Source organism: Chelmon rostratus, chromosome 8, assembly GCF_017976325.1.
Source record: "Chelmon rostratus isolate fCheRos1 chromosome 8, fCheRos1.pri, whole genome shotgun sequence".
In the NCBI taxonomy this organism is placed as follows: Eukaryota; Metazoa; Chordata; class Actinopteri; order Chaetodontiformes; family Chaetodontidae; genus Chelmon; species Chelmon rostratus.
This window is the reverse complement of record NC_055665.1, coordinates 15519802-15724502: the sequence shown is the minus strand read 5'-3', so window position 1 is coordinate 15724502 and position 204701 is coordinate 15519802. Positions and strand designations below refer to the sequence as shown.

Below are 204701 nucleotides of genomic sequence, written 5' to 3'. Positions count from 1 at the left end.
GCACAATGGAAAAAATGTGCAAGCAGAAAACAAGAAACTGTATCTCTCTGAGAAAACTAAACAATGATAATGACGCTGTGGCTGAGGACTAAAATATGGAGTCACTTAAGTGAAACCAAATGATGGGGAACAAAGTTTCTTTTAGTCTTGTATTATAATTTGTTTTTATGTATATTTTCTAAGCAACACACTTGTTGTAATGGCTGGAAATTGTCTGAAAATGTGAAAAAAATGATGATTTTGGGAACCTGTATAGAAATGAAAAAATAAAATATTTTTCTAATGTGTACAATTCTGTCTCCTTTGGATCAAAATCACATTACTTACAGAGAACAACAGAAAGTTTCACTTGGTACATCACTGCTATCACAAAGGGAGAGACAGTCACTGATTGCATGCAAAATAAAACACCACCTCTAATTAGGCTCCATGCTGCACACCAGCGCCCTTAACATAAACCTTCCTTCTTCTATGTTAGCGTTAGCATAGCTGCTAATGTGCTAGCGTGGCATTGAATGTCCAGATTGTACAGAGTCACCGGCACAACCGTGACAAGGTTGTGCTGATGAGGTGAAGTGACAAGTTGCACAGTTTTTCCTGCAGGGTTTGCTGGTAAGATACAGTCTCACAGAACAAGTGTCTTAGCTGTCTATTGGGTTTACTTGTCAGGAAATATGAACATTAAATAGTATAAACTGAACATTTCAGGTCACTAACACAGACAATAATGCCTTGTCATCTAGAGTTTATTCAGTTTATTTAAATCACACCAGCAGTAATTAGTCAATCTTACTCATAGTTTTGAAAAGAAATAAGTGATGAATCGTGTGAGAAAGACAGTTTAAGCTAAAGAAATTGTGGGACTGGCTGAAAAATGCACTTGCACAAACTGAAAATGGTCAGTTTTTGATGATAAAACCACCTTTCCCTTCACTCTCGTTTTAGCTGACAGCATCACAGCCTTTTTTCTTTCCTGTTTTTGTTCTTGTTTCCTAAAAATTTCGCTATCAGGTATATTCTATCTATAGAAGTTTCTGTGCTGTGATTTGTGTCGTGTTGTGAGTAAATTCACATGTTTGAGATGTTCAGTATTTCATGTGGGAACATTTTGTAATCCTTCCCTGAATAGTTCAAATGTTACAATGAGATTTTTTAAGGGATGCAAAGAAAAAGAACAAAACAAAAACTTCATGTGGGCTGAATGGGACGGCAGCTTTTTAATCACCTTCAGTTGAATGATGTGATATTTTGTGGAGCTGCGGTCTTTGCTTTACATGGATACGTTTTTACATAACATGCAGGGCAGAGCTCTTGCTTATAGCTTTGTAGGGAGCAGTAAAGGTGCAGAGGGAGTGACAGCCTGTTCTGTAATATTAACAAACGATTGTGGAGCTGTCTGTCAGTTGTGAGAGGAGGGAGCAGCACTACAGCAATCCCACTGACAGTCAATAGTGTGCAGGACCTAAATAAACAGGGATATCTTTATGTTCATCACAAAAGAAACAATAAATAACCTGATCATAAATAAGGTGTTCCCGGGTCTACAAACGTCAAAGTGGCTCTTGGCTATACAGAACAACACCTAAGAGCATTTTTTCAAATGTCAAGTGCACCGTTGTTGGACATCCTTTCATTTCTGGCCTGAGGATAATGGATCTACACATTCTGATGTTAGGCGTAACACGTACAGATGTACAGGTCTGCACGCAAAGTAAGGATTACATAAACACTGAGCAGAGAGGTGCTCAAACATAATATTATACAGCAATGACTCAATGAAAGGACATTTGACTTGTGTTCTTCACTATTCTTAATGCAAGACGCTGTGTTTTATTTGACAAGAAACGCAACTCAAAGTGCTTTACAAGAAAAGGGCAGACTTAATAACTTATCAAGTCATTAAAAAAGGAAAGGAGTAAAGTAAACAATGAAAAAAGAAAATATAGTAAAAACAGATAAAGATTCAAAGAACAACGAGTAAAGACTGAAAGCTGAGTAACAACAACATAAATAGAAATAAATAAAGATTCGGTCAGCGTTGAGCTATTAGAAATCATCCGCCAACCAATTTGAGAAAGGATAATTTGAATGAAATATAAAGATAAGAGACGTCTTTAAAAATGATTATAAGAGGGAAAGCAAATACAGGACAAACAGAACAGGATGCAGGACAGAACATTTGGGGCCAAAGACTCTAGAATTAAACCAACGGATCTGAAAATTTGCTTCATGGCAAAACATTGTACAGCAGCTTTTACAGTAATAATACAAGTGGAGATCTTATAACTCTGGAAAGGTTTCACGGTGTTTTGTCCCATTGACTGCTCAGTAAACAGCCCACATACAGCGTTCATGTTGCAAAGTAATCTATCAGGAATGTGCACTTGCATTTATTTGACTGGTCAGTCGCAAACTTGAGGAAATATTAAGTAAGGTTTAAATTTTTTGCTGGACAACACTGCGTTTCTCGCCCGAGCGTTCTGTGTCAGTGCCTCCAGTGTCTCACTGAGGACAGACACACTATCAAACTGTAAACTAGTGGTTCTTCAACCTTTTTCACTTAACGCTTAAAAAAAGCTGTGACTGCATTTCAGTTCCGCCAAAGAGACATTTCCGCTCAAAACTTCTCAGATGGTTTCTTTGAAATCATGTTGTTTGTGGACAACGATCAAATGATCCAGTATTTCAAATATTTCACGTTTTTCTTTTCTCCCCCACCGACCATGTCCGGACCCCTAAAATTCATCTTGTGACCCTATGGAGATAACCAAAGCCTTAGGTTGGGAACCACTGGACAAAATGATCATTAAAACTAGACAGACAGACAGACAGACAGACAGACAGATAGATAGATAGATTCTCCTGCATCTAAGTGTATCAAGTTGTTAACTGAGGCTAATTTAACTGGGCTGTTTCTATTTAGTGTAGCTGAGCCAAAACTAAAACTCATCAGGAGTACGATGCGCGGCCAACGAATCCTAATCTGTGCTGGTTATAGTGCAATAATGACAATCTCCCATCTCCACTGCCACTGAGCTGCTGCTGTGCAATAGCAGCGAAGGAAAGAACATTGACTAGTAGACGTTGACTAGATGACCACAAGACCATTGGCATCATCAGGAAACACTTCCCATACTACGCAACAGACGCTATCTGCCTGACTCTTCGCCAGATAGGCAGTGAGTCAAAGCCCCCGATTGCGGCTAAATTAACTGTAGTTTGGCAGACATGATTATTTTCTCACATGAGTAAAAGTGTCTGGATTTCCTCAAGAGCAACATCAACATGACTCATTAGATTTTTTTTATGGCAACACATCTGCCATAATTCTGTCCAAGCTCTAATCTGTGAATCTCAAAGCTCTTGTGTGATTTACTACGAAAAAATCAGTTTCCATACAGTTAGAGAGCCTTAATGAGTCAGAGAGAGGAGAGAAATGGAATTAAAAAAAAAAAACTCTGGGGGCTAACCGAGAGTCTGACGAAGCCAAACATCACTTCCCCTCTGTCTGTTTTCAATTAGCCTGTCCTCCCCCACCCTGTCTGGACCTCCCTCCCTGACATGGGGAAGGAGGAACAGTTTCAGCTGGCACACATGTTGGAGTTCACGTTTCATCTGCTACAAATGGGAAGGAGAAGCACATGGACCACAAAGTGCTGCGTCACCGTCAGCACCGAACTCTTTCTGGTCTCATTCCACGTCGTCCTGAAGATTTCATTTGCAGAGGATGAGATGAACTTTTTCCAAACTGCAGAAGCTCATCCAGAGCATGTGAAAACCACCATAGTGGTTATGATTATGACTTAATACGTTCTAATTAATACAATGAGATATGTAGAGATATGTAGAAGACTTTCAACACTGTGGTAGATAAGAGGTCATTATAGTGTTTCCAATATATCATTATGAATAATTACATGTTTTGCTCTGCACAACAACACAATAAAAGTACGTCCAACAAGTTTGTTTTCATTTTTTTTTTTGTTGTTGTTCTGGCCTGTGGTTGCCATTACAAATCCAGTATTTTCCACTTTAGATTTATGGTCTACATTTTATTGTTTTCCTTGTACTCCTTTCTGTAATGTAAGAAAGATGAGAAAAATAAATCTAAATGGGGTAGAGATGAGAGAATGGACCAATAGAATAAGACTGGAGGACTCTGTTAGATCGTTTCGTTATTTTTGGCACACAGTATTTGGACAAATTAAGCCGAGGGTGTTCCCTCAATGTGCAGCGACGGCTTTCATGTGACGACCTCAGGGTCAGCTGCAGCATGCACACTCATACTGGTGGAGCTGCCATCATTTACTGGAACTTACGCAAAAACACATAGTTGGAAGCTGCATACCAGCGGACACCAATCAGAGCCACAACATCCCCAAACGTTTTGAAGTTACTGTCTGGAGCAATCAGTGACAAAAATGTCACTTTTTCTTTTGGGCTGAAACTGTAGTTTCCCCTTTGGGCTCGCCTGAGTCATTTTTTATGCAGGATTGTCACGACACTGAGCATCTTTTCCCAAAATTTGTCAAAATAGTTTCCGGTTGTGAAATATTTAACGAAATATAAATGAAATTTGACATTATGAAGTTCGCTCCCTTTGGTGTCTTTTTTTAATTTTTGTGAATTACTGCGTGGATAAGACATATTATTATCTGAACCTCTGGCACTGTCTAACAAATAAATACATGTCATGATGTCCTCCTTAAACCACTTACGATCAGATCATGTCTCCCTGAGTTACACCCAAGGTAGAAGCAGAACGGGGGACTGTTTATGCTGTCACTCATATTTGCCAAAGGTCAACTCGGGTGAAGATAAACTGGCCGTGGCTGCCAGGTTGGAGAAGCGGCTTGTGGTCAGAGAGTTGCCGGTTCAATTCCCCCACCAGACTGGCAGAGAAAATTTGGGTGTGGTGGAGTATCCCCTCCCCCTTAGCTGGCTGATGTTCCCTTGAGCAAGGCACTTAACCCCCCCAATATGCTCCCTGGGTGCTTGATTCCTGTGTGTGGTTCACTGCATGTTGCGTGTGCGTGTTTCTTCAAGAAGTGAAATGAATATAGCATACACTATGTGAAAATGTGATATATAAAATGAATGATGCTTCTAATCTTTAATTTCGTATTACCTCCGTAAGAGCTAAAAAGTGTAAAAAGACTCCAGCATAAACCGCAAAAGTAATTCAGATTTCACATCCACAAAGTTTACTTTGTTTCCTGCTGTAAGGCTTGTCATAATGCATCGCTGGTTGCCCTGGCAACTAAGCAACCCAGTGGAAAATATACAAGCAATCTGCCCACTAAATGACAAGTTAAGTGTTGAGTCATGTCTGACTATATTTAGATACTCCACAAGCGCTTTATAAGACTCGCACATCCCAGTTGGTCCGCACATTGTGTTTTCTCCACCGAGATCATTCAAGGAGACTGATGGTCAGCTGAACTTTAAAGGTCATGCTCTTCAACTACCACCCTGATTTGCTGTGTAACACATAGAAAACAAAATGGCATAACTTGCAAATCCTTTTTGACTGAACTGAAAACAGCACAAAGACAGTAAATCTTAATGTTTGACCTCATCAACTTCATTGATTTTTGTGAATATCTGCTTATTCTGAATTTGATGCAGCAACACGTTTCAAACAAGTTGTGACAGGAGCAACTAAAGACTGGGAAAGTTGTGGAGCGCTCCAAAAACACCTGTTTGGATCATTCCACAGGTAAACAGGTTGATTGGTAACAGGTGATAGCATCATGATTGGGTATGAAAGGAGCATCCTGGAAAGGCTCAGTCATTCACAAGCGAGGATGGAGCAAGGTTCACCACTTTGAGAACACATGATTGGATAAAGGTTATTACTTCATGTGCTCAGGAACAAAGTTTTGCATTCTGTTTTTATTTACCTTTAAAACAGCGTCCCAACTTTTTTCCGATTCAGGGTTAGTTAAAGTTGTTAAAAATGATAATTCCAAATTAAATTGTTTTGAATATTTTGTTAAAATCTTCTATAAAAGCTTCAGTTGTTGGGTCATTTATTGAAACATTCAGCGAAATTAGAATTATTTCAAAAAGCACATTATTAACATGGTGAAAAACCTGCATTGATGAAGTATTAATGTGATCATCATTTCAGTGGGACTGTGCAGACTGTAGCATTTTTCAACTTTAACCTTCATTAGCAAGTATATCGGACACAAGTCAAGACAATAATTTGAAGGTTAATATGCATAATGAGTTGAAGAACAGAAATGTTATTCTACTGTAAATGCAATCTGTGTGGTATAATGCGTATTATTAGGTATATAAAGTATGTGCAGTGTTGTTACTTTGATTCTCTATTTGTTTATGCAACTACGAACATGCCATTGCTAAAGTAAAGTACAACCTTTGAGTAAAGAATGCACACTATTTATTTCTCTTCCTAACCTGCTCAAGCTATAACATTTTCCTCTGTTTGTATCATATCTTATCTTGTGTCTTTCCATTGACTTTGCATGCAATCATGCTGCATCTATAATTAAAAGCTAAAAGCTTATTGTTTTAGTGTGTTAAAGTATTTCATTAAAAAAAAGAACAACTAATGGACAACTTGAAATTTGTTTCTGATGATGGTGCTAGATTTACATCAATCAATCAAAGAAATAGTGAATATTTTATTGGCTGATATATTTGAAATGTGACTACTTGCGTGGTAGTTGGGTGGGTGACATTTTGGGGGTACCTGGACTCATGACTTCAGATTTTCTACTCTGAGACTTTTGGGGGATTTTTCATGACATGTTCTTGCAGAGGAAGTCTTTGATGTTGTGTGTTATCTCTTATCAGTCCTTTTTTTTTCTTTTCTCATACCTCCTTCTTGTACCTGGAACCACCAACCACAGTTACAGCCTGTTGCCCCACAGTTATTCGAACAAAACAGGAAGTTCTTAGCAACTATGTAACTATTAAGAAAGAAAGTAAAACACTTTGTAGCAGAGCATTTGACAACAACATGATTGTTTGCTGCAGTTGGTCTAATTAACTCCATATTAAAGGGTACAAGCTTTAAACACACTGTTCTCTACGCAGTGTGTGTGATCTCACAAAATTGTACCCTGCAGCTCCAAAGATAAGGTGTCATTAAGCAACAGCACTCACACAGAAATCACTGCTAGAAATACATTTGCCACAATGGGTCAAGTATGTTCCTGGATGTAGCACATGTAATATGCTAGCACATGTAATTTAAAAGTACCAGTGACACAGAGTAGCATCAGGTCGAGCAACATGGCTTATCTCTGGATTTAGTTCTATGCAGCACCTGGAGTGTAATATAAGATCCATATATTGCATAAACCTGGAGTGAATCTTAATAATTTTGCAGCTGATTAAAAGTGAGATTTGTATGACTTGGTTTTATCAGCATATCTTATCTCTGCATGTTATTTATGTGAGGTGCATGTTGTTTATGTGCGTGGTGACGGGGGTGGCGTCAGGTAAAAGGTTCAATGGCAACTAGATAAATTATCTGAGAGTAAAATAAAAATGATCGTTTATTTAGTCTTTTAAATCCATGTTTTTTAATTTTCTTTTGATTCACAAGGTAACCTTTCAGAGACATTTGTCACTTTTAGGACTCCACGTGATAAAGACGGATCTGTGTGATCATGAATACACGCGACCTTGAGCACTTTTGTGTTTAAGAGTCACGCTGACCTGAAGCAAGCAGATGAAGCCTGCCGCTCCCTTTTTGAAGGAGAGGAAAAGTATACAGTCAGTAAAAGAAGTAACGTTGCTTTTTTTTGGGTCACTTTAGAAAAAAAAATCATCAAAGGTTCAGTGATTTCTGCCATTTTTCAAACCTTGAGAGGTGTGTTCAGGTCATGCTGATCAGAATACAAAGAATGGAGTCTGTTACATAACGCTTAATGACTTCTGCCATTCACTCAGACCACAAAGGTAGACCTTGACATCAGAGGGTTTTGGGTAAGGCTTTCAGCTTTGACAGTTCACTCCAACAATTAATATGGTGGCAAACATGCAGAATGACTGCAGTGTCACACGTTTAGGAAAAATCCGTTTTGCAATAGAGGCACTTCCTCGGCTTCACATGTGATTCAGATTTGTTTTTGGGGATATGTCTTTCGTTTTAGCAACCAGCAGTTCTCTGGACCACGGCCCTGATGTGACACACTGTGAATGGAGCAACAAAGTTCAATGTAAATTCATGCTAAACATCCTCTAACAGGTCTGGGATGTCTCTGTCTTCTTGTGTAGTGTGTATGTTGCTGCCTCCTTGTGGTCACCTGAGGACTTGACTGCATCCTTACACACATGTCAGTGGATCAATATTCTGCATTCAAACAATAAATCAGGTGTATGATATTTTATTGAAATTAACATGTTTTTACAGTTTGACTTTGTATACGCAGCCTTATCAGTTTTATCTCTGCTTCCTGCCCTGACTAGAGGCTTGAGGTGTAAAAACTGATTCCCCTTCACTCCCAGTCCCTCTGCTACTAGTTATGGAGTCCCTCCATGGTGATATTTCCACACCCACAATATTTTCATTACCCTTTACCTATACTAGAGCCCTGTAATATCTAAACTAACCCCACATCATCAATATTAATGCCCCACCAGATCAGTTCGCTTTAGCTTTATAGCTTTAGCTCATCTATCCTCCAGAGCTGCCAGTAGTCAACAAACCTGTGTGCCCCCCATTTACAGTAAAGATCCACTACCAGGACAGCCAAAGACAGGAGCTGCCACACATTTGTACCAGCTATGCCAAACAAAAGTAAATTAAGAACATGCACCCTGTCAGCTTGTGGTATGCCGATAAAACAAAAACTACACCTGTTTTGAGGGGAGTTTTAAAATGAATGGTCATGACATTTTTCCATTTATTGTGGCAAAACTAAACACAAAACTGATTCTTTTTTATTATTATTCTGAAACAACTGGCAGAAGAAGTATTTAGATCATTCACTTATAAGTAAAAGTAGCGACATTATAATTCATTATGAGCAAAAGTCCAGAGTAAAATGAGTAAAATGTTAATAAAATGTCAAAAGTTGAAGTATTCATTATGCAGAATGGTCCCTTTAGTTTGATTTATTATTCTATCATATTAACATCATTGCTTGTGTCTTAACTGCATTGTATTACAGCATATTATAGCATAGGTGCAGCTAATTGCATACTATTTGCAGCTAAACATCATAATTTAGAAGCACATCATATGTTTTGTATTTCAGATCCATACATACAAAGAACTATAGCAGTCAGAAGAATGTAGTTTAGTAAAAAGAACAATATTTCGCTTTGGAGTAAAATTGACTGAAATACTCAAGAAAACAAACTCAAAATTCTACTTAAAGTGAATAAACCTAGTTAGTATACTTTCAACACTGTCTGGCACAATTGAGCCTAAATGTGTTTGTTACACACAGCACACTGTAGACAACACCGATAGAGATGCACACCTGCCCTCCAGTGGTGGAAGGAGTCACACACAAGCTTTCTGTAAACTATGACGTAACACTGTGGAGAACAGGACTAATGAGATGCTTTATTGCGCTGCATGTATCTTCCCAACTCTCAGAACCCTAAATCTTCATCTTCATCTGTTTCTTCAGCGTGGCTTGTTAGCTCTGGTGCTGATGACCAAAACAGAGCCCTGCAACAGCCAAAGAAAAAGTGGGAGATATGATAGCAGCTAATATGCCTGGGCTACGGGTACTGTGAATTTACTAGAAATGAGTGCGTTTATAAGGGTTTTTTTTTTTTTTTTTTTTTCTGTTTACATCTCATGTTGTGTAAATAATAGCTTTGTTTTACCCCAGGGAGAGGAAGAGCAGCAGAAGCAAAGCAGTTAAACAGGCGGTGAGAAGCAGTGATGAGGGGTGGAGGAGGAGGGAGCGGGGAGGACCACCAGGCGCTGGGAGTAACTGCCCTCCTGGGAGCAGAGACAGGTCGAATATCTCCTGCAGCTCTGTGTGGCCTGCCACGACCTGGGGGGTTACTTAGAGAGAGAGATGCAGAGGAAGAATGAGAGCGAGGATCTGAGCTTACATTAATGACGTAAAGTAAAAGATGATGGTGAAGGAATGGGGAGAATGCAAACATAAAAACACTGTTTACTGAGGAAAAAATCTGATTTGTGATTTGTTTCCTATGATATTTTGTTGTTTCTCTATCGAGCTTCCTAAGCTGTCAATATTTCCTCAGCTTTGATAACAGATTTTAATTCTCTGCTTTTAATTTGATCTTTCCGCTTGTTTGGGTTTCCCCCTGCAATTTCGTGCAATTACTTTTAAAGAAATTATTGTCAATATTCTAAGTCAACATCCATCATCTCAGGAGGCATTACATCAGGTTAATTCAAATTAAATCTGTACCCACAGAAACACGTTGTATTTCACCAAGTAAATATGGTTTTGACATTTTACATGATCAAAATCTATGGATGAAATCGCTTTTTCCACATTCCTTCAAACATTTCAATGATCAAAACAAACCTTAATTAGCATATTTATTTCAGAAGCTAAAATACTGCATCTCCATCTTCAAAGTTTAGTATCTCCTTCAGTGTGAAAGACTTGTTTTGTGTCCCAGTTCAAATGAATCCCACTCATCAGTATCGATTTACGATTCTTCCTCCTAGAAGTGGTCATCCTGTTACCTGTGAGATAGTAGTACAGTCTGACAATGGAGCGTTGGCCTGAGTAGATCTCACACTGGTAGGTGCCCTGATGCTGCAAGCTGGTTGAAGGGATTGAATATAGCCTGTCCACTCCCGCCGTCACTTCTTTAAACTGATCCACCTGCTGGGTTTTCACCTGTCCAACAAAAATGATTACACACACTGCAGGTGGGTGCCATTTATGACAGATCAGACAATAAAAGGTAGTGGTAAAGGACTAGCTTGCTTATTACCTTTCTGCTGAAAGTTGAGATGAGAAGATCAACACCACTCTCACATGTGTATGCTAAATAAGAAGCTACAGCTAGCAGCCGGTTAGCTTATATTAGCAAACCACAAAGAATTAAAACATGGGGAAACAGTTAGCCTAGCTTTGTCCTAAGGCAACAAAATGCACCTACCAGCACCTCTAAAAGTCACTAGTTAACATTTTATCTTGTTTGTTTAAACCGCACAAAAACAAAAATTCCAACAGTTATCACTGTGTGTTGCAGTATTTGTTTCTTTTGTATTTGAGTCTTTGCTGGTTGCCTGGCAACTTCATGATGAAGACAGCAGGAAGTCACTGCACCAAATAGTTCCTCACATCAACATAAAAACACAGCTTTTTGTTAGCTAAGCTAGCAATTTTTAGATTTCAGTTTTTGTACAAACTAAACAAATGAGACCCTGTGTTGTGTTGTATGATGTTGTGTTGTGTTGCGATGGATGGAATGATGGATGAGAGGCCCTGTCCTGTTCCTGTGTTTCTGTGCTACATTGCCCAGGTAGGAACAGAATTTACTACGCAGGCTACTAGTCAGTCATACAGCTGGCTCGCTACAATTAGCTCGGCCACAGCAGTTTTATAAAAGATCAACAAGTTATTTTGGTACAGTGGCGAGCTAGCTTGTTTACTGAATGCACAATTGTATGATATGTGACCATCTGTAAAATGCTTTGCAATCTTTTCTTATGCTTTGTAGTTGCACCACCACAACATTTTAATATAAACATTTGTGCAGAGTGCTGAACTCATCAGTCTGACAAGTGACACAGCTACTGTAAATGTGATGATATTTACACAGAGAGAGGGCACCTGTGAACCAATACACGTAAACTAATGACTATATGGCAGGTGGAATCACATACTATACAAACCCTGTTCAGGGTGGGCAGATTGTTCTTTTTTTTTATTCAAGGACAGATCCAGGGTAGCTGTTTCCTCCTGCTCCAAGATATTATGCTAAGATAAGCCAAGCTAACTGTCACCTGGCTCCAGCTTCATATTTAATAGATATGAGAGTGGTATCAAAGTTCTCATCTATCAATCATCTCATTCATCATTTGCCAGGCATACCTCCTCTGCAAACCTCCAGATCACCTCGATGTCACTTGGTAAGCGAAATGGCACGTCACACCACACTCGGCTCCTGCTGTTCTCGGTTACTTTAATTTCTTTGACTGAAACAAAAACATATATAGCCACCCACACACACACACACACACACACACACACACAGATAACATTCATGGGGGGCTGCTCTTGCAGTCTGAGCCCTCCTTAATGATAATACTTAAGCCCAGTCTCTGAGGAGTGGAGTAAAAGTGATGATATGCTAAACAGTGGCTGTGCTGTACAGGGTTGATACGAATACCATCGTGTGTGGGAGTCAACTGTCACCTTGCATAAAGAAGCCAAGGACTTAAAGAGTACCTTGGGGGCTCTGTGCAAAAGATATAATGTGTGGAAATAAAACCTTGCCTCAGTCTCTTTTTCAAATCCAGACTTTCTGCTAAGAGCATTTCAAGGATCAAAAGCGGAGCATTTCAAGGATCAAGAGTGGATGCTTATTAAGGTGAAAATATAGTTATGTAAGGATGTGTCAAGTCTGGATTAGTACACCTTTTTTTCCTATTTGAAAATTGTGATGTAACTCTATCAGTAAGCAATATGCTGGACAGATTATGATTATATTGCTTACCTGGACAGTCGAGAGGGAATTCACAGGAGTCATACTGACAGGTGATACAGTTGTATACTGCACCTGCACTCTGGAAACCTGATGGATGCATGAAACTAATACTGATGCACTGATTACGATGTATATTTCTAAAAACAGAAATTCTGACAAAAAAGAAAAGATTCTTACCACAGGGAGGGAAACAACCAGAGACTGCAAAAACAAAGAAAGTTAACTCAAGTAACCAGTTTTTTTTATTTCCATCAAATGACTTGATTTACTGCCAACAAGTATGTGTCAGTTCAACCTGACTGCTTCTTTTATTCTCCCCAATATTTGAAAGGCTGTAACAGCGTAACTAGCTTATTGCAGAGAGAGAAGAGAGATCAGAGGGAGCTGTAATGACCTAATGTGGGCCTCACTATAGATGAAAAGATGAAGGAAAGGGGGAAGAGACCATGTCTCACCTCTAGGCAGTTTGGAGGCAGCTGCGATGAAATTGTCTGCTGCTGTCTGCAACCTTTCCTCATACACTGTGTCTGATGGATGGAAAGGAGGAGGAGGAGGAGGAGGAAGACAGAAATATTTGGCTCAACACATCCTGGTGAATTGTGTGCTTTAGGGCATCATTTTGAAATTTCTCGTTTCTAACTCTCCATTTTTGACCTTGTACTTAAAAATTCTGATGCTCTAAAGACTCATTTACTTGTTCAGCTATGTGTGTGTCAGAGCAGGTATTTAGCTACCCGTATTCAGCTTTTTGTCGAACTCCTCTGCCATGGGAAGAATCTCTGCATTCATAATTTCTTTCAGCTGTTTCTCATAGCCTTCACCTTGGAAAAGGACACAAATCACACAAGTATGAACCAACATCCTCTCTGCATACGCCTACTCATGCTATCACTAATTGTTGTTTGGAGATGATTTACTATTTGAATGCATTTCATTGCAGAAAAAAAATATGATGAAACATTATTAAAAAAAATAGCAAAAAGCTAATTTCCGCACCCACTCTGCCAGCCTCAAGTACTCCCTCGTGGTGGTTGAATATGCGGTCCAGCTTCCTGAAGCAGGCGTCAACGCTCCTAACATTGTGTTCAGTCAAAATATGACCCCAACACAGGCGAAGACTGTCTTGCACGTCAACAAAGCACTGAAAGCAGCTTTGAGAGGTGGCGAACAGCAAGCCAACACACCCTAGCCACAAAGCCGATGTGCACATTTCTCAGCATCAAACTCAAACAAAGGCTTGTGCATGAAGTGTTTTTATTCAAATCCTGGTCCCGTAGTGACTACAGATTCTAATGTTTCAAATTGCAGGAGAAGCTTGAATATGGATTTCATGTGCATGTGCCACATGACAATAAAAGTATGATTTTGAAAGCATCCTGCTCATGTTTCCTCAACATGCTTGGGTTTGAGAGGAGAGCATCACAGACTCCCCTCTACACTTCCCTCCTTTCTATTGTCTCTAGTCCCCATTTCCTGCTGCCTCAATGCACCAGTTTTACTGCAGAGCACAGAGATGGAGCGAGCCAAGGAGGGAGGTGGCAGCGGTAGGGGGAGAGGGGCAGATGAAGAGGGAGTTAAATGCTTATGTATGTAGAGGGATAAAGTGGAAAGCATGTCGGCAAGAAAACCCAACAGAAATATAGAGAGAATAAAAGTCTGACTGGCGGTGTGGAGATGGAGAGGTGGAGAATGCCCCCCCCCCCCCCCCAAATAAAAGGAACAAAAGGGTCAACAACAACAACAGAATGGGAGTGACGAGGAAGAGTTTCAAAAATTCAAAAAAGCAGCGGTGAAAGAATGTTAGAGAAGAAAGAGAGATAAGAAAAGGCGAAGGGAAATTTAGGTGCAAAAGGTAAGAGAGGACACAAGTGACAGAGAGGAGGAGGCAGAGAAGGAGGAAGAGGGAGCGGGACTACAAATCAAGTCGACTGCCTCATCACATCCTGTATCCCCCACTTGTCTCCCATCCTCCTCGTCCCCCCACCCGCTCTCCTCCCTGGTCCCTCACTCCCGGTGCATCTCCATGGCAACCAGACAGGGTGCCTAATACATGAACTTAATATATTTTCAGTGGCAGGGTGAGCTGGGTACTAATGCATTCATCTGTCTCCACACAGACAAGCCAATCAATATTAGGCAAGAGTCCGCTCCAGGACTGCCAAAGTCAGATAGCTAGGCAGGCGGTTGGACATGGAAAATCCCAAATATGTATGCGTTTGTGTGAGTGTGTGTCTGAGTGCATTTAATTTTGTCTGTTTGTTTAGAGCATGTGTTGCAACAAGACAGTTTGATATAATCCTTTCACACGCGTCCAGAGCATTTCTAAGAACATAAAAGCTGCTCATTCACAGCTTTATAATATTTCTAGTTGTAAAAAAAAAAAAAAAGACTCTTTATTTATGTGGAAGACAACACACTCTTTTCTCATTCCAGAGTGATAAAAGGGAAATATATTCAAAAGATGTTGTCACTTTATATTCAAGAACTGGTGCTTCATGTAAAAATCGATCCATTTGGCTCCGTCTAGAAAAGTCGGAGCGTGAGAACGGACAAAATTAAGGCAAAACTGTGAGATTAAAAGTTTTTTGGGAGGATCAAACACACAAATATTTGTTCAGAAATTCACACATTACAACAACTTTTTTTGCCATATTTTATTAACATACAGAGGTACAAAAGAGCAACTTTTCCAGACCAAAGTGCAGAAACATGCACGTGATGTATCAATAACTCCACTGATTTATGAAGGTGACATAAATGACGGGGTCACAACCCTCGGCTGTCTTCCTACTGGCCTTCGCTGAGGGCTATAACACAAAGCCAGCCAATAGGGTTGGCCCCCTGAGAGTGTCTGTGCTGCAGGAGGAGGTCTTCTTCCTCTTGTCCAACCTGACAAGTCCTGATCATGACATGATGGGTAAACATATACTGAACATGCCGAAACAGGCAGCCGGAGACACGTTCGAGCCAGGAGAAAGACTGATGTTGTATCACCTGACAGTTTTCTTGTGTTTAAAGCTGTTTGAAATGAAAGGCGAGGATACCAAAGGAGACATCGAACAATACAACATGACTTTCGGGGAGTAAGATGTTTATCATGCAATCATTTTTTGTACAAAATGCTCTTTTGTTCCAGGATGTTGAAACTGAATGCAGCCCTGTTCCCGAGGACCTCACCTGTGACCTGCTTTGACCTCACAGGTTAAGGGTCTCAGGGACAGAGGGGCATACTGTGAAATTAAAAATATATAGGGAGGGTTTGAATACAGAGCGATTTAATCTTTAAAAAATCCACAACAACTAGCGACATAAAGTACAGGAAAACAATGCAGAGAAGAAACGTATTAAAAGAAAGAACCGCAGAGTCGCTGCAAGGAGACAAAGACATGACCTCATCTGACATTTGGATTCTGCGGCACCGAACCGTCTCCTGGTTTGCTGCAGAACGGAAGCAAAACCGATCAGTTCAATTAAAACATACTCATCGCATATCTGCCCACATTTCATCCACACAAATCTTTTACCTCAAGGTGCAGCAATGAGAAGCAAAGTAACATTTCAGGCTCAAATAATGTCGGCAGTGCAGCAGTGTAGCACATTGTGGAGGAGACAGAATTAATCTAGGAGAAACAATTAATTCCAAACTGTTGTTCAATGTCAGAGGCATTTTGAACATGAATTCTTGAGCCAGCACTGGCAAATTAAAGTGTCTAATAGCTGTTCAGAGCTCAGTGAGTTGAAGGGGCTTTAAAAATCAGCTTATGTACGAAACCTTAGTAGCAGAATTATAGTCTGGAACATAACATTCGTGTCAAAGAAAGGGAGATTCATAGTACGTTCTTAACAATTTCCCAAACCCTTTGCTCTATGGAAGACACATAAATAGCAGAATACTTGCATATATCATACCCTATGTCATAGAAAGGCACATTTATCTTTACTTCTTGATAATTGTATGACTGTTTAATGTTTAAGAAGATTTACAGAAAGTTACAGTCTAGAGGATTTTACAAGGATACACAGTTCAAATGTTTATTATTACCATTTCAAAACTCAAAGTAACACATGATCTGCCTTCCAACTTACCTATTAAGATGAAACTAGGTTTCGGTCGTTATGAAGACAGGACAAGGAGGGCGTATAAGACATAAATCCACCTGCAATGAAGTCAAATAGATTCGGTCAAACAACAACAATATCTGTAAAAACTGTATTTTTTAAAGAAATCCAAAGGCAAATGTTCTGTGTATTTGGTGATGACAGACAGAATATTCATTGCGTAGAAATGCCACCCACTGGCAGACAGATAGAATGACACATGCTGACTGGGGAAGACTTTTATGTTCATACGTCGCGGAAAAAGGGAAATTTGCACATTTTATGTCAGGGGAGCATGTTTTCATCACATAAAACACCTCAGTTTCAGTGTGAAAAAAGGTGCAAAGTGCCTGCGTCACGACCTGCATCAAACTGAGCTGCATTAATGCACATTATGCTTTACCTACAGGTTGACTCCATGAGCCACAGGCCTCAAGATTTTGGAATACAGAGCAGAGGGAATAGCAGACGTTTGTCATAACTTCACCTATAGATGAATTATGGATTTGTCTGCAGCAGAGGTTGCTTTTTAATTTTGTATAAAAAAAAACTGCCATTCATGCCGGTATCAACAAAACTGTGAATTAATCATGCCAAATGATGTAGCACAGCAGATATGGAAATTTCTGTGTTGAACACATTCATAATAATTGCAGCAGGTGTAAATGCATATTGTGAAACACTGCCAGTCACAACATTAAAATTCCTTGAAAGCAGCATATTTTAGTAATTTACGGGCTTCATGTAAAAAAACAAATGAACAAGAGACAATGATAAGACGTAGTTTTACAAATGAGGCATTAAAGGAATGTGAGTTTTACAACAAGCCACAAATCTAACATGAAATGCAGTCATGACCTGTCGACAGCACACACACTAACTGAGAGGCTTTTCAGCATGTGCAAACCCAGACATAATGTCATATTTATACTGCGAATATATACAGCCAGAAGAGTGCACACATGCAGCAAAACACGACTGTCTATTCACTGCCAGAGGAAAGGACGTGAAGAATTAGTGATGAAAAAGTTTCAGATCAAAATGCATGCCAGCTCTGCATAAAAAAATAATCATACAATCCTTAATCTACAGCCACCTTGTGAGTGAAAATGTAAAAAAAATCCAAAATGAATAAATAAAGTAAAATAAAGAAGACAGTCACCTCACAGCCAGCCTCTTCTTTTCTTCTCTTTCCCAGTCAGAGTGAGTCTGTGTTTCCTCTCAGCTCTCTCTCTCTGATGGTTTATGCCGGGGCCAGACAGAGAGCCCAGCGGCAGGTAGGTTACAGACAATAGTATTGATTCCATTATTCTGCTCTCTACCTACCTACCTACCTACCTGACTAACATCCATACGGCTCCTCACCTTTTGTCTCTGCAGGGCTGCCGTCGCACACGCACAGAGCTGCAAACAAGAGAAAAATACAGAAGAGAGGAAAGAGCTTGCTTACTTGTGCGTTCACATGCCAAACCAAACCTCCCGGTGCACATGCTATCTAACACTTACAGACAATACACACACACACGCGCACACACACGAGCCCACACACGCACACACTCATTTACCCTCCGTGTTGCATTCATGGTCTGTAGTCGTCTCTCTTTGCTTTCATTGTGCCTCAAAGTCTCTTCTCTTCCTTTCTCTCTCCCTCTTTTACACTCTCTAGTCGTCATCCTTCCATCTCCCTCTTTTTGCTCTCACGTTTTTCGAGCCTCACGTCTCTACTAGCTCAGTAACCCCCCCTTCACACACACACGCACACACACCCTCACACACACTCACACACACACACTCTCCAGTCTGTGAGCTATGTGTGTGTGTGAACGTGCGAGAGATGGAAAGAGAGAGTGAATAAGAGTGCATGCATGTGTGTGTTTGTATGTGTGTGTGAATGAGAGAAAGTGTGTGTGTGTGTGTGTGTGTGTGTGTGTGTGTGTGTGAGAGAGAGAGAGAGAGAGAGAGAGATGGTGGGGGAGGGAGGTAGGGTGGCAGAGAGGCTAGCAGAAAGTGGGGATGGAGGGGGGAGGGTCAGAATGTCTAATAGGATGAGAATAGAGGGAAAATATGAAGCCCAGGAGTCTCATGAACCTGAGAGCCTGACATTACTGCCTGCTCCTATGTGTACAGCAATCATGCCATCATCAAATTGATTACAGGATTTATGGTGTTGCTCCAACACAACTGTGAACTGCAGTTGGAGTGACATCAAATGCACGAAATAAACCCATCGCGGAAAGCTTCGCTAATTACGAGAATGTGTCTTGATTAACATCAGAGGAGGACGACATGCAGTTTGCTGCTCGGTATGACCAAACAAATCCAGACGGTGCTCAAATGGAGGCTGTTAAAACACAATGCAACACTGAGGAACAAAGATAAAAAACTGCATGCACACCCACGCTTTGTGTTGCATGCATAAACAAAGAAATTGCAACAGTTTTGCATATTTAATGTGTTGTGATACTCTTCAATTCTTTGATACTTTCATATATTTAATATGTTAGCTGGGTTGCTCAATTAGTCGACATGTCTAAAGGCAGTTTGATTCTAATGTTTGTGCTACTCTTCGAGAGGATGGAGAGTTGGAGTTGTGTTTGTTGGATAACAGAATCATACGGCCCTGAGGGAAATTCAGAAATGAAAGTAAATCTAATTTAGACCCACTGATTGGCTGTCTGTTCAGTGAGACGGAGCATAAACACTACACTTGATGTACAAGCATCATTAATGGCCCTAAAGTGTTGTGACCATGTTGTACAACAGAGAATATCACCAATGTGTCACACATTAGAGCAAATGAGGCTAAGCTGACAAAGAAAATACTTTAGTTTTGGCCTAAAGGGGCGAGCAGTCTGGCTGAGGCCTGTCTGATGGCTAGCTAGTTAACAGCCAGGCTAGCAAAGGTTAAAGGTACGAAAGAGAGAAAGATACAGGTGCAGGTAAGCAAATCAATCTCTTGTAGCGTTTAGTGAGAATTTTAAAAGCCTTCTCAGTGAAAAGCAAGAACTGACAAACTGCATATGATGGGAATCAACTGAGACAAACTCATCTTCACCTTCCTCCAAAAGGCGCTCAGATGAGGCTTCCGTTTCATAAATATGCAAGACAAGCATCCAACCTTTCAGAAATGTAGGTTAGAATAAAAACACTACACTATACATTCATAATACCTCATGAATATTCAATATGTACCCACACTGCCTATAGATGAGTCTGTGTCACTTTAGCAGCAGGTATTCTAGACACATACTCTGCACAGCTGAATTTATTTCCTGCTTTGATCCTATTCTGTGTAACTGTCTTATTCACAGCTCCGGTGCACTACAGGCTCTTCACATCCTCCTCCGTATCTGCAATCATACTGTAGTGCCATGCCACCTAAATTTGCATAGAAACAACATGCTGAATGTGTTTACACTATCTGCTGTGATATGTGCACTGCGTGTTCTGCACCGTCCCTTTGCACTGAATGCGAGGTCCTGTGCAATATGTGCTTGCGCAGCACATAATATCCTATCTGATCCCGCATTAATGTCACCAAGACGAATTCCTGTACATTTACAACACATAGACTCTGATTGTGACTCGATTAGAGAGAGCAGGGGGTCTTTGCCTGCTCTCTGTCCTCTTGGCAGAAGAAGGACATTAAAGCAGGACAGTGGCTGTCTGGACACAAGAAAAAGCCGCTTTCTCTGGCATGAGTGGTGTCAGAACCTGAGCGACAAATGCAGAATGTCACAGACAGGTGTGTGTGTGTGTGTGTGTGTGCGTGCCTGCGGCTGTACTCTGCAGTGCCACTGAGAGACAAAGCACTGGGAGTGCTTCGCAGGGATGACATCATCAGTCTGGGATGGTGTCTGCCTTGTCTGTCTCGGGATGGGGATCGAGATGCTCTAGTTCTCCGTTATATCCCGAGAGATCGGAGACAGCATCGTTTTTGGCAACACACTCCTCCTCATCACACCTGTTTTTGTAAAGTAGCTTATGTGCGAAAAGGGGGAAAAAAAGGGGTAAATCGTGCTTTACAGTGAGTGATGTAGGAATTTTGTTGTGGGGTTTTACTCATGGCTCCAACCTTGAAAGACATTTTTTAGAGAAGCATACGTGTGTGTGTGTATGTAAGAGAATATGTTCGTATAACAAATCTGCTCACGCATATGCACAGCGTGCAGCACCTGCTGCCATGCTGGAAATCGAGCCAAGTGTAAGCGGTCAGTAGTATAAACAATCTTTACACTATTGGTGTGTGATCGAGAGAGAGAGAGAGGGAGAATGAGGCAGGGCAGATAGCTCACTGTACATTACCCTTGCCCCACACACCTTGCAACTGTCAGACGTTCAGCTGTCTCTTCTGGCAGGAGAGCAAGCGGCGTGTGGTGGATGATAAAGAACGCTGCGACTGACAGTGCCGATTCAGCACAATTCTGATGTATGCCCCCTTTTTCTCCCCGCTTCCAGGAGGGGAGGAGAGCCGGCTATAACGCACTGCAGATGGCTGCTGTCTCAACCACCAGTCCGACATACTGAGGGGAGGAGAGGCGGGGGAGGAGGTTGTGGGGTAATGAAACTAGAAAAATGATTGTGATAGCGTATGTTGCTGTGGATGCAGAGGACTGCACAAAGTGGCAACACTAGGGTAGTAATAGCGTGTGTGTGAAGGTGTCATGCCAGGCCGATGAGGCTCCTAGACCTGTTGTAACATACACAGATCTCACGAATTACTGCCAAGCACTGGCAGGGAGTGCATGGTTTGCAAAGCGTTTCTGTGTACAATGTATGAGATGTGTAATTTGCATGTATGATATGTCGTATAGTGTTTCATTAGGGGCTGTATGAAAATTAGAAGGCTGTTGGAGGTGGGTTAGAAAAGGGTGAGAGTTATTAAAATTTTAGGCATGTATGGGAGGATCTTTCAACTTTTCCTCATCCAACTTTATTTATTACTTCATTTTGCCTTTGTGAGATTAAAAAAAAAAGACTCATAAAGTCGCCTCTTTAAGTAATGCTGTCTCAGTATCAAGGCTTTATTTTCAGTAATTCTGTGGCAGTTTATTTAGCAGCCTTTTTCTCAACAATAGGGAGTATCAGGATGTTTTTATACTATTAATACTATACTATAATGTTTTTATGTTTACCATAAATATATTGCAAAGATATTGTGGGAAAGTATTTTGATTTTTCCTAGTCAAAGGGACGGTACAACTAAAATATTGATAAAATAAGAATTAAATTAAATTCACCCCACTCCCAACACTTTCATAGAGTCCCTTATCTGAGCCAGATCTTGGATAAAACTGGAGGTTCAGAGGTTTTTCTGCTGCAGTAGAAACTACTGATTGCCAGCGTACAACCAACAACCTGTCAAGCGGCAGGTGGCCCTCCTGTCAAACATGTCCAGGTGCGACAAATATTGCACACAAAATGACACACGAGCTGATGCGGGGGAAGTTAGGACTTTGCCTGAAGGGCAGAGCATCTGAAAGGCGTCGCAGTTGAAAGGGACGAGTCATGTCATTAACCAGTAGGAGATCCTTCGGCGAAGTAACAACGTACTTACCTCACTGCAGGGGGTACATTAGACGTGGCAAGAAGTGACTCCGCAGGGAAAGCTAGAAGGTTGTACAGTTATCTCCGTGCTGTTTATTATGCGAAACCATACAACCAACTACCTCACGCTGCAGAGCACAGACTGTCGAGCTTCTCTCCAGACAAGATCTTCACCAGCAGGACGAAGGCGTCTGTGTGCATACTCTATGAATGCACCTGCCCGGCTCCTGTCTACCAGTCAGCCAATTACCTCCTGTCTCACTTCGTTTCTGTGTGAGCAATATACTCAAATGTCCACCTCGGCAAATCATTTAGCGAGTTTTGAGACAGAGACATACAGGCTCAGGGGGATTCACCCCTTTGATTTTGGCAAAGAAATTTCGATTTTCTGATTTTAAAAAATCACCTTTTTCCACTGAGTTCAGTTGGAGGTGTGTGTCGATTTGTGCATGTGGTTACAGTCAACGTTTTGATCGGTTTGGGATGACGAGATGCATGGTAGCAAATCTGCACTAGCTATACTGAGTGCTGCAGTGGCCACGATATCACAGCAATGGCTGCAGTGGAGGAGGTCAGGTTTAAAGCTGCACACAAAGGCCTGCAGGTAAATTATGTAGAGCAGGTATATGCACGAGCACCACAAGTCTCAATGATGCAGAGAGATGAGGCAGCTAATACAATCAACTCTACTGTAGGAAGGTGTAAGACAAAATCTGAGACAAAAGTTGTGTCTTTGACAAAACTGTTGGTCTGAAATTTGACAACATTGGAATAGAGTGATGAAAATCCATTTCCACACATCTAAGCCTCTGGTGCAGGTGTGAGTACTACAAAGGCTTCATTTCTTGTGTTCATTCATAGTATTTCCATCCATTTCTTAGGGGTTGTTGCCCTCTACTGGTGACTGTGCAAACTCCCTCTCACTTCTCTGTTAAACCTCTGATCTGTGCCCTGTTCTCTGAACGCCACAAGACTGAAGATTTCAAAATGCTTTCTATGGACGGTCAGGGTTTGGCTTTTCTAGCTTCGTTATAAACAGGATGCTGCAAGTACACAAACTCTTATCCCATCACGTCCCAGAAAATGAACAAAATTAATTTCTTTCCCCATCATAAACGCTTAAATATCACCAGCTGTTGTGTCCAACTCATTACTAAACCCTATTGTTTGGCTTTGAGCTTTCATATGTTCACACACTGCAGCATTTCATCCAAATCAGCTGTCTGATTCAACTTAATAGCTGACAGGTTTTCATGGGAGCTTAATGCCATCTGCCATAACACTGTCATCGCCATTATGTCTGCTGTCAGCTGTGATATCTAAATCTGGGTGACTTCTGCTCCACAGTCAAAATGGAATTTCCTTCACGTCACTTCGCGTGAAGAAAAAGGCTCTCACACTGATTTTTTTCCAGTCTGTGGATCCTCTCTGCAGGAGTTGTAAAGGTTGTATGCTACAGTACCACGTTTGCTTGCACAATGCTACATTCCAGCAGCTACGAGGCAGGAGTGCTACGTTACTGAGCACAGATTCAGACGTAATTGGGGCAAGAAGATATGCTGTAGAAATCCTGTTTAAAGAGTTTCAGCAGAGCCTTAAGAATATATTAACAAGTGCTATCGACACAAAGATGATTTTAGAATTGCAAATATTTAGAAAATCAGAAGTTAAAACATCTTCTGAGTCTGCAACATTGACAAAAGGGAGCAGTGTGTGGGAGCTCCGCATTCACTGCATGAAAACGCTGCTTGACATGTGGGATTTAAGGAATCCATCTTCCAGCAAAGGAGCATTACAATACAGATGAGGAGTTAAGATCATGGGCCACACCTATCTTTTCGCCAGACCTCGTGTTGAACTGTGCAACTGCGCACGGATTAAGAATGTCCATGAGAAAAGACAGACGCAGAGAAGAAGAAACTAGATGGTCACAGGCCCTCTTAGCCAATCAGGCAACATGCCGGTGTGACTGTGAAAATGTTGCCAGGTGAAATTTGTTTCCTCTTTTCTCCTCCTCTTTTCTTTTTTGGTATGTGTTAAGAGTCCTAATCCTCCTCTTTCTGCCTCTCCCAGCTCCTTTTCAGTCTCCTGTCCCAAAGTGCACCCCCCTACTCCCCTCCTCTCCTCCCTCGCTTCACTCACTCAACCTTTTCTCTGCTTCAGCCCTCATGGGTCCCCATTTCCCGCCTCTTACCCTTTTAACCACCCTCTGTCTTCATACTCTCCTCCTGCCTCCTCTATGCCGGCCGGCCTTTTTTCATACCCACAACCTCGTCTACTTTATGCCCCGCGTCTGCAATATTTTCACAGTCAAATCACGCAGAAATGCAGTGTAATTGTGCCAGTGTCAGCTATCCCTCTCTCCCTCTCTTCCTTGCTCACTCCACCCTGAAGCGGGCCTGTCTGAGTGTCTCAGCGCTGAAAGACTACTCCACTATGAAAAACGTCTGCCGTGATTCATAAATCTCACTTCAAGCTTAAAATTCCTCTCATACTTGATCATCATCCACATACAGTGACACAATTCAGGATATCATTTAAGGGTTACAGTCCTTAAAGGCATGCAAAAAAAAAAAAATATCACAGATTCACAGTTCAGCACAACAAGACAATTTCACTTTCAGTGCTTTTGTACTGTTCGTGATGAAACGAACATGATGCAACTTTGGGCAAACGGAACGATGGAAAATAACTTGTCAAGGCTGAAGGATGATTCTCAGCATGTGCCAAAGCTGTCCAGTTTCTATTCACATATGTTTTTCTCACCTCTGCCACCGCCTTTCGTTAGAGTAATGCTTACGGCATCTCTGAATGTGGGTAACGTGCTGCAGTGCTTGTAGTTTTAGCGCGTGATCTGCTGAAATATGCATGTGTGTTGTTTTTTTCCCCAGGTGAGAGCAGCACTCTATCCTTCACTAATCTGCTTTGGTTGATGCCGGCCTCATATACCAAGATGGCAAAGTGAATGTTGCCATGGGAACCTTTTGCCTGGCAACCCCAACAGCCTGGCAACTAGCCAAACTGTTGCTATGGCACAGCTGTCAATCTACGTATGCTGGGATTGGTGTGTGTCTGGCCTATCGGAGCTCCTCCCTTGCAAAGTTTCCAATCAAATGCATGAAGGAACAATTTATCTTAGATTTTAAAGTGGTGGAGGTGTGACGGTGGTGGGAATGTCTAGCAAGGAAAAGCAGGCTGATTATGTTGCCAAATAAAGCAGCACAGAAGCAGCCCACTCTGAAATGTGGTCGCATCTTCAAAAATACCATCAGTCTATTTCATATTTGAGTATAAAATCCGATTTTAGACAAGTTAAATAAATTAGTTTGGGATCTTTGCTTTTCTACAGCATCTGGTCAGCTGGAGGATCATAGTGGTTAGATAGTTATTTATTATTTTTAACAGACTGTGTGCAAGCTCTATTCAAATAGGATAAATATGATTTGATAACTTTTAATTACCTCATGAGATCATTTCTTGCCAAATAATTTAAGGATAAATAATCCACTTTAGATAAAAGGCCTAAAGCTCCTTATAGTTATCCCAATCTATTACGCTCGAGGGCTTAAATTAGTCAACAAATGTGTGTGTGTGTGTGTGTGTGTGTGTGTGTGTGTGTGTGTGTGGGCTACTCCTTTGGCTTACAGCCTTTCAAAAAGTCATTTGAGACACAGAGATAATGAATGAATTTTGTGAGTAAAGACACTGTCTGTGCATTTTAACTGAGCTTCCTCACTGACCTACAAAATGCAAAAATGAAGGCAGCTTTAACCGTTACTGTAACAGACTTCAGCTTTCATATATTTTGCCTTCCCTTCTAACATTAAACCTAAGTGTATAACTAGAAATAGAAAGTTTAATAATAACCACTGACAGAATATTTATACATGCAACACATGTTTCCTTCCATTTCAGTATTTTTGTTCTCACAGGCTGTTTTCATACCTGTTAGAAGACTAAAAGAACTGTTAATTTGTGTCAAAATGAATCTTTCTCAAGCTCACTGAGGAGCAGAACTGGGACAAAGAGCCATGATGCAAATGAAAAATATAAATGAGAGTGCATGAATTGACTTTTGGATATTAACTGCATCTTTTAGAATGCACTTGATCATGAATCCTACTTCCTCCTTCATGCTGACACTCTGTCAGTGCAGATGTAACGTTTAAAGACGAATCTGAAGCTAGTTTGCCTTTCAAAATTTGGTTAAAACAATTAAACACAAATCAGATAAAATTGAGCATGTGTGTGTTTATATGTGTGTGTATGTGTATGACTGTGCATGCATCGACATGCGTGTGTGTTTGTGTGTGTGTGTGTAAATTTACATTGGCAGATAGATGGATACGTGAAATGTATCCAAAAAATATATTATTACCTTGATCTCACTGCCATGTCAAAGTGTGCCAGGTGTTCCTCAGACATGAAGGCCACGCCGACTGAAACACACCCAGAAAACACACAGAGGTTAGAGGGAGTCGACCTCATGAATAGAGAGACTGTTTAACCAAAAGGTCACAGGTTCAACCTCTGCAACAGCTGAAGTGTCACCGGGCAAGACCTTTAAAAAGCTACCGACTTACTCCTGAGCCGCTCTCGAGAACAGCATCTCCAAAATGTTCCACTGTCTGTATTTTGGTGTATTTTAATGTTTAAATTGTATTGCCACTGAGGCAGCATCTAATCTGCAGAGGCAAATCATTTACGCACACTCAGGACAAATGTCAGTACTTAGTTATAAGATAAAATTAAGTAAAGGAAAGGAAAGTATCCACTATTGGAAGTACAGAAAACTGAAAGAATCAAACAGCTGCACTCATCATTGTTTTATGAAATAACAGAAGAGATGAATCAATGTCTAACTTGTAATAATTCTGACATACAGAACTGAGGGACAGATTATAATTACGTTTTGATTAGGCTCATTTAAAAAGCTGCACTCAGCTACCATTAATAAATGTTTGGATATTTACTAAATTATCCCAACATGATCAGCGTCGGGCTTACTGTGAACACTCACCGTTTGCTCAGAGGATTAGAGCCCTATTAGACGCTAATATTTCAGCGTTTTGCTGCTTGAAGGTATCAGGGAAGGTCATGGCGGAACGCTGTAACATAAAATCTGTTTCAGGCTTATTTTTTTCTGTGCGAGATTGTTTAGAATTACCATTTGAGAATGTTTAAATATTGATATCCATCTCAGTGCACACATGCATTCTGCAGTGTGGACAAAGCAATGCACCAGCTTGGAGTGCTAAGCCTCCTGCTCCGGTTTGATAAATATAACTTCAAAAGAAGCAGCCAAACAGCTTTAGCTGGCCGACTGCACAATGAGCATAATAACTCCCCACCCCCTGGGAGCTCCAGCCTAGTTCATTTACCCTTGCAAAGCGCTGCCATGTCTGTGTGTGCACATGTGTCTTTGTTTCACTGTGAGCCTCTCGGAGGCTCCCCACCTTCTGCTCTGTACAAAGCGGATGCATGGAGGAACCTTTTGGACCTCATTTTTTACAGAGGAAATGCACCCCCCACCCCCCCACCCCCTCCCTTCTGTTTGCCCCTCACATGTAATGCCTGATTGACCACAGCACCCCTTAAAGAGGTCAAAGGGCAGACAAAACAGTCTGGTGTCATGGCAACCTGTGTGCCACCAACCAGAATGGCAAGGGGGGAAGCAGGGGGGTCAAATGAGCTGTCAGTTAAAGCTTTAAGAATGCTGCCTTGTGTTTAGGCTAATGTGCGTACAACATGCAAACACAAATACACACGTAATGCACCTGCGCTATGAAAGGGCCCCTCGTAATTTGCACTCCAGAATAATCAAGTCAAATCCCTCCGTGCAGTTAAGTGTGGTACCTATCAGAGTATCAGATGGCGCGGAGGCTGACGTGTGTTTGCTGTTGCTGCAGTGGCCGCGCTTGCGAGTGTGTGTTGTTCGTGCGCACGGGAGACGCTCCTGCGTAAAAGGTTCTTTGTGACCGCTCGATGCAGTGGCAGTGTTTACGCGATGGGGGGAGGGGGGCTAACGGATAAATGGGAAGCAAATGCATTCAGATCAATACTAAGCTGAGAGAGGGTGAGTGGGGTTGAGAAGAGAGAGTGGAAGGTGGTGAGTAGAGAGGGAGGGGCCACAGAGGGACTGATTAATCATTCCTGTATTGTTATTGACTTTCTGTTAAAGGGGGTGAGTCAGACTCTGAATTATGTGTTTGTGCATAGACGTGTATGTGTGTGTGTGTGTGTGTGTGTGTGTGTTGGACGGTGCTCATTGAGAGCACAAAGTCATCAATTACAGCTCTGGACTTCCCAGAGGTTTGGCACTGGAGCTGGTTTAGTCGTGCTCTGACTACCTTTTTCATTCCCAGCGTGTAGCTACAACTTTTAGGCACTTAGCTTGCATATTCAGCACAATAACCGTGAAGGATTTAATTATTCATGTTTTGTAAAAAGAGCTAATATGCCGTTCCATTTTGAGCAGGAACAGGGAAGCGAAGGAGGCGAACAGGAAATCCCCTGTGAGGAGTTAATGAGGAGCTGACGACTGAACAGACACAACAGAGAGGGAGGGAGGGAGGGAGGCTGCTGGAGGTGGAGGAGGGGAAGCACTGCCCTGACATCTGACCCTCCGGCTGTGACCTTGTTCATTGTCTGAGAGGTTAGAGAGTGGACACACCTGAGCACTGGCCACGTGTGAGCGCACACACACACACACACACACACACACACACGCACAAACACAAACACAGACTATTTTAAAAAGACACTCCGCAGCTAATTCTTTTAAACCAAGCAGCCAACAATGCTCTGCCCAATCCACACCAAAGCCCACAATTAAATAAATAAAACTGACATAATTAGTTAACAATTATAACAGCATGACACCAATGTCAGACGTTGCCAAAGGCAGTGTTTTCCTCTAATTGCGAGCCTTTTAAAAACAGCAACTTGTCAGAGGACGGAGGGCTGGGCTGACTGAATGAAAACCCCATTCAGTGTTACCTTGAACTTGAACAATGAGTCTGGTGTTTGTGCTGGGGCCACTTCCTGACCTTTCCATCCCTCTGTGGAAGCAGCCAACCGCAGCCTCTCCTTTCATCTTACAGATGTGACCCTGACGACCCACGCTGACCAAAGAACAGCCGGCGACGGCAGGTTTTACCTCATTTCAGAATCTTTGACATGTAAAAGTTTGTTTTTACATACTGATGTGTAACGTTTTCAGACCGTCGCTTCAGTTCAACAGCTGATACTCACCATCAGACGGATTAATTTTTATTGGTTAGGAGCCGTTGATGTGCCTTGAACCACGAGGTTCATTTTCTAATGATTCACTGAGCAGACAGACAATAAACACAAATGATTCCTCCTCCTCCCCTTCACCTTCCTTTTTTTCCTTCCTCCCTCAGCTGCTTTTTCACCCACTTGTCTCTACTTCACAGACGCCTGTTTCTTTATGCCTTCATCTTTCTTTTCCCCTCTGTCTTCACACCGTTCCCACCTCTCCTCCTCTCTGTCTGGCACCGGAGAGCTGGCACACTGGAGGGTGTCGTTGTGTGACGCGGCAGCTGACACCTCCGACGCCACTGCAGAGCATGTGTATCACCGCAAAGCATAATGGAGAGCTTTGTGAGTGCCATCAATATGCTGCCGAAGGAGACGTAGTGACACTTCAAACCACTTGATCTATAAACTTACATACTTTTTGGGGATACAACCAATGATTATTTCTTAGTTTTTTCTCTAGTTAATCCATTATTTAAAATGGCAAAAAATGGCCATTAATAATTCACAGAGCATTGTCAAAAATTGTCTGACAAACAGTACAAAAGTCAGAGATATTCAATATACAATAATACAAAAGAGAAAAACTCTCAAATACGGCAAACCTGCTTGATTAATCTGCTAAAGATGGCACACTCAAGGTATTAAATGAGAAGATCAACACCACCCAATTTGCAAAAAAAAAAAATGAAGCTACACCTGTTAACTTGGCTTAGCACAAAGAGCTCATCGGTAACAAAATGCACCTACTCGCACATCTTAAACTTGCTAATTAAACATCTTTGATCTGTGAAAAAGAAAAAAGAAAAAGAGGGTTGGTTGGCTGATTTAGTAAATTTTGTCAGGATAGCTGTTTTCCCATTTCTAGGGCTTTGTGCTAAGCTAAGCTAATCAACTACTGACTCTAGTGTTATACCAACAGATATGATATGATAGGTATCAATCTTCATGTCTAACTCTCACAAAGGAAGCAAATTATTGCATTTCCCAAACTGTTGAATTATCACTTTAAGACGAGCTGTTTTAGCTGAAATTCAACTGTTCCTTTTTCTTAGTCTTCACATTGAGAAAAATTTATATACAATTTCAAGAGGTGGGATTTCTGTCTCTGTGATTCATTCCATGATGTTACCTGAGCAGCACGGGTAAGTGACAACTTGAATATCTGATATGATACTGAAGACTGTGTGGGCCGTTGCAGACTATTTCCTGGTCCGCAGTTGAACTAACTCATGAGAGGATATGAATAGACAATGCCTGATGACATCAACAAAGCCCATTCCTCAGGAACCTGCTCCATAAATCAAACATGACTGATGTACTGAAGAGGACACGAGGCCAGCAGTGGGGAGCACTGTGCTAGAATTATCACTCTCACACACAGTTTCACTATCTCTTGCTTTTTACCCAACCCCCAACTCCTGAGGCTCTTTAGATGTCTGCGAGACATCTAAAGAGCCTGAGAGGAGAGGGGAGATGGCGAGGATCAAAACTTGAGACGCAGCACAGGCGAAAAAGAACGAGACAGAGGCAGAAAATGTGGCGACAAAGACGGAGATCAAATGCGAAACGGATGTGGTAGAGGGAAGAGACAGACATGCTGGAAGAAGGGAAAAGAGGGGATCGAGTTTGGTGAGGTAAGAGGCAACACTGAGACCAACTAATGCAGAACTGAGGAATTCTCACTGCTGACTCCAAACACATTCCTACAGCCTGCAAATATTAACCCCCACCTCACCACCTCTGCCACCATCTGAATGCACAAGGCAGCCACCTGGCCCCAGCATGAGGAAACTATTCATTGATATTAAGTCGAGATTCTAACACTGCAGTGGAAGGAAGGAAAAACAACGTGATTATATTTAATGTGGTACAGCTACACTCCACACATGGCCATCAACATTTGTTGTCCAATGCAAAGGAATCACGTAACACGATGAAGGCAAACTCCAGCCAGTACTGTCACATTTGACAACGAAGCAGCCTGACCATTTCTTTATGCTGAAGGATACCAGAGGGTGAAGAACAGCAAAATATACAAGCAAAAGTAAAGGCACCTTTTTCTGAACAAGCGCTCTCTCTCGCTGCTCGTTAGAAAAAAGTGAGATATTTCCTCCAAAATCTTGTTTTTCAGTTGACTGTGGAGGCACATAGGGAGAATTTATGGATGTGTACTGATCAGATGAAGATGTTTACATAAAAACTTACTTAAAGACTTACTGTAGCTGTAGGCTGAGTGACACAAGTATGTGATCTGAGAGCAATCGAATGACAAACCAGGATATTTTGGCTCATAGTCATTTTCCATGTTTTATAGAACTGTGACCAAGATGTGAGCTGAGTGGGACAAACTATGGATAAACTATAAATGGTGACACAGTTTCAAAAAAGGCATTTCTACATTGCTACTGTACTTACTCACATATAAACTCATACAAATGTATCCTGTCATGTGCTAATATTGGTCAATATGTCCGCCAGGTTGATTTATAGGTGTAGCTCGACTTCAAATAATCTCTTCTTTGTACTGTGTATTGCATAAACTGAGTATAATATCAAGCTCAGGTGTGTAAAAGACATTAGTTATCAGTGGTGGAAGAAGTATTTAGACCTTCTACTGAAGTAAAAGTTGTGTTTTAAAAATTAAAAGATGATTTTTAAAATGTTTACCAGTATGTAAGAAATAATAACAGAACATAATGCAAGTATTAAAGTACTTACAATGCAGAACAACCTTTTTTTCTGACCATGATATTAGTATAAATGTTATGATATTGGGTTAATATAATTATTATTTATGGATTAACATAAGGGACATTTTAATGTAGTTGGTTGAGGTGGAGCTAATTGGGTACTTTAATCCATAACAGTGCATCATATTTTACATTTCATATCAGCAACTGACAATAACATCTAGACGTGCACCTCCTGCAACTGGAACAAAATACAAGAACTTCACGTCAGTCAGAGATTTCAACTGGCAAAACCTGATCAGCGCTGTGCTTATGAAGTAGGAAAGCCCTATGGGTATCCAGATGGAGCTCTCTCAGCTCCAGCCCCATGTCCTAGAGAAGGCAGGCAAACGCCGATGCAACTGGAACACTGAGTCCAGGGGGAATAGCTCTCACTCAGTCAGACCGTGAGAGAGCGTTAGTACATCCACAGAAGTCACATGGTGCAGCGCTTTCTCTCCACGCCGGGCCCCGCCGCCTGTTGTGTGTGGCCCTTTTCCCATCCCTTTCACACCAGAACTACATAATTGATAGCAAAGGCTGAGCTATGTTTTATAAAGAGAGACACATTAATGGTTTTCTCTGCACTCTGAAGTTTAGATGTGCTGGGATCATTAAGTGGTGGCCTCAAGTTGAAGAGGTTTTAAATAACTGATACATTCATTGTCAGTGCAATAAGCCAGGGTAATCCATTATTTCTGCCAAAGTATTCAGTATTGTTAGAAAGAAGTGGTACTTTGGAGATGTGCTGAATGCCTCAACTGCTCATCGGCTTTAAGTGTTATGATATGATATACTGTTTTAGCGCCACTGCAGCGTTCAATGGGCTGCATTCATTAAAGGTTTCTCAGTCTCTGTGTACAATTTGTCTGTGAAAATGGAACCAAAGCAAAGGAGAAGCTCAACATTTGATTCATGAAATGTGCCCAAACCACAGATTTAAATAACTCCCAGGATTCTGTCAGTAGCATAATAGAATATCCAAATAATCAGTGGTCAGAGCTACGTGCAAACTACCAGAAGGCTATTTGCTGGGCAAGCATCTGAACATGCAACAGAGCATGGACCTATGGGTTTAATGCTTTAACAGCACAAAACTGAATGTGTTGAAGCTTTAAAAAATAAACTGATAGCAAAAGAAAGTCTGTCAAATGTCAGGTATATTTGGACCACAGGAGACAGAGTGAGTGGAGCACAATGGAGATATAACTGCAGTTACAACACTTTTAGTTGTGCAGGCTGAAGTGCCACATCCAGCTCCCACTGCTGGATGTGGCACCATCGAGCAACTCATTAATTCAAGCATCAGGGTCAGTATACCGTACAGTACAGCAAAAGTGCCAACAATGTACTCGTCCCGACTTCTCAAATGTGATTTTATGCTGGTTTACTTACTTACTTTCTATGATGGTAAATTGAATATATTTGGGTTTTGGACTGCTGGTTGAACAAAAGAAACAATCTGAGGCTGTCAGTTCAGGCTTTGGAAAATTGCTACTGTGTTATTTTTCACTACGTTATGACATTTTAATCGATTGATAGAGAAAATAACTGGCAGATTAGTTGATAATGAAAATAATCCATGCACCATCAGCATATTAGCTGCAGTAGTTACTGTTGAAAATATAAATGTTTTATTGCATTTTAACCTTTCAGTCACAACCTCATTGTGACTGAGAATAATGAATAAAGAATACTTAAATTCCATGGTCAAGTGGACCCAAGATCAACTTTCAGCTTCAAGCACAAGATAAAATTTGTACAGACGAATGAGGCCCACTGAGCGACCGAGCATCTTTGTATTTGACCATGGCCACTATCATTACATCTGGAAAACCACTATGTTTTTTAGTTAATTACTCAGCCCAATCATCTCACCTAGTTCCTCTGAAAATCCATGTGTTTAATTGTCCTTCTCTGCTAGCCGGCCTTTGCTAAACCTCAACTGTAGGCACAAACCAGCCACCAATCACCAAGGTCGGCTGCCTGGGACTTCAGTTCCTGTATTAAACCTGCACACACAACTATCAAGACTACCATCACCCCTGCGGCCACCCTCTAATCCAGCGATCAGGGAAACCCTTTTTCTGCCATCAGCCAAGTGGCACACCCTGGCAGAGAAACAACTGGGGTATCTTTGTGAGTTGGTTTCAGTCAGGGGTACAGGGTCTGAGAGCATAACAGGTTTCCATGGAGATGGACAGGCTTGTTAAGAGCAAGGATAGACTGAGGATATATCACTGGTCCTCGAGCGCACACGCATGAGACAACAGTAACTTGTCGATATCAAACAATGGAGGCAAGGCTGAGAGCAGACAGGACAGCGAGGATGAGTTGAGAGCTGCAGGGGCACAGAGCATGAAGGTATTCAGAGCAGTAAGTTAGGTGTTAGTGGACGCTGCGAGACATACAGATGAGGCTTGGTCATGTTTAACAGGGTCACCTACTGAGAGCACAAACAAACAGTAAGGGGAAGTAGAGGGTGGGACGTGTCAATTCCAGAGGAGGTAGGATGATGGCCAAATAATTCAAATATCTGTGTCATCTTTTTAACAACTTCACGGCGTAAAACCAGGTCGAAAGCGTTCGCTCTCTAACACACTGCTCAGTGCACATGAGGACATACAAAGACAGTCATCGACACACAGTAATGGCAATGGCAGTAAAGTCAGTGCCCCGGCCCCGTGCTTCCTTCTCCTTTCTCCTCACAACTGGGCCCAAAAACCAGCCTGAGACTCTGACCAACTCCGAGCTTGAATTCAGGTAAGAGTTCTTTCCGCAAACATTCATAATATATCAAACAAACAGGAGATAAAAGGCATGGCTGGATTACGGTAGAAGCGTGGAGACAGGCAAAACTGTTCCAGAGGGAGTGGGAGGAAGGAAAATGACTTTACGTACACAAACCGACAGAAAGCACAGCAGAGCGGAACACAGAAATGAAGAAGAAAGAGACAGCAAAAACAATTAAAGACAGACATAATGAGTGTTCATGATTACTTTTCTTACTAAATAACATAATATGAGGAAATTAAATCTTATGCTGCAAAGGTCAGCCCCATTTTTTACCTTTTCCCGCGTTTCTTTCCCATTTCCAACTTGATTCCTCCTCTCTGTCCCCTCTTCCTCACTCTCGAGTTACTGCCTTCCCTCTTGACTTGCAGCCTTGCATCTCTATTTCACTCCGGTATCGTCACATTTTATCCGCTGTTGCCTCATCTCCTCTTCCTCAGACACCATTGCTCTTTTCTTCACCCCTCCACGCACAGGACCTTAAAGGGAAACATGCCTTGTGGACAAAGGATATCAACACCGCGAGGAAAAGTACAGGATTAGTACTTTTTCCTTGTGCCGCTGTGCCAGAGCTGTGCACAACCGGTTCCCCTGTACGCTGTACAGTGAGAACAAACACACAAAAGTCTCAGTGCTGCAGGGAGAGCTGAGAAAACGGAGAATGCAAGAGAAGGAGGGAGAAGGCATCAGTCATCGAGTGTGCATCTGTGTGTGTGTGTGTGTGTGCGCGTGTGTGCATGCATGCAGAGTAGGAATGAAGGAGAGAAGAGAGGGAGGGACACAGATTGAAAGAAAGGAAGGTGGGAGGGAAGAGGAGGAGTATACGTGGAGAGAGGAAAAGGGGAGGAGACATTTTTTCTCCGTTTTCCTGTTCACATTTTTTTTAAATTTCCCCGCTTTTTTGTGAAATAATCCCCCTACTGTCTCCGCGTACACAGCCGCCTTGTCAGTAGGTCATTATTCTGCCTTTCCACGACTGTTTTCCCATTCCCATTGTCATATTCCCCTTTGTTGAAGCCAGCTGTGTCTTTAAGCCCGTGCACTTGAACTCAGAAAGTGCTTTTCCTTCTCTGTGTACTTCCCCTCCGCTGGCCCCCCGGCACACAGGAAAGAGACACAGCTTGCAGGAGAGAGAGAGAGAGGGAGATGAGAGAGAGAGGGAGAGAGAGAGGGGGGCAAAAAGGGGCAGAGAGAAATGTAGATGGGGGAGGGGAAAGGTTTGTAAATGGTGGCTCAAGGCTTTGGAGGACTTGGAAATCAGTTCAAGAAAAACATAAGCTGCTCAAAGAATAAACATAAAAAGAAATCTGAAACGGAGCAGAAGTTTTCTTGCTGTTGTCGAGGGCTGAATCAATATCGGCGGCATGTTCGATACGTTTGTAGGAAAGGTGAGAGAATAGACTGCTGCTGAAATATTGATTTGCAGTATAAATTATGCCCACGTGTTTGTAACATCATGAAAGCGTGCAGCTGAGAAAGTGCAAGGTTAAGTTCAGACCATTAAGCGGAGCCTCACATACGTATCTGCACAAAATCTCCATGGCAACTGCTGACATACAGGTGAAATGTTTCATAATAAGACAACTCGTTTGCGTTGTGGGTCATACAGTGGACTATTATACCAGCTTATGCTTTTATCTATTTGTCTATACTTTTTTTCATAAAAAAAAGGAAGAGAGTGGGCCGTCTGCTCACCTTGACTGATTTAATTGTTGAGACAGCAGAGGGGGAGAGAGAGGGGCGTCAGGAGCTCTGGCAGGATTCGATCGCAGGCCAGCGGGGGCACACAGTAAACTGAACCACCCAACGCCTCCCACAGCACAGGCTTGCATATGTTAAATTGTTCTGCATTATACAAATAGTCCCTGAGCATTTTCCTGTATGTATGCAGTGCCAGAGTTTGCACAATGGACCAATGGTTCATAAACACATCTCTCAATAAATTTGCATGTAACTGGAGGGAATTTCTAACTTTTAGGCAAAACATTAAACAAAGCAAAGGAGAGGGGCAGAGGTTTTTTCGAAAAGACAAAAAGAAAGAAAATAATCAACTCAAGAGGTTGTCAGGCATTTATAGCTGTGCCTTAAGAAAGTTATGAAAGCTAATGGAAAACAGGTCCATAATTTTTGAATATTTTCCAACACATTTCGTGGAGCAACCTAAGCAATTTCTTATTAATTATGACAAATATAGAGGCAGTGTTTAATGAATGCTCTCCCATTGGTTACTAGCTTAACCTTGACAGTCTGTAATGTCTCTACAAGCAAGCTTATATAATTCAGCATACACAAACAATGTTTCAAATAATAAACAAATAATGGATGAGTATTCAATTAAGTTTAGCAAATTCCGATTTTACCTAAAGGTCACACCAAATTCTATTACAAAAGAACATTATTCGTAAATTACGGGCCTGGAAAAAACAATGTGTTATGTTAAGTTACACAAAGAGATAATATAAACAAGCTTGTGCCGGGAAACCCCAGACTTTCCCAACAGTTTTCCTCGCTCATGTTTTGGAACTGAACAGCGGCCGGGGACTTACACATTCACATCACACAGTTTCAAAACATCAGCGGTGAGGACATCAGGGGGATTCAAGGGAGTGTATCTTTAAAAGTATTTTTAAGAACGAGGAAATGCAATCTGCTCATTGAATAGAAGGCAGAAGTTTGGTACAAGAAGGAAGTCACTTGAAAGGTAGTGTGCTTGAAGTTTGTTGAATTAATATTTATTCAACAACTATTGATTTATTCATTAGTTATACTATTCTTTATCCTCTTCTGTATTGTACTGTTTATTCCTAATGCACTTAGAGGATGGTTAGAGCTGTAATGTATGCTGTGTTTAGACTGCACCCATGTGAACCAAGGAGAGGGACTGAAATATAGGCAATTAAAAAGTCACCAACCAAATTAAATCTAGTGAGAAACGACTTTCTTGCTGATTTAATCCTGTCTAAGCCTTAGATCAGCAAGATATAAGGGTGGGTGTGAGGCTGTCTTATCTACAGAGAAAACATGAGTGGAGGGAAAATGTCATCATGACATGCACGTACAGCACTTGAACCCTAACAGTGAAGGGCCGTCTGCAAAACTGAAGAAAGGCTGGGGGACTTCTTTGTCCAAAATATGGAACTACTGGACTGAGGTTCCCTTCTCACAATCTTTCATTTGTTTGTAGTTAGTATGTTGGAGTCCTGAAAAGGTGGAAATCTCTATTTTCATAGAACCGTCTCACCATGAGGAGTTCTGCCTCATTTTCATTTACATTCGTCTTGAACACTGTAATCAATATCAGTTGCTATATATATATACATATGTATATGTGCATATATATATATATATATATATATATATATATATATATATACACACATACACATATGCATATATATATGTGTGTGTGTATATATATATACACACATATATATACACATATATACATATGCTTTTATACTACTGCTGGATCAAAAGACCACTTGTAGAACCAGATTCCAAAAAATTTCTGACAAATTTTAAAACACACTTCATTTGTAAACAGTCTCCCAACTTTTCGATCGAGGTTGTATTTGAAAGGTGTTGTAAGATAAAGCTGTAAAACCTGACTGCACACCACCTGCTCAGCACCCAAGAGCCAGATTTTCCCTCAGGAGCTGCAAGAGAGTCAATTCTGGACATAAATTCATCAGGTGGACAGAAAAATTACTCCAAATGAGTGATAATGCTGTTTTGTATTCTGCAGGATGTGTAAATAAAGCTGTTTGCTAACAACAGCATATCAGCATATGAACCTAAACATTATGTCACTTTTCGGTGTCCGGCCGAGAAGCCGAGGTTTGGTTTGTCGGCCACTGTTGTGGTAAGAACAAACATTCCATCTCAAACGTAATTTTGACGAGTAGAAATGTTTTTTTTTTCTCCTTCGTTCTCTCTCTTTTTATGCGCTAAACGCTAAATAGACACATGAATATGATTACAATGATCTTGAAATGCCTTTTAAAGATGAAAAGGTGGAAAACGCTCATAAAAGGCTTTTGTTTATGTGTGATTTGCCCGCAAGGCACCAAACTGAGAAAAGCCAAGTTTTTCAATCGAAAAGAGGGCCCTGGTCTAATGCATTGCAAATACAAATAGGTATCGACCCACTGAGAGGTGGAGAGGAGGTGGAGGGGTGTGCGTGTGTGTGTGTGTGTTGGGGGGGGGCAAATGATAAAGGTCAAAGGAGGTGTGTGCCGCATTTGCTCATACCTTTTGTCAAAGAGGCGAATGCGTGCTCCATACTCAAGCACATTACTGAAGACCGGAGAAGACAGAGAGGGACTGGATGCCACGAGAAACACTTCTGTCTCTTAATGCAGACAGACGATTCCCCCAGCTCAAGGACAGTCATTACCTGAGGGGAAAGAGGCAGCATGTGTGTTAGGGGAAGAGATGCTTATACTGGCGCTGATCTTGAAAGGGCCTGGCCGATCGATGGCATTAAGCTCCCTGCGAAAGAGAGAAATCAATATGTTTTTAAAGGCGAAGCAGGCTGCATGTGGTGTATGCGTGTGGGCTTCATTGATACCGCCAGACGTGTTCAGACAGAAGCATTTTGAGGTCAAGTGTATTAATTTCCGATACTTATGACAAAAATTACGCCACTTGTGAGAAATATGTACATTAAAAGTGCTCGTGTTTGGGTTCACGTTATCACCGCAGAGTACCGGCCAGTGTTTAAGGAGCACAAATGACAAACTGATAGGGAAAATCAATGGCTTTCAGTTGGAAAAAGTTGTGCTGAAGGCAGGATTAGAAACAAAGAAAGAAAGAGTGAAAGAAGCAGAATGATCTGTGACTCTTTGAGAAAAAGAAATGCTTGTTTAAAGACATTATAATGAAATCAGTCGTTAACAGCAGGAATTGCCTACAGAGGTTCACCACAAGGAGACGGAGTGGGAAGGAGGTCAGGAGCAGTAAAAGAGTGAGAAAGAGAGACAGTCAGAAAACAAAGACAGAGAAGGCCATTTAATTTCCATCAGTCATCAAAACAGAGCCAATCAATACGACACCTACTCTTCAGTGTTTTCTACCTCTGTCATCTCTCTCTCTCTCTGTCTCTCCCTCTCTCCCTATATATGTATATATTTAGTCTGTATCACCAACCATGTGACTAACAAACAAAGCAAAACACCACAATGACTAGTTAATGATCATCAATGAGAACCATCAGCACCTTCTTCAGCTTGACTCCTTCACAGAGGTCCCTCATCACCTGAGCCCAGAATCAAGCCTGACGGAGGAAGCAGAGGGCGCCGTGTAGAAAATAGCACATGCCTTTGAATATGAATTTATTTGGACAGTAGCAATCCTCTGTGCTCTGACCTCTCCGTGCACACAGAATAAGGAGGGTTCACTCGTCTGGAGAGTTCTATCCATCTCAACTCGGTTCCTGACAAGTCCTTTAATCATCATCGAGTGTAACATGCATTCGTAAACACTTCTAGATGTGAACATGCAGTTATGGAGAGGTGAGTGAGATGTGATCAGGAGAAACGATCAGTTGAGGCTGGACGTCAGAGGTCAGGAGACCAGCTACTCATCCAGCCGGCGTTCTGTAGCTCATTCAGGTCTCTCCTCCTCCATCTCTCTTGTATTTGAAGGGGTCTCGGGTACCTGGTAAAGTTGGACTGTCTGTAGGAGCACTCCTGGGTGTCAGCTTGTGACGTCACCATCCTGGCCTGCCTAGAGGGACATCAGGAGCCATTCCAAGAAAAGGAAAACGTGTTTTTCAAGACATTATTGGATTACAGTTTTTTGCGTATTCCGTTTTGATTTGCCATCATTTTTGCTGGAATTGGTAAAAATGTCCCCATAAAAACTGCAATTTATGATGCCACTGCTCATGAATTCTATTATATCAGGCTTTCATTCTCGAGCCCCGGCTTCAAAATTGTAATATTTACTATTTTCCACCAGGTGGCACAATTTCACCATGTTTGGTGTATAGAGAAAAAAAAACACTAATACAAAGGATTTCATATCAGGTGGCAGGCTGCAGGCGCAGGCCGCTGCAGGACAGATGGAGACACGCAGGGACGGATGGAAGCTTCACCCCTCCCCTAGTGAAGTGTCACTCTTTCATTTACTTTTGAGGTGTTGAACGGGGAGAGGCGCTCCAGGGTCTACACAGTACCCTGAACACATCAGAGACATTGATGGGACTATACTGAATAGGAAAGAGTCTTCCTCTGTGTTTGTTGCTGTCCTCACTTTTCTTGCCTTATATATTTGATTTATTTGCATGAGTATTACTTTGATTTTCGAGTATTTAGTTCACAGAATAGTTTGGCTCACTCCTAACCCCAAATACTCGGACAAGAAGTTTGTGAGACTTTGCACACTTTAACTGTGGATCTTGGGAACTCTGTTTGTTTGTTTACTGAACATTGATTAAAGCATTACTTTACACACTTCTGTCTTCTCTTTCAGAGTCTGGCATGATAATGTTTATACCTTGTAGAATAAAACACTATTCGTGAGTATAGTTGGACTATTTCTGTGTGTTCTGTTCTGTTTTTTATTTCTGTGTTTTAAATCTGTCCATAATTTGTTTTATCTCGTAATCAATGAACTGTTTCTGTCTGCAGCTGTTTTGGGTCAGCACAGCTCCCCAGCAGAAATTTTTGGATTTCCTAAAATGACACCCTACAGCTGTGACACCATATAAAACGTGTAAGAAATCTGTGTGAAAATGTGGTTCATTAAAAGCAGTACAGCCTCAGTGTAAAACCTGAATGAACCCGTCATCAAACTGCTGTAGGCGTCAGCTCGTGAGCTGAAGCCACAGACTCAGACTCCTCTAACGCTGCGTGAGTGGGTCCTGGAGGAAATCAGTTAATCAAATCATATTTTTAGTTCTGCGCGTCTCATGATTTCACTGTTCTTTTGTAAATAAAAAGCCTGTGTGAAACCTGGACATGGTTTCAGAATCTGCCTCCCGTAACCTCCCTCGCCGCTCTGGTCTGGCCTCCCCACAGACACACTGACATGCAGGACTTTCAATCACAGTACACACATAGAACTGTAGTAGTTGTGCCTGAGCACTGAGGTAATGTCTTTCATATTGTTTCTAGGGAAATTGGAGGTTTTAGCAACTTAGACATGTTGGGTATTTGAGATGTTGCACAGTGTCTTCAGATTTGACTCCTTTTAGCATTTACTTTTTTATGTTGCTAAAACTGTAAAATAATTGAGCAGTAACAGATAAACAGAAAAAATCCCAATAAAAAAATGATGGTTTTTGGGTGATGTACATGAGTGATTATCAACCAGCCTGCACTCGTCATGTGGTACCAGGGGTTACATGAAAAGGCTGCAGAGTGGCTCACCTAATTTAAAAGAAAATATCAACACACATTGGTGTTTAGGACGAAGATGAGTAGTGGGTTTGGCTTTTGCTTCAGTTTCAGCTTCTGTCAGTCTGAGCTGGAGTGCCAGCCAAAACTTCCAACAATTCAAGGATCACTATGTTTTGTTTGGATGTGCAGCCACAGACCCACCACAAGCAATGTCTTGTCTGTAGTGAAATACTTTTTGTATGTTGGACAAAAAAAACTTTGGAACAACTGCAAACCGGCTGTAGTGATATGCTTTGTGCGACTGTATCCCTTCCCTGAAAGTGTCAATGCCAAAAATGTGTGTGGAAAAAAATGGACAGAATTACATCCTGAAAAGTGTTCCTGCTGTGTTGCTGCTGATCTTTAAACACTCGGGAATAGTCTCACCTTTGCTGAATGTTTTTGCTTAATGAGACAGTTTTGAATGAGGTGATGAGGAAATAATGCTGAGGCAGGTGAACCAGATTAATTCTGTGCTCCACGTCCCTCCCACTGAAGCTACTGTCTCTCATGATTGCACCACACAAGCTTTATGTACATATTTACCTCACGCTTATTTCATTCACGCTGTCTGATTTTCTGTGTGTGTACGACCTGCTGTGGAATAGAAATCTTCGCCAGAGCCAGATGAGTTCAGATAATTAGCCCCAGGATTCGTAAATACAATAAGTAGTAACCGTCGTCAGAGTTCCATGTAAAATGAAATTTATTAGTGTCTGTCTTCGCCAACAAGTGATATCGTCACTGCAGCAGATATGAAACACACTCCCACACTCCTCGGTACAAGACACCGTTGTATTCAAGGGCACACTCACAGCATCAAACAGGTCTGAGCCTGTTACCATCATAGACTTCACGTTACAAAAAAACCCCAGAGAATATTAAAAAAATATGTAATTATGGTGATAGTAAATGTAATCGCTCAATATTGATTATGAATGAATAGACACTGTTTGGACATGTGTTCAGTATTTCCCACACTTCCCTCTATGATAGATTATTGTCATACGATTCTCACTTTGCTCTGTATTTCAGGGGAAACATACCCACTGACGCTTTGATGAACACAAGTAAGGTTTAATTTGCAACAAAAAAATACTGCTTCAAGGAGAAATCCATTTCACAACATGGAAACACTGTTGTCACATAACTCTTGGTGATGTATCATGCACCTCTGGGTCCATAGTATTTGTCTGGAAGAGCTCCACATTTTGAAAATTAGGCTTATTGGTGCTCTTGTTGAGAGTTCAAGAGAAGCTCCATACCACTATCATGTCTGTGCAGTTGCTATGACGCTAGAGCCAGGTGGTTAGCTTGGCTTAGCATAAAGACTGCATTAGATAGCTTGTGTGGCTCTGTCCAAACTTACACACCGCATGTGTCGCATGTTGTAAGTATTTCCTTGCTGGGTGCAGTGACTTCCTGCAGTCTCGAGAGAAGTCAGCTGTTTGCCAAGAGAAAGCTACAAGTCTTAACTCCCCTCTACATTTCTTTTTCTGTACAAATTAAACTAAACAATACATGTTGTTCTCGTGTTGGACAAATCTTTTGTCTGCTAGTGGTGGGATGCATTTACAATAAATGTCTGATTTTCACCAGAAATATGAAGACACTGTTTAGGATCTTGTTTCATATGTTTCTGATGATGGAAAAAAATCATTTTGAAGTCTTCCTGAAGGACTTCCTCCTCTTGGGTTCACAAAGCAGCATACTGCAGCTGTCAGGAGTCATGTGATGAGCAGGAGTTGTCATGCATCAACTTGTACTGCAGCAGTCAGTGACTCATGATGTGTGACAGTTAAAAAGGCTTTCAACAGGATGCCATAGCCAGCAAACAAACATACCAATTACATGAATGCTTTTTCCAACCACCGTGAACTGAAAGGGAATGATCAGAATAATGATCAACGTCACCTGAGCTCTTTGGCTGTGCATTGGCACTGCTGTAATGTAAAATCATAAAACGCCTCAACAGCTGTGTTTTTCCACTTTGCTTATGTTTGAAAGCAGGAAGATAAAACTAGTCAGTATGCGGATACAGTAAAAGCTTTATTTTACAAACCATGTCCCTGCACCTGCTCCAGCTCATTTGTTTTGTTTTTTGGTCTATTAAATTAGAGCTAGACTGACAAACTGATATCGAGTATGTGTTAGCTGTCAGGTCAGTGAGACACTGCAGTACAGAAATGTACAGAGACACATTCAAGATCACTTAGAAACAGTGTTGCTGTTACATAGTTTGTCCACTAGAGAGGATTGACACATTTCTTTTTAGATACTAAAATGCCCTACTCAGTACACACGGTCAAAAATGTTTAGGTTATGTGTGCATCTATCATTATTGTACATTTAGAACTCTCAAATATCAACACTGTCTCATAACTCCAGTATCTGGTTGTTTTATTTGATTTTATGTCTGGCCTTCATAAGGACCAAGCTTGTACTGTACTGTAACATACGGTGAATGCAACTTACACTTCCTGTTTGAAAATGTCTTATATGTTGCTTTAATTCACAATAAGTGAAACTGATGCAAGCTATTTATTTATTTACTTTTATGAGTAACAAGGAAAAAAAAAGAAAGGAATAAACCAGCTGAGCAAGAGCCTCAGTCTGTGTATTAAAAGCAGAAACAGCAGCCGAGAGTTGTTCTGAGCCAGCCAGACAAGCCTCAGTTTCCACTCTCACTCTTCATTTTGGCTTCTTCCTGGCTGACGGTCAGGTCGTCCTGCTCCGTGCTGATTAGAGGAGAGGTGAAGGAGGTGACGAAACAACAGAGTCTGGTTCTCTGGTGGGCTCTTCACAATCCTCCTGACAATTCAGGACTGAAGCCGGAGGGTTCAGAGGAGGTGGAGGAAATGACACCATAGCAGAGTCTGGCTGTGGGCTGGGTGTAGGCTGGTGTACTGGCTCAACCTGGCTGCAGCGATGACAGAAGGTTCAGCGTAAGGGTGGTGATAGCAGCATGATCAGGATATCTCCACGATCAAAGTGGAGGACAAATATCTGAGGACGTCATTTAAAAGCCCCAGCAGATTAAAAAACATTGTAAGTACATCTATTACATTACACCAATAGCAAAATTATCTCTGAATGTACACCAACAAACAAACCAAGGCCCAGTGCCTCCACCTGTTCATCAGATGAAACAACATATGCACAGTGATGGCTTTGATTTGCTACCTCTTTCTTTATGAAGAGTAAATAAGGGTGCTTGGAGCGAGTTGTGTCAGGACATTTATTCTGAAAAACAGCTTCAATAAGGACAAAATAGTTTATTTTCTCTAAGACAACAAATCATTGTACAGGGATGGAAATAATAAGAGAAATCATAAAACGGGGGAAAATCAGCCAGCTGACAGTAATATGCTGCTGAATAAAAAAGAAGGGCAAATACTATTCAAGGTAAACCTTTGGCCAAACTAACTGTATCTGACTTCAGATCAGTTAGAAGATTATTTCCTGCATATTCATGAGTGATGCTCTCAAAGAAATCTTTCCTGTTTGCAGCATTACTGTTTTGCAGCTATACATAGTAGCCTAACCAAGATTTTATATATTTGTGTTCAAAACAGCGCCCAAAAAAGCACTTGCTCACCTGTGAGTTGTGTTTTATACAAATGTTGGCCTACAGTTGTGATCAGTATTGTTTCTCAGTAATCATGATGCTTCTCTTTATATCCATTCATGTTTTCCTTCTCTAACAGACGCAGCTGCCATCCAAACCTTATTCCATCTCGCTCATCCACTCCATTGGCTCGACCAACAGGGAGAGGGTGAAAGTGTCATGGCTGCTGTGGGACGAGGACTCCCCGAGGCTGGAGGAGGTCCGTCAGTAAGAGCTATGAGCACAATTCTTCAGACTAAAAAGGTCATTTACGTCCTGATATAATACAGATACTCCTGTAAAACATCTAAAAGAGCTGAAAACACATTCTCTCATAACTACAAAATGCACAAAATACAAAAATACAATGCAAATATAAAAAGGCCTTCAATCATAGTAGCTGCTGCTTGGGAACAATCCATCCTTCTCACCTGGCTCATGTACCCAGTGCCTGTGTGTAGACTGTTGTACACTATCACTGTGACTTCTAGTGGCTGGAAAGTAGGATGATTAGCGGGAGAAAGACATACACTGTGGAGTAAAATCATTATTTTATCATTAATGTAAAAGCCCTGAAAAGAGGGTACACAAGGTTCCTGAGATCACGTGTATGATGACTGAAGGGAGGAGGCAGGTGTCCCGTAAAGTAGCTCAACAAATCTCCGCTCCCCCTGCTGGAGCCTTCTGGTAACTACTACGGATCTGACCACTGCTGGTTTTAGAATAACATTTTCAACACAAAACATAAGAAAACACAAAAGCTGTGTACTCCCACTGCTGCAGCTGACAGTGACCATTTTAATTCTGAACTATAACATGAAAAGTCTCATGTATCACAATGTGAAGGTTTCTGTATGAGGCCATTAAATGTTACTATGTTGCTTGCTGTGACTTGCTGATAATGCATATTATTCCACCCTCCTTGCTTGAGCACTTTTACTCTTGTAAAGTTGTGAATGCAGGATTTTAACTTGTAACAGAGTAAAATTACCTTGTGGTATTACTACTTTCACTGACGTAAAAGATAAGGTAGTTAGCGCTGATGCTGCTAAATGCAAAATTATGATAATGTGTAGTGTAAGTAATGACTCAATTCTATGCATGACTCCTTGTACTCGTTTCCATTTTCTGTCTCTGCAGTTCCAGTTCTAATGTTGCATTTTTTTCATCTTTTGTTTTGTTTTTCTTCTTCTTTGTTTTGTGAACATTTGGTTGAGAATGTAATGCGAAGGTTGTTTATGACAGATTAAACCAAACCAGTGAAAGTTGTTTTTCTACCAGTGATTAAATGTAAATAAGTACATGCACTGAAGTGTTGCAGTTAGTGTTACAGTTTTGAGTGTCCGAGTATTTTCCATTCTGCTACTTTACACTTCTACTTCAGCCCAATTTTGAGGAGAATATTGTATGTTTTACTCCACTACTTTTATTTGACAGCTGTATTATTATTCTGATTGATTTTATTATGATAAATAAAAACAGATTAAAATGCTGCTTATGTGTTAATGCATCAGTAACAGTAATTACACAGTACACAGCATAATATGACAGATAAGGGCCATTCTGCCGTGTGAACACTTTTTATTTTGACACTTACAGCACTTCTTGCTGATAATACCAACAGACTTTTGCTTATGTAAGTTGGTTGAAACAGAGTAGCTTCACATTGTGGTTTTACCACTTTGAGTGAAGGATATTTTTCCCAACCTGGCAACCAAAAAGGTGTCATTATTAGCTAAAAGTCTACAAGGTTATAAGTCATTAATAAATTATTTACCAACCATTAATTAAGGAATTAGTTACAACATGCAACTCCTCGGTAAAGAAGGAATGGTCAGAAAGTGTATCTAGAACAATGAGTTATCTGGACAAAAATAACCTATTAGACAGTTACAGTTGTGAATAAACGTCAAATGTCATCACAGCATAGTAAAATTATTATTGTGACCTGCAGGGACGAACGTACTGTAACAGCGTGAAATCCCTCAGTCAGCTGTTTACCTCGGCTGCCCATATTTGGTCCGTGCGGGGTGTCGCTCGCGCGGGCCGCAGCCAGTCAGCGCCTGCTCACGGCGCTGAGTAAAGGAAGTGAGTCACCCTGACGGTAATGTTACGTCTCTGCTACCGCGGCACAGCGAGGGGCGCAGAGAACAAGGAAGCAACATGTGCCGACCATAATAACTGCAACACATCAGCACGGACAGGCACGAGACGAGACGCGAGGAGCTCGAGGACACCCGTCGAACGCGAGACGCTTTTTATTGTGAGTACCGGACTATGTGAGTTTAATGTGGCGGCTTACAGCGGATAACGCATTTTGTTGTAGGTGTAACTTATTGTTTAATTTGTGTTTTTCAGCATACATTGTTACAATTTGTTGTCCGTTATTATTCTTGCTTCTTTGCTTCGCTCTGTTTATTTTTAATGATTTTTTTGTTTGTTTGTTTGTTTGGTTGGTTCATTAAGTGGGTGTTTGATCCAAAACTTATTTTAACTACGCCGCTTCTATGAGTTTTTTTTAACTTATAGGCCATAATGACGCAAAAGTACCTTTATAAGTTAGGCTGAGTAGGTCGTCATCACATATCTGTACCGAAAGTACACCGTAGGTCTGTTTCTACTCAATACCACTCAGGGGGTTTCCGCGCTGTCAGAAAACCCTAATACGTTATTTCCAGCATGTAGCGCGAAGTTTCCTTTAACACAGCAGAAAGGCTAGAGACCAAAGGGTCGAGAGTAAATTCAGTTGTCGTGTCATCCTTTGTGCTTTCTCTTTTTGCTTGTAATAAACATCAACCAGCAGCCACGGAAACAAACACGTGTCCCCACCTTGAGCCACACACACACACACACACACACAGAGAGAGAGAGAGAGAGAGAGAGAGGGAGAGAGTTGTGTATTTACTCCTTTGTTTGCGAGCAGACGCGGAAACAAGTTTCGTTATGACCCAAAGTAAATACCGACGAAACCAGACAAAGGACCCCAGGTGGGTCTCCACCTGCACGTGTCTGCCGATCACATCAAACAACCCCTGCTCAGACCTGTTAACACTGACTGCGATGTGGCAGGCTGCCTGGCCTACTTTGGGTGGCACGGATAAAGTTATGGTACACTTAACGCACGTTGGGCACATCTAGCAGCTGTTCAGTGGCACACAAAAGGCAGGATCCAGCCAGTCCTCCAGCATCTGAACACAGTGTCACAGTTTGTATGCGCTGTGGGGGGCGATTCTGTGGCTGCAAGTTGTTGTCTTCCCATGTGAAGACAAAACAGTATCAGCGGGGTCTGTGATAATGGCAGGAGGACACTGTTAAGTAAATAGACAGTAAACATGATGTGAGACGCCAGCTCTGCTCACCGTGGCTGGGAACCTTTTCAGAGCAACACTGAACCTCTGATTAGATCAGAGAAATGACACGCAGAGGTGAAGAAATCAGAGAAAACAAACAGCGTCAGTGATGTGATTCTCTGTAAATTTCGCTGGTATCTATAAACGTGTATCATTAGGTCGGCGTGACGCAAGACCGATGAAAACATGACTCATCTTGGCTGGCTTTAACAGACCACGCTGTACTCAATCAGTAGTGGTTCGTGGAGTGTTGTCACAGGGCCAAAAGTCATGATAATCAGAATAAATTGTTTTAACACTGTTACATGTTGTACTGTGAAAATCACTCACCTCCAAAACAGCAGCTTTCTTAAGGGCAAAGAGAAACAGTGCTGTTTTGGATTTGTGTGGTTTGTTTTAGACAATCCCGCTGGTTTTTAAATGGTTTATTCGTTCAAAGTAGGAAAATCCATCCTTCAGTTTAGAGTTGAAGCTATTAGTCACTTAATTGATTACCCAATAGACAGACATCGAATCAGCTACACAATCTTGATCATCAATTAATCCAATTTTTTTTAACTGTAAACACCAAAAGAAAAAATGTGTTCCAGCTTCTTATCATGAATGTTTACTGTATTTCTTTATCCTCCATATTAAACAATATCTTTGTTTTGTTTTTTTTGCTGCACTAAGCTGTTTAACTTGGGTATAAATTACCATTGTGTAGGACTTGGGAGGCATCTTTTAGCAGAAATGGAATATAATATTCAGAAGTATGTTTTTATGAGTGTATAATTACCTGTAACTAGGAATCATTTTGTTTTCGTTACCATACAATAAGCTTTTTATGTCTACACTGGGAGCGGGTCCTCTTCCACAGAGTACGCCATGTTGCCCCGCCATGTTTCTACGGTAGCCCAGATCAGACAAACCAAACGCTGCTTTTAGAGCACACCTGTTGCGTTTTTTTTCTCAAGTTTCGTGGCCACTGTAGGTTCTCCTACATGCTTGGACAGGGAGGACGAGGCCAGGGTTAATCAGTTGGTTGAAATCTGCTACCTCACCACTTGATGCCACTGAATCCTACACACTGGTCCTTTAAGACATGATAAAGGCCATTTTCACTGTTGACAAACATTTTATGTCAAATGGTTAATCAGTTAATAGAAGAATAGAAGATAATGGTCAATGATGAAAATCATCAGTAGTTGCAGCCCCACTTCAGCTAGTCTGAGAAACTCAAGCATTAAACTACTCAAATATTAATATTAATTGATGATATCACAATGGACAGAGGACAACATTTGAAGCCAAATTTGCATTTCATCCCTGATTTAAATCACTGGAGTCTGAATTGTGTTAACTTATTTTCATGACTCCGTCACAAAACGATTCTGCTTTAAGACGTAAACACTGAATATTACAGATTGAGAGGGAAAAAGGCATTAAGACATCTACAAGAAGCTGTGAGTTAAAACACCTCATCTGTTTTGGATTCCTGAGGCCTCTTTAACGCGGTATTTGGAGGGATTCGAGTACGTTCCTCACAGTCATAGCAGAAATCTGAAACTGCAAAAAGACCAGAAAAACCTGCATTTGTGTGTGTGTGTGAAAAAGATTTCTAACCTTTCGCTGGTGCAGACTGTTGGAATTAGCATTTAGTTGCCTGAGCGATGGTTGTATAACTGAGGAAGCAACAACAACAACCTGGAGAGTATGTGTAATTTGGTTCTGTTTACCTCGCAGACTAATAACTGACAGGAATATCAAAGCTGCTGCTTGAACATCTAAACATAAGACTGATAAACACACGAACGTTCTAATAGTTCGAGGAGTGGAAAAACATATTTGTGAGGGATTTAAAGTTCGTACTACTCTTGCTTGTTGTGTCACAGGCTCACGGCTCTTAAAGTGGAGGCTGTGGCTATGTCCTACTGGGGCAAATAATAATTTTCTCTCACAACACATCACACAGGCAGAAGCAACAGTGGCGTGTTCCAAGCCACAATAACAAATGACGGTCTGCACCTCAAGTTCAAGGCACGACTTTCTCGTCAGGGTCGTCAGCAGGATGTTAACGTGCTGAGCGTGAGCCAGTTTGGCTGCAACATTTTCAATTGCCTTGGCCTTTGTCGAGCGCACTCCCTGCTCTGGTCAGGCTGACATTGGCACCCAACCCAAACAAACAGACATGCTATCAGTGGATAAACAGCACAGTGAGCTCATTGGATTTGCATTTCAGAATGCTTGCATGTCAACACGGCAGCGCTAGTTTGCATCTTGTTTGCCTGAATACAAACTCTAGCCTTTTATCAACACGGAGCCGTGGCCGTAGCTGTAAAATGCTGGCCACTCTTCACACAGGTGATAGAAAGAGAAGGCTCAGGGGCGACTGCACGGGGAAGTGCTGTTATCGCTGCAACTGAAGTTCCTACTGCCCCACACGTCACTGGAGGGAAGTCACAGTCTGTCACCAAAAACCAAATCATGCCACTTTGGTCTGAAAAATGAAAATGAAAAAATGTGAACGTGACAGATGCGTACAGAGCCTCATACTCATACTCACATACGCAGAAACACCGAGGTGAATTTGTGGACGGCCTCAACTGATTTTTGTCTTTTGTCGTCTGTTTCTGCAGAAACCATGAAGAGAGAGGTGAAGGCTGGGGTCAACTTCCTCAAACGCCTGGCTTTGGCACGTGGCAAGCTTGATGAAACCAAAGCAGAACTGTTTTCTGAGAAGCTACAGAAACTTTTATGTGATAAATATGATGAGCACTGGTACCCTGACTGCCCCAGCAAAGGCCAGGCATACAGGTAATTACTAATATGGAAAATGTACACAATTATTTCTGAATGGCTCTTCAAGGATCATATAATTTTTTTCCCTATTGTCCGCCAAGATCCACATAACTTTAACGCTTATTCCACAGATGTATCCGGATAAATAACGGAGATCTCTGTGATGAAATGGTCCTGAAGGCATGTGAGGAGAGTGAGTTCACACCCAGCGAGCTAGGCCTTCCGCCTGAGATCACTCTGTGGATCGACCCACTGGAGGTGTGTGCAAGGTGAGTCACCGGCTGGTCTGCTGAGGCAGAGACAAAGAATGACACAGACAGACAAGCTCTAACAACAAAGAGCCATTTCTCAGGCTAGTCAGGAATTATGAGGGAGTTTTAAGCCATGATGCATTGAAATGATGTGAAATGATGAATAACAACACGTGGGAAGTGAAAAATAGGAATATGGGTGACCGTTAAATTAGAAAAGTGTGGTTTAAAATAATCCACTCCCTCTTCACAGGGCTGGGGAGAACAGCAGGCCCTTTACAATAGCCTGTTTCAAAGAGGAAGACGAGGAGAGCGCGAAGGGAGAACAGGATGGCTCCTCGGTGGACTCGAACCTGGACACGTCAGATTACCACTCTGCTACCTCTTCGGAGTGTGGATCCACTGCGTCAAGCGACACAGAGGAGGAGGCAAAAGAGAGCGAGAAGGACGTCGGCAAGAAGGAAGAGGCAGAAGGCGACACCTACACCATAGTAATGGTGCCCAGGATTCGGAAGCGGCACGGAGAAGGACCAAATAAGGTCAAATACGTTAGAAATATGGTAATTATTTTTCCCCTTTCTTTTAGAACCACCCGTTGGTGTCTCACAATTAAATGATAAGGCTGGTGTTATTCTAGACCGTCAAGAAATCCCATGGAAAAACCAAAGCGAAAAAGAAAAGCTACACAGACACTACTTATTGTTCTGTGCCATAGAGCTTCATTGTTGTACAAAAACTATTAAAAACATATTAATGAGCTATGCTGATGCACAGGATGACATGGTCCTTCAGTCCCACATACACGAGCCTCCTGCTGTAAATTCTCACTAACATCAAATGTGTATTAATCCACAGCTGGAAATAGTTCCCAACAAATACACCAATTACTAAATTGCTAAAAACTACAGTTCCTGGTTGTTTTGGGAAATCACCTAGCCTTTTAAAAAAAATGACATTTAATATTTGTGACTAGCTTTTAAAGATGTTTTTAATAGGGAAAAATGGGTTTGTGACACATACAGTGTAGGGTAGCCTGAAAAGCAATGAGAGACGGACTCAGGGATTGTTGGTTTTGGTCTTTTCATGAGATTTGTTGATAACGTGATGACATTTCAGTATTGCATGTTCTAGAAAGGAAAGTACCATTGATTCCTTCCATTTGGACAAAGGTTGTTGACAGACATGCTGGAAACTCTCCACCACCCCCTTCTAATCTCTTGTACACCTTACAATCTGTCTTTCTGTTCAGATCCCTGCTAGCCTTCAGTACTTCTACCACCCTACACCAGTTTGGCCTCAGTACAAGAAGGGAGCTCCAGTGTTTCTAAACACAGTGTGCGTGCCTCCGGCACCACCCCCTCGGCCCCAGCAGGTATTTGGCTACTACATCTTGCCGCAGCCGTCTCCGCAGTTCATTCTGCCTCAGGCCACACTGCAGCCATGGGGAGCAGTGAAGGGTTAGACCGTCCAGGAAGTGTGGGGTGAAGGGGGATAAAGCCTTCCATGCTTCCTTCAGCTGAGCCATGTTGTGTCAGGTGTCTCAGATCAGCTAAACTTGGGCCAAACAAGAACATCTTTTACTGTATTGCTGAAAGTTATTTTTTTACAACCTCTAGTAATTCCTCTTTCCTTTTCATTTCTGGTTTCTTGTACTCAGCACAGAGATACCACTGAATGAACTGAGTGAAAACTGTTTTTTAAATCTGTCACTTCTGCACTGCTAATTGTTTCACGTACTGTACACATGAAGAATGACTTCAGTCACTGGGTGCTAGGACTAACTCAGGAACTTGCAGCAATATCCTTAATGCCAAATAATTGTCTTTTCAGCTGTCAGTGATTTGTTATTATCCCTTTGTCACTTCTCTCACAAATATGGTCCACAGTTAATCAATGTGATTCAGAGTCTTTTTAATCTGTTGTAGCTAGAGTAACAATATCTGTATATTAAGAAGAATATTTTTACTAAACCGCTTGTAAATAATACACATCTTAGATACCAAGACTGACACACACTTTCTAACCTCACTGTCTTATTGTTGTAATTTATTTGGCCACCACTGGGTGGCACTCAACTCACACATAATGCAATTGTATATATATTTTTTTATTAACAGTGTCTGCTGTATTTTGCAAATCTAACACAAAACATGGTTTTAAATAGTTAGTAAAATGTATGTTCCATATTTAGGTGTATCTGTTTTGTGACCTGCTTAAAGCTGTGGGCTTTTTTTTAAAGACTTTTAATGTGAATAACTTGCTATGAAAATCTGCTACAGCTACATAAATCCTGGATACACGTTCACTCACTGATCCTTGTATGTACTGTGATTATTTAACTGTATTGATGCATATTTATTTAATGTCCATGCAGCTCTGAAACTCACTTGTGTGCTTTGAGCAGTTTTGCTTTCACTTTCTGCATGAACTGTTTACCTTCTTACTGCAGCCGATTAAATCAATTCATATCTATATTATAAGTTATGTCCTATTTTTTTTCTTTCTGTAATCAACACATTTGAGTGGTGCTGTGTATAAGCGTTGTCTGTGTACTCTCTCATAAAACAATTTTCACTTGACCTAGAAAGACACCTGTCAGTCTGAACACTGCGTTTAGTCACCCTGTCACTCAGAGGACCATTACAGGTCATTACCTTCAGCAGGAGCAGCAGGATGCTGCAGCGGAAGGACTCCTGCGTGTTGGGTGCGTCATTTAGCCCAAGGTCATGACGCTGTTCCTCCTTAAACAGGCCTAGTAAAGCGGGCGAGGGGAGAGTTTGTGTCACTTTGTGTTTGGCCTATGGAGGATTTGCAGGAAACGAGAGGACATCTTGGCAACTTAGCTGATTAAAATACATTAGAGAGCAGTTCAGCTAGATAAGATTAATCCAAGAGAAAATGGCAACACAGGCCACGAATGGAAAGAGCGCCGTACGTAATAAAAGTCGGCATATTTATTATTCTAAAAAGTCAAAAGGTTAGAGATTAATACCTGAAAAAATCCTATTTAAACATGAACATGAGAATGAAGGCCAGGACAGATGTGAGTCGTTGCCAATGTTAGCAAACCATGGCCAATAATGTTTGGAATAGACTGCGACAAGTGAAGGATGAAGGTACTCACCACAAGATGTCCCTCTGTAGAACTTTGGCGCTCATCGCTGTTAGCAGTGATTTTCTAAAAAACATTTAACACGAGATTCCTGGTATTTTACTTTTTTTAGCTAGGGTTGCCTTATATATATTCAGAGAGAAAGCAGGTTACCATGGCTTATTATCCCCTCATGATTAAAATGTAAAACAGGAAAAAAATCTAAAAAAAAAAAAAAAAAAAAAGTTTCGTGACCACACACACACACACACACACACACACACACACACACACACACACACACTGCAGGGCAGCACACAAAGACTTCAATTGAGGCAGACTGACGCACGCTCTTAAACATTAACCCATGCAAATGAGCGCGCAGCCTGCTGCCGTGTGCAAACAGGCAAACAGCATCAGTGCGCGTAAGCACGCCGCGCCGGTTGGTAGGAGTGTTAAGGTGAGGGTGTAGTAGAGGCCAAGTGTTTTTGTGACTCCAGCTACTTCGATGAGCTACAAACGAGAGAAGGGCCTGGTAGACAGTGCGCCCATCGGACTATGCCTCCCCCAACTTGGGAGGAAAGCAAAGGGGAGACCGGACAGGCGGAGGACGGAGCAGCGGAGAGCGAAGACAGGGAGAGATACGCAGGACGTCTCGTGTGCGCTCTGCAGATGGAGATGACAAACTGCAGCCTGCACGGCGACTCCAAAGTGGACTGTGTAAATAGCGGTGGCTCGATCAGCCGAAACGGCGGGGACTCTGCAGAAGTATCCGTGCCACTGTCACATCGGGCCGCTCTGATGGAGGGAGACAACCTCTTCAGACTGCGAGACCGAAAGTTTCTATTAGAGGATAAAAGGCGCCTTTGCGCGTTGGCTTTGGGCACCGCTGTGCTCGGGATACTGCTCATGATCATCCACGTCGAGATGTGCTCCTTCATTAATAAACGGGTAGGTTGAAGAAATTAACTGCACTCATGTCTAACCCAGTGGAAAGCTGATTGAAGCTGACTTCGACGTGTAGCTTGACTGCGTAACCAAAATCAAATAATTAAACTGGAAACGTTTGAAATGTGACACTTTGTTATGTTGACACTTGGCTCTAAAGCTGTAGCTTTCCAGCATGCTCCACATCCCCGTTTCCACTGCAGTTCTCTGCTAAAGCATGTCAGTCTCCAAACAACAAAAACCAAATCAAAACTTCAGCTAACGTGACATGTGGCACTTTTGCACTCGTTGCAAGCAGTGCATGCCCTGTAGAGCAGCCAAATCTGACACCTACATGACCTAAATTCACGTAGTCTTGTCAGCTGGTCGAGACATTTTAGTGATGGCCCTTGAACTCATCATCAAGTTGTAAAAATAATGGGCGAACTCATCACAGTCTTGCTTTCAGCACCATGCAGTGGAACTTAAGCTTGTTAACAACTGGCCTGCTGCTGTGCTCCTCTTTAACTCCCTGTGAAGCAGCTACAAGAGCTCAGAGTAGTTTTTCACTCACACTATAACAGAACTGATGCAAACAAATTAGGAGATTTATATTAAACCATGTTACCTTTTATTATGACACAATTCAGTAGCACAGGTAATCATATTTGGTGCAGAAAAACCATGCTTACACAACTGGCTCTATTTGTTGACATAACAGCTTCCTTGACAGCCCAAGCCCCATGCAGCACAACAGTAAAACCTGCACCTGGGCTTTGAACCTCGCTGACCCCCTGATTAGTTATTCCATTTCCAGACGCACTATTTGGTAGCACAGCCTCATGACATTAACATGCAGATCTCAGTGGATAACAATGCCAGGCCACACAATCAACAAATTATTAACTCCCCCTGACTTCCTACAGCACCCGCCAGCTCCACATGTGGAAAAAAGTTCTCATGCGTGCTGCACAACATCAGACCACCTCCATGCTGTGAAGTCAGTGATTGATTGCGGTGTCAAAGAGCCCCACATTTCTAAACTCACATCAGCTACAATCTTTTGAGAAACCTATGGAAATATGGCCTGACCTTCAAAAATATGGCTGATGCATTCAGGGAGTTGGACCTGGAGTCGTGAAATTAATGGCGCTGGCACGATTATGACATTGCTCTTCCAGTTTACAAATACGAACCAAGAACAGGTGTTGTCTGTCCACTCCTAACAACAGGCATGAGTTTCGCTACCATGGAAATGCTGATGCACTGGAAAAGTGTCCTCTGCTGCAGTTAAAGCATATTATTTTGGAGAGGCTGCATTACTGATTTGACCATAGCTTATATAACCATTTTCAGCATTCATCTTTAAGCTTCATGTGATGTCCAAGTCATGAGTGTGAGCTGGGACGGCTTCCTCCCCTGTGGACTGACGTGACTTTTCGGTCACAGTGGGGCGGATTTAACAAAGGTGGCCTGCCATGCAATACAGTATTATTGTTTTTCATTTTTTTGATGGCATTTTTAAGTTAACTGCAGGATACGTTGGAGCTGCCTAACTTGCATGCCTATCAAAGTTAACTCCAGTCCACAAAGTTATATTTTAAGATCACCTTTCCATGGTTATGCACGAAAAACAGGGCTATTTATGGAACGTTTTTCCACATTTCACCTCTTCCCCTACAGAGAGATTGCTCACAGTACTTCAGGCTATCTTTCCACATCATTTAGTGTATAATTAGAGTGTTTGCATTGCCAGTCTAAAAGTCTGTTGGAGCCAGGGGTGTGCACTTTGACCTGGATGCAACCTTATGTCCTCTTTTCTCCAGCTCTTTGATGCCTTCACAAAGACTTAACAATCCAAAACTGTATCAGCCTGAGGCTGAAAAGAAGAGCATGGTGCCCAGTATTTAAAAGAATAGAATAAAAGAAAACATACAGGCTGCCGTCATTGAAATATACCTCCTAGATATGGTATAATCTAATTAAATGTCAAGTTTGTTTGATATACAACCTTTTTTAATGGGGTAGGTAGGTTAGTTTTGGTAGGTTTACCATTCCTTTGCATATGAACTTGTCAGATTGTGCCCCTTGTCCTCTTCATCGTGCTGTATTGAAGATTCTAGCTGCTCTATATGTTGCAATGTTTTAACTGTTAACACTGGCAGCTTAACATGTATTTGTATTAACTGCTTGCATTGTACATTTCTCACTTTGCATATCACTTGACTTTCACCTTTCAGCTTTTTATTCCCTGCTTAGTTACAACCTTGATTCCAAAACAGTTGGGGTGCTGCTTAAAAGGTGAATAAATCAGAATGCAATCATTTTCAAATGAACTGCGTTTATTGACAACAGTTTTACAAAGTGTTCCTGAGTCCATGTAGTAACATTCTTTATCCAATCATGTGTTCTCAAAGTAATGAACCTCGCTCCATCCTCGCTTGTGAGCGACTGAGCCTTTCCAGGATGCTCCTTTCATACTCAATCATGATACTATCACCTGTTACCAATCAACCCGTTTACCTGTGGAATGATCCAAACAGGTGTTTTTGAAGCTATCCACTACTTTCCCAGCCTTTTGTTGCTTCTGTACCAACTTGTTTGAAATGTGTTGCTGCATCAAATTCAGAATAAGCAAATATTTTATAAAATTTATGAGGTAAAACATTAAATATATTGTCTTTGTACTATGTCAAAAAGTACGAGCAATTATAATTATTATGTTTTACACAGCATCCCAACTTCTTTGGAATCAGGGTTGAACTTCATGCCTGAGTTCTCCAGTTCAGATTTTATGTGGTGTTTGCTTTGATTTTTTAAAAATGCAATCTGGCCCTGGCCAAGGGCTGATGAAAGTGCCACTATATAATGGATGACAATTTCCTTGTGTGGTAGTTATGACTTATTAATTTTAACTGCCTGTACTTTGTTGAATGCACACCTAAAAAAGTAAAAGTGTGTATTTTTAAGTTTTGGAGTTAAACAACAAACTCCAATATTGAAATGCAAATCTAACATACAGCAATGTAGCCCTATGTTTCGTTAACATAAAGAAGTTCTAAACATTAATATTAAATTTCTCAAGGGTACAAACAACCATATTTTGCACATTTTGTGAAAGGACGCAGGATGCTGCAATGTGGTCACAGCTCACCTACACACCGAAACCTACGTATGCGGCACGTTACCACTCCAACACCAACATCCTGTGTCATTGTACAAGCAACAAGGTGAAACAAGCGCAAAAGCTTCCCAACTATGCCCATACAAAACAAGCTAAAACTTAATTTAGTGTAGTAAAAATCTATCATGTCTATCATGAACAACACTCGTCCTCCAAAAGATCACTGTTTTACTATATTACTGCATAGGGCAGTGATTCTCAGTTCATTCTCAGTCAGTGATTCTTCAGTCTACTGGAGGGCTAAACCAAAAGTAAGCCCATAAGAAAGAAAACCAGCAGTGATAAGCGTCCCAAGGACCAGGATGGAAAACCTGTTCTGCAAGGTACAGTAAAGAGGTATCCTCCTCACCTTCGGTCTTTCAGGGTGACTGGTCTGCAGGTTTTTGTTAATCTCTGACATCTAATCAGCCACACCTGTCCTGTACACTGTCTACCTGAAACCAGGTGCAGCTCCTTAAATATTTGTCCCATGATTTCAGTCATAAGCACACATTCAACCAAGAAGTCACCACTGACAGAGTCACTCGTCCTGTAATCTTACAAAATGTCAATATGTGTACTATATGTGTCTGTAGCACCCAGCAGTTACCATGTAGTACCCATAATCTTCTGTCACCAGGGAACAAATGTTCCACCTGCTGTGATGACTCCTTTTCCTATGACTGGCCCACTACATCAGTGTTTGCAGGATAATTTTTCTAAGCCTATCCTTAAGTTCATTATAGGATAGGTCTAGTTCCATGAGTGAGCTATAGCACAAGAATCTTCATGAAAGCTAATAAAGCCTCACTAACAAACCAAATTAGAAAACTAAAGTCAGATGCTTGTATTATTTCTTTGGAAGTATTTATTTATTACAATACATACAAACCAGACCACCTTCTTTTGCATTGGATTTAGTGTTTTTTGTTTTATTTTATTTTATTTTATTTTATTGGGTCTTGGGTGGCCTGTCCGGGTGACGGTGGATCGTTGACCGTCCAAGACTATGAGAAACAATCCGTGTTAAGGTTAACCCAAATTAGGTTCACCGGGCCTGAAATAACTGTTTCCAACAGGAAAACGTTACAAAAACAATTTTAGAAACTCGGCAAGAAACATGTTGTTGAACTCTCTGTTATGGAACGTGGTGAAATGTTGAGCTTTTGTGGGGTCTTCTAATTATCCCTGGACGAAATACAGACATGATGTGGATGCTTCGGGAGAAACTGTGGAAAATGGCGTACCTTGCCAACGGACGTCACACCGTACCACCTACACGCTCAAGTTTCCTCAAGTTTGAGAGTTTGTAATTATCTTTTTAACTGTAAACCACATTAAACTGCACTTCCCGTTAAAAACTTCCACTGACGTTGCATCAGTTGTTCTGAGATGCATGAGTGAAGGGTATAGCTCCTCCTTAACCTGCCGACTCCGAGGTCGTATGGCAGAGGCTTATGCTCAGTTCTCAATTCAGTTTGTGGAAACATGTAGACAATGAGGAGCAAACCATAGTGTGTGTATCTTTGTCTCCAGTTGTCAGTTCCCTGCAATGGAAAGTATTTAATTACAAGCACTCTTGTTACTGTAATTGAGTGGCTTTTAAGTACTTTATTTCGAGTACATTACAGAATCAGTAATTCCACTTTCATTAGGGCTAAGTACTGTACGTTTCTGATGACGCTCCTTTTAGAAAGGCAAGAAGCTTACAGTCATGCTGTTACAACACAATCAGCAGGATATTCCATTTAAATTAGTTGTAACTCAGGAAAGAAAATGTCTGTTCAGACCTTTACTATGAAGAAGAGATATTTAAAACAATTTTGAGAGCAGAAGGATTGATTGGTAATAATTGTAGAAAGCGTTTTCTTACTGAAAACAACATAGTATCTTAATGTGCGTGTAATCTTAGATCAATAGCACTTGATCCTCCACAAAGGTAGAAGGTAGTACAAGCTGCAACTAACTGCTAATCTGTCATTTTTCAATTAGCTGACCACTGTGGCACAAAGTGTCACAGCCATTCGAGGATGCCCCTCTCAATCAGGGTGTAGAGCTGGTGAAGGATCAGGTCCTTGCAGTCCAGAAACTCCTGTCTGTCAGTCTTTCAACACGGTTTAGGGGATTATGGCGATTTCAAATTGTGAAAAAAAAAAAAGAACAAATAGGTGCATTCTGGTCACTTGTGCAGGAAACCGCACATAAAAACAGAAATTGATTTGAAACATTAATAATAATAATAATAATAATAATAATACATTTTATTTGGAAGCGCCTTTCAGAGCACTCAAGGACACTTTACAGAGCGGGTAAAACATTGACAGTGCACAAAGACTGAGTTCACATATGAGAGATTTGAGTGAGCTACTTTCTTGAAGAGAGGCTTGAAGATGAGTGTCAAGCTCTTAACTGTGATAGAGTTGACTTATTTCCTTTTTAATTTGATATTCAGAGAATAAATATATTAGAAAATTTGCACATAAACACATGAGGCAGCATATGTGTTATATATGTACTTATATAGGATACTGCTCTAGGGACGAGTACGATCCCACCCTAACTTTTCCAGAGTGTGTGCTAATCAGTCAGGAGGCCACACTGGCCGGCAGCGACCATATGTTACCAAGTCACTGTCTGTTTTCAACTTTTATATCAGTCATTTTCTTTTAAAGCTAGTCTTACCTCTCTAATAAGCACTTTTACTTTAGCTGGATATTCTGGTACTCTTTCCACTCCTGTTATTACCACAGTGGACACAGGAGCAATTTCAAAAAAACATGTGATAATGGAGAACATCAATGGAAAGAAACTGAACCCCAGCTGTTGCAGAAAACCTTCCTTTTATGCCTTATCTCCCTTGTCTCTCTTTCCTTCCCAGAGCCCAAACGTTGCCTTAATCATCAACTGTTCCATCAGCCTGTCCACTGGGTGTCTCCTGGTCCTCATTATAGCTTTCCACTATAAGGACATCAGGGTGAGTTTGCCTTCTCCCCTTTGTTTCCAACAGTCTGGACGCCAAGTGCCAAGTGAGGGCCTGTGTGTGTGCATGCATAGGTGCATTGTTGATCTTCAGGGCTCAACTTGCCATATTGTGTGCATCACTTTTTATACCAGTTATGTTTGTTCCAAATTAAAGTGGTCAGAATAATACTTGAGAGGTACTTGAGGGCAATCGTTTTAGAAGGAGCTCTCGGTCCGCTGATGGTAGCCTCAACACTGATTATCTGTGTTATATTTGCTGTATACCTAAAAAACCCTTGGATGAAAACCTCAGCCCACACAGGCATGCACAGTGTTGCAGCAGCAATATTTTTCCAATCCACATGGCTTGCTGCCGTCGTGTGTGAATTCAATATGCATAAAGGGATTTGGTTGAAATTAAACAGAGTAAACATTCTTTCATTTGCCCTCATACACGCTCACAGCATGCGTATTCAATAAAGTGCATTACGAGCAAGTGCAGAAAGCACTGTGTGTGCGCACAGTAGTAATAAACACTGAACCGCTTTCAGTTCGAGGTATCTTTAAGTGTTTTTGGTCGGCTGCTGGGATCATACTTTCATACTTGTGTCTGATACAGACACAAGTGGGGTCCGTGTGAGTGTGAAGAGGAGATAAGGGGGGGCAGGTTTAGGGTGGAGGCTAACACAGAGGCAGTGCTCAGCAATATCTGATGTAATTCTGTGGTGTCAGAGGTGACAAACTGAATCAAGCCAAGGACATCAATATGCTTCAAGTCTCAATGAGTGGGAGCAAAGAGAGGAAAAGGTGCTTAATTTACTTTTGTCAACAAACTGAGTGACCACAAAGTTGTACATGGAGGGATGAACACATTCTTACTTTGTTACATGTGAACTACTCATACAAACTAACATGCAAGTATGTTTCAGGGATTCCTGGTGCATATTTGTGGTTTCATATCTTTCATATCTTTGTAGGAAAAACATTTTTCTTATGAGAGCCCCATGCAAACATTGTGTACTATAGTTAGCCACATCTTTGCATTTTTTAATCTTTTCACACACACACACACACACAAATGTGTATATGCGAGCATGCCACGTAATGGAATTTAAGCTCTGTTTGCTTTGTGTTATTCTGTTTTTTTACTGCACTGTTGTCCAGATAGAATTTTTGAATTTGTTCACCCCGAGGTTTGATGAAACAGTCGTAACATAGAGATCAACAGGTGCAACAAAACAGATAACACCTTGCAGCAACGTGTTATCTGTTTTGTTGCTTATCAAAGCAAGGTCCTTGCTTTGATAAGCACCTTCTTCTAATATCGTAGGAAAATAACAAATGTAATTGGAGCCGGTAAGAGAATAAAAAGACTAAAAAGTGTTTTGTATGTACGTTTCAAAGATAACCCAATCAAAGAGGATTTTTCTTCTTTAAGAATGTCCATATCCTTTTAAGGAAGATTTCCACACATTATATATTAACATATTACTATTATGATGATTGAAGATGTGATTGTGTTTTCACGTGTTTCCATCAGCACTTTATTATGTTTGTCTCTCACTCTCTGTCTCTTACTGCTTTGTCTCTCTTACTGCTCTCCTCCATCTTTCAGCTGTTCATCATTGACCACAACCAGGTGGACTGGCGTATTGCCATGACCAGCCATAGGGTTCTTGTGATCACTCTGGAGTTGTTAGTCTGTGTCATCCATCCTGTTGGCACATACTTGAAGGTCGGCCTCCATGTCAACTCCTCCTCCTCAGCGGCACCCTGTATTTCCAACCACCACAGCGAGGCCCTGATGGACATGGAGCTGCTGTTATCGATCCTGATGTTCCTCCGCTTGTACTTGGTGCACAGAACCATCCTGCTGCACAGCAAAGTGCTGCTGAGCGCCTCCTACAGGAGCATCGGCTCGCTCAACAACATCAACTTCACCTTCCGCTTTGTTCTCAAGGTACTGATGAACAAATACCCTGGACGCACGTTGCTGGTCTTCATCCTCTTCTTCTGGCTCACTGCTTCCTGGATGCTTACTCTGTGTGAGAGGTAGGGAAGAGAGCTACATGCGTGTAATCAATACAAATAGACTGATCACAAAATGGTACTAGTTGACTACTAGCAAAAAAAAATTATTACATTAGTGCACAATATCAAATAAGAGTTTAGTAAGTAGAGTAAATTTGCATCAAACTTCAAGATTGTCTGTCTATATCATGGTGATGGACCAAGGGTCCCAACAATGGGGGCCAGGGAGCCATCCCGAAATAATTGTGGCCCCTTTAAGTGAGTGACCTACCCTGTGGCATATGCGTAATAAGCTTCACAGGTGCGGCCCAATCACCAGTACCCGAACACACTGATAATCTTCTGCCACCCCACTGTGATGGGCACAAAAACATTTTTCTGTTTAAAAGTTAAGGTAAGGTAAAAATGGTTTTACAGATGGGTATGTGACAGACTATTTCCTGGCCAGTAACTTCCGGGAGGGGCTGGTGGCCAGGGCTATTTTTACCTTTGGACAGAGTAAGGCTGGCTGTTTTCCCCAATTTCCAGTCTTTGTGCTAAGCTAAGCTAACCTTCTGCTGGCTGCAGTTTCACAGCTAGCACACGACGGTGAGGGTGGTATCAATCATCTCACATAACTCTTGCAAAGAAGCCAAATACTTATATTTCCTTATGGATATTCCTTTCTTCAATGCAACTTTCCCAACATACAGCATGGATATATGTTTGCTGTAGAGCTGTTTGCAGAACAATGACATAAAGTGAATTTGTGTTTCAAACTCAATTCACCCTAAAATGTCACCAGGCTACAAAAGTAATATTATTGGTATTTTTGTGGTAAAACAATGATTTACAAAGTAAACCCTATCTGCAAGAATTAATGTTTCATGATTGCTTTCACTGTTAAATTCAGTATTTTATTCTCTTCCGCAGATGTCTGCAACACACACACACACGTTACAGCCCTGTCTGTACCCAGACTTCCACTCCCCGTCACACACATGCACATAAAAAAAACAAAATGCTTCGTAGTTTAACATTCCTCATCAAACCTTGATGGTCAATTTGACTTTCCTGTTCAGAATGCATTTGTAATAACTGATTCGATAATCATGATATTCTATTTTGTTACTCTAACAAATTGTTCTTTATAACGTGAGCCAGCTCAACGTCAGCCTTATCCTCTGCAGTCTGTTCGGCTGTTTGAACAGCATGAGGTCATTTGTTCATTTGAACCCTAATGGGAGGTTTTTCTTCAGTTTCACATGTCTCAGTCGTGTATGTTTTGGTTTGTCAAAAGTAATAAAGGAGCTCGTGACTGACAGCTGATAAGACTACCAAACCTTTTAACATCAACTGCAACCAGCCATTTTCTATTTGGGTCGATTACCACGTCCAGGAGACAGATGAACACTCGCACACTGCCTGACCTGTTTGTGTGGCTTCTGCCAAGTGTACGCTTGACTTGTGCTATATAATGTTTTACAAGTTTACACTGGCATTCACTTCCTTTCTTCCTCCCTTCTGTAAACATCAGCTCAGACAATGCTGTTTGGCTAACAGACAACACCTTGATCAAACTCAGACCAAAGGGTTGACTTTAGGGATCAGGTTAGCACTTTATGTGACAGGTTCCAAAGGAACTGATATACAGCGGTAACAAAGGACAGTGTAATTGAGTCCTGATTATCGGTAAATTGATTATTGGGAATGAAAATGAATCCATCTGTACACTTCCAATGACATGACATGACCAATTAATTGCTAGTGTAACCTAAGGAGTCTTTAAGCGGGTGCACAGAAGGGCAGTTGAACATCAAAAATGTGAACTGTATCAGCGTATTTATAGGGTGGAGGGATGTCACAATATAAACAAGGAGCTTGTATAAATTTGTCCATGGTCAGAGCTTGTGTCACCGTTTTGTCATTTTAATATTTTTCATTTTATTACGCCAGGGCAGACATTGTTGTCCTGCAATGAGCAGGGCTGTTTCGTGGTTAATGTGATTGTCCACAGGATCTTTGCATCAATGTGAAGAGGTGCCCGGATTTGCCAGATATGTTATTTGCTGTAGCATGTTGATCAATCCAATGATTTTCCAGAAAACTTCCTGGATCAAAACATTTTCAGCACTGATATTTCAATATCAAATTACATAGGCTGCGATAGACAATTTTAGCCACCACCCACTCCTATATGGAAGATAAGGTCTCCATATAAAATTCACGATTTAAAAATGAATTAATATGTCATTTGGTTTAGATAGAGCAGTTCTTTTATAGTGATAGCTCTAAATTAAAAATCACTTCAACTAACAAAACGTACATAACTGTCTCAGAACTTTGTCTCTGTTGTCTCTATAAAACCTACTGAATTATATCGTTATGTCAAGGAAATGTCCAAGGAAATCATCAGAAAATTGCAGACCCCTAAAATAAAATGTTACTTGCGTACTTTTAAAAATTGTAACTTTTAAACACTTGGTTTTGAACACAGAAGTTAAATATTCTTGCGGATGTTAAGATCTACGATGGCTGGGCTTGTGTAAAATTTTATACTGGTCTTGATTATGTTAAGAGACAGTGAGATTCACACAAATTTGCCCTGCTTTCTCTCCCCGCAGGAAGACCCAGGAATCGACAGGCCACATGGACACGGCTCTGTGGCTCATAGCCATCACCTTCCTCACAGTGGGCTATGGGGATGTGGCGCCCCACACCACCTGCGGCAAGGCGATGTGTCTCTTCAGTGGAGTCATGGTAACTTGATGGGTTGCTTGTTGAGTAAATGTCATTCTTTAGAAACTGAAGATCTCGTGCTCTTTTGAGATCCGTCATGAAATACAAAAACAGTTTTGTGCAGGTGCTAAAGAAATCCCACGCAACTGCACGCATATTGAAGGATATAAAACACACGATACTTGTTGAGGCATTCATGACATTTCATGTCAAGTGTTTGTTTTGGCTCTTTTGGCCTCTTATCAGAAATTGAACTAGCCAGCTCAGCAGTAGTGGTTTGAACACAAAAGAAATTTAATGCAGAGTTTCATAAACACAAAGAATGGAGGCGTCTTTCACTTTTGTATTTCAAACCAAACTACCTGACATTTCTCTGCAAAGACTACCAGCTTGATGAGGCGCTAAAACAACACGTCTGTTGTGGTTTGTTTCATTTTGCTGTGCTGTTTCTGTACCGCTCCATTTTCTCCATACCCACTCTGTTATTCAGTTTCTGCTCTGCCCTGTTCTGCTCTTTTTCGTTCTCATTTTAGTTTATTCATTTCTATTTTGTTCTAATTTGTTCCGTTTTATTGAGTTCTGTTCTGCATATTGTTCTACCCCTCTCTGGGTTGTTTCTTTCCCTTCTATTTCTCTTCTGTTCCATTGCAGCAACTCTTCCCCCATTTTTCCTATTTAATTTTTCCCATTTCATATCGGGTCAGTTCCGTTTGGTTCACTTCTCTCCTGCACCTTTTGCGTTCCATCCCAGCCCATTCTGCATTATTCCACTGGTTATCTTGGACACATTAGAAGTCTTTTGCCCAGCTGCACACCCTCGGTGCTGACAGACGCGAATGCCTTCATTCCCTTGTGTGTGTGTGTGATCTAGATCACAGCTGTAAATTAAGGACCTTGGCAGCACCAACCACTCACATGAAAAGAATGAGGGAGGAAAACTGTCAGCATGCAGTGGGCACTGTGCACTTCACACAAAACATCTGTATGGAGCGAGATGACTCTGCTGAGTGATGACATTGTTCTGCTGACATCTCATCTGGTCATACTTTGTCGAAATGTTGTAAAATACATCACACTACGGGTTCAGATTTGCATAAGTCTTGATCTTAATTGACATTCTAGAGAGAAAGTAGAGAAATGCTATTACAGCATTTTTATGATGATGCAAATGAGTGGCAAGGTTAAGACTGACAAAAAGGAGGGGTCAGAGATAGAGATGCAGGGTTAAATGCTGGAATGATATTTGATGTAAAACAAAGAGTTACAGTAAAGTAAAATAAACAGTAAGTCACTGATGGTAAGGAGTAGCTCTGTGTTTGAATAGGCAGTAGACCACCTCACCTCTGCTGCGTTAAATTCTGGTACAAGCAGATAAGAGTCATTGCCATGGCTCTGGATGTGGGCACGAGTCCGGTTTAGACACCTCCGTGACAGAGTGGAAAACAATCTTTTCCCTCTCTCTTTCTCCATCTGCCTTGTTTTTATAAGCTCCCCCCCTTATAAGGGAAAACTTTCCACCATATCCATTTTTAGGTGGTTTATTGCCTTTGGCACCACTACAACAGGAGGGTGTGCCAACCTGTGCCAGTGATTTGGAAAAAAATAAATTTCCTTCTCCCATCAGGGCAGTTGTGGGAGCCAGTCACTGGGGCTCTCACACCTGTAATATGGCTGTAAGCCTCTATGGTCAGCACTTCTGCTTCACTCCAGCCATAACTAAATTTGCAGCTGTGTTCAGGGGTTGACAACACTGTTTGCGTGCCGTCACTGAGTGCAGACGGATCCAAGGAAAGAGTACCTCCCAGGTTTCACAGACACTGTAATGATAGATATTTTGTGGCTGTTGGAGTGAAGTGTCACTTCAAAACAGTGGTTTGTGCTCTCTTATGCTCATGCTCGATCTCTCCTTCTTTCTCTTTTTCCAATGCAAGCTGAAAAGAGGAAAGCAGGTAAAGTCTCCCGATCTTCTTTCCGTTGTGGACATGAAATCAGTGCAGTGTTTTGTCTGTGTTTCCGATGACGTGTCGTTCTGTGTGACTTTGTGGATGCGATTCGCTCTGCGGCCCATCTGAATCTTCACCATCATTCTGTAGTTCCCTGTCCGGCAAAAGCACGAAGCTATTCTCAGAGGAAACCAGCACTATAACAGTGCCACAGAGGCCTGTGTTTAGCCATTGAACTCTCTGTGTAAATATAACTTTGATTTATTGGACGAAACCATATGAGGTATGAAGATCAACATTCAGTTTTCTGAATAAGTGCTTTCCCTTGGTGGAGCAAAACACACAAGACTCTGCTGACTCTTGGGGATTTAGACAGATTCAGACTTAAAGTCAGACTGTAAAAGTTAACATCAGCTTCTCTTGAGTTCTGCCTTGTTGATGCAAGTATTCAGGATCAATCTCCAATGCTTACGTGATTATTGAGAAACTGTTTAGAAGACAACCAGATGGTAGATATATCCGTAACCATGGCAACACTGTGTGTGTGTGTGTGTGTGTGTTGGGTTTTAGGGTGTAGCCTGCACTGCCATGCTGGTGGCAGTCGTTACCAAGACGCTGGCGTTGAACAAAGGAGAGAAACACGTGCACTTCTTCATGCTGGACATCCAGATCTCTAAAAGGGTAAGAGTAAAATAAGTTATCCAGCAGAAGTATGTTAGAATGTCATAGATTCCATTATTACAACTCACCGACTAGTGATTTACTCTTTGCAACACTCTGACACTTCATCAGAAATATGACGTGTGGATGTACATGCATGCATCTCTGCTTGAGGTTTTGCTCTTTCTTATCCTTTGCGTCACTCTGGCAGCCTTCATCGGAAACTGTCACTTCAAAGACAACATATTTTTGCACGTTTTGGCTCATTCACTGCAAATCGTCTGCATTTTATATTGCTGCTAACCCCGTTTCAGACAGTGCTGTAGTGTTTCAGATTTTCAAGTGTACCTTCCCTCTAATTTCTGTCTGAAAAATCAGCTCACAGAAACTTGAAACTTGTTTTAAGTTAGGTAATCCATCACGATGAACACCATGTCTGTGTTTATTGTTGTCAAAGTCGCTGGAACGTTGCGTGGTAATGCAGCTGTAAGTGCAGAATGATTGGAAAAGCCTGCACTGCATTGGCAGACAACAATAACATAACTCAATAACTCAATAACACTTTGGTATGCTTTGGAAAATGCTTGACCGTTATGTAAAATATGTTTGTGTTGAATAGGCCAAAAGATGTAACATTCTGGTCGTTTAATAGAAAACCACAATAAAGCAGAATTCAGCAATTTATGATGGAGGAGGTGCATACAACTATTATTACATTAACAACTGCATGAAGCTCAGATAATTCACTCTTAACTTCATCTTAGGGGTCATGTCATGTGACAAAATGATGACATCACAGGCTCTTGTGCCAACCCTAACAAAGACATACAGATCAACATTAAACGTCCAATACAACAGGTGCAGCAAACGGCTGTTGAAGGTGTGATTTTTACATTTGAAGGTGCTTTAATGAGAGATAAACAGACTCTTATCTTTGTAGCATTTTTGTGATGATATTTATCTGATGGTCAAATAAACTTTCCTATAAAAACGTTGGGTAAACAGTCAACCGGCCTCCCTTCCATCAGAGGTTACTGCTGCACAGCAAGACTAATTAGAGATGATACAGCGGATGGAGCTGTCAGGATGCAAGCGTCACTACTTTCCATGTCGCATGCATGTTCTGGTTTTTTAGCCTTATTATAATGATTTTTTTTTCCTTTAAAAAAGAGACACCAGAGGACAGGATAGTGTGGGAAAAGAGGAGGGAGATGAGGTCTGCCAACCTCTTTATAGCATTTTCAAGGCGTCAAACAGAGGAAATCATCTGATCTCTGTCAGGAAAGAAACTTGTGTCAGCTCAGGACGGTGCAGCGACGGACAGGAAACTGGTTGAGCTTTCTTGTGTGTGTGTGTGTGTGTGTGGTGATGGGGGCAGAGAACTTACTCTACACTTGGCCAGGATTCAAGTGTTTGCTTATTGATGGAAAATAGGAGGTGTCTGATAAGTCAAAGCTTACAAGGAAACGTCATAAAACCGGGAAGTTTCTTAGGAATATACAGTAAATGTGTATTGACTGACAGAGTTCCCACAATCATAGTTTCAGGTTGTGCATTGTATGCTGTGCTACACTTTCTCACCAAACTGTAAATGTCTGACTGCAGTAGGTGCACTGTGTTGGAGGATACAACCATTTCCTGCTCTCTTAGTGGCTGCATCCTGTCGCTAGGTGCATCTTTGTGCCTTGCTTGTCGTTGTTCTGGTGTGTGTGCGTTTGTGTATGTTTGTGCGTGTGCGTGCATTCCTCTGTACTATCTGGTGCAGTCCAAATTTACACTGATGGGAACAAGGGAAGACATCTGGATGCAGACACTGACAGCCTCTATTAATAACCCTCACAACAGGGCCAGAGTGAGATCACCACAGGGCACTTACAGTGATTTCTGCAGGAAGACAAACAGACATGAATAGAATCAAAGAGAAAAGTGCAAAAAGGTGATACTGGAGAGATCCTTTAATGTCTAAACATCACTTCGAGTTTGTGTGGCCTGTCCTTCAAATTCTTGCGAATGAGCATCTTTGTGAAAATAAGACCGTCATAGTTCTGCATCACAGAGCAATGGATTGAACAGGAAGGACTATCTGGATTTAATCAGCTGGCTCGGATGACTCGTGCTTTTGCTACCCGTTGTAAAATGATTGATATCAACCAGATTCTGTCTAAAAAATACATTAAGTTCTCTGTGTTTTTGTTTGATTGACTTTATCTGTGTTTTCTGAGTGCCTCAGCTCCTGGAAGCTCCATGTTTGCTCAGTCGATTCTGATGTTTTTGCCTCTTCACCAGATCCGCCACGCTGCTGCCAATGTGCTAAGGGAATGCTGGCTTCTGCACCGCACAAACCTGACAAAGGGCAACCGCGGTGAGCACCGAAGACACCAGAGATGCCTTCTGGAAGCCATCAGAGTGTGAGTTACTGTATCGCAAAGTGATACCTTCAGGCAGGATGTCTGTGTGTGTTTGTGTCTGGGCGAGGTATGTGAACGGGTGCTGGTTCCTGTGCCTTACATGTGTATTTTACGGGTCATTAACTTTGTGTCAACATGTTTAACCACAGAGTCACAGTTTTTAATGGCTAATTTAGATTACTAATTAGACTCGTTTGCCTCTTTTATGTGGGCAGGGCATGTGTGAACAAGGGTCCACCCTTTTATTATACAGAATTCAAGGCAAGGCCCTGGCAAATAGTTTTTTCTTTACTATTTACAGTATAGTTTGTCAGTAATACACAACATATTGTATATATCCTCTGCTCATCAAGGAAGAGAGCATGGAAACTATTACATTTTCCATTTGAGTTGTGTCTTCGTGTTATTGAGCCCATGCTTCTCCTCTAAGAACAAGTTGATTGCACAAGACAGGAAGTCCAGAAGTGCGATTGTATGCTTCATTATCCTGACAACAGGATTATGTGTGTGAGTGTGTGTGTTACCCTCAGTGGAAGGGTTGTACTTCCTGCTTTACACCGGGCAGAGCCACTATAAATAAATACACTGTGGAAAGTATGTGCGAGAGGGACCTCCACACACCTTGGGATTAAGAACAGTATACTGTAATGAGATCATCACTCCATCACTCTAAGGTGTTCAGAGACCAGCTGCTTGATTGCTGTATTGGTTTCTATATGTTCTTTTAGTGGTTTCAAGATACTAAATTTAAGTCTTTTCCAGCTTTATATGTCAAAAACCTTCTGGCAATGTTTTATAGCTATTTAAGGAACACAGTGTGACTCCTGCATGTTGAGTAGTGGAATACTCAGTTGTAAGCATATTGTTCCACAAATCAGGGGCTCTGTTGTGCCAGGACTGTTCCATTTGTCCAAACATAGTATCCATTCATACATAGACACTTTGAAACTTTTCTTGAAGCATTGAAACCCTGAATTTCACCCCCGTTAACATCCTGTTACCTTCTTTAAATAAAAGAGATGGGCTTGCATGAAATTAATTTGAACTTTCAGTTTCTGTGTTTCAGTGTAACATTTGGAACATTGTGAGCAAAATACATTTGTCTGAAATACTTCCACATGACTGAGATCTATCAAACCCTTTTTTTGTCTGCACAGATTTCGGCATTTACGCCTCAAACAAAGAAAACTGAGAGATTACGTCAGTGAGATGGTGGACCTCCCTAAGGTAAGGTTTGGTTCCATTGGAAAGGCTCATGCCAAATAAGATGACAAAGATCCCCCGAAAAACACTCACTACTTACATAGACGGTTACGCAGCATTTTACAGGCTGTTTATCGCTAGGTGTTCAGACACATTAAATGCTTGTTAAAAAAATCTCCATAAAATGTCTCAGGATTCATTTGTGTCAGGAATTCATTCTTAGGCCCAGATAGGTTTTCCATGAGGAATGAACCCAATATTACCCAGTCAGAGACATTAATGTGTAATTTATGCACTTAAAAATGCATTTTCTTGATTGATTTATGTGGAAAAAAGCCTAGTTTTTCCACACTGCAAGTGTAGCCTCTTGGTAAGATGACAAAAGCAAACCATGCCTTGGTCACTTTTTAGTCAGTTAGTCTGTAAGTTGAGCATGCTGCTCTCTCTTACAGACTGAGCGCAGCTCAGCCCCAGGGAGCATAGAGGACTAAAAGAATAACCAGATTTGTTGCTACTGGCTTCTCTTTTTTTTTTAATCAAGTTTCTAAAGAAGCTGCAAAACAAAGTTAAACACTTTGTAAGTTGCCAACGCTGTGGTGGTTTCAACTCTGCCTCAGTACATTGGCTTGCAACTGTCACACGTGCACAACATAACAGTCAGTCAGTGAGAGACTTGACTCTCCAAAAGCTATAAATCTGTAGCATACATTTAAAATGTGTCTGCACAGATTCCAGTGACATTAGACAGGTTTATGGCTGTAGTTGACCTCCTAGTGCTCATCCCTTGTAAATTTAAACGTTTGCATTTGCATTGTGTGGCTGATTTCAACAGATGCAGATGATCATGTGCGACCTCAGTGCCAATTGGAATAACTCCTATCGGGAGCTGGAACAGCGTATCCTCTCCATGGAGCAGAAGTTGGACGAGCTCAGTCGCTGCTTCCAACAAACCTCCGAGCTACTTTCTCATGCCCTACAGCACCGCAACCCAGAGATCAGGTAAACAATGCTAACACCTCCCAGTTGCGGCAGATCTGTTGACAACACAGTCCAGGATGTGGTACATGAGATGAATCAGAACACGCCTCCCAAGGAAAATCATTTTTTGGTTGTTTTTTCGCAGGTGACATGGCTTCATATACTTGTTATGGAGGCAGATAATTGTCGTTGGTGGTTTCATCTACAGTATCCATGACCAAGAAGTGGTAAACCCAGAGCTGCTCCAGACCCATAACATGCTGAACCACTTGGAGGACTGGCAAAACTACTCAAGATCTCATCCTCTGGCCCAGTGCTGAGTGCACTGCACAATGACCCATAGTTGAAAAATTATACGGACAAAATAAGACTTCCATTCACTGTGGGAGAATCAGTGCATTTTGAGAAATCTGTTGTTTTCAGCAGTTGTACAGTATTTGTGATGGTGCACAAAGAACTGAATTATTCTCAAACAAGGACAGTGGAGAGCCTTGTAATCCACACTGTCAAAGGCCAGTCCAGGGCTCGCTAACTATTTCTAAGGTTTCATTGATGGACTCCGTCACTGCCTTATTCCTGTGGAATAAGATATATATTTTTACAACTTAATTTTATTTTAAATTTCTTGCAATGTTTTATTGTTAGCATAACCAGTTTTCTAAAAACAAAAAAAACTCTTGCAAATCCTCTTTTTCATCAGCAGACTAGCTTGTAATGCTTTCCTCTAAACCATCAAGCAAATTGTAAAATAAATGATGCATTTTAATGCTCAACCAAGAGAAGAAACTAAACTTCAGTTCAAGTATTGTGAGAAGAAATTCTTTATTCAAAGTTTAAATCCTTGGGATTTTAAGGGATGTCAAATGAAAGTCAGATTAATGTCTACATTGAAGGTTGTAATCATCAGTTTACACCTGTTCTGATAACAATGAAACTTGAGCGTAAGCTGCCATGTAAACTCCCCTCTTAGTAACACAACAGCCCCCTCTAGTGGAAATGAATTAAGTAAACTACATAATATTGAGGACCCTTAATGTTAAAATTTTGAAGATTATATAACCACAAAAAAAGTCATGCTATTTTTGACCAAAATACCAAGACCTCAACAAGGTCTCAATGGAACATAACATTTAGATCAGCTGTAGTTAAAACAAATCTGAAAAACAGAAGACAAGAGGACTCAAAAACTCCCATACAAATCTCACTGTTAAGAATGCACTTTGTGAGAAAAATTACCATAACTGGATTAACTCTTTCTCTGGAGGATAAACTGGAGTATTGATGTGTTTTAACTTAATCCAATATTGAAAAAAGTTCATTGTGGGTTCATTTGAACTCTGGTTTGCTGTCAAAAGAACTTCTGAGGAACTTGTTCTAACCCTGTTTACTATGTATCATTTGCACATGGTGAAAACATGTTACCATCCAGGACATGCTTATAATTAAAAGCCATTAAGAACAAACATGTATGTGATTTTGCTTTGATTGTATCTTGATAATACACAAATTAAAGTGGTGACAATCCAATGACATCTGACGAAAGATCCCTTTAGATTTAACACCTTGTTTTGAAGTGCGGTGCACAAACCACAGATAAACCAGAGTTATGTAAGTGCGTTGTCATTTCAAGGGCTTCCTCAATCTTTTTGTTTTTGCCCTGTTTTGAAGTTGGTGCCATATGTATGCCGAAGGTCTAAAGAATAATTGTCCACAGTCACATGTGAATGGCATTCTGCACTTTTTCTTAACTTTACGTTTCCATTTATGTCCAGAATTGGATTTTTTCTGTGAATTGCCCTTCATGTGCTCAGCGATGAGTTTTGCTCCTGTGAAAGTCTCCCCACAGCTGACACAGATGTAGCTTACTGTCTCTGCATGCTGAACACAATGTCGCAGGAGGTGCAGCCGGTGCTTAAAAGCTCGGCCGCACTGGCACTGGTGTGAGCGGCGGCCTCGGTGGAGGTAGCGGTGGCTGATGATGAGGGAGGGCTGCCTCAAGATGGCACCACACTGCCTGCAAGGGTAAGGTGCCTTGGAGCGCCAGCCTGTGTTCATGCGTTTCATCAAAGCCACATCCTGGCTGTCATTCTCGAACATCGCCATAATAGTGGGCATTTGCGGAGAGGCAGGGTCAGAGGCCGCAGCGGCTGGAGTTGTGTCAGTGGCACTGGGGGCAGGGACAACTAAAGGTGCAGAAAGGCAGCTTAAAGCCTGGTTGGCTGGCTGACCTGGGACACCGTCTTTCCACGATTCAACAGGTGCAGCAGCCGATGCCAAGCATATTGGGGCAGGTCTGTCTGGATGGGAGGAGGATTTCGCAACAGTGGACAGTGATCCTGCATAGGTTTGGCCAATTCGGAGCTTTCCATTAATGACCTGATTGAATACATTGGGAGTCCCAATGGCTGACTGGGCTGCTGTGCCAGGGAGACCTGGCGAAACCTTTTTATCAGTTAACACTGCTGGATTGGTAATGATGCATACCTTGGTGCTGACCACCGATGTGTGAACTCTGGTGACATGGTTGAACAAAGTTTTCTCAGAGGTGAAGAAGGATTTGCATATATTGCATGCTTGCGGCATTGACTCGGAGCAAAAGAGGACCAAAGGTGGTTTGCTTCCTTTGGGACACTGGTGGTGATGGTACGAGTTCTCATGAGAGAAAACTTGGCCACAGACGTCACAGGAATACAAGGGCATGTAGTGTTCATTAAGAGACGTCTCAGTTAGAAAGAGCTCTTTGCACAGTGAACACTGATATTTCACCCTTATACCACTACAGTGCAACAGATGGAGCTTCATAGACCTAAATGGCCCTCTACCACACGAAGCACATATTGAGCTATTAACACTAGGAAGGACTGCCGGGGTGTTTTTAGAGTGCGGACTATTAGAAGAGTCACTGGAACAATCGGTTGAACTTGAGTTCGAGCCACCATCTGATTCTGGATCATTCTGACACAAGTCTGCAGATTTCAAGCATGTCTTATCATCATCGTCAGAATCCGAGCTTGTAGATTCATCTGCTTTCTCACTTTCTATATCATTATCTTTGTCATCTTCACCTACTATATACTCCACGCTGTTTTCAGGCGTCTTAGGTCTCTCAGGCTTCATCTCAATTCTTTGCTGAGGTTTCAACTCTGACACTAAGCCACACAGCGCTGAGTTTGTGCCTTGATGTGCAGTCTCATTAGAAAAGTTGTCACTGTTCTTACTCTGTTGTATGACTGCTGAAATCAAAGAGGGAGCTTCTTGAAATGGAGCTGAGCCCATGCAATGTGTCTCTGCATGCTTGTTCAACTCCCATACATTACTGAAAGACTGATGGCACTTCTTGCAGAGGGGTGGCGAGTGTGCATTATCCAGGTGCGTGGAGAGTGACGTCAGGCGCCGGAAAGTGACCTTGCAGATGTGGCAGGTGGCTTTGATATTGTGGCTTTTGTAGTGTGACATCAAGCTTGTTATGCTGCTGTATTTTTTGCCACATTCCCAACATTTCCTCTTTGTGGATACACACCAATCATCATCGCTGATCGAGTCTTCAGACATAAGGAGCTGGTCAAGGCAAACTCTGTGTGGTCTGCAATTTAAAGCAGATTGGACAGAGTCAATTTAAAGCTGTCTGGGACTAAATCAATATTACAGGCTTCATACAGGCATCACAGCAATGTATACTTTAGAGCTGAAACAATTACACTACACATTGATTAGCTGACCGATAAACAGGTAATCATTTCATATTATCTTTGCTAATTTGTCAAAGTGGTTCATCAAGCAAAAATTCCAAACATTCTCTGAAGCACCTCAACAGCTGTTGTGTCAGATTGCTAAAAGAATGTGTCCAGAAATTCATGGTCCCCAGAGGATGACATCGGCTGACTTTGTGGATCCCCCTGACTCTTCCTCCAGCGCCACCAGCTGACGTGACGTTCACCTGTGTGGCTTTGAGTAAAATAACTCAACCACTGCATGTATGGCCATTAGATTTGGTACAGACATTAACACTCCACTCAGGATGCATTATAATAACTTTGGTGATCTCCTGACTCTTCTTGTAGCACCATCCTCAGGTCAAAATTGTTCAATTCTTTGGTTTATGGCTAAATACCTGAAAAATGGCATTCCCATCAGCCTCAGCTGTGTTTCGTGCTAATTAGCAAATGTTAGTATGCTAAAAAGCTGAGAGGACGAATATGGTGTAACTTATTTGCTTAACAATAACTTAGCATGTTAGCATTGAGCCATGTAACATGACCCCTCAATATATTTATTTTCACCTGCACAACCAAAATGAACTTACCTTTGTCCACAAGTAGAAACTGGACAAGAAAACTGTTGCCTCCAGCACAGACAAATGTGAAATAATTTTATGCCTCCACAACAGAAGGTTATGGTTCGTCCAAGTCAGTTAACGAACGGTTACTCTGCGTTTACAGTTACCTAAAAAACACAAATCGCTAACGTTAACGTGGACTTGTATGTCATTATTTGGGTTTTTGGAGAAACAATAGCCTCTATTCGAGATTTCTGTCTGAAACACATCCATCTGTACAGACGACGAGGATACAGATACAATTCAGCAGCATATTACAAAAAGAAAAAAACATAAACCCTATAAATTTCATATCTGAAGACACCGTCATGTTGCTGATGGCGTCCACACATAGAGCTCCTCCATATCCGCTGTAAACCGGAAGCGAGACGCCTACGTTTCCCAGAATGCACCAGACGGGAAGTTTAATAGTTCTGCATTTTTCAGCGTTTGATATACTAACAAATGACAGAAATTATAGTTGGCAGAGTAATTCAGTTCAGTTAAAGTTTTATGAAGCCTTTATTTCAAAATAATTTCAGGCCAAACGTGTAAATCAGGCGGCCTTGAATTATCATTTGCTTTGTTTTCTTTATTTGAAGGAAACTAGAAGCCCCCTTGTTCTCTTCTCTTGAACGCTTATTCTATATACAGTAATAATAATAATAATAATAATAATAATAATAATACCGTAATATATTATATCTTTAAGAAACATAGCATAGCCGGATGTAATTATTGTTAATTTACTTTCTAATACAATGAGATAAAAAAAAAACTTTATTAATCCCACGCCAGGGAAATTAAATTCTTACATGCAGCAAAAAAAGCAGCACAACACGACTGAAAAAGAGCAGAGTGTATTATATCCTCTTATTTTCATGTATATGGCAAAATATACCGAATAGCGAAATTATGTCAAATTGATGTCGGAAGTGGCGGAACTACCCATGTCCTCACGATGTTTCATAACGGCATCATTTATCAGACGAACGAGGTGCATTTGATGTCTACAACATAGCATTTTAGGCGGGTGGAGTTAGTTTTAGAACATTGATATCCGCTAACCGCTCAAACATTGTACTGTACGGTTAAAGCCAATATATGAAGCAAGCGCACTAGCGGAAAGCTTAAGCAGACATAGTCAAACGCATTGGGTTTAACTGTAACGAAGACACCACTAAATTACTTTAAACGTCAGCGAAAGTAATGGTTACAGAATTGCTAGCTGAGAGCAGATGTCGAGCTTAAAATATATTGCAGTGAAAGTAACATTTTATTTCGGCTTGCCTCTGCTTGAACTGCTGTCCCATCGTTAGCTAGCTTTCTGTTGACATCAGTTGTGCTGCTGTAGTGTATCAGGTGAGTAGCGACATGTCAGAGTCCGGCCACAGTCAGCCGGGGATGTACGGGCAGGGACGCAGGAGGAGGCGACGCCGGGGAGACAGAGATGCTGGACCTCCAGGCCAAAATCTGTCCGGACCCAGTCGAGATCGAGAATACCAACCGAGAGAACGAAGGGTAATATATCCGCATGCTCACAATACTGATGTTTTAACTGTAACTCACTTTCATTTGTCTGTTCAGGATGGGAGTGAAGATCCACCAGGCCCACTCATACAAAAGACCCCCATCATTCTTGCAAAACCCCCTGGGGAAAGGGTACGTTAGCTTGTCTAGATATCATTTTGCAATGATCTTTAATGAACACGAACGATAATATATACCGTAAAAATGACATTATAACTTCTTGAATGTCTAGGTAGAAGTTTGCTTGCAGGATAGTCAGATTGACACAAAGTAAGACTATGTATTAGTGTGACTGCAACATGTGAAATCAAACATCATGTCATCGAATGTGAGAAGCAAGTTTGGCAGCGATTACCGTTTGCAATAGTTTATGTGGCAGACATTTTTGTCCAAAATGTATACATAATTATCTCTAGAATTTCGGACTACACTCACATTACCAGAACAAATGAGTCGCAGTTAATAAGACTTGTGCTGTTGTGTGGTCCTTTTTCAAGGCCAAGACATCACAGAATGCACATGCCAGTGGAGCCCCAGTGCTGGAGAAGCCCATCATGCTAATGAAAGCCAGGGATGATGGAGGGAAGCCAGGGGCCACTCCAGAGGCAGCAGCTCAGCCCTCTGGTCCTGGACCCTCCAAGATGGAAAAGGAAGGGCAGCGACCCACCCAGCCTGTATACCAGATCCAGAACAGAGGAATGGGTGCTTCTGCATCGAGCAGCGCTGTGGACCGTGAGTTATTGTAGATTTCATAAAATTGTAAATATCCAGTTACAGTGATGTTGAGAAATTCTCCACTTGGGTGCATTCATGAAGGCCAAATTAAAAGTAAATCTTTTGATATGTCTTCCAGCCATGGTTGGCCAGTCTAAACTCCTCCCTCCAGAGAAGATGAAGCACAGCATTAAGCTAGTGGATGATCAGATGAATTGGTGTGACAGTGCCATGGAAGTGAGTTATTATTCAGTGACTTTAGCAGATTGTGGAGTCGTTGTATTAAAGGATGTGATAATGTTTTTAATATACTGCTCTCTAACAAAGTTGTGTTTTGTTATGATATGTTGCAGTATCTGCGGGACCAGACAGATATGTTGGTGGTGGGAGTCATTGGCCTGCAGGGTGCTGGGAAGTCTACCATCATGTCACTGTTATCTGCCAACACTCCTGAGGAAGATCAACGGTAAGTTGATTGTAATGCCAGCAGTAAGCTCAGACTGTTGTAAATTGCTCCGTAATGTGTGAATTGAATTACTTTTTGAATAAAAAATAAGAATATAGTTAAGGACTTGTTTGAAGAAAAGAAAGGAAAAAATATCAGAATATTAAGAGGAAAACAGAATGGCATCCAAAACTCAAGTTGAACCATGTTGACAGAAAATGTCGACTATGTAAGAGGGATTTTAAAAATAAAATAATGTTCCTGTTCCTGTTGTTCCGGTTTAGTGTATGAGGAGGTCAATTTACACTAAACCTAGAAGGAGTCAACTGTAAGTTTTGTAAAAATGGGCCAGTGACTCACAGTACTGTTAGTACACTATTATACTGACCTGTACTACAGATTGGTCTAAAACAATAGCATTGTTACGCCAGTGACAGCATCAGTAAAATAAATCATCAAAAAAAGTAGTTAAATGCTTTGATCAGGTCTAGAATACCCATTTAAAAAGCAGAATATATGAATATGATATAAAAATATATGTATAGTATCATGAAATTCAGTTTTGTTTTGTTTTTTGTTGCTACCGACGCCCTACATGTTATTATAAGTTATTATGGACAGGAAAAAATGTTTAGGTTTTAATACAAAGCTTAAGATAAGTTAAGAGTGTGCTCTCTGCCCCGATTTGTCTTTCTGTTCATTTTTTTGTTCATTTGTAGTAGAAGCAGTGTTTAAATTTAATTTTCAGTTCAGTTTAGTTTCATGTAGTTTCCGGGGGGGGGGTTCCTTGTGTCGATTTAGTTTGTATTGTTTAAAAATATTAGATTTAGCTTAGTTTTTATTAGTTTCAGTATTGGTTTTATTTTTTATTCTTTTAAATATAATATGGTCCGTAGATTTAAGAAGTTCAGAATAGGTATTACAGTGCAGACAACACTTTGTGAAGGCGATTGACTCACAGTCATGGAGACATGCTTGTTTTGTTGAGAAATGTGACCAAATTGACAAAGACTAAAACTAACGAGATTTCCTTTAAATATGTTTTTAAATTTTAGTTAGTTCTGTCAGCACACAATATTATTTAAGTAAGTTTATTTTCACTTCTTTCACTTAACTAAAATGTTTTGTTTTTTTTCCCACACCCAGTTTTAGTTTTAGTAAGTAAGTTTATAATAACCTTGTTGAGGCTTATGCTCACTCTTTCAAAATTAAAATAACACAAACAGATAACACAATAGTGTGTGCATGTGTGCACGCATGCGTGTGCGTGTGCATTCTTACCGTCGCCAATTAGTACTTAAATCCTGCTCTTAAAAAGCGATGGTTCTCTTTCTGAACACATGGGGGTGATATAGTAAACCACCTGCTTCTGTAGAGTCTGGTGGAGTTTCAGCTAATCACACATTATTTTGCTTGCTCACACTTCACACATTTAAAATCAGTTAAGTGTGTGACACTGCACACTGTCCACCCACCACAAAACCATATGATCAAATACTATTTCTGTAGAGAAAATTACAACTACAAACTATTTTCTTCCAGCTTATATCCAAAAATAAAAGAAAATCCCAAGTTTTAGGTTTCAAAACATTTATGACTTGTGTTGTCAGTGTGAGACAGGCTCATCGGAAAAAAAAGCGATAGAACTGTTGTGTTCTTTCTCTGGAATAAGCGTACGTGTTTGTTTCCACAGGGGTTATGTATTCAGAGCTCAGACTCAGGAAATCAAGGAAAGAGGAGGTAACCAGAGCACAGGAATTGATTTCTTCATCACACAGGAGAGAGTCATCTTCTTGGATACACAGGTGGGAATGAATTATTGCGGATACAGTAACAATAGTATTTTTAATTTGCTGTCAGAACATAAGCAAGTCGTGAACTGTGTAAAGTCAAATGTCACCTTGTAATAGAGAGAAGTTACGATTAGACTGCAAATGTCTTATTTTTTCCTTCAGCCGATGCTCAGTCCATCTATTCTCGACCACCTCATCAACAACGATCGGAAGTTGCCTCCAGAGTACAACCTCCCTCACACATATGTTGAGATGCAGGTCAGTGGCTGGCCTGGAGAGGGCAGTGGGTGAAAGCATTAGCGGTTATGTGAGGGACCAATACACGCCTTTAGTCCTCTGATTTGTTTTCTAATGGAAGTTCTTTTGTCATTTACATTATTCTCTGCACACATGTGCCCACTCTCTACGTAATCTGTCAACAGTCTCTTCAAATCGCCGCGTTCCTGTTCACAGTGTGCCATGTGGTCATTGTGGTTCAAGACTGGTTCACAGACTTAAATCTCTACAGGTAGGTACTTGCTTAGCTGCGATGGATCTGTGTTCTGCTTAGTGTCTGTGTTCGCAGAATAAAAGAGGAGGGTAGCTCTCGGGGAGGCTCTGACGATAACTTGAAAGTCCACTTGTGCCACAGGAATGTTGAGCATTTCTTCTTGTCTCTTGAGAGGATATTTGTCCTCTGCTCTTTCATAAGCTCAGTAATGCTATTATTTCAGTTTGTTTGTAGTGAACAAATAAGGGCAAAGCCAGACCCGTCTAATATGTGCTGACACTCATTTATCTACACCATCGTCTGTTCAGGATGCCCACGTGAGCAGCGAAGTACCCTTAGTATTTTGAATGACTCAAGCCTCATAATAACGCTTTCCTTCCCTCCTCAAGCCTTTCCATAACACTTTGCAGCTATCGCTTCTGGAATACACATGCCACACAGATTAATGTCATGTTTGTGTGTAGGTTTCTTCAGACTGCCGAGATGCTGAAACCCTCCACTCCATCTGCAAGCCATGACAGCACTGGCTCTTCAAGCAATGACGATGGAGCAGAGTATTATCCTCATATAGGTGACTTTTTCATGCAGAAACACACAATCTCACACACCAACCAGTGTTTGTGTCATCAAAACTGAAGTGTCTCTACCTTAAATGTCTCCCTTATCCAGTTTTCCTCCAGAATAAGGCCAGGCGTGATGATTTCTGCCCAAGGAACCTGAAAAACATGCACATGGTCGTGGACAAATTAATGGCCCACTCTCATCTCAAATACAAAGGTTCAAAACTACAATATTCACTTCATACATGAATATGTTCTGTTCAGGCTGTGGCAGGATTTAAGGAAAAATTATGTTTAATGTCTAAAACTGAGTGACGGTTTGGGACAATACTATGGATATGAGTAGTATCTGGGTTAGAGATTTGAAGACCAAAAATAGTCCATGCAAGACTGCATTCTTCTCATAATATGCGATTTGTTTTTAGGTACATTGTCCATGCTAGACTGCAATATCTTCCCTGGGTTGGGGCAGGACTATCTGGCGACTGAAGTCAACATGTTTCTCCTGCCTGTGCAGGAGAATGATGGGGAGGATAATCTGACCAAAGCAGGTTATAGAGAATTTATCGTCACATAAGGCAAAACTCATTGGTCCTCCTGCATATTGTGTTAGACGGGAATTCATCTTTGTACCGTGTTTAGGTTCGGGAACATACCCGCTCTTCTCTCTGCTCCCGGGGTACAGAGGACACCCTGCCTTCTCCACCATGGTTTCCAAACTCCGCAGCCAAATACTGGCCATGCCCCGCTGTCAACTCTCACACACCATCCTCACTGAGAAGAACTGGTAAACATCACATTCTTCTCTGCCCACTTTCAGCGTCTTTCAACTGTTGGGGTGGGGAAACATTTAAGGTTTATTTTATTCTTGTTTTTGCATTCACTTGACAGTTGACAGTGTAGAGAGAGACAGAAAACAGAGAGAGTGAGAGAGAGAGGTGAGCGGTGTGATGTACTAGCTACCCAGTGGTATTGTGGTTATCGGTAGGAGCCTCTTTTACCCACCATGAAGCCACTCAACATCTTTCAGATTTTCTTACTAAAATGTCTCTGAACATCTGACCAACTGATTTGCTCCACTTCTCACGCTGCATACAGGTTGACCTTCTTCATCTGGTGGTGGTTTTTAAGGCTGTGTACAGCCTAAAACAAATACCTGCAGACACTACTCACTGCTGATAATGTACCTCCACCTCCTCTGCATGTTTTCCAGATAAAAATAATTTGAATCTGTATTTTTACTTAAACTTAATATTATCCGAAAAGTAACAGGATGAGAATATCAAAGATGAGATGGCAAAGCTCAATGCTTCTTTTATCTATCATCTTTATCAGTGATTTTAAGTTCGGTGAGTGCAACAAAATACAGCAGAGGTTAACACATACATACTTTTTCAATATTTATTTTTTGTTTTACCTCTATTAATATGCAAAACTCCAATGTCATCATAAGTACTTGCTGGCTATCGAAAGTGGCTGGAAATAAAGAATAGATGCTAATCCTGTTTGACATATTCTCAAATGATAACAGTACAAAGTCAATATATTTAATTTTTCACCTTGTCAACTTTTTGTGATTTTTGTAAATATCAAACATGTTGGGACAGGAGCAACAAAAGACTGGGAAAGTTCTAAAAACACCTGTTTGGAAAATTCCACAGGTAAACAGGTTGATTGGTAACAGGTGATAGTATCATGATTGTGTTTTTACAGGTTTCACTACGCAGCCCGTATCTGGGATGGGGTGAAAAAGTCCTCGGCCCTCTCTGAATACAGCCGCCTGCTCTGCTAACACCTCGGTGGAACTGCTGTTATATACAACAGCTGATGAAGCTCTTATGTCCGATAATCAGGTCACATAAAGAGAGATGTGGCTCTGAATGTGGACACCGTCATTTGTGCCCTACAGGAGGGATCAGTGGAAATGGAAGCCCGGCCATTGGTGAAGAGTCACATATGATGCAGGATGACACCACCTTCTGTCTATAGATTTGGTGGGAATGAAAAGCTGAGGAGTTTTGGTGCTCCGTGCCAGAATGTTGCCCATCCCTGCCCTCGGGAAACATAATGTTCAACAAACACAGCTGCACCCTGTACGGTGGTGGTGAGAGAGAGAGGGGAAACAACTGTCTGCACATGTTTAAGCAAAATGTGATTAATTTTGCAAGCCATGATTGGCTATGTGATGTTATAACTGCAGTTTTGGTGTAGTGATGGTTCACACACACGTTTTCTGAGATGAAAATATAGCCTTCTGTAAGTTTTTTTTATTTAATTTTTTTTAATCATCAATAAAAAGAGTAATTGCCAGTTACTCAGAAATAAAAGGAAACTGAGTGAATGAAAAGATTTTATTTGTGATTTAAAAGTGCTTTTCCTTGCACAGGTTAGGGAAGGACGTCAGTCTCCGCTAATGCACTGTAGTCAGGTCAAGTCCATTTTATTCCAAAATCATAATTGCTAAAGGGAACTTCTGTATAGAGCAGGTCTATACCTTAGCCTTTATTATAATATTAACATACACCAAACACTTCTCGCCATAAGAGAGAGAGAGAGAGAGAGCAAAAAGAAACTAAAGGAGCCCAATGCTAATTATATAATAATAACATTAACTATTAACTAGAAGCTTTATCAAAGAGGACAGTTTTGAGCTCACTCTCACATGAGAAGAAGGTGTCTGCTTCCTGAACTAGCCAAGTCCTATGAGCTATATGATGGTGCCTGACCATTAAGGGCTTTGTAGGTGAGGAGAGTGATTTTCAATTCTATTCTGGATTTTACAGTGCCAGTACACAGAAGTTAATGTGGGAGAATTATGATCTCTTTCTCTTGTCAGTACATGTGCCACACTGTGCTTGAGTTGGAAAGAAAATATTATTTGTCCAAACCCTCATCAGGGGTTGACAGGGATGTCTCTTTCACAGCTAAATCCCTGGATGCGTTCTGTTCTCTGCCTTCAGTGTGTCACGCAAACGAAGCCCCTCCAGCACTAACAGAGAAAAGCAAGGAGGCCAGAACGAGGACGGGGGAGTGTCAGGTATAAATCGACCACAGAACCTGATATGGAGAGGTCGGAAAAAGGAGTTCCAGTGGGCAAGAACATGTCATGGTAGACCAAAGAATTAGAAGTGCTGGTACTGTGTACTGGTGAGTACTGGGCCACAGCATCCTGGATCAGCTGTAGAGCCTGTATCAACCTGATGATAAGAAATTGCCATGGGCAAAGCTGGTCCCCACAATGGCCTCTTCATGCTGAGAAGTCTGTCTTGAAACAGGAACACGCTGTTGTTCAACACCCACAGTGACCTTATCGTCAAGGTGAAGCAGGGAGTGTCAGTACCTCTCTGTCTGGCAGATAATACCTGACATCATAGTGATCAGGATTAGTGCTTGTACATCCATTGTAAACATAGTCCCACACAGTATTATCAACTTCACTCCATTTATTCAAACATCTGTAGTGTCCCGAATATATGAAGCCAGCTTTTGAACAAATGTTTTGTTTTGTTTCAGGCCATTGGATTTTTAAATTAAGGAAATGGATTTGAGAGCCCTTTCGTTTCATGGTTATAGCTATTACTGTGACCATTAATTACTTGTGATATGTTAACTGTTAACTGATATGCTGGTGTAGATTACCCTCCTGGCCATTAATTGTCTATTTTAAGGATCACGACATTCTCGGCCTGATGAAGACCCAGTGTGACTCGAAACCGGTCGCACCCGTTACTTTGATATTCCCTAACTAATAAAGGCTTTTTAACTACACCCGTGGCTCGGTGCTAGTATGCCTGATGTGAGCCTGTGGCTCTCTTCTTTCTGTAGTTTACCAGTTGAACTTCAAGAACACCTCGCACTCACCTGGAGTTTACAACTTACAACGTTGCTTGTATGTCGAAAGTCACACAATTGATTGCACAACTGCTCCTTCAAGGATTCGATTTAGGTCTAAAACTAGCAGAATAGGATCTTTAAAGAAGAAGTGTTAAATCCTTTCACAAGACACAACATACACTGCAAAAAAGGGTAACCTAAATATAAGATATAAACACCAAATTTGAGAAGAAAATTACTTAAAACTAGTGTCTGTCCATGAAGCAAGCAAATTTTACTTGATAAGAATTCTTGAAATAACATTTTTAAATCCAGAAAGAAGTTATCATGGCTAAAAATAAGATTTTAAATCTTGGAAAGTGTCAAATAATCTGCAGTGTAGAATTACAGTATGAATCACAGTTGTTTACAGGAAATGAGGAATAGGCCTCAGGCACACCAATGTTAGATTTAGCTTTCGTTTCACCTGAAAGAATATAAAAGACATAACCTGTCAATTATTGCTCAAATCCGTTTTACCACTTTGTTCCTCAGATGAAGCAATACAATTCAAGGGTGGGTGCTGGTGAGGAAACACTTGTGCAAATACACTGTACAGATGATAATATGCATAATAAAATTTTTAGATACAGAGCTACTGTAACAGCCAAACAGACTGAAAGAGGTATACACACTGTATCTCTTACCCAGATCTTTATAAAGTCAGTGCGTGCCAGGATCGATGATGATGGTGGTGAGATCAGATGCGTTATTTACATTTAGTTTACATATTTGAAGGCCAGTGAAGTTTTGTCTGCCTTTGTTCCTGAGCTGAGGTCATCCTGGAGGAAAACCTTACAGTCCTCAGCAGTGTGCTTCTCTTAAAGGGCAAGTTTGTGTCACTGAGTTAATCTCTTTTCATAAAATGTACTGTAAAGCCTTTTTAGCAGCTTTTATCGGATTACCTGGAATGAGTCATTTTGAAAGTGTAAAGAGTGTTACACAACCACTGCAACGGCTCCAGCATGACTCAAAAATCTATTGCAGAATCCAAAATACTGTTCAAAGAAAAAAAAAATCAGCTTCACATTTAGCTGAACTTTCTCACATTTTTGAATTTGTTACACGTGATGTGTATTCTGCAAAGTGTTTGTTGGAATGTATACCACAGACCACAAAGCTGTCCTTGTTCCATTAATGAGGAAAAAAAGTTAAAAGAGCCTCTGTCATTTTGAATACTGCATCATAGAGTATTACAAAGAAACACTGTTTGTATAACGGAGGGATATCAACAAAGAAAATCTGCTAGTGTTTAGTTTACAGGTCAGTAAAACTGAACTGGAGGCTGGTGCCAATAAAAATTATTTCTACTATGGCGTTTTTTCTGCTGCACTATAAAATACTTATATATAATAATATAATCATAATAATAATAATAATACCGATACAGCCTCTCTACATCTAGATGTGGCTATCTGAATGTGCATGGCTTATCAAAGGAGTGTGTGTGTGTGTGTGTGTGTGTGTGTGTGTGTGTGTGTGTGTGTGTCTGTGTGTGTCTGAATGTGTATGCAAGTGCTGCCATATGCTCATGACTTTGTTGCTTACTTTATGTTAACAGGTCAGTAAAATCAAACAGGAGGGTGGTGATGGATGGCACGATAAAACACAAACCACCACACCTTTACAGCCTCTCAACATCTTGATCTGTCGATCAATACATTTTTTCAGCTTTTCTAAGTTTCACATTCTGTCACTATCGAAGGAGGAATGAAGGAGTGGTCGGAGGATAAGGACAACTCCCTCTCAGGAGAACTACTTAAAGCTGTGACAGATCAAGCTAAAACTCAGTTGTATCCAGCCATCACAAAATGCATCTCCTTGCTCTGGTCTTTGGGATTGTGCTTCTCCCTGCAGGCAAGTTCATGTTCTGTAATCTGATTTTTAACTGTTTAATCTCTAAAACTAGGAGAATTGTAATTTTCATTGACCACATTTGTCTAGTGCTACAACCACAGATCATTTAAGGTTTCATATGGAAAACATCAGTATGTTAATTTGCTGTTGGTCTTTGTACTTTTACATCTACGCTGATGATTTGACCTCTTTTATATTATATTATGTTATATTTGACAAAAAGACAAACAAGAAAAACCCCACATATGGTAGAATTGTCTCAGACTGTATAACCAATTTTTGTAGCAGTGCTTATAATTAATCATAATGCTGATTAATATTAATGTACTTAAGAACAAAGATGTTAAAATTATTTCACTGTGGACAAGAAAAGTTGTTTTCTTTTTCAACTTACCTTAGTTTTGTGTTGTTTCAGCCTACCCCCTGAAATGTTATGAGTGTATACCGGGAAGCTTGGGAACCTGCACAGACACACAAAGAGAATGCCCTTCATCTTACCAGTGTGCTGCACTGAAAGTCACTTCATATGCAGGTATGGTATTTTGTGGTGCTTTGTTTTTATTGTGAAACAGTTTTTCATGGGGCCCAGTTTACAAAGGTTGATCTTCTGTTGCAGGTGCTTCAGAACTTCTTAGTATGGACATGAAAAGTTGTGCATTGCCTGTCGAGTGTGTTGACGGCTCAATCAACTTTGGAATTTCCAGAACCGTACTGACCAGCAAGTGCTGCAACTCTGAGCTCTGCAACACCCAACCTGCCCCTGGTAACTTATTTATATTGTCTATTGGTATTTAGATGTTTCAATGCAGAAGCATTTAAAAATGTGAAAACTACTCTCGTCCCATGACCTCCTTAAAAGTTACTTTGTGCATGTTTCACATGTCAGGGTAATGTTAAAAAAAAAACAACAACAAACAACATTTCACTAACTCCATTTTTAACACACACACACACACACACACACACACACATATATATATGTGTGTGTGTGTGTGTGTGTGTGTGTCCAGTGTGAGAGAGAGAGAGAGACAGAGAGACAAAGAGAGAGAGAATCTTATTGCCTGTAGACCGATCATTTCAATCACATCTCATCATCTTTCTCATCTGATTTCCTGTATTTCAGAATCACCAAATCATAGTCACACAATATACAATGAAATGGCACAAATCTACATTTTGTATATCTGGTAATGTAACTTGACCAGCAGCAGGGAAACACCAACAAATGTCCCTAGTGTGTTGGACAGACCTTGAAAAAGGCACTGAAGAAGAAAAGAGCATTGCACTCACCCTTCCATCACCCTCTACTTCCCCAAGCAATATAAACAATATATGTTCTGTTGCAGCGCCCAGCAAATCCAATCCCAATGGTAAGAAGTGCTACTTCTGCAACGGACAAGAGTGCACCGCAACTCTGAACTGTCTGGGGAGTGAGGACCACTGCATCTCAACAACAGGTAACACGCCCACAGCATTAAACATCTGACTCTGTTCTGCATATTTCCTTTTCAGTGATTCTAGTAGATGTATTAACACTTGAACCTCACACGCTAACATCATTTTCATTCTCTCAGTGTCTTCAGGAGGTGCACAGACTGTCTTGAAAGGCTGTGCCTCCAAGCTGTTGTGCTCAGCCACACAAAATGCACAGATTCAAGCACTCATTGGACAAGAAATTAGCTGCTGTCAGGGTGACTTCTGCAACAGCGCCAGCAGCATAAGTGCTGGCCTCCTGCTCCTGGTGGCACCGCTGGTCTCTTTGTTCACGCTCTCTTAAGTGGTGACGATGGCAGCATCACTGCTCAGAAAAACTCAGAAGGTTTAGCAATTAATATATGAAAAAATAATGTAGTTCTGAGTGCTATTATGAACCTGAAACCTGTTTTTACTTGGAATTATCAGGACTATTGTAATGTGACTGATAAAAAGCAAAATAAACACTTTCTCCTTTTACCTTGTACTGTGTATTTGTTAGTTATGTATCACTGGCAGGAAATGTGAAGCAATGGACATTTTGTGGGAAACAACTATGAGCAGTGTACCCCTCTCTAGTGGACAAATTATACAGGCAGAATATACACTCCCCAAGACATTTTTAGAGAAATTTACGGTCTCCTGTTTGCCACTTGGTTGGACAGCAAGAATAAAACAAGAATATCATTGGAAATTATGTGAGTTTTTTCTTTGGATTCATTGAATGAAGCTGAATACAATAGCGTTGTTAGGACTGAATGTGATAACAATATACATTTTTCTCAAGATGGTCAAATTTTTATTCAAAAAGAATTCGAGTGAAGTTCTCCATTGCTCGATCCCTTTGGTAACTCTTGTGTGTGGTTATTATATGGCCTATTTGAATGCATGTATGCTTTGTTTTCAGGAGTGGAACTATGTGCTTCTTTACCTGGTCTGGTCTGACTGATGGGAAGCCAATAAAGAGGGAACCTTTGCTCATTCTCCTCCACCTTCTGGCCTTGACAGTAGCAGTTGGTCTGTGACTAACTGTGTTTTCTTTTCTTAGCCGTAGTCTTATTTTTGTGGCTCTATTTCTGTTCATTTCATTTCATGATACAAATATGAGAGATTTTCTTTACGGAAACACTCTTCTGTTATAAGACCTAAAGTCACCCCTCATGATGTGATGGTGTGTGTGAAAACATACTTTTTGAATTCTCGAAGTCTGATGTCTGTGACGTTCCTGGTTTACACATTAACTTTACGTTTTACATTCTCCATGCTTGTTCTGATGTGTGTATGATGTTGACTTATGATGTCACGTGTTCTTACCTCAGGTGTGTCCAGTCTGATTGATGGGAAGCCAATAAAGAGGGGCCAGGAACCTTTGCCCGTCCTCTTCCACCCCTTAGTCTCAACAGCACCACTTGGTCTTTGACCAAATGTGTGTGCTTTCTTTCTTTGTTGGTTGTTCTGTTTTTGTTTCATGATTGGTCCAATAGTCCTATTTTTATGTCTTTATTTAAGTTAGGTTTAGTTGTTTAATGTTGGTAGTGACCACCAAATAATATTACATTATCCCGGAGGAAACAAGAAAAAACTTTCCAAGACGCCAACTTCACACACAACAAAGTCCTTTCCTACACTATTGTCCCTCAAAATAAATGAGTTGTGGGCTGAGCCAGGCCATTTAGCCACTAAGCTATGTCAGCACGCCAAATGATTTAACCATTTATGGAATATTAATGTTAAATATATATATATATATATATATATATATATATGCAATTACAGGCAGGCCTGCATATAATGAAATGCAGTGATATGTAGTTTGACGTGTGTTTTATGCTTCCTCTGTGTTTTGAGTGGGCCGAGCTTCTTTTGTTGTTGTTGTTGTTGCTTTATTTCTGAGCAGTTGAAGACTACTCTGTTCTTGTTGTTGTGTTGCTCCTTGTGGTGCAGCATATACCAGGCCTCCATACACTGCTCATCCCTTTCTCTTCTTCTCTTGAATCTCGGCCCTTTATACCTCATTTTGGATCAAATTTTTGACTAACCTCCTCTTCGTACTTTGAGAAGTAGAGAAGTGGCAGTTGCTCAGGGGTTTAGTAGAGAACCATAACCTAAAATTGCAGGAGCGGTGTCACGTAACAGGATAAAAGTCACTGTCTTATCATCAAGAATGCTGACAGCCTCATCGTCCTATCTGGACTTTGTGACAACCTTGGTGCTGTAATAAAGACATTCGTCCGTGAAAGGGGTGAAGTAAGGCTGCTTGGCACTAGCATTTATTGTCATACCCTGGGCATGGTCTCATAATGTTAATGTCAAACCAAGACAGGTTTTTATTGCTGCTGGGCAGGTGGATAGACTCCGTGAAAAGGTGAGGAAACCTGGTTTGCATTGAACTCAGAAGAATATTATTGCTTTACATGTATTTGCATTTACAAATTGTTTGGTTTCAACTTGGAACCCATCTGGCCCTGGTAAGATGAGATAAGACTTTATTAATCCCCAGCTAAGGAAATTCGGGTGTTACAGGCAGCAGGCAATAGCAGTAGGAACAGAATAGAAAAAAAGAATATATAAAAAATATATACTGCCAAAATTTCTAGAGAATTTCACAGTTTTTACACAAATTGCACATGGATAGAAATTGCACATTGTGGGTACGGATAAAGTAAGTTAAGAATTTACACTATTTTGATAGTAATAAATATATATCTGTCATGGTAAAATACCAGTATACATGCGTAGGTGGAGTACTTAAAGAGAGTGAAAAAGTAATATTGCACAAGGTAATTTGTGTGTGATAAATCAGACAAGTGCAAAAACAGTCTGGAGACAGAGACATGGCTTGGCACTGACGCACCAGTTGTTCTCACACTAACGCACCAGTTGTTCTCACCGAGGCTTGCCCACCAAATTTTTATTTTTTATTTTCGACCAGGGGTGGTAAAAGAGGGGGTGGAACTGCCCCTATCACGAGAAACACACTGAACTCAAATGAAGTCTCCTTTAACAGTTACACATTGTTTGAGCATCATGCCTTTGTTTTTAGCAGTCCTCCTATTCTTTGCATCACAGTTTACAGACCACCCCACCATCATCCTACCTCTTTTATCAGTGAATTCTCTGAACTATTATCAATCATACACACCAACTATAACAAAATTCTAATAACTGGTGAGTTTAACCTACATGTTGATAATAGCTCTGACTCAATGTCCAATGAATTTTTAAATCTTTTAAGTTGCATGGATTTTAAACAGCACGTAACACAGCCGACTCACAACAGAGGACACACCCTGGACCTGGTCATAACCTATGGCCTGTCCACTGGTGTGTCCTCTGTCGTTGATCTGGCTGTGTCTGACCACTACTGTGTGTATTTTAACATCACCAGTTTTAACCACCTGGAGGCCCCGGTGAGAACAGTGAGGAAACGCTACATTACTTCTGAAGTGGCTGCAAATTTTATGGAGATTTTAAAGAGCGCTCCTGCAGAAATTTTACCCACACCTTGTGATTTTATTGTTGACAATTTTAACAGCAAACTGAAAACAACACTGGACTCAGTCGCTCCACTTTTAACCAAAACCATAAAAACAAAACCTACCCCACCATGGAGAAATAATGACGAAATCAAAAAACTCAAAAGAAATTGCAGGAGTGCAGAGAGGAGGTGGAGAAAAAACAAACTGACAATTCACTATGAAATATTACGTGAACAGCTGAAAATCTACAATAACACAGTCAAATTGGCACGAATCTCTCATTTTTCAAGACTCATCACAGACCATAAAAACAACACCAAATTCCTGTTCTCCACCATCGATCCTTTAACAAATAGCAATTTTAAAAAAGATGCCCTCTGTGAGGACTTTGCAGACCACTTCAGAAGTAAAATCGACAATATCAGATCCAGTCTTTTACCCCAACAGAATTTATTCTTTAACACACCTGTACCATTACTTTTACCTGAGGAAACACTGGAGAGTTTTACCCTGGTGGACGCAAGGACACGAGTTTTCTCCCAAGTAAACCCAACAACCTGCCTTTTAGACCCAATTCCCACATCACTTTTAAAAACATTTTATGGCTTCTTTGAGGAACAGATTTTAAATATTGTAAATTACTCTCTTCAGACGGGTGTCTTCCCCGCGGCCTTTAAAACATCAGTGGTGAAGCCCCTTCTGAAGAAGAGTAACCTAGACCCCAACATTTTTAATAACTACAGACCTGTGTCCAACTTACCATTTTTAAGTAAAATATTAGAAAAGCTGGTTTTTAATCAAGTAAATGATTTTTTAAATAGTATCAATATTTTAGAGAAATACCTATCTGGTTTTAGGATGAACCACAGTACAGAGACGGCCCTCTGAAAGATTTTAAATGACATTAGGTATAACGCAGATTCACATAAACTCACAGTCTTGGTACTACTGGATCTAAGTGCTGCCTTTGATACAGTAGATCACCACATTTTATTAAACAGACTGAGAAACCTAGTCGGCCTCTCTGGTACTGTTTTTAACTGGTTCAGCTCCTATCTCACAGATCGATATTTCCGGGTAAGTTTGGATACATGTTCCTCCAGAACACATAAAATAATTTGTGGGGTGCCCCAAGGGTCAATTTTAGGTCCAATTCTTTTTAATCTATATATGCATTCCCTTGGGGACGTCATCAGGAGACACGGCATCAGCTTCCACAGTTACACAGATGATACACAGCTGTACATTGCCATGTCTCCTGAAGACACAGGGCCAATTGATGCTCTTTTTAACTGTATTTTAGATATAAATTCATGGATGGCAGAGAATTTCCTACAGCTCAACCAGGACAAAACAGAGGTCTTGGTCCTGAAGGCTAGAGAGAGAAACTTTTCCCAAAACTACAAGATTTTAAACCAACACATGTGTAAAGAACCTGGGCGTCATTTTTGACTCTGAGCTGAATTTTATTTCACATATTAAAAATGTAACAAAAATGGGTTTTTATCATCTTAAGAATATAGCCAGAGTCTGCCCATTTCTCTCTCAAGCTAACACGGAGGTGCTGATGCATGCTTTTATCTCCTGTCGTTTAGACTACTGTAATGCCCTGCTCTCTGGCCTCCCTAAAAAGACCATTTCTAACCTGCAATTATTACAGAACTCAGCCGCACGCGTGCTGACGAAGACCAGAGGGCGAGCTCACATTACACCGATTTTAAAATCGCTGCATTGGCTCCCAGTGTGTTTCAGGATCGAGTTTAAGGTTCTTCTATTAGTTTTTAAATGTCTTAATGGTCTTGGGCCCTCTTATTTATCTGACCTGCTTTTATCAACCCTCGCAGGTCCTGAGGTCCTCTGGCACTGGACTTTTAATTATTCCTAGAGTTAATACAAAAACCCACGGGGAGGCTGCATTCAGCCAATACGGCCCTCAACTATGGAATAGCCTGTCGGAGCGCATCAGGACTGCAGAGACTGTTGATGTTTTTAAAAGGAGGCTCAAGACTCACCTTTTTGGCTTGGCTTTTAACTGATCTCTTTTAAACCTTTAATTCTTCTATTATGTTACTTTTACTTCTTATATTTCTTATGACTTGTTCTTAGTTATGCACTTTATCAGTATTACATCTTAAAACCTTATTACTATTATTTATTATTTACTATTTGTTAGTTATTTATTTGTCTATTTCATCTCTACATTTTTAACTTTCTTAAAGCTTTACATTTTTATGCATTATACCTGCTTTTATCTTTTATTTATTTATTTATTTTTTTTCTTTAGTCTTTTAGTTTTTAGCTTCAGTGTTTCCTCATGGGGGGCCTCCACACTGGGATGTATGCCCAGTCTGCCCACGGGGGCCGTTGCCTTGGAGGCCTCCTGGGCCCGAGGGACTGGGGTGGCTCTGCATTAAGTGCGGAGTCTGCCCCTGTCCATCTGCGTCTGGTTGGTCTCTGTGGTGGCGCTCCCAGTGGCCGCAGGCTGTGGCGCTTCTCGGTGTGGATGCCTCCCATAGGTGTTTCCCTACATGGTTCCTCAGTGCCCTGCCATGTCTCAGCACTGTGTGTGTGTGTGTGTGTGTGTATGTGTGTGTGTGTTTTGTGAGCGTGTGTGTGAGCACATGTGTGTATATCTGGAAGTGGGATATTGTCTGTCATATTATGCTTTTATTATCTCTGTTGTTGTATTCTTTTATCTTGTGAAGCACTTTGTGTTGCATTTTAAATGGATGAAAAGTGCTATATAAATAAAGTTTGATTGATTGATTGATTGAATATGGGCCGGGTGCTACATTACGCAATGCTGGAGTTGAACACTCTGACAGCTGTTGGAATGAAGGACCTGAGGTAGCGCTCCTTCTTACAGAGTGGATGCAGCAGTCTGTTGCTGAAGGAGCTGCTGAAGGAGCTGCTGGGGGTGGCCCTGAGGGGTTGTCAGTGATAGAGCTCAGCTTGGCTAACATCCTCCTTCGCCTTCATCCTCAGTGGTGTGCAGAGGGCAGTCGAGGACAGAGCCAGCTCTCCTGACCAGTTTGTTAAGTTTTTTTCTGTCCCTCTCAGCAAAACAGACCTCAACCTTCACCTGGAATATGAGCTGGCCTGAAGACAACCCCTTTACCTAACCATGACCCAAAGGCCCCCAGTAAGAGACAGCCAAGTGACAGAAAATTCAAAAACACTAAAACAAAGAAAAGCAGTTAGGTCAGCGTGCATGCGCTTGCACTCGAACAGCACAGGTGTGGAACTTTGGCCCAACCCATCATTCTTCTCTCAAAAGACTGGGCCCACTTAATAAGGCAAGTGGGTGGCATCTTATGATCCCCCCATGCCTGCAAGATGGAGACGATAATTCGACAGAACTGCTCTGCCCAGTGAGGGCCTTGAGGCATTATGTACAGGTGACTGCTGGCTTTCACCACTCTCTTATGGGAGCCATAAGGAGGGGCACGCTCTGACCAATCAAAGCCTTTCCAGATGGATTGTTAAAAGAATTACTTCGAATCACATGATGATCTGTATTTCTTCTGCAAAGAGAGACTGTGCTGCTTGCTCCAACTTGCAGAGATTATAATATCAGGAACATTTTGATGATGATGAGTGATGTGTGTGTGTGTGTGTGTGTATGTGTGTGTGTGCATGTGCTGCCTTGTGCATATTTTTTTTTGCTAATCTGCTAGTGTTTAGTTTACAGGTCGGTAGGTGCCAACAAGAAAAAATCTTAATACTTTATGGCATGATAAAACACATAGATATTTAGAACTCAGATGTTTAATAACATATACAGCTTCTCAACATGTAGATCTGTCTATCAATGTATTTTTTCAGCTTTTCTGAGTTTCACATTCTGTCACTATCGAAGGAGGAATGAAGGAGTGGTCTGAGGATGAAGACAACTCCCTCTCAGGAGAACTAAAAGCTGTGACAGATCAAGCTAAAACTCAGTTGTATCGAACCATCACAAAATGCATCTCCTTGCTCTGGTCTTTGGGATTGTGCTTCTCCCTGCAGGTAAATTCATGTTCTGCAATCTGATTTATTTTTTTTATTTTTAAGAAGTAAGGGATTGTATTTTTCCATTACCACTGTTGTCGTTAACAAACCTGCAGCCACAGGTTGTTTAAGGTGTCATGTCAAATAACTGTATGTCCATATCCTTCGCGTTAACCTGCTGTTCGTTGCTTTTACTTGTCTGTAACTGTATAATTTATTTGAGTTTTGTGTTGTATCAGCCTACCCCCTGAAATGTTATGAGTGTTTACCGGGAAGCTCAGGAACCTGCACGGACACAGAAAAAGAATGCCCTTCATCATCTTATCAGTGTGGTGCACTGAGAATCGCTTCATATGCAGGTATGGTATTTTGTGGTGCGTTTTTGTTGTGACACAGTTTTTTAATGGGTCCCAGTTTACAAAGGTTGCTCTTCTGTTGCAGGTGGTTCAGAGCTTGCTAATGTCCACATGAAAACTTGTGTTATGGCTGACCAGTGTGTTGAGGGCTCAGTCAACTTGGGAATTTCCAGAACCGTACTCACCAACAAGTGCTGCGCCTCCGAGCTCTGCAACGCCCAACATGCCCCTGGTAACTTACTTATGTTGTCTATTGGTATTTAGATGTTTCTTTGCACAGACAGCTGAGTTGTCGGCATTTAGTTGGATGAGCAGAAAGAGTCAAGAATGTAAAAACTACTCTCCCATGACCTCTTTAAATGTTGGATGCAGTCATCATGTTTCTTATACCAGAACAATGTAAAAGTGTCTAATTTTACTGACTAAATGTCACAATCCATTTTTTAACATATATAGAAGTTGTATATTCATGTCTTCCACCATGCTGACATTGTGATTGCAAGGTATTATGGATTGATGATAGCAGTCCTTATATCAGAACCTGAGACAATATGCTTGGCGCAGATATTCTTCGAGAAACAAGACTTAAATTCCAGGACGAGCCAGTATGAGGGAAATTCCTGTACCCTCCATCAGCATCTGCTACAGACGAGCTGAAGGGCAAAATACCTCCAACTGTCACAGTGGAGCTGCACATAGCAGTCTGTGCGTGTGTGTGTATGTGTTTGTGTGTGTGTGTGTGTGTGTGTGTGTGTGTGTGTGTGTGTGTGTGTGTGATTGTGTGTGCAAGGGAGGGAGAGAGAGAGAATCTTGTTTTTCGTGTCTGTCTGCAAATCATCTTTCTCATCTGATTTCCTGTATTTCAGAATCACCAAATCATAGTCACACAATATACAATGAAATGGCACAAATCTACATTTTGTATATCTGGCAATGTAACTTGACCAGCAGCAGGGAAACACCAACAAATGTCCCTAGTGTGTTGGACAGACCTTGAAAAAGGCACTGAAGAAGAAAAGAGCATTGCACTCACCCTTCCATCACCCTCTACTTCCCCAAGCAATATAAACAATATATGTTCTGTTGCAGCGCCCAGCAAATCCAATCCCAATGGTAAGAAGTGCTACTTCTGCAACGGACAAGAGTGCACCGCAACTCTGAACTGTCAGGGGAGTGAGGACCACTGCATCTCAACAACAGGTAACACGCCCACAGCATTAAACATCTGACTCTGTTCTGCATATTTCCTTTTCAGTGATTCTAGTAGATGTATTAACACTTGAACCTCACACGCTAACATCATTTTCATTCTCTCAGTGTCTTCAGGAGGTGCACAGACTGTCTTGAAAGGCTGTGCCTCCAAGCTGTTGTGCTCAGCCACACAAAATGCACAGCTTCAAGCACTCATTGGACAAGAAATTAGCTGCTGTCAGGGTGACTACTGCAACAGTGCCAGCAGCACAAGTGCTGGCCTCCTGCTCCTGGTGGCACCGCTGGTCTCTTTGTTCACGCTCTCTTAAGTGGTGACGATGGCAGCATCACTGCTCAGTTTTCTTTATACCTTCGCTTTGAAAATATATTGTAGTTATACTATGATTTCCCTTTGTCTACTGACTCAAACAGTTTCTAACCTGTTTTTTTTTTTTTTGCATGTTTCCTCTCAAGATAATAGAAACTGTTTTGCGCGGATCAATAACTGCTGTCTCATGTTGATGCACAACTTTTGTTCTGAGTGCTATTGCGAAGCTGAAACCTGTTTTTACTTGGAGTTATTAGGACTATTGTAATGTCACTGATTAAAAGCGAAATAAAAACATTTTTTGAAATTCTGCTTGAGCGCATTTCTGTGTTTTCTGTGAGTGTTTTAATTCTTTCTCAGTCTCTTTTGAATGGTGAAAGTGCAAACTGTACTTGCTGTGTGTATGTACTGTGTATTTGTTAGTTATGTATGTACAGCACACTATGAGCTGTGTACCCCTCTCTAGTAGACAAATTATACATAATAGGCAGTATATACACTCTCCAAGACATTTTTAGAGAAATTTGCAGCTTCTTTTTTGCTACTTGGTCTGACAGCAAGAATGAAGCAAGAACATAATTGGAAATTAGGAATTTTTCCTACAGATTCTTAGAATGCAGCTGAATATAATATAACTGTTCATTTAAAGACTGAATGTTTTCACAATATACATTTTTGTCAAAATTTCATCAAGATTTTGATCAAGAGAGACATGTGGATGAAGTAAAGATACATGTTTATTATGACATATGATATGTGATATTTAAGCCATATCAAAAAGTCTTTGGCTCTTAGACTCCACAGGGAGATTTTGTAATCAAGGCGCATCGCCCTGAGCAGCAACAAGATAAATCTCCCCAAAATAAGAGGTGCAAGTCCCCCAAAACCACAGCCTAGTATCTCCCCCAAAGAATCATTACTTACCAAACAAGCCTTGATTAAATAAACAAAGGTGGCCTAACCTGCTAAGAGATGAAACATAAGAAGGTGCGTGAGGTTCCTGATTTAAATCAACAATGCATTGTGATTGAATAGACAGAAAAAAATGCAGACACAATGAATATGTAATATTTGGCAGAATATGAATAGCAATGAGCAAAATAGTGACTGAGAACAATTAGGGGATGCGATGAGTATGAGGCAATTAGCAGAATGCAATGAAAATGAATGAATTTCCGATTAACTTATAGGCCCACTGACAGCAATGATTGGATGCTACAATTAGGGTACCTATTGGGCCTGTAATGACCAGCATGCAATATATCTTTAGTTAAATAAAGAAAATTACCAGTCACTTTCATGACTAGGGAGTGAATCAGTTCTTTGCCTTCTCTCCAGATGGACGGAGCAAATTGCGTCACAGTAGATGCAGAAAATCCCAGGACCTTGCCAGATGAGGATTTTTTTTTTTTCTTGCCGTGGAAAATTCTTTGACGTGACGACTGGATACTGCTGTTTCACATCTGTGAGCGGCTGAGGCGTGGAGGCCAGAGAAACACCGTAGAACACAACATGAAGGCAGGCTGCCAAGAGGCGTGGCAGGGAGCAATGCTGATGATGTGGTAGGAGCTGAAGTCTTTTCCTGGGACTGAAGGCAAGTGTGGATAGCTTGGATGGAATCAGCTTGTGACTAAATGAGAACTGAAAAGGTGAACGCTTGACATTTGTGGCACTGAAATGACGATCACATAACAGCAGCATGAAAGAACTAAGGCAGAGAGAGGGAGAGAGTCATTTAAAAAGACAGCAGCAAGAGGATAGGCTTACAGTGCAGGTGTGTCACTGTGCTATTGGATAGATGCGACCAGCTGATCTCAACTGACAACCTGAGACACTGTGAACAGAGAGATTAGGCCTGAGCACGCATGAGAGGAGTGGATGAAGGATGGCGTGACAAATAAGCTACAGGCCAAAGCATGCAAAAGAATAGTTTTCCTGACTGAACTTTCACTAGTGTTTCATTTCATGATACAAATATGAGAGATTTTCTTTAAGGAAACACTCTTCTGTTATAAGACCTGAAGTCACCCCTCATGATGTGATGGTGTGTGTGAAAACATACTTTTTGAATTCTCGAAGTCTGATGTCTGTGACGTTCCTGGTTTACACATTAACTTAACTTTAAATTAACTTTACATTCTCCATGCTTGTTCTGATGCGTGTATGATGTTGACTTATGATGTCACGTGTTCTTACCTCAGGTGTTTTCCAGTCTGGTCTGATTGCTTCCACCCTTTGGTCTCGACAGCACCACTTGGTCTTTGATCAACTGTGTGTGCTTTATTTCTTTGTTGGTTGTTCTTTCTTTGTTTCATGATTGGTCCAATAGTCCTATTTTTATGGCTTTATTTAAGTTAGATTTAGTTGTTTAATGTTGGTTTAGGGTAGGGGAGGACCTCATTCTCATGGCCCTCTGTTGGCTGGTCTAGGGTGGCTTCCCTTCTTTTGTTGCTAATGTCCGGGCCATCAGCATTTTGTCCTTTGTTGCATTGGTTGTGGTGTGCTGTTTTGGTCACATTTATTGTTTATTTGATAAACTTGATGTTTTTGATGCAACTCCTGGATTCTTTTGGTTATGTCAGATGACACTGTTAGACAATAATTGTGGACTCTTTAGCCCTGTTGACAATTACCCTGTCAAGTATTTGGAAGAAAATAAACAAATCACTTTGTATGTATGCACCAAACCAAGTCCAAACAACTCAGGAAAAAATTAATTATTGTTGTTTTTGTTTAAAAGGTTCTCAAATTCATTTAAGCGACCACTGATACTTTCTTTAAAGAAGTATATGAAGTGTCTGTGCAAGAAAAACACCTCCCTCAACTCACAAGCATACATGTATTGTAAAGTATTTGTATGAATGATAACAGCCACATGGTCCTGGGAGCATGTGATATTTTCCAAGATACGTTGAAAAACTCAAACATTATTGCCATGCATGAAATCTAGAAAAAATCAAAGAAATCTCTGTTTCTTCTCTGCAGCTATTCTAGTTTCTATTGCACAAAACAAAAGAAATGATACGGTGTACTGGAAGGCGGTGCATAAATGCACTGAGGCAGTCCTTGTCAAGCCATAAGAAAGCAGCTTCTTAAAACTACTCATACATCAGGAGCACTGACCTTAGATGGAAGTTAATGCCAGGTGCAAACAGGGTAAGAGTCCTGGAAATGCTCTAACATGGTTGGTTGTCACTGATAAGTGGTTATTAAGACTGACAGAGACCAGTGAATGTTCATATCAGGGAATACAGGAGCCTATCCCACAGTGGTTTACCTCTACTGTTTAGACACTGTACTGAGTTTGAGGGAAACTTATTGGTAGTGACATAAAAAGTTTGCACTTTAAAGCGCCCTCACTTCTCTTTCTGGTGAGGTAAGTATTTGGGGTGTTGCTAATATGGCTGAATTATGCTTCCTTGTATCCTCTCTCCTCCACCCACTGGCCAATGACCCAAAAACTGGTCCACCATAACCTGGGTATTACAATTCTTTAAAAGCATTGGAGAAGAGCTTGGAGCAAACACACTGCAAAAAGTAACGTCTCTTCATTTGGAATGAATCGTGTTTTTCGATTGACCGATGAGGCTGATTTGATAGGGCTGCTGTGAAAACGTCATTGTTGTAACATCAGTATCACTGCATTATTTAAAAGACTGGACTGGTCAAACTACCCACAGGAACGAAAAGTCGCTGTCGACTCTTGAAAATGATTTTGCCTCTTATCCAAAGGTCATTCCAACATTAGAAATGATTGGTTTCAGATGTTGTTAGACTGTCCCGAATGTTCATTCAGAAGGCAAAATGTCCTCAAGGATCCAAAGAAAGGGGAAGGTTGCATTGTTGATATTATCTCTAGCAATTAATTAGAGATGCTGTGTGTCACACAACCCCTGCAAAGACTCAAGCGTGACTCAGAATTATATTTTAGAATGCAAAATACAAAGAATTAACCTCACATTCAGTCTAAAATGGATCATATTTAATTTGTAATACGTGACATGTATTCAGTGAAATGTTTGTGTACTTATTCACCTGATTGACCCTACAACATGAAGAACATGAGGAGTTTATACTAAAGTACATAAAATTGCTCTTGTTTGATTAGTGCAGAGAAGTAAATGTCGTACAAGTACTGGAAGGATGTAAATATTGGTCATTGGGGAAAAAATATCTGTATTTCTGCTGCAGAGAGAGAGAGACAGTGCTCAGTGCCTCAAATTGCAGAAATTATTGTATCGTTCAAGAACATCTTGTTGATCTGTGTGTGTGTGTGTGTGTGTGTGTGTGTGTGTGTGTGTGTGTGTGTGTGTGTGTGTGTTATTGTAGAGAACAAATGACCAAAACACAGCCACCATTTCACAACACTAATCATGCTGGTAAAAATGTTCATTAGCTTGTTTTACTTCTGTTTTTTGTTTTTTCAGTATGGGCATACATGTCATTCCACCATGCTTTTGAAGTTGCCACTTTTACTCCTGCATGAGTGGCAAACATAGTCAGTATCTGCGTTCGTGCAGTCCATTGATAAGTAAATTGAAAATGCTCCAAAAATGGTAATAAGCTGCAATCGCCTGATAAGGCAATTCAGAAAACATCATCATTTTTTAGTCTGCCAAATGTTAAAGAGACGATCTGTCTATCAATATTTTGGAGGTTTTTCTGACTTTCACATTTTGACATTACCAAAGGAGGAATGAAGGAGTGGTCTGAGGATGAAGACAACTCCCTCTCAGGAGAACTACTTAAAGCTGTGACAGATCAAGCTAAAACTCAGTTGTATCGAACCATCACAAAATGCATCTCCTTGCTCTGGTCTTTGGGATTGTGCTTCTCCCTGCAGGCAAGTTCATGTTCTGTAATCTGATTTTTAACTGTTTAATCTTTAATCTTGCTGTTGGTTATTTGTACTTTCACATCTACGCTGATGATTTGGCCTCTTTTACATTCTGTTATATTTGACAAAAAGACAAACAAGAAAAACCCCACGTATGGTAGAATTGTCTCAGACTGTATTACCCATATTTGTAGCTGTGCTTATAATTAATCATAATGATGATTAATAATCTTGATTAATGTTCTTTAGAGTTGAGGTGGTTATGGTTAAGGTTAAAACAATTGTGTGCACCCCTTGTAGAGAAGGAAAGTTCATTTTTTAAAACTGAGTTTTGTGTTGTATCAGCCTACCCCCTGAAATGTTTTAGGTGTATACCGGCAAGCTCGGGAACCTGCGAAGACACAGAAAAAGAATGCCCTTCATCATCTTATCAGTGTGGTGCACTGAGAATCACTTCATATGCAGGTATGGTATTTTGTGGTGCATCGTTTTTGTTGTGAAACAGTTTTTTAATGGGGCCCAGTTTACAAAGGCGGCTCTTCTGTTGCAGGTGGTTCAAAACTTGCTGACGTCCACATGAAAACTTGTTTTTTGGCTGACCAGTGTGTTGAGGGCTCAGTCAACTTGGGAATTTCCAGAACCGTACTCACCAGCAAGTGCTGCGCCTCCGAGCTCTGCAACACCCAACATGCCCCTGGTAACTTACTTATGTTGTCTATTGGTATTTAGATGTTTCTTTGCACAGACAGCTGAGTTGTCGGCATTTAGTTGGATGAGCAGAAAGAGTCAAGAATGTAAAAACTACTCTCCCATGACCTTAAAAGTTGGATGCAGTCCTCATGTTTCATTCACTAAATGTCACAGTACATTTTTTAATATATATAGAAGTTGTATATTCATGTCTTCCACCATGCTGACATTGTGATTGCAGGTATTATGGATTGATGATAGTAGTCCTTATATTAGAACCTGAGACAATATGTTCGGAGCAGATATTGTTAGAGCCAGTATGAGGGAAATTCCTGTACCCTCCATCAGCATCTGCCACAGATGAGCTGAAGGGCAAAATACCTCCAACTGCCACAGTGGAGCTGCACATAGCAGACTGTGTGTATGTGTTTGTGTATGTGTGTGGGGGGGTGTGGGTTTGAGTATGGGTGTATGTAATATTGGAGATCGGGCAAACATTATCTGTATTTTTACTGCAGAGAGAGAGGGTGCTTCAAATAGCAGAAATTACTGTATCATTCAGGAACATCTTGTTGATATCTGTGTTTGTGTGTGTGTGTGTGTGTGTGTGTTCCCTGTGTGTGTGTGTACACGTGTTTATGTGTGTGAGAGAGACTCTAGGTTCCTGTTAATTTTGCTTTATTGTCTGTAGGCCAATCATGTTCTCATTCATTTTGATGTATTTCAGAATCAAATCTAATCATATTAGAATCAGACTCTCTATTAAAAAATGGCATAAATCTACATTTTGTTGTTGTTATTTTAATCGCAGTTATTCCAACATAAACATCAGCGGGGAAACAAATGCCCAAAGTCTGCCAGACAAATGGTCCTTGAAGAGGGCACTGAAGAAGAAAAGAGCACTGCAGTCACCCCTCCATCCCTGTCTACCTCCCCAAACAATATAAACAGTTTATGTTCTGTTACAGAACCCAACCAGACCAGTCCCAATGGTAAAAGATGCTACCACTGCAATGGACTAAAGTGCACCGCAACTCTAAACTGTCGGGGGAGTGAGGACCACTGCATCTCAAAAACAGGTAACACGCCCACAGCATTAAACATCTGACACTGTTCTGCATATTTCCTTTTCAGTGATTCTAGTTGATGTATTAACACTTGAACCTCACACGCTAACATCATTTTCATTCTCTCAGTGTCTTCAGGAGGTAAAAAGGCGATCATGAAGGGCTGTGCCTCCAGAGACATGTGCACAAATTCACAAAATCCGCAGATCAGAGGAGCCATTGGAGGAGAAGTCACCTGCTGTCAGGGTGACTTCTGCAACAGCGCCAGCAGCACAAGTGCTGGCCTCCTGCTCCTGGTGGCACCGCTGGCCTCTTTGATTGCGCTCTCTTAAGTGGTGACGATGGCAGCATCACTGCTCAGTTTTTCTTCTTATCTACACCCAGCTTCATAGCGGTCACACCCGTTTCCCTATCCTTTCAGCCAAAGAGTGAGGAAGTTAAGTTAAGCAAGCAACGTACAGCAATATAACTAAGTGAACTTACGCTTTCCTCTGTCAACTGCCTCATGCTGGTTCTAACCGGCTTATTTTATTATTTATTTTTTTGCATGTTGCATCTCAAGATAATTGCAACTGTTTTGCAATGAATAGCTGTCGATGACAGCTGCCTTTTTTGTCTGAAGTGGAACAAGCAGAATGTGAAGATATGTTGGTACATAATTTTAGTGCCATTATTAACCTGAAACCTATTTTTAATTGGAATTATTATTATTATTATTATTGGAAATATTTTAATGTTACTGATGATTAGCAAAATAAATACATTTCTAATAGAGTGTATTTCTGTGCTTTCTTTTAGCGTTTTCTCAGTCTCAGCTAAACATTGAAAATGCAGAAACGTACTTCTGACATTTGTGTCATACAAATATTGAGGATATTCCATTTTAAAGTTGGTACATGAGGTTTACAGTAAGTGCAGGTGTGTGCACGCAGCATTGTGAACAAGATTCATGATGGGCAAACCGCTCATTTACTTTTGACAAGCCAGCAAATTCGGTTATCATAAACTTAAATGTTCAGTTATTTGCAGGTAAACCAGGATGAATTAATGTCCACTGTTTCGCGCTGCATCCCAAAGTATAGGTCACAGAGGTCCAGGTCTGATCCGGCCCACAATCTACATTTGCTGATACCAGGATCTGATTTAAAGCTGAAGGTGTCACTGAATTCTGAAGAGTCTCACAGTTTTTAAATGTGTCACAGATTAAGCACTTGCCTGTGCCCTAACACATCAGCACATGATAAATACAGAAAGGGCATCGTGTGAATCCTTCATTATCTCAAAAAACGGCTGTTACTACTTGCAGGCTCACAACCTAAGGCCTACCGAAGAGCACTCATGGAGCCTGGAGATATGTACAAAGTAGCAGCAAGACAGGATAGAAGGATACTATTAGACTGTGCTGGCCTGAGACAGCTATACAGGTTAGGCTTTTGACCCCGTCCCCATCCAGCAGCCATGAAAGTGAGGGTGGAGGTCATCTCCCATCCTCCTGCAACTGGAAGCTGTGGGGAATCACCACACAGGAGCGGGTCAGGCCGCTGAATCTGAAAGGAACATGGGCAGCCAGAACGTGAAACGCTGTAAAGAGACAAACAACAACAGCCTGTTAAATAAAAGGTTCCACCCAACAGCCTGTTAAAACAGCTAGCCTGACTCTCTGAAGCATCAATAAAATATGTGAGACCCACGGTGTGCTAGGAGGTAAAGGGGTTCATGTCTAACCGAGGGTAAAGTCTGTCCTGGTTGTGCGACATCTCCAGCCTCTCAATCTTAAGACTACAACTCCCCTCTGCCACAGATCCAGTCAAGCTGCTCATCCTGTTAAACATAATAACAACATTCTGTCTTTCATCAAATACAGGTGGGTATCCATTGTTTCAGAACAAGTATCAAATAACCTGGAGGTCAGCAGGCTGGTAAATACTGTAGGAGTGATGATGCATGAGCCTCTCATGCCTGTGATGCTGAGGGGTGGTGGAGGACCAACAGCGAGAGAGCATATTTCCTGTAAAGAGAAGGCTGGCGTTTGTATCCATCTGATCAATCTAAGTACAATATTCACTCGCCTTGTTTAGGCAGAAATACATATTTGTTCCTCCATGTACTGTAGTGAGGGTTGGTGCCTCCTGATGCTGCTGCCTGAGCTTCAAGGACACAACAACATGTTCACACCGACGACGCCTACATGCTGATTCGCAGGTAATGAATGCTACTATGTTCGGCCATCTTGGTTTAGCGTGCCAGCATGATAACATTTGCTAATTAGTGCGAGACAAAGTACAGCTCAGTATGATGGGAGGTATTAGGTCATAAACCAAATAATTTGACAAATTGAAGTTTTGACCTGATGGTGGCGCTGTAATGAAAGTTAATCACCAAAGTCACTGCGATGCACCCTCTGAGCACGATGAATGTATGTGCATAATTTTGCGGTGGTCCATCTGGTAGATTAAGAATATTTCATATGTGGCCATAAAGTGGCCCGCCATAAAACTCAGAACAAACATCTCTGGTACTCAGAGGAAAAAAACAAATGACTTTGGTCATACAATGACTTTTCATCTAGCGCCACCAGGAGGTCAAACTTTGACTGGCACTCTTTCATTTAAAAGCTTTGTCAAGATTCAATCAACAGCTTATGTCAGCTTCTAACACTGACAGAACTGCTGCAGCCCCAGTTTTATTTGACAGGTTTAATCTGTCAGCAAAACAACAACCCCCTTGTCCTCTGTGCTGGACCATCATCCATCCTGTGACCTCTCTCTCTCTCCCCTGGATCTCGCTGCCTCCTTCCAGATGTTTGGATGTGGACCTGATGTTCTCCAGGAGATTCATCCTCTTGTCTGTCACCCTCTGTGTGTGTTACCTTTCTTCTATCTGTGTAAATGTTGTGCTTGAACTTTGCCTCATGTTTGTGTCATCCTCTTGAATCATATTCTTCATATATATTTAAAATCTATGGTTTAGCTTATTGCATGTCTGACTGTCGCTGCAGAGGGATCCCTCCTCTGCTGCTCTTTCCAGGGATTCTTTTATTTTTTATCCCCATTAGAAAACAAATGGGGGCAGTTTTTCCTCATAGTGTTATATGTTATATAGATTGTAAAGCCCCTTGAGGCAAAGTTGTGATCAACTAAATAAAGGTGATTTGACAGCTAAAATATAAGACAAAAACCCAGAAGAAATAAAAACACATAGAGCAACCCGTCATCTCTGTTTACCGTTTATTGTTACACAGTAGTTTACTGGCACCAATGTATCGTGGTTTTCCTTTTGCTACATTTACAGATGATCTATCGATCTTCACCTCACAGTAAATAAAAATAAATAAATAGAAAATAAAAACAGTTTCTGAGAGAGGTGGCTCCGGGGGTCACAAGAATCAGAAACAGAGGTCCAGTTTCAGTCTGATCATTTCAGTGTTCATTCTTTTGTTCTAATGGAAACATTTGTTGTCCCAACAGTTTTTTTGGCAACTTTGCACTTCAAGAATAACCAGAAGGTGAAGGCCTACAAACATGTGAAGAAGCACTAACATGGAGACATAAAGTTAGGCCTTTGTCAGGTAAAAGGCAATCCCACATCTGTATTTGAAGGACCAATCACTTGCTGTGTCTTTAAAACAAGGTCCACATGTTCTGATCACAGAGACTCCATTCAGCCTCAAACAACATATTTATCAAGTGAACAAACTAAGGTTAATACAGTACATGCTGGTCAGAGTGTTGCTGCTATAGCTGGCCCTGACCAGGTGGTAGCGGTATACAGTATTTCTGCGCAGTTCATGGATTCATCCTTCAGCATATTGCAGTGTGTGTGGATCACCAGAAGAGGGTGCTACAGAGTCTTGGAATATTGTCAGTCAAAGTAGCAGCATTTTCTCCAAAATGCTAAAATTGATAAAGTGCAGTAGACAATTATTTTTACTACCATCTAAAAATGCCAATTCATTAAACTAGTAGAAATAAGTTTATGAACTGGATGTCAAGCAAAATCTATCACTGGACACAAATCTAAATTTTTTACTGATTCATTACATCTGAATATGTTTACTTGTACATAATGAATCAAAGCATTGTTAGTGTTCCTTGTTTTGTTGTCTCTTCATTTATATCACTGTGGTACGATGGGAATATTTCAATTTCAGCTATCTTCACCTCACCCTTCAAGTGGACAGTGAGCAGCCAGTGAAGTAAAAACTGGACATTAACAGAGTGTGAGACTTCTTTGTGCTTTAACTGAGTCTGTTTTACTCAAAAAACCACCAGGTTGGTCAAGAGGCAAACCAGACTACTAAACATCTCCTAAATATCTTCTTATTTTCCAAACAAACTACAATTAAGACAATTTACTCTATGCATAAATCAACTTGCACACTAAATTCAATTTTTCCAAGTCAACAGGGAACACTAACACTTCTCAAATCAGTGCACTAGCATGATCATTGATGCATCAGCACCTACAGCTGACACCTCAGTTTATCAACATGCAGTCCTACAGTAGCTCGTACAAAAAAAATCAGATTTTAACAAAAGATCAAGAATAAATTAAATCATTTCTATGTGTGTCGTAAACAAATATGCTAACAACTATTTACAAAAAGTATACATTGTAATGAGCTGCCTTTGTGATTTCTTGAAACTCACTATTGCGGACAGACCAGGCTCTAACGGTTAAATGTCTGACAGAGTTCTTAGGTGTGAGAGAGATGTCGTGAGATTGTAGTGTTGAGCAAGAAGGAGATGACTTGTGGCATGCGAGAACATCATATCTGAGAGGACGCGGTGATCATTGCTCAGTAGAGTGTTATAAAGGATTTGTTAGCAAGCGTCCAGACTGGAGCTACAGTTTTCTCTGCTATTGCGTAAACATGTTAAGAAACATGCTGAAGAACATAGATTGACTCAGTGAGCTGGAACAAGCAGCTATCTGGAAGGAGAGAAGCTGCTTGTTTTTGCCTCCATTCATTTTGCAAGTACAGCAACCTCTGCGCCTCGAGACCCGACCATATTTGAAGATCAACAGTAACTTGGCGGTATAAACGTAGTGTCAGTATAAAGAGAAAAGAACAGTGGCATTTTCCTCACATAATGCTTACAGTATCTAAGTGTAGACAGTAGTAATGTGTACTAAAGCCATGAAGAGTACTATAGGAAGCAACGGGCACATGAATCTTTATGACTCAAATGCCTCTATCGTCTGCTCAACACTAACTGGAAATAAGTGATGTTAGTGTTTGATCAGTGAGTTCATGTTTTGTCTGGGGTGAGCACAATCAAGAAAGGCTATTTCGCACGTAGGTGGCATCAACAAATGTGAAAGAGTACTTCACACGAACTGAAGCTGCTCACCACCCTGAATGAGACCATGTTCACACTAACGCAGAGGTAAATGTCAAAAAGATGCATGATTTCGGTACACGCATAGCTTTTTCAGATACTGGTCTAAAATTCAGCCATATGTGCTAAAATGGCAAGAGAAGAGAAAATTACATCACAATAGTGTGAATATGGTCCAAGACACGTTTCGCCGAGGAATGTGGTGAAAAGACGGGACAGACGGTGTGCTCTGGCTGTTGTGTGTCAGGTTGTGTGTTACAGCAGTGGTGTAAGAACCAAGAGAAGAAGAGGAGGCAGCCACAGTAGGTGAGTGCTTCACTCCGAATGTGGTTTTCAAGACAGGACAGCAGCGAGTCCGCTGAGGGTGCGTTCGAGGATGCGGAAAGAAGGGCTAACAAAACTTGTGAAGAGGTAGGGAGGAGCAAGGGTGAAATGTCCAGTGTTGGAGGGATGGATGGGAAGGACAAAGGAAGACAGGGAGGGGAGAGAAAGGGTCTACGGTTGCTCCTCCTTCTTCTTCAGTGATATACGTTTCTTCCGGGCAGCAAGCATTTCGTAGAAGGGGTCAACACTGACAGCAGATCTGTATAAGGGACAAACAAAAAAAAATTAAATAAAATACACATCAGAAAAGGTCCACGTACATTCCAGACAGCACTTACAATATTAAATTAGGCCCTTAAACAAGAGTTTACCCACAATTTGGCCAAAAGGCCTGCTGGTCTACCACTACCCCTTTTTTCCTGTGACATTATCCTCCATTTTTCTCCATATACATACTTGATGCTGTGGATCCATTCATCTTTCTCCTCAGGTGTGGGAGCGGAGATACGGTACACCATGTGGTTTCCTTCCACTACGCGCCCATCAGCCTCCGTCTTACACGCCTTAATCAGCTGACCACGGTTGTTGGGGATGTATAGCTCGAAGCAGTTCTTTTTCGGGAGAAAGAGAAGAGAAAATAGGATACACAATCACAATATATGCTAGATTTTGAAATAATAACAAATATGATTTTTACATTTGCCAATACTACAAAAATGCAAACTTACAGGTTTTCTTGGGTCTTCTACCTCACGGATGCTGAGGTTTTCCAAGGGAATGATCCCTCGTGGTTCCTTATCCTGTTAGAGGAGCACACAATCACAGCAGATTAGAGCCAAAAGAGTAACTACAACATTCAAAAGAGTTTTATGTGTTTAATCAGTCTCGACAAAAGGAATCTGAGAGAGTAACAATGAACAGAAATTCAACCAATGTTTTATTGTCTCTGCTAAAATTTGTCAAATATAAGGAAAGCTGCACTTATTGTCATTTTTTTACAAAAAAACATAATCAATTCAGAATTAAAATGATCACCTTGTTCTTAGCTGCATTACTTATGACTAGCGTTTCAGTGACCAATTGTACATTTATGGTTTCAATTTTTAACTTTGCGGCTTGGAGCAGCCCTGAGCTCCATTAACATCCTGTTGGAATGTGCTAGCTTAGTGTGTTTGTGTTAGTACTGCAATGGTAGGTTATCTCTGATATGTTGTCTTTTGTGACCAGACTGACTTGTTTCTCTGTTTTTACTGTGCATGGGAAACTAAACCAGTTTTTCCTCTAAGGATTAATAAAGTTATGCATTTAATCCTTGAGTTGAGTAAGTCAACTTCCGTGCAGATACAGTACACTATTGCTGATGTTTTTCAGTTGCCTTGCAATTCGTAACATTACCGCATTTTACTCTAAGATACTATGAATTCGATTGGTAATTTCTAGAAAACCCAATGCAAAATCAGAAACATCGTCCTGTTAGGGTGGTTTAATGCGCCAAATGAATCAAGGAGCTACCATGTCAAATTCACGCAGATGTCAAACGTGGACACAAACACTTACTGTGGTGTATTCAAAGTAATAAAGGCAGTTGTCTGTAAGAATAAACCATCGCCGTTTCCAGGTTTTCACTCGTCCTCCTGAAACACAACAACACAGTCATGACGATGAGTGAGAGGAGAGGGAGAAGATTTTCTTTGGGGAGTCAAAGCTGAAGTTATACTACTCTATAATCTCTACATGCTTACAGTGAACTACATGGCAAATTTGGACTTGTAAAACTACAACAACTCTGTCAGTACATACCTCCTGAGAAAACAAGCAGCGGCAGTAGAGGGTGGAAATCGCAGGAAAGAAGCAGAGACAAAAGGGAACAGAGGATTTAGAGGAAGACAGGGGACAAATAGAGAAAGAGAGAGCCAAATGGGGAGGAGGAAGAGAAAGAGAGGGAGATTATATTAGTGACACAGAGACATTAGGCCCCGCCATGCAAAAGAAAACAATCAGATTTTTTTAGACTGCTGTGACGCAAGAAAGTGGGCCTCTTGTCATGCTGTGGCAATGTTCAAATGCCACAACACGGTGAGCTGACAATTCAAGTGGAGGCAAAGAGCCAGCAAACCTCAGCGACAGGAGGGCACGTCACAGCACAAAGCTTTAAAAGAGTACAGTAGCATACACGACACATCTCTTTCTTTTCTCACTGGAATTTTACACTTCTGACATCGGTAGTATTGTCATTCTGAATTTGTTGCATTGCACATAATCAGCGTTAAAGCAGACATGTAGAAAAGCAAAGCAAGAAGGCCTCACTGGCATCATCTCACCAAGTTTAAGAAGCCAGCCCTCTCTGTCCGGGTTGAAGAAAGTGTGTGTGAGGTCGTTGCCGTCGTCCTCTGGGATCTTGAAGGGCTCATTTTTAATACTTTCGTAGAGATTCTGGAATAAGACATAAGATAGTAAAATGAGCCCACTAAAAATCTCTTTACTGGGTTCATTTTAAATGTCACTCGTCGCCATCTCCAAAGAAAAACAATGAAGAGTTCATCGTACTCTGAGCAACTCCTCAGGCAGGTCTCCCCCTTCGTTTATGCCTCGGTTCATTGAGATGAAACGGTCCACTCCTGGTTTGTCCCTCACATTTGGGTTATGAAGGCTCGTGTTCAGCATAATGATGGCAAATGACAGCACATAACATGTGTCTGTGAACAGGAGAGACATGCAGGAGAATACAGCACCACTGAGTTTTGTTCTGCGCAAAAAAATTAAATCAATAATTTAACAAACTTACTTTATATCAGAAATGAGAAACAAAAACAATTCACTACAAAATGCTACATTCTACTACAATTACTGAGAATGGTGAACATAGCTCATCTCACACAATTTAAGGAAATAATGAATGAAAACACAAACACTAAAGCAATGTTTTTTTCTGAATTGGCAGGTTTGTGCGAGTGCAAACCTTTCGGAAATATCCCTTCCTGTGATCCATCACAGGAAAATAAAGGATGAATTAAGGGGACAGCTCTAAACCGCTCACAGAAGTCAAAACATCCTACATTTGGTACATTAGGCAGGCTACATGGCCTAAATGCAGTGTAATGCATTTGTGTGTTTGTGTGTACCAGTGCTCTGGAAGACGCCAGGATTGCAATGACAGTATCTCTGAGCAAAGGCCTCCATCATTCTGTCAATCTTCTGGGCTTCACCAGGCAGACGGAAACTCCACAGGAATTGTCTGCAAAAAACAGGTCGAGGTTTAGGTCAAGTGAGAGTGAACAAATTCTGCGATCAAGGCAGAGTTATACAGTCACCACTGCTCTCGTGCACATTTTCCCCCCTAACCTGATGTAACAATGAGAGTGGGACTTTCCATTGTTGAGAAGGTTTGTTTACCACGGAATGCCAGGACACTATCCAAGAGATTTTGTCCTTGGTTCAAAACAAAAAACATGCCAAACAGACACAGTTTACCTGAGGGCCTGGACGAGGTTGAGATCAGTGAACTCATGGAGGTCAACAAAAGCCTGAAGAACTTTGATGTTGAAGTCATCCCTGCAAAATAGCAAGAGAGCACGGTTACAAATGGCAGATACAGAAGGAGAAAAAGGGCAGAAAATATTTGATACCAAGCACCTTTCTCCAAGGTAATCTCCTATAGCAGTCTTGTTGAGGCCCTCTCCTTTGTAGAGGAACTGAGCGATGTCTTCTGGAGTGTGTCTGAGCAGCTCATTCTCCACCAAAAACACAATGCCCTGCAGAGAGAGAGAGAGTCCGTCAGCCCACAGCTAACAAAAAGTGAAGTAGGACGAAATGTACAAATATCGAAGAGTTTCACCTTTTTAGGGTCCATGTTGAATTTCTTCCTCCCCATTGCCACATGCCTACTTTTCTGTAGAGTTTTACTGCAGGGAGCAAAAGTGTGAGTAAAAAAGGGTTCTCCAGCATTCAAATCATATCTTCTTATCAGTTATTCCATCAGCTCACACAGATTCAAAACCACTAAAGATCACAAGGAAACATCATCACTAAACTTAAGCAATTGTATTGAATATCAGGCATCTTCAAACTAAAAACCATCTCTAAATTACTTATATGTATATATGCAATAAGGTGATGCATTAAAAAGCTAAAAATGAAATGAAATGGTGAAAATATGGCAGCAAGGACTGCAGTAAACTCCAGATTAAATCACATCTGACATGTTTGTAAAAGCTGTCAAAGTACAGCTGAATAAGGTGATGTGAGCAAACACCTGTAAGAGTGCTTTGATGGTTTCATAACGGGAGGATGACAAGTTCTAAACAAGAAAAATGTGGCCACTAACACAAAAAAAATGCAACCAATCACAGCGAACAGTGATAAAGTGGATTAACTAGTGATAATGTATGGGGGAATGGCAATTTAATCTGTGCACACTGTGACAATAAAAGCCAACTCCTGTCATACAATATTGTTTAGGGTATTATTGAGTATTAGTAGCAACGTTACTCTGCCTTTTCTTCTCACCTGCCCTCTGTGCTGGTCTCCAGACCCTCCACCTCCAAAATTGCCTCTCTTAATTCCTCCCTAAGCCTCTGGATCTCCTGCAGCAGGACGCCCTTCCTCCTGCGGATGTCCTCCAGCTCAGAGCGCTCCTCTGGGCTAAGGTCTACAGGGACTACAAGGGAAGAGAAGAAGAATGACTCCATTAATGCTGCTGCAGATATAACAAATGTAACTGTGCCCAAACTACCTAAGGCAGACTTATTAATAACATAAAGCCGAATCAAATACAAGTATTTTGAGAACTGCATTGTTACTAAAATTGGCTATGATTAATTCCCTCTATCAATACCTCACAACACAAAGGAGTGGAGGAAGATGGACAGTTATCGTAGTAACTGAAGTTGCCAAAGGTGAATATTCTATTAAAACATACAATGGAAAGGCACTGGGTCACTTTCAAACATTTTGCCTTTATCTCTCTCTTTGTTGTCCCTCCTGCATTTTCCCTAGTAGTTAACATCTCTTTATTGCAACCTGTGTGTGCAACCTGTGAAAAAAATACTCAAAGTCAATTTGCTCATGATCCATCACTACAATATAATGTATGAGAGCCTTAACACTTCCCACAGTGATATATTCCACTAATACAACAGACAAACACTTAATGAACTCAACAGACATCGACACAAGGCTACTGTTAAAGAGCCAGACAGCCAATTTTAATTTCTAGAAGCCCTTCTAAAACATTCTTCCCACATATACGCTACAAAGAAGAAAAAGATCTGGGGGTGCGGTTCTAATAGCCATTTCCAGGCCCTCAGTGGAAAAAATACCCCAGATTAGTTTACATCCTGGTTAACCACAATTTAAATCAACAAACTGCATTTATCACTAGGGGTATCAAGATGGGTATTGGTTTTTGTTTTACTTGGTGAGTGGTAAGATATTTCCTCTGCGATTTCAGCTACCACCACAATATCATAAAGGTAAATAGATAACTGGCAACTGGTAACTGGCAGTCCCTATGAAAAGTGTTTCCAGTAGGAGGAGCAATTTATGTTACCTCTTTACATTACTGTTAGAATGTTACTGCTCCATCATTGACTTAATAAAATCTTAGATGTGGGCAGAACCACAGGTCTCCAAACGGGCTAATGCTAAATGGTGTCATGCAGGTAAAACAGCAATTTATTTAACTGATGTTGGGATTAGGATGAAGTACACTTCCTATTTTTTCTATGGCATGAAATCCTTGACCAAAGCAATTCTGTCAAAACAGTTCTTGGTGATGTATCTAAAGATGGCATTAAAATGTGGTATTGGGTGATGTATCAATTATATTAACCTGGCATCTCCTCAGGAATGTCAGCTATTGTAAAAATGTATTTACTTGCTGTTCATGGTTTTGAGGAATGTGTTACAGTTGAGTTACACCAAGTCATTTGCCAAAATCTGGCTCCACTTGTTTGGTCAACATATCAAATGACGTTTCTAAAAAATTCTGGCGAGTAAATATGTTTAACAGCACAAATAGACTTAGATGGACTTGCCAGTTTCCACCTAACTAAAACTAGGTAACTCTAATACACCAGCCCGACACTAAATCCTACCATAATTCATGTTATAATTTTCAGTTGATTTACTTACTGTCACTTAGGAGACTGTAGTTTCGGGGGTGTTGATGACTTTCTAATAATATCTATCAAACATCAGTCCAACAGTTTCAACAAAGACACTCTAGCTTTCAAAACGTAGGGTGTATTGTAGGGCTCTTGACGTGGATTCACTTTAACTAAGTGTACCTAATAAAATGGCAACCAATTGCAGAGTCTGAAATCTCGATGATATAGTCACATTTTCGTTGTTGATGTATTTTGCACAAAATATCGTGGTGATTTATTTTGTCCGAGCCACCCAGATCTAGAGTTCAAAGTAGCAGCTTGGGATCAGCAGTGGCTGGCAGTACCAAAGCCTCCTAGACCAGTGTGTTTACGCTGCAAAGCCAACAGCTGCTGTAAAACACCACCAACCACGCCCACAGTCTGGATTAACTGTACTGTTTGATTCATACTACAGCAAGCAGGGCACTGATAACAGGAGGAGGTCGGTTTCAGTAGTATAAGCAGTAGCCGATTTTAACAAGCCCTTGTGTAACTTGGGAGGCTGATCAGGGTATTAAATGCCCACCGACGTTAGCTGAAACATTAGCTCCGAGCACACAGTGAAATAATCAATGTTTAGTTGGCGTCAGGCTAAGCTAATACACCTTTTTAGCTTTTTTTAAGCAAAATGTGGTTTAAATGCACGCACATACTAAAGACGACAAAGAGCAGATGGTCAATCATCCTCATTTAGATGTTCAACGGAATGATCAGTGTGTCACACCTGAGCAAATAAACTGACCACTCGCTACAGCTAGCCACAGTTAGCTAGCGATAGCCTATGCAAATAGCTAATTAGTAAGATCACTTACTGTAGTCCAGGTCATCCATTTTTGGCGCTTTACTTTTAGGCATAAATATTTCAGAGTCGACTGTCATTCAATACCAGAAAACTATGGATATATCTGTAAATATATCCTCAAAACTAAAGGGAAAAAATACACAACCACTAGTGTCGAAATTTTGGGCCGGAGACAAAGAAGGTGGCGACACCGGAAGCGGTGTCAGAATTTCGGGCATTCTACTTCCGGTCATTTGATTTTCAAAATATAAACATATAGATTTAGTAATTCAAAGATGGAGTTGAAGTTGAAATTGGTAAGTGTCAGTCGGACTTCACGTGCATGGTTCCAAAATGATAAGCTAGGGTTAGGGTTAGGAATTTATATGTGTATGTGTGTATAATCACAATGATTTATTCACAAATCTCTCTCACTCCACTAGGAGAGAGACAGATATAGATTGTTAAGTACATTTTAACAGAAAATTCTTATATTTTGTAAGAAAAACTGAAATATGAATGTTTCCAGGTAGCTGCAGACTTCAGGGATGCTAAGATGAGATCTTAATAGAAATAGACAGTTATCATCTCTTTTAAATTGATTAAGTAGCTTTCTTGTATAAACAGTAATTTTATATTTCATAGGTCCAAAAGGAAAATAAGGGGCCTAGGAATTGCAAACCTCAAAATTAAATCCATTTTGTCACCACAGTGTCCATTTATTTGCTGCTCCAGTGCCTTTGATTATAGCTGATTGTGATCAGCAGGTTTTTGCACACTTCATGGAATGAGAGGTGTGTAGATTTCAATTTTTCTGAGCACTTTAAGGACTTCTCATTCATGCTGGCTCACACGTTGAGATTTAAAGTTCATCTGCAGGAAGCAGCCATTGAAAATACAATCTTTCATGAATACATTCCTAGAATTTATTAATTTACAAGAGCGACATCCTTAATTGCTTTAGTGAAGAACAAGGAAAAACCTGATGGACCAATTCACTGGTCTATGGGCAGTAGTTTCACCAATTCAGTTGATATCAAAAGAATGTTTCTAATAAACCTTCCTCCAACTTCCCCCTCTTGATATCATGAGGACACTCCTGTATTATATAAAGAAGACACACTGTTGTGACAGAAGTACAAGAGATTTGCTTCAGACAAACTTAACAAGTTACATTTATTCAAAGGATATATGTCTATTAACTGTACATTGTATTTGTACATATATTTCATTTCATCATTTTAGTAATTATTACAATTTCAATATAGGCAGTCCACTACAGACATCTTAATGACATTAACAATTGAGGACTTATACCCTGATATTGTCCTATCAGATTGGTCTATAACACCATGGTGTGAGTTATGGCCACAGACAACAGAGTGTTTAGAGTTTAATTCTCATAACTAGTCTCTTAAACATCAAGAGGAAACACTTTGGCAAAAACTCCATTCAAAGTGTGTATAGATTCTTCTGTTTGGTGATGTTACAAGCTTTCAAAATGTTGCATTCACATTCTGTAGCTTTGTAAGCACAGTGTAATCGTGGTAGACTAGCTGCATTGTAAAAGGTAAAAAAAGAAAGAAAAGAAAAAAGAGGAAGAATAACAGCCTGGTGATCAAAGACTTTTACTCCATTTTCTGCAGTCAGGTTTGAACAGTTCATGATCAACAGCCAGAATTTACAGGCTTATTATACAAAGGCATTAGTTTGTCCAGGCATGACAAAGACACACAATATGTTGAAGGAGTCGGCACATGATTTCACTGATTGATACACTGCACATAGTAAAGATTTATCCCCAGACCCGATTATGTCAGCAGATTTTATTATAACACTGAATTTAGAAAACACAATTCTTAATAGAGCTCCAAGGTTTGCCGTTTGATTTCACAAAGGAGCGCATCATCATTTGGAAGTACTGAAGCACTCAAAATATTTTACATTTAAAACCCAATCAATCAGTGATTGGCTCTGCTGCTGGATTTCTCAGTGGAAGTTGTTTTCCCTCCATCTGATTTAGCTCTTGATCAAAAGTCTGATGTGACAACACAGAGCTGCTGGATTCAAGTGTTGTGCCCTGGTTCATCTCTACAGCAGGATTATAAAGTGTCTAAACGATTTTGTAATCAGTCAGTCCAACCTTTAAAATGCTAAGAGTGTTCACATTGAGACATTTAAATCATTTCAGGATAGGAATGTAATGTGATCCATTTATCATAGTAACTGGACTAAGCTATTAATACCAGTGCATCCATTTCTAGAACAAAACACTATCTGACTCTACATTAGACATATGCCAAAGTTAATATGCATTCTAGTGTTGTGATTTTCTATGCTGCTTTCACTCCAGTTATTGTGCAAAATCAATGCACTACTTACTATATAACAGAGGCATGTAATGTCCTCTATGCCTCCAAAGATGATTACTCAGAGATAGTGATATATTCTGGACATAAAACAGTGCTGAGGACTAATGTGCGTGACTCTAAAGTATTTCTTGAAAATGAACAGTCTAAAACCACTGACAAAGAAGTTTGCTTTGTTCAAACATTTTTATGTTCAATATGCTGCAAATTCTGATATCATTGACATCATCATCGTGCATCCACTGGCTAAGAAAAACAGGCAGATTATGTAAAAATGTCAGCAATGGGCACCGTTCAACAGTTCCACTGCTCCTTCTAAAGTAATGACCCTGAAAAGCTTGATCTTGCGGCTCTACATGAGTCATTTGCATGAACAAAAGGGTCATTGAAGTCCACATCTGTGTCCGCTGTTTTTTAAAACACTGGACATTAGCATGCTTAAAGATAACAGTAGGTAGGTGGGTCTACCAGTATGTTGTATTTATGTAGGGGACAGACACTCTGATAGATGAATAGAGATTACAAAGATTTGGGTTTCTTATATAAGTAAGAAGGGCAAAGGTATAACTGCACTGTCCAGTGTCAGATAAGGCATTCCTTTCAGGGACGGAAGGTTTTGTACTCAAACATTTGGACATTGGGTTGGGGCTGAAGCCAGAGAGCTGGGACCAATTTCTAGTGGTGTGTTGGCCCAAGTGAATCTCAGTGTGTTTTTATAGCATTTCATGTTCAAAAACAACTTTCTCTGAATTTGATCTGATTTCTTTCCATCTCACTGAAAGGCAACAATCAGGTAGTGCTTCTCTGCATGCATACTACTATGTATACATCCAACACATGCACTATCTGCACAAAAAAAAATCCACAAACATTCGATTGTTCTTCCCTCTTATTATCCCAGGCTGTGCAGTTTTCATGCTTCTAATGGTACGCGGAGCGTGATCCAACAGCTGTGCAATGAGGCGCATTTTTCATCCATTTTCAAATTCGCTATTAATCCCTGCAGTCATGCTCCAATGATGCGTGGCTCGGTGGGTTATCCCTTTCATTAAACCCTAGAAAAACAGTTTCTACAATCCAGGCTATTTTAAGTCTCTCAGATACTCCGCCCCCTCCCCTCTCTTTCAGAGTATAGTTGGCAACAGAGATTACATAACTCAGTAGAATGCTGTATCAATCAGCTCAACCAATCCCTGATTAGAATCTGGTAATCTTCACTCCAGAGTCGCCAACGATGAGACGAGCCAAGGAAGGATGAACCTGTGAAATATAGAGAAAAAATATACATTACTAATGATAAGTCTCAAAGTAACTCATCAACATAATTCCACGTCACTAATGCTTTGTGCTGTCGAGGCTTACAGTACATCTGCTAAAAGATACAACATACATCCTTACTAGCTGGGAAAAAACAATCACGTGTCATTGTCAGCCATGTGAATGATTTACAATCAATCATCATTGAAATCTTATAAAACAGATGGTTTTCCACCTTTTGTCAGTCACCATAGGGCCAAACAAAATAGTTTCAAACAACACATCAACAACATAATTCTGCTCAATATACAGTCTTGCCTGGAAGATAACATGCAGGTCACTTAAAATAGGGTTGTTCTATTGTAATAGAACATATGGTGAGATGACCACAGTCTAAATACTATCACTGGTGCAGCCCTGTAAAGCACAGTACAGTTAAATGAGCATGTGCTTTATGCATGGTGGATCTAGAAGGAATCATAACCCGTAACTTTGGTATCAAACCCTATCCAATCATGTACAATGACTAAACTCAGATTACAGCGTTTCATGCATTTCAAGTTTGTCCAGTACAAGCCCATTTTCCCCCTTCCCGACCTGCGCTTGAAGTGGCCCATAGGGCACCAGTTCTCCGTCCACAGTGAGTGTGCCCCGTGTAGACAGAGGCTGCAGCCTGAAGGCCCTGCAGGTTACATGGCTCACATACGGCGAGCTGACGGAGTGGTGGGTTCCTCTTTCCATGGCAAAGAACAATCTCAGCAAAGTGGCTCTGGAGATCCCCGCCCGCACAAACGTCAGGTGGATGAGCCCATCGTCAAACCTGGCCTGGGGTGCAGCATGAAGATCAGCCCCAAGGTGGGTCTGATAAAGGGCCAGGACCAGGACAAAGTCCCCTTCAATGGTGACCCAGTCTCTGGTGGGAAGGGGTTGGTCGAGGGGGGGTAGCAAGTCATCTCTAGGGAGATTTAAAGGCAGTGAGAAAGGACGGTTCTTTTGGGGTCCTGCTGGCTCGGCAATGTCAAAGTTAAAAGATGAGGACGGTGTGCGTAGAGACGGCGAGGGCGAGGTGGAATTCGGGGTGTTCGGACGGGGGACAAGGTAGGATAAGGAGTGTGGGGAGGCACAGGAAGGGGAAGATGGAGGTGTGGGAGAAAGAGACAGCGAGAGGGAGGGGAGTTTTGGAGGGAGGGAGTTTGAGTGGGAGTGTTGGAGGAGGGAGAGGGGCCTCGGCCGGGAGGCATTCTGGTTTTGGTCCAGGGTCTTGGGCTTGTAAGAGAAGGGAGAGTGACGAAAGGGAGAGGAGATGGTGAGAGCTCGCTCACGAGCAACGTCAAGTTGGTAAGGTTCTTTCTGGTAGTAGGTTCCATTCAGATCCATGTCCTCTACCCCGTATGAGGTGCCAGAGTCTGCATCAGCCTCCTGACTGAGAGGCTGGTTGAAGAGAGCATTGGCGATCTGGCTTGAAGGGGCTGAATTCTTTCTTAGTGCCTGTCTGGCTTCCTGAAGGCTATCTTGGTAAGTGAAACTACCCTCTGGCTCTTCATCTGCCTCTCGCCCCATGTCGACCCCACAGCTCTCTCCCAGCTCTCTCGCATGCAACACTCTCTCCCCCTCAACAGAACCACCACTACCCTCCCCATCCTTCCCCCTATCCTCCTCGTCCATTTCACTGGAGTCATGTTCCCCTCTTCCTTCATCTTCCCTTTCATCCTTTATCCCCGCCAACCTTTCTAGCCTTCCCATACCGCAATCATCCCTTTCGTTTGATTCTGAGCTCGTCCCCGATCTCTCTGAGCATGTCCCTGACCTCTCCTCTTCTGCTTCCATCTCCACCTCCCCCTCCCGTTCCCTCTCTCTGTCCTCCGCCAGGCTGCTTGCCCTCACCACGCCAGTTCCTCCTCCCCTTGCCCTCTCTCTTCTCCTCTCCCTTTCTCTCTGCCTCTCCTCTTTTTCCCTCTCTCCCTCACCCCTACGCAGGCTCCTCTGTTCGCTGATGCCCATGTCAGAGCAGGTGCGATGGATGGGTGTTCGGCAGAAGCCCTCCAGGCCTTCTGTGATACTGCGGGAGAGGGGTCTCCGTGGTGGAGGTGGTGTGGCATCTGGTGATGCAGTGCAAATAGAGGGAGGCAGGAAGGACAGGCGACCCTTGTAGGATCGAAGAGAAGCTATGCGCACCAGGGTGCCCAGGGTGAAGCGAGCTGAGCCCAGGCCACGATACCTGGAATAAGGAAAGATTTCAAGTAAAGCTATTTTTTGCAATGAATTAGAGTAATGCTGAGATGAACAAAGCCAACAGTGAATGTTTCTTCCATACTAAGCACTTAAACACCCACCTCTCACTTTCAATGTCCACATCGGACACAAAGCCCCAGGCAACAGAAAGGAAAGAAAACAGTCTCTTGGGTGCTGCAGTACGACTGTTGCTGGAGGGAGGGGGGCTTGTTGTCACAGAGACCACGTCCATGGGTCGGACACCGCCTCGACAGAGCAAAAAGCAGCAGTTCAAAAGGAGGGGCTCCCGAAGGCACATGTCATACCTGAGAGATGGAAAAAAAGACAAAATCACCATCCGTCCATAAAGACAAGAAGAGAACTGTTCAAACAACAGGTCAATTGAGAGTTTTTATGCAATTCAGCGATATCTCAGTCTAGATAAGCAGGTGCCAACAAGAACAGCTTCGTTGTGCTCTTTCATTTAAAGATAAGACAATAGCTTGTGACTTGGGAATTTAGGCTAATCTGATTTTGTGTTATTGAAATAATCCACATATTCATGATCTTTGAAACCCTGATTTACTCTGTTTTAGCTGATAAAAGTAAACTTCTGGCATTGGAAAAACTCTTTTGCAAGATGGCATTTCAAATGTGCGGTATGACAGAGCTAACAGTGCCGTACTGATAAACAGCACAGATTATCAACCAACAGAAGATAACAAGAAAATGCAGAGCAGAGATATGATGTTACCACAGTTTCTAAGATTCGGCTGAAAAGGACAGACAGTTCTCACTGTTATGACTGAGATATAAACTTACCCTGCATTGTGGTTGATGGAGCCAGCTAGTGCATTCCCAGAGCCACAGGGCAGAATGCCAACAGGTATTTTTATTGCTTGTTCCCAGTCAGGACGCTCCATCAGCCCATTAATTACCTGCAGAAACAGAGATAATTTAGAAAATCAGATTGGTGGATGCAATTAAAGCTGTACATGTATGTGGTACTAAAAGAAAAACACAATAAATATCTTCACTGTTATGCAATTACCCCTCTTAGCCCTTAAACAAAAGCATTACACACCTCATGCAGCAGGCCATCTCCAGACACAATGATGATGCCATCCCACTCTGGGAGCAATATCTCTCTGATAAGCTCTCTGGCATGGTTCTGACGCTCTGAGACAGATTAATGAAGTTACTACCTGTTATATGTATATGCTCTATGCAAATGTATTATCTGCTTCACAAGGCTGCCTTTGCAGCTATTGTGTTACCTGTCTGTATAAGGTTATAGCTGATGTTGGCCTCTCTGATCATTGGCAGGATGTGGGTCTGACACCACTGCATTGCCTGGCCTCTCCCACTGAAGGGATTGACCAATAACAGTAGTCGCCTGGGACGAGGTAGCAGACTTCTTGAAAATTCTGTATGAAAAAGAAGGGAGAGGATGAATTAGATAAAACTCAGAGTTGTTGTCAGGAACAAAGAAAGGAACTAGAGGTTCACTGCATAAAGCGAGCCAACTGGGAGCTGTCATTACACAGTGTTGCCCAACTCTGGACTTTGAGTGCATTCAACCATTTCAGCCTCTTTAATTTCACCTCACAGGATCTACTTCACATTGCACATAGTGCTATTGCTAGCGTGTCTGTTTATCATTTAAATTCAGGCACATGGCAAAGGATACATTTAGCATTCAGAATATATGAATTTAATCACACTAGTAAAAACAAAACAGCTGTACACAGAGGCAAATAGTTTATTTTCTCTCCATCTGCCGAGAAAACTGAGACACTTCTATCACACACACACTCTTGCATCAGCCCAGGTGTGAAGCTTTGAATAAATAAAAAGCTTCTGAAAATCAATCTAAGATTTAGTATGGCATATAGGGAAGTCAGTGGTGCAGGGGAGGGAGATGAAATGACTGGGCTCTCAGATTATCCAGGATTATGCAACAAACTACACTAAAGCAAATCAACAGGAAACTGACCAACTGACCACACATATAATTTCCATAAATATAATAATTCACAGAATCAAGTTATTCAGAAATGGAGTGTTTTGGGTTAACTGCAGAGTTTGAATGAGGCAGGAGCAGACAAGGGACAAACCGAGGACTGGGAAAAATTAAAAATGAATGACAGTTTTATCACCGTTGGGGAAGGAGACAGTGATGTGATAGGCATCTGGATGGATTTAATATATTTAAGGGTTAAAGATTAAGTCTAAAGAACAGGAAAGAGACAAGATGCTGGCAAAGTATGAGAGGAAACGGTGAAGAAAAGGTCAACACACACACTCGCACGCACACAAAAGTAAGCACTCAAAGGGGCCTTTCTATCTATTTGATTACCGAAGCTGGGGGATTCTGTGCATGGGAAGGGGCAGCAAGCTGTAGCAGCCCCACCCTCTTTGTCCCTACATCTGAACACTGAATGATACAGACCATGTGTGCAAGACAGATAAGGGGGGAAAAACAAGTATTAGAAGACATATAAGATAAAGTATTAGATGAATAAACCCAAGATAAGGATGGTCATGTGAAACAAACAAACAAAACAAATCCAAACTAAATACTCTGAATAATAAATCTCACAGCCTCCTAGGACGTATGACTGTTAATCCCCTTTGTTTTTTGCTGCAAAACCCCTAAAATGCTTAACTACTCTTGGTACCATTCTGTCCTCTGTGACAAAATGTGTGTGCTGTAAATACAAAAAGGTCTTTGGTCACTGTGACATTAAGCTAAGTATAGCTAGCATTTACAAAGGAGGCATAAATCAAGGTGGCATGAGGCAACATTGTGTGGTTTCATGTAGTGAGCAACAGGAATTCAGGTCTTATTCATATGGACATACTTTTAGATCATTAAGAAGATCACACTATTGTCTGCTGTAAACTAACCATGTCGGCCTTTTGACAACATCATACAGTAAAACTCCTTGTAACATGCACAAGCAAGCCTCTAGTGAGACACACACTCACCTGTGTCAGCAGTGACGGTCACATCTCTGAGTAGACACTGCACAGCAGCCGACCACCTCTCAGCTTCAGGCCTGCTTTCTGCCAGGTAGGCCCTCACCTGCCTGCGCCGGGACACCCCTTTCCGTCGTTTCCCTGGTGGGTACCAGTACAGCACCAGGAGAGGGGGTGCTGGGGCACGAGGGCAGCTGCACCCTACTAGCTCTGACAAAGGCAGCAGCAGACGGGCTTCCTTCCCAGGCCGGGGTGATAAACGCTGGATATGTATGTGGGTGTGGGTGAGGGTCAAGGCATAGTTGGAGGCCAGAGACGGAGTAGGGGAGGCAGCGGGGGAGAGCCCTCCCGGACCACCAGGGCTGTTGGGGCAGCTGTTATTGTTGCTGTTGCTGCCGGAACCCCAGCTCGCAAACTGGCCATGAAGGAGGGCTTCTGCTGTGGAGGGTGAAGACGGTTCTGGGGATCGCATCCTCACTACTGAAGTGGACGTGGTTTATCAGGAAAAAGTCAGTTTGACAAGTATCCTCTACAGTTAGAGGCTTGAGGAGTGAAATTTGGCAGCAAATTCCACTGGAGCGAGATTTGCAGGGAACTTCACAATGAATGTGAAAGTCAGGCTGAGAACTTTAACCCAGAAATCTCCTCAAAATCATTCTCACTCTTCAGTGTTTGAATTCAAGAAATAAAGTCACAAAAAAAAATCATGTCTGAGCTTTTGTTCCCGTCTGTCCATTTCAGAAGTCTTCACTTGAAAAAAAAAAAACTTCTTCCAGTTTAAAAGTTCTTCTGTTGAGAGGTTTTATCCAGTGATGATAGGAACTACTGAAGATGAGTCTTTGTGTCACAGTTAGAAAGCTCCCATCACAGTTTCATCTAAAGCGCTGTCAGCTTCTAATTTACTGCCAGTGGAAAAGCGGGTAAGCAATACTTCATCATATTCAAAGACAACAGGACATAAAAATTCCACTACAAGATCAGTCATTTAAACAAAAGTATTCTTCACAAAGATTGCATAAGTAAAAAAAATTGTTTACATGACAACTTAGAGCCACCTATTGTGATAACAATATAAGGCAGCTGAGCAGCTACTCAACATTAACAATAAATCTTTAAATAATTACACAAATGGACAAAACTGAATCTTAGTTGCATTGAATACAAAATAAGTGTGAATAAGACAAACACACCTTGTTTAGACAAGGAGGCTACAACAATTAAAATTAATGCACAAGTAAAGAATTCTGTAGAGTATGCAGCATGGTAAATGCTGCCCGAAATGTAATTAATGCCACACAGCTATGATAAGTGCTGGCTTTTTCACGACCTTTGATACCTCTATTGCTATCTTGAATCTCAGTGAGCAGGCAGACAAGAGGAGCGAAAAGGCCAGACCTCTAGACAGTGTGATACATTAAAGTTTCATTTGAACAAATCCTGCATTACTTAGTTATCTGTTTTCCACAAGAAGATGGTAAACAAGGTAAGACAGGTAGAGACCAGACAACAACAAAAAACAACAAAAAAATAACAAAAAAATAACAGAAAAATAACAAAAGACAAACAAGGAGACAGTTTCAGGAGGGTCCTTAGTTTATGTCATGGTCATGTCCTTTGAGTCAAGCCTCACGTTCCCTCCCAAAGATCTCTGTTCCTGAACGACGACAAAGGAGATGAGGACAACAGTCAATTGCAGAAGTGGAAAAAACAATACCAGAATTTAAAGAGAGATGATCCACCTAAAGGCACGTTTAGAGCAGATAGGTATGAAATTGACATTAAAGAAGGAAGCATGCTAAACTACATGAACTGTGCTTCTAATTCACCTGAGATTTCACTGCACAAAGGTGAATATTTCTGTTTCACATTTTTACAATTTGAGACGAGCAAGTACAGAGGACAGCTGTCATGATAAGAGGAAGCGATTATGGTTACAGGGTGAAGCAATACAAGAACCATTGTGTCCTTTGACCTTAGGTGCGTCTTTTCACGTAATGACTCACAGTCACACATCCTCAGTTGCCCTGCTGAGACGCAACATTGTTGTGGATGAAAGGTTGCATGAGAACGACCACATCTGGTTGGTACTTTCATGATTAGGGCTTTTTGCTAACAGGATTTGGGGAAACAGTCTCTCTTTCACAATTTGAATCTAGGATGGAGATTTTGAAAATTGCTGACCTAAATGGTACTGGATTATGGAGGTTTTGCAATTCGCATGAGCATGCAACAATCTTACTTAATGATCTCAAAAATTCCCAATAGAGAAATAGGTTCCTAATGAGAAACAATGTCTGTTAAAATAGGTTTGGGGCTCATTTAATAAACCTACATAACTTGGAACATGATTTTGACAAGACGTAAATGTCTCTCTGTATATGATATAAATTGTAATAAAGCAGCATTCATTACTATCATATTATTTTTATGGCATTAGCTGACAGGTTGCAGTTTGGTTAAAATGCCGAGTGAGCTGCGTCCAGTTCATTAGACTTTACTGCGTCAAAGTACAATTACAGGATTATCAGCGTTGAACTTCTGTCTACCCTAAATTAATAAACTGGTCACATCTTTTAAGTTTTATCACAGGCAGGAAGCATTATGTAAGCTGCGGTGCAGACAAAATCAATACTTGGCTGATGTCCTGTCTTGATAAAATGCACACAAATAACAGACCTCACTGATGCCCATTGTTGCACCTTACGTCCTTGAAATGCAGGGCGGGGACACCCAGAAATAATATCTGCGGGCTAATTTGGTCTCCCACACAATGAGGGTGCTGTTGAATGACTTCGGGGTATTTTTGGGCAAGTTTCGGTTATCTTATACTTTGAACTCAACAGAGTTCCCATACTAAGGGCACAGCCACTCAGCTTGTTTAATAACCCTGATGATGGAAAGTAAAAGCTGTTTGAGCGTTGAACTTTAACGATGTCATACACCTAACGTTAGCTAGCAGGTTGACAGGCTGCTAGCCAACTGGCATACTTCACCTAACTCTTGTTATAGTTAAACAGTTACAACATGAGCAGCCGCTTACCTACATTTTGTAGTATTTAAAATAACTGAAGAAGCTGAAAGCGTTTTAAGTAGTACTCAGGAACGAATCATATCGTTAAAACGAGGAGATAGCAAACGCTAGCTAATGTTATGAATACAGTAGCTACTGTAAACTGCTGCCAGAGGAGCGCAACACAGCGTTGTCAGTTAGCAGCGGCTAGCAATTCGCTACTTAACATGTAGCCCTTGTTTAAGCTAGCTTTCTACATATTAAATCGAAATACTCTTGGAAATTACTAAGCATCACACTGGGTACACTGAAAAGCTCCCATTTAAAATGTTACGTCTCATTTATTGATTGGTTTAATGAGGTGCCCAAGTTAGCGCAGATAACACTGCATGGACAACGTTAGCTACCAAGCGTTATGATCTGATTCTATCAAGCCGAGTAACAGGAAAACTGGAAACTTTTGAGAGTGATATTTTTGCCAGTGCTATATTAGGAAAAAACAAGTTACATGTATCAAAACCAGAATTACCTCATCTTGTCTCCCCTCTCACGACGACAGATAGTCCCTTGCCTGAAAAACTGTAGCTCGGTGCAGGAAGTGCCTGGAGACGCAGTAGCAGCAGCTTTGAGCGGCGGAGAGGAAATCCAATGGCGATAAGGAAAACATTGCAACACCCACCGACATTCTCCAATCATTGACAGACCATCACTTCCTGGCCAACTCATATCAATACTGATCAAAAGAGTCGTGTCATCAAAGTCACATTGTAACCCTCAGTGAGGACTGTAAATGGAAATTATCCCTGTCCTCTCCTCTGATGTTAACTAGCATTTCATCATCTGCTTAAAATAAGTTACCCCCATGAAAACGTCAGTGACAGAAATATCTGCAAATGTGTGTAAGCTGTCCAATAAAACACAAAAGACAACTCATTTCGTACAGTCGATCTTTTATTTGTATCAGATTGCATGGAAAACAAAGAGAGACTAGTTCTTGTAGCCACGGCTGGCTCTGCGACCACGAGCCCTCTCGAACTTCCTGCCCTTGGAACGGATGTAGGGCCTAGAGAACAGAAAGAATTTAGTGTAAGATGATTGCATCACATACATTCATATAGTGCAACTATACATCTAATGTATATACTTAGAGGTTAGCTTTATTAATTTTCTCCAAATCAACACTGCTTTAAAAATGACCACCTGATACTCATTACTAAAACTTCATCACACAACAATTTTCCCTGGAGTGCAAACCACTCATTCATTCAGTGCGTGTTCTGACAGGCATTGTAACTCACTCTTACACGGCTAGACCTTAATGGCAATGGGGTTCTTGTGTTAAAAACTCGAGATTTCCTTTGCTATGGAGTAATGTAGATTTTGACTGAAACTATTCAGAGCAAGGTGTTTGGATCATCTTGTGTAATCTTGACTTTCATATGGAAAGAGGTGTGGTTATGGAGTTTTATTTTTACTATTTACTTTTGAGCATCACAGCTCTGAAGAACATATACACATGTACATCATATGGATTAAGACAGACTTTTACACAAGACATTTTAACATGTAACAGTGAGAAAAGCACAGGTTGAAATTATAAAATAGCTTTTTTAGCTGGTGCTAGTATTGTGCGTAGTGGCTCACTCACAGCACACAGAATCGTCATTCAGATGTCATCATTAACATTATTAATAACACCACTGTTTTTCCTACTAAAACAAATCAGCGTGTCTGCTGTGAGATGACCCATTATATGCTAATAAATCTACCTACATCTTCAAACCACACCCATCTATGTATGGAAGCCATCCAACTAGGAAAAATACATCTATAAAGATGAATTTCTTGTTTGTTTTGGTCAACTGCCAGAGTTTAACAACATCCTGGCAACAGGTTGTTTCCCCAACAATTGTACAAACAGGACCACGGTCCTGGTACACTCGAATACAATGCATTAGGTTACAACCCAAGATGGAAAATTAACTTGAAAAAATGCTGCAAATTACCATATTGACCAGAATATAAGACAACACTGATAACTACACTTTTACTTTCTTCAACTAGGGAGACAGAAAAGGGAACCAGAGAGAGAGGAGAAAAAGTTCAAGAAATGGAAAGAAAAATGAGAAAATGGAGGAAGACAAACAATGCACAATAAAGTGTGTGTGTGACAGAAAAACTACAGTCTCTTCATGCTGAATGTGAAACTGTGTAATTTTAAGATAACCCCACTTTTTCCAAGTGTAATTTCTAAAGGAAATGAACTGCTTTATATTCTGGTCAATTTGGTAGCCTGGGATTAGATTGATTGAAATACTGGTAAAATATAATTTCACACAACTGTGCACATACTTGGTATGGCTGTGAGGAGTTCCAGGGGCTTTTCCAAAGTGCCTGTACACCTCCCTGCCTTTACGGGGTCCTGGAGAACAAATGTTACAGATTAAAAGCAGTTCTAAATGTTTATTCATTATCTCAAAACAACATTTCTGGCAGAAAGTATTCCAACTCCCGTTCTTTTGTTAAATTTTATATTATATATATAAACTTGTACTGCAATTCAGACCATGTAATTTTTTAAGTAATAGCTGAAAGTGAAGAGAGATACTTCGATTTCTCTTCGGAATGCCTTTTTATTTACTCGTCTCTTTTTGAATTTGTGGCACTATTAATTGGAATCTAGCACCACTTCTTTGTATTTGGCCTCATGAAAGAACCATATGGATGTGCAGATCTTCAGACTGCAGACTTGAAGAACATAACTGAAGCACTGTACTGATAAGTTGACAAACACAAAGGTCTGACATGGCACATAAGACATCCGCTCTAATGCAATGAACAATATAGGGGATTAATTAATGTAACAAAAAGAGAGGGCTATCATAACATTTAGATGTATACTAACATTCCACTATTTTTTGAATATGACAATATTCAGAATTTGATTCAGGTCTCTTCAACTCTGGACATGTGCACAGCGCAACCAGAACATGCGTCTCAATTGAGGTTTTTAACCGCAGTTTGCAACACAGCCTCTCGCCTGTTTACAGTCAGCTCTGTCTTGCCTAGCCAACATTTTGGAAAGATGGGGTAGAGATTCATGCACAAAAGAAAAGGCCACACTTCTGGTTGTAAGAAGAAATACACCTACATTTAAACATTTGATACTAAGAAACAGATTTCTGCTGTGCAAATATCACAACACCGACCTTTTCAAGAAGGTGGTTAACAAGTGAAAGAGGGAGGCTGTGTACATTAATCAGAGTATGTACAGCTGCATGTTAACAGGAATATCAGTGGAATACTTATTTTCATTACCCATGCCAACAGTTTGGCAGAAATATTGTATTTTTAGGAATAATGGCTAAAACCAAAATATTTTGCACCTGTAAACAGTCACTGAGACATGTAGGTCCCTTTAGCCGAACAAATTTACATGATTAGTGGTCAACCAATACAAACACAGTAGGTTCCACAAAGCGTATACATGATAAGAGAACTTTGAATATCTGGTGATCAATCGCCAACAATCAGGCCAGAACGCAGATTAAAAACCTGCTTTCCCAACTCAAGCACTATTTTTTATGCTTTTTTTTGCTTTTTTTTACGGCATTAAAACAGAGCAAGTTCCCTCATAAATGCATAAATCTACTCCACCAATAACTGGTGTGGAGGCTAAGGTACTGCCGCACCAGTAGAACAATGACTACTTACATTATGTAGTCCCACTGAATCAGTTTATAATTTGAATTTAATCTACATGTTAAATTACCTGACAGCAGCACTGTGCCATGTCCCTTTGGAGAAGCCAAAGCCAGCTGGTCAAAGGTCATCACCTGACCACCTGCCTTCAGGATCCTGCGGCGGGCACCGTCAGTTACTCTCAGAGCGCAGATCTGTGGGAGAACAAACAGAACATGAGGACTATCTCAGAGACAGCCAATAGCATTACAGTGTTGAGGGAAGATTCTTGATGGACATAATTATGTATTTATGGAAGGGGGAAAAAAACAGGTGAATTTTAAAAAGGAGGGGTTACCTTGAGCTTGGGGATCTCCTGAATCCTGACATCATCAGTGACTGTTCCAACAACAACAGCGGTTCTGTTCTCACGGCCAGGCATCTTCATCTTACGGATCTGGTCGCAATGGAAACAAGTGAGAAATTCAGCAAGCATAATCACGTCTGCACCACTGACAACATGGGTCACACATCACATTGGGACTTCTAATCTTTTCTGGTATTACAATTTCACAAATTTACACTTGTTAACCCAATCCCAAATACATCACAAAATTCAGGGCCACTGAAAAGCAGAACAGGTCCCATGGAAACTACTAGAGGTGCACCAAATCCAATGTTTTCACTACAAAAACCTCAACCATCAAGATATATACTGATAGCAGTTATTGATCTGCAGTTATCTCCCACAATTTTTAATTCTGTACAAATCACTGCACAGAATTAATTTGATCATTTTTATGTAAGGACACAGGTCAGGGATGCTGTGGCTCTAAAAACCCAAGTGAAAACACAGGGAATTTTACTCACTGACAATAAAATATATATTTGATGTGAATTGGTCACAATAGATCTAGTCTGATCTAGTGGATCAAATAGGTGAAACCCTAAAAACATCAGTCAAACCAAATCTCACAAGTGATCAATCGATGCTGACAATAATGTATACTTGCACTTGGTCAGAAATGCATTCTAGTCGCAAAAAACTATATGCAATATATTACAACTGGCTCAAACTGTAAACATATCTAACAAGAACGAAAAGACTGATTCACTAGTGGTAGACAGGACGAGAGACAGTTGAGACGTACCAGACGGGAGATGGAGATGGGAGGCCTGTTGGTTCTGCTCATGAAGAGCCTCCTCAGGACGACCTTGTTGAAGGGAGCATTGCAGCGGCGGGCCAGGAACCTGTACAACTGTAAGAACCCAGCAGGATGGTTAGGAACATTATGCACGATGAGACTTTAGTGGAAAAGACAAATCATCACCTCAGAATTTAATGGACCAAGATGAGAGAGATCATTACTACAAATGGCAATATTATCCAAACGTGTAAAGCATAATGTGTGAATGTACATTACCTTGACCAGGAGCCTCAGATAGATATCCTGGCTCTTTGGTTCTTTCCTGTGCACCTTACGGTCCTTGTTATGCCTGATGTCAACTCCCTTGAAAAGTAAACAGAAATTCATCAATACAATAAAATTAATAGAGTAATTCTGGAAGTGTAATATTAAGGACTTTGTGTTACAGAAATTATTCATTACTTCCAGGGTCCATTGCTCATCGTATACTTTCCAATGTATCACTGCCAAACTACAATTAACACAACGTTGAACTATGAGCAGAATTAAAATAGCTAATAAAATTGTTAGATTCCTTTAGCTAACTTGACAAGCAGCTCTATATACAACTATAGTATGTTACAGGCCGGTTCACACGTTGACACTCTACAGCTAACTGCTATCACGAGCAACACAGCTAACAAGCCAAAATAATGCTTTTGCGTTTCACATTTACAAACAAACGACAACTTCGAGGTAATAAAAATCATGGTTTAAACATAACTTTCCGCGTTCTGAATCATTTTCAACGCTCGTTTCTAATCACTTCAAGGCGTTAAGCGGCTGCCTGAACGGCACTAGTTCGGTATCAAAGAGGTCAAGCTAGTATGATGTACATGGTCAAATAACAGCAAATCATGAAAGGACTTTAACGTAAATGATGTTTACAACCAGCAATAGTTGCCATCAAATATGTGGGATGCTTTAATTCACAGGATTATCGTGGATAGTCTGGCGATAGTATTATAAATTTTTACTAGCAGCACCTACCATCTTGGACTCAGAGCGAAAAGGGAAAAGGAAGAGCGGAGGTCTCGCGATAAACAGTGCACAGAAATTTCGGGTCTCTGATTGGTTACAGAGCGTGCGCTTCCTGCAAACCAAACTCGAACTGATGATCTAGATGCTGCCTCCAGTGGTAGAGCCGGCGAAAGGGCGGCGTGTGTCCTAGTAGTTAGTGATTTAAAAGGTAATTTTGATGTATTTTATGAAATATTAACTTAAATATTGTTTATAAAATTTGAGTCCTAGTGGTATGACTGAAAAAGTGATTTATTCATATTAATGTTCTTTTTTTGAATCTGGATATGAAACCTGTGCCTGTTTCGCCTATTAAAATCACTGTTTATGTCGCCATGCATAAAAGCCAACTCGGTTGTGCGTGAATGACCTTAAAGCTCTACAGAGTGACAGCGCATGCAGTGTAAGGCTTTCTCCATGTCCTCTTCACACGTCAGCGAGTGTTGAACTTTTACGACGGTAGGCTGATTAATTGTAAGGGAACGGTCAGACATCTGATCTCATAAACATCAGGTCAACATCATTTGATCTATGTCATATGAATTTTTATGCTATTTGTTGAAAGCTGGTGGTGTGAAAATATTGCTCTCAAGTTCTTCAGCCACAGAGCTGCATCCTCTTCCCTTTTCACAAACCCATGGCTGTAAAACCGTTTATTTAGCAGCTCTTTATTCAAAGATAGAGTGGATGTATTCTCACCTTTATGTTACGTGTGCCATAAATGCTTGTTTGTTTGGTTGGAGATTGAGCTATGGCATTTCTTTAAAATAAAGAGTCCAACATAAATATAAATGTAGATTTTCTAACAAAGAATTAACAGTGTAGTTCATAATAAATGCAGATTGCTCTTGCCATGGCTGTCAGAAAAATATATTAAATATGTTCAGGATGTAAATGAGAAAATGGGTTATTTCATGAGTATGTCTGAATCCTGATAAAATGTTCAAAATGCAACAACAACAAAAAATAACTTTTTTTTAACTTTTATTGGTTAAAAAATATATGGAAACATCAACAAATTATTCCAGAAAATCATGGACTGAAACAGTGTGGCAGTTAAATAAGGATTTAACAGCTCTGTGTTCTCAGAGTAAAAGCTACACCAACATAAGTATCATCAATATTGAATTCAGACACTGTTGCATCATAATTTACTAATAATAATAATTAACATTTGCATATCTTATTTAGGAATCGTCCCTTGTTTCCTCAGTAATCTTAAGACTGCACAACTGAATTCTGCCCCGAAATAAGCACATAATGCTTTACACATAATGCCAAGTAATACTTTCAAAATTAAAATCACAGTCATTCAGTTCAAAAACTTGCATCATGGAATCGAGGATCTCAAGTTTATTCGAGTTTGTCTTCACGCTGCTGTCTGAGGTGACACAGGTAGATTGTGAAAGCCAGTGCGATACCTCCCAGAAACACTGTCCGTGCCACAGGGGGGACCAGGGCAAAGTTCACGGCCTGAAGTGGTGGAGGAGATGGAAAAAAAATAGAAATGGTACTCTACATCTGTCTATACCCAGTACTGTACATAATGTACATGTCTGTGAATCTGTGTGCACAGACAGAAACTGACCAATAATTGATCAATACAAGAATATCTCACCTGCATTGTTGACCAAAATACCACTCCAGTCTAAAGAGAGGAACAGAAGATAGAGTTCCAGTAAATAGATAAAACAGGGTGACGTATTACATGACATTTTATAATAATAGAATAGTCTAATAAAGGCAATCTTTTACTGTAAGTGTACCTTATAAGATGTCCAGAATTTCTGTCTCCAGTCTTCAAGCGGGTCAGCTTTGTTTTCAAGTAAACTTAAACCTAAAAGGTGTTAAAATTTTTATTGATTCTTTGTTAGATCCATCATTAAAACGTGTATTTTATGGACAAACACATTTCAGCAGCAACAGAGTGCTTTCCAAATTTTTTAAAAAAATATTGTCAAACGTGTAAAAATGCATCGCTTTATTTTCTGGGTGCATCATTTCTGAATAATTTCTATAAAATTTCAGCAGAACATGCACAAATGAGAAATTTGTCCACTTGCAAACAGTATGTGGAGTTTACAACAATAAATGAACAATGGGTGAATATTTACTTGGATTTAAATGGAGCATTTCTTCATTATACAGTTACACACACATATTACACTAGCTGGCTCTTTTAATTGCGTTTTTTTTTTTTGGGGGGGGGGGTCAAGTAAAATAAAGGGGATGAATAAAGTGAGAGATGCTGCATTAAAAAATATTCAGTTTGATTAGTGGCTTGTCAAGTACTCATTAGGACTCTTTCTCTGCTTTTGGATGAGACAAATGCAAGTTGGTCAGCTTTACAAAATTAGAGACTGGAATATTTTAATCCTAAAAGTTAGCCACCCTACAAGCCATGTTAATAATCAGTGACACCTACATACCAGTCGCACCAAAGGACAAAAAAAGAGCAAAGCATTCATAATTTGCTGTTTTCTAAAAATGTTGTGGGACAAGTGACGAGAATACTAATGAACTCTTTTTGTTGTTACACTCTTCACTGCATTGTCAAAAAAAAAAGAGAGATGTCTTTGTAACTGCTGCATTCTAGACATTTTCTGCTGGAGTGAACAAAGCTGACTGATTACAGTCCGCCATGTTTTTCAGAACTGAACATACTTGTGCAGTGGATGAATTTAGACATCTATCTTTGATTTGAGCCACGTCAGAGTCTATCTTTGTGAAACTGGCCCCATATTACACAGTTAATTCCAGGAAACTTCCAAGGAAATATAAGGAAATTACAAACCTATAAAGTACATAAGTGCAGAATAGAGAAGAAAGAAAATGAAACACAAAAACTGGAATTATTGGGGAAATAAAATGTAAGAAAGTAACAACAGCACAGACATTAGCTTGTCTAAATTAGAATATAAGACCCACATAAGACAAGGATCACAACAGGCTTTGTAACACACTTACCAATATAAAAGGCACTGATGGTGAGAGGAGCTGCAATCAGCTGATCCACCACAACTTTCCCTGTGACTGCCTTCACTCCGCCTCCCGGCAGCATCCTCTCCAGCCCTCTGAGCCAGTGGTAGTTGAAGTTGGCATGGAAACAGAAGCCGACAGTCGCCACTCGAGCCGTCTGACACCAATCGATGCCAGCTGGACCCTCCAACGTGGATCCTGCAGTGTGTTTCCCTCCCAGCACACTCTGCTGTATGAGGTCAGCAGAGGCAAACAGCGCTGTGTATCCCAGGACGTTGCTGATGTACGGATGAGCCTTGAACAGAGCCCAGGCCCGGTGCATGGTGATGAATCTGAGAAATCAGAGAGAGGATTAAAGATGAACTCATGCTTTACAGTATAACATTTTTTTAACTGAGGATGGCTTTCAAAAAAAAATATATCATGATTGATGATGACCAAAATCACAATAGTGTTCTAGATGTCATATTGAAAATACTGTCAACCACTCTATTGTAAGTTATGGCTTTTTTTCCCAAGAAGTAGTCCAACCTACCTTTAAGTGTAGCTCTTCTCACCCTCTCCTTAAATTCACAAAGCCAAAGAGACACAGACTCTTTCCTGATTGGTTCTGTTGAACAAGGAGGAGCTGAGATGAATCCACTAGTGAGCGAGGTCTCCTTCTCACCGGGTCAAAGTTCTGCCACCGCTGCAGAGAATGTGCGATAAAACCTTTATCAGCCTGCTGGAGAGGAATCTGAGAAAACACCACATGTGAGGAGCGATAAAGAGCTGAGTAAGGAAGGAATAATCTGCACCGCCGACCACTGCTCCATTAGCAGTGTAGCTGAGCCCACTGTACACACACTGTGATTTTTTCTACCTCTTACACCTTGAGTAACTTGTAAAACAGTTAATGTCCCTTACCACAGATTTTTCTCATCCTGTGAAGAGTTGAAGCTGTGACCACAGCAGGAAGCTAACTGTGCAGCTCTCCGCTCAGTTTGTGGCACATGTGCTGTCACTATAAATAGATGCCACTCCTGAAGCAATGCTTCCTAAAGTAAATAAGATGGCTTTCCATTCCATGACAGTGAAGACAGAAGACAGGTTGAGTCATAGCATTAAAGAGGCAATATAACAATATAAAGATATTCTGGAACAATGTAATGCAGGTATAGAAGACCCTGTGAGATATGCCATTACAAAAGACTGTGCTGTCATATATTTATAGGGAAAACTGAGGAGGCAATACAAGAGAAAAACAGATACCTGCTTATAGCCACCGGGAACCTGAAAGACGTTGCTCTAAAGCTGGACATGTAATTTCTCATAATAAACAGGTCTTTACAAGAAAAATGGTATTGATATTGTCCTTATATTGTTCAAAAATGTGTTCAGTTGAAAAGGTGATCCATCTTTTTAACCTATTTTTGACCAAATTGGGAAAAGTAGATCATTTAGTCCTAATTAGATGCCAAACAAGTAACTTAACTGTTTAATATTGATAAACAGGAATGAGACTGTACATGTGTGTCTCATGGCATATTTTGTTGTATGTCAGTAATGTCACATTTCTGAATATGAGAACCAAACAAAAATGGTGGCACTGAAAATTAGAAAGCCCTGGAAAAGAGTCCATATCTCAATTTAATGCTGGATGAGGCAAGAAAAGAAAAGTCAGACACAACTGAAAGTCAGGATGAGGACGTTTTAAATATCCACCCCCCAGGGTCAAAGAAGTAAAAATAAAAGATTCACAAAAATCTAGATGGACTTTATTTTTCCTTTTTTACCTTTGTGAAAAGGGCAGCCTCTATTTACCCACCTGCTGCCATAGATATGTAAAAATCTGTACTTGGAATTGCAAAGGTCAATTAAAGCCACTAGCAACCATCTTAGCTCTTCCCTCTGAGAATGTGATAATTAGGGCCAGAGTTTAAACGGATCAATTAAGGGCTTGTTAACTGCCTCAACTGGTGCGTTTGTGTCTCCCAGTATTTAACAAGCTGCCTTTAGTGTGGCACACAAAGGAGACGTGTGCCCACACCTCCACGAGCGGTTGACTTCTCAGATAATTGCCTCTTTCTTTTCAGAGTCTCTCATCGTGTCTCATTTCCTCTCCCACTATCACTTAATCGAGTTAGATTCCATTCATACTGTTTGTGTGTGTGTGTGTGTGTGTGTGTGTGTGTGGGGGGGGGGGGGGGGGGGTTTTTACATTTGCATTGAACGCTTGTGTCACTTCACTTAATTTGCTGCACATAGGCCCACAAAACATCCACAGACATACACGAACAATTAATTTACCACACCTCCCTCTCTGAAGCAGCCTGCCTCCGTCAAGCTGAGTCCTCAGTGCATTTGTAGGCAGACACAGAGGACACAGCAGCCCGTGGAGGAACAAGGTAATATACATTTTCTCTATTGAGCTGAGCAGCATGGAACAAGACTACAACAAACTGATAGTGTGTTTATCAATTCTCTACTGTAGAGTGGCAATATCACAATGTGAAAATACTCTATTACATGGAAACGTTCTGAATTCAAAGTGTTTTGTATTAGCAGTAGAATGTGCTTAACATAACATGAAGTTGGCGTCATGGTGAATTTTATGTTGCAGCTGGTTAAAGCCAAATTTGCCCTCATATACTGTAGTCAGATTGTAGATTGTGTGGATTAACCTGTATAAACTCTGCACAGGTTTTTTAGTATAACAACGTCAGCTGGAGTGAAATCAGCAACTACAGCTGTGATTTAAATGCAAATTAGCACAATATTAAAGTATAAAGTAACATAATAAAGTATCATAAAATGGAAATAGTCAAGTAGAAGTACCTCAGAACTGTAGTTAAGTACAGGACCTCTACAATGACATGACAGCCACCAAGATTTCATTTCTTTCTTTCCCCTCATCCCTCTCTCTTTCAGCCATGCGACCATCCATCTCTGTGAGTCTTGAGCCCGGGCTGGAGCGAGGGGTCCCGTGGGGTCGGGACCTGTACACCTTTGTGACTTCAGCGGCGGGTCACATGATGAGGACCCTTCAGAAACCCCGGAAGAACCGACCGTCCAAACGGCAGGTCAACCACCGGCGCTTCCTGCACAACATGATTCAGAGGTGTGTTGGAGCGTCAGAAAAGCACTCATGTCAGCACATGTTTCAAAAAGTGACACAAACTACAAATTCTGTCATACAACGTGATGTTTATTTTTTCTGCTCTTTCAAAAATGTTTACTGTTTCGTGTTTCTTGTTTGCCTCTAAAAACACTTAAAGAATAATATCTGAGAATGTAGAATCACTCTTGGCTACTGATCACAACTCTTGTCATGATGGGTCACAGCTGATGTTGCTTCATTTTATAGGAAAAATTTTTGGAAATGCGCTTTTTCGCTTGGACGATTAGATTAGCTGAAAATATCCATACCACTGTCATGTCTGTAGCTATGATAGTTATGAAGATACAGCCATTAGCAGTTAGCTTAGCTTACCCTGGCTCTGTTGATTAATTCAATATTCAATCCCTCTCCTTGTCTCTATTCCAACAGAAAGTTTGCAGACATAGAAGCGGCAAACCACCGCCTGGCTTCTGCTCTTTATTTTAAAGAGGATGAGAAAAGCCCGTCGTCTGTGCCACCACAGAAGCCACAGACACCTGACCAGTCAGGCAGCCCCTCCCAAGGTGGTTGTCTGCAAGATCCAGACAAATGCACTGTTCACACAGGTGCAGACGGCATCTCCGGTGACGTTTCTGTCGGCTCACACAAGTCTGATATCATTGAAAAGAAGTTGACAGACTCGGCACATCTTTGGAAACGGCATCCCAAGTCACAGCCGGCCTCCTGTACCACTGCAAAGACCAACCAGAGCAAAGCGGGGCAGACAAAAGAGGGTAGAAATCACAAACTGGTTGAATTCATACCTATGGACTGTCACCACGGGGCAGAGCTCTTTCATACTGAGTGTTACAACGAGCAAAGTTCGCTGTGGTCAGCCAACAACCTCTCAGAAGACTCTCTAACAACTCAACAGGAGCCCGGTTTCATCCAGTGCTGCCAAAACGTGGACATGTCCCCTGTCTTCTCTCCAGGGCTCTCTCCGTTGTCCCTTGACTCTTGCGACTTCTCAATCCAAATGCTCACAGACATCTCAGCCTGCACACAGACCCGGAAGAACATGGCTGATGTTTCAGAGAGTCCGTGGACGGAGATCCTGGATCTTTTCAGCGTCGGCAATAAGGACTTAGCAGGCTGCATGGACGTGGAGGCCTATTTTGAAAGTATCTGTGCATGCCAAGGTGATGTTGGGCGGGAAGTCGGTGCTGACGATGATGGATTTGTACATCGGTCAGATAGTGTCACAGAGAGAATCTGCAGCAACACATCTGAGGTGGAGGATCTACGCCTAGAGCCAGATGAGTATGAATATGGATACAGTTTTCATGGAGATCAGGGACTGACCATAAACCACTTCCAGAGCGTGCTGAGACAAAATGAAAATGCTGCAGAGGCACACTTTAACAGTTTCAAGGCATCCCAAGGTGCCAACATCATCCAAAACCAGCTCCCCACGTTGATCAGATACCACTGCGACGCCTCAGGGCTGCAGACGTACCAGCAGCCTCAGGAAGAGAGTCCCTGCATGCTGGCAGACAACCAACTCTTTACACCATTTGAGGGTGTAGCTCAATCATTCTCTGTCCCACCTCATGATGCCGAGCACCGTCCCATACCTACACCACCACATGAGGACGACTGGCTGTTCACTGATATCTTAAAGGACAGGAAGTCACCTGACTGCTAGGAACATGCAGTGTGTCTTCTTATTGAGGTTTGTTACTTACGTGAATAAAGTCATGAACAGTGACGCGGCAGTGGAAAGGGTTTGCACTGCGGCTGCCTCGTCGAGAGGGTTAAAGGGAAGTATAACATGGCTTTTGGAATTTGCCCTAATTTGAATGTTTGAATGTCTCAGTTTGAATGTGGTTAGAAATCTGTTGTTTGAGCTTTTCAGGATGTGCACTGCCTTTAAAAAAACTCTGCTTGAATCTCATCCAACTTATTTGTAAATACTGTGAAATTCAGTAAAGGAATCAAGCAACTGGGACAACATTACAACATTGTACCTTTATTATATATATGTCACAAAGTTAACAGATTCTTTAATTTCTCAGTAAAAAAAATCTCGTGTTTTTCTCTGTTTGATTTTACACCCAAATCTTGTCTTTTCTTTACGGCCTGTCCGGCTTTCAGACTCCCTCAGTAGCAGCTCTTATTTAAAGGGAGGTGCACTGGAGAGATGCTTATATAAGTATACATGTAAAAAGCGACAGCATCAGTTGCAAGTTGAGTAGAAAACATGTCTGTTACAAGTGACTGCTAACTAATTTCCAGTGATTGTTCTCTAATAAACTAAACGTCTTCACTTGTCTTATTGTGTTTTCAAGCTGCAAAAAGAATTTCCATTTTTGAAATATCGAACTTGAACTGATTTGTATTTACGATCAATTTACTTTGCTTGAGATTCAAGCAAATACAAGCGTCTCCTTTTCGGTTCAAACACACCTGACTGCCAGGAAATAATAATAATATAGTAACTCATGTTCAGTACATTCTCAGTCTAAATTTGATTTGCCCTCTTTTCACACCAAACCTCTTCTGTGAGTATGTTGAAGCTTTTAACTGTTACTTGAGCTTGAGTCGGACTCTGTGTGTTGATTGCAGTGGTAAGTAAGAAATCTTCATGTTTAAAGTGGTGACAAATATTCAGAATGCCAATAAAGGATAAATGCGGTTCCAGTGTTAACTCCTGTTACTTAAGTAAAAGTGGCAATACTGCCAAATAAAAATACCCTGTTACAAGTAAAAGTCCTGCACTGAAAATGTAACTTAATTAAAAGTACACAAGTGTTAGCTGCAAAAATATACTTAAAGAATCAAGTAAAAGTACTCATACTGCAAAATAAAATGGCTTCTGTGATTATTTTTCTTATTATCAGTAGCACTTGACAGTTGTAGCTGGTTGATGAGGAGCTCGTTTTAACCACTTTTTTTTTTACTGTTTTGTAATTCAATCTACAAAAATGTGTCATATTTTCTACACTGATGACCACTGATTGATCAATACTCAAGTAAAGTACAAGTACCTCTAATCTGTACTACAGTACTTGAGTAAAAGTGCTTAGTTGCTTTCCACCACTGATAAGCATGTATTCTGCCCAGGTTGTGATCTCAAAGAAACACACAGAAACACAAAGATCAAAACCAACGACATATATTAAAGTTAACCCCAATCAGATGTTTTATAATTACAGCATCATTAACAAAAAAAAAAGGCTGAAACAATAAAACACATTTATCCAAAATGTTTCAGGTTCCACAGTAGCCATAAACAAACATAGAGAGAAAAATAACACCTCAGAGAAGCACCGGCCTCGTCTCTTGCTACAGATGAACAGAACTCATCTGTTCTCAGACCAGCAGATGATTCCACGAGCCTTCAGATTTTGGTCTATCAAGGCGTGAACAAAGTCGCCACGTTTAGACGCTGATGTGACATTCTGAGACTACGATCTAAGTGAAAAGTTCAGAGCAACGTGATGACACGTGATGTCCGCTCATTTGGCTTAATGCTATGTCGGCCTCTTTGAGATAAATTACGACCTGACGAAGCAGACATAATGTACCAACAGTGTCTGGCTGTGTTTATCTCCACTGGTCGTGTGTAAAGTGCAGCATTTACACAACATCTTAAAAAACAAAGCGTCAAACAAAACCCTTTGCATATTGCTAAAATGAAAGAATACAGAAAATAAAAAATAAACCCCTTTAATAGGGCTTTAAATATATGTTGTCAGTAGTGAAACTCTTTCTCAACCCAACTGGTTTGATCTTATTCAAATGTCACTAACTGTGAGTCATGGCGAACCTGGCATGGCAAAAAAAAAAGCTCAACATGTCATGTTCATGCGTGCCCTACACGCTTATTGTCATGTTCTGTCAGTGCAGATGTTAGCTTTGCATTGCCGTTTCATTTAAATATACACCTGTTAACTTAAAACAAAAGGACGAGGAGGGAGCAGTAATGATGACCTGGATTACCGTCAACCACTGAAGTGGTCCTGTGCGTAACCGACGGTAAACAGCAACATCGTCACTGATCATTTGTCATATATATATATATATATCTAAAACCAGAATAAAAACAAACATTCAGAGGAATTCCAGAAACATTTGTGATTTCAGCGACACAATCTTTACCTTCCTTTAGTTCCAATTGGAAAGTTAAAGCGCCAGTGACATTCTAATTTAAAGGAAAAGTTCTACATTTTAGGCTCATTTGCTCTTTTTTTGAGAGTTAAACAAGAATTCGAAAACAGTTTCACATCTGTAAAGGAAATATGAAGTTGCAGCCAGAAGACCTTCAGCTTTGCACAAAGTCTCCAAACAGGGATCAACAGCTAGTCTGGCTCTGCTTGTAGGTAACACAACCCACCTATCAGTGCCTCTAAAGATCATCAGCTCACATGTTTTATCCCCTTTGTTTTTTTTTCGGGTTTTGTGGGGAGTTATTTACCAGGCTAGACCTTGGCTGGGTGCAGTGACTTCCTGGAGTCTCTGCTTACTGCGCCTGACCAACAAATAGTCCAACAAATACATACAGTCTCACATATTAGTTGGTGAGCTTTAGAGATGCTGCAAGGTGTATTATAGGTGTAAAGCTGAGGTACCCAGCTGCTGGCTGTATCTTTATATTTATCGTGGTATCGATCTTCTCATCTAACTCTCTACACAAAAGTGAATAAGTGTATTTCCCAAACTGTTAAATTATATAGCATTGCTATATGTATGCATGTGAAAAACTAGACATCACATTAGCTTCCTGGAAATTCTTAAAGCTATGACAGGCAAACAGGTGCTGAAGAGGGTCAAGTTAACAATAAATAAAACATGCTGAGGAAAACAGAGATGTCTCACCTAAAGAAAAACATCTTTAAAAACCAGGTTTGACAAAAGCTTTGTCTGTCTCACAGCAGGGTCATCAGGCTGCTTGTGTCTGGTTGACACCACACACGAAAGTCACTGCGAGTTGACGGCCAGGGTAAAAAAAAAAAATCTATGTTTTGTTCTACGTGCTGTTTGCTTCATAAAAATTCATTCCTCAGTGCCTCCATTGTCATTTTTTGTCTAATACTACTAATATCTGAAAATGCTTTGAGTCTCGTGCTCAGTTATTCTACAATCTTCTACACAGGAACTGTGGAGAGTTTATTCCACTAAGAATGACTCCTGTAGAGTCACTGGGTGATAGTAGAATAGCTATCCAGCCTCTACTCCTGTCCTCTACTCTATTCTACTGCTACTCTACATTTACTACAATTTTAAGTCCCTTTTTCTCATCCATACGCCCACCATTTGGTTAAACACAAAAAAGCTTTGCTTGAGCAATAATTTACATAGTTGCTGAGTAAAAATCAAGATTACAATGTACAAGATGCCTGTCAAAATAAAATGTGATGTGTTTATCAGTCTAAAAACAGAAAAGAAAGACTAACTGTCACCATTTTATTCTGCTTTGGATAAAAAGATCAATTAATACCGCTCTCTGCAGGTTGTTTCCAGTTATGTTGCCTTATACACTCAAAACAGTTAACCACCGGAAAGGTCTTCAATGCAAATTCATCTCTGAGACGTGATGCTGCGATGCTGACTGAAACCAAGAAGTCTGAATCATCAGGGCCAACAGGAGCACAAATAATCAGACTAACATGCCTCCCTGACAAGACGGAGTCATACAGAAAACAACCAGCGATCAATAACTTAAGTTCACATTGGATATAAATTATAGAAATTCAAATTTCTGAAGCAATATGTTAAAACTTTAGTTAAAGAAACTATCTAATAACTAATACCTACTGCTCTGTCTAACAACATACTGTTTCTAATCTACAGAAAAAGGATTTCTCACCTAATACAACTGTAATGCAGCTATACTGCATACAGGCTGCTTTTCATGGCCAGTTGTTTGTGTGTCTACAATTTTAACAAATTATATGAAAAAGAGATCAATATGTAATAGAACTAATGCTTCCCTTTTTCTGATCAAGCATCCCCAATAAAAGTTTCATTAAATATTGGTTATTAATTGCCGCTTCTCTTTTGTTAACGCACCAGAAATCCTTTACTTTAATCTTTCTGTTTGCTAGATTATTCCAAGTTTCTCATTTTTTAAAACTGACACATGAAAATGTCATTTGCATTTAACACGCAGTTGCAGAGAAGATGAATTCTCTGCTGCGTGTCTCTTCTTAGCTACTTTATGTAAAGGTATATAGATTGTCTTAACACCCTCCAGAAGTATTTTCACGCTCCAGCAGCCCTTTGTGAAACCAGATTGTAAATCCTCATCAAAGGGTGAAACATGGCTTAGTTTTAAAATACCTCCTAATGTAAAAGACATACAGACCATAATGTTTTCTGCGCTCTAATCACTGTACAGCATCATGAAATCAGTTGATAATAATTCATTTTCCCATTGGAACTCTGGAAGAAGTAGTGTAGTTTCTCAGAAGTGCATTACAGAGGTGTAATGTAGAAATTTCCAGCCTTTGTTATGTTGTTTTTTTATGACACAGTTTGTTACAAAATAAAAATCAATTGCAGTTGCCTCTTTGTAAAATCTCATTTTTACACTGTTTCTGTTTTTCAGTGAGGTCGTTTTATCGTTATAGCGCCTGATGTTTGCATCCTACATACTTTGTGTACCTTTATAAACTACAGTGTTATGTGCTGTGTGCGTGTCGCTCCTTCACCCCTGAGTAGTCGAGGCTGTGAGAGGCAGATGTGTTTGTGTGAGAGTGTGTGTGTGTGTGTGTGAACATCATGTGTGTAACTGAGTCTATGTGTGCGTCACTCTGTGTTGTTGACGCTGTAGGGCGGCGGAGGGTCCAGGCTGTGTTCAGAGGAGGGAGTCGGGGTCCCTGGGAGTCCAGAGGAGGGTGTCGGCGAGGCAGGGGGCTCCTCCGAATCAGAGTTCTCCAACGACAGGTCGTCGACCAGCGCCCTGCGTCCACGCATCGCCAGGGGCAACGGAGCACGCCTGGACGAGAAAGAGAGAGAGTTATAGTATGACCAGCTATAACCAACTGAGTGCAGTTTAAGGCAAAGATTTCTCCAGAAAACTAGCGCATCATCCCAAATATAGGAAAACCCTCCCCCCTTTCCCAATACCTGATTTTGGAAAAAATACTTTTTCAAGATAGAAATAATTTTTTAGAATTTATAAGCTAGTCCCCAAGATACCATTAGTCCACCTAACAGAGTCCTCATCCTTGAAGCCTTTTCTCTTCCATTAATGCAGAATGTGAACTGAACATTTGTTTATCAGTCACATACTTGCACACAGTCAGAATGTTTTTGGCTCAGATTGCTCCTCATCATGACACTGCATGGCACCTGAAATTCTTAGTGTTGTAGTGGTATGTTAAACTGGACTTCCTTACCACTTTTACGGCTGACTAACTCTAAAAGACATGCTCCACGTGGACTTGAAGAAACTCACTCAAAAGTATATGTCTGGTAACATACACCCCATAATGCAACACTGTGTAGGAGCCAGAGTTACAAATTCAAAAAGAATATCTGCTGTTGTGTGTATGTGAACGTCTAGTCCTTGAATAACACAACAGACGTAATTTTCATGAAAAAAAAAGCAATTTTGTCTTGTATTCAGCTCAATAGGGCTGCTTGTCATTTCACAATCAATTCATCTATTGATTGGAATTAATTGATTACCTAAAAATTAAAACAAAGTGTGGAGTCCAAATTGATGCCTTTAAATTGATTTTGTTTGTCCAACCAGCATTTTAAAACCCAAAGATTCTCCATTTACAAAGATATAAAACAAAAAACAGCACATTTTTTTGTATTTACTTGATAAGTTACTTAAATGATTAATCAACAAGCAATTAATGGATGCTGATTCATTTTCCGTGCTATTTGTTGTTAGGAGAACAACAGAATAACAGTGGAACCACAGAGTTTAAAAATTATTATTAAATTGTCTAAATGACACATTTACCCTTCCACACACAGACACAAACACACAGAAAAATAATAAACATACGACACACACTGTGACCTACTTATCTGCTCTCCATTCAGGGATGCTGAGTGTTGACGGAGACACATGGACAGTTTGTCAGTGTTAGATGGACACAAACGGATGCAACAAAAGAGCAAAGCAAAACAAATCATATCAAGTTAATGGGTGAGTTCAAAACAAACCAAACAATAAATGATGATTGTACAAACAGAAAAAACACACACACACACTCACACACACAGAGACGGTTACCTGAGCTGGCTGCGTAGAGAGGTGATCTCTCGCGTCATGCTCTGACCGCTGTCTGTGAGCTCCTCCAGCTCCCGCTGCAGCTTCCTCTTCTGAGCGTTGGCGCGAGAGTTCTCCTCCTCCACCTCCTCCAGCTGCCGCTTCAGCTGCTTCAGGCGGACCATCGACTTGTCCAGCTGGACGAGGAGGGAGGAGGGAGGAGGGGAGAAGGGGAGAGAGGAGGGGAGCGATGGAGGGGGAGAGGAGGAGAAGGACAGAGCGTGTTGCAGAGGTCGGGACAAGACGCACGAGATGGAAGGAAAGAGGGGAACAAGAGAGAAGAGAAGGGGACGGATATGTAGAAAGAGAGATTAGTCTGGGAGCAGGAGGACTGATAGGGATCAGGAGTCAGATTAAAACTGGCAGATAATCACTGATGATGTTTTGGGAGGAGAGTCAGTGTCTCAGCTGTGGTTGAGAGATTTATTTTTCGGAGTGGAATGCGCTCTACCTTCCCAATGAACACACAGATGTCGAGACGGGATTAGGATTAGGCTGGATTGAGTCGGATAAATCACTCATTTTAGGATGATTTTTCAACACTCTTTGCTCTTTGCGGGGCAACAAGGTAACAATTAGAGCAGCGAGCTTAGCTGACCTGAACCCCATTAAATGATTATTCAATGTTCTGTCCCTGGCTATACTGGTCTGTGTATCTACTTGTGGTTCACCTTATCTGATAAAATTGTTCATTTTCTTACCTGCTCTCTGTACTGGTCTGCGTGTCGTCTCTCATCCTCCGCCTGCATCATCACCTCCTTCAGTTTCTTCTCTGTCTTTCGCACCAGTTTATTGGCAATGGCTCGTTCCCTGAGAGATTAAAAAAAGTCCATTAAAAGCTACCTGTTGCACCAAGCAATTCAAGGTGAAACATTACCTTCTAATTGTGTTTTATGATATATTATTCTGAATGACGCTTTAGCTGTTTTTCCATCTCTGGACTTTCTCTGTTGTTTGGAATGTATACGTTGCACTGTATGAATTTATGGTGTCTTGTAATCCCCATACAGGCTAGGCATAGTGTATGGCCTTATATGCATGACACAACAATAAAAATGTTCATTCATTGTTATTATTATTATCTTCATGGCGTGGTTTGTGAAAAACCAAAAGGAGGAAAGAAAGAAACAGGTTGTGATGGACAAGAATTGGCCTTAATTACTATTAATTATCATGGTATTATATTTTAAATTTTTGTGTCTACATAACATGACACATTTTTATTTTTATTTTATCCGTTTGTATTTGTGGAATTATTGCATGATGTAAATAATACAATTCACTTAACTGAGAAAGTTTAAAATATTGTAAACTTAACATTTTTGTCAACGAATTCATGTTCAAAAAACGAACACACGTATTATCTGTACTAATGCGGGTGTGTTTCTCTCACTGTCTCTCCTGCTCCAGCTGCTCCTCCATCGACTCTATCTTGGCCTCCAGGGCGGCGACGCTGAGCCTGTGTTTGCCCCTCACTGCTCCCTCCATCTCCCCCAGTCGGGTCTTCAGCTCCTTGTTCTGCCTCTCCAGCTGCTCTCGAGCCGCCTCTGCCTTCTGGGCCAGAGTCCTCTCTCCCTGCAGCTGCACGGTCAGAGTCTCCACCTGCGCCACCAGCAGAGCAGCAACCACGATGTCAGTTTACGTGTGTGTCTGTGAACGCGGAGGCAAATGTAGGTGTGTGTGCATGTGCATCTACCGCACCTGTAGAGCAGTCTTCCTCTGTCTCTCCGCCAGCAGTTCAGAGTTACTCTGCTCCTCCTCCAGCTCCTCCTCCAGCTGACTGACTCGTGCCTCTAACCTCCTCTTCTCTTCACACAGTGCCGTCCTGGACAAACATACAATGTGAGTAATGGTCCACATACAGTGCCAACAACACATTAACACAGTATACCTGCAGTACAGGGATACTAACTTTCCAGAACTGCTGTTGACCATCTCATCAGCCATCTCATCTCTCTCCTGCTGAGCCTGTCTCCTCTGCCTCTCTGACACAGAAAGCTCCTACACAGATAAACATATACAGGCGTGGGTTAAAAGTCACATAATACTATTTTAAAAACCTTATATCTTAATATTTCTGCTGGGTTTCACTTGATTACACGCACCTCAGTGAACTGCAGGACTTCTGCTTCCAGTGTTTGGATCTTCTTTTCGCTGTCTTTAAACTGAGTGATCACCTCATCCCGAGCCAACTTGGTCTCATCTAGCTCGCGCAGAACTTCCTTCATTTGACCCTGTGACAAAATGTGGGTGGTTTTTAAACGCAGGCCATTGACAAGTACAGAAAATCAAAGTTTATGTGTGGGAATATTTCTTGTCTTACCTGCAGCCTCCGCAACTGCTTCACAGCCTCCTCTTTTCCACGTGTTGACGTCTCCACCTGGGCCTCGGCTTCCTGTAGTTCTGCTTCCAGCTGCTTCTTTGAAGACATGGCCTGAGACCGCTGACTCCGCTCCTCCTCCAGCTGGATCTCCAGCTCCCTCACCTGGCATAGGAAGGAGAATAGGAGAAACATTGTGAGTGATTTGGAGACAGAGGAACAGTGACAACACCTTCTATGATCTCCTCTATTATCCTCTCTCTACCTGTTTGCTGAGCGCCCTCCTCTTCTCCTCTCCCTTCTCCTCGCTGGTACTTATCTCCCTCTCAAACTGAGCCTTGAGAGCCTGCAGGGTGACCTCCAGCCGCAGCCTCGAGTTCTCCGCCTCCGACAGCTCCTCCTCCAGCTCCTGCGTCTGAACTCGCAGGTTCTGGGCTTCTGTTTCTAAGTTCCTGCGGGTCCGCTCCAGCTCGTGGACCTAACGAAAGAGCAAATACGAGACGCTGATTCACTGAGGACTGAGACAGAGATATAGCTAAGGAGCCTCGGGAGGAAGATTCTTACGTTCTTGCCAACATCGTCCTGCTGGTTTACAAGCTGTTCCATTTCCAGACGGAGCTGCTTGTTGACCCTCTCTAGCTCTTCCCTCTGGTCCTGGGCCTCCTACACACAGACACAGACATGAAGATTAATCACCACAGTCACAGATACACAATGTGCATTCTTGTATTATCTGCTCTTGGTTAGTTTACCTGCAAGGCTCGGGAAAGTGCCAGATATCTCGTCTCCTTTTCTCGGCTGTCTGCTTCTGCTCTGTCCCTTTCCTCCGCCAACCGAGCGCTCACTGCCTTCTCCTCTGCCAGACACTGAGGGGTGAAGGAGACAAACGTAAGAGGTCAGGGGAAGACATTTCAGGAGTATTTACTCAGATTCTTGAGCATGGAAGCAAAGCGTCGATGCTCTGACCTGGTCAAACTTCTTCTGCCTCTTCTCCAGGGCTGTGCAGTTCTGCCTCTCTCTCTGCAGGGCAAGCGTCATGTCCTCTATCTCCTCCCTCAGTCGCTCCCTCTGCCTCTCCACTCTCTCCTTCTCCTCCTCCTTCTGTCGCTCCCTCTGGATGGCACTGTCCAGCTCTCTCTGGAGTTTCCTGCGCGTCTCCTCTCCAGCTTCCACCGCAGTGTTCACCTCTTCTGACTGCTTACGAAGCTCTGCCAGCTGCAGAGGTGGAGCAGAGAGAGGTTTATATATGTCATAGATATGTGGAAATATGAGAAACTGAAATGTGATATTTATATGTGTGCATCAACTGTTTTGTACTGCGTTTTTGTGTTTTGGATTGTATGTGATGTGTAATTTTGATCTTTTATTGCTGTGGACCATGATCTGGAAGAACATACAGTAAATCTTTAAACATCTATGTCAAAGAAATGAAGCAGTAGGTCCAGAGTTCAACAAAGTCCGCGTGGTGTCTGATTTACCTGCTGGGTATGAGTCTGGATCTGCCGGGTCAACTCTTTGGCCCTCTCCTCCTCCTCCTCGAGTCTTTCCATGAGTCCATTCTTCTCCTCCTCCAGTGCTCGCACCCTCGAGCCCAGAGCCATCTTTTGACGAGTTTCATCCTGCAGCAATTCCTGAGAGAGAAGAAGAGAAAAGAGCGTCAACCAAGGCCTGGTGACAGTTTGGCTGAATCAGAGTGTCAGTCAGAATGAGTCCACTATTGTTGCAGACAACTTTGCTGAGGGCTGTCCAAACCCACAATTCATCCTGCCCACACGGGGCCTCAAGCAGATTTTCTGCAGACTTATACAGCCTTGCAGTCTCGCAAACTCCACGTGATGCCGGTTAACCCGTCACAGTGTGTATGACTGAAGTCTGCAAGGGCTCAGTCTGTAAGTCCAGAGGGTGGATGTATGGATTCATCCTCTGTGCATGTGTGGGTGTTTTTGAGTCAGCAGCCATTTTTTGTTTTCTTCAATTCAAGTGGAGGAACACTGTTTTAAAAACTATTGCTGTTCTCTGAGCCACCAGAGAAAATGCTGCGGCTGTAAAGTCCAACAGTACGTCTGACCCCACCCTGGCGTGTTTCACTTTCTTACCTTTGCATCATTCAGCTGGCTCTCCAGGCTGCTGACCTCTTTCGAGAGCCGAAGAGATTTGGTGTCAGAGGAGGACAAATTATTGGAGATAGACTCAATCTCACACTGTAAAGAGAGACAGGGGATGAAAGTAAATTTATCATTCATTCATTCATCACTATAGGATCGCTGTATAAGGCTGTATAAGGCCGTGCGTGTGTATCTGTTTGTACCTGCAGCTTGTGCACTCGCTCCTCCCTCTCCTCCCGCTCTCTGTCAGCCTGAGCCAGTCGGGCGCTGAGCTCCTGCAGCTGACCCTCAGCCCTCTTGCGGCCTCTCTCGCTCTCCATGCGGCCCGCTTGGAGGCTCTTGAGCTCGGAGGTCAAATTCTGCCTCTCTTCCTCCAGCACTGCCTTGGCCTTCTCCAGGGACTGACGTGCCTGTAAGTGAACATCGAGAGACATGATGACGCATGATGAGTGACGGTGAATGTTTACATGTGCATGTGTTTTCGAGTGCGTGTGTGTTCCTCTTACTCTCTTGCTATTGTCCAGCTGTTCCTGGAGGCTGTCTATGGCAGCGCTGTGTTTGACTCTGAGTTCCGAAAGCTGGGTTTCGTGGCGGCGAGTCTCCTCTTCAACACACCGCTGGAGGTCATTTAACTCCGCCTCCCGACGAGACCTGTGAAGTCAGAAGAGGAAGGAGGTCAAAGAGGCGTTAAAAATATTGGACAATAATTTTCTAAAATTAATTGCGCCTTTTAATCTGCTGATTTGACAACAGAAACATGAAAAGTGAGCTTTTGAATTCAATTCAAAGCTTAAATTCTATGATGATTTATTTTCGCATCATTTACCTTAGCTCCTGCTGGGCAGCGGTGGTGTCCAGAGTGTCCTCCAGCTCAGTTCTCAAAGCTTCCAGCTCCTCGCCCAGGTCTCGCCTCTGTTTCTCCGCCCTTTCCCTCATCCCTCGTTCATTCTCCACTTCCTCCTTCAGCTCAGACACCTGGGACATGGCCTCCCTCAGCCCCCGCTGAGCTTCTGCGCGACGTGCTCCTTCTTCCTCCAAACTGACAGAAACAGAGAAAGACAGATGAATTAAGCAAGGGGTGCGAATTTAAGACAAGCCTTTATTTGTGTCACTGTGTTTGTCGTAATGACATCCTGCCTCTCACCGGCCCTGCAGCGTGGTGATTTCCTTTTCTCTCTGAGCCAGACTGCCCCTCAGCTCTGCGGTCATCACACCCAGGTCTGACAGCTGCTCCTGGGCCTCCACCGTCTCGCCCTCCAGCCTCCTCCTCCACTTCTCCTGCTCCAAGCGACCCTGTTCCTCACGCTTCAGGCGCTCTGCACACAACCACAGAAGTGACAGGTTACAGCTCACAGCATTCCAACAGTGAAAATATGGAGAAAAAGTTGAATAACCAGTCAGCTACAGATGAATTAATTCCTCAGAAACCAGCTGAGCTGTAGATCAGTAGAGCTAAAATAATTAGCTGATTAATTGACAGTCAATTGACAACAAGTTTGATAACATTTAAGTCTTTTTTAAGGAAGAATGCCCCAAAAAATAACTTCTCAGATGTGAATATTAGCTACTTTTCCCAGTTTTCTATTAAAGTAAACTAAACATCTTTGTATTGTTGACTGCTGATCAGACAAAACGTGACATTAGAATATGTTAACTTGGGCTTCAAGAAGTAATTAGGGGCATTTTTTTATATTTACTATTTTCTGACATTCAGACACTGACTAACCAAGTATTAAAGAAAACTCACTGATAATGATAATAATTGTTGATTGGAAAACTCATTGATTACAGTTCTCCCATGATGGAATAATAAGATTTAATCAGGGGTTTTCTTTGTGTTAATTACTGTACACAGAAAAAATTTAAGCAATATCATGTGAATGACAACGTTGTGATGCTGTTTTGCATAATACTGAGATTGTATTTTTCCCCGAGTTTTCACTCATTTTCAGGGGAAAAATAGGTATATTATATACAGTTGTGAAAAGTTGCTTGAACTGCCACAAATAATAATAAAAAGAGCTCCTGGAAAATGTAGTAACACTTGTAGGTTGCCTGTTGAATGACATTAGAACAGTTACCCTCTAGGTCAGCAATGACAGCTTCCTGTTTGTTCTTGAGTTTGTTCAGACTTTTGGTTTTCTCCTCTTCCTCAGTGAGCTGATCAGTCACCTCACTCAGACGTTCCTCAAACTGTTTCTTCTCCTGTTAAAAAAACATGTTAAAAAGTTTTCCATTTGACATAAAAGATACATAAATAAATATTGTGTGTATGTTGTTTGGGTTCTTGTTATAATAGAATAAAAAAGTATTAATATGATGCCCACCTTGCTAAGTCGGTCTCTCTGCTCCACTGCGTTCAACAGGTCGGTTTCCAGACTCTTCACTTTAGTCTCCAAGGTGACCTTCTCCAGCAGGAGGCGCTGTCGGGCACTTTCCTCCTCCTCTAACTGCTCCTCCAAATCCTGATAAGGAGAAAAGATTTAAGTAACATGCAGGGAAAGGAGAGACAGACATAATTAAGCTTCAATTTTTCAAGTAACGTTACAGATTTTCTTCTGTTTTTATGGAACAGCAAAGGCAGAACTGCAGAAAGACTGATGAGTCAGTCAGTTTTTGTTTCTGTTTACATATTTCTGGAGAGCTCACTTGTATCATATACCTGTATATTCTGCTGCATCCTCTTCTTCTCATTGGTCAGCTGCACACCTCTCTCCTCCTCTTCCTCCAGTCGACTCTCCAGCTCGCCCAGCACTTCCTCCAGCTCCTGTTTCCGACTGGCTAACCTGGCCCTCATCTCCTCTGCCTCCGCAAACAGCTCTGCCTCCGCCTGCAGCTGGTCTGCCAGCACTGCCTTCTCCTCCAACAGCTAGAACAAGACAAAAGACAGGAGGAAGAGGAGTGATGAGTGACGCAGTGATTCATACCAGAGGGGTAGACAGGGGGCTGAACAAGGAGGAGGTTTGTTTACCTGAGCATGTTTCCTGTCCAGCTCTGTGTAGTCCTTCTCCACTCGGGTGAGATTGTCCTTGGCCTTCTGGAGCTGGGCTTCCCTAACCTGGATCTCCTCCTCTTGCCGGGTCACCTGCAACAGGGGCTTCACCTGGTTGGCACAGAAAAAGTGTCAGAGGTGAAGAATGTCCCCATTCCTCCATCCCCTATGATTTTATTTCCTGCATCAGGTACATTTCTTTCTTTCCCTTGTCAAGGGGTTTATTTATGTTGGTTTATTGTGAGCTGGGATGTTAGCTGTTACCCTTTCTGCACCATTTAGTAATTAATATCTCTCTATACATGTTTTCACTGTCACATCTTCTTCTTTTGTGCAACTAAAACAAACTAAATCAAAGTAAAAACAAGCAAAATTAAGTGAAATGTTTCTGCTGTGTCAGTGATCACTTGTAGATGTGTCTGTTTTATATTTCTATGTTGTAACGTCGTTGTGTGCACAGTACCTTGGTGAACAGGCGCCACCACTGCCAGTTCCTGAGTTTGAGGTAAGCAGCACAGTTCCTCTGCATCACCCTCAGAGCGCTCAGCTGCTGCTGCTTCTTCATAAAGGCTCTGAGACGATAAATCAGGCATTAGGTCTTCTTCACTCAGAATAAATGACAACTCAAAACTTTGAGTGTTAAGTATCATTTCTTTTGTGCTACAACCCTGATTCCAAAAAATGCTGTGTAAAACAAAACAGAATGCGATAACTAGCTAATCCTTTTTGACATATACTTAAAAGAAAACAGTACAAAGACAACATATTTAATGTTTGGCCTCATCATGTTCCTTGATTTGTGTTAATATGTGTTTACTCTGAATTTGATGCAGCGACAATTAACATCAACATGAACAACTTCAACAACAACAACTTCAATTTGAAAGTCCCTTTCTGACCTGTGCTCCAATACACGTTCCTGCTAACATTTACACTGCTCAGTGAGGGGGGAAAACTAACACTGAATGACTGGAATCACGATATTTTGTTGTCTCACTGGGGACACAATTTACATTTTAATGTCTTTTTGAATGTTTTTTAATGCTTTATGTAAATCACTCTGAATTAACCTTGTGTATGAAATGTGTTGCACAGCTAAACTTTACCTTGCCTGAGTCTTTTTGTTACAGATGAACCAGATGATGCTTCTCAGTGAATATATTTTTTTTTAACTACTAATTGAATTAGATAGATTCCTTTGTAAAACTATAATTTTATTATTTATGTCGTTTACAGGCCTCTATAAGCTGTGCCAGATACCTGTCAGTACAGCTGCAATTCCTGAGTCACTGATAATGGCAGACAAATGATTAAATATTGATGCACCTTAAGAGCGAAATACAAAACTGCCTCCTAAACAGCAGCAAGCGAGTGCTTCTTACAGAGGAGCCTCACCAGTGTCAGATGTTTGTCTCCTGTCAGTTTAGTTTCAGTTACTAGATGAGTGATTGACTTAAATCAAGTCAATTCATGTATAACAAACATTCAAAAACAACTATTCAGTCTTGTCAGAAACATCAGAATAAGATGTAGCCTAGTGTAACGTCACACCTCTCTCTCTGCTTACTCTTTGGTAATGCTCTTACTTGCGTGCAAGGTAGCCTCTGGCAGCGCTCTGGAAGCGTATGATGGTGTCAGTGATCTTAAGGTCTCTTTCTTCTTCCAGATGAGCCAGGACTCCAGCTCTGAAGAAGACTTTACTCTGACCCACTCTGAACAGGTTGTGATCTAGCTCCAAAGCTCTGATCTGAATCAGGAAATGGTGTCCAGTTAACAGCAGCTGAAGATTTCCAGATTTCCATCCTTCATCGTGACGCAGTATGTCGTGTTGTTATAGATACTGAAAATTACTCACCATGAGTTCTGATGCCTGTTTGCCATCCATGAAGGTGCGAGGGATAGCATTAGGAGTCAGGATCTCATATCTGGAAGACAAACATGATTTTGTAAGTGTGTGTGTTTGAGACATAAGACTGAGGATGTGTAAAAAGGGTCATTAGCAGATGCCAGTGAAAGTGCTCGGTGAAGCATTTAGTGTGGGCGTATGAGAGGGGGAAAGTGAAAGGACAGATGGTTATGAAAGGTGGTTCACTGATGTCTGTCGTTGCTTCTGTGATACAAACACACAGACAAACACACACACAGACACACACAGACACACAGACACACACCTCTGTCTGAACTCCTGGAACGGGATTCGGTTCGGGAAGCCTTGTCTGCAGATACGGATCCCCTCCAAAACTCCATTACACCTCAGCTGATCTAAAACCAGGTGGGGGGAGAGCTTACCAGCCTGAGAGAGACAGGAAGGGAGGCAAAGGAAGCGAGGGAGGAAGACAAGCAGACAAGACAAAGAATTGTGAAAGTGAAAAGAATGGAATATCTAAATCATGTGAGACATTTCATCTGCTTTCTTGTCTGTATTGATTTAAAGATTTCCACATGTCTATATCCCTCCACCCCCCTCTTACCCTCTTCTCGTGGTTGGGGATGATGCAGCGGAGGAAGTTGGGGTTGGTGTTCCTCAGCGTGGCCATTAGCTTGGTGAGAGACTCCTTGTAAAGCTGACCGACGGTCCTGAACATTCCCTTCTTCGTCTTCAGTCCCCCGGCACCGAAAGCAACCGGGCCGCTGCTCTCTCCTGACGACACCTGGTCCAGACCCACGATCCTGTCCACTGGACGAAAACACAGAGTGGGGTCTCACTTTCAGCAACGTGCAACAATTAAGTGGAGTGTAGAGAGTGTTTGCCAGACTCGATTTGGCATGGTTACTGTATGTCTGTGCGAATGCCACACTAATGCCACGGCATCATGATTTCACACCTGCTGTCACATCTGCTTTCAAGTTTCTGAAGAGATGATAGCAGATGGTGAACAATGGATTTGGAGCTCATAACAGATGCAATCATATGGTTATTTGCTCACCCATATCGATCAGTAAGATACGCATACATGGTGTCAGTACAATGCAGGTGAATAACAGGTGCTCTATCTTAACGCTAAACATGTCTGAACAGGCATGACTCCATGTTTGTCTGTCTATCATTAAAAAAATAACACCATGATGATTTAATCTGTCCCTGAATTGAGTGATACACTTGTAGGGAAATGTGAGGAAATTTCCAATTCCACAATCAGCCAAATATCTACATTAACAGTAGACCAGTGCTGAGGTTGCTATTTAAAGCTTTTTAAATGTTGGTACTGTAGACCAATATGTTGCATCTCTAGAGCTCATTCAGGATCACATTTCTGCCTCCACATGGTTGGTTTTCATGAAACCGCTCCAATTTTTTGTGGCAGCACAACTCTGCTCTGATCCTGAATGTGTTTTTTGTGACTAATTGAAAGCATGCTGCTACTGTGACACTGGTGAAATTCGACAAAACCAAGGTGAATTATGTCTTTATAGATAGGGGGAAAAAATTACGTCACACAAGCACAGCACTATCACTAAGAGCAAAAAAACTTGAAAGAGCAAAGAGAGAACGACTGAGTTAACAGCACAACAGCAACAATATGATAGGAAAATGAACAATATGTAACAGCTTACGACACTACAACACAACTATCGACTAAAAAAGAAAAAAGAAAAGAATGACACAAAAAGGCACACGGCAATCAGAAACAGGGCAGACAGAAAACAACGGAGTGATGTAAGCAGAGGTGGGAGTGAGGAATGTGAGTGTAACACACGGAGGAGGAGGAGAAACCTACTGTCGGAGCCATTAGCCTGTAGTGTGGCATAGGAGTCAAAGAAGTACACACGAGGAAGAGTTTGAATATCTGATGCAGGACGAAGGAAGGCCCAGGGAGAAAGATAAGAGGGAAGGAAAGAAGTGAGCACCAAATTGGTGGAGAGAGAAGAGAAAAGAACAGAAGGAAAAAGGGACAAGAGCAAGCAAACACAGGATAGAACAGGAAGGAAGGAGAAAGGAGAGATGAGCAGAAAGTGAGAGGCAGCAGATAGATAGAATAGAGGCATGATAGAGAAGGAGAAGAGAGAGAAATACAGTAAAGTTAGTACAATCTGCAACACTAGGCAAGCTTGAAAAAAAATACAGAACATGAAAATGTTTTCATTTTCAGTTTGAAGTACATTACCCTTGTTTTTTACACACATTTTTTACATACTGCACACATACAAAGTCCATGAATAAAAGGTTTATTGTACATGGTAGTGAATGAAAGAGAGTGAATCAGTCTCACCTTCCTTCCAAAGCTCTGAGACAAAATGATCAGACGACTGGTGGAGAAGAGACGCTACGTTGTCGTTAAGAGGATCCATGTTCTTCACCAGCCAATCATTTGCCTTATAGTCCACCTGAGAGACATTACGGAGGGCAAGTGACGTTTCTGACTTGGCTCCTTTGCATGGCAGACATGGAAGATTTTCAAAAATGATGGGATACCTTGCCAGCGTAGTGAATGATAGAGAAGTCAGCTTCCCCGCGTGGCTGCTTGGATCGGAAGAATTTTGGATGGGTGCCTTGCTCAGCAGACAGCTTCTCCACAAATGAGCGGTCTGTTGCTCGAGGGAACCAGCACTCTTCATCTAGCAGGGCCAGAACACCAGGTGGGTGGGTCTAACAGAGATAGGGGAAAAAACAACAACATTTATATCAAAGCTGAGTCTGTGCAGGCATGTTTCTATTCATGTTCTTTTACCCTTTCGTTCCTTCATCTGCTCGTGTGTCTGAGTGTGGCAAACTGAAGAGGTTCTATGGGACGAACGTTAAAGCCCCAATCTGAATTCTGTCATGCTATTTTCCTATGCCCACTATTTGTATGTAAAGTATATAAGGACTCTTTATTCTCATCACTTAACAGTAATGATGAGTGTTCCTTTATAAAATACAACACTGTTTCTGTGTGTATGTACCGGTTTCTCAATGAGGTCAATGCACGGCTGTAAGTCCAGGCCGAAGTCAATGAAGTTCCACTCGATGCCCTCCCGCTGGTACTCCTCCTGCTCCAAGATGAACATGGTGTGGTTGAAGAGCTGCTGTAGCTTCTCGTTGGTGTAGTTGATGCACAGCTGCTCAAAGGAGTTCAGCTGCAGAGGAGGGATTCAGAAAAGCATACAAAGACTAGCTAAATCATTGATTCATGTAATGTGACCTACGGAGGAACATGCACACGCTTGTATGTGTGTGGTACAATAAAGAATAAACCTGTGCTCAAAAAAAGCAGAAATGAAGGAAAAGGTTCACTCATGCTTGAAAAATGACACATTTATCACAAACAAACCGTCATTGCATGAACAAACCTGGAAGATCTCAAAGCCAGCAATATCAAGGATGCCTATGAAGGAGGCCCCCTGTCTCTGTCTGCGGTCCAGAGCTCTGTTGATCCTGTGGACCAGCCATCTGAACAGACGCTCGTATGTGGCCTTCGTTAAGGCCTCCACAGCAAAGTCGGCCTAGAAGAAGAGAGACACATTGTCAGATACACATATAAGTGTTATCCATATGAGTACAAATGCCTATGTGCCTAAAATCATACCTGTTCCTTCGTCTGGGCCTTCTGCACATACTCTCGACCCACTTTGATCCTGGGAGTGAGGATGGCCCGAGTGAACTCCAGCACGTTGATGCCCAGCAGATGGCAGAGTTTCTGAGCAGCTGTGTTGTCAGGCATTGAGGCCTGGTCCTGGTTCTTCTCCTTCATGAAGGAAATGTTCCCAAACTGGAGCACAGCAGAGATCACCTTCAGCATCGCTGAGCAGAGGCAAGACAGGGAGAGGGAAGGTGATTTATTGCAAGGATCAAATATGCAACAACAAAACTTCTTTCTCACTTTCTCTGTCATCCCCACTCTTACATAACGACTCCTCTGGGGTGAAGCCCATTATAGCCATGGAGTCCATGGTCTGGGTGAAGTTCTCTGAATCGCTCTGACCAGGAACAGGGATGGAGCCTCCACTGAGGAAGCGGTACTCATCAGCAGTTCCTAAGAGCAGGTCCGCTAATGATGGGAGTAGTGGAAGTACAAAAGGCATGAATAACAGCACGACATAGATAAATTGTATTAGTGCATTTGATCAAAATAACATACAGTGTGTTATGTAGTACTGCAGTATTTTATTATACACTTAGGTCGACCTTCGGCTTACCTCTTGTCTCCTCTGAAGTTCCACACAACATCTGGTAAAAGATGTGGAACGTCCTCTCATCTTTAGCCTGACGGGTGGCCCGGGACTTTTCAAGGAGGTCTGGATTTATATGGTCACGGACCCATACAGCTGAAACTAGTTATATTACATAGTTTAACCTTTAAATATGCACGGTTTTACAAATGAACAACCTACAAGTGAGTACTCCCACAAGCCTGAAGTTTCAGAGATGCCATCACGAATAAACAAAGGGTCACAATAAATGGACCTAGTATGCCGTAAATGAGGCATCTAACTTAGAGATTAAGAGTGCATTAATCTTTCACAAACTTAGAAGAGATGTAAAAGGATACAGGTCTCAATGTTGGCACCAACTATGTACCCCGCCACGTCAAAATTAATGCGGATGAATTTACCCTAAAGGAGAAGAACAAGTGGTTTTATGTTTCGGTTCATTTCTACAGTGAACAGTCAAACTGATCATACAGACGCTAGAACTTTCAGGAGATGGTAAACAGTATTGGTTTGTGTAATGTTTCTGGTATGCTCTTACAAATCTGGAGGAGTTGTCATTCTTGACAGTCTTTGCATTGCCGAAGGCCTCCAGTATGGGGTTGGCCTGCAGCAGTTGTCTCTCCAGCTCGCCCTGAGACACACAGGAGACTTCAAATCAGCTTCACAGAGAATACAAAAATAACAACGTCAACAAAAGACTTCCATAAGGTCTGTCTACTAAAATGCTCCATTTAATCCTGCTCTCCTTGGAGTAACTACTGATCTGTTATGTAAAACAAAAAAAAAGTGCATGACTCATCCTTGAAGAGCAGTGACACAAAATGGTGCATTTTAGGGCCCAAAATAGCATCCACAACACACACCATTCCCAGACCCTGGAACAAATGATTCTCAACATCATTAAGAGCAATGGTCCCTCATCAGTGAGGCAATCAATACTATGGACATCAACCATTATTCGCATTTAATTAGCTAAAATTGAATCCCTACTTTATTAAAAAGGTGGTCTCTAGAAACCAACTAACAAGGGTCAGTTGAGAACCACAGTTGTAGAAGAACAAGGGCAGAGGGATGCTGCAGCTTTAGATGCTAACATCATACACACACTACAAATTGGCTGATTCTAGCTCGCTGCAATGCATTACTGCAGTTGACGCATTGCCAGTGCAGCAGCTGTTGATGCAGCATGAGCAGCAGCCACTGATGGGCAGTTACAGTAGTTAGTACAGTAGCTACAGGAGGTAGTGATACTGTAAAAACTGTCAAGGAATGGCAGCTAGCCAACACCCAAGGCAGATACACAAACACACATACACACACACACAAGCAGCAAGATGTCAACATTTTTACAGTGACAAAACACCCAGCAAACAATGTGTACACATATTTAAGTGTACACTTGTTCACCTGCTATGCACAGACACATATGGATGGCTGCAATTACCCAACCACATCCACTCCCACCGGCAAATCTGCATTCGTTAAACATACACACACACTGCACAGTTCATGTGATTAAAACCACCTCTACAGCAGAAATGCCCCCCAGCTCTATAGGTAAGTAATAACCTGTGGCATTTGCAAGTCACTGGGAATGAGAAGCAAACCCTCAGCCCACTGAGAAGAATAGAATAAAACATGCCCCAACTAGAGATCCAGAAAAGCCAGGACTCATTCTGATAAAAGTCAAAAAGCAGTAATGCACAGAAGACATGATTCTCATTATGCATCAACAGAATCATATCAGGCCTGGTAAATATTCTCCTTGGAAGGTTTATACAAAATGTGACCCCAGTGAATAAAACCCCAAGTTGTCTGAATACTGTCATACTCACATATTGCATACTCTGACGAATTGTGTGGGGGGGAAATGAAGTTTTAGGGGGGAGGAGAAACGGGTGGATGGGTGATCATATGGATGGGATAAACAAACAAACAAAAAAAGACAAATGAGACAACAATAACAACAACAAACAAAGGAATACAAACAAACAAAATCAAATATACTGTACAAGCCCTGACTGTTATGAGGAGCCACATCAGTACTGACAGTTAAAGGTTTAAGGTTACTGTGTTGGTTAGTCAGTACCACTGTGTTTATCAAGCAGGAAACAGGGCGGGTCAAAAGCACAGGACAGGACAGCAGGACAGAGTTAACTCACCCTGTTCACCAAAGTACTGCCTCTTGTTAAGGACCTAGAGCCATCCATCTGAACATGCAGGAAAGAGAGGGACAATGCAGAAAGAAGAGAATGAGGGGAAACAAGTGCAGGAAGGAAGGAGAGCAAGAAAAAATGCTAAGAAAATGTAGAAAAGGGACTGATGAACAGACAAAAGCCCACTCCGAGGTGAGGTTAGATTAAATTAATTGTAGCTGTAGGAAAATCCATTTCATAATCAGTCAGTATGAATGAAAAAACAAATAAATAGGAAAGCGGTGTGATTCAAGATTCAGTAAATAGTGATTGGGCGAGGGAAGATTAGTGGATTATTCTGAACTGAAAACACTGCAACAAAGGTGTTCAGTTAAAGGAATCGTTCAGCATTTTGCAACAATTCCCTTTCTTTCTGAGCATTAGATGAGAGGACTGATACCACCACAGAGGCAGACTTGTTGTTTCCCCCTGCTACCAGTCTTATGCTAAGCTAGGCTAATAATCACCTGATAAGAAAACAGTTCTGGTTAGCCTGTACTTAGCTTCCTACAGCCTCATCCTACCTCCTATTTCTTTTCCTTGTATTCTATCTGTCTCTGTAAGTCTTGTTCACCTTCTCCATCTTTCCTGTTATTCCCCTCGCCTTTCATTCTTCATGTTTATAGAAGGCCCTTCTTCTCTCTGCATGCTTGCTGCTCTTCTTTTATTCTTACTTCTGTGGTGTCTCTACTGCGACATACCTGTACGGCTTCCTTGTTCCTTCCCAGAGTGCCACTCTTATGAGAGGAGGCAACGTGAGCCAAATACTGGATGACTTTCTTAGTGTTCTCTGTTTTCCCAGCTCCAGACTCGCCTCTGGAATACACACATACACATATAAACGAGTGAGGAACACACATTTACACAGTAAATACCATTCTCTTCACAAAATGGCCCATCTCAAACACATATGGTCTTAATTATGGATGGTATATATAAGCATTTTAAAGGGAGAGAACACACAGGGACAAGTGGCCAAACACACATTCATCACACCAGTAAACATAGAGCTCATGCAGTGCATTCAAAGCCACAGGTCTAAACAGAAAGCAGGTGTGGAGGATACAGGCTGCATCAGTGTTGTTGCTCTTGGAGAAGAATGAAGGAGAACAAAGTAAAAATAGCAGCCGTAAAATATCTGAAAGAAGCAGACTTCTTGTCCCAAATACGCTGATTCAGGATGAGCCTAACGTGGGATACTTGACAATGACAGGAAGAGTCTGGCAGGAAGACACGGCTGGCAGCCCCTCAGGCAAGCAGGTAGGTAGACAAACCATGTGTATAAACAGACAGGAGGATGCATTCGGATGACAGGTCTGATATTTTTGCTAAGATGTGATTTTTTTTGTCCTGATTCTTGTTCCCACAATGAACACCAGAGTGAACACCGACAAGTCCTGTACTGGCTTGTGCATTTTTTTTTGCATAAAAAATCCATCCAACACATGAACTATGAACAACAAATGATACAAATGCAAGACAACGAATCATGTAAATCAATGACATATGGTTAAGAAGGCCAAAAAGTGCTGAAAGGCAGAACTGCTGATAAAATATTAGCTGCATAGAGATAGATGGGAGTAGAAGAGCAGTCAGTGCAGCAGAGTGCTTACTTTCATTTTTATCTGCTTTTATTTTTAAGAAATTAAGAAACTGAAAGAAATCAGATTTGCATCACATGTTAATAAAAATATCTAACTTGATCAACATTTGTAATCATACACATATGCATGTGCATGGAGGCACGAACAGACACAACTGATGACGCATGAATGCCACAGCCACCAGGTACACACTGTACATGCACACACATTCCAACAGAGGCAGACATTTCAAAGACAAACCGAAAATTACAAAGCATTCACACACAGAGGCACTGACGTACTACAGTAGACTACTCACGTGCAGAGGATTGACTGATCTTCTCTGTCTGTGGAAGAAAACAATGTGAGGACAAATTAGTGACAGACAGACAGACAGATAGATAGATAGATAGATAGATAGATAGATAGACAGAGACACAGACAGACAGATGATAGATAGATAGATAGATAGATAGATAGATAGATAGATAGATAGATAGATAGATAGATAGATAGATAGATAGATAGATAGATAGATAGATAGATAGATAGATAGAAAAATTGCAGGAGGCTCTCAAAGCACAGTGTTAAACAAGTTGACAACAGCTGCCAGGATCACAACTCTCTTTAAAAGTCTACACATTGTGATTCTTTGAAATAACACACTATGCCCTACGTGGGAATGAGGAGGTCACATATGTCATTGGCTCATGTTTCACGAAGCCTCCACCCCAGCTAACCAGGCATGAAGGGCTCTGGAAGCTTCCGCAGTGACTTGATAATACATATTGGATGTGTACAGATAGACTCGCACTAGCCCCCTGACTGTGTGCTGACTCTTCGCACTGTAGACAAGCAGGCCACTGGCTGAACTGGTCTGCCCAGGCTGCCAAACCACACGACAGTGGTAGTCAATGGGTGGGCATTGTTCACACCATTACTTGTATTTGGCTTTTAAGATTCCCACATGTTCAGTCTAGAAGAATTCATACTGGTCCTACAGGTTCGATCACTGTGGTAACACACCTACAATCTACTCTGAGGGGGGTGCAGGGAGGCAACTACATAGTCACACAGCGTCATCTGTCCTGTCCTGTTATCTCAGGAAGACACCCTGAGGCGGAGACGTTACTCAATCGTCTCTTCACTGCTTTTAAAAGCTGGGAATTCTCTCTGTCTCATCTCATGAACTCAACATGACGGGAAGGGCATTAAAAATGTCTCTCATGCATTGTTGTTACAAGTCTGGCAAATACACAATATCCCTGAATCTACTCTTTACAAGGAGTGCCACACCTGGAAATCTCTGTTACGAAAAATACTGTCTTGCCTATTTGCCTTTTAAGGCTTTTGATAACAGCCACAAGTGAAGAATTTACCACACCTTAAAATAGCGTTAACAGGGTGGCTTAGTGAGCAAAGATCATAGACGATACTCAGTACCATGTTCCCGGCCAGCTGAGCTGATAGCAGATGCACGGGTTAGCTTTAGTGTCAGGGTAAGTCAGGGGGAGAGAGGTTACAGATAGTGTAGAGCACCTTGCAGCATGCTGCGGTAGGCGGCCTCTGATATGGCGTAGATGTGAGGGGGCATCTCGTGCCGTTTCTTGCCCCGGTACATCTCCACAATGGACTCTGTGTAGATGGGCAGGTTCTTGTAAGGGTTCACCACCACGCAAAACAGCCCTGAATATGTCTGGAAAAACACACAGAACAGAGAGGTTTACATTGACCTCATCCTCATGGTGCAGCCTGTGGAGCTTCTCATTGTACAGACAATTAGGATAAAATGGCATCATTTTATTTTAACTCTGATACAAAAAAGGGTACAATTCTAAACTGCTGCCCACACACACACACACAAACAATCACATAAAAAAACAGACACATGATCACGATAAGAAACTGCATTGTACACGAAGCCCACGTTTCTAAATGTGCAGATTTTTGTAGGGTTTACAAATGTATCAGTTCTTTCAGACAGGAACATTTTGCAGTGTCAATCCACACCATGAGTGCTGTTATAATCCATTCCAACAATCTAACCCAGCACCTCTCTGTCCATCTCTAAACTTTCCTCTCAGCTTCATCCTCCATCATTCATCCCATTAAGAGGCAGCTCAACTACATTTCATTGCCTATATATCATTCTACGTTAATTGCACGAACAATATATATTTCCTGGGTATGTCAGTTATCATTGGCTTACATCACTATGACTTCCATTCCTATCTTTCCCATCTTACTCATATCGTTTCTGCAGGAGAAACTAGAGATGCCTCCCACTGCCACCACACACACAAACAACTTTGTAAACTGATTCCTCACCTCTCTTACGACCCCGTATCAGTTACACAGGAGATGCCAGAGGAGTTACCGCTAACACATGCATCACAGACTGAATGTGCACACGCTCTTGTTCGTGAATGCATGCAAACATGTGCATTGAACGAGACTATTTATTGAATGCGTTCCACCTTCTTGTGCACTCATGGTTTTTGCGCACTCACATAGATCAAGCCAGAGTAGTATCTCTCTCTCAGGTTGTGCAGCACCGAGGCTTCGTTGAGGCAGGTGAGGTCGGCCATGTCCTCCACTTTACTGAAGCGTGGGGGGTTCATCCGCTGCACCTCCTCCCTGGACAGAGTGACCCGCCGCTGGCTGTCTGTCAGCTCAACCTCCACCTCATCGCCACGCTCCTCCCGAATACTGGCCGACTGGGGGTAGAAGGAGAGAGAGACACTCTAAACTTGCTTGATATCAGTAAAATACCACAGTGAACATCACATCTTCATTTATCATCTTCAGCATCAAGATTTTACAATCATGTGCCAAACAAGCAATGCTTTCCCAGAAAATTAATCACAGAATAACCAATGAATAAAAATCAATCTCTTAAAAAACGTTTAGGTGAATTTAGCAACTTTCTGCATTTAAAAGGATGCCGTCTAAGAAGTCTTAAATCTTGGATGATACATCTTGATGCACCAACAACAAAGAGTCAGTCATTAGCCATTCTAATGAAAATAATTTTGACTAAAAATAAAGTCAGAAAGAATAGAAGCGGCTACCTGAAAGATAGAACATCAATCAAAAAACATACAATTTGCTTTGCAAAATTGTCAAAATTAATGGAGCTGTATTGTATATTTGTAGGTACTGGCAATAACACAGTCCTAACTCAACAGTAAACCCGCTGGCCTGCATATAAAATGATGCAAAGATTGAAAATATATTTGTGAAATGTTTGTGAGAATCTGTTCGAGTGAGCTTTAGAGTATATGTGGTGAATGTATTCAACTGAAGACCAGAATAGATGGTGGCAGAACACGGAAGAGAGGAGCTCTCTTGTCATGCTCTTGGTCTTGAGCTTCTAGGACAGGATGTAGTGAACTCTGGTTTTGACCAGGTCAGAGGACTCTGCTCTGCTTTATTCTCTCTGCTACTTGACATGCAGAACACACAAAAGATGTGCATGTCTGTGTTTGCCTGTGTGTGGGTGTATATTAGTCACAGATTGAACTACACGCTCAGAATATGAAACTGGATGTGCGTGTGTGTCTCTCTGTGTGTTATACTGTATGAATGTGTATATTTGGTATGTGTGTGTGTGTGTGTGTATTTGTCCAACAGTGCCATTCTCAGATCATGAGTGTAAAATGAAGTCAGTGTCTCTACAATGGCCTCTTTAACATTAGGAGGCTGAAGGAGAGTATTGTTCTATTCATAGAGCTCTTTATGAAACCAGTCCAGCAGAGAGAAGGAGACTGAGAGATAAGACATCGAATTCATACATCACATCCTACAATATGCACCAATGAAAACTAGTAATGTGCATCATGCAAGTACCAAGGACAAGTGGAACAAGAGCCTTACGATAGTCATTAGGCCTAAATGTGTTGGAAGGCGTCACAAGGCACGTTTAAGAATCTAACAGGTCGAAGGAAAGCATGTAAAACAGGGCACCGTCATTGGGATAATGACCTCCTAAGACATGATAACACACACATACAAAAATGCACACACCTTTTGCTGCTTTGCCTCACCTGTTTGACACACCTTCAGTTGAGGGCACACACTTGGGGCTAATTATTTACCACAAGACTAATACTTAGATAAATATCAAGGAAGAATGTGAAAACAAGTTGTAAAAATAAACTGCATTTAGCTCTGAAACTCAACTTGTTTAAGCTCTTCACATCCAGGACGACTTGAACTTGATGTTGGTGCTTGTTGGAAACAAAAAACCAAAAAGTCTTGAGCGGACAATACCCGCTTACCTCAAAGCCATGCTTCTCTGATGGCACCCACACCAGCCTCTTAGCTGCCCAGTCGGCCTGGCTGGCAGCGGAGAACACGGCGTTGGAGGTGGGAGAGCCTGGCCCCGCCCCTGATGACAGGAAGCGGGTGACATCGTTGGCACCGCCCCCCGTTGGCCTGGACATGGTTCTACTGGCACTGGGTGAGGACAGAAAGGGAGACACAAAAAAGGGGGACAACAGAAAATGAGCCTGTGTTGAGCCATTTTTTCATCACGGGCCTTGTGCCTGGTAGAAGCCTAAAACTGGAGCGCTGTGCATGATGTAAAGGAATGACAGACAGTGACACTGATGTGACTCTGTGTCAAGATACACACACACATACTCCATGTGCACCCACCCACCCACACACACACATAAATGAAGAGCAGTATAGCACGCAAGTAGCATGCAGGCCATATCCAGCTGAGAATGGGTCAGGGATGGCCTAATTGAAAGACACAGCAAATCAAGGCAAAGAAGAGAGGAAGAAAGACAGAGAGATCGGTGGGTGGAGGGGTGGAGGGTGGAAGAAGAGCGAGATACATCAATCGACTGAGTAAACTGACATGACAGCGGGAGGGGGAGGGATGGCGGGGAAGAAGGAAGAAGGGTGGGACAGCCGTGAGGAAAGAGGATCGAAATGGACTGAATCCATTGTTAACTGAAAGAAAATGAAGCACGCTTCTACTACAGGCCACTCGGCTGAGCAGAGATGAAACTGTAGTCAGGCCCTCAATGACAACTAGTAGAGCCAAAATGTTGATTCGCTTTAGGAGCCAGTATCCTGTGAAAGATGAGGTGACAGTAGCTAGAAGTGGTTACTTCTCTGAAACATGAGGGCAATCTCCAGTCAGAGTGACTGTAGTACTACAACAAAATGTTTCGTAGATTTGCTCTGACAACTACGAAATTATCTGCAGCAGTGGCTGCGTGAGGAAAGTTCTCTTGGTGGAGGAGAACTCGTGCCTCTAAAACTTTCCATTGAGGTTAGCGGGAATGGCTCTGTTTCAGAGGGACTAGCTGCTGCTCTGTCCAGGATGGGCTGCAGACGAACAGAAAATTAATCAGCACTATTGTCACGATTTATTGATGATTTAAGGAATTTTTCACACGAAAATGGGGAAAATTCACTGCTTCACCAGCTTTTCAAATGGGAATATTCTATGTTTTTTGGTCTTCTGTGATAGCAATCAGAAAATTGGGTTTTTTTGAAATAGTTACATATAAGAAGCCATTTGTAAGACATCATCATGGTCTCTTGGATAGATCGAGAAATTAATCAGCAGATAAATCAACTATGAAAATGTATAATCACAATAAAACAACTAGAGAGAAGCCAGCCTTAGATTATCACTATTTATATTAAAGCCATTTAATTATTAGTTACTGCATCTTAACAGATTTTTGTCGGAGACTGGAAAGGCTGTGCTTTAACAGGTTCTTTTGAGTCTATGGCATCTGATGACCTGAATTTCATGTGGCACCCAAGATGGACCAAGAACTTATAAGCTGCTCCTATAGGAACGAAACCCTTCAAGCAGCCCAGCTGGACCTCTGCATGATGCTTAACAATTGTTGACGCATTAATGCTCTGCTTGAATGAACGATGAGCCCGCTAGTGAATGTGAATGATCATTATGATGACCAAAATTAGGCTTCATGGAGGAATGAGCAGACCCGTGGACCTCTTTAGTAACCACAGGGGATCAAACATGCTTGAGTTGGAGCAAATGTCAACTTTCATCAGACAGGTAGGCTATTGTGCCGGCCTGTATAGTGTGTGTGTTTGTGTGCATGTGTGTGTGTGTGTGCGTGAGTGTGTTTTAACTATTAGGCGTCTCCATGCCTCAACAGGTATGTCATCTGGCTTGATTCCTGCAATGCGTCTCATTCTCAGTTCGTTCATGACAGGGCCTGGTCCCCAACCGTGACTTAACTGTACCTGTTACTCAAATACAACTCTGGGTGTGGCATAAACATTCTGACAAAAAGTGTCGGCACCACCCAGCCACTTGGTATGGAAATATTTGAGTCCTCAGTGGCATAAAACAGCTGTGCATCTGTTCTTAAAGGTTAATTCTTGTTAACAAACAAAAAGGCTAAAACCAAGAAACCACCACATTCTGACTTCCCTACCCTCCCTGTCTGTTTCACTTAACCTGCACTTTTTAGTGACTAATTTCAACTAATTAATTTCGCACCGTAGTGAGTATTTATCTCACCAGGACAGGGTATGTGGGCTGTGTGAATAATCTACAGATTCCATGTTTATGTAAATGAGGAAACATGTCACCCAATGCATCAGTGTGGCTGACTGATGTGTTTTAACTGTTTTTTTGGACAACATTGAAAGTCTATGCGCAGAGAAACAAACTATAGATCAGGCAACTTTCGCGATACTTCATATTCATGGTCTACCTTCATGGATCATGGATTCATTGTTGGTTTTGGTCTTTTTATAGGTGTTGCTAACCGAAAGACACATTTAGAATGCCAGCCTTATCCTTATAATATGAATTTGCCTGAGGGTTACACTTGCAAGATGTGGATAGATACATTATCTATAACAGTAAAAAGGTCATAGTCATCATAAACCATTTGTTGTGACCAACTCTTTGTCTGAGCGCATGATCCTTACAACTCAGCCCTGTTCCTAAATCAGTGACCGTAGAGGAAGACTTTGCATGCAGACACTATACAGCTGCAATGTAGAATGCTGCTGGGTCCCATCATTGCTAATGATTCCCCCAAAGCACAGTCTTAACACACACATACACAGAGACCTCACAGGTTGCCGCAGTACAGCCTGGACTGACCAGCAAACTCGTCCTGCAGCAGCTGGAGTTGCCAAAACCTGGCTGCTCTCCTCCATAGCAACACCCTGAAGACTAAGCAGCAGCCCGCAGACAATACCTTCTGAGTTTCAACTGAGGTCATCCACTGCGGGGGGTCTTGCGGTCTATCTATTTGTGTGTGAGTGTGTGCGTGTGTAATTAACGTGTGGGTGCCTGCGCGTGATTGTGCGTGTGTTAAACGGGTGGGGGAGCTGGCGACGCCTTTTTCTTCAGCTTTTATGCGAAATGCATTGGTGATGATAGTGTGGCATCTGCGCACTTCAGCGGACAGTGAGGAGAGGTGACATTATTAAGCTACTGGCTATGATAATTACAGTACGGCTGCAGAGCAGTACAGCTGCGGCGTGACCCCTATAAATTACCTGCATTTTAGGACTGAAGCTCCAGCACAAAAACTGACGGAGGCAACCACACCTCGAACATAAGACATGAACAATCACATGGGGCCCAGCCTTTAATTGACTGTGAGCCGCATGCATGTGGCAGCCACAAAACCAAGCCATTTTCTCTGAGATAATTATTATTATTATTATTATTATTATTATTATTATTATTATATTACACAAAGATCACAGCCGGCCTATGCCTTTTAATTACATGGGTCGAAATCTCTTATAATATGGTCATTAGACTGACACATTTTCCTTAGCCAGACTTCAGGTCATCTCGACGTAAGTAAGCCTCTCTTCGAAGCGTCAGACCAAACCAGTATGACCGCGTCTAGTCCCACCAACGCTTCATTTTTAGGCGTTAAACCACCGCATTTAGACCAACCTAGCAAGGTTAGCCAGTTCCACTGAAATATGATACGTTCAGGATATAACACTGGCTATTTACGAGTTGGATTAGAGTAAAGGCAATTAAATCTCTCACCTTCAGGTTCCGCTCTGAGTCGTGGATAAGGCTGCGGTGCGAGGAGAATCGGGGTGAGGCTGTTTCTTAGGTATTTTCCTGCCTGATAGGTGTGTAGCCTACCGCATATGCGGCTTTTATCATTGCACCGCTCTCTCCGCGGAGCCGCACTCACACTTCTCGGTGAGAATAAAACAGAGAGCAGTGAGGGCAAGCCGACGGCTTCAGTCTCAAAGAGGGACTTCCTGCTAGGGGGCCAACCGGGTACGAGAAGACTAGTTTCAGTCAAGCCTTACAGGGAAATTTCTCCAATTACAATGTACAACCGAGCGGGAGACCCGCCTCATGAATACGACGGGAACTTTCCGCCCCAAAGCTGGCATGAAACGGGTGCGGCGACGAATGATGTTAACGGTTGCACAAGAGTCTTCGCCATTAGCCAATGCTAACGGGGGAGAGGCGGGATTCCCTGTGACTGACGTGTCTAACAGCCAACTGGAGTGCAGCAGCAGGTGCCTGTGCGGCACTCTCGCGCTAAAGTAGGGAGATTTGCGCGCCCTTTGTTTACCACTCAGTGGCGGCGAGTGTCCCCAGACACAGATCTGGGGTCGGATTTGTTTGAGTCCCCATCCACACATAAGCGACGGTTTACTTGGAATGATCTGACTCCAGGCGCGTGATTCAGATCATCCCAGAAAATCCGACTGAACCCTTGAAGCCGAGGTACCAGTGCACTGGGGCTATGGTAAATATTTACAACAGTGTAAAAATATCATTGAGCTCATGGCTAAAGTTTATAGCAAAGAGTGTAGCCTGTATAATTTTCCATATAGAAAAAAATATATTCATCATACTAAACATAACTTGGTAGTCTATGTATGAATCAACTGTAATGACAAACTCCATCTGCTGAGTGGACCTTAACATGTGATATTATTTATTTATTTAGTCAAACTAAACTATACATTTAGCAACCATTCAAGCGTGTAATGTAATTGTGACCATAATCACAATATATTCATTTTAGGCTAAATATTTTACAACACAAATGTAATGGATTTTTGTACTTTTTAGCATGTCATAGGTAGAAGAGTTACAACACTGACCAAAAACAGAATCAAGTCTAAAAAAGACAGAAACAAACATTGATATTCTCTTGGAACATTCATGTTCCCAGAGGATTTACATGTGTCACGCCATCGTGTGTGTTATCTCCTGTGTTTCTTTCTATAGCTAAATAAGCTACAAAGGTTATCATACTGTCATGGTTATTTTCACAGGGGTGTTTTATTCTTCTGATTCAGTGTTGCAGTGATAGAGTTTCACAAAGGCTTACATGTCGTTTTGAGAACAAAATAAAAAAGAAATCAAAACAATGAAACACAGTTGTGATCATAACATTAAATATAAAACTGTAAATGTAACAAAGAATATGCATGACTGATAAATTACACTTGCCATCTGGATGATATTTTTAAATGGTCAGTAGGTGAATTTTGTGACCTGCAAGGAGAGCTACTAAGAGAACAAATAAAGAAGCAACCAATAATCGCCATTCAATCGCTGTGTTTATTTGCTCTACAACACAGTTCAGTTTCATTTTGAAGTGCTCTGTGCCTGAGGCAGCTCTGAAATTACATTTCAATGTTGGAGCAGAGAGGTCCCCCTTTCGCTTTAGAAAAAAAACTTATGAAAGGTGGCTGCACCTTTTGTTAGTTTCCTCTCACTATCATTAAAATGTATGTAGTATTACAGCATACTATTTAATTTTACACTATGTATACTATAAATACCAATGACTTAATAAGTGTAGTGTGTGTACAGTGAGTTATGAATCCTAAACAACCAGTGAAATGATCAAATAATAATCCATCTGTCCATTTCTCTCTGTGGTGTTTAAAAAGCATTTTTGTTGTTAAAGTGATGGTGCTGAAAGGTCAAGTTACATTTCATGGAAGTGGAGGCAGGGTGAATGACATGACCCACCATGCAGCCTATAAATAGAGCATGGTGGCCATAACGGGGAAGTGCAAGGGAGGACACAAACATAGAACAGCATTAACACTAATCGGAACAGATAATATGTTATCAATACCTCAACCCCCCTGAGGTAAGCATAAAAATATATTTCAATAACTGGAACGAAACACTGAGAGTGATGCATTGAGGTTAGCCTGTGCCAATCCAGTTACATTACTGTGCTGTTGTAGAGCTTCATTAGTGATATTAGTCTTCATGAATTACTTTTGTGCAAAGTACAAAGAACCAAATTTCAGGTTGTGCATTGGTCAGGCTAAGTTTTGATCAACACTTAAAATCGTGTTGCACTCCTGACACTGAGTTACCTTTCCTTTACCAACACCTTCAGTAATCAAACACTTAAATATTTGGGTGGCATAATTTACTGCAAATTATTACAGGATCTAAAATAAACAAGAGCATTCCAGGTGCTTTGTAATATAAAACTAATAAAACTACAAAGAGCAACTATGACATATTCTACAATACGATACAGCTTAAAGCATCTTCGTTATCAGTGCATATTCATATTGAGACTACTCAGTCACTGAGCAGATTCACAGTAATTAATCTGCATATACATTTTTGTCTACTTAGAACAACATACTGCAGACACTCTTGCATAAGTAGCATTATGCAAATACACAAAATAAAAACAAGCTTTAAGCACATTTTAAAACTTGAAACTAACTGCCGCAGATGAAGGGGCAGCTGTAAAATCTCAGGTTTGTTATGAAGGCACCACTCACTATACTGTTCTCACAATTTGTAAGAGAAACCAACTGTAACACATTGGAACTAGATCAGGATGTCACATGAGTTTACGGGCACAAAAATGCAGAATAATTTTCGATGAATGTGGTGTACTTTCAAGTTCAATCCCCATCCACTTATGCAGATGTTAGCTAATTGTTTTATTCTCAGAGACACAGAAACCATGCCATCACTGTCATAACACTTCCAGTTATGTTCTCATGATGTTGGAGGTGACTGTGGGTCTCTACTGCATTTGCAATGAGTTATTGAGAGCAACCCCTTTTGCCTTGGATTCTGTCCGACTCGTCAAAGGGTCTTCCAGGTGCCAAGACACTTCATAACTTTACTGCCATAGCTCAGCCACTAAGTGCTAGAATTCAAAAGTAACAAAGCAAAACAACACAGTGTGGTTGATTTTAGCAAAACAAAATACAAGAAAATTCTCTAGATAGTAGTGCAACAAAGAATGTTTGGTAATCAAATGATCTGGACACAGACATCATCATCCGTCATCATGTATCAGAGGCCTGAAAATGACTAACACCACCATGCTTCCTCTCACCACATGGCATTCACCTCACCACAAAATGTTAGATTAAATATAGCGAATTTTACCATCAGTGAAAATCTTTTTCATGACACATAGAAAAAACAAGCCAAAAAAAACCATACAGCACATAATACGGAAAAGAAACTGCTCAAAACCGCTGCTAGTTTTCAGCTGTTTCTCCATGTTACTGATGCTCGGCTTTGGCTCTACAAGTAGCCTAAGCTAATAGTCATCCACATTCTCAACAGCCACCTGCCACAAGCTCAAAGAATCACAAAATGTGCACTATCAATACTTACCATAAGAAAATTGAGCACTGAAATGATAAATCAGCATCATAGTGGAAAACATTCCTGAGTTGTACCTTAGTTGGTACACTAGCTTTCATTTCATACAGCTCAAAAAGCTGGAGGTGCAGTTACAGGTTGAAGCCACCAAGGGGTGCTGTTGTATAGTCTGCCAGGTAGGCAATAAAGCCATATGAGTGTATTGTGGTGGTGATGGGCCAGATGTGAGACTCAGGAGACAAGTTTTCGATGATCTTGAAAGATTGCCAGGACCAATCAGACAACTAGGTCAGTGTTGTGACCCATCTCCTATATAGACTGACCCCAACCCTCCTACTGTTTCTCTATCAGTCCATATTCTTTCTGTTTCTGTGTGCTGTCTAATCTGTAAAGTAGTACTTCTCCAAATCTTGCAAACCTTTAAAAATTCTGATGGATCTCACTACTTGCTCCTATTCTGGACTTCCTATCCTTTATCCTGACACTGGAAAATCCTTGACCCTTCCTGTCTCTCTTGGTCTGCCCACTCCTACCTGTCTAACTCTGTCTTTTTGCTTGTTCTTCCGCTAAACCAACTTCTAGTCTCTTTTCCCTTAAGGCCTCCTATCCCACAGGCTCAGTTATAGTGAAGATGTTCTGCCAAGGACTGCCTTCGGGTCGGTGGGGAGGGACACTCAGGGTCTTGGTCAGGCTCGTCATCAGGGGAGACGAGTTGCAGAGCCACTTCGTTCTCATAGCAGAATGACGAGCGTGAGCTTTGAATGTACTTTTGCTCGGCCAGCTCTTTAGCACTGCATGAAGGTGTGTTTGGGATTTCATATGTCCGATGGAAGAATGAGTAGTCCACCTGGGAAAAGGGCAGAAGACAAGAATTTTTCAATACACTGGATATATCAAAATTTAGACCTGCTGATGACACTAGATGGCAAGTCAGGGGATCACAAGAATCATTAGGATACATCATCTGGGAATCGTGGATGTCTGCACAAAATTCTGTGCGAAGTAATGGATACCACTTCAGACCTAACATTAAGGGAAGGGAAGGATCCATACACTTCCTCTATATCTGTCTATCCTACTGCTCTGACCTGGTAGCAGTCTCTCCTCTCGAAGAGCACTGGTTCAAATCGATGTCCCCAGAGGATTTCAGAAGCCAGATAGGAGCTACGGCACTGTGTGGTCATGGCTGTGGCCTCCACCATGCCCTCAAGTATGACCACCACCTCCATCTCAGAGTCATTCTCCAAGGTCTTTTTGTCAATTTCGAAGAAGGGTGACTCGTCGTTGATCTCGTGGACAATTGTCACAGGCGAGACCAAGAAGATGCGGTCGGTGCCAGTGTCGAAACCCACATTGATGTCTGCATTGTCCAGCGGGAGGAACTCTCCCTCTTCGGTCACCCTTGGCTGAAGTTAGGGATAGAGCGTAAAATAAAGTCACAACTTGATAAAACTTTCCACATTAGTTGTCATGATGTTGCAAAATTGATTTTCACACGTGGGAAAATATTAAATGGAGACTAGAAACGATTTCCAATATGAAACAAAAAACAGCCAAAGGCAGGCAGGATATTATAAAATGCTATAAAATGCAAAACCATAGTATGGAAAAGAGGGAATTCAGTTATCATTTTAAATACACCTGAACCATTTCCTAAGGTCATCTGAAAAAAAAAAACTTTTAAAGTTAAATTTCTTACCCTGACACTAAAACTTAGTATTTTATTTGGTTGAATTTGACAATGGAAGTCTTTAGAATACAACCCATGCATACGCTTATCACTCACCCAACCCTTCCTATGGAGCAATATCCAGTACCAGTATTTAGAATTGTATTTCCTTGATCCTCATAAACTTAATCCCATCTGCCCTGTCTGAACTTTGATATGGTCACGCTATTAAGAGAGAGATCAAATTGTCTATGCTGTAGCCTCAGTGTTCCACAGATTCTGACCCTCTGGACAATTCTGGCAGCATACACACATTTGCCCATACACACACACAGCATGATGACAAAGCATTCACAAAAAAGGAGACATGTTTAAAACTACACACAACAAGGCCAGACAGTGAGGTAAACATAAGCATATACAGTATAAACAGTACAATAACCCACATAGAGTACACACAAGGGAAAATGAGATGACGAAGGACAATGGTTCTCAGTTAAAGAATTGTGGTCAAGTTAATCCATGGTAAATCTTCCTAACCCCCTGAGGGAAAATAAAACAAGCTCTCATTAACGACAGTCCACAGAATAGAGGCCAGATGGTCTCAGCATTCTCTCTACTGCAACCTTTTTTCCTCTACTGCTATCTCTCACAGCAGCAACCTATTTTTGGTACATTCTTTTACTTTTCCCTGTCTATCTTACCATTTCCAATTTACCTCTTTGACCTTTTTCTCAAAATGGGAAAAGATTGTCTCTTTTGTCATTGCCTGACATCTTTCTTTTTCTCATCATGGTCGTTATCAGTCTCCCTCCACTTACCTTCAGGAGTTGTGCTCGAACATGTGCCTCTACCAGGTGGCTCTTGCGTAAGTTTCCGACCCTCCACATCATGCATAGTTTCCCGTCCCTCAGCGCCACCACAGCTGTGTCAGAGAACACCAACGTCTCGTTGCGCTTCTTAGGCTTGGCAATCTTTGCCATGACTGCCCCGATGATGAAGGCGTCAATAATGCAGCCCACAATGCACTGCAAAACGACCGCCACCACCGCCAGGGGACATTCTTCGGTCACGCTTCTGAATCCGTAACCGATGGATGTTTGCGTCTCCAAGGAGAATAGAAAGGCCGCCATGAAGCTGTTCACCTGGAGGAAGCACGGCTCCTCCACCAGTGCCTCTCTATCAGACTCTCCTCCAGACCCGGCCTCTCCTGATCCCACAGAGGAGCCTGAGCCGGGGGTAAGCTGAATGGAGAGGTCCCCATGTGCGGAGGCAATGAGCCAGAAGGCAAACCCAAAGAGCAGCCAGGAGAGAAGGAAGGAGAGGGTGAAGATGACCAGCATCCAGCGCCAGCGGATGTCCACACAGGTTGTGAAGAGGTCGCTGAGGTAGCGCTGGCCCCTCTCGCTCATGTTGACAAAGGTGACGTTGCAGCGTCCGTCCTTGCCTACAAAGCGTTGTCGGGGCCGGCGGCTTGAGCGCCTGGTGCACCGGCGGCTGGTACTGGAGGGGGAAGAGAGTGAATCCTGGTCCGAGGATGACCGGCCTTTACCTCTTCCTCCTACACTACTGCCTTTTCCACTCCTTAGCCCTGAGCACATTCCTCCTGCTCTCACCCCGCCTTCTCCTGCTTCTCCTCCAACTGACTCTCCAATGGCGCTCTGCCTCCGTGCATTGTTGGTGTTACTCTGGAGAGGTATTGTTTTGCCATTCAAGGCATGGGTCGGGGAGGGGCTGGTTGGGGTACCTGACCCTGTTGGGCTCCCCCCTGCCCTAGCTGTATCTGCAGCACTCTGTGCCAGCCTCATGACCTCCTCCTCCTCCACTGGCCCATCCACCACAGCACTGAAGCGGCGTTTCACACGTGCTGCTCCCATCATGCACTATAAAGTTTCCTCTCGCTTATGGAGAAGTTCACAGTCACACAATATTCCTCAGTGTGCGTTGATTTGATTGTTGGTGCAGTAATTAGCACCTCCACACAGTCAAAAGTGTGTGGACTAACAACACAGTCTGTGTTTAAATACGTCTTAATGAAGAGATAATTGCAAGTCTATAGTGACCAACCAGAGGATGATTCCCTCCAAGGCCATTGATCAGTCGCTTGTTTACTTTCCCAAACTTGTAATGCTGGTTCACAGCACAGTTTTACTTTCAGTGACATATCCCGAAGCAACAAAGTGGGTTTTCTTGAAGTATGTCCACAGGTACATTAATTACCAACCAATGTCCTTAAACAATAATGCTCACTGAAGTAAATAAAGTGAGGTGAGCTGAAAAGAAGGGTGTCAGCAGTTCAAGAAGTCTAAGTCTGTGTTTCTAAGAGTTCTTGACAAGGAGTGGTAGGACTGGATTGACCTCAACAGACATCACAAAAGCATGCAGGATTGGTTCTTTTCATTTCAAAACAATAAAAGGGAACCTTCAAGCAGGTTTCAGTTGATAAAAGCTATAAACTGATAATGCAATGGAGTAGGAAACATGTCAAGGATATCCAGTTCATTACAGGGTACCTTCCATGATAGTGACAAAACGCATACAAGACAGACAAATCCAAATTAACTTCAAATGGAGCGATATGGTGAAAATATACCAACATGCAGTTAAAAAAGCAAAAAACATGCCAATTCTTACGATCAAATTCTTCCCAGTGTCACAACCGCTTGTTATGGGCATGAGGAAACAAAGAATACAGTACTTTCAGTCCATCAAATGCACACTCTCATTATCCACCATTCATAATTCAGTGCCAATACATCTTGGATAAAGCACTGAATACAGTAGACACAATTTAACAAGAAAATCTCACTTTTGCCTAACAAGAAGGTCCCAACTGAAAGAAACATGTTTTGTTTGCCATTTCCTGTTCAATCATGTCACTGCTTTAACAATTTCACATTGTCTTTCAAAGGGTCTGCATATCTGTTTTATGGCCATTGTCAATTTGGTGATGACTTGTTTTGTGTACTGAGTGTTTCGTGGATAATATTGACTAGAACTACACGGCTGTTAGCAATCACCTGCAACAGTTAGTCTCTCAGAGCAGACATACCTCATTACAGCTCAGCATTACGGCTGAGAAATCGCCTATGCCTGACAAGAGATAAGACGGGAAGAAAACAACAGAGAGAGATTACTTTGATCCATCTCCAACATTACTCATGTTTAAGTGGAAGATTTATATGGAGGGAAAAGGTAAGCACACAGGTCACCTGAGGAAGGTTTTTTTTTTTTACATTTTTCTGGAGGTCTGGAGCCACAGTTGATAGATCAGGTGTATGCCACAGAAGGAGAAGAGCTGAGAAGTGCTGAGAACTAAGGTGGTTGAAAGTGTAGCTGAGTTTGTGGATTGTAGTGTCTAACTCAGCATCTGTTTGAACCAGATCACAAAAGGCTACCTGAACATCAGACAGATTTTCCTCAAACAAATAAAAAGATGATATTGCAGATGCAATGTGAAAATAACATGCAGGAGAAACTTTATAGTGCACCATAAATACTAAATAAAAGCATGCATAAGCATGCAAAAATCCTTAATATATAGAAATAACTCTTAAAAACTGGCAAAAGCTTGAATAAAGCAAAAGAGACATAAGCAAATATATCTGACAATGAAAAGGTATACTTGTAATGTATTTACCTTGCCCAACCATTTCCAGAGTATCCACATCCAGTCTCTTTGGAACAGTGGACAGAATCAAACCCTCAACCGCAACCTTACACTGTGGTGAGAGGACTGAAAAACAATAGACAAGAGCTACTGCTACAACTGTACCAATACAGAAGAGGCTGTTTCACTCAACCAGTAACAGCAGGGTAGACACAAGTCTATAACAAATGGAAATGGGGAAAGAGATCCCTCCTGAAGTGTGACGTGACATAAGGGTTCATCTTCGCTTGTGTGTTGACCTCCCTTTATGACACATTGAGCTTTGGGGAAAGAATCTCAGGAGAAGACAAGGAAAGAGTCTGCTGGTTTTTCAACTCGCTTTACTGAGATGTCGGTTGTCTGTTTTGTATCCCTTAGGACCTTCTCGTTTAACACGCTGCCAGTCTTAAAAAGAAATGAGAACAAACAAATAGAGAATGAAAGTTAAAGGTAGAAATTACGATACTGTGCTGAATCAGATGCTTTAATCGTTATCTAATTGACTTTTTCTCTACTTAAACCTTGCACCTATTAACATTTCACATCAATTCAAACAGTTTGCTGTAGGCTATATGATAAATATGTGGATGGTGATCACAAACCTACCGTTTGTAGTGCATCTCTTAGGTTTCTCTCATGCAGTCCTTGGATTGTTACTGGATTATTTTATCAATCAAATATGGTAGAGGTTTTCTTGTAGACCTTAGATCTTAACTTGAAGAACCAAACTCTGTCACAACAAAGGGAAAAACTTCACCGAGGCATACCTGGGGAATGATGGAGCCTGTGAACGGACACAGAGAAAAAGACAGAAAGTCATTTTCACTGAGTCCTTTCTGAAAATCATTTCTGTACTTGACTCTGAAATCAGTGTCAAAAATATAAACCATTATAATTCTAAATATCTCACAGAGCGACTATAAGAATGGGCATTCTGAAGTGCGTCTCATATTCATCACAGCATATTTCTATTTATTGATGGATATCGACCCTTACGGGGAGTTATTTTATTGTGAAGAATCTCTGAACTATAGTGCCCTCGTTTTAAGTCAGGAAACCAAGTGGTACAGGGTGGGTAATCTTTGATAAATAAGTAATTGTGGATTAAACCCAATCGACTGGGAGAACTGGCAGGGATTTTCTTGAGCAAAGGTTGAGACTGGGATTGTAGCTCAGATGAGGGACTGGGATAAACCAGGACTCTGGGGTGCCTAGGGGTGAGGTAGTAGCATGTCTTGCTGTGGAGATGGCGATATGCTGTGGATTACAGCTGCGCTCGTGACTCCGGTAATCTCACCGATGGTTTTACTAATCCTTTGAGGACTTATGTAAGAGCCACCACTGTTATAGAAAGTGATAAGAATCTCTACAAACACACAGGTAGGCTGTGTTGTGGCATAAACAGGATTTGGGATAATATGGCAACAAAGTTCACCCTCTACTAATTTATGCAGGCCTGCAAATATAATGCCCCTTAAGTCATTTGGAACTGATCCATACTTCCACATAGGATCTGAGACATGGCCACATTTTACACATGGATGAAGAAATAAACAATGCAGTGCATCATTTAGGAAATTAGAGTCTGCTTTATAATTGTCCCCCAAAGGTGAAAAGAATGCAAACCAGTCCAGGATTTTATGGACTCAACCAAAATGCATGAATTTAACACAACTAATGTCTTTATTCCACTACTAAATGTCATGAAATTGGTGAAAACTTATCATGGTAGTTTACTGGAAAGAGCAAATGCTGGAACAATATTGGAACTCAGACTGAACACTGACCCACATGATTTTAACTGTCTTAATTTCCACAGAATGATAAAAAAAGATTCTTCCAGGCTTGTGTTGCTCAATGTTCAGTTAATGAAAAGATGTGTGACGAGGCGGTGACCTTGAGGCCTCTGCTGTGGTTCCTGCCAACACTACCAAATGAACACGCTCTCAGGTTTGCTATCTCTGTGATTGGACTGAAGTGTTGCCGGACGACTGCCGACAGTAGCTTGAGGAGGTGATGAGGGAAGTGTGTGTGTGCATTTGCATGTGTGTATAAGCAATGTGAGGTTGCACGTATCTTTGGGTTGCCTAACCTTATCATGGTGAGGTGGCAAATGTCTCAGATGACTTCTTATGTAAGAACATTCATGTAGGGGTGTCTGGGAAAGTTGTTGCTTCACACTGTCAGGACCACCAGAGCAGCATTCAATCTGCAGCCCTGCCTTATATGATAAATACTGAAACATGATGGGGCTACTGATGTTTATGGGTCCTTTAACCAAATGGAGGTTTTACAGCAAACACCAGCCTCTGATATTAGATTACACAATGGTAAGATAAATAGAATGACCTTTAGTTCTGAATGCATAACAGAAGATAATAGTGAACTGGAAATAAAAGGGTTTATTTCATATATCATTTAGCAAACATTTGAAATATTGGGATATTTATCCTTATTCACTATTATTATTATTATTAAAATCATTAATAAACCATTCAATAACTGCAATACTTAGCCAATTAATGTATTAGTTGATCGTCAGAAAAAAAAAATCAACAATTTATTTTGTATGATCAACTAATCGTTTAAGCAATATCCCAGGCAAAAATGTTTAATCTCCTGTTCCATCTTCTCAATGTAAGAACTTGCTGTTTTAAACAATATTTGTGGTCAGTCACTGCAAGACCTTTCAAGGTTGTTTTTAACAGCTTGAAAAAAAGCCACTGAAAGCCTACAGAGGGCCAGCAAAGGTGTTGGGAGATCATCTATTAAAAGCCTGTATTTTATACTCATAAACATAGTTTAACATAATTACCTCTACTAATATGAACTTGATTACACATGATAATCTAAATCAAATCAATTAGCATAAACTAAAATCTTATGTCAAAGTAAGTGTCTGTTCTTGCATCAAGGCTCAGTCTTCTGGCAGCAGATAACGGTTCCACAGATTATGCATACAAAGCACTGACCAGGCAGCATTTATTGGCAAAATGATTTCCCAATGAATTCTGAAAACATGACTGGTAAAATAACGACTGAGGCATGAGCAAAACTGACCACAAGCAGTTGAAGGGAAATGCATAGACAAAATTGTTGAACGCAGTGTAATTGTGGTCTGAGTGTACATTAACCCAAAAAAATGTACAATAAAACATCCACCTTGAAGATCACGTTCCTAATTCTCCTGCAAGACCACATTAATCCACATTCATTCCTTATTTTTCTGTGTTTTTTTTTCATTGTGGGTCTCTCTCCATCTATTATCTCTGTGTATAGCACCTCCCCTGTCCTCTTTCTATCCAGATTATCTGACCATATTAAGGTGTTATGTGGTCAGATTAGGTTTGCAGGGAATATGATTTCAGTGTCATTAAAAAAGGCACTGAATAAACCATGTTCTTCATTTTGTCTGTCACTCTCCTTGCCTCCCGTGTCACATGCGATCTGTGACCTATTTCCTGTTGTTATGTTCTGTTAGTTTGAGTAAAATCATTTTCACAAGCTAACGCTGCTTTATGTATCATCAAATTTGGTTTGACAGTTTCATGATGGTTTAATCAACACTGTGCACACAATGTACAGTGCAATACAAAACCCTCAGAAGTGACCCTCTACATATAGAGACATCAATACTGGGTATTGATCAGCGGGAATTAGAAACCAGGGCACAGGCTGGGTCTCTCTCACAGTGTCAAATTGCTCTCTGTTTTGGGTCTACTTTCTGCATCTCTTAATTATTCTATTAAACGTCAGTTAAAAGATTTAAAAACAAGTGTTTGATGTGTGCAAAGGGGCTACTGCAACGGCAGCAGGGATGCCTGAAAATATCAAACAAATGCACAGTTGCATTACAACACTGCAGTGGCTTTTTTCTGATCAATACAGTTCTAGTGAAGTGTTGATCTGGTGGCATCATTCATATGCTGATAGCTGCAACACCAGAGCACCAAACGCTAATGGACGTTGCGTCATGAAAAGTAAAATCCAACTGAATATTAGATGACATTAGACTCGAGTAAATGTCCAAAGCATTACAAGACATATAATGTGTATTATTTCAAACACATATACGTTTATATATATAAGTTTGAAGTTTTAAGGACCATAATGTCGTTCTGCATGTTTTAGCTCATTTACTAAGAACTGTGCAGATTTTTAGACAACTGAATAATTTTAGCAGCGTACATGAATTTGAAGTCAAGAAACAAAGACCACAAACACTGTGAACACCATGACATGGTAAAATCTGCACGCACGCACGCGCCTCTGAAAACATCTGATAGCAAACACAAGTGTGTGGAGCCATCTTGGCACCGGGCCTTATTCCATCTAATTGAAACTTTTCTACCGCTGTCTCTCCTTCAGCTGTGCGCAGTGATCGAGGTCATTGTGTGATGATGACCAAATGTTAATCTGGGGAGTTAAGATGGTGCAGGTTGCAATGTGCTGGTTAAAACTCTGCAAAACTCTTTTCTAATTAAGAAAATAATCAGAACACTGACAAGTAATCAGGACTAATTAGACTTAATTACTTTTTACAGCTTTCTCCTTACACCTCAACTATTCTTTCAGAAATTATGATATTTATAGTTACTCCACCTCAACTCAGTGAATAAGTGCACTTTCAATGAGGCTTTTTATCTAATTGTTATCATACAGAAACACCTTTCTACAGAGGCCGGGAACGTCCGTGCTTTCAGTTTCTTTTTTAATGCCACTATCTCAACATAATCAACCCTTTATCATGAGAAAATAAAAGGCAGTTTCCTCTTATTGCTTATGCTTATCAGAGATCAGGAGTGCCATGGGAGCATAGATAATGTCCTGATAACTGGAGCAGCAGAATTAAGATGAAAATGTCAGATCAAGCAGTACCATTATTGATCAACGCATCAGACTGATCTTTTGTCATTCTAGTACACGTGACACCCCGATAAATTAGTTTTTTGATAAAAGTCCAGGCTCACAGTCAACAGGTGTCTGTAGGCTATGTATAGATACTGGTGGGGGTCATTGTGCAGAGTGGGAAAGGTTTGCAAGTCTCACAGCAAACTGGATGACCTTAATGCTACCTCTGCCATAATATTAGGCATAATTGAGCACCTGTTGTTCAAAGCAGACAGATGGGAGTTAGGCAAACCTCTCATCTTGGCTACTAAAAAAAAAAGACTGCTGCAACTCAAATGACACTCACTGTCGAGTTATCCATAATTATCCCGTAATCTCGAGAATCCAGCGTTTTGTTTTCTCGAGATAAACCAAATCATTATCATGAGAAAATAAGCGTTGTTATAAATATTAATTAACTTGTAATCCTGAGATAATTATTAAAAAAGAATTGCAAGCACAGCCGTTCTCAACTTCGATACCTTTCACCTATTTAGAAAGCAAAATTTCAATATAACGCATACACACCACAGACCACAGAGCTCAATCAACACCACTCTGACCTTGAAATTTTAACTTCAGAAAAATCAGAGCAATTGTAATGTCTGGAATAAAAGGACACAACCATTCTGCACTTGCAATTGCAATATTCGTGCATCAGTTCTGTACCACAAAAGAAAAAAATCTTTATATTCTGTCTTTGTTTTAATCTATTTCTGGAATTCCAAAAATCCAAGACACTGCAAACAAACTGGAGCATGGCCTTTGACAGACGTGCACGTTTACCAGGCAGGGAGGGTCTGGCAAAACTGAGTTGTATCAGGGGAGATGTAGGATCCAGGATTTTTGGAGCTTGACCCACAATACTGACTAAAAGCAAGATATCCTGGCCTCTGCATCATTGGTTTTGACCTTTTTTTTCTTATCCATTACTCCCATGTGCCCTAACATTATGGAAGAGCAAAACTAAATTGCTGGAGCAACCTTTAACATAATTAGCTAAAACGCTTACTTGCCAATTGCCTTGCTATGCATCGGTCAAATAAATCAATCTAAAATAAAGATACTTTATAATGATCAACATCTGTAAAATACCCTGTTAAGCTGACTGAGGTTTGATTTACAGTACAAATCAAGCTTTATAAAATGGAAGCATGAGCGCGTCTTAAAACAGAATCAGCTGCTGTCTTCTTATAATCCTACTTTACTTTGGTCTGACCTCTTTACCCCCTGTGCCTCCCTGAAAACCCTCAGCAATGTCCTGCCACTTGATTGAAACTCGCTTTTCCCACCAGTGTCGACACGGCTGCAAAAAATGTTTGAAACCGAACGGTGTGTGTAATACCTACTGTACATTTTGCAAAGAAAAGAGCATCCTGTCAAAGGACAACACATGTGCAAGTACTTTTAATTGTTTGAAAGCACCTGTTTTTCTAATTTGTTCAGATTACCATATTACATTATATGATTATATTTAAAACCTATTTCAAAATGCAGCTGTGTTTTCACAACTCACGCAAATAAGAAAAAGATTTAGGGCACATCAAGCTCTCTGGCCTCCTCATCTGCTCAGTACTCTCTGACATTGCTTTACCCGAATATTAATTTTTCTTCATCCTCTAGCCCTGCACAGTAGCTAAAAGCGATGGTCAAGTTTGCCAGAGGTTAATGCAATATATAAAAATTCCAAATATGCAGTAAAATGGCTTTAAAACACATGGAGGAAAAAACAGCTTGAGCATCCTCTTGTTAAATGGGCATTATATATAACAGACAGGCATCCTGATTCAAACCTGACAGATCCTCCCTGCTTATGTAAAGAATCACGCGTCCTGTTCTCAAGTCTCATTTGGAGCCAACAGTGACTCTACAAACCAAAAGTCAGAAGTGAACAGAGGGGGTTTCAACGGTGTTGCTGCTGTGATACACACAAAGGTTTAAAACTGCGCAGGCTCTGTCTGATGCTTTTCAGATTATGAGTTAGTATAAACGAGTTCACCTGCTTTTCAATCGGTCACCACATCTTACAGACAACACCACTGTCACATGCCATCGATAGAAGTAAAAGAAAGAACAAAATCATAAACAGAAGTGGAGTTTTGACAACTTCTTGCGCACTGAAATTCAGTCAGCACTTACCCGCAGGTGACATCTTCCTCCCGTTAATTCAGCGCGTTGTGACGACGTGAGTTTGCTTTAACTTCCCTCTTTGATCGAATTAAACGGTTCATTACTTAAAAACACTGATTCCACACCGGGCGCGAGCTGTCCTGTGCTGGCGGTCCCGTCAGCTGTCCGCGAGCCCTCAGGTGACGGCTGAGCGCGCTCACGCTGCGATGCTATCTGTGCGTGCCCAATCAAAGACTACCACGCGCCTCTCCGGACTGCCAGTGACCTTGTCACACCACACTGTCTGATTAATCAATGTTAAATTACAGTTTAGATGTGCGATACACGCGGATTATTGACCCCGCATTACTCATTTAGTTTTTAAAGACTTTTTTCAGTAGACTTCTCACATACAGACATACGAAAATTCGATTTTCTAATGAACTAAGCAGTATTTTTTATTCAAAGGTCGAACAATTATTTATTTATTGTTGATTATAGCATAAATGTCTCATATCTTACTTTTCCTTTATGACAATTTTTTTTTAATAATTCGTTGACTTCATATTTGTGTTGTCTGTTCACTTTCAAATGTCAGGCTACAGTTCACATCGTTGTTTAAGGTTACTGTAACACCAAAGATAAAAATGTTAAATCTAATTGTTATAAAACCGCTACAAAGAAATATGATTTCATTTGTATGGATGAATACTGAATAATATTTATTTCAGTGACGTTTATGAAGCTCTTACTGTCTGTGTGTTTATGTCTGAGAGAGACACTGTGAACCTTATACAGCAAGGCTTGCCAGACATTTTATTGCCAGTATGGCTCATTTGAATTTGCATGTCATTTTTAATTTGAAGGCCAGACAGAAAGACAGAGAGACAGAGCTACCTACGTGTGTGTGTGTGTGGGAGAGAGAGAGAAAGACAGAGAGAGAGAAAGCGACTGTGTGAGTTTACTAATACTTAATCTGAATTAATCTCAGCCCAGGCGCCCAAGAAGTGACCTATGATGTCATGAGCTCCGTCATTCTATGGAAATGAGGCTCAGATTGACGACGTAATGCAGCAGCCACAACAATCAGGTGCATCCTACTACATAAACATGTAAACATCAAAACACTGTGCATTTATGAAAAGCAACCTTGTGAATTTTTAACCACAAATCTATGTAGTGGTTACTCTTCTGGTTAATCTGTGTTTATGAGATGACAATAAATACAATAGATCTTACATAGATTAAATTTGTAACTGGGAGCCCTCTGTTATTTCAAATTGCATAACTGCTTGTGTAAAAACACTAATTGTAATTGACCCATGGAAAACTGTCCGGGTGGAGGGCACAGAGGCAGGGAGAGAGAAAGTGACAGGGGAGGGCATGATGATGTCAGACTATGTGAATGATCGGAAAGGCATGAGGTTTAGGACAACTAGAGACATAAAAGAGGAGAAAATACACTTAATAAATCACCACTTTCTGGTTTTAAACATGATTACTGGGGTTGCCCTGGTGGCCTCTGGGTTTAAGGCGCTGATCAATGCCATGTCCCTGGTTTGAATGCAACCAATGACCTTTGCTGCATGTTCTTCATTTCATATTCAAATCAGCTGTGTTGGCAGTTATTTGATTGCTAAATTTAGATTATTACCATCTCTATTGCTTCACTCATTTCCCTTTCGTTTCTCTACAATAAATCATCCATGCATAAGAAAAAAAATGGTCAGGAACCGAGCCAACTTTCCTGCACTTTATTAATGAATTCAAACAATGCTTATCTAATGTTAAAAGATAAAAAAAACAATTAAGACCAATTAAAGACCTTTAAGATACTAATCAAGAACTATATGATGCATATAGCACAAACTATGGCTTTGTAAAATTTAAATGTTTTTGTTTAATTTTGTTTTCTTTTTTCATTTTTATTTTCTATTGCTAATGTATCTGTTTGTCTGCACCAGAAAGAAAGTGAAAAAAAAACAATAAATTCTCCAATAAAAGAAATAAGTTAAGAAAACAAGTAAAATGTGTTAAAACTGTGGCTGGACTTCCATGGGTGATGTCAGTTACATTTGACTTGACTTGATTGTGGTAAACCTTTGCAGGCATTGCGGCCTAAAGTAAACAAAGAGAAATATGTACATCTGGGATGAAACTTTCCTTTTTACTTGTTTGACTAGAAATGAAGCATAAAAGCACCAGCAGTGCTCATTTCGAACTGCTCAACAGTGAGTCAACATTTCCACTATGTAGCTTCAGTGGTGGGCTGCTTTCACAGAGTGATATTTACAATGAATCATTTAATGTACAACAGTAATTTGGAAACTTGATATGATATATGTGCTGCAGGGTGGCGGAGGAGGGTGATCAGCCCTCACTGAAGCACTGCATGATTAGTCTGTTATTATTATTGGATGAGTATGTAGGGATGCAATACTGACTCTGAGCCACCAGTGGGCAGATTGAAACAATTTTTTGCAATGATAAGGTAAGCTAAAGATCAGCGCCTCAGTTTACTGACCAGCGATTAGCTAATGAGACTGCGTGGCTGCAGATTGACCAGGGGCTACACACCTGGTTTCTGAAGACCTAATTACAAGCCAAGATTTCGAATGGGCAGCTGTGCAGACACTAAAGAAGCAGAACTTCACACCTCAGGGTGTTTTTATGACTTTTGAAAGATGCTCGTCAGAGACAACAAGAGAGTAACAATACCTGCTTACTCATTTGAGTTTATAGAATTTCTTTTAAAGTAAATGGTTATTTATGAACCTGGAGCATGTAGCATGTGGACTTTAGTCTAAAGATTTGTGATTTAAATAATTTAACTGTAATTTAATTGCACAGTTTCGGTAGCGACTCATAGTAAATCGTGGAAGAGGCATTAGTAAACTATCCTGCTTGATAAGCAAGAGTCCATTTCCCTGCTGGCTGGTTAGATGCTTGTTGCTATGATAACTTGGGCCTGTAAAAGGCTGATCTGATTTCTGCAGATGGAGCAGCGAACTCAGGCTCAGTGTCCCGTAACAGGTTCCAGATTTTGTCGTGGTTACACGAGGTCCAAATCTAATGCTCCGTGATTTCAGGGGTATGCGCATATTGGTTCAATGTGTGTTCTGCCCTCTGCAGACTTACTTCAGGGGCCAGTACAAAAGAAGATCCCCTGCAGTTCAAACAAGGAGGGTGAAGTGCACGCAGATCCTCTCATGTCAAGGATACTGCTGAATCACTGCAGGACAAAGGGCCACTAGACCTAAAATGAGATCAGTTCTTACTTATTTTCAAGGGCTGCAAGTAATGATTGTGTTCATTATTGATTAATCTACTGATTATTTTCTCGATCGATCAATTTTATTGGTCTTTAGTCTCCAGAGCCCAAGAGTTGTACAAGTGACAGTATAGAAAGTGGTGAAAAGTTACTGTAAGCACATTAACCTAAGTACTGTACTTACTGTACTGTACAATTTTGATGTACTTGTACTTTACTTGAGTATTTCCATTTAAAGATACTTTATTCATGACATTGCACCGGAAAATTCACTTCATTTTCACTATATCTGTCAGCTTTAGTTACTGGTTACTTTCCAGATTAAAACTTGACACAGAGAACCAATATTGAGTTTCCAAAATGACATATTTTTAAAGGTTAAACTGACAAATGGTAATGTATATGAAGTAGTATTAAGTATAAACAGGCTACAACGTTAATAGTAATGCTACAGTAACAGGGGCATTCAACTGTCTTAGAATACTTTTTCTTTTTATACTTAAATTACTTTTATACTTAATAATATTTTGAATGCAGGACTTGGACCTGGAACAGTGTATGTTTACTGTGTGACATTACTACGTTTATTTAAGTAAAAGATCTAAATACTTAGACACTCAGAAATCCAGAAAAACATTTACATTTGAGAACCTGGAAAATTTGAGAAAAAATATCAAAATAGCACATTTTTTTTCTGTCCATCAATGAATCATTTCAGTTTAACCATTTTTTAACATTTAAACAATCATATTGTACTTGTGTCTTATTCAAAGGCAGATGGAGGCATGTCAGGACCAGAGGAATGAGCTGAGGCTAACTGTCAGGGTGAACTGACACAGTACAAACACTTGGCTTGGTGTTAAGAAAACGTGAATAATTTGATGCGCAACTGTAAGTACAGACAGGCAGAGGGGGTGGTGGGGAGGGGATCAATAACTCATCACAAGTTGTGAATCAACCTGCAACCATATGTCACACACAAGAAATGTCCGCCCATTTAATCAAGACTACAAGACTGAGGACAGTCAACCGGCAGGCAATCTGTCAGTTTGCTCAGAAATGGGTCAGCTAATTAATGAAATGAAGGAAGAAAGCAAGGACAGCCAGGAAGAGGTTAGAGAGCTCATAATGCTTATGTGTTGGCTGTTTGTCATACTGTGACTACCCACTGATTGGACATGTTACAGCCCTCTAATTTAGGTGTGCTGCATAAATAGATGAAGATATACAGAATAACAAAGGCTGTTTTTCCAAGGGAATGTGAGTGTGATCTCAAGCTCCATTTTGTTTTTACATGCTCAACCTCTCGTGAACTCCCAGTAGCACAAAGACAGCTCAGGGCTCGCTTGGCCCCGTGATATCCAAACAGCAGAGGTGCAGAAACTCCAGAATATAACATGTGGCAGAGGACATTTCTATCGGATGTGACGAGCACACAGTTAGAACAATGAAATGTGTCAGTATATAAGGACAGACACTAGTGTAATCCTGTCATTATCATGCTCTCTAACAGGTGTCCACTGTGACACTGCAGCAGATGGAGCAACAGACATCCTGCAGTCTTCTCTTTCTACGAATAAAACACATAACATCTGTAGGGATTTATGAAGGGAAAGTTGTGATAGAATAATATATGCAGTATACAACTGAGCTGAATCTATCAATTGAACAGTTAATCCATAGGAAAACAATCTGCAACAATTTAAATATGTCACCTTGGGTGCTGGGAAATTGTACTATTTCCTTTTATTCTATAAAGTAAATGATATACAGAAAATACACTAATTGATAATGATAATAGTTGTAGTCCCTTTATACAGTGAATGTGACCAAAGAAATGTTTATTTTACAACCTTAAATGCAAACAAAATGTTTAACTTACATATTAAATATACTAATAATCTTGAACTGGCAATGCTGGTAATGTTGGTAATGCTGAAATTCACATAGCCCAGCCCTTGATACAGAGCTACAATCATCAACCCACTCCTCATTTTAACAGGATCATTCATAATAACACACAGGAGTTTCTGAGCTTTCATCTTCAGACCTTCCTTATTTGCATATTAAAGAGTGACAAATAAGGAAAAAATGTGCGCTGCAGGTCAAAGCACTCGAACAAAGCCCATAGCTCAGGTAAATGTAATTAGAAATTATATAATGTGTCTGCACAGACTGAGATTGATGTGCTCTGACAAAGACAAACAAACAGGAGAGCACTCACTTTCACTCTCCTTCCCCCCAGACTCCCTTTTTTCCGTGTTTGCATGTAAAAGTTAAGCAATATCCGTTTCCAAATGTCTGCTTTCACAGTTCATAATCTCTCCTGCTCCTTTTTTCCACATCCACGTGAATCTGAAAGCACCTGATATCATATCATTAAAACTTTTTTGCCGCCTTGGCACTCGTGCCTCCTTCTCCATTTCCATCCATTAAGTTGTTATACCTGTCCATCTCCCTGTATGAGGGTGCCTGGGCTTCTCATGCCTCCATGCCCCCTCCTCCCCCTCTCCTATTTTGACATGCCTGTGCCAGGTATTTGTTCAAATTCCTCACACCCCGTAGGGATAGGTATGTCCCCCCCTTCCACCCGTCCCTCTCTGGTCTTTACTGCCTGTCTCTGTCTATCTTATGTACGCCAGCACATGTATGAAGCAGTCGACGTGGACTCCCCACCACCAACATGAGGCGTACAGCCTACACATTTTACTGGCTAGTCACAACTAAATCATGTCCAAGTTGTTCAGCCTCTTGAAGCTGGCAAATCACAGCTGTGGGTTATACAACGGCCGGGCCAAAAACAACTCGGTGGATAACAGGCAACTGTAAGTTGCTTTTGATAACTGCTGAAAGACCCGTTTATTCTGCCATTTTTTTCAGAGCTTAAAGTCCGGCCACTTATATCAGATCTACCAGTTAAACTTTTCTCTGACATGGACAAATGTTGATACAGGCGAGTATACTGGATAATTAATTTCCTCTATAATTTAAACACCAAATCACCATATAAATCCCTTGTGGGGGTGTGAGGCGCCTTGTGTTTGAACATGAGCTGATGTGGTATTGACATTGGGTCAGAGTTGAAGTGCATTAGTTATTGCAGTGTGTCAAAAATGATACTTTGGCTCAGTGCGTCAGTCTCTCTGCCCTTCCCACAGACAGTCTTAACGCCGCAAAATCAAATTCAATCTTACTGGGAGAATCAACGGTGCACTCTTATGTTTCTGCTTACATTTTTCTGGTATCAAGCAGGCAAGGCAGGCTTCTTTAACCACTAATCCAATATATGCCCCCTGCTTACTCTCTGTTTATTAAGAAAAACACTCCAGAGTGCCAAAAGGAATCACAGCTCACTTGTTATTGTTCTGCTGACGGGATCAACCAGGTTTCAACCTTTGCAATGCCTCTGCACTGATGCACAACTATACAGGGTCATGGTACTGCAAAGCTCAATATTTGATTATTTTTCTACTGGATCTGCATACATGGACCACAAATTTTGTTTTAGTGCTATTGGCACTGGAGTAACGAGGCTTTCTTTATTGCTGCAAGTCTAAAACAGAGGTCGGTTTGTCATAAAAATAAGAAAACCGTAAAGATTTTTATCTAATTATGTATTATATTGTTTATCTACTTCACTACATTCTTTTGTGTTATACACATACAAAGATAAAATATGCTTCAAAGTGCATTAAAAGTGTTATTACTGAATAATGCCAGGTTTTTATAAATCTATCACAAAAAATTGGTAGCTTTTAAACCGTAATGCAGGGGCCATGTCTTTGACTTATACAGCCCCTGATTATTTGCCAAAATACGATGTTAGGATACCATTTATGGTCAGATTCTTGACTTTGGTGGAAAGTCTTTGCAGTGAGTTCACTGTGAGATTTATGCCTGGCTCACAGGTATTGAAACCATCAGAGAGTCATCAAACCATAATCAAACTTACTGCAAATTCCCCCAAAGGTGGCTGTTAAATCTAAGAATTCAAAACACCATTCAAGACTCCATTGTTATTAGCTTTATCTGTATTTTAAATTCTTATACCGCCACTCAGCACAGCTGGGCTGCCGCACACAGAATGCTTTTTCAGTCTTAACTTAAAGCAGCTGAACTATTATTACTGTGAAGTGAATGTTTTGAGGTGAGAAACATTTTCATGACAGCACCAAATAGATTTCAACCACAAACCTCTTTCAATATGGCAAAAATAGACTCTTAACATACCCTTCCTGTTATTGGTTACTACATTATTGTTGGAGGGGGAAACATATGATTTGGACTTAATTTTCATATTCACTACAACGCAGGATGAGACCCCTTACTCAGCATCCCATCCCACCCCCTTCCCACACACACACACACACACACACACACACACACACACATCCTCTCCCGTTCACTCAGACACATCAAAGACTGAGCTGAGCAGACAAGAGCTGCACCGAGACAGCAGAGATCAGATCACAGAGTTCAGAGGCAGAGTGTCACCACGTATATTCAGACAATCCTCATTTCGTGCCTGATGAATCCAGGGGGGTGACTTCGAAATGGGACCTGAGCTCTTTCACCAAGCAAATTCATGGAATATTATTTTTCCAGCGAGCGTCCGGGATTAAACAGTTTTAAGGTAAGATAAGAAGAAATGACTGGCTGACTCATATGCGACCAGATCTGTATAAATACTCTGCGGATTATAGGCCCTGTTATGGCCCAAGCACGTGCATACTGTACAGGCTAAACTGTATTTGCAGGCGAATTAAATCTCAATAGGACTCACAGTCTTTAAAGCGTGAAACGCTGTTCTCTCTAGAGTTTGTGGATGCCGAGGCTAAATATTTAAAGTGGTCAAAAGTATCTTTTTATTTATTGCTAATGGTGCGGTCTTCAAATGTGTCATTTAGCTTCTGTTTTGTAGTTTCATTGAGGATAGTCAGATGGGATTAAAATGCGCACACACGCCGTTTGCATCGCAGCTTAAAGAGACTTTAAATAAATAATGGAAATGTTCTCCTGCATGGATTTCCCGTCAGGAAAAGTCCTGTCATGAATATAACACAGCTGTTAGTCAAAGGGTGCCGGTAACGTTTGGGGCCGCGCGGCACCGCGGGGGTTTGGCCGCTCCTGCACAGTTCAACAGGAGCTCTTAACCCCGGTGCAGCCTGGGTCACCATGTGTCATACAGACCCTTTCTGTCAGCCACCCCGCCTCTGCTTTGATGTCATTGCGGGTTGCATTTCTCCAGAAAATCATTGGTCCTGGACGAAAAGTGTTTGGCTCACAACAGACAAAATAACATCGCAAACGGCAAAGTGGAATCCATCACCACCTTCGTCTTCTGGGGCAGCAAACTGTCACTGACTAGCAAACTGGCTAAAGCATCAGTTGATCATTTAAAATGAAAGTATATTAAATTTTGTCAAACGCAGTCCCGGCTGTTCGACGTGTCCGCCTCATCGCGCTGTCCACTGACTCGGCAGATTTTCATGCCCCGGTCCACATCCAAACCACCGGTGCGCAAAGACGCACAGCAGAAACCCAGAAATCTAAACTATCTGAACGCACGCAGCAACTTCTGAATCGTGTAAGCTCTCTTACACTTTCTTGTGACCCACTTAGCCTAATTGTTGCCCAACTGCTGACCTGAGAGGAGCAGGCGTTTGGAGGTTTCAGTCTAGATTTACAGTCTACAGTTGGAGCCCTCCTACTCTGAAAATCCAATTATTTTACTAAAGCCATGACAGCCTCATCTGGCTCCCTGTGAAACTATAAAACAGTAAAGGCTGTGCCAGCCGGAGCAGGTCTCTGCTAAAACATAAACCACCCTGGTTTTGCTGACATTTTCATTTCTACTACATGTTTATATGACGTTATTTACTTTGTCTGGAGTCAAGATTCACATGTACATAAAACACTTTTCAGACAGCTCAGAGATCCAAATCAGTTTGAGCTTTGTTGACATTAACATGTGTGTCAAATAAATAAAACCTCCAGAAACCAGAGAATATAAGAAAAAAGAAAGTTTGAGGAAAACTAACAAAACATAATTTTGTTCTTCTTTCCACTGTTTCTTCCCTTTGACCCACTCCACGCCTCCTCCCTCCTTTCTGTGTACATCTGAAACAGATCAACTGACTGCATTCTTCAAACTTTCAAATTTTCTATTAAAATTTCACATCATGGACCTCTCAGGCTCCTTGCCCCCACCTTCCCCATACACCTTCCCCATTCTCCCCAATGTCTCTATGCCCTCCTCCTCTCCTTCCATCTCTCCATCACCCAGCCTGGCGTCCACAGCTCTCTTCTGCTCCCTTCTCTCCCTCCTCTCCTTGCTGGGCATCACAGGAAACCTGTACACCCTGGGCCTCCTCCTGAGGCGCAGGAGAAGTAGGAGAAGGCGTGGGACAGGACCAACCTGCTGCCTGAAGAGAGTACCTGTTCCATCCTGCCTTTCCAACTCCTCCTCCCCTTCCTCCTCCCCCATCTCCTCTTCCTCCTCCTCCTCTCTACACCTCCAGGTGCTGAGCCTTGCTCTGGCTGATCTCCTCTACCTTTTCACGGCTCCCTTCATCGTGTATGACAGCCTGGCGTCCGGCTGGGCCTTTGGTGAGCTGGGCTGCCGCCTCCTCCTGAGCCTGGACCTCCTCACTATGCATGCCTCCATCTTCACCCTCACCGCCATGAGCCTGGACCGCTACAGGGCTGTGGCCCATCCCCTGCACACCTCCTCCTCCAACTCCTCCGGCCTGCTGCGTGTAGGACTGGCCTGGGGGCTGGCTGTGGCCCTCAGTCTGCCCATGATGATCACGCTGCACCTGGAGGACGGGGACAACCAGGAGGGCCAGCTGTGCGTGCCGGCATGGGACGAGCAGAGCTCCAAGGCCTATCTGAGTGTGCTCTTCTGCACCAGCATTCTTGGTCCTGGGCTGGCCATTGGAGCACTTTACGCTACGCTGGGCCGGCTTTACTGGGTGTCTCAGACCAAGCCGGCCTGGGCCAGTGGGAGCAGCACTGCGTGTCCTCCCCGTGCCCCCAAGCCCAAAGTCCTGCTCCTCATCCTCTGCATTGTCCTGGCCTTTTGGGCCTGCTTCCTCCCTTTCTGGATCTGGCAGCTGCTGCCTCTCTACCAGCCCGACATGCTGCGGACAGTACCAGTAGGGACACAGGTGACAGTGAATCGTATCCTCACAGGGCTGACGTATGGAAACTCCTGTGTGAATCCTTTCTTCTACACACTTTTGACTGGAAAACGAAGACGCAACCGGCAGACGCTAACATCAGCAAATCAGCTCTGCCGTAAGAGCAGCCCACTGCAGTAGTCTGTGTGTGTGTGCGTTTGTGTGTGTGTCTCGCTAACAGCAGAGACAATAATATGAGGAAAGGTACTGTATATGAATCCTTTGTGATTTCCATAATAGACACCAAAGACCAGTGACTTACCCTTAGCCTGTAAACTAAGAAAACAACACTACACAAATGAAAGCACTTTGTATAAATGCTTTGTGAAAGAACAGCATGTCTTATGAGGAGACAATCAAAAAGACAATCTCTGTAAACTGTGTCACCTGATTAATGCTTTTCCAGACTTTGGCGGTAACATCAAATAATGTGTCTTTAATTGCTGTAATAACCAAGTTTACATCTTGATCATGACTTGACTACCGTGAAGCAATACATAGCATTTCTAAAGCAAGTGGTTACTGCAGGAGTTAATTGTGCAAAGCCAATCAACAGATTCAATGACGGAGGAGAATGTTTTATTCAGTCAATTGACTGTTTTTGTCCTGTACTGTATTACGATACATGATACGTGATACAATACGAGTTTATGCTGTATTTTGTGCATGCACAAGCATTTCCAGTAAGATCCTGCTGCACTTCTGCTTGTTTTCAGAGAACTATCAAAGAAAATGTTTGTTTTTGAACAACTGGTCAGAACCTCGTTGGGACATTTTTCTGAGACATTG

At 41.3% G+C, this 204701-nt stretch overlaps 15 protein-coding genes and 1 long non-coding RNA gene across 18 annotated transcripts; 7 read left to right on the top strand and 9 right to left on the bottom strand.

The window, feature by feature from the left end:
• Positions 1 to 9582: 9582 nt before the first annotated feature.
• LOC121611028 (sperm acrosome membrane-associated protein 6) lies at positions 9583 to 13852 on the bottom strand. Its single transcript, XM_041943387.1, has 9 exons — positions 13639 to 13852; positions 13377 to 13463; positions 13088 to 13169; positions 12820 to 12843; positions 12652 to 12752; positions 12027 to 12130; positions 10667 to 10823; positions 9823 to 10006; positions 9583 to 9661 (listed from the first exon to the last, which is right to left on the bottom strand). Exons 1-9 carry the CDS (start codon positions 13850 to 13852, stop codon positions 9583 to 9585), a joined length of 1032 nt encoding a protein of 343 aa, XP_041799321.1.
• Positions 13853 to 43169: 29317 nt separating this feature from the next.
• LOC121610175 lies at positions 43170 to 55775 on the bottom strand. 2 transcript variants are annotated; one of them, XR_006007032.1, is made up of 4 exons: positions 55730 to 55775; positions 55589 to 55642; positions 55119 to 55216; positions 43170 to 45395 (listed from the first exon to the last, which is right to left on the bottom strand). It is a non-coding gene; the product is annotated as an uncharacterized LOC121610175 (long non-coding RNA). The 2 variants fall into 2 exon arrangements; XR_006007031.1 differs by lacking the exon at positions 55730 to 55775 and having other exon boundaries at positions 55589 to 55725.
• si:dkey-79d12.5 (maternal B9.15 protein) lies at positions 48198 to 54944 on the top strand. The gene is made up of 5 exons (XM_041942152.1): positions 48198 to 48345; positions 52051 to 52228; positions 52345 to 52482; positions 52718 to 53024; positions 53714 to 54944. The coding sequence occupies exons 2-5, from the start codon at positions 52056 to 52058 to the stop codon at positions 53924 to 53926; spliced, it is 831 nt and encodes a 276-aa protein (XP_041798086.1). The 5' UTR covers positions 48198 to 48345; positions 52051 to 52055; the 3' UTR covers positions 53927 to 54944.
• A 135-nt stretch (positions 55776 to 55910) lies between the features above and the next one.
• On the top strand, positions 55911 to 76071 carry kcnn4 (potassium intermediate/small conductance calcium-activated channel, subfamily N, member 4). The gene is made up of 9 exons (XM_041941840.1): positions 55911 to 56506; positions 62524 to 62619; positions 64222 to 64658; positions 67241 to 67376; positions 69869 to 69979; positions 72245 to 72366; positions 73524 to 73593; positions 74402 to 74568; positions 74693 to 76071. The coding sequence occupies exons 1-9, from the start codon at positions 56114 to 56116 to the stop codon at positions 74694 to 74696; spliced, it is 1536 nt and encodes a 511-aa protein (XP_041797774.1). The 5' UTR covers positions 55911 to 56113; the 3' UTR covers positions 74697 to 76071.
• On the bottom strand, positions 75299 to 79218 carry si:dkey-79d12.4 (zinc finger protein 135). Its single transcript, XM_041941839.1, has 2 exons — positions 78851 to 79218; positions 75299 to 78130 (listed from the first exon to the last, which is right to left on the bottom strand). The coding sequence occupies exon 2, from the start codon at positions 78097 to 78099 to the stop codon at positions 76168 to 76170; it is 1932 nt and encodes a 643-aa protein (XP_041797773.1). The 5' UTR covers positions 78100 to 78130; positions 78851 to 79218; the 3' UTR covers positions 75299 to 76167.
• A 779-nt stretch (positions 79219 to 79997) lies between these two features.
• On the top strand, positions 79998 to 86724 carry smg9 (SMG9 nonsense mediated mRNA decay factor). The gene is made up of 13 exons (XM_041942945.1): positions 79998 to 80383; positions 80450 to 80524; positions 80890 to 81124; positions 81246 to 81343; positions 81460 to 81572; positions 83245 to 83356; positions 83507 to 83602; positions 83767 to 83852; positions 84299 to 84405; positions 84504 to 84611; positions 84820 to 84945; positions 85037 to 85181; positions 86108 to 86724. Exons 1-13 carry the CDS (start codon positions 80237 to 80239, stop codon positions 86184 to 86186), a joined length of 1527 nt encoding a protein of 508 aa, XP_041798879.1. The 5' UTR covers positions 79998 to 80236; the 3' UTR covers positions 86187 to 86724.
• A 3254-nt stretch (positions 86725 to 89978) lies between these two features.
• Positions 89979 to 92077, top strand: LOC121610933 (urokinase plasminogen activator surface receptor-like). Its single transcript, XM_041943262.1, has 5 exons — positions 89979 to 90124; positions 90540 to 90656; positions 90741 to 90887; positions 91471 to 91581; positions 91699 to 92077. The coding sequence occupies exons 1-5, from the start codon at positions 90079 to 90081 to the stop codon at positions 91899 to 91901; spliced, it is 624 nt and encodes a 207-aa protein (XP_041799196.1). The 5' UTR covers positions 89979 to 90078; the 3' UTR covers positions 91902 to 92077.
• Positions 92078 to 98929: 6852 nt separating this feature from the next.
• LOC121609852 (urokinase plasminogen activator surface receptor-like) lies at positions 98930 to 101253 on the top strand. The gene is made up of 5 exons (XM_041941563.1): positions 98930 to 99084; positions 99306 to 99425; positions 99508 to 99654; positions 100512 to 100622; positions 100740 to 101253. Exons 1-5 carry the CDS (start codon positions 99039 to 99041, stop codon positions 100940 to 100942), a joined length of 627 nt encoding a protein of 208 aa, XP_041797497.1. The 5' UTR covers positions 98930 to 99038; the 3' UTR covers positions 100943 to 101253.
• A 4378-nt stretch (positions 101254 to 105631) lies between these two features.
• LOC121609851 (urokinase plasminogen activator surface receptor-like) lies at positions 105632 to 108307 on the top strand. Its single transcript, XM_041941561.1, has 5 exons — positions 105632 to 105784; positions 106124 to 106243; positions 106329 to 106475; positions 107437 to 107547; positions 107665 to 108307. Exons 1-5 carry the CDS (start codon positions 105739 to 105741, stop codon positions 107865 to 107867), a joined length of 627 nt encoding a protein of 208 aa, XP_041797495.1. The 5' UTR covers positions 105632 to 105738; the 3' UTR covers positions 107868 to 108307.
• Positions 108308 to 110754: 2447 nt separating this feature from the next.
• On the bottom strand, positions 110755 to 120327 carry cyth2 (cytohesin 2). Its single transcript, XM_041941560.1, has 12 exons — positions 120160 to 120327; positions 117708 to 117858; positions 117037 to 117103; positions 116835 to 116953; positions 116673 to 116753; positions 116324 to 116436; positions 115749 to 115897; positions 115523 to 115634; positions 114759 to 114835; positions 113930 to 114001; positions 113658 to 113812; positions 110755 to 113460 (listed from the first exon to the last, which is right to left on the bottom strand). The coding sequence occupies exons 1-12, from the start codon at positions 120224 to 120226 to the stop codon at positions 113373 to 113375; spliced, it is 1251 nt and encodes a 416-aa protein (XP_041797494.1). The 5' UTR covers positions 120227 to 120327; the 3' UTR covers positions 110755 to 113372.
• Positions 120328 to 121296: 969 nt separating this feature from the next.
• sphk2 (sphingosine kinase 2) lies at positions 121297 to 132599 on the bottom strand. The gene is made up of 8 exons (XM_041943148.1): positions 132487 to 132599; positions 128957 to 130601; positions 127243 to 127392; positions 127050 to 127144; positions 126788 to 126903; positions 126088 to 126291; positions 124352 to 125972; positions 121297 to 123757 (listed from the first exon to the last, which is right to left on the bottom strand). Exons 2-8 carry the CDS (start codon positions 129417 to 129419, stop codon positions 123695 to 123697), a joined length of 2712 nt encoding a protein of 903 aa, XP_041799082.1. The 5' UTR covers positions 129420 to 130601; positions 132487 to 132599; the 3' UTR covers positions 121297 to 123694.
• Positions 132600 to 132895: 296 nt separating this feature from the next.
• On the bottom strand, positions 132896 to 139179 carry rpl18 (ribosomal protein L18). The gene is made up of 8 exons (XM_041942356.1): positions 139175 to 139179; positions 137816 to 137918; positions 137063 to 137149; positions 136790 to 136897; positions 135997 to 136095; positions 135730 to 135853; positions 134310 to 134379; positions 132896 to 133020 (listed from the first exon to the last, which is right to left on the bottom strand). Exons 1-8 carry the CDS (start codon positions 139177 to 139179, stop codon positions 132945 to 132947), a joined length of 672 nt encoding a protein of 223 aa, XP_041798290.1. The 3' UTR covers positions 132896 to 132944.
• A 19-nt stretch (positions 139180 to 139198) lies between these two features.
• Positions 139199 to 141146, bottom strand: si:ch211-120k19.1 (uncharacterized protein LOC563199 homolog). Its single transcript, XM_041943389.1, has 4 exons — positions 140813 to 141146; positions 139612 to 139682; positions 139464 to 139493; positions 139199 to 139318 (listed from the first exon to the last, which is right to left on the bottom strand). The coding sequence occupies exons 1-4, from the start codon at positions 141144 to 141146 to the stop codon at positions 139199 to 139201; spliced, it is 555 nt and encodes a 184-aa protein (XP_041799323.1).
• Positions 141147 to 145968: 4822 nt separating this feature from the next.
• myh14 (myosin, heavy chain 14, non-muscle) lies at positions 145969 to 177696 on the bottom strand. 2 transcript variants are annotated; one of them, XM_041941847.1, is made up of 44 exons: positions 177553 to 177696; positions 173804 to 173981; positions 172034 to 172240; positions 171063 to 171219; positions 169843 to 169870; positions 168642 to 168756; positions 167581 to 167592; positions 166284 to 166376; positions 166084 to 166147; positions 165731 to 165829; positions 165439 to 165582; positions 165121 to 165335; positions 164885 to 165037; positions 164498 to 164671; positions 164028 to 164201; positions 163825 to 163939; positions 162085 to 162290; positions 161785 to 161906; positions 161469 to 161538; positions 161200 to 161360; positions 160077 to 160185; positions 159593 to 159724; positions 159284 to 159490; positions 158949 to 159086; positions 158703 to 158826; positions 157766 to 157937; positions 157448 to 157660; positions 157128 to 157272; positions 156825 to 157031; positions 156613 to 156717; positions 155995 to 156147; positions 155483 to 155731; positions 155269 to 155382; positions 155081 to 155179; positions 154782 to 154994; positions 154520 to 154681; positions 154302 to 154430; positions 154109 to 154197; positions 153898 to 154021; positions 153590 to 153798; positions 152898 to 153006; positions 152161 to 152333; positions 151949 to 151972; positions 145969 to 150903 (listed from the first exon to the last, which is right to left on the bottom strand). In XM_041941847.1, exons 2-44 carry the CDS (start codon positions 173966 to 173968, stop codon positions 150714 to 150716), a joined length of 6063 nt encoding a protein of 2020 aa, XP_041797781.1. In that variant the 5' UTR covers positions 173969 to 173981; positions 177553 to 177696; the 3' UTR covers positions 145969 to 150713. The 2 variants fall into 2 exon arrangements, with proteins under 2 accessions (XP_041797781.1, XP_041797782.1); XM_041941848.1 differs by lacking the exon at positions 151949 to 151972.
• A 4063-nt stretch (positions 177697 to 181759) lies between these two features.
• On the bottom strand, positions 181760 to 184692 carry kcnj14 (potassium inwardly rectifying channel subfamily J member 14). The gene is made up of 3 exons (XM_041941559.1): positions 183634 to 184692; positions 182232 to 182549; positions 181760 to 181990 (listed from the first exon to the last, which is right to left on the bottom strand). Exons 1-3 carry the CDS (start codon positions 184690 to 184692, stop codon positions 181760 to 181762), a joined length of 1608 nt encoding a protein of 535 aa, XP_041797493.1.
• An 18221-nt stretch (positions 184693 to 202913) lies between these two features.
• Positions 202914 to 204053, top strand: LOC121610912 (urotensin-2 receptor). The gene has a single exon (XM_041943234.1). It carries the CDS (start codon positions 202914 to 202916, stop codon positions 204051 to 204053), a length of 1140 nt encoding a protein of 379 aa, XP_041799168.1.
• Positions 204054 to 204701: the final 648 nt, after the last annotated feature.

Excerpts from the sequence above, each read along its gene's own strand:
- LOC121610933 (XM_041943262.1), top strand. The coding sequence starts at position 90,079 with ATGCATCTCCTTGCTCTGGTCTTTGGGATTGTGCTTCTCCCTGCAG. Across the intron at positions 90,125-90,539 it reads GATTGTGCTTCTCCCTGCAG|CCTACCCCCTGAAATGTTAT; the intron begins GCAAGTTCATGT and ends GTGTTGTTTCAG. Across the intron at positions 90,888-91,470 it reads CAACACCCAACCTGCCCCTG|CGCCCAGCAAATCCAATCCC; the intron begins GTAACTTATTTA and ends GTTCTGTTGCAG.
- si:dkey-79d12.5 (XM_041942152.1), top strand. The coding sequence starts at position 52,056 with ATGAAGAGAGAGGTGAAGGCTGGGGTCAACTTCCTCAAACGCCTGGCT. Across the intron at positions 52,229-52,344 it reads AGCAAAGGCCAGGCATACAG|ATGTATCCGGATAAATAACG; the intron begins GTAATTACTAAT and ends CTTATTCCACAG. Across the intron at positions 52,483-52,717 it reads CCACTGGAGGTGTGTGCAAG|GGCTGGGGAGAACAGCAGGC; the intron begins GTGAGTCACCGG and ends CCCTCTTCACAG.
- kcnj14 (XM_041941559.1), bottom strand. The coding sequence starts at position 184,692 with ATGATGGGAGCAGCACGTGTGAAACGCCGCTTCAGTGCTGTGGTGGAT. Across the intron at positions 182,550-183,633 it reads TTCGAGCACAACTCCTGAAG|CCAAGGGTGACCGAAGAGGG; the intron begins GTAAGTGGAGGG and ends CCCTAACTTCAG. Across the intron at positions 181,991-182,231 it reads AGAGGAGAGACTGCTACCAG|GTGGACTACTCATTCTTCCA; the intron begins GTCAGAGCAGTA and ends CCCTTTTCCCAG.
- LOC121611028 (XM_041943387.1), bottom strand. The coding sequence starts at position 13,852 with ATGTGCACATCGGCTTTGTGGCTAGGGTGTGTTGGCTTGCTGTTCGCC. Across the intron at positions 12,753-12,819 it reads TGGTTGTTTCCCTCCCTGTG|TATTAGTTTCATGCATCCAT; the intron begins GTAAGAATCTTT and ends TCAGTGCATCAG. Across the intron at positions 9,662-9,822 it reads CTGCTCTTCCTCTCCCTGGG|GGCTCTGTTTTGGTCATCAG; the intron begins GTAAAACAAAGC and ends TGGCTGTTGCAG.
- kcnn4 (XM_041941840.1), top strand. The coding sequence starts at position 56,114 with ATGCCTCCCCCAACTTGGGAGGAAAGCAAAGGGGAGACCGGACAGGCG. Across the intron at positions 67,377-69,868 it reads GTCTCTTCAGTGGAGTCATG|GGTGTAGCCTGCACTGCCAT; the intron begins GTAACTTGATGG and ends GTTGGGTTTTAG. Across the intron at positions 72,367-73,523 it reads CTTCTGGAAGCCATCAGAGT|ATTTCGGCATTTACGCCTCA; the intron begins GTGAGTTACTGT and ends TTGTCTGCACAG.
- LOC121610912 (XM_041943234.1), top strand. The coding sequence starts at position 202,914 with ATGGACCTCTCAGGCTCCTTGCCCCCACCTTCCCCATACACCTTCCCC.
- si:dkey-79d12.4 (XM_041941839.1), bottom strand. The coding sequence starts at position 78,099 with ATGTCTGAAGACTCGATCAGCGATGATGATTGGTGTGTATCCACAAAG.
- si:ch211-120k19.1 (XM_041943389.1), bottom strand. The coding sequence starts at position 141,146 with ATGCACCGGGCCTGGGCTCTGTTCAAGGCTCATCCGTACATCAGCAAC. Across the intron at positions 139,494-139,611 it reads AATTCTGGACATCTTATAAG|ACTGGAGTGGTATTTTGGTC; the intron begins GTACACTTACAG and ends TCCTCTCTTTAG. Across the intron at positions 139,319-139,463 it reads TATTTTGGTCAACAATGCAG|GCCGTGAACTTTGCCCTGGT; the intron begins GTGAGATATTCT and ends CCACCACTTCAG.
- smg9 (XM_041942945.1), top strand. The coding sequence starts at position 80,237 with ATGTCAGAGTCCGGCCACAGTCAGCCGGGGATGTACGGGCAGGGACGC. Across the intron at positions 81,125-81,245 it reads ATCGAGCAGCGCTGTGGACC|CCATGGTTGGCCAGTCTAAA; the intron begins GTGAGTTATTGT and ends TATGTCTTCCAG. Across the intron at positions 84,406-84,503 it reads AGAGTATTATCCTCATATAG|TTTTCCTCCAGAATAAGGCC; the intron begins GTGACTTTTTCA and ends TCCCTTATCCAG.
- sphk2 (XM_041943148.1), bottom strand. The coding sequence starts at position 129,419 with ATGCGATCCCCAGAACCGTCTTCACCCTCCACAGCAGAAGCCCTCCTT. Across the intron at positions 126,292-126,787 it reads TCCATCAACCACAATGCAGG|GTATGACATGTGCCTTCGGG; the intron begins GTAAGTTTATAT and ends TCCATCTCTCAG. Across the intron at positions 123,758-124,351 it reads ATGGGCCACTTCAAGCGCAG|GTTCATCCTTCCTTGGCTCG; the intron begins GTCGGGAAGGGG and ends TATATTTCACAG.
- LOC121609851 (XM_041941561.1), top strand. The coding sequence starts at position 105,739 with ATGCATCTCCTTGCTCTGGTCTTTGGGATTGTGCTTCTCCCTGCAG. Across the intron at positions 106,244-106,328 it reads GAGAATCACTTCATATGCAG|GTGGTTCAAAACTTGCTGAC; the intron begins GTATGGTATTTT and ends CTTCTGTTGCAG. Across the intron at positions 106,476-107,436 it reads CAACACCCAACATGCCCCTG|AACCCAACCAGACCAGTCCC; the intron begins GTAACTTACTTA and ends GTTCTGTTACAG.
- LOC121609852 (XM_041941563.1), top strand. The coding sequence starts at position 99,039 with ATGCATCTCCTTGCTCTGGTCTTTGGGATTGTGCTTCTCCCTGCAG. Across the intron at positions 99,085-99,305 it reads GATTGTGCTTCTCCCTGCAG|CCTACCCCCTGAAATGTTAT; the intron begins GTAAATTCATGT and ends GTGTTGTATCAG. Across the intron at positions 99,426-99,507 it reads GAGAATCGCTTCATATGCAG|GTGGTTCAGAGCTTGCTAAT; the intron begins GTATGGTATTTT and ends CTTCTGTTGCAG.
- myh14 (XM_041941847.1), bottom strand. The coding sequence starts at position 173,968 with ATGTCCAGGCCAACGGGGGGCGGTGCCAACGATGTCACCCGCTTCCTG. Across the intron at positions 156,148-156,612 it reads GCCAGCTGAATGATGCAAAG|GAATTGCTGCAGGATGAAAC; the intron begins GTAAGAAAGTGA and ends CTTCTCTCTCAG. Across the intron at positions 150,904-151,948 it reads CCTGAATGGAGAGCAGATAA|GCGTGCTCCGTTGCCCCTGG; the intron begins GTAGGTCACAGT and ends TTTCTCGTCCAG.
- cyth2 (XM_041941560.1), bottom strand. The coding sequence starts at position 120,226 with ATGACAGTCGACTCTGAAATATTTATGCCTAAAAGTAAAGCGCCAAAA. Across the intron at positions 115,635-115,748 it reads TGCCTGAGGAGTTGCTCAGA|AATCTCTACGAAAGTATTAA; the intron begins GTACGATGAACT and ends GTCTTATTCCAG. Across the intron at positions 114,836-115,522 it reads GGGCTGGCTTCTTAAACTTG|GAGGACGAGTGAAAACCTGG; the intron begins GTGAGATGATGC and ends GTTGTGTTTCAG.
- rpl18 (XM_041942356.1), bottom strand. Across the intron at positions 136,898-137,062 it reads ATCTGAGGCTCCTGGTCAAG|TTGTACAGGTTCCTGGCCCG; the intron begins GTAATGTACATT and ends GGGTTCTTACAG. Across the intron at positions 134,380-135,729 it reads TGGCACAGTGCTGCTGTCAG|GACCCCGTAAAGGCAGGGAG; the intron begins GTAATTTAACAT and ends TTTGTTCTCCAG.